This window comes from Schistocerca gregaria, chromosome 1 (assembly GCF_023897955.1).
Source record: "Schistocerca gregaria isolate iqSchGreg1 chromosome 1, iqSchGreg1.2, whole genome shotgun sequence".
NCBI lineage: Eukaryota > Metazoa > Arthropoda > Insecta > Orthoptera > Acrididae > Schistocerca > Schistocerca gregaria.
Genome location: NC_064920.1, coordinates 1,105,745,038 through 1,106,033,395, shown reverse-complemented (window position 1 = coordinate 1,106,033,395; position 288,358 = coordinate 1,105,745,038). Strand labels below are relative to the sequence as shown.

General features: G+C 43.0%; 2 protein-coding genes and 1 long non-coding RNA gene across 5 annotated transcripts; all 3 read left to right on the top strand.

Moving 5' to 3' along the window:
• The first annotated feature begins 45,448 nt into the window (after positions 1–45,448).
• On the top strand, positions 45,449–113,799 carry LOC126282953 (trypsin-like). 2 transcript variants are annotated; one of them, XM_049982233.1, is made up of 7 exons: positions 45,449–45,551; positions 67,935–68,020; positions 74,664–74,761; positions 82,589–82,724; positions 89,934–90,050; positions 107,714–107,869; positions 113,522–113,799. In XM_049982233.1, exons 1-7 carry the CDS (start codon positions 45,494–45,496, stop codon positions 113,690–113,692), a joined length of 822 nt encoding a protein of 273 aa, XP_049838190.1. In that variant the 5' UTR covers positions 45,449–45,493; the 3' UTR covers positions 113,693–113,799. The 2 variants fall into 2 exon arrangements, with proteins under 2 accessions (XP_049838190.1, XP_049838191.1); XM_049982234.1 differs by lacking the exon at positions 45,449–45,551 and adding an exon at positions 63,205–63,241 and having other exon boundaries at positions 113,522–113,746.
• Positions 113,800–138,212: 24,413 nt separating this feature from the next.
• LOC126282916 (trypsin delta-like) lies at positions 138,213–260,081 on the top strand. Of its 2 annotated transcripts, none has more exons than XM_049982232.1 (7): positions 138,213–138,352; positions 145,879–145,964; positions 150,399–150,496; positions 161,960–162,095; positions 166,307–166,423; positions 174,790–174,945; positions 259,811–260,081. In XM_049982232.1, the coding sequence occupies exons 1-7, from the start codon at positions 138,295–138,297 to the stop codon at positions 259,955–259,957; spliced, it is 798 nt and encodes a 265-aa protein (XP_049838189.1). In that variant the 5' UTR covers positions 138,213–138,294; the 3' UTR covers positions 259,958–260,081. The 2 variants fall into 2 exon arrangements, with proteins under 2 accessions (XP_049838189.1, XP_049838188.1); XM_049982231.1 differs by lacking the exon at positions 259,811–260,081 and adding an exon at positions 191,710–191,994.
• Positions 219,852–246,677, top strand: LOC126282942 (uncharacterized). The gene is made up of 3 exons (XR_007551379.1): positions 219,852–219,946; positions 241,333–241,468; positions 246,567–246,677. It is a non-coding gene; the product is annotated as an uncharacterized LOC126282942 (long non-coding RNA).
• Positions 260,082–288,358: the final 28,277 nt, after the last annotated feature.

Sequence of the window (288,358 nt, the reverse complement as noted above, 5' to 3'; positions counted from 1 at the left end):
TATATAAACTGGTGAGTAAAACGTAAGGAAGAAAATAACATTCGCATAATGTAACATTCGCCAAGTAAAATAGTTCGACCAGAAATATCCCCAAGACTGGCTAAGTTTCACGGAAGTTCGAAATTTAGTGCGTACGTCAAGGCGAGATGCTTTTAATAGTTTCCACAATGAAATATTGTCTCAAAATATAGTAGAAAAACCAAAGAGATTCTGGTCGTATGTAAAGTACACCAGCGGCAAAAAACAGTCAATACCGTCACTGCGCGATAGCGATGGAAATGTTACCGATAATGTTGTCACTAAAGCAGAGTTACTAAATACAGTTTTCCGTAATTCCTTCACGAAAGAAGACGAAGTAAATATTCCAGAATTCGAAACCAGAACAGCTGTTGGTATGAGTGAAATGAAAGTAGATATCTTAGGTGTCGCAAAACAACTCAAATCACTTAAGAAAGGCAAGTCTTCCGGTCCAGATGGTATACCAATCGGGTTCCTTTCAGAGTATGCAGACACAATAGCGCATTTCTTAGCAATCATATACAACAGCTCACTTGACGAAAGGGGTGTTCGTAAAGACTGGACAGTAGCACAAGTCACACCAATATTCAAGAAAGGAAAGAGGAGTAACCCACTGAATTACAGACGCATATCACTGACCTCAATTTGCAGTAGGATTCTGGAGCATATACTGTACTCGAACATTATGAATCACCTTGATGAAAATGACTTATTGATACATAACCAACACGGATTCAGACAATATCGATCGTCCTTGTGCAACACAGCTAGCTCTTTAATTCCATGAAGAAATGAGTGCTGTCGACAAGGGATCTCAGATCGATTCCACATTCCTAGATTTCCAGAAGGCTTTTGGTACCGTTCACCACAAGCGACTGTTAATCAAATTGCGTGCATATGGAGTACCGTCTCAGTTGTGTGACTGGATTCGTGATTTCCTCAAAGAGAAGTCACAGTTCGTAGTGATAGGCGGTAAATCATCGAGTACAACAGAAGTGATATCTGGCGTTCCGTAAGGTAGTGTCATAGGCCCTCTGCTATTCCTGATTTACATAAATGAATTAGGTGATAATCTGAGCAGCCCCCTTAGATTGTTTGCAGATGACGCTGTAATTTACCGTCTAGTAAAATCATCAGAAGATCAATTCTAATTACAAAATGATCTATAGTGAATTTCTGTATGGTGCGGAAAGTGGCAATTGGCGCTAAACAAAGAAAAGTGTGAGGTCATCCACATGGGTACTAAAAGAAATCCGATAAATTTTGGATATACGATAAACCACACAAACCTAAGGGTTCTCAATTCGACTAAATACCTAGGAATTACAATAAAGAGCAACATAAATTGGAAAGACCACGTATATAATATTGAGGGGAAGGGGAAACAAAGATTTCGCTTTTTCTGGCAGAACACTGAGAAGAGGCGGCGAACCCACTAAAGAGACAGCCTACATTAGACTTGTCCGTCCTCTGCTGGAATATTACTCCACGGTATGGGATCCTTACCAGGTAGGATTGACGGAGGACATCGAGAAAGTGCAAAGAAGGGCAGCTCGTTTCGCGTTATCGCGCAATAGGGGTGAAAGTGTCACTGATATGACACGCGAGTTGGGGTGGCAGTCACTGAAACGAAGGCGGTATTCTTTGCTTCGAGATATATTTACAAAATTTTAATCACCAACTTTCTCTTCCTAATGCGAAAGTATTTTGTTGACACCCACCTACGAAGGGAGAAATGATCATCATAATAAAATAAGAGAAATCAGTGCTCGAACGGTAAGTTTAGGTGTTCCTTTTTCGCACGCGCCTTTCGAGAGTGGAATGGTAGAGAAGTAGTATGAAAATGTTTCGATGAACCCTCTGCCAGGCACTTAAGTGTGACTTGCAGAGTAAGCACGTAGATGCAGATGTAGATGAGACAGAAGAAGCAGCTACAGTGTACTACAGAAAGTAGCTGACACACATGCGCAGTGAGGCGAACACTAATAACACTAGTATTGCAGAAAACAATTACTCTGTAGCCATCGCTATTTATGATGGCACTCTGGAAATTACAAAAGGCGTATCATGATTCTTAACAGGGCACTGGTTTCGCAATGTGAGGGTACGTCCAGTATTGTAGGGCATAATCGTTTCAGTAGTCCAGCTATTACGTGCGACGTGCGGTGGCATGATGTTTGATGGGCACATTGAGCTCCAGATCTTTGAAGGCGGTACACTCACTAGTCAATGTTACGGTGACGCTGTACTCCTTCCCAGTGTCCTTCTTTCCAGGGTAGCATTTCGGCACTGAATTTACTTTTATGGATGACAATGCGCGACCGCATCGAACTGTGTAGACGGAAGAGCTTATGCAACGAGAGAATATTCGGCGAATGAACTGTGCAGGCGGAAGATCTTATGGAACGAGAGGATATTCGGCGAATGAACTGGACTGCCCGTTCACCTAACTTAGAAAGTACCGTAGAGCACGCGTCGGATTTGGTGCGGAGACGTGTTACAGCATGGTCACCTGCTGCTGCGACCTTCCAGAGGTTGGCAGCCCCATTGGTAGAGGAATGGAACGTTCTACCACGAGGACCCCTACCCAACCTTGTAGTCAGCACGGGAGCAAGTTGCAAGGCATGCACTGCCGTACGTGTTGGTCACCGCCACTACAAAGAACCATTTACAAACAAGGGTCGTGTGTGTTTACGCTTTCTGCACCGTGTCATTTCATGTGTTATACGGCGAATGCAGACTCCACGAGATACAGCAGTACCATTTAGGTTGCCTGCACAGCAGGCGTTAAGGGGCGGATCGATGTATGGCTGAACACGTAGATTCAGTCTCATCTACATGGTGGTCCATGGATAATGACCTGACCAAATATCTCACGAAATAAACATCAAACGAAAAAACTACAAAGAACGAAACTCGTCTAGCTCTAAGGGGAAAACCAGATGGCGTTATGGTTGGCCCGCTAGATGGCGCTGCCATATGTCAAAATAGGAACCCCCATTTTCTTTACATGTTCGTGTAGTACGTAAAGAAACATGAATGCTTTAGTTGGACCACTTTTTTCGCTTTGTGATAGATGGCGCTATAATAGTCACAAACGTATAAGTACGTGGTATCATTTCGTGTTATCATACGGCGAATGCAGACTCCACGCGATACAGCAATACCGTTTGGGTTGCCTGTACAGCAGGCGTTAAGGGGTGGATCGATGTATGGCTGAACACGTAGATTCAGTCTCATCTACATGGTGGTCCATTGATAATGACCTGACCTAAATATCTCACGAAATAAACATCAAACGAAAAAACTACAAAGAACGAAACTCGTCTAGCTCTAAGGGGGAAACCAGATGGCGCTATGGTTGGCCCGCTAGATGGCGCTACCAAGTGTCAAAGGAATATCAACTGCCTTTTTTAAAATAGGAACCCACATTTTCTTTACATGTTCGTGTAGTACGTAAATAAACATGAATGTTTTAGTTGGACCACTTTTTTCGCTTTGTGATAGATGGCGCTATAATAGTCACAAACGTATAAGTACGTGGTATCACGTAACATTTCTCCAGTGCGGACGGAATTTGCTTCGTGATACATTAATCGTGTTGAAATAGATCGATTACCAGTTGCGGTAGAGGTCGATATCGTGTTGATGTATGCCTATTGTCATCAAAATACCCAACGGGCGTGTGCTATGTATGCTGCTCGGTATCCTGGACGCCATCATCCAAGTGTCCGGACTGTTCGCCGGATAGTTACGTTATTTAATGAAACAGGAAGTGTTCAGCCACATGTGAATGGTCAACCACGACCTGCAACAAATGATGGTGCCCAAGTAGGTGTTTAAGCTGCTGTCGCGGCTAGTCTGCATATCAGTAGCAGACAAATTGCCCGAGTATCGGGAACCTCAAAAACGTCGGTGTTGAGAATGCTACATCAACATCAATTGCACACGTACCATATTTCTATGCACATGGCGACGACTTTGAACATCGAGTACTGTTCTGCAACTCGGCACAAGAGAAATTACGGGACGATGACAGTTTGCACGCGTTCTATCTAGCGACGAAGTGTCATTCACCAACAGCGGAAACGTAAACCGGCATAATATGCGCTACTGGAAAACGGAAAATCCACGATGACTGCGACAAGTGGAACATCAGCGGCCTTGGCGGGTTAATGTGTCGTGCGGCATTATGGGAGGGAGGATAACTGGCCCCCATTTTATTGATGGCAATCTAAATGGTGCAATGTATGCTAATTTGCCACGTAATGTTCTACGATGTTACTACAAGATGTTTCACTGCATGACAGAATGGCGATGTACTTCCATCATGATGGATGTCCAGCACATCACGCGTGCGGTTGAAGCGGTATTGAATAGCATATTACATGACAGGTGGCTTGGTCGTCGAAGCACCATACCATGGCCTGCACGTTCACCGGATCTGACGTCCCCGGATTTCTTTCTGTGGGGAAAGTTGAAGGATATTTGCTATCGTGATCCACCGACAACGCCTGACAACATGCGTCAGCGCATTGTCAATGCATGTGCGATCATTACGGAAGGTGAACTACTCGCTTTTCAGAGGAATGTCCTTACACGTATTGCCAAATGCATTGAGGTTGACGGACATCATTTTGAGCATTTATTGCATGAATGTGATATTTACAGGTAATCACACTGTAACAGCATGCTTTCTCAGAAATGATAAGTTCACAAATTTACATGTATCACATTGGAACAACCGAAATAAAATGTTCAAACGTACATACGTTCTGTATTTTAATTTAAGAAACCTACCTGTTACCAACTGTTCGTCTAAAATTGTGAGCCACGTGTTTGTGACTATTACAGCGCCATCTATCACAAAGCTAAAGAAGTGGTCCAACTAAAACATTCATATTTCTTTACGTACTACACGAATATGTAATAAAAATGGGGTTCCTATTTTTTTTTTTTAAATGCAGTTGATATCCGTTTGACCTATGGCAGCGAGCGCCATCTAGCGGGGCAAGCATAGCGCCATCTGGTTTCCCCCTTCTACATCTACATCTACATGATTGCTCTGCAATTCACATTTAAGTGCTTGGCAGAGGGTTCATCGAACCACAATCATACCATCTCCCTACCATTCCACTCCCGAACAGTTCGCGGGAAAAACGAACACCTAAACCTTTCTGTTTGAGCTCTGATTTCTCTTATTTTATTTTGATGATCATTCCTACCTATGTAGGTTGAGCTCAACAACATTTTTTTCCCATTCAGAAGAGAAAGTTGGTGACTGAAACTTCGTAAATAGATCTCACCTCGACGAAAAACGTCTTTGCTTTAATGACTTGCATCCCAACTCGCGTATCATATTTGCCACACTCTCTCCCCTATTACGTGATAATACAAAACGAGCTGCTAGACAAGTTTAGTTTTTTGTAGTTTTTTTCGTTTGACGCTTATTTCGTGAGGTATTTGGCCCGGTCAACATCAATGTACCACCCTGTACAGCGGGCGACAACTTTACCGCCCTAATTTGCATTGCCTGTGAAGTGGGCGGAAAAAGTTTTGTTCATTACCATTCCTACAGCTATTTGTTTATGTCGGCTGTGCTACCCGACAAGCAGAGTCGACTGGACGATGAATCGACGTCTCCACTTCCGGAGCCGACGCCCAGTCTTCTGGTGTCGACGAGCGTCAGCTGACAACAGCCTGCCACCATCTTCCTCGACCAGGTTATCGCCTCTTGAAAGTGTCTAGCTTAGCTCTTCGCAATCATAAGTTACATATGTTATTTAAGTGATTCACTAATATAGTGAACTTTGAACAGTGATTCAGTAGTTGTGTTAGTGGTAGCCACCTTGGTGCAACTGAAACAACCGCTTTTACGTGTGTAGTGTTGTAGTACACTGAGGCTTTGCAAAACTCGTAAATAAGGTGTACCCTATAACAAGGCACTATATTGCATCATTGTAATTCTTTTGTCTGTATTTCCACAGTTTCGGTTATCTGATGACTTAAGGTCTGATCTAGTCAAGATAAACGAGGTTCCCCAGTACTTCGTGATCAAGAACCAATGGACGGAATATTTCACGCGGTACTAGGTCTTGAATGAGCAGTGAGAGTAACGGATGTGTTTGGGAGATTAATCGGGAAAACTTTATTGGTGAACCCAGATACGTCATGTCACCTATTATTAAAACAGTGTCACAGAGGGTCGACAGCTTCGCATTGATCGACGAGATAGGATTAGAGTTGTCACTACTCCACCACCGGAAGTAAAATACCGTGTAGCAAATCTTACTGCATCTAAAAGGATTTCGAGACTCGACCACTGGGTTGGAAAGTCTACACTGTAACAGTCGATACACCAACTTCAATTGACTCTTCCAACTTTCGCGGTTATTGCCTCAAAGAAAATAAAGAACGATAATATTTCAAAGTCAATAGAAACAAATAAATTCAAATTTACATATACACTCCTGGAAATGGAAAAAAGAACACATTGACACCGGTGTGTCAGACCCACCATACTTGCTCCGGACACTGCGAGAGGGCTGTACAAGCAATGATCACACGCACGGCACAGCGGACACACCAGGAACCGCGGTGTTGGCCGTCGAATGGCGCTAGCTGCGAAGCATTTGTGCACCGCCGCCGTCAGTGTCAGCCAGTTTGCCGTGGCATACGGAGCTCCATCGCAGTCTTTAACACTGGTAGCATGCCGCGACAGCGTGGACGTGAACCGTATGTGCAGTTGACGGACTTTGAGCGAGGGCGTATAGTGGGCATGCGGGAGGCCGGGTGGACGTACCGCCGAATTGCTCAACACGTGGGGCGTGAGGTCTCCACAGTACATCGATGTTGTCGCCAGTGGTCGGCGGAAGGTGCACGTGCCCGTCGACCTGGGACCGGATCGCAGCGACGCCCGGATGCACGCCAAGACCGTAGGATCCTACGCAGTGCCGTAGGGGACCGCACCGCCACTTCCCAGCAAATTAGGGACACTGTTGCTCCTGGGGTATCGGCGAGGACCATTCGCAACCGTCTCCATGAAGCTGGGCTACGGTCCCGCACACCGTTAGGCCGTCTTCCGCTCACGCCCCAACATCGTGCAGCCCGCCTCCAGTGGTGTCGCGACAGGCGTGAATGGAGGGACGAATGGAGACGTGTCGTGTTCAGCGATGAGAGTCGCTTCTGCCTTGGTGCCAGTGATGGTCGTATGCGTGTTTGGCGCCGTGCAGGTGAGCGCCACAATCAGGACTGTATACGACCGAGGCACACAGGGCCAACACCCGGCATCATGGTGTGGGGAGCGATCTCCTACACTGGCCATACACCTCTGGTGATCGTCGAGGGGACACTGAATAGTGCACGGTACATCCAAACCGTCATCGAACCCATCGTTCTACCATTCCTAGACCGGCAAGGGAACTTGCTGTTCCAACAGGACAATGCACGTCCGCATGTATCCCGTGCCACCCAACGTGCTCTAGAAGGTGTAAGTCAATTACCCTGGCCAGCAAGATCTCCGGATCTGTCCCCCATTGAGCATGTTTGGGACTGGATGAAGCGTCGTCTCACGCTGTCTGCACGTCCAGCACGAACGCTGGTCCAACTGAGGCGCCAGGGGGAAATGCCATGGCAAGCCGTTCCACAGGACTACATCCAGCATCTCTACGATCGTCTCCATGGGAGAATAGCACCCTGCATTGCTGCGAAAGGTGGATATACACTGTACTAGTGCCGACATTGTGCATGCTCTGTTGCCTGTGTCTATGTGCCTGTGATTCTGTCAGTGTGATCATGTAATGTATCTGACCCCAGGAATGTGTCAATAAAGTTTCCCCTTCCTGGGACAATGAATTCACGGTGTTCTTATTTCAATTTCCAGGAGTGTAAAAAAAGAAATTTATAAGCTTTAATGAACTCTTGCCAAGTAACTTTCTTTCACTGAAAACCACCGCGAACCGGATAATGACTCTAGTGTCTGCTTTGAGATATTTGACACCGAGTAAATACACACTTATTAAATCTGCAATACTCGCCTAGAACACCAGAAAGTGACTAATGGGAATTTCACGACTTCACACGGGAACGCTCTTGCGAACTGTACTTACCTTTCCGTGCTGTCAGAAGAACTTTAACGATCAGTGAGAATCACGAGTTCGTTACTGGAAAAAAGGACGACTCCTTTTACAAATGATTTCTCCTTCATAGGATCCACTTCAACCTTCTAGCTGCCAACAACACCTAAAATGTTTAAAGATTCCGGTCTTCCAGCCATTCAGATTCAGGAACAAAACGCAAGTATTCTCGTTGGTTGTCCCCTTCTACCACTTATGCGACTTCTCCGAAAAATTGAAGTTTCCTGCCAGTGCTTATTTCCATCAATTGATGGAAAACAGTTACTGTCGTATGACTGTCACTAGAATGTAACCCACTCTACGCCGATTAGGGAAAGTGTTTGGACGAGACCGAAGTTTAGTGTCTATTTTGAAGAAATTGGGAATCCAAAATTAGAGCCACAGTTTAAAGAGCTGTGAAAGACTTCCTACCAAACAAGGGAGAAGGCACAGATAACATTCCTCCGCAATTCTGAAAATCGTAGGAGGAAGTTGCAACGAAACACGGTTATTCGAGTTTGTATCAGAGTGGAGACACACAGGCTTGTGACAAAAATCTAGAAACACAGCGAGACGTGCACGCCTGTACATAAATGCAGAAGCCAGCCAAGCCTGCAGGTTGCGCTGCTATATTTGGTCATGGACAACACCTGTGCAACGTTCACAATACGTTGCAAGCTCAGTCGTGCACAGAACAGTATTCCAAATCACAACGCGGACGAAAGTAAGTGTAGAGTGATCGTAGCGGCCCATCATTGGAGAGGACTGTGACGAAACATAACAGGAGAAAAGCTGCAGAATTAACTGCAGAGCTGAATTTTGTATTCTCGAAACCTGTTAGCACTAAAACAACACGAAGGAAGCTTCATAAGTTGCGAACTGCAGGGTGAGATAGAATTCCACAGTCAGTCACGAGAACTGAAAATGCCTGTAACAGAAAAACGTGCTACCGAAGCCATAAAACGTGGACTATTGAGCAGTAGAAATAAGTTATTTGGTCGAATAAGTCTTGTTACACAATTTTGCCAACTTGTGTCCCAATAGTGAAATATGGCCAGGGACTGAACAAGAGGATGAGTACTCGCTTATCCCCTGGCTACCAAAGTCATCAGAGCAAAATATTGAGTCTTTGTGGTCTACTACGGAGAGAGGAGAGGGCCATCGTTCCCCAATTCCATATTCGTTACCTAAACTTGTCATTGGTTTGCGGAAAGAATGGTACACTACTGGCCATTGAAATTGTTACACCACGAAGAAGACGTGCTACAGACGCGAAATTTAACCGACAAGAAGAAGATGCTGTGATATGCAAATGATTAGCTTTTCAGAGCATTCACACAAGGTTGGCGCCGGTGGCGACACCTACAACGTGCTGACATGAGGAAAGCTTCCAACCGATTTCTCAAACACAAACAGCAGTTCACCGGCGTTGCCTGGTGAATCGTTGTTGTGATGCCTCGTGTAAGGAGGAGAAATGCGTACCATCACGTTTCCGACTTTGATAATGGTCGGAATGTAGCCAATCACGATTGCGGTTTATCGTATCGCGACATTTCTGCTCGCGTTGATCGAGATCCAATGACTATTAGCAGAATGTGGAATCGGTGGGTTCAGAACGGTAATACGGAACGCTGTGCTGGATCCCAACGGCCTCGTACCACTAGCAGTCGAGATGACAGGCATCCTATCCGCATGGTTGTTACGGATCGTGCAGCCACGTCTCGATCCCTGAATCAACAGTTGGGGACGTTTGCAAGACAACAACCATCTGTAAGAGCAGTTCGACGACATTTTCTGTAGCAGTGGCTATCAGCTCGGAGACCATGGCTGCGGTTACCCTTGACGCTGCATCACAGACAGGAGCGCCTGCGATGGTGTACTCCACGACGAACCTGGGTGCACGAATGCCAAAACATCATTTTCTCGGACGAATCCGGGTTGTGTTTACAGTATCATGATGGTCGCATCCGTGTTTGGCGACATCGCGGTGAACGCACATTGGAAGCGTGTATTCGTCATCGCCATACTGTCATATCATCCGGCGCGATGGTTGGGGTGCCATTGGTCACCTCTTGTTCGCGTTGACGGCTCTTTGAACAGTGGACGTTACATTTCAGATGTGTTACGACCCGTGGCTCTACCCATCATTCGATCCCTGCGAAACCCTACATTTCAACAGGATAATTCACGACTGCATCTTGCAGGTCCTGTACGGTAGTGTGTTGTGTTTTTGGTGCCTTCATATTTTAGTCCGCCCCCTGTAACAGCTGAACGGTGAAAAAATATTATTCACTCTGTCCATAAGATATAAAAGGGAGATAAATGCGAGGACACAGCCTAATCATCTTACCTATTAATGCATTCTAGTTACTGGCAATAACAGTATATATAAAATAGAAAAGAAACTTGACGATTTGTTAGACGAAGATCAGTTTGGATTTAGAACTCGTGAAGGTACCAGGGAGGCAGTTCTGACTTTGCGTTTGATAATGGCGGCATGACTGAAGGAAAAGACAGTTTCGTAGGTTTTCTCGACCTAGGCAAACCGTCCGACAACGTAAAGTGATGCAATACGTTTGAAATTGCCAATAAATAAAATACGCTGTAGCTAAAGACGAGAAATTTGTAACATATTCAGTAACTAAGAAAGAACAATAAGAATTGAAGCTCAGAAATTCCCGGATTAAAAATGGCGCATAGCATGGATGCAGTGTTTTTCTCCTTCTGTTCGATCTGTACACCGAATAAACAACAACGGAAACAAAAGAATGGCTCAGATGTGGGATTGAAATTCAGGGTGAAAGCTTATGAGTGATTAGATTCGCTAATGGAATTACTATCCTCAATGAAACTGATGAAGAATTACAGGACCTGTTCATCTCGTAAACAGTCTACTGTGTATAGAAAAACGATTGAGAATAGACGAAATAACAGGAAAGCATTGGGGAATCGGAAATATGACAAAAGCGATAATCGTAACATTTAAAAATGGGGATCCATTAGCGGAGAAAAATGAAAGACTTATGCTATCTTGAGGAGAAAATAACACATGGCAGGCAAAGCGAGGAGGATATAAGAAGCAGACTAGCACAGACAAAGAACACATTCCCTCCTAAAACCAGCGTACCAGTATCAAAAATGGTTCAAATGGCTCTGAGCACTATGGGACTCAACATCTGAGGTCATCAGTCTCCTAGAACTTAGAACTACTTAAACCTAACTAACCTAAGGACATCACACACATCCATGCCCGAGCCAAGATTCGAACCTGCGACCGTAGCGGTCGCGCGGTTCTAAGCTGAAGCGCCTAGAACAAGTATCAGTATCAAACATGCAACTTAATTAGAGGAAGAAACTTCTAAAATCTACACCTCTGAAGCACAGCATTATGTGTAAGTGATCCAAGGATTTTGGGTGACCCAAAAAAGAAGTGAATCGAAAAGTTTGAGATTTAGTGTTATAAAAGTAAGCCAAAAATTAAGTGGAGTGATAAGATAAATGAGGAGGCTCTCCGCAGAATCGATGAGGGTAGGAATGTATGGAAAACACTGATTAGTAGAAGAGACAGAAAGATCGAACGTGTGTTAAGACATCGGAGTACTTTCAAGGTAGTACAGGGAGCCACAGAGTGCAAAACCTATAGAGGAAGCCACAAAGTGGTATACATCCAAGAAATAATTGGGGTTGTTAGATCTAAATCCAAACACATGCTTCGCAAGCCACTATTCGCTAGTACCGTGTACCGCTATCACTAATTCTCTTTCTTGTTTCCGTTTCAAATGGAGGTAGAAAAAAATAACTGTGTACGTCTGTGCGAGACGCAATTTGTCTATCACGTCTTCGGGGTCCTTACATGAAATATACGTTGGTGGCAGTAGAATCGTTCTGCAGTTGGCCGAAATGCCGGTTCTCTAAATTTTCTCAATAGAGATTCGTGGAAAGAAAGTCTTTCCGCAGGGATTCCCGTTTGAGTTCGGAACGTTTCCGGAATACTCGCGAGTTGATCGAACCTACCGGTAAAAAATCTAGCAGAAGGCCTCTTCATTGCCTTGATGTCTTCTTTTAACCCGACCTGGTTCGGAACCAGAACACTCGAGCACTAGTGTTCTATACGTGGTCTCCTTTGTAGATGAGTCACACTTTCCTGCAGTTCTCCCAGTAATCCGAAGTGGACCTTTCGCTCACCACCCACCCAACCAGACGTGGTCGGTCCACTTAATATCGTTTTCCATCTTTGGGACTCTGCATGGTGAATCCGTTATGATGTTACAAACTTTCATAGATTATAGGTAAATCTGTCGGCATCAGATAAGAGACCCTGGCCCAGAAACGACCAAGTCGAAAATTACAAAACCGCTCAGTTACATCTGTCAGTGGACGTCTTCTCCAGCAAGCTCTTTGCTTTCGATATTTTGGGAGCAGGTAGTAAGGACCAAAAGAAGAAAACATTGTCTAGTAAACGTCTGCTGTAAAATACATACCTCAAAAGCTACGAGGACTTGTTCAGCAGTAGAAATGTCTTTCACTGTAGCAAAGATGAACAAGCCCTCGTAGCTTTTAAGGAATACGCTTTAGAGCCCATGTTTACTAGATATTTTTTTATTGTTTTGGCCATACTATCTCCTCACAGAATATGGAAAGCAAAGAGCTTGCAGTAGAAGAGATCCACTGTCAGAGGTGTATGAACGATTTTGGTTTTGTAATTTTCGACTCAATTGTACCGAACGAGGGTCCTTCACCTCAAATTGATACATCTACCCTTCTGTAACATCATCACGGTATCACTTGGATATTTAATCGATGTAACTGTGTCAATCAGCACACCACTAATACTATATTCAAGCATTACACTATTTTTCAATTTAATAAACTTTACCAACAGCAGTACGCTTTAAGATATTTTATTTTATTCTGAAAGCAACCAGTTTCGACACTTCATTTTTCCACCTTCACGCTCCATACGTTTTTTTAAAATAAAGTAACTTATCGCTTAGCGCCATAAAACTGGATATCGTGAATTCCAGTCGTTGTGCAGCTTGACAGAAACTATCCATTTTCATGGCGCTATACGATAAGTTCGTTGATTTCAAAAAAAGTATGGGGCGTGAAGATGGCAAAATTAATTGTCGAAACTGGTTGCTTTCAGAATAAAATAAAATATCTTAAAGTGTACGGCTGTTAGTATAGTTTATTGAACTGAAAAGTACGTACCAGCTGATGTCCGCTGGCCCTAATGGACTAAAGGAGACCACAGGACATTTGTTTCTATTAATCTGCATTGATATTTTCTACGTTTAGAGCAAGCTACCATTCATCAAACCAAATAGGAACTATAACTGATCCTGTGTACTCTTACACTCGCTCAGTAACGAGTTTCCCGTGCACTCGAGCGTCATCAGTAAACAAGTTGCTGGTCACGTTATGCATCAGATCGTTTGTGAATGTGAAGAAGAAAAAGACGAAGAAGAAGAAGAGCGGTCCTATGACACTTCTCTTGTGCACTTCTGACGATACCCTAGTCTAGACATTCACCGTCCAGGACAACTTCTAGCATCACGTCCGTACTTAATTTTCCCCTCATATCAAGAGCAGTACTTATTAAATGCGTGGGTCTAGTACATTTGATTGAAACTAGGTTTAATTTTATTTTGTACAAGCGCAAGCCTTCCTCCGACTTCTATAACGTGAAATGGAAATTGGTGGTAAGTTCCCATGGGACCAAATTGCTGAGGTCATCGGTCCCTAGGCTTACACGCTACTTAATCTAACTTAAACTAACTTACGCTAAGTACAACACACACGCACACACACACACACACACACACACACACACACACACACACACACACACACACACACACCCTTGCCTGAGGGAGGACTCGAACCTCCGACTGGGGGAGCCGCGCGGACTGTGGCAAGGCGAAATAGACCGCACGGCTCTATAACGTGAACCACTATTCCTACTAACAAGGGAAACTGCTCGTAACCCACCTTCCTCCCCTCCCCGCCCCCCTCTCAGATTCAATGGTAAGATGGCCCAATGTATAGCCCGTCGAAAACTGAGCACAGACGAAGCATGAGAACATTAAGAAGGTGTACTGAACTATGAAAAAAGAAGCAAAATAGAAACAGAAAGCTCAAGATGTTGTTTTCAGGTCATGCTGTTGGACTGCGACGGGGGAGATCCGTGTTGAAATCTCCCTCGTGTCTTTTTTTTTCACAAAATTATGAACTGTCCGTCTGGTCATGGACGTCTCTGTTCGCTTTGTTTAAATTTGTGTCTGTGTGTTGGTGTTACGCCAGTTTGCAACAGCGTGGTGTAAGGAAGGGACATCCAGGTGTACATACCTCCTATTTGTTCTAAGCAATTTGTTCTAAGCAAGTAAGTACCACATGTTATGACTACTGCTTTCAGTATTGGAAGTTTTGACTATTGAATTCCATTGTTGTAATATAGTTCACACCCATATATTTGTTGTTTCCATTTCTGTGACAGATCCATGCCGCATGTCGCCTGCTCTCACTATTCATCACATTTACTAGTGATGGTATAATATTCTTACCATGTGACTCATAGTCTATAACTATTGCATAGTATGACAACTGACAAGACTACAGAAGGAGAACAGACACTTCAATGTCCGGATGAAAAGTTCATGTTGTTGTGGTCTTCAGTCCTGAGACTGGTTTGATGCAACTCTCCATGCTACTCTATCCTGTGCAAGGCTTCTTCATCTCCCAGTACGTACTGCAGCCTACATCCTTCTGAATCTGCTTAGTTGTTGCATCTCTTGGTCTCCCTCTACGATTTTTACCCTCCACGCTGCCCCCCAATGCTAAATTTTGGATCCCTTGATGCCTCAGAACATATCCTATCAACCAGTTCATAATTTTGTGAAAAAGAAAGGGTCGCGAGGTGGATTCGGACACGGATCTCCTGCTTTGCAGTCTAACACCGTGACAATACAACCACGACACTGTCATTCTTGTAATTCGCTCGATGTTGCACATCTTGAGTGTGGTCCGTCCACGGTCTATTTTGCTTCTTTTTTCACAGTTCGATACATCTTCTTCCTCTTTTCAACCTTGATCTGTCTAGTTTTTGAAGGGCTATCAACTGGGCTACTTTACCAGTAAATCTGAGGGCTGTGCGAAGGGGAGTTTCTGTTGTAAGGAGCGTGAACTGGAGGCCGATGGGACACTCAGCATCTCATTACAACTACCATGAGTGGAATCAATTGTACCCAAAAACTTCAGCAAGTAAGTTACACATATTTTCCCACGCTAAGAGCATTACGCACGGACAGTGGAAGATTGCCAGAGGCCGGCCGGTGTGGCCGTGCGGTTCTAGGCGCTTCAGTCTGGAACACCACGCTGTTTTCGTCATTTCGGCAATGTGAAGGAACATTGCTGGGGGTGGGGGAATGGGATGTTCTAACGACGAGGACAATCACCCAACATTTATATAATGGCTCGTGAACAATGAATAGATTTCTATCATCGACAACTTAACGACTGGTGCGAGTTCCTGTCCGTTGTTTGCAGAGTCTTAGTGACTATGTTGAAAAAGAGTGTGTTACACTACAGCGTAGTGAAGCAGTTAATAGAAGTTACTTGTCCTGCCATAATAGTGGGTAACGTAATTTTTGTAGTCCTCTTGCAGTATCAGCTACTTCAATGCGTGTTACAAAAGCAGTGTTTCAAATTAGAAAATACGATTTACTCAGGGTTGACCGAAGTGAGATGGACTACTTCAGTGAGTCCAAACAACTGTAACGTTTATGTCTAAAGTAATGTGTGTTGTTTATGTCTAACAAAGAACAGTTATATCAAGTGGTGTGCTGACTGCGTATTTGACATGTGTATCCGTATGTTAACCTGACCCTGTTTTAAATAATCTGTCTCCTAGCAAGAAAGCAATATCAGTAAACCCAAACTAATTAAAAACGTGTGCACGATAATTACAAATTGGAAGTAAGTACACTCAGATCTACTCGATCTGGTTTGCTTTGTTGGAATATTTGCTATTGTAGTGTTGGGCAGTTGGATGTGAACAGCGCGTAGCGTAGCTCAATTGGAGATGACCCGTCAGCAGTGGTGGATTAGGAAAGAAACATGGCAGAATTTTGAGAGCGGACGATCTGGACTTGTGTCCATCAGAAAGGATAAATTTGTAATACTGGATATCATGAACTGACATATTTATATGATGACTTTTGAATATTATTAAGGTAAATACGTTGTTTGTTCTCTATCAAAATCTTTCATTTGCTAAGTATGCCTATCAGTAGTTAGCGCCTTCAGTAGTTTGAATCTTTTATTTAGCTGGCAGTATTTGCGCTCGCTGTATTGCAGTAGTTCGAATAACGAAGATTTTTGTGAGGTAAGTGATTCATGAAAGGTATAGTTTATTGTTAGCCAGGGCCGTTCTTTTGTAAGGATTATTGAAAGTCACATTGCTTTGCGCTAAAAAATATTTTGTTTCAGTTTAGTGTTGATCAGAATAAGTAAAGAGAGAAATGTTTGAGTACGTTCAGTTCTGCTCAGCTGTTTGTAAATCAAATAAAGTAAGACGTTTATCAGGACAGTAATTCACTAATTTTTCTAAGGGGACGTTTTATATGTCGACCGTTAGCCGACGATACCTCACTGGAATATTCTGATTTTTTCTTGAAGTTTGCGTAATTAGTGTAGCTATTGTTTATTGCTAGAGCGTAATTGTAGAGAGAATTTCCTTTCTAGTTGTAGTTTTTCATTGTACAACAGTAAAACTGTTGTGGCATGCATGTAGATTCGCACCAAGTATTTCTCAGCTGCGTTTGCAAATCAACTAGATATTCAAAATATCCACGGGTGTACTGCCGGTCTATAGTGTCCAACGGGCACAATATTTCGGCTCAGCCATAGCGTACGGATCTCCGTGCCGGCACGTTCACAGGAGCTCAGTCCGTCAGTTCACCTGATGATGGCGATATGTTTGATCGCCGAAATATTGTGCCCGTTGGACACTATAGACCGGCAGTACACCCGTGGATATTTTGATTATCAAATACGCCGGGAGAAACTCAAGAACCACAACTAGATATTATTTTCAGTGCTATGTTAATGTGTTCCCTTATTTTTGCTCTTCAAATTGTGCTTTTCTTGTTATTGTGTCAAATACGTGATAATTATGGCGTGTGAAAAACGTAACGCTAGGCTCCAAAGTAAACTGAGAAATGATAGTGACGACGAGCGTAGCTTATCTGCACCACCGTGTAATGAATTAACAGACATTCAAAGTAGTAATTTGGTAATTGTGCATAGGGAAATGGAGCGGGCGGCACATAATCGTGTAGACAGTGAAACAATTAGTGAACAGGGAAATATTATCGATCGATAGGTCGGCAACAGCTCGCCTCAGGATTCCGAAATGATAGGACACAATCTTGCAAATACTGTAGATTCAGGTTTTGCGTCCTCACCATTTTCTCAAACAAGTCAAGATACATTTTCTGCTTTTCAAAATGCGAATATTGCCGGTTCAAATGCACTGCCGAATAGCACTGAGGAACATGTTTCAGATACCAGTGCATTATTATTACAGTTAATGCAACAAATGGGACAAAGGTTTCAAAAGGTAGACACAAAGTTTGAACAAAATGAGAAACAGATGGGACAAAAGCTTCAATGACACACACGATGGAACAACACCAGAGACAAACATAGCAACAGTTAGACGCAATGGAACAAAATCAAAAACAGTCACAGCAACAAATGGAACAAAATCAGAAACAAATTAAAGAAACACTTCAACAAACACGTGAAGATTTAACTACTGAGTTACATAACATCGAATCGAAATGTCAAAAAGTCTGTAATGACGTAAAAAATTTGTGATCTATTTCAACCTATTTTTTCGCGGCATAAAAATGCATTACAGAATCTCGAAGCAGCCATAACAGAACTACAAACTATTGTTCATGAAAATCACGAGACCTTGCGGGCTAAAATTGACTCAGTAGCATCTACCGATTCGGTTACGCAACTTGCAAAAACTCAGGAAAACCTAAAGGACACAGTAGATACTCTGAAAATTAGTGCAGAAAGAGACATGGAGGAAATTAGTTCATTATCAGAGAAAGTAGTCGAACTTTCGGATCAGCTAAATAATTTACCTACGAAGGTAGATGATAATCTGAATGACACAAGACCGATAGTCTTTAACGACACAGAAGAGTAGGAACAAATTAGGGAATTCAAACAAAATCAGAATCAAATTAATACGCAATACAACAGAGAAATCCTGGAAGTACAAGATCAGTTGGCACAAGTAATACAAGAATTACATATTTCAGAGGAGACTCGCTCTTCAACAAGGGAAGAGGGAATTAGAAATACGGAAAAGCCACAAAATAATAACACAGGGCATTTCGGAAATTATGAAAGAAATGGCAAGGTGCACCGAATTTCGAGATGGAGCCGCCGACACGACGTAACAATGACCGATATGCGACTCGCCGACACGACAACTTTGACTATAAGCTGTTCATTACTACACGTAAATTCAAAACATTTAAGATTTCTGGCAACCACATTCATCCACAAGCGTGGCTTCATCAATTCTCTCATTATTTTCCTCCCAACTGGTCATTGGAGCACAGATTAGAATTTATGTGTGGCTACTTAGAGAATGAAAGCTGAAAGAATGCGATCGGTCATTCACGATTGTCACAGTCAAGGAGTATTTTATCATACCTTCCTCACAGCATATTAGTCTCAAGCTACACAAGACCGAGTAAAACATAGCATCATAATGATGAAACATTTCGAACAATCTGAATTTTCCAGTCTTGTGAAATATTTTGAAGACATGTTGCATAAGAAGCAGTATCTGTCAAACCCATACAGCCCCTCAGAACTAATCCGCATTTGCTTAATCAAATTGCCTGAACATTTACGGCATATTATTTTGGCGGGACGTTGCAAAGGCGATATTGAAGCTTTTCAGGGACTCTTACAAGAATTGGAAATTGACACTGACAATCACGGGACGTGAAAACAGGAACACAACAGTTACAGGTCACATCTGTCACAATTCCACGATGAAACAAATAATAACTGGACACGACAAGGTTATTCTTACAACCCAAATCGTGACCAAAACAGACACCACACGTATGACAACCGTTGGCAGTGTAAAAATAATTACAGAGAAAGATTGCATTTCCGTAGTAATGAATATGACAGAGACAATCAGAGAAACAGACAATATGGGACCCAAAATATTTATTACCAACGGAGACAGTGTAACTTCAGACGCAACAGTTCAACGCACAGTTACAATTCAGGGAGAAATTGTCCACCACGTGACCGGCAAGAAAGAAACTATGGAAACTACCGACATGACGACAGACGATATAATCCTAACGACTGACCTGAATTTCATCAGAACTGGCGGGAATCAAACAGGGCAGGGTCCTCTCTACAAGATGAATTTGTCGAAGTTAGATCTCCTGAACCTAATAACGGCGCGCGCCAACAAAGTGACAGAAAATGACTTGCACCGCAGGTAGCCACGTGCGCCGGCTGAGCTCAGAGAAAAATAACATAGACCCTGACCTTGAGAAAAATTCCAGTATTCTTTACTGACGTATACTGCACGACAACTGCGTTCAAGTTGAAACTCTGCGTACTAGGAAGAGTAAAGGTTTACACCATATTTGACATGTAAAACCGTTTATTGAAAGATAATCTCTTTTTAATTTAGTCTTTGCTATAAAATTTTTCACTTCACATTACTAGTACGCTTTGTCAGAAACTGTTAACATACGACTATGTTTGAAGTTAACTATCCAGTCAAGAACCAAGAGAACTTATTTAAACAGTAATTATGAATGCATTGTTATAGTGAACAGACGACACAGTACTATTGTGTGTGTACGTTCTTGCTTGTTAGTTGCACAATTACGTAACGACTATAAGGCTTACATACTTAGAACATATACTACCAATGATATTTTAATGCAACATTTTAGTTTACTTGAAAAGACATTCTGGATTTAAAGTACTTTCTGAGAGATTCCAGATGACACAGTGGTTAGTTTATTTGACAGCTACCCGATTATATCACGACGCTACTAATGTGTGACACAATTTACATTGTTGCTTTTGCGGTGTATCTGTTTTATCTCTGCACAGTTTTTCTGAATTCTTCTGGAAAGGAAAACATGTTTTAGTAGTAACTTTTGTGGTATAGCTACAATGAGGCAGCCTTTTTCGTAGTACAACAATGCATTATAGTATAGTACTTTCTTGATCACCGATATGCGACTCGCCGACGCGATGACTTTGATTATAAGCGGCTCATATCGTAATAACTTACGATATCTATACGTATAGCATTTCGCTTTTGTTTATTACGAAGCAAGTACATTGACTTCTACAGAACTTTGCTTTCAGAGGACGATAATTACGACACTTGGCACATTTTTTTACCCTTAAGTAGTGAGAGAGATTATCTTACAACAAGACGCACAGTTTAGCGCTACAGTACCCGTATTTTGCACTTAAAACATTTATTTTTCAAGATTTTTGAATTACAAAGATACAAAGGTTTTCCATGATACATTTCATTCCATTGCTGTAATCTGTAACACCTGAGGGTATTATTACATTAATGCTCAGGGGGACACGCCTATTTTGTGTACTAAGTGTGTAGCGAGACCTAGGAGCCCTAGATAATGTGGTATTTGTTTATAAAACTTTACACATCGTTACCATATTTCTGTAACACAGAGTTACACAGCTATATGATGATTTAACTGAGAGGGACAAACATTTTTTTTACTGTGTCAGTGACACATATTTACGCAGTTACACAGTTGGATAACTTCACACTTACGAAATTGTATTTTGTCTGTACTTTGTGAACTCTTCATATTTTTTCGGAAACGTTGTGATACTATGAGAGCTTTGAATGATGTATTTGGTATTGGATCATGATTTTTGAAGTGCATTTGAGGTAGATTACACTACTGAAATCAGCAGAGAAGTTTTTTAGGTTTTGAAATGATTGCAGAATGCTACGACGCTTTTGAGGTTTGGCTGAGATTTTATGATGTTATTATTACGACGAGGATGTGTATTATGCTGTTGAGGTATGTTTATGATCAATAAGGTGATTCTATATGAGGAATTTGACTACGTTACATATTTATTATGATGAAATATTGCAGAAGTGTTGACAAATATGTATATGTGTAATAAAGTAGGGAATAATCAGTAGTGGTTAGGGACACTGATTTGGGAAAAAGGATGTTGGAAACCAAGAATCGTAGATTAAGAGTTATGAAATGTGTGTACATGTGTCAATGTATCACAATGCCAGCGAAAATTTTTTTGACGCTGTTATATTTATAGGATTTTGTTTCTACACATTTGTAACGCAAATTCTCGACCTGTGAAATTTTTTTTATATGAGACTTGTCACTGTAGTGCAAACTGCTGCCGTAAATATTTCCGTAAGAAAGCTAAGTGACCTTGACGTAATGCATTTTGGGCGCCCAGCTGTACCAGTCGCCTGGAGAAAAAGCCATTAGGTGGAGAAAAAAAGAGGCCAGTAATCTCGCTATTGACATTTCTTTGTAGAAAGCATTTCAAATAAGACACGCTCATACTTGAAACATATGATTACAGTTTTCAACTCATACTTTCTGATGTTTACTGAAATGTCTAATGAAATGATGAGAAATATTATATATATATATATATATATATATATATATATATATATATATATATATATATATATATATATATATATATGCCTATTTTGTTTAATATCTCATTTCTAGCTGCTCTGCAGCATTGGTTAAAATAAAAATGGTTCAAAAATGGCTCTGAGCACTATGGAAGTTACCATCTGTGGTCATCAGTCCCCTAGAGCTTAGAACTACTTAAACCTAACTAACCTAAGGACGTCACACACATCCATGCCCGAGGCAGGATTCGAACCTGCGACAGGAGCAGTCACGCGATTCCGGACTGAAGCGCCTAGACCGTATGGCCACACCGGCCGTCTAAAATAAAATTTAATAGATGTACTAATGTAAATATTATCTGTCTACAGGTCCATTAAACAATAATTTTATGATTTACTTTCTTAAAAAAGGGGAACACAAATAGACATTTCCCTTCACAGGAATTGCATAAATAATTTTTTAACGATTTGGTAACTTGTCTGCTAGAGTAAGTTATTGTGATGCATCACTCTAATGACAAACTGCCTATTGGCTCCTGTCTCTGGTTCTTCGGCCGACGTTCATCTAATGATTTTTCTGACGTTTCGCCAGAACGAGTGGCTGGCATTGTCGAAGCTTCAATCTCCATGGCCGGTGGTGAACTGGAGCAGAGCTCGCGGCCGCAGACTATATGTACCTGGCGCGCCAACGTCCGAGGGCTTCTCCGCGGCCATTTCCGGTGCGGTTCTCCTCTTGCTACCTGCGACGGTCGTTCGCTGCAGTACGGGAAGCCAGGATCCGTTGACCTTAAGGCTTTCCTCTTTCTTCTTGAAACTGTTCGCGTGTTTTTGTATTTCTACAGCTTCTCTGAACAAGCGCGTGTGATAGTGCTTCTCTACAGCCAGAACTTCCGTGTCGGCGAATTTAATTACGTGGTCGGTCTCATTCAGAGCGTGCTCTGCCACGGCCGATTGCTCCACCTGCCCCAACCTGCAATGTCGCTTATGCTCTTTGATCCTGGTATTGATGGATCGTCCAGTCATTCCGACACAAACTTTTCCGCATGTGCATGGTATACGGTATATTCCCGACATGCGGAAAAGTTTATGTGTTGTGTACTCTTGTGAAATTGTGTTTTTCCTGTCTTTATGTGTTTTGCTAATAAGAGTTATGTTGTAGAATTTTTCTAATACTAAGCTGCATACACTATGATGATGAATACTGTTATCCTCAAATATAATTTGCATTAATAATATGTTATTTATTTTGTGAAGGTGTTTAGACATTATTTTCGGAAGTTATTCTGATCTTTTATATATATATATATATATATATATTCTTCTGTAAAGCCTGTATTACTACAAATGTTATCTGTACTATTATGTTTTAATGATGTTTTCTGTACCTTTGTAATTGTATTCTCACGTTATAAAATTGTAATTGATACCAGTTCATCAGATTAAGTAACTTGTAAGCATTCATTTCAGTGCACACATTTCTGTTGGTTATAGTATATGCACAATATGTGAGAAGCTGGGACTGTTAGTGTTTGCACGTGAGTTAATAATTCAGCAAGGGACTTGTTAACAGAATTGCTGGTTCTAAGGACAATTCCAAAAACTTCGAGAGTGCGCAAGTGGTGGTTTATGGACTTCCTATATTGTCTGCAAGACTCCTCAATGGTGACTGGGCACCTGCACAGTCACAACGGATGGCTGCTGGTCGTCTCTACAAGGACTGCAGTGGGTCTGCACCTTTGATGACCCACAAATACCATACTCTCTACCAGGACTACAGTAGGTCTGCTCTGTGATGACCTATCTACCAATATTCTTCAAAACTTCGACTGGCTCTGCCGTGGGTTTGCTCTAATGTGGCCCATTACCGTCTGCAGGTCAAGAGTCAGCACTGTCTTTCTGTTGGAAGGACAATACTACTTCTTCAAGACTGCATGGAAATCCATTACTTCCGTGTGCATTTTCTTTTACTGCTCAGACTTTGAGGAAATAAAAAAAAAACTGTAACTAATTTGTGAAGAATGATGAGGACTGTCTTTATGAGAACAATTTTTGCTTTTGACCAACATTGTATCAATACGTGTGTGCATTTGATATCTTTGTTATTGTAATTGTGAAAAATTTAATCAAATCATAGAATTTTGGGAGCGGACGATCTGGACGTGTGTCCATCAGAAGGAGTAAATTTGTAATACTGGATATCATGAACTGATATATTTGTATGATGACTTTTGATTATTATTAAGGTAAATACATTGTTTGTTCTCTGTCTAAATCTTTCATTTGCTAAGTATGCCTATCAGTAGTTAGCGCCTTCAGTAGTTAGAATCTTTTATTTAGCTGGCAGTATTGGCGCTCGCTGTATTGCAGTAGTTCGAGTAACGAAGATTTTTGTGAGGTAAGTGATTCATGAAAGGTATAGGTTATTGTTAGTCAGGGCCATTCTTTTCTAGGGATTATTGAAAGTCAGATTGCGTTGTGCTAAAAATAGTGTATGTCAGTTTAGTGTTGATCAGAATAAGAAAAGAGCGAAATGTCTGAGTACGTTCAGTTCTGCTCAGCTGTTTGAAAATCAAATAACGTAAGAGGTTTATCAGCACAGTAATTCACAAATTTTTTCTAAGGGGACGATTCACCTCATAGTGGTGTCGCCTTGGATAACGCGTTGTTGTGCTCTCAACACTACTAAACTAACTACAGTTGCAATAGCCAAACTGCAAATTTTTTGACTGATACACATTTAGAATTTGTTTAAATAAAACGACTTGGAGCTGGTAGACGGAACATAACTGGAGAGAATGAGTTAGATATGTTACTTGAAAATCATACTGTGCTGTGAAACTGACTTGCAATTGTTAAGCCTACCATAAAAATTACATTTGTTGTTGTTGTTGTTGTGGTCTTCAGTCCAGAGACTGGTTTGATGCAACTCTCTATGCTACGCTATCCTGTGCAAGCTTCTTCATCTCCCAGTACCTACAGCAACCTACATCCTGCTGAATCTGTTTAGTGTATTCATATCTTGGTCTCCCTTTACGATTTTTACTCTCCAAGCTGCCCTCCAATACTAAACTGGTGATCCCTTGATGCCTCAGAATATGCCCAACCAACAGATCCCTTCTTCTAGTCAAGTTGTGCCACAAATTTCTCTTCTCCCCAATTCTATTCCGTACCTCCTCATTCGTTATGTGATCTACCCATCTAATCTTCAGCATTATTCTGTAGCACCACATTTCGAAAGCCTCTATTGTCATCTTGTCCAAACTGTCTATCGTCCACGTTTCACTTCCATACATGGCTACACTCCATAGACATACTTTCAGAAATGGCTTCCTGACACTTAAATCTATACTCGATATTAACATTCTCTTTCATTTCTATAATATTGTCCTCAAGAACATCGCCCTTGTATAGACCCTCTATATACTCCTTCCACCTTTCTGCTTTTCCTTCTTTGCTTATTACTGGATTTCCATCTGATCGCTCTCTTTTCTCCAAAGATCTCTTTAATTTTCCTGTAGGCAGTATCTATCTTACCACTAGTGATATGCGCCTCTACATCCTTACATTTGTCCTCTAGCCATCGTTGCTTAGCCATTGTCCACATCCTGTCGATCTCATTTTTGAGACGTTTGTATTCTTTTTTGCCTGCGTAATTTACTGCATTTTTGTATTTTCTCCTTTGATCAATTAAATTCAATATCTCGTCCGTTACCCAAGGATTTCTACTAGCCCTCATCTTTTTACCTACTTGATCCTCTGTTCCTTCACTATTTCGTCTCTCAAAGCTACCCATTCTTCTTCAACTGCATTTCTTTCCCCCAGTCTTGTCAATCGTTCCCTAACGCTCTCCCTGAAGCTCTCTACAACCTCTGGTTCTTTCAGTTTATGCAGATCCCATGTCCTAAATTTACCACCTTTTTGCAGTTTCTTCGGTTTTAATCTACAGTTCATAACCAATAGATTGTGGTCAGAGTTCACATCTGCCCCTGGAAATGTCTTACAATTTAAAACCTGGTTCCTGAATCTCTGTCTTACCATTATATAATCTATTTGAGATCTTCGAGTCTCTCGAGGCGTCTTCCATGTATACAACCTTCTTTCATGATTCTTGAACCAAGTGTTCGTTATGATTAAGTTATGCTTTGTCCAATATTCTACCAGGCGTCTTCCTCGTTCATTCTTTACTCCCATTCCATATTCTCCTACTACGTTTCCTTCTCTTCCTTTTCCTACCGTCGAGTTCCAGTCACCAATTATTATTAATTTTTCATCTCCCTTCACTATCTGAATAATTTCTTTTGTCTCATCATACGTTTCATCAGTGTCTTCGTCATCTGCGGAGCTAGTTGGTATATTAACTTGTACTACTGTGGTAGGAATGGGCTTCGTATCTATCTTGGCCACAAAAATGCATTCACTATGCTGTGTGTAGTAGCTTAGGCGCATTCCTATTTTTTATTCATTATTAAACCTACTCCTGCATTACGCCTATTTTATTTTGTATTTATAACCCTGTATTCACCTGACCAAAAGTCGTGTTCCTCCTGGCACCGAACTTCACTAATTCCCACTATATCTAACTTTAACCTATCCATTTCCCTTTTTAAATTTTCTAACCTCCCTGCCCGATTAAGGGATCTGACATTCCACGCTCCAATCCGTAGAACACCAGTTTTCTTTCTCCTGGTAACAACGTCCTTTTGTGTAGTCCCCGGCCGGAGATCCGTATGGGGGACTATTTTCCTTCCAGAATATTTTACCCAAGAGGACGCCATCATCATCTAACCATACAGTAAAGCTGCCTGCCCTGGGGAAAAATTACGACTGTAGTTTCCCCTTGCTTTCAGCCGTTTGCAGCACCAGCACAGCAAGGCCGTTTTGGTTAGTGTTACAAGGCCAGATCAGTCAACCATCCAGACTGTTGCCCCTACAACTACTGAAAAGGCTGCTGCCTCTCTTCAGGAACCACACGTTTGTCTAGCCTCTCAACAGATACCCCTCCGTTGTGGTTGCACCTACTGTACGGCTATCTGTATCGCTGAGTCACCCAAGCCTCCCCACCAACGGTAAGGTCCATGGTTCATGGGAGGGAAATTACATTTATGCAAACAAAGGATCTTCACCAAAAAAAAAAAAAAAAAACTTGGGATCGCATACAAATCTGGTCTCATTCAAATTCGTTCTATAGCATAAGCACATAAATAGATGAGTATTAATTACCTTATTGTAGATCGATGTAACAAATGTATAAAGATTCTTCATCATAATTGCTTAATAATATTTGTAGCATTTTCTTAATTAATTTTATCTCAAATCTTCTTTCTTGCATAAATCATTAATACACAAGACTGAAATTATTACACTGAATATTTAATACTAAGCGCACTCCCACTTCGGAGAATGGCGACAGCCTCTGGCGCGCTATCCCTGCTACTCCTGAGCAACGACTGCCTACTAATGCGCTACCTAGGATAAGCTCTTTTTTACACATACTCTGCCTCAGCGATAACTGCCTCGCAGCGTTCTTTGACACGTACATCTTTGTAATCGATATACTGCTTATGCTCTTGGATAATACGTTATAATTTACCGTTTTCATTAGACCCACCTATTTCACAACATTTCTCTTACGTAATAAATTACATGGCGATATCAGAGAACCACATTTAAGTACATGTTCATAGCATATAAACATGTAAAAATTGATTAACAATATAATGAGGAAAATATTTTGTGGTCAGTGTGGTACTAAGGACCGATTGCGATGATGTGGAAAAAGTAATTCTTTAAAAAGGAATTCGGTGCCAATAATCGTAATTTATTCATTTGTAGACAAACCGAAATTACGAGATCAATATGACTGTACGCCGAGTTCAATTTATTGTCAATGTTCATCATAAAGATTGTACTGGCAGAAGCGTTTTCCATGCCTCTGTAAATATTGGCTCTCCTTGTAATTGAGTGGCTTTCTCCATAAACATTAGTATTTGTAACAATCCACCGTCATTCAAAAGCTCTGACTTACGCGCACACTGCCGGCCACTATCTCACAACTACTGCACTTCGCCTCGTTCAGCTGCAACAACACCATCTTTGATCTACGAAGCTCTCTCTCTCTCTCTCTCTCTCTCTCTCTCTCTCTCTCTCTCTCTGTGTGTGTGTGTGTGTGTGTGTGTCTTTCTTTCTCTCTTTCCAAAGCTTAACAAAATGGTTTATAAATGAGCACTGATTTTTGCAATATCCATTCTACTATTTTCACATTATTTAAAATGTAAATCAAATAACGTAAAATGTGTCACTGAAGACTAAAAGAAATTATTCCTCTCCTCAGAAAATACAGAAATTTACACTGCAGCGCCAAAGAAACTGGCATATGCACGCGTATTCAAATACAGAGATGTGTAAACAGCTAGAATACGGCGCTGCGGTCGGCAATGCGTGTAAAAGACAAGTGTCTGGCGCAGTTGTTAGATTGATTACTGCTGCTACAATGGCGAGTTATCAGGATTTAAGTGAGTTTGAACGTGTTATAGCTGGAGCACAAACAACTTAATAAAGAAAAGTAATTTACATCGAATTTACGACTACATATGTTAGATTGTTGTGGTTTACATTATACACTGAGGCGCCAAAGAAACTGGTATAGGCATGCATATTCAAATACAGAGATATGTAAACAGGCAGAATACAGCGCTGCAGCCAGTAACGCCTCTATAAGACAATAAGTGTCTGGTGCAGTTGTTAGATCGCTTACGGCTACTACAATGGCAGGTTATCAAGATTTAAGTGAGTCTGAAAGTGGTGTCATAGTCGGCGCACGAGTGATGGCACACAGCATCTCTGAGGTAGCGATGAAGTGGGGATTTTCCCGTACGACCATTTCACGAATAGACGGTGAATGTCAGGAATCCGGTAAAACATCAAATCTCCGACATCGCTGCGGCCGGGAAGAGATCCTGCGAGAACATGACCAACGATGACTGAAGAGAATCGTTCAACGTGACAGAAGTGCAATCCTTCCGCAAATTGCTGCAGATTTCAATGCTGGGCCATCAACAAGTGTCAGCGTGCGAACCATTCAGCGAAGCATCATCGATATGGGCTTTCGGAGCCGAAGACCCATTCGTGTACCCTTGATGACTGCACGAAACAAAGCTTTACGCGTCGCCTGGGCACGTCAACACCGGCATTGGAGTGTTGATGACTGGAAACATGTTGCCTTGTCAGACGAGTCTCGTTTCAGATTGTATCGAGCCGACGGACGTGTAGGGGTATGGAGACTACCTCATGAATTCAGGGGACTTCACGTCAGTAGGGAACTGCTCAAGCTGGCGAAGGTCCTGTAATAGTGCGGGGCGTGTGCAGTTGGAGTAATATGGGGCGCCCGATACGAGTAGACACGACTTTGACAGGTGGCACGTACGTAATCCTGCTGATTACCTGCATACATTCATGTACATTGCGTGTTACGACGGACTTGGGAAATTCTAGTAGGACAGTGCGACACGCCACACGTCCAGAACCGCTACAGAGAATCTCCAGGAACGCTCTTCTGTATTTAAACACTTCCGCTGGCCACCAATTATTGAACATATCTGGGATGCCTTAACGGGCTGTTGAGAAGAGATGTCCATCACCTCGTACTCTTACGGAATTATGGACAACTCTGCAGGATTCATGGCGTCGATTTCCTCAAGCACTACTTCAGATACTCGTGGAGTCCATACCCCCTCATGTTGCGGCATTTCTGCATGTTCGCGGGGGCCGTACACGATATTAGGCAGGTGTACTAGATCCTTTGGTTCTTCAATGTGAATATAATGCACGATCAAAATGGCTTCCGTTCGAAGACCGTACAGTCCAGAATCGGCATGCCAATCAGGCTAAATCTCCGTGAGCATTGCTCAAGACACCTGTTTGGTAAAACACCGTGTCCTGCTGCGCGAAGGGGACCGTAACCGCCTGCTGCACATCTTCGTCCGAAAGGAATCGTCGACCCTTCAAGGCTTTTTTAAAGGGAGCGAAGGCGTGATAACCGCACGTGGGTCTCCCACTTAAGTTGGCGTGACTTTTGAATTAGGACTTAATTTGCGATAAGGAGACGTGCATTATCATGAAGCAGCAGCACTGTAAATTGTCACTAACATCTTAAATAATAATAATAGTAAACTCTCGAGGGAGTTACTAGTTCTCTACCGGGCGCCGCCCCAGGTCGCGGATAGGGCGATGCTCACCAGATATGGTGGGTACCGGGGAAATAAAATACCCGGGGTGGACCAAAGCAAGTAACAAAGGGCACGACGGCTCCACATGTCAGTGGCGGTGTCCAACAGCGTCTGTTCCACGTGTTAGTGGTGGCTGAGTCATGTTTCAAGGCTCCACAACCTTAATCCTATCAACTGGCACATGCCAGACAAAACTATGAATTACAAGTAAAATCATGGTTCGTGTACGTAATAACAAAATTACTCAGGTGGTAAAATCCACCCACCTAGTGAAAAGGTGGCAACTGGTAGTTCGGATTCTGGAGAGACCGGGCCTACATGATCTGTGAGTGAGTCGAGCACTCTGGAAAACTTCCCAAAAACAAAAACAAGAACAAAAATTACGTTGGAACAATAAACATACAGATACTGATACAACCAGGAAAAATTGGATATAGTAACAGAAGAATTAAAGATACTGGAAATCCAAGTCCTAGCTGTACAAAAGACAAGGTTCCAGGATGATCAAATCACTGATTATAGTGGCTTCAGAATCTTCAAAAGTGGAACTGATAGGAAAATTAGTAGAGGGGCAAACATACTTGGCTTGGCCTTTATTGTTGAAAACCCCGCTGTTAAATCCATGAAGTCTGTAAGAACTATTAACATTAGACTAATGTTTCTTAGGTTTAATAATAAGAATAAAAACTACACGCTAATTAATGTTCATGCGCCTTGCAAAATTGAAAATAGGAAGAACCAAGAAGATGTAGATAAATTCTGGGAACGATTAAAACTTGAACTCTCTAAAATTCCAAGAAATGACATCAAAATACTTCTTGGAGATTTCAACGCACAGACTGGCAAAGGAGGAAAAAAAATAATCAGGGAGACAGTTGGCTTATACCCAGCACACAGAATGACTAACACAAACGGTATGAGACTAATCCAACTCTGCCAACAGTTCAACATGAAAATCAGCTCAACTTCCTTCAACAAGAACCCTAGTAAACAGAAACGTGTAGATACCCTGTCAGGCAATTTGAAGAATTTCAGATAGACTATGTAGACATCTCTTATGACTTCTAAAAAGAGACTAGAGATATAGAAGCTAAGAAATACACAAATATCGATTCTGATCACTACATTACGAGGTTTCGAGTACAATTCACCCAAAGACTAAAAACGCCACGAACATCACCGGCAGCTCCAAAATGTAACCTACAAAAACTAACAGAAAAATGGGAAAATTCTCCTGCAAACAACTGGGAATCATTCAAGACTAAAATCACGAAAATAGCCAAGGGACAAATACCGCTACAGAAGAATCCCAAACATCCGTGGTGGAACATAGAATATGAAAAGGCAGTTGAACTACCCAGAGAAGCCTTCGAAAAATGCAGCTCGAATAAGATTGAGAAGAATCACAAAAACTTTCTAGAAACACGAAAGGTTCCAAATAAAATTATCAGACAAGAGAAGAGAAAATATCTAATCGAGCAACTAGAATCAATAGAAACAGATTTTAAAAATTATAATACACATCGTTTCTACAAGACCTTCGCAAACAAAATTAAAGTGTACAACCCTCAAAATCTTTGCTTCCGGAAACCGGATGGGAATTTAGCACAAAGTGATGAACAAAATTGTGAAGTGCTAGCTGATTATTTTGAAAAACTACTAAACTGTTCAGAACCAAAAGAAACCCTTCCAATATCCAACACCAAAGCCCCGCAAAGAAAAAAGAAAAAAGATTCTACACCGCCAACAGAAGAAGAAATTATCAAACACATAAAGAAACTAAAAAATAACAAAGCTTCTGGGCAGCATAGAATTGTAGCCGAATTTCTCAAAAGTCTGGGGCCTAATTCAAGAAAGGAGCTAGTAAGAATTATTCAAAATATATGGATCACCGAAGAAATCCCAGAAGATTGGAAGTGTACCTAAATAAAACCATTACATTAAAAAGGGGTCAAACATGATGTGAATAATTACTGAGGAATTTGTCTACACCCTGTCACATAGAAGACATCAGAATGTGTTCTTGAAAGAGCACAACAACTGCTAGCACCCAAAATCTCAGATTTCCAAGCTAGTGTCAGGCAAAACTGATCATACCCAGAGCAGATTTTAAACCAAAAATTAATAACAAGAATAACGAAGATGCGAGGCAAGCCTACAGTATATGTCGTTGTCAACTTCAAAAAGGCCTATGACTCAATCCACAGACCCACACTATTTAGGACTCTTGAAGAAAAAGGATTGGATCGGAAAATTCAGAAAATCATTCAGCAGACGGTAACAAATATAATATCCAAAGTGAAATTTGTTGGAAAACCTTCAAAACCATTCGAGATAAAAACTGGGGTTAGACAAGGAGATGGGTTATCGCCTTTGTTGTTCAATGGACTTCTAGACAGAGTCATGGAAGAATGGAAAAAGAAACTTGAGAGAGAAAAAGAGAAAATTGCTTGAAACCGATTATTTCATTAGCAACTAAAAAAAAAATTTTAAAAAAACTTTACTTAGTCTTTGCGGAAGATCTCACAATAACCGCAGCTTTTTGTGAGATGGCCATAAAATAGAAACTCTAAGAGAATGTAGGAGTGCATAGTTTCACTGAGATATGTACTACCAAAGGAATGCGCAGAGAAAGTCGGCCTGTAGATATCATTTGAAAAGACAGTGTTTGCAACAACAAATTTAGAAATTTTCAAATTACAAACCAAATATGGAGAAATTAACATAGTATAACACTTTAAATATCTAGGGGAAATTATCTCTGAAAAATTTGCACAGCAAGAAAGAATACAAAAAGCTCGTAAAGGTTTACGATTAGTGCGAAACCTGTATAATAAAAATGCTTGTCTTTAAATTCCAACATTAGACATTACAAAACAGTAATTAAACCATCAATGTTATATGCCAGTGAAACCTTGGCACTTAACATGAAAACTGATATAGAAAATCTAAAGAAAGAGAAAGAAAAATAATTAGGAAAATTTTGGGACTTAGATGGACCGAGAAGGGATATAGACTACGGAAAACGTCCAAAATTGAAGAGTATTCTAACATAGGGACAGACATGAGGAAAAGACGCCTCAAATTCTATGGCCACATAATGAGGCTTCCCGAACACAGACTAACAAAAAGAATAGTAAAATACTTAGATTCCCTCGCTAATGCAGGGGGATGGATCCAAAATATTAAAAAAGACTTGGAATTAGCCAAAATCACCAAAGAAGAAACAGACGTAAGGAACAATTTTAGAATAAAATTAGAAAAACTGGAGGTTAAACCAGTGACAAAAGCCAGAAGAACCGGAGCAAAATTCAGCGAAGAAAGAAGAGCTTAATTATCGAAAACAATGAAAAACTGGTGGGGAAATAAAAAGAACCAGACGAACAAGAAGAACGGAAAATGAACCATATATAAGGCTGTGTCCTGATTGACTGACTGAACGACTCATCATTGCGCAGACCAAACTGCTAAGGATATAAACTTGAAATTTGGAGAGCGTGTGGATCTTGTACTGTAGCTACCGTTTAAGAAGGGATTGTCCGATATGCCACTCGTAAGGGGATGAAATAGGGAATGAAAAGCTTTTTGAAAGTATGACGCTATTAAGGGAATTATGAAGCTAGAACTACGAAAACTGGTATTTGGGTTCTCAGTCAGAAAATAAAAAAATGCGTATTTCCAGAAATTCAGTCACTAAGGGGGGGGGGGGGGGGGTTAAATCACGGCTGAAGGGTTTTTTGAAAATTCATAATTATTAAAGAACTACTAAACGATTTTAAAAGTTATATCGTGATTACTGATATTTAACTTCTTGCTTAGAAATAAAAAATACGTGTTTCTGGAAAATGAAACCCTAAGGGAGTGCAATAGTGGATTAAGATTCCTATTAAAAAATGAAACCTAAATTTATGAAAAATGGCATTTCACTTTTCGGTCAGATATAAAGAAATATTTGTTAAGGGACGAAAGTTGCTATGGAAATATTCCCAAAAGAAAGCAAAAGGCATGATAAAAAAGCTTTGAACTCCAGCTAACAGAATAACTTTTTGGTCTGAAGTACATTCGGAAAAGACCACGCTTATATGGCCTTAATTAGTGTGAAAAGCTTAGAAGGCATTACAATTTGTGAACAGCATAAAAATCCGTGCAGACCATACTGTCTACGCCAGAGAAGCTGCGAGTGCTAATCTAGTTTTAAGATAGACTGATACCATACCCTAGTGGCTGTAAAGTGGTAGATAAAAATGCTTATGTGAAGTTTGTTTCGTTTTCTTCACACTTTTGTTGTTTCCAGTAGTTTCCTTTATCGTATTTTCAACGTATCGTCTCAAATCCTGTCGAATACATTTAGGAACAGTCCTGAACATTCACTTGGGACAGCGGCCACCTTGCTGAACACTGCGACGTTGCTCGCCTCCCTGCGGTTGTTTCACGCGGTTGTTGTGAACTTCCTCTTGCCTTGCCTAAGAGAGTGTGGGGTCAATTGGGTCAAATGGCTCTGAGCACCGTAGCGGTCGCGCGGTTCCAGACTGTAGCGCCTACAACCGCTCGGCCACTCCGACCGGCCACTGTGGGATCAGAGAGGGATTTACGTAAGAGTAGTGATTAAATGTATGTAAGAGGCAGATGCTGTTCACAGTGATATCTGGAACTTCAACTAATAGCATGAGGCGGCGGATGTCCTACTTAGGTGTTATCATACGGTAGAATGAAATACGTAGCAACACGGTTCCTTGTCATCATGAAATCGCTGAGCGGACGTGGTTCTTCTTATTAAACAGCGTAAGAGTGTCTGAGCGATTTCTGACGTGTCACTGGTCTTTCTCTCTCTCTCTCTCTCTCTCTCTCTCTCTCTCTCTCTCTCTCTCATATCTCAAATGCTGAGTATCGTACAGCATGCTAGTCATGCCAGTCCGTAGTTACGTAGACTGTAGTACAATAAATAACAAGCACGCCTGTGGGAACATACTACTATTTCCAACAATGCTTTTAGAAACTGAGGATACTTGATACGCGATGCTTCTAAGACATTGTTTCGTGTCTTTAGTCTAAAGAATTTTAATGTTGAACTTCGCAGCTTGTTTTAGCTTCTTGTGACAGTAAAATTTCGCTTTGACGAGCGTTCCGTAACAGCAACTGTATGTACTGTGTAAAACTAACACCGCAAATCTCTAGCAATAGTTTGAAGATGACACAGAGAAGTTCGAAATACTAAACGTCTTTTTCCGTAAACTGTTTCACTGAACAAGGCTGCCTTGTAGTTCCTCCTTTAAATCGTCGCATGAACGTCAAAATGACATATCGAAATATGTGACAATGTGATAGAAAAGCAACTGAAGTCGCTCGTAACCTTGAAAGCCTGTGGAGCTGGCGGGATACCGATACGGTTCTACACAGAGTATGAGAAAGAACTTACTGCTCTTCTAGCAGTAGTGTACCGCAGGCGGTGGAGCGATCAAATGTTCCTAATGAAAGGAAAAAGAGCGCAGACCATTCCACTTTTCAATAATGGCTAGATATACACTCAAAACTATAGACCTTTGTCTCTGACGTCCATCTGTTGCAGACTCTTGGAACATACTTTATGCTCGTGTATTATGACAGTTGTAGAGACAGCAAATCTCCTCTGTAGGAATCAGCATGGCTTCCGAAACCAATATGGTGTGAAACCCAGGTCGCGCTGGTTGACCACGAGATACAGTTAGTATTCGTACGGATGACCTCACACTTTTCATTATTAGGGTCAATTGCCTATTTGCGCGCCATACAGATATCTTTTCTAAATCGTTTTGCAGTTAGTTTTGATCTTCTGATGACTTAACTAGACGATAAACGACAGCATCGTCAGCAAACAACCTAAGACGCCTACTTAGATAGTCTCCTATATCGTTTATATAGATAAGGAACAGCAAAGGGCCTACAACACTACATAGCCAACGCTAGAAATCACTTCTATTTTACTCGATGACTTCCCTTCAGTTACTACGAACTGTGTGACCTCTCTGACAGCTCATCATGAATCCAGTCACATAACTGAGACGATATTCTATAAGCAAGCAATTACACTACAAGCCGCTTGTGTGGTACAGTGTCAAAACCGTTCTGGAAATCTAGAAATACGAGATCAATTTGAAATCCCTTGTCAATTGCACTCAACACTTCATGTGAGTAAAAAGCTAGTTGTGTTTCACAAGAACGATGTTTTCTAAATCCGTGTTGACTGCCTGTCAATAGATCGCTCTCTTTTAAATGATTCATAATGTTCGAACACAATATATGTTACAAAATCCTGCAGCATATCGACGATAATGATATGGGCCTGTAATTTAGTGGATTACTCCTACTCCTAACTTTCCAGTCTTTGGGTACGAATAAGTCGTCGAGCGAGCGGTTATATATGAAACTTAAGAATGGAGCTATTGCATCAGTGTACTCTGAAAGGAACCAGATTGGTGCACCGTCTGGACTGAAGTCTAACTTTTATTTAGTGATTTAACTTGGTTCACTACTCCAAGGATATCTACTTCTAAGTTACTCATGCAGACAGCTGTTCTTAATTCGAATTCTGGAATATTTACCTCGTCTTCTTTAGTGAATGAATTTCGGAAGGCTGTGTTTAGTAACGCAGCTTTTCCAGCACTGTCGTCGATAGTATTTCCATTGCTATCGCGCAGAGAAGGCATTGACTGTGTCTTGCCGCTAGCGTACTTTACATACGACTAGAAACTCTTTGGATTTTCTGCCAGGTTTCGAGATAAAGTTTCGTCGTGGAAAATATTACAAGCAACTCGCATTGAAATCTGCGCTAAATTTCGAGTTTCTGTAAAATACCGCCAGTCTTGGAGATTTTGCGTTCGTTTAAATTTTGCATGCTGTTTTTGTTGTTCCTACAACAGTGTTCTGGCCCATTTTGTGTACCGAGGCGGAAAAGCGCCATCGTTTGTTGTTTTATTTCGTATAAATCTTTCAGTTGTTGTCGGTACTGTCTCTTTCTATTCAAGCCGTATGTGGTCTACACTTACATTGTTAATTTGGAAGGAGTGAGGATTATCTATTAGGGGCGCATCAAGTGAATTTTTATCTGCTTCACTGAATAGGTATATTTTTCGTTTAGTTTTGGAGGATTTGGGTATTACAATATCCAATCTCTCTACGACAACCCTGTGTTCACTAATTTGTGCATCTATTTTGATTCTCGTTATTAGCTCAGTATTATTTGTTGCTAAGAAGTGTGTTTTCACAACCGTTTACTATTCGTGTGGGCTCATTAACTAACTGCTCGAAGAATTTTTCAGAGAATGTGTTTATCGCAGTTTCGGATTACGTTTATGCGTACTTCCGAATTTAGACATGTATTTTCGCTAACATATCGAGGGTAAATTAAAGTTCCCACCGACATGAGTCGGGTACGTGTTTTAAATTAGTTCTCTTTGAACTTCTGAGCAATTGTATCATTTGAGTTGGAAGGTCGGTAAAAGGATCCAATTATTATTTCATTACGGTCGCCAAGATTGACCTGTGCCTAGACTAACACACAGTAACTGCCTACTTCAATTTTGCTATAAGACAAACAAAAAAAAAAAAAAACACGTCTCCGACAACTGTGTTTAGCCTGTCCTCTCTGAACACCGTTCGGTTCTTGACAAATATTTCTTCTGATCTTATCTCTGGCTGTTCCAGCTTTCAGTTCCTATAATGATTTGAGCATCAGTGCTTTCTATCAGCGCTTGGTGCTCTGCTACATTTCACAACTTTTACACCGATGGTTTCTTGATGTATGTTCTTCCTGTCTTCGAACTGCACCCTTTGAGACTGAAGCCCTTTTTGTGTTTCCCCGAGACCCCCTAACCTAAAAAACTGCCCGGTCAACCCCACATACACCCTGCTACCCGTGCAGCCGCCTCCTGTGTGTAGTGAACTTCTGACCTATCCAGCGAAACCCGAAACCCAAACACCCTATGAGGCAAGTCGAGGAACCTATTGCCTACATGATCACAGAATCGTCTGAGCCTCTGATTCAGACTCTGCACTCGGCTCTGCACGAGAGGTCCACAATCGGCTGTTGGCTGCACCCTGTGCTCTTCATGGCATCTGGGTGGATCCTTTCCACATCTGGAATGACTCCTTACGGTATGTACACAGAGTGCACATTGGCTTCTTTCGCTCCTTGGTAGACATGTCTCTAAGGGGCCCCATAACGCGCTTAACACTGGAGCGCCCAACCACCAATAACCTCAAACTCTATGATTGCCCGGATCTTGCAGGCTGAGTGGTTTCCTCTGAAACAGGACAAGCGAATGCGTCTGGCTCAGCGGCAGAGTCAGCCACGGGTAGCAGGAGGAACCTATTGGTCAGAATAGCCAGGGAGGCCTTAAGTGCGGCCACCTGGGCAGTCTGTCACCACCTGCCGCGCCCCGAGGTGACCTCCGACTAGACCAGGGCTGAGGGGTCAACCTCAGTGCGAGCAGTAACTGGGTAACCTATGCGGACCGATCGGCAGACCCAGACTTCTGGACGTCCGTTTTGGGGTGTGCCAGCCATTACACCATCGTACCCGTATGACTAACACTGCTGTATGGACTACCCCAGTGCATTGCCCTCCCTAACACAAACTGCAGTTCACGCTTTCAGCCCATTTTGCCCTTCTTGCATCCATGCAGCTTCGTTAGCTATGCTGCTACGCTGGTGTAGTCGCTAACACATCTGCCTAGTAAACTGGTCACTTGGGTGCAATTCTGGGCCATAGTACAAATTTTAATTGATCATTATCGAAGAAAACTGTGAGACACATACCTCGAGGAAAATGGAACTCCATCAGTGCAATATAAGTCTAAAGGCCTGTAAGGGGCTCTGCAATTTCAGTATGGCTTTTTATAGCAAAACAGAAATAATTGCAATAAAAATATTCACTAGTACCTGGTGTTGATTACAAGGTGACAAAGAAGTGTACATTGTGTAAAGTGTGTTAGTGTGCTGAATTTTTAGTATGCAGTGTGTGTGTAACATAACGGAAACACATATTTTCTTTATCAAATTTTCTATGTGTCATACGAGTATGTAAAACGCCTAGAACAGTGTCATCATAGTAAATGCTAAACTGTTCTGATAAAGAAAGAGAAACAGAAACTTTTACTGAAGCTCAAAACAAATTATATTTGGCAGTGAACTTTGCTTTCTTTGAAGTCCAAATTACCTGCATTCTTTGTGAGGGGGCCTGCCCAAGCTCCTCTGTCAAAGGGGCACTGTTTCTTCTTTTTGGTTGCTCTTCTCTGTGTAGTCTGCTCCTCACTATCTTCTTAGGGAAGAAATTGCTGTCACAGCTGTCTTTGCTTTGTAGAAGTTGAAGGTCTTCTTTGGTATTTCTAAATTAAGGAATTGTGGTTTTGGGGTTTGAATCTCGAAAGTCGAAGATTTTTTTGGTCAATCTGTACCCCTTCCACATGCCTAAGGTGAATGTATAACCGTAAAGTACGGCATGTGAAAAAGAGATAGAAAGAGAGGGAGAGATATGGTGATATATGTACATGCGTATCATAAACCCATTCTCTCGAAAATATATTTCTCCTTCATACCTCCACTGTGTTACCACAGATGACGCGTCACTGATCTCATTTGTACTAAGTTTGCAGTAGACGCGAGGTGCATATTTGCTTCCATCGCCCTTCGTGAAATGTACAAGTTATAACAAATTTTCGCCAACCTGCAATCTTCTATGGTTGTTGTCCCCTACGAAGAAAACAGATCGTAGGTCATGAATGCCTTATCTTGAGGCTGTAAGAAAGTCTTAGCGAAGGACCTGTTATTTTGGAAATAATTAAATTTCCAATCAGTTTGTTAATATGGGATGCCACTCGATTTTTATCGACAGAACACGAGAATCTGCAGAATTACATTCCACGTTAGAGTCACAAATAATTTCTGTTCTTCGAGAAATTGATGTATTGCGTATTTCCGTGCTTACAGACCTCACATTGACAAACTCGACATTTCAAATTAAGGCTTAACTGATACTGCGGCCGACAATATGTCTGTCCTTCGACCCTGCCGAACCGGCTCCGATCACAGCCGAACCATTACGACCGCCATCCAAGTTAAGCGCGATCCGAAGATCACCGAAGTGCTTCGTCTGCCTTTTTGTTTGGCAGATGTTTATTATTCTGCTGGTTATTAATACTTGTGAAATAATGGAACGATAGCGCGCGATTGAGCGATGCTTTACATTTGAAATGAAAGTAAATACGCTGTTTAATTTTCTTGATATTAATAACAGGAGATTATCATTTTGGCGCGCAAGTTCCGAATGCAGCAGCCAATTGCGGAGAAGGAACACAATTTGGGCGGTCTTTCTCACGATACCTGTACGTGACAAAGCATCTGTTATCGGTACCTCACACCACATTGTGCCATCTTGCCACTTCTGCCTTCTCAACTACTCTAAGAAGAGCCTCGTTAAGCCGAATATGATGGCTGCAAAGCCAGGAATATTAAGTCGTTCGCGGAGTGTGTGTGTAATTTACTCTATTTTGCCATAGATTTTCTTGTTGAATATTTTTTTGCGAATGCCATTCTTTTAAAAATTGAATCCAGTGATGGGAACAGATCTAGATATACGAGTGTACTTTACATCAGCGACATTAATTGTTGCTATATCAACAGGAATTAAGGTTTTTAGATAACAAGTAACACTATATGGAACAAAGTTCATGTCCTCCATTATTATGAGTATTTGATCCATTTTCCTACTTACTATGGGACCGCCATAGCCAGCCTAAAGCCCGGCTGAGAAAGGAGGGAAGGGGATGAGCAACACCTCGTTAAGAAACCTTGATTCACCTGAGCCGGGCCTCTTGCCAGGGTAGCGATAAAGACGTCCACGGCAAAAGAGACGGAGGAAGATCATCGGTTACGCCAGGACTGGCGGAAGAGGCAGTCCTGATGTTAGGGATGATATGAAAGTAGGATGGAGAGGCCACAGAACATCTTGCGGTAACTTCTCGGGCTAAAGAGCCTGGTTGTAACGTGAATGCGTGCGTGTTCAAAATAAATTCAAGAAGCACGATGGCAAAGTACTTCAGGAAGAGAGCCCAGGTCTTCAAAACCACTGTCCACGATCCTGAGAAAGACTTGGCGTCATGAAAGAGACGAGTCGCAACGTCTCTGTGTATCCCGAATTTTTCTTTTATTTATATAATAATCAATCAGACGGTGCTTCCTGTTCTACCCAAGCCTTACATTACAATTCTGAGACAATATTCATGACTTAAGAACGTAATTTCACCCTATAATGTGTGATAATATGAAACTTGCTGGCAGATTAAAACTGTGTAACTGACTGGGACTCGAATCCGATACCTTTGTCTTTTAATACCCATGACTCCATTAAAGTAATGAATATTAAAACTTCAACATCTTTTCCAAAGATCTTTGCACTCCCTAAAACTTACGGACCCCCCATGAACCATGGACCTTGCCGTTGGTGGGGAGGCTTGGGTGCCTCAGCGATACAGATGGCCGTACCGTAGGTGCAACCACAACGGAGGGGCATCTGTTGAGAGGCCAGACAAACGTGTGGTTCCTGAAGAGGGGCAGCAGCCTTTTCAGTAGTTGCAAGGGCAACAGTCTGGATGATTGACTGATCTGGCCTTGCAACATTAACCAAAACGGCCTTGCTGTGCTGGTACTGCGAACGGCTGAAAGCAAGGGGAAACTACAGCCGTAATTTTTCCCGAGGACATGCAGCTTTACTGTATGATTAAATGATGATGGCGTCCTCTTGGGTAAAATATTCCGGAGGTAAAATAGTCCCCCATTCGGATCTCCGGGCGGGGACTACTCAGGAGGATGTCGTTATCACGAGAAAGAAAACTGGCGTTCTACGGATCGGAGCGTGGAATGTCAGATCCCTTAATCGGGCAGGTAGGTTAGAAAATTTAAAAAGGGAAATGGATAGGTTAAAGTTAGATATAGTGGGAATTAATGAAGTTCGGTGGCAGGAGGAACAAGACTTCTGGTCAGGTGACTACAGGGTTATAAACACAAAATCAAATAGGGGTAATGCAGGAGTAGGTTTAATAATGAATAGGAAAATAGGAATGCGGGTAAGCTACTACAAACAGCATAGTGAACGCATTATTGTGGCCAAGATAGATACGAAGCCCACACCTACTACAGTAGTACAAGTTTATATGCCAACTAGCTCTGCAGATGATGAAGAAATTGAAGAAATGTACGATGAAATAAAAGAAATTATTCAGATAGTGAAGGGAGACGAAAATTTAATAGTAATGGGTGACTGGAATTCGAGTGTAGGAAAAGGGAGAGAAGGAAACATAGTAGGTGAATATGGATTGGGGCTAAGAAATGAAAGAGGAAGCCGCCTAGTAGAATTTTGCACAGAGCACAACTTAATCATAGCTAACACTTGGTTTAAGAATCATGAAAGAAGGTTGTATACGTGGAAGAACCCTGGAGATACTAAAAGGTATCAGATAGATTATGTAATGGTAAGACAGAGATTTAGGAACCAGGTTTTAAGTTGTAAGAAATTTCCAGGGGCAGATGTGGACTCTGACCACAATCTATTGGTTATGACCTGTAGATTAAAACTGAAGAAACTGCAAAAATGTGGGAAATTAAGGAGATGGGACCTGGATAAACTGAAAGAACCAGAGGTTGTACAGAGTTTCAGAGAGAGCATAAGGGAACAATTGACAGGAATAGGGGAAAGAAATACAGTAGAAGAAGAATGGGTAGCTCTGAGGGATGTAGTAGTGAAGGCAGCAGAGGATAAAGTAGGTACAAAGACGAGGGCTGCTAGAAATCCTTGGGTAACAGAAGAAATATTGAATTTAATTGATGAAAGGAGAAAATATAAAAATGCAGTAAATGAAGCAGGCAAAAAGGAATACAAACGTCTCAAAAATGAGATCGACATTAAGTGCAAAATGGCTAAACAGGGATGGCTAGAGGACAAATGTAAGGATGTAGAAGCTTATCTCACTAGGGGTAAGATAGATACTGCCTACAGGAAAATTAAAGAGACCTTTGGAGAGAAGAGAACCACGTGTATGAATATCAAGAGCTCAGATGGTAGCCCAGTTCTAAGCAAAGAAGGGAAGGCAGAAAGGTGGAAGGAGTATATAGAAGGTTTATACAAGGGCGATGTACTTTAGGACAATATTATGGAAATAGAAGAGGATGTAGATGAAGACGAAATGGGAGATACGATACTGCGTGAAGAGTTTGACAGAGCACTGAAAGACCTGAGTCGAAACAAGGCCCCCGGAGTAGACAACATTCCATTAGAACTACTGACGGCCTTGGGAGAGCCAGTCATGACAAAACTCTACCAGCTGGTGAGCAAGATGTATGAGACAGGCGAAATACCCTCAGACTTCAAGAAGAATATAATAATTCCAATCCCAAAGAAAGCAGGTGCTGACAGATGTGAAAATTACCGAACTATCAGTTTAATAAGCCACGGCTGCAAAATACTAACGCGAATTCTTTACAGACGAATGGAAAAACTGGTAGATGCAGACCTCGGGGAGGATCAGTTTGGATTCCGTCGAAATGTTGGAACACGTGAGGCAATACTGACCTTACGACTTATCTTAGAAGAAAGATTAAGAAAAGGCAAACCTACGTTTCTAGCATTTGTAGACTTAGAGAAAGCTTTTGACAATGTTGACTGGAATACTCTTTTTCAAATTCTAAAGGTGGCAGGGGTAAAATACAGGGAGCGAAAGGCTATTTATAATTTGTACAGAAACCAGATGGCAGTAATAGGAGTCGAGGGGCATGAAAGAGAAGCAGTGGTTGGGAAAGGAGTGAGACAGGGTTGTAGCCTCTCCCCGATATTATTCAATCTGTATATTGAGCAAGCAGTAAAGGAAACAAAAGAAAAATTTGGAGTAGGTATTAAAATTCATGGAGACGAAGTAAAAACTTTGAGGTTCGCCGATGACATTGTAATTCTGTCAGAGACGGCAAAGGACTTGGAAGAGCAGTTGAACGGAATGGACAGTGTCTTGAAAGGAGGATATAAGATGAACATTAACAAAAGCAAAACGAGGATAATGGAATGTAGTCAAATTAAATCGGGTGATGCTGAGGGAATTAGATTAGGAAATGAGACACTTAAAGTAGTAAAGGAGTTTTGCTATTTAGGAAGTAAAATAACTGATGATGGTCGAAGTAGAGAGGATATAAAATGTAGACTGGCAATGGCAAGGAAAGCGTTTCTGAAGAAGAGAAATTTGTTAACATCGAATATAGATTTATGTATCAGGAAGTCGTTTCTGAAAGTATTTGTTTGGAGTGTAGCCATGTATGGAAGTGAAACATGGACGATAACTAGTTTGGAAAAGAAGAGAATAGAAGCTTTCGAAATGTGGTGCTACAGAAGAATACTGAAGATAAGGTGGATAGATCACGTAACTAATGAGGAGGTATTGAATAGGATTGGGGAGAAGAGAAGTTTGTGGCACAACTTGACTAGAAGAAGGGATCGGTTGGTAGGACATGTTTTGAGGCATCAAGGGATCACAAATTTAGCATTGGAGGGCAGCGTGGAGGGTAAAAATCGTAGAGGGAGACCGAGAGATGAGTACACTAAGCAGATTCAGAAGGATGTAGGTTGCAGTAGGTACTGGGAGATGAAGCAGCTTGCACAGGATAGAGTAGCATGGAGAGCTGCATCAAACCAGTCTCAGGACTGAAGACAACAACAACAACAACAAAACTTACGGCACTACTTCGTAGAACAAAGAAGTAAAGACGAAATTGTAGGACTGGATACGCAACAAACTGCTACACATTGTGCTTCATTAGGTATCATCAGGAGGTATTTACGATCCAAGATATATCATTTCAAAACGAATTTAACTACTGCAACACGCTGCAATTATTTCGCGGGCAGACTGTGTTTTTAAATCGGACAAAGGTTGGCAGTGGAGATGCACTCACTGTACTCTTCGCTTCTTAGTCTACAACTCGCGTTTAGCTGGAATGTTGAAAGAGAACAGCACTTGCGGTTATCTGTGATTGATCAGAGGAAATAATTTTAAGAGACCTGGCAGGTGTGACACTACAACACATGATGGCACTACAGATTTTCTTCGCAATCGATGCCTTTCCGACAAATTAGATACACTTTTACCCGGTCGATTATAGTGCATAGCGGAAGAGATGGGAGGCTTACACGTGCGCGGTTATCTATGAATGATTACAGCGAATAATTTGAAGAGCATCTGACAGTTGTTTTCGCACAGCAGTTGACCTTGTCGCAGAGATTTCAGTGAACTCACGTAGACGCAGCACTTCCTGCGTCGAAGAGACCTGTTAGCGATTGCTACCGTTATAAGAGCGGGGTGTTTGTCCAGACTGGTGGAGACATGCTGAGGTGGACGTCGCTTCTGTTTCTAGCGGCGGTGGCCGCCAACCGCGTCATGGGTGAGTAGCGGGTCTTGAGTCTGGTGTCGGGGCGACATTCACCTTCCGTTGGCCTGTCCTCAGGAAGGGGGCAATAAAGGATAGTGGGGCAGCCCATTTTAGTGAAATGTCTGCGTTTTCGACATTGGGTAGGAGTGTTGTTCTGGGGGGACACAAATTTTTTCACATGAAATGCTTTCTTTCAGGCTTCTTTTTGTGATTGGTAGATGTTTTCTATCCGGGAATTTGCCTTACTACTGCCAGAAAACTACCAAGACCCTCACGTAGGAAAATACGTCTTTGTTGAAGTTTGGAACTTCTTTTTGTTTCAGCCGGCCGCGGTGGCCGAGCGATTCTAGGCGCTTCAGTCAGGAACCACGCGACTGCTATAGTCGCTGGTTTGAATCCTGCCTGGGGCATGGATGTGTGTGATGTCCTTAGGTTAGTTAGGTCTAAGTATTTTTAAGTTCTACGGGACTGACGATCTCAGATGTTAGGTCCCATAGTGCTCAGAGCCATTTGAACCATTCTTGTTGTTTCAAGAAAAGAATTCAATTTTATCCCCAATCAGTGGGCGCAATTTCTGCCCAGATTTCGCTATACTTGCTGGAGGGTACTTGTATTAAAAATTCGGAAGTTAGGTAATTCGTCTGTACACTGGTAAAGGCCGCTGCATCTTGGCTGAAATGTCGGTTTTATTATTTTAAATATTTTATTAGATGACGCGGCAGTAGACCCAGAAGGCTTTTAATAAGGTAAATGAAGGTTTTCCCATCAAGCTCTTTTACACGTGGCGTTCAGTGTGTACAAGGCCGACCAAACCATCACGTTGCATTAAAGGACTTGTCTCACGAAGGTGTGAAAATAGTTGTGTCGTTCGTACTTGAAGTCTCAATTGGAGGAGTACATTTGTCTCACTCACAAATGGAGCGTGGGAAAAAACGGCCTTGCACGAGTCCTGATTTTTCTTATAGTAGAATCTACATCTACATCTACACCTACATCCACACTCCGCAAGCCACCTGACGGTGTGTGGCGGAGGATACCTTGAGTACTTCTATCGGTTCTCCCTTCTATTCCAGTCTCGTATTGTTCGTGGAAAGGATTGTCGGTATGCCTCTGTATGGGCTTTAATCTCTCAGATGTTATCCTCATGATCTCTTCGTGAGATATACCTAGGAGGGAGCAATAAACTGCTTGACTCCTCGGTGAAGGTATGCTCTCAAAACTTCAACAAAAGCCCGTACCGAGCTACTGAGCGTCTCTCTTGCAGAGTCTTCCACCGGAGTTTAGCTATCGTCTCCGTAACGCTTTCGCGATTACTAAATGATCCAGTGACGAAGCGCGTAGCTCTCCGTTGGATCTTCTCTATCTCTTCTATCAACCCTATCTGGCAAGGATCCCTCACAGGTGAGCAGTAATCAAGCAGTGAGCGAACAAGTGTACTGTAACCTACGTCCTTTATTTTCGGACTGCATTTCCTTAGGATTCTTCCAATGAATCACAGTCTGGCATGTGCTTTACCGACAATTAATTTTATGAGGTCATTCTATTTTAAATCACTCCTAATGCCTACTCCCAGGTAATTTAAGGAATTAATTGATTTCAGTTGCTGACCTGCTATATTGTAGCTAAATGATGAAGGATCTTTCTTTCTATGCATTCGCAGCACATTACACGTGTCTACATTGAGGTTCAATTGCCATTCCCTGCACCATGCTCAATTCGTTGCAGGTCTTCCTGCATTTCAGTACAATTTTCCATTGTTACAACCTCTCGATATACCACAGCATCCTCCGCAACAAGCCTCAGTGAACTTCCGATGTCATCCACAAGGTCATTTATGTATATTGTGAATAGCAACGGTCCTACGACACTCCCCTGCGGCACACTGAAATCACTCTTACTTCGGAAGACTTCTCGCCATTGAGAATGACATGCTGCGTTCTGTTATCTAGGAACTCTTCAATCCTATCACACAATTGGTCTGATAGTCCATATGCTCTTACTTTATTCATTAAACGACTGTGGGGAACTGTAGCGAACGTCTTGCGGAAGTTAAGAAACACGGCATCTACCTGGAAACCCGTGTCTATGTCCCTCTAAGTCTCGTTGACGAATAGCGCGATCTGGGTTTCACACGATCGTCCTTTTCCAAACCCATGCTGATTTCTACAGAGTAGATTTCTAGTCTCCAGAAAAGTCATCATACTCGAACAATACGTGTTCCAAAATTCTACAACTGATTGACGTTAGAGATATAGGTCTATAGTTCTGCACATGTGTTCGACGTCCCTTCTTGAAAACGGGGATGACCTGTGCCCTTTTAAAATCTTTTGGAAAGCTACGCTTTTCTAGAGACCTACGGTACACCGCTGCAAGATGGGGGGAAAGTTCCTTCGCGTACTCTATGTAAAATCGAACTGGTATCCCATCAGGTTCAGCGGCCTTTCCTCTTTTGAGCGATTTTAATTGTTTCTCTATCCATCTGTCACCTATTTCGATATCTACCACTTTGTCATCTGTGCGACAATCTAGAGAAGGAACAACAGAGCAGTGTTCCTCTGTGCAACAGCTTTGGAAAAAGAGATTTAGTATTGCGGCCTTTAGTCTGTCATCCTCTGTTTCAGTACCATTTTGGTCACAGAGTGTCTGGACATTTTGTTTTGATCCACCTACCGCTTTGACATAAGACCAAAATTTCTTAGGATTTTCTGCCAAGTCAGTACACAGAACTTTACTTTCGAATTCATTGAAAGCCTCTCGCATAGCCCTCCTCACACTACATTTGGCTTCGCGTAATTTTTGTTTGTCTGCAAGGCTTTGGATATGTTTATGTTTGCTGTTAAGTTCCCTTTGCTTCCGCAGCAGTTTTCTAACTCGGTTGTTGTACCACGGTGGCTCTTTCCCATCTCTTACGATCTTGCTTGGCACATACTCATCTAACGCATATTGTACAATGGTTTTGAACTTTGTCCACTGATCCTCAACACTATCTGTATTTAACATAAAACTTTTGTATTGAGCTGTCAAGTACTCTGAAATCTGCTTTTTTTCACTTTTACTAAAGAGAAAAATTTTCCTACCTTTTTTAATATTTCTATTTACGGCTGAAATCATCGATGCTGTAACCGTTTTATGATCGCTGATTCCCTGTTCTACAATAACTGTTTCAAATAGTTCGGGACTGTTTGTCACCAGAAGGTCCAATACGTTATCGCCACAAGTCGGTTCTCTCTTTAACTGCTCAAGGTAGTTTTCAGATAACGCACTTTAAAAACTTTCACTGGATTCTTTGTCCCTGCCATCCGTTATAAACCTATGAGTCTGCCAGTCTATAACTGGTAAATTCAAATCTCCACCCAAAACTATAACATGGTCCAGAAATCTACTTGAAATATTTTCCAAATTTTCCATCAGGTGTTCTGCCACAACAGCTGCTGAGCCAGGGGGCCTATAGAGCCATCCAATTACCACGTTTGAGCCTGCTTTAACCGTAACCTTCACCCAAATTATTTCACATTTCAGATCTCCGTCAATTTCCTTCGATACTATTGCACTTCTTATCGCTATAAACACGCCTCCACCTTCACTGTACAGCCTGTCTCTGCGGTATACATTCCAATCTGAGTTTAGAATTTCATTACTGTTTACATCTGATTTCAGCCAACTTTCCGTCCCTAGTACTATGTGGGCATTCTGACCGTTTATTAATGAGAGCAGTTCTGGGACCTTTCTATAGCCGCTCCTGCAGTTTACTATTAGCACATTAACATTGTCATTTCCTGTTGCGTGTTGCCTACTGATACCTTGCCGCGTCTCAGGAGGCGTCTTGTCGGGCCTAGGGAGGGAATTCTCTAACCTAAAAAAACCCCATGTACACTCCACACGTACTCCGCTATCCTTGTAGCCGCTCCCTGTGTGGAGTGCACGCCTGTCCTATTCAGGGGCACCCTACATTTCTCCACCCCATAGAGGAGGTCGAGAAAATTGCACCCCAGATCCCCGCAGAATCGTCTGAGCCTCTGGTTTAAGCCTTCCACTCGGCTCGAAACCAGACGACCGCGATCGGTTCTGGGAAAGATACCACACATAGTTAGCTCAGATTCCACCCTGCAGAGCGAGGCTTTCCGCCTTCACTAACACTGCCAGCCTCCTGTATGAACTGAGAATAACCTTAGAACCCAGACGGCAGGAGTCATTCGTGCCGTCATGAGCAACAATTTGCAGTCGGGTGCACCCAGTGCTCTCTATCGCCGCCGGCAGGACCTCCTCCACATCTCGGATGAGACCCCCCGGCAAGCAGACAGAGTGAACACTGGCCTTCTTCCCCGACCTTTCCGCTATCTCCCTAAGGGGCTCCATCACCCGCCTAACGTTGGAGCTCCCAATCACTAATAAACCACTCCCCCCGTGTGCCTGCTCGGACCTTGCTGAAGGAGCGGCCACATGTCCACCGACAAGCAGAGCGGGCGATGCCACACGGCCAGCCTCTACATTGACCCTCCGCCTCGTGCGAAGTGAACGCCGCTGAACCCGCCACTCCCCTTGGGGAGAAGGTGGCTCATCCGCGGCCGATACACGCAAAGGTCTCGACAGCAGGGACCGTGGGTGAAGCGTGTAACACCTGGGGTGTACCATGCGACGCACCCGACTCCCCACTGCCGCTACACTCCAAGGCAGCAGCCTGAAGACGCCTCACCGTGGCCATCAGCACGTTCAGCTGTTCGCAAACAGTGGCCAGCTCCTCCTGCGTCCGTACACAGCAGTCACACATCCTATCCATCCTAAGAAATAAACAATTTAATGTAGAGAGCTAAGTAATCGACTTTTAACTAGACTGCTAATTCACTAAGGGCGGCTGATAGCTTACTAAACTGTGGTTACTAGACACTTCTTGTTGGAAACAATGAAAATAAGCACTAACTGTCTCTGAACTGTATTCAAAACAAACACGAAATCTATGGAACACTATTAATAGTACTCGAAAATTAAGTCTTCCTAAAAGCAAGGCCGGCCGGTGTGGTCGTGCGGTTCTAGGCGCTTCAGTCTGGAACCGAGTGACCGCCACTGTCGCAGGTTCGAATCCTGCCTCCGGCATGGATGTGTGTGATGTCCTTAGGTTAGTTAGGTTTAATTAGTTCTAAGTTCTAGGCGACTGATGACCTCAGAAGCTAAGTGGCATAGTGCTCAGAGCCATTTGAACCATTTTGAACCTAAAATCAAAAACAAATGGAAGAAGAAGTGACAAGTAAGGAAAACACAGTTAATACTTAAATTTACGTAGCTTGCTGCACAGCAGATGTGAAGCACACAGCAGTTACGACCACACTACCACTACAGCTGATTAAAGGGACTCTCACTGGACTGTATTCAAAACAAACACGAAATCTATCGAACACTATTACTAGCATTCGAAAATTAAAGCTTCCTAAAAAAAAGAAAAAAAAGGAAAAAGAAGTGACAAGTAAGAAAAACACAGCTAATACTTAAATTTACGTAACTTACTGCACAGCAGATGTGATGCAGACGACAATTACGACGTTCTGCAGTCAGCTTCAAATTTCGGTTCTCTACATTTCGCCAATAGCGTTTCTCGAAAACAACACTGTATGGTCCTCCACGGATTCCTATTTGAGTTCACGAAGTATCTCTGTAATACTCGGCCGCTGACCGAACTTATCGGTTACAAAACTGGCAGCAGGCCTCTGAATTCATTCCATGTGTTCCTTTAACCTGACTTGCTGGCAATCCCAAAGACTCGACTAGTACTCACGAAAGGGTCAAACTATTGTTCTATACGCGACCTCCCTTATAGGGCAGCTGCACATTCCTAAAACTCTGCAAATAAACTGAAATCTACCATTCGCCTTACTTACTTTTTCTACTCATCTGCATTAATTTACATTTTTCCACAACTTAGGGGAAGAACACACTTATAAACCCAAACAGAAATTCTGCCAAAGTCAATCAGTATCCTAATACAGTTACTCGACAACGATGTTTTCCCATTTACAACAGTGCCATCAGTAACCAGTCGCACATTGTTGTCCACTCTATCCATCAGACCGTTTATGTATGTATAGAATACGAGCGGTGCTGATACTTCCGTGGGGCACTCCTGAGGGTATGCTTGTCTCTAATGAACACCTTCCGACCAGGACGACGCGCTGATTTCTGTTACTTAAGAAGTCTTCGAAGCATTGCGGGTTTTCAAAAAACAAAATGATGATGTGGCGTGGTCCTCAACTACGTACCCTCAGACTCAGAGTTGAAATATTAAAAGTTTTGGCTGGTTTCGTTGTCTAGTGGCTGGGATACGCTGTTGCCGCATTACAAGCCAAATACTGCTGAGTCTACAGTATACAATACGATTATACACATGAATCGAATGGTCGAAGGTTCCTATCACTCGGCTATTGCGAATTTTGAAAGTGGTATAGAAATTTATAAATGAAAGATTGCAATTAAATAAAATCTGCAGGTGCTATTTTAAGGAGTTTAAATGATGAGCACGACAGCAGAAGTACCTTTAAGAATGCCCTTTATTACTGCAAAACAGTTACTGGGGTCGATGGTGCAGCATTTAAATAAAATATAAGTTGAATAACAGGGAAACAATAGATTCCTACTTCACGTAATTAGTTATGAGCAACAACATAGCTCGCGAGATATCCACTTCCAAACACATACTACATCTTCACTGCAGAAGCCATGGAAATCTCACAAGTGCACAGGTTGGTACTACGAAATATTTCTATCTCTCGCGACCTCCCACAAACTGCTCCACTCTCTAAGTCTTTCCCGCGACCGGAAACGATGCTCCTCCCTAACCTCCATACGCCTCTCCATGTGTCCTTTTTCGAAATGATCGCTGTGATTGGCCTGAGCACTCCCGCCAACGCACACTCACAAACATAATGGAACAGATTCGAAATACTGGATTTACATTTAAGTAACTTAAAATTCAATAAATATTCCTACGGCTGGGCCATAAACACGCTCTAACACACGTTATTAAATACATAAACAAATCAAATAAACATATATCAAAGGAATAGAAACAAAAGGTAGGCCAGTAGCCTAATGTCTCTGTGCTTTCTAAAACACAGTAAATAATTGACAAATTTCCTCATGAATAGTATATATCGGATATAAACAAAAACTTAGATGAATAAACATATTTATAAGGATGTACAAATAACGGTAATGTACATATTTCTTTATGAGGTATCATGATTCCCCTGGCTACTATTAATTTCTATATGAACTGTGAAATGTCTGCCATTATGGTTTCACAAAGTCCGCCATCTTTGGCACTCCCGGCATACAAATGTCCTTCATCGACACAAAACACAGTCCTCGACACAGCACCAACTCGGAATTCCCAGCCACGTGGCCGGCTGCCCCTCTTGCTGCGGCTAGTGTTCGCCACCACGCGGTATCTGACGAGCCCCGGCTTGCCGAACGGCCCATGCAGCCACGCCAACTCCGAACTTGACAATATTTTCAGGGCGCCACAACTCGCCCGTTACCTCACACACTTACATGTCTGGGAACCTATTTCGTACACCTGGACTTCCATTAATAGTCAGCAATGGGGCACTTTGTCAAACACGTTCTGCAAATCTGGGAATATGGACTCTCTCTGTTGCCTTTCATCCGTGAGGTGTGTGCTTACCTCGTGAGTGTGTTATCTCGTGCGGTGCAGAGATTTTTGGCAGTTTTTTTGCGTTTACGTCTTGTTGCCACAAAGTAATGGTTATGTTCGTAGCCTGAAGGCCACATTTCTTGTAGTGCGCCTCTTTTCAAGCAGCACCATACGGCTTTTCGCACGATTGTGGTTGATCCGACTTCGTCTCATCCAGATTTCTGGGGACTGCCAGGCGACAACGCTTCATCTACGTCTATCCTACGTGTGTGGTGATGGTACTTTTTACTGTAGGGGTAGGTGTAGTGCCTAGAGGGTAGTGTGCCTTGAACACATTATAAATCCTAGTCGGTGTTTCACTTTAATGACCAATTTTAGAATCACGTTAAGGAATCCGCACTAGAGACCATCATAAGAAGCTTGCGTCACCTTCTACTGTTTTTGTGGCTGTGAAACATAGTATTATATTTTGTGCAGCATTTGCAAATACGTTGAGTTATACGAATTTAAGTGCTGCATAATATATGGAAGCTATTTGGAAGGTAATGTTGATTATTCAGTTACAGCATTTTATGCTGAATAAAATTGTATTTATTTTTACAACTAGAAATATAAGATGTCCACGGTTCAGCCATTCTCCATAACCGGTGCACCGTCTTGTACCTTGAAACGAGGGAAGACCTTCTATCTTGCATCAAGTTATATCTGGAAGTGAACTGAGTTTCTTTGACGTGTTAATACGTTCACCTGTCCTGAAAATGAAAATTTTTGTTAGTTCCCAATGGTTCTTTTTCACTGGTTTCTCATAATGTTTCTACTTCATCTGGTTTCACTCACTGAGTATTGGTGCCTAATACAGTAATAATTTAACAGACAGACTATTTAATAAAGAAGAGATGTTCTCAGATGTCTCCTTTGCAACGCTTTTAAAAGTCAGTAGTATATTTGTTCCTTGGTACATGATTAAGTTGTACCTTGGAACATTTTTTCACATTTCTAAAATCCTTAATTTACTGAAGTAATCTTTGGAATTTCAGAGGTAAGCACTAAAAGTAAATGCTATCACTTAAAAATGGAATAAGAAAATGTATTAAACTTCTATTTCAGCGGTGGCTAGAGGCGCATGTCTGAAAAAAGTTCCAAACTACGACACTCTCTCCTAGAGTGTGCCAACATTAGTCAACCGGTGAACACACAAGTGGGGGAGTGATAGGACCAGAAGTAGTACGTCTCCGTGCGGCTTATTACTAGTCTAATTTTAGTCCCAGCCAACGGCCTTGCCGCAGACGTAACACCGGTTCTCGTCAGATCACCGAAGTTAAGCACTGTCGCGCTGGGCTAGCACTTGGATAGGTGACCATCCGGTCTGTCGAGCGTAGTTGGCAAGCGGGGTGCACTCAGCCTTTGTGAGGCAAACTGAGGAGCTGCTTGATAGAGAAGTAGGGCTCCGGTCTCGTAAACTGACATACGGCCGGGAGAGCGGTGTGCTGACCACATGTCCCTCCATATACGCATCCAGTGATGGCTGTGATCTGAGGATGACACGGCGGCCCTCGGTACCGTTGGGCCTTTCAAGGTCTGCTTGGACGGAGTTTTTTTAATTTCAATTCCTGTAGAGCCAGAGCACAGGGCGCAGTGTAATATCTCCAACCTGAAAGCCCATCTTTGGAGTTTTTTTAGTCATATTTTCGCGATAGATGTAAACCACCTTGCTTCTAGTGTCTGTCACACTCTTTGATCATTCAAACGTGCCTGTGCCTTTCTTTGCGTATGCTCGATAAACCTTTTAATCTGACCTGATATATATTTAAGAAAAGATCACGCATCAATAAAGTAAGCGATGTCTTTCGATGTCGACTTAAAATTTACCAGTATGGTGTCAATAATCTAACTCTACCATACCGTTTATCTACACTTTGGTTATGTGAGTTTCACTGGACATGTGAAGTCATTTTCTGTAATTAATCTTGTAATCGAAGGCTGCTACTGCAATTGTACATTTCGTAATTTGCGCTACATAACATTTCTCTACCTTAAGAGCAAGTTACAATTCTTAGCACGACGTTGACGTGTAGACCTGCAGTCTAATACTACAGTGTTACACTTTCTTAGGTCACACCAAATATCCTATTTCTTTTGCAATAGGTGTGACAGTGAATCAAAAGCCTTTCGGCAGACTACAAACACCGAATGCACTAGGTTACCTCCAGCCATAACATTTATAGCGCTCTTTCTGAAGAACGTCAATTGGGTTTCAGATGATCGATGTTGTCGAAATCTACGCCGGGTACTATGTAGAATGTCACTGCGTGTTAAGTCATTATGTTTGAACTGATAATATCTTCTACAATATCCTCTATAAAAAATTAACATGGATTCCGCAGATAGAGAGCTTAATCACAGCTCACTCTGTTCCCCAGAGATTGTAAACGTCAGCGCGCAGATTGATGTCATTTTCCTCGACTTGAGCAAGACATTTGACATAGTCCCGCACTGTCGTTCACAGGAAAAAATTCGAGCTTACCAAGTATCGGACCAGATCTGCTACTGGATTTAAGACTTGAAGGTAATTCCAGGAGTGCACCAGCGGAGTGTGTTAGGACTGTTACTGACTGCAATTTATATAAATGATCGAACTGGAAGTGCCGGATGCTATTTAAGATTGTTCGTAGATGATGCAGTTGCGCACAAGAATGTAGGGACGCCAGATGACAGCATCGATTTATAGAAATAACCTGCAGAGGATCGATAAATGATGCGTTTTCTGGCAGTTGAGCGTGAACGTAAATAAATATTACTGCGCATACACAAGAAAACAAATTGTCTACTGTACAACTACACTATTTATGACAAATTGCTGGAAACAGCAACCACCGTAAAATATCTAGGAGTGTCCATCCGGAGCTACCATACATGCAGTGACCACATAAAGCAAAAAGTGGGAAAAGCAGGTACCAGTCTGAGATCCATAGGAAGAGTGTTAAGGAAATTTAATTCCTCCACCAAAATAGCAGCTTACAAGGAGACTGTTCGATCGATTCCTTAGTTTTGCTCATCAGTAACGGACCCTTGAAAGAGATAGAGAAGATGCAACGAAGAGCGGCACGGTTTGTCACGGGGTCGTTTAGTTGGCGCGAGAGATTTACGGAGATACTCAACAAACTCCACTGAAGACGCTTGAAGAGAAGCGTAGTGCATCGCGAAAAGCTTTTCTATCGTAATTCCGAGAGAGTCGAAAAACATATTACTTCCTTCCACATAGGTCTATCGGCACTCATTCCCGAATGGAGCGGGGAAGGGGGGATCAGATAGTGGTACCAGATGAAAAGCCTGCTCCAAAAACCGTCACGTGGGTTGCCGAGTATAGTTGATGTTACTTAAAATAATCTCCTTGAAGTCGGCACACGTTCGACCGGTTTAGGGATTCCAGCCATCTTTTGTAACATCGTGTTAATTTTTTCATTTACACGTATATACCACACTATCCCCCAAATCCCTATCTTTCCCCATCACCATCCTTTCCAGCGCCTTATTAACCATTCCTGGAACCGTATCAGGCGCTGCCAGTAACATGTCTCTCCTTCTGGTAAAATATTTCTGTAAACTTCTTTCCTTATCTATTCGTTCTATCACTTCTTCATTTCGTATTTTATCTGTGCATCTAGTTTTCAAGTTTCTTCAATAGCACCACGTGTCATTTGCTTCTGGTTTGTTCTCCTCCGGATTTTCGGTGGTCAACGTTTCACTTTCGTGCAATGCCATGCACCCCAACAAAAACTTCTCTGATCGATGAATCTTTCTTGCCCCGTGCCACCCTACTTGCATCGACGATCCTGTTTAATCTTCTTTCTTAGGTAGAAGAAATGTTTCATTTCCTCCACGTCTATGGGTCCGAGTTGTGATGTTAAGTAAGCTATTACTCTCGTTTCTATTAGCCTTAATAACCTACGGCTTAAATTTTTGTACCTAAATACCGAAAGGGGTGCGCAGTGATTAAGACAAGGGACTCGTATTGCGGAGGACGTCGGTTCAGGTCTCCATAAGGCCATCCACATTTAGATTTTCCATGATTATTTTATCCATGCTGGACCTTGATGAACTTCGAGGCCGTTACGGATTCTTGGTGAAGAACGTAACGAGCCACACATCTTTTTAAGAAAGTTTACTTTTGGACCATTACCAATTTCGAGCTATCGCGCCTGTTTCCAGACGGCTAACTTCTCAAATTACAGTAATATATTCGTCAGCAACATGGCATCCGCTCCTCCACTACACAAGAACGATTAGGTACTTAGCGACACTTTACATGTTGTATGATGGTGCTAATGTGCCTCAATTTGGTGTATTATAAACAATTATAGGTGCTGAGGGATGTGTCAGAGGAAGGCGTTTCACATTTATTTGGTCCGTATATCTTTTCAGAACGATGTATAAAGTGTTGCTTTTACAACCCATGTTCTAGACACCGGGGCACGAAAACACTTCATAATATTCACCATGATAGTAACAGCCTCAGACATATTCTTTAAATTGTATATTTAACTTTGCTTAATAGATATTCTTTGGATTCTAAACATAAACATGGAACGTAAAGCACATGTGTGACATTGTGGCAACACTCTGCGTTTACATTAGCCGACCGAGCGCAAGCAGGAGACACAGGGGAGGCCAGAAATTTGGAAACATGAAAAACACAGCACGTTACTATGCCTGATACGCTTTTGGAAAAGCGTTGTTATTTGAAATAGTTTCCAATCGTCTCGGAATGGATAAATTCTGTACGGTTTTCAAGAGAATATTATACTATTATTCTTGCAAAATAATGGCTAGTTCAGATAATGATGATGGCGGTGTATTGCGATCACGCAGATTTCTTTCCAAAGAAGACCACAAAGGTTCAATAATATCGAGATATGTTGGGTGTGGTGGACAGCGGAGATGCGACAATTCACCCTCGTGGTCAGAAAACCAGCCCTGGAAGATGCAAGCTGTGTGAACAAGGGCCCTCTCTTCGAACACAGCACCACCACTGCAGAACGAACATTAGACAGTGGGATGGACCTGATCTGCAAGAATGGTCATGTAATCCTTGACAGTAAGGCTAGTGTCCGGAGTACCCATGGGACCCATGGAGGAGTACGATATGGCTGTCCAAATCATCACCGAAACCCCGACATGTTTCACTCTTGGGACGTAAATTCGGACAGAATTTCGAAGCAGTGTGAGACAATAGTCATCCGACCAATGGCTTTCTTCCACTGACCCACAGTCCAGGTTTCATGACCTCGACACAGCGTTTTTCCCGTTACAGGCATTTGCATAACTGATGAGTGGTTTTGGAATTGTAGCTCGCCCTCATATTACCGAATTTTGGAGCTCCCTTCGTGTTGCTTTAGTACTGACAGGGCCCGCCAGTACGAGATTCAGTCTTGAAATGATTTTGCAGCTGTAGTCCACTTATTTTTCGACACAATCGTGTACAATGGCCATTCGTCAGGATCAACCAACACACAGTTTCATCTGCGTTGTGACATCTACATCTACATCCATACTCCGCAAGCCACCTGACGGTGTTTGGCGGAGGGTACCTTGAGTACCTCTATCGGTTCTCCCTTCTATTCCAGTCTCGTATTGTTCGTGGAAAGGATTGTCGGTATGCCTCTGTATGGGCTTTAATCTCTCAGATGTTATCCTCATCGTCTCTTCGCGAGATATACGTAGGAGGGAGAAATATACTGCTTGACTCCTCGGTGAAGGTATGTTCTCGAAACTTCTACAAAAGCCCGTACCGAGCTAACGAGCTTCTCTCCTGCAGAGTCTTCCACTGGAGTTTATCTATTGTCTCCGAAACGCTTTCACGATTACTAAATGATCCTGTAACGAGGCGCACTGCTCTCCGTTGGGTCTTCTCTATCTCTTCTATCAACCCTATCTGGTACGGATCCCACACTGCTGAGCAGTATTCAAGCAGTGGGCGAACGAGCGTACTGTATCCCAATTCCTTTGTTTTCGGATTGCATTTCCTTAGGATTCTTCCAATGAATCTCAGTATGGCATCTGCTTTACCGCCGATCAAATTTATATGATCATTCCATTTTAAATCACTCCTAATGCCTACTCCCAGATAATTTAAGAAATTAACTGCTTCCATTTGCTGACCTGCTACATTGTAGCTAAATGATAGGGATATTTCTTTCGATGTACTCGCAGCACATTACACTTGTCTACATTGAGATTCAATTGCCATTCCGTGCACCATGCGTCAATTCGCTGCACATCCTCCTGCATTTCAGTACAATTTTCTATTGTTACAACCTCTCGGTATACCACGGCATCATCCGCAAAAAGCCTCAGTGAACTTCCGATGTCATCCACAAGGTCATTTATGTATATTGTGAATAGCAACGGTCCTATGACACTCCCCTGCGGCACACCTGAAATCACTCTTACTTCGGAAGACTTCTCTCCATTGAGAATGACATGCTTCGTTCTGTTATCTAGGGACTCCTCAATCCAATCACACAATTGGTCTGATAGTCCATATGCTCTTACTTTGTTCATTAAATGACTGTGGGGAACTGTAGCGAACGTCTTGCGGGAGTCAAGAAACACGGCATGTACCTGGTAACCCGTGTCTATGGCCCTCTGAGTCTTGTGGACGAATAGCGCGAGCTGGGTTTCACACGATCGTCCTTTTCGAAACCCATGCTGATTCCTACAGACTAGACTTCTATTCTCCAGAAAAGTCATTATATTCGAACATAATACGTGTTCCAAAATTCTACAACTGATCGACGTTAGAGATATAGGTCTATAGTTCTGCACATCTGTTCGACGTCCCTTCTTCAAAACGGGGATGACCTGTGCCCTTTTCCAATCCTTTGGACCGCTACGCTCTTCTAGAGGCCTACGGTACACCGCTGCAAGAAGGGGGGCAAGTTCCTTCGCGTACTCTGTGTAAAGTGGAACTGGTATCCTATCAGGTCCTCTTTTGAGCGATTTTAATTGTTTCTCTATCCCTCTGTCGTCTATTTCGATATCTACCATTTTGTCATCTGTGCGACAATCTAGAGAAGGAACAACAGTGCAGTGTTCCTCTGTGCAACAGCTTTGGAAAAAGAGATTTCGTATTTCGGCCTTTAGTCTGTCATCCTCTGTTCCAGTACCATTTTGGTCACAGAGTGTCTGGACATTTTGTTTTGATCCACCTACCGCTTTGACGTAAGACCAAAATTTATTAGGATTTTCTGCCAAGTCAGTACATAGAACTTTAGTTTCGAATTAATTGAACGTCTCTCGCATAGCCCTCCTCACACTACATTAGCGGATGATGTTTTCCCGCTTTTCCTGTATGCGCTATAAAACTTCGGTATGTTGCCTGAAACACCAAACTCTTCTGCTACATTGGCAACTAGAGCACGTTCCATACGAACACCAACAATTTGCCCACGTTCAACTTCAGTTAACTCCGACTTAATGCATTCACAACTACACAGAACACTGTTCGAGCCGTGACCGCTACTTGCAACGCATTGAGAACGCTGCACAAATGTCGTAAATGGTGAAATACAACAACTCAACCTGCAGGATAGGTTAGCATCTGCATTTAGGTTGAAATCTGCATTTCTTTCGGTGTTTCCAAATTTTTGTCCATCTCCTGTAGAAACACGAGAGGTAGAAGAAGTCACATAATACTTCCAGTTAATTCTTAAACTGTCCTTATTTGTGGCTGACTTGGGCTTATCTCGCTACACTTCGTTATGGCCCTGTAACGTAGATTCACAGAGGTTCATACCTACCTCTTGTTGTGGAATTATAGAAATACTATGTGGTCGCCGTTATTCAGAAGTTTTCAAGTGTGTTTGAAGTCCTAAGGGACCAACTGCTGAGGTCATCGGTCCATAGACACCCATGCCCGAGGGAAGACTCAAACCTCCGGCGGGAGGGGCCGCGCAACGCGTTTTATCACTTTTGTTTGGAGATCAACACTATTTCCTCAAGCACTGATAGTATGAAACCCAGCTTGTTCCTTTCATCACGAGATTAAGGTTCTAATTAGAGGATAGCTTCCTGAGTTCGTGTTTCATGACATCCGTAAAGCCTCCTATACAATTCCGCTCCATCGAACAGTTAGCTAAGTACATATTTGAGCTGCTCGGGGGAACAAAATGGTAAGCGCCAAAATCACAGTTTCGAGATACAGCGCATCTAAAGTTTCAATTGATCTGCAAATCTGAATAATTTTTTTGAAGAGTCCCTTTATTCTGTAGTGATTCTAACATCTATCTTCTACTATAGAGACATAAATGAAACTCAGAACTGACTAAAACAAATGAAATATACAAAAATTATTACATTACCATACACCATTAACAACACATAGTGATAAAACATTACATATTAAATTTTACAGTAAGTCTTCAACAATTTACTGAAACTGCAAAATCATTCATCACTCTCATTACTGATGTCTTTTTCATCCAAAACTGTTGGCTTTAGTGACTAGATAAATCCATGGTGGACAGGAGGTATCTGATTTTTGGAGCGACCGGACGTCAGCAACATTCTTCTTTTCAATAAGCCTTGGCCCATTGTATTTAAGTCGTGGCATAGGAACTGGTCCTTGCCTTCCACGTTTCCTGAAGCTTATTTCATGCCAAATGTCATGACAAAATGTCTCGCTGATGAATAAAGATGATGGATATTCGGAGGTCACCTTCTACTTACATACTTTCCTTAGGTTGACATATCGACCATAAACTGTCTACTTTGTGAAGACAAACGCTTCTTTAGAGTATCGTACTTGATAGAAATCCTCTCTTTCAATATTATATACAAGCAATGGATTCTTCTTAGCCGACTTCTTGATGATCTCGCACCACTGATCTGGACTGTACACATCTTGTACTTGTTGGCGAACGTAATTTTCAATTGTCGCGATATCTCTATCGGATGGCAACATTGTGTGCCAGCTCATGGAGAAGTGGTTTTCAATCACACGAAATCTACCAGTTGAAATTAGATATTTCCAAAACAGTACCATGTTCCAGTTCTTATTTTGGTCACAGCAGCACCTTTTCCGAGACGATCTCTTTGTCTGTTCCTGAATGGTTTCTGCAGGAGCGATACACTGTTCGTTGTTTTGGGCAATATGATCTGATTCGCTATTAACCTGTATAACAACGATAACTACTATTACCGTTACCATTATTATTATTACATGTAATAATATAAATGAGAAATGCGCATTCATACACCACTTAGCCAAAAAAAAAAATGTAGCCATTCTAAAATAACCTCAAAATTAACGTACTTCAGGAACATAATGGTATGTACTTACAATTACCATTATGTTCGTGAAACGTACTTAAGACAGTATATTTACAACATAACATACCTCTGAGTCATCTGAATCGTTAGGAATGTATTCTGGATCCCCCTCGAAAATATTAGTATCATTGAATGTATATTTCTCGTCTTATGCCATGTTCACTGTTGCCATAATCTCGGAGATGTTTTTACTTGCCGTCATTCTCTCTGTCACTTACCATTATGTTTCCGCAACAGACGGACAGTGGCGCTTGCCATTAAGCTCGGCCCTGACACCTGTTAGGTGAATTTGGAACTACTAGTACGTTTACTGCATTGTGCATCCCACATATGGTGTCATTAGCCATCTACCGCAAAATACACGGCGATGGCGCTTACCATTGTGTTCCCCCGAGCAGTTCATTTGCAAGATGTTGGAGAACAGAAGACTTTCTAATCAAGTACGTGCTTCTCATATGGTCGCCAAGCGAGTACTTAAACCAACTGGTTCACTCAAGTTGCGTCGAGATAAGTTCTCTTGCTCGCACAACATTGTTTCAATTGCCAAGCGCGGCTGACAGTACTGCTCACACGGCATCGCTTCGCTCCGAAACACGCCGTTATCGCTTCAGGCCACTAACTTCACTTCGTCAGAAAAGAAAGTGAGTGCTGCGTGCACACAGGCCAGTTACTGTTCACGAGGTACGCAAACGACGTGACGTGTAAAACGAACCACCAAAATTACAGACAGGTATCCTTAACGTCAGTTTGAGCTTATTTTAATTTCGAATATAATTATTTTCCGTGAGACAGAAGAGCTTCTGTCCAAAAATTAGCTCGAATCTAAAAAGCATCTCTCGTGGATACTCAGCTAGCCGTGTTCAACCGATTTTCTGCGAAGATGACATGTGCTAAGACATCAAGGAACAACTTCCATGGTACTAGAGGGAACTGTAAAGATATACTACATCCAAAAAATAATTGATCCTGTAGGATACAAGCGCTACTCTGAGGTTTCACAGGATGAGAATTCGTGTCAGGCCACACCAAACCAGTAGAAAGACTGATAAATAAAAATACCCTGCCAATCGTGGATGAAGGGCAACTAGTATATCACGTATTCCTAGATTTGCGGAAAGCGTTACACACAGTGCCCCACTTTAGCCTGTTAACGAATGCCTAAGCTCACGGTATGTGTTAGTGGGTAGAGGACGTCTTAAGTTATAGAATCCACCGCTCTGTGTTCGACACCATGTTCATCAGACACAAAGGTACAGTGAGGACTGTCCCAGCGAAGTGATGTGTCGGATAGCGTGAACAGCAATCTTGCGTCTGTTTCCTGATGACGCTGTAGTATGGTGGAAACTATCGTCATTCACTGACTTTAGGGCGATACATTGTGACTTAGAAACAATCACGTTTTGGTGTTGTGAATGGCAGCTTGCCCTAAATATAGAAAAATTCAAGTTAATGCAGATGAGTAGGAGAAGCAATCCTGTTCGAACACAGTATTAGTGTTGTGCTTCTTGATAAAGTGTTGCCAATTAAATTCCTAGGCGTAATGTTGCAAAGCGATATGCAGTCTAAGGAGCACTAAGGTCGATTGCAGGGAAGGCGAAAGCTCGAGTTCAGTTTATTATATGGTATCTCATGTATAAAGGAGACGGCATACAGAACACTTTTGCGAGACATTCTAGAATACTGCTCGAGTGTTTGGGATTCTCACAAGCCGGCCGCGGTGGCCGAGGGGTTCCAGGCACTTCAGTCCGGAGCTGCGCGACCATTACGGTGGCAGGTTCGAATCCTGCCTCCGGAATGGATATATGTGATGTCATTAGGTTACTTAGGTTTAAGTAGTTCTAAGTACTAGGGGACTGATGACCTCAGTGATGTTAAGTCCCATAGTACTCAGAGCCATTTGAACCATTTGATTCTCACAAGGTCGGATTAAAGGAAGGCAATGGAGGAGTTCAGAGGCATGCTGTTAGATTTGTTCGAAAAAGATGGCAGTGAGTATTCAAATGGATATCCCTAGAGAGAAGGAGATATTCTTTTTGCCAAATTTTACTGAGAAAGTTTAGAGCATAAGCAGAACCGTTCTACTGCCATCTACGTACATTTTTTCTGAAGACCGTGTGGCAGGATTACTGATATCAGAAATCGCACGGATAAAGAGAGATAAAGACGGCTATCTATAACAGTAAACCATCATTTCACAAGAAAGTCCTAGCTACTGTTAAATATACAGTGTGTTGTGAAACTATTCATTCAAATTAATTCAGGAGATAGAGAACATCAAAACAAATACATTTACGATTTGACGGTTTGGCCAACCACAGCTTAGTTACACGATTAAATATTTCATTTAAAAAAACCTTTTGGTAGCCGCATTACCTGTTAGCAGTTCCTTTATTAGAAGATCACACAGTGCTCGAGTACACTGCCTGCGCCTGCCGCACGTTCGAGTTTTTGATGTTTCATCTTGTAAACATCCTTTTTAAGCGATCCTGGCAATTCGAATGCCATCCGAACGTCGGGAGACAGGGTATTTTAACGAACCAATGTTAAATTAGTTATATGTATACACCTGAGGACGCGATTATGCGTGATACTATAATAAAGGAATTGGTAACAGTTAATGGGGTTGAAAAATTTTTTAGCAGATTTTAATACTTTAAAAAAATTAAAATAATTTATCGAATATATATTGAGTTCTGGATCATATGGTCCCTGACGGCAGTTTCTGTTGTTAGGGACGATTTACACAGAGGGTAGTTTAGCACGCTTATTACAGCAGTGGCGTTCAAGGGAACTGCTCGAATGCGTGACCACTGGTCCGTATGCAAGCGTTACATAGTCGGAACATTGATTGTTCTGTCCGTTCGAACATTCCTGGCGTGTCTGCAATGACACCTGCATCGATGGCAATTCCGGCAACGCGATCTTCTTCTGTTTCCACAACTGTTTCATACACCAACTCCTTGATATTTCCCTCCCTAGGAAGAAACCCAGACACGTGAGGTCAGGTGACCTGGATGACCAGGTCACACCCCTGATCCATAGATTCCCAAAGGAGCTCTCAAATGATTCCTCACAGAAATGCTGAAATGGGCTGGCACGTCCCACCGAGCTGAAGGCACATCATTTGTCTGACGCTCATATGTACAGCCTCCAGCAGTCCTGGCAACAAATGTTCCACGAAAATGTGATATCTCAGTTCGTTGAGGTGGAATAGAGGAATCTATAGCCCAATCAACTTTTCACTACCACCCACTCAGTAACACCGAATGGCTGTTGAGCACGAAGTCGAGTAGCTCGTGGATTCACAAACAAGCGAATTGTAGATACTGAAACACCTTTCGCGGGTGACAAATCCTCGTCGGTGTACAGGGCCTCGGCCGGCATTACTGGGTGCAGGGCAGTCTGTTGTAAAAACCATTGTGCGAACTGCCTGTGTTGTGAAAAATCTTCAGGTGCTAATAATGCGACGCGCTGAATATGGAAAGCATAAAGCTGCTGGTGCTATAACACATTCCAGACAAGGGTATATTTGACACTAAGGATGCGTTCAATACTTAGTGTACTTGTAGATGGAGTATCTTCAGAATGTCGCAGAATCTCGTCTATCATTTCGGGAATTCACGCTGTTAGATCCTGACTTGTTTCATGCCTGCTTGTGCGAGAAGTGCCTGTTTCACGTAGCAGGTGATGCCGACGTCCGAATGTTTCGTGCTGTGGAACTTGGCGAGTGGAAAAGCGCTGTCGGCATCCTCTCACTGCAGTTCATCCATTCACAGACCCGTATACCGGACGCATGTCAGCCATTTCAGTGTATGTAAACCGGTCCATGTTGTTGCCGTCACAAGGAAATAATGACTGCGACTGAATCGCTGTGATGTTTCGTTTGTGGGTGGTCAACTGCGCGGTCATCAGTGTCCGTACAAAGTCCGAATTTTTTCACAGTCCAGTTTTTTTTCACAGTCCAATCTAGCGACTGTCACGAATGATGAGGATGATGATGATGGAATGATGAGGACAACACAAACAATCAGTCCCCGGGCAGAGAAAATCCCCAACCCGGCTGGGAATCGAACCCGGGACCCAGTGGTCGAGAGGTAGCAATGCTAGCCACTAGACCACGAGCTGCGGACCTGAGTCGCTATGTTTACAAGTAACTTACCGTTATTGTCACAAGGCGATGATGTTTACGAATGAATCGGCGTATTTCCGAGCAGACATCAGATCCAACCATCCATATACAGAGAGCAGTTTTGTATGTCAGCACACATTCCCAGTCAGCTCACCGACACAACAGTATATGCCAGCACCACCGACAAAATGTTCCCTGGTATTAGCACTTGACTTCGGAGCCCATATGTTCGTTGTCGAAATATTTTTTTCTGTGTTCTCTACCTCCTCGATTAATGTGAAAGAATAGTTTCAGAACACCCCGTACAAACAGTAAAGCTTTGACGAACACTTTGCAGAGATTCAGAGTAATTTCACAGCTGATAATGATCAATTGTAATTTAGTTTAAAACATAAATAACGCTCTTCTGGACAACGAAGCTGACGGTTCAGCCACAATTTCTCCTTAACGATCTTTTGGACTGAAGCATCATTGTTATCTCTGCGAACTGTTTCAATTTCGGGGTTGTGGAATCTACCTCATAAGACTTCCGATGCAGAGTGAGTCCCTAAGCTGGTGAATATATCGAAATTGGAAGGACGTCAGCGTAGCAACGGTGAGATCACTTCACTCCTGTCGAGGCATCTGAAAGCACCAGTAAACACCCACCTCGCCCCCTCCTCCCAGCCCCCTCCAACCAGATTCTTTAGAGAATCGAACTCCGGTGCGCGTATAAAATGCCATGTCCAGTTGTCGTGCAATGTTATGTATTTGCAGGTACATTCAGCGTTGTATGTGGATATTATTTGTAAAATATGTCTCCAGTAGAGTTAATAGTAAAGAAGTAATAAATTAAAATACTGAGTCTTATATTGTAGTATCTCGTATGAACAGCGAAAATGTGGTAAGCGATAAACTAGTTTCCTTTTATCATTTTGAGCGCTATGTCAGCGAGAAAAAGTTTTGCAGACATTTGAAATTAAGTGTAAAGTTTGCTGGAAGTCTCAAAACGTCTCCACAGTTTCTAAGTTGAATGTTTGAATTATTGTGTTAAACTGTTAACGTGAGATTATATATCTTAATGAGATGCCATTTTAAATATTTAAATTCGGTCAATAATTCAGTTGTGTGAAATACTGAAAATCTAAGCTTTGTAGGCTCTGGAAATCTTTAAAATAGGCAGCATGCATCTGGTGCATCGCTCAACGGCCGCGCTGGTCACCGGGCCTAACGCAGAGTTCTGTTGAGATCAAATACGAAATATCTTCTCTAGAGTAGTCCTCTAAGGTCTATGTGTTATGGTTGTGTATTACAGGTGCCGCAGTGATGCACGCGGTGTCGTCACTGAACGGAAGAATAGTTAACGGCGAGCCAGCTGATCGAGGCGAATTCCCGTCACAGGTGTGTACCAGCCATAAATCCTCTTTTCATAATCATCCGACATTTATTTGAGAGCCACTACTGGATAAAGATCTCCTCTACAGTTTTGCATGCGCCACGTTCTTCAGTTATACGCACTGATATGCCTGTTGCAGGTTTCCTAATGTCGTCTACCGAAGTTCCGTTAGGTGGTCAATCAGTCCTCTCTCTTCTCTTGTAATCCATCAGAGAACTTCCCCTGTCCGATGAACATCCATCGCCAGGCCACTTTTCCTGCCCATCTCCATTTCATTTTTGTTAGAGGCAGAAATATGTCTGTTTCGTTATCCATTTGTTTGTTTACCACTCCTACCACACAGCTCTTAGCTTACATCTCTCCACTGATCGCTGACCGACATTAATTTTTTGAATGATTTCCGTGTTGAAAGCCGTAGTCTTTTGCATTACTAAAATCTCGTTAAACATTCTGTTGGTAAAAATTCCATTTCAGGTATAAAGGAAGCGCAGTTCACCAAAGTAATTCATAGCTATTTTTCGTCTTCTGTTATTTGTTGTAGATCCAATTATTTTCTACAGCACCGTAAGTGCAAAAATGGTCAACTTATTTGTAACGTACTATTTAGTTTTGGAGGTATAGATGTATAGAAATTCAGTGAGGCATTCTAGTAGTTGGTTTTTCAGACTTACTCTGTTAAGTCCTTCCATTGGTTGTTTATCTGATGTATGCACAATAAGTGCTACATCATCGGCGAAACGCAAGTGGTTCCATATACTAAATTTCCGTGTATTTCGTCTTCTTTTATCCAGTTTAGGACTATGACAAACACTGGACCACTAATTTTAACTAAAGGGCAATTTGTACGAGTTGGATGCTTTGGACGTTGAAATAATTCAACAACTGCTCCTGAAAATTTATAACCGTACCAGGACTCGAACCCAAATTCTCGCGAACGCTCGCCTCGACCGCCTCGGCCATCCGGACATGCTATCCTTCCGACTCAAATTCCCGACTGCTGCTCTCCTCTGATGTTACAACGTCGTTCATTTTCCTCGTCACTCACCGACTCACTGTATTTCTGCTAGGGGACGAAAGATGATATGCATCCACAGTGAAACAGTCCAATGCCCACAGAGGTGTATGTGTATAATTATAGCCGGCCGCGGTGGTCTAGCGGTTCTAGGCGCTCAGTCAAAAATGGTTCAAACGGCTCTGAGCACTATGGGACTTAACATCTATGGTCATCAGTCCCCTAGAACTTAGAACTACTTAAACCTAACTAACCTAAGGACATCACACAACACCCAGCCATCACGAGGCAGGAAAATCCCTGACCCCACCGGGAATCGAACCCGGGAACCCGGGCGTGGGATGCGAGAACGCTACCGCACGACAACGAGCTGCGGGCGGATCTCAGTCAGCAACCGCGCACTGCTACGGTCGCTGGTTCGAATCCTGCCTCGAGCATGGATGTGTGTGATGTCCTTAGGTTAGTTAGGTTTAAGTAGTTCTAAGTTCTAGGGGACTGATGACCACAGATGTTAAGTCCCATAGTGCTCAGAGCCATTTTTTTTGTATAATTATAGATATTTTAAGTAAGGAAGGAAGTGTTCAAAAAACATACACTCCTGGAAATGGAAATAAGAACACCGTGAATTCATTGTCCCAGGAAGGGGAAACTTTATTGACACATTCCTGGGGTCAGATACATCACATGATCACACTAACAGAACCACAGGCACATAGACACAGGCAACAGAGCATGCACAATGTCGGCACTAGTACAGTGTATATCCACCTTTCGCAGCAATGCAGGCTGCTATTCTCCCATGGAGGCGATCGTAGAGATGCTGGATGTAGTCCTGTGGAACGGCTTGCCATGCCATTTCCACCTGGCGCCTCAGTTGGACCAGCGTTCGTGCTGGACGTGCAGACCGCGTGAGACGACGCTTCATCCGGTCCCAAACATGCTCATTGGGGGACAGATCCGGAGATCTTGCTGGCCAGGGTAGTTGACTTACACCTTCTAGAGCACGTTGGGTGGCACGGGATACATGCGGACGTGCATTGTCGTGTTGGAACAGCAAGTTCCCTTGCCGGTCTAGGAATGGTAGAACGATGGGTTCGATGACGGTTTGGATGTACCGTGCACTATTCAGTGTCCCCTCGACGATCACAGAGGTGTACGGCCAGTGTAGGAGATCGCTCCCCACACCATGATGCCGGGTGTTGGCCCTGTGTGCCTCGGTCGTATGTAGTCCTGACTGTGGCGCTCACCTGCACGGCGCCAAACACGCATACGACCATCATTGGCACCAAGGCAGAAGCGACTCTCATCGCTGAAGACGACACGTCTCCATTCGTCCCTCCATTCACGCCTGTCGCGACACCACTGGAGGCGGGCTGCACGATGTTGGGACGTGAGCGGAAGACGGCGTAACGGTGTGCGGGACCGTAGCCCTGCTTCATGGAGACGGTTGCGAATGGTCCTCGCCGATATCCCAGGAGCAACAGTGTCCCTAATTTGCTGGGAAGTGGCGGTGCGGTCCCCTACGGCACTGCGTAGGATCCTACGGTCTTGGCGTGCATCCGTGCTTCGCTGCGGTCAGGTCCCAGGTCGACGGGCACGTGCACCTTCCGCCGACCACTGGCGACAACATCGATGTACTGTGGAGACCTCACGCCCCACGTGTTGAGCAATTCGGCGGTACGTCCACCCGGCCTCCCGCATGCCCACTATACGCCCTCGCTCAAAGTCCGCCAACTGCACATACGGTTCACGTCCACGCTGTCGCGGCATGCTATCAGTGTTAAAGACTGCGATGGAGCTCCGTATGCCACGGCAAACTGGCTGACACTGACGGCGTCGGTGCACAAATGCTGCGCAGCTAGCGCCATTCGACGGCCAACACCGCGGTTCCTGGTGTGTCCGCTGTGCCGTGCGTGTGATCATTGCTTGTACAGCCCTCTCGCAGTGTCCGTAGCAAGTATGGCGGGTCTGACACACCGGTGTCAATGTGTTCTTTTTTCCATTTCCAGGAGTGTATAATAATTTAACACAAATGTTTGCTTCAAGGCAGTAGTTGGTCCACATCGTCGTCTAGTAGGTCCAGGCCTCTCCCTACTATGAATGTAACTATGGTTGTTCGAATCTCATGACTTATTATTCTTCATTTTTTCCATACACCTGTATTCAAACAACTTCACAAAATCGTTTCCATTAGAATGCCGATGCCGGAACATATTAAGACAACAATTGCACGCTTGATATCTAAATAATAACTGTGAGAGTTTGAGAGAAATCCTACGCTCCGCTTTGTCTTATACAAATTCGACTTTAGCGGGAGAGCATTTCAGAAGAACAGTTTCTGGAATATTTTACAACTATCAACAACGGAAGATTATCTAATCGTTTTTTTTTTCTAAACGGTAATTTCATTGTTGATGTTGATCAGAACCTTGTATTATTAGGTCTACAACTTTGCTGCCGCCGTTTTGCAATGGACGGCGGTAGCGGCAAGTGGGTTCAGGTGGCTGGTCATAGCTGTAATACAATACGCTTCGGCATCTGTAAACATAAATCCATAAAAATATTAGTCGATTTGTGATTGCAGCATAAGGTTATTCTCCATTAAATACGTCAACTTACTTACGCATTTCTCGCCATTTGCGGGAAGTTTTAATTTTCTGCTTTAACATGAAGAAATCTGCGGCTGTGGCTCTTAAAACTCTGGGTAAGACCAATGGTGAGGGAACTATTAGTGGAAGAACGTGCAGAGAATGTTTTCAACGCCCCAAGAACGGTGATTTTGATGTCGAGGACCGGCATGGCGTGGGAAGACAGAAAGTTTTCGTAATTACTGAAACAGACAAAAACAGTCACAGTACATCGTTATCGAAAGCAATTGATGCGTTCGAGTCCAGCAATGAAACACAAACGGCCACAATACAGCGGTAGACACGTAAAGGTAATTTTGCAGCAGGTCAGTGCTCGACCCCATGCGGCAAAACCCGTAAAAATATGCATGGAAAAGTTGAAATGAGAAGTCCTGTCCCTCCCGCCATATTCTCCATACGTTTCTCTTTCTGACTACTACCTTTATCGATCAGTTGCATACAGTGTGGCTGACTAGCACTTCCGATGACATGAACAAGTGCAAAATTGAATCCATTCATGGATCTCCACAAAAGACGCCCAGTTCTTCCGCCGTGTCATTCGTATGCTATCCGAAAGCTGGGATAATGTAGTAGCGTGGCCAATACTATAAATCATATTTTTTTGTAAATTTTCGCAATAAAACCCCGAACTTCGAGAAAAAACGGCGGAAGCAAAGTTGTAGACCTAGTACGTAATCTACACTCCTGGAAATGGAAAAAAGAACACATTGACACCGGTGTGTCAGACCCACCATACTTGCTCCGGACACTGCGAGAGGGATGTACAAGCAATGATCACACGCACGGCACAGCGGACACACCAGGAGCCGCGGTGTTGGCCGTCGAATGGCGCTAACTGCGCAGCATTTGTGCACCGACGCCGTCAGTGTCAGCCAGTTTGCCGTGGCATACGGAGCTCCATCGCAGTCTTTAACACTGCTAGCATGCCGCGACAGCGTGGACGTGAACCGTATGTGCAGTTGACGGACTTTGAGCGAGGGCGTATAGTGGGCATGCGGGAGGCCGGGTGGACGTACCGCCGAATATGCGCAACACGTGGGGCGTGAGGTCTCCACAGTACATCGATGTTGTCGCCAGTGGTCGGCGGAAGGTGCACGTGCCCGTCGACCTGGGACCGGACTGCAGCGAAGCACGGATGCACGCCAAGACCGTAGGATCCTACGCAGTGCCGTAGGGGAACGCACCGCCACTTCCCAGCAAATTAAGGACACTGTTGCTCCTGGGATATCGGCGAGGACCATTCGCAACCGTCTCCATGAAGCTGGGCTACGGTCCTGCACACCGTTAGGCCGTCTTCCGCTCACGCCCCAACATCGTGCAGCCCGCCTCCAGTGGTGTCGCGATAGGCGTGAATGGAGGGACGAATGGAGACGTGTCGTCTTCAGCTATGAGAGTCGCTTCTGCCTTGGTGCCAATGATGGTCGTATGCGTGTTTGGCGCCGTGCAGGTGAGCGCCACAATCAGGACTGCATACGACCGAGGCACACAGGGCCAACACCCGGCATCATGGTGTGGGAAGCGATCTCCTACACTGGCCGTACACCTCTGGTGATCGTCGAGGGGACACTGAATAGTGCACGGTACATCCAAACCGTCATCGAACCCATCGTTCTACCATTCCTAGACCGGCAAGGGAACTTGCTGTTCCAACAGGACAATGCACGTCCGCTTGTATCCTGTGCCACCCAACGTGCTCTAGAAGGTGTAAGTCAACTACCCTGGCCAGCAAGATCTCCGGATCTGTCCCCCATTGAGCATGTTTGTGACTGGATGAAGCGTCGTCTCACGCGGTCTGCACGTCCAGCACGAACGCTGGTCCAACTGAGGCGCCAGGTGGAAATGGCATGGCAAGCCGTTCCACAGGACTACATCCAAGATCTCTCCGATCGTCTCCATGGGAGAATAGCAGCCTGCATTGCTGCGAAAGGTGGATATACACTGTACTAGTGCCGACATTGTGCATGCTCTGTTGCCTGTGTCTATGTGCCTGTGGTTCTGTCAGTGTGATCATGTGATGTATCTGACCCCAGGAATGTGTCAATAAAGTTTCCCCTTCCTGGGACAATGAATTCACGGTGTTCTTATTTCAATTTCCAGGAGTGTATATACTCCTCATCAGCCAACCACCTTGCCGTCACAACATCGAAGTTAAGTGCTGTCGGGCTTGGCTGGTACTTGGATGGGTCACAGTCTGCCGGCCAAAGTGGCTGTGCGGTTCTAGGTGCTGCAGTGTGGCAACCGCGAGATCGCTACGCAGTTTCAAATCCTCGGGCATGGATGTGTGTGATGTCCTTAGGTTAGTTAGGTTTAATTAGTTCTAAGTTCAGGAGACTAATAACCTCAGAAGTTGAGTCCCATAGTGCTCAGAGCCATTTGGACCATTTTTTTTTGGTCATCGTCTGGGCTGCCGAGTGCTGTCGGCCAGCCGGGTGCACTCAGCCCTTGTGAGACCAATTGAGGAGCTACTTGTTGAGAATTAGCGGCACGAAAACTGGAAACGGTCGGGAGAGCCGTGTGCTGACCACATGCCTCTTCATATTCACATCCGTTGACACCTGTTGGCAGAGGATGACATGACGGTCAGTCGGTACCGTTGGGCCTTTAAGGCCTGTTCGGACGGTGTTTTTTTGTATGCTCCTCATTAGATGTACATTAATTACATCAGTTTCTCTTACTTTTGCCTTACGTTGTTCTTTAATGTTTCAAAAGAAAAGAGGGTGACAAAATTTACTAACAAAATATTATGTTTGTCTATTGTGATAACACATGACTGACCAAACTCCTCAGTTTAATTACTGACAGGTTAAATTATTACTGACTACACGTAAGTATCATGGGTTTCAACATTAAAATGTATTGTGAATGACAAGTGTGATTCAGTTTCAATTAGTACGAAACCATGATGTCGGTTTGTACATGCCCCATATCCTTATACCGTACAACATCCATCGATTCATTTTGCACTGACACGTATGTCTGGTGTTGCAGCTGTCCCTGCAGAAAAACGGCGCCCACTGGTGCGGTGCGTCCATCATCGGCGAATATTGGGCCATCACTGCAGCTCACTGTGTGGACTCTGTTGACAGGTGAGCGGGTTTATTTACTGGCTTAATTTTTATTCAGTTGGATCGCACTGTCAGGACGAAAGTACACGCCTTAACAAACAGGAAGATGTATGTTGGTACGTTTTCCAGATCTACCGCTCTAGCTAGCCCTGTAATAGAAGTTTAATATACTTCGTTATTTCATTTGTAATGATAGCATTCACGTTATGTGTATTGCAGTCATTTGTGAAGTTACGAAATTTATTCTATAAAAATAAGTTTTTTCCAAATGTGATAAACTGTTTTATAGTGCAACATCGTCATGTACATTGTGCGACCATATGGGTTGTAAGGGAATGTGCATGTGGTGTGGATGACGAATCCGAGCAATAATAATTGTCTGAACCAGTTTAACAATTTCTTTCTCTTGCGGATTTTGTCGTAGTTAACCAATAATAATATGCTGCAGGAAAGAAGGTAAAAAATGTCTCCCATTACACGACAGATTTCCAGCCATGACCAACCAAAAGCCTTGCACACAGGCACGCATGGGGAATCCATTTGACATGGTAGTGTCCAATGGCTGTTCCCACGGTCTGAACCTCTCTGTTTTCACTTGGCCTGGAGAACTTATCTAGCCAAAAGGATTCCTTTTAGTGTCTCGCACAATGCAGTTGTTTGAAATACTGTCCGCCCTCTCCACTTCTGCTGTCCAGACACGGGAGACTACCATTTCACTGTTCTGTGTCTGTGTAGGGATGCCTTTCAGCACCAAACAGTTTTATGATACTCCGGTCCTTGTAAGTAAATTTGCCCGTCACAAGCCTGGCAAAGAAAGCCCCAAACTCAGCAGAAATAACAGGTCCCTTTCACCACAATTAGCTGTGCAGTCATTTGCAGTAATGAATATTGTCTGTAGTTTTCATGCAGCGTTAAATAATTGACTATAGTAATGAGTGGGATCTGCAAGTTACATTACAACAGTGGGTTATGTGATAGTCCCGGAATAAACTGCCGCTTAACAATGTGATTTCGAAATCAGTCACTGTATTGAAACACTCGCCAGAAAAAAAATCATGTTCCTACTTAAGCCACCCTCCAGGTACAACACTTCCCTCTACTCTTCAACATAAAATAAAAAAAGGATTTAACTCTGAATTACCCGAGTAAACACAATTAAAACAATAATAATAACAGTAGTGTTACATAATGTGTAAGTACTCCATTTCCTACAAAAACACAGGAATTAACTTAGTCAAGAAAAAAATTCTGTAGTGAGCTAGTACTTAAAGCAGTTAGAATATAAACAGAAGTCTAGTAAGACAGTATAAGAGGTACCTCAATTGATAGTAGTATGAAATAGTCATATCCTTTACGCATCTCTGGTTCTCTGGAACATTCGGAGTTGAGCGCACCTTTGCCGGCAGGAGACATTATCGTGGTGTTGAGTTCAATAACCAGAAAACTCCCCCGTCCCATCTTCCCCCACCCCCTCCCATGATTCTTTAAAGAATCGAACTCTCACGTATAAGACAGCTTGAAACGTCTGATTATCTTACAGATGAGTTAATATGTTCAATATGTGAAGTTAAGCTTGTAAGGGAGTAAAAGTTTTATACGTTTTAATTCGGTCAATAATCATATGAAATTCAAATTTTGTTTGCCGCTGGAAGCCGTTGAAAACGCAACCGGTTACAGGAACTCCGTAACATGAACTAAGTTAGCCGTTTGAAGGAAAAGATGTCTAAGAAGTGCTACCGTTCGAGCACTTTTGTGTGTGTGTGTGTGTGTGTGTCTATGGAGAAAGGGGGGGGGGAGGGTCAGTCGTTATTCAAGTTTCGCGTGGAAAGGTCCCACAAAAAAGGGACAGTTTTCAGATGACTGGAAGTTTTCCGACAATGGTAGTGTCACAATGAGTCGGTTTATTCGGGAATTCGCGTAATTACGTACATATGAAATCAGTGGATAAATCAGTCTCGCCATTCTTACTCAGCAGCGTCCTTTGCCAGGCTGTGTTATTACTTAAACAATTATGAAGGCTACCGTGAACTATTATAGAATGGTAGTTTAATTTAGAAAACCAATACACTAATGACAAATTTTAGTGTGAAAGTGGAACTAAATTTAACTGCTAATACGAGTATAGTTGAGTCTAACCATTGTTAGGAAGTGCGTTACTTTCGAAGTCAATAAACATGCTATGAGTTGTTACCCTTTCAAAGCAACCCTTTCACTTAGATTACAGACTTTGTTACTACAATACTCGTGAAGAAAAGAGACACGTTTTTTCTTTTAGGCAACACACTTGTCTTCTGTCTATTAACCATACTTTACCTGCCTCCGATGGCGTGGAGAGAAAATTATTTCGGTTAAGAATAAGCAAAATACAGTGGGAGAGAGGTTGCAACTTATAGGTAAGAGGACAGTGAAATAAAAATATTCCTATAGCAAAAGAAATCCAGTCGTATTAAGAACTGCAAGAATGGACGAATACGTTTCATGGGATATACATCGAGGACAAACCATTGTGTGGAAGTGAAATATGCAACAGGAAACGGAAGTATTTGAAATAATGTGCTACAGAAGGATGAAAAAATAAGTGTTCCAAGACAAAAGTGATGAAGCACAGCAAGAAAAAAGTCTGCGAAAAACGTGTGGATGTGCCAGTGTGTTAGATACCGAGGCGTACTGGGCTGGGAGAACAGTGTGGGGAGGGTGGGGGGGGGGGGGGGGGGCTAAAAATAGCGCTAATAGATAAGTACTGAAATATGCCAAATGAAATATGCCAAACAGGTTATCTAGGTGTATGATATACAGTGATGGTTAAATGTGAAGAGGTAGTAGATAAAGGACAGAATCAAATTAGTGAAAGAGAAGTCTTAACCAAAAGATGCCTTCGCCTGCGAGACCTACCCTCATGCAGGGGACCCAGATTCGATCCCCGGTACTGCCAACGATTTTTTGTTGGTGGTAGAACTGGACTGGAGTGCACTCTGCTAGCTGAAGAGCCACTTGATTGAGCGGTAGCGGCTCCAAGGTGAGAACGTTGACGACGTTCAGGAGACTGGTGTGCTTGCCCCATGCCGCCCCATACCGCATCCGATGGTGAATGCCTGATGATGACACAGCGGTCGGTCGACTATGGCGTGGTCTTCAGAGCCTGAATGCGTTCATTTCCTTGAACTTCGATGTGCACTTTTTCGCTATGCTACATACATGATTTGTGTCTGCCAACAATCACAACTTACTGTAGTCATCCTATGCCATAAATTCCAATAGGTCAGAGAAAGCAGTGGCGCACAACCTCTGCAGGACTCTGCGTGGTTAAGCACTGTGGTGTTCAAACCAATCTTCGGGATGATGACTGGTTTGCTTCCTACCTTCTCAGTATGATATCATCAATAGCATGTAATTTAAAAATATCACTGGAGACCACTCACAAGGCAGCTCAGATGTAGTACTTAATTAACACTGTCACCGTGTCATCGTTTAGTCAATATGATTCTCATCTATCTCTCAGTGTAGATAATACATGGGATTTCTGTCTACAGTCGCGTTTATTGACCTTCTCACCAAATTTCCCTCCTACAATACCCATGTCTTTCCTGTTTATTTTTGTCATTCACTATGTAAATCGTCCATTTCTTTGTACTTGAGCCTGTGAGTGCATAAGGGACTATGACCCGGGTGTTTACTGTCCTGAAACACAACCCTTTACATGAAATCTGGCCCCTATGTGAATAAATGCAGTGTGACTAATTTACTTTCTGAATTTCGTAGTGGCAAGAAGTTTCTCATAGCGCAACAGGGTAGTTATAGGGAGGTTTGAGAGGACATAAACCATGAGAAAACTGCAGACATATTCCCATCACGGATCAGTTGTAGGCACTCATTATATAGGGATTTTCACAATTCATGTTACACACTTCTAGAGGTAGTACAGAAGACTTAATAGATCAGGTTTTCCATGGGAACCCTACCAGAGCATGTATGAACACTTGTTCATCTTCGCTAGCGTGAAACACACATTCTCTATTGAACAAGTGCTGAATGCTCTGAAGATATGCATTTTATAACCCATGTTTACTAGACTTTTTTCTTGTTGTGGTCCATAATGCCACCTCTGAAAGTTTCCTTCTCTATAATTGTAGCAACAACAGTACCGGTACACGTATTCCTTTTTCGCTTATGGCTTTCGCTTTTCGCTTATGGCTTTCGACTAGTTTGTTTCGGGTACAGGGACTGTTACCTCAGATTGATTCATTTATCCTTCTCCATCGCCCATGAAAGTTTATAACATCATTACAGAATCAACTTTTATATACATACATTTACAGGCACCGATGCCTGTAACATCGATGCTCTGTAGCGTCGCTGGATGACGTTGGAAGATCTACTAAGCCGTCTCTACAACTTCTAGAAGCATGTAACATGAACTGTGAAACACTCTGTGTTCCGAAATTTCCTATAAAAACTTCTAGGGCTTGTAGAGGGGAGTGAGTACATAATATTTTGAATGAGAACCCACGTCCGGGAACGTACCGTCTCCACGCTACAGCACTTTAAAAACATGTTTGCTAGGTATACATGCAACAGAGTGGTCACGGTGGGCGGAGCTTACGTCGGATCGGCTGTCATTTGACGTCTTTCCTACCCCTCTGAAGTGGTCCGAGCCTCATTTACGTGCCTGTGACAGTTAGAGCAACGTGATTGACTACACGTTTGCACAATACACCGACATGATCCTTCTGTAAGGCGAGACTCACGGTAATGGAAGAGCTGCTCTACGTCTTTAATAAGATCGTTATCCGACATCCGACTACATCGCATGGCCTTCTCGCCACAATTAAAGAACGCTTTCGAGAAGGGGTACCTTCACAGTCAACAGGCATGACTTCGTAAGCCTGAATTATAAGAAGCATTACATTACATTAATACTTGTTCCACAGCTCATGAATACGACAGTTCGTAATGATGCGGAACGTGCTAGTTTAACATGCTGCAGTTAACTTGTTGCATCACGTTTCCTCTTTGTTTCCTTTGTTACTAAATAGTGGGATTACAAAACAAGTGATTTACTGGTTCACATCTAGTAAATTACTTTTAAAAAGTGGTTGCCCCACCAACCTGTTTCCATATGGCTGTAGCATGGAAACGGTACGTTTCCTGACATGGGTTCCACTTCAAAATATTATGTACTCGGTCCACTCTACAAGTCCTGAAAAGTTTGCAACTGGAATTTCCGAACACACTGTGTGGATATGAATTACACTACACAGACGTGGTGTGATGGGGGGGGGGGGGGGCGGGGGAAGAGGGAGGGAGGGGGGTATAGTTCTACAGCTGAAACCTTTACCTAAACGCGTATAAGGCAGATTGTAAGCCACAGCTAGCTACTCTCCGAGCGATAGTATTATGCCAGTACCACCAGAAATTCAACTCAAACGTTATTTATTAAAAATACAATGAGTACACGACTGTGCTGAAAAATTGCAACACAGGAAGCGATTTATTTTTCCCCGTCTTGTACACATTTAACCTTTCTCTTATTATCATGTTAAAATTAGCTTCTTTTCCTAAAACACAGAAGCGTTTACCCAATTTCAGATGGTTCTAATGGCTCTGAGCACTATGGGGCCCAACTTCTGAGGTCATTAGTCCCCTAGAACTTAGAACTAGTTAAACCTAACTAACCTAAGGACATCACACACATCCATGCTCGAGGCAGGATTCGAACCTGCGACCGTGGCGGTCTCGCGGTTTCAGACTACAGCGCCTAGAACCGCACGGCCACTTCGGCAGGCCCCAATTTCACATCACTAACGTGATTACGTAATGACAACTGCGACATAATTATGGAACAATCTACATTAATCAAACAGATGAGGACAAGTAAGGTTATTAGCTTATAATAAGTTCAATCTAAGTATAAAAATAGAGATTACTTCATTTATATTCTCACAAGCTCATACTTATTCTCAATTCACCAGCTACCGATGACCCTTACTGCATTGGAAACAAAAATGTGTTGTCACTCGCAGTAGATAACAAAGTTTCACAGATTATCTATGTGACAAAATATTCTCCTCTTGCATGCTATCATTAGCAAAACATCCATTTCGGTAACTCTGGCCGTTTATGAGTCATAACGGAAGTTATGAATATTTCACTTCCACTCTACTCTTTGGGCATACAGACGGAAAGGATTGCACTACGTATAATCCATGTTCTCGAGATTGGCGATAGTGTAGGTCTCGTCTCAAGTTCCAAGTAAAATTCATATGGTAGCTCCATTTTGTATAAAGCAATATGGTCAATAAGCTGCACCAAACGCAAACTTCGAGCGTCCCCTGTTTCTCATTCCAAACGTTTCAGGACCTTACTGAATATACACTGAAGCGCCGAAGAAACTGGTATAGTCATGCGTATTCAAATAAAGAGATATGTAAACAGCCAGAATACGGCACAACGGCGCAACGCCTATATAAGGCAAAGAGTATCTGGCAAAGTTATTAGATCGGTTACTGCCGCTACAATGGTAGGTTCTCAAGATTTAAGTGAGTCTGAACGCGGCATTATGGTCGGCGCTCTCTGCTCTCTGCACTTCATACAACTCTGCTTATTTGTAAATGCACGCAAAGCGTGACCGAGGGCTCAGTGTCCGTCCCAAATATATATATATGTCACTGGGTGTGAGCACCGATGTTACGAATTGAGCCTGGTCACGGTCCTGAAATTCCGTCATGGCCAGCAAGGGTGTGGCGACACTTGCGAATGGTAATCATATTCCTGTCTGAAAGGCCGATTTGTTGTCCATCATTACAGTAGAGATACGCGGAGCTACCTTCGAGGTCTCTCTCTTGTTGAGGAAGTTCAGTCTCAAACCACTAACCCGTTCCTGCTGTTTCAACTGGTTCCCTAATTTCTCTTCTTCCATATACCAATTTTAAAAATGGCTCTAAGCACTATCAAACTTAACATCTGAGGTCATCAGTCTCCTAGGCTTAGAACTACTTAAACCTAACTAACCTAAGGAAATCACACGCATCGATGCCCGAGGCAAGATTCGAACCTGCGACCGTACCAGTAGCGCGGTTCCGGACTGAAGCGCCTAGAACCACTCGGCCACAAGGGCCGGCTATTCCTATTTCAATTGATGTTGGAGCTGCAGTCCGTAAATGTGTCTTTCCTCTGTTATGTGTGTCATCATGGTTATGTTTCATTGACTTCTTGCGCTGCTTTGCGTTTCTCTCGGGAAGCATTCAAATATGCCCTTCAAGTCCTAAAATAGAGCATTGGTTTTCTCCCGAAATTTTTGTCTGGCCATTGAATGTGTGATGATGAAATGCTGGATGCTTCCCTCTAGGCGAATACCATACGGCCCTTATAATTATTATTCGCGTCCTCCCTGAATGTAGGTTCCATGATACTTGAGTAAATCTTTCCAGATATAGAGACAATAATGGTTACTACATTCAAGATTATCCTCCTTCTTAAGTATGTGAGTGATTGTTGCGGCTTTCCACTCTCTAGTGGTTTACTTTGTCTTCTACACATCCAACACAGTTTTAAGTAGCAGGTCTTCTGTTTATTCTCCAAGTATTTAACCATCTTTGGTTTGATGCCATCGTGCTTTGTTCTCTTTCCACTTTTTAGCTTTAGAACAGCTGTACGCTCTTCTTTCATTTGATATTCACTCGAATTCAGTAGACTGTGGAATTATTCTCTGCCTCGCTCCATTATTTCTGTTTCTGTTCGTTTATACGAATTTCACGCAAATTCCCATTCTCGTGTACACTGAGATGCAGTATGTAGCAATAATAGTTTTTTGTAAGATACAGATGCAGTAATAAAGTCTTATGTCTGCAGCTACGACGTATTGGAGGTGCGAGCAGGCGTCACCAATCTGAAGGAGGAGGGATCGCTGCATGCGGTTGACGTCACCACCGTTCATCCACAGTACGATGCGTCTGACTCTTGGGTCAACGATATTGCCTTACTTAAAGTGAGTATTTTGTAGGTGCAAGGAAACTGAAAAGTCAAAGTTATCAAAAATACCTTGCAATGAGGAAACTGGAAGGACAAACTGAGTGTACGAAAGAGAAAATATTAGGTTTGTTTAAACAAGCGTTAGGAGACCTTAGGAACCGGAGGCCGTGCTACGCGATCAAGTGCTTTGGCGAGCGCAGAAAGTCGTTCGACGAAGTCCCGCTACCTAGACGTTTTTTCACGTCAGGAAATAAGTGCCATGTTTACCTGACATGATCATTCAGCGTAGGAGGCGGTCTATAATTTTGTATCGTAGTCCTCTTTTGAAAACTAACAGTTAGGATCGCTCTGTTAACTAAGTTACTGGGTTACTAGTTACGGAAATCAGTGTTGCCATCTTCAGATCCGTAAAACCGGGCACTCGTAGTTATATAATACAATATAATTCGAATATTATGAATTACCTCGAAGAGAGTGGCCTATTGACACACAGTCAACATGGTTTTAGAGAACATCGTGACTGTGGAACGCAACTAGCTCTTTATTCACACGAAGTGTTGAGTGCTATTGACAACGGATTTCAAATTGATTCCATATCTCTAAATTTCCAGGAGGCTTTTGGCACTATCTCACAAGCTGCTTGTAATTCAGTTGCCTGGTTATGGAATATCGTGTCAGTTATGTGACTGGTTTCGTGATATCCTGTCAAAGAGGTCATAGTTAGTGGTAACTGACGAAAAGTTATCGAGTAAAACAGAAGTGATTTCTTGCGTCCCCCAAGGCAGTGTTACAACCCCTCTGCTGTTCCGTATCTATATAAACGATTTAGCAGGCAATCTGAGCTGGCGACTTAGGTTGTTTGTAGATCATGCTGTCGTTTATCGTCTAGTAAAGTCATCAGAAGATCAAAACAAATTGCAAAACGATTTAGAAAAGATATCTGTATGGTGCGAAAATCGACTATTTACCCTAAATAATGAAAAGTGTGATGACATGCACATGATTGGGAAAAGGAATTCGATAAACTTCGGTTACACGATAAATCTAACAAATCTGAAGGCCGTAAATTCAACTAAATACCTAAGAATTACAATTACGAACAACTAAAATTGGAAAGCAGACATGGAAAATGTTGTGGGCCAGACGAACCAAAGACTGCGATTTATTGGCAGAACACTTAAGAGATGAATAGATCTTCTAAAGAGACTGACTACACTATGGTTATCCGTACTCGTTTTGAGTACTGCTGCATCATGTGGGATCCTTACCAGGTACTATCTACAAAGTACACGGAGAAAGTTCGAAGAAGAGCAGCACATTTTGTATTATCGAGAAACAGATGAAAGAATGTCACTGACATGATGCAGCGTTGGGGTGGACATAATTAAAACCAAGGTGTTTCTCGTTGCGGAGAAATCTTTTCACGAAGTTTCAACTAGCAACTTTCTCCTCCGAATGAGAAAATATTTTGTTGGCGCCGCCATAAATAAGGAGAAACGATCATCATTATAAAATAAGGGAAATCAGAGCTCCCACGGAAAGATATAGCTGTTTGTTTTTCATCGCACTGTTCGAGATTGGACTAACAGGGAACTGATGTGGCCGGCCTCGGTGGCCGAGCGGTTGTAGGCGCTGCAGTCCGGAACCATCCGGCGGCTACGGTCGCATGTTCGAATACTGCCTCGGGCATGGATGTGTGTGATGTCCTTAGGTTAGTTAGGTTTAAGTAGTTCTAAGTCTAGGGAACTGATGACCTCAGGTGTTATGTCCCATAGTGCTTAGAGCCATTTGAACCATTTTGAATTATTGTAAAGGGGGTTCGCTGAATCCCCTGCCAGGCATTTAAGTGTGATTTGCGGAGTATCCATGGAGATGTAGATGTAGAATGCTTAAACTACCTCATGTGACAGATGGATGTAATCACTGTATTACGTTAGTAACACTACCCGGTTTAATGGACACGACGATGGTAGTATACAGGGTGGTCCATTGATAGTGACCGGGCCAAGTATCTCATGAAATAAGCATCAAACGAAAAAGCTACAAAGAACGAAACTCGTCCAGCTTGAAGGGGCAAACCAGACGGCGCTATGGTTGGCCCGCTAGATGGCACTGCCATAGGTCGCACGGATATCAACTGCGTTTTTTAAAAATAGGAACCCCCATTTTTTATTACATGTTCGTAGAGTGCGTAATGAAATATGAATGTTTTTGTTGGACCACTTTTTTCGCTTTGTGATAGATGGCGCTGTAATAGTCACAAACGTATAAGTACGTGGTATCACGTAACATTCCGCCACTGATGACGGTATTTGCTTCGTGATACATTACCCGTGTTAAAATGGACCGTTTACCAATTGCTGAAGAGGTCGATATCGTGTTAGTGTATGGCTACTGTGACCAAAATGCCCAACAGAGGACGACAACGTCCAACTGTCCGGACTGTTTACCGGATAGTTACGTTATTTAAGAAAACAGGAAGTATTCAGCCACATGTGAAACGTCATCCACGACCTGCAACAAATGACGATGCCCAAGTAGGTGTTTTAGCTGCTGTCGCTGCTAATCCGCACATCAGTAACAAACAAATTGAGCGAAAATCGGGAATCCCAAAAACGTCGGTGTTGAGAATGCTACATCAACATCGATTGCACCCGTACCATATTTCTACGCACCAGGAATTGCATGGCGACGTCTTTGAACGTCGTGTACAGTTCTGCCACTGGGCACAAGAGAAATTTCGGAACGATGACAGGTTTTTTGCACGCGTTCTATTTAGCGACGAAGCGTCATTCACCAACAGTGGTAACGTAAACCGGCATAAAATGCACTACTGGGCAACGGAAAATCCACGATGGCTGCGACAAGTGGAACATCAGCGACCTTGACGGGTTAATGTATGGTGCGGCATTATGGGAGAAACGATAATCGGCCCCCATTTTATCGATGGCACTCTAAATGGTGCAGTGTATGCTGATTTCCTACGTTATGTTCTGCCGATCTTACCACAAGATATTTCACTGCATGACAGAATGGTGATGTTCTTCCAACATGATGGATGTCCGGCACATATCTCGCGTGCGGTTGAAGCGGTACTGAACAGCATATTTCATGACAGGTGGATTGGTCGTCGAAGCACCATGGCCCGCACGTTCTCCGGATCTGACATCCCCGGATTTCTTTCTGTGGGGAAAGTTGAAGGATATTTGCTATCGTGATCCACCGACAACGCCTGAAAACATGCGTCAGCGCGTTGTCAATGCATGTGCATACATTGCGGAAGGCGAACTACTCGTTGTTGGGAGGAATGTCGTTACACGTATTGCCAAATGCATTGATGTTGACGGACATCATTTTGAGCATTTATTGCATTAATGTGGTATTTACAGGTAATCACGCTGTAACAGCACGCGTTCTCAGAAATAATAAGTGCACAAAGGTACATGTATCAAATTGGAACAACCGAAATAAAATGTTCAAACGTGCCTACGTTCTGTAATTTAATTTAAATACCTACCTTTACCAACAGTTCGACTAAATTTGTGATTATTACATCGCCATCTATCACAAAGCGAAAAAAGTGGTCCAACTGAAACATTCATATTTCTTTACGTACTAAACGAATGTGTAATAAAAAATGGGGGTTCTTATTTTAAAAAACGCAGTTGATATCCGTTTGACCTATGGCAGTGCCATGTAGCGGGCCAACCATATTGCCATCATTTTATGAATAACATACTTTCTAAGTAGATACTGATGTCTAAGTAGAGTCCAGAGCCCGAAAATATCTTTTACCACAATCTTAGCAATACTAACGTATTTCCCACAACGTGTATACTGAGGTGAGCGATAATTTACGACTAGAGCAAAATATTTGAAAAGGTTTAAATTTCCTTAATCATAATTGAGTTTTATTCACAACATAGTTTTTAAAGATATATAGAAGTGTAAGAATGGTGCCGAACCTGAAAATGTAACTATGCGAAAAGTCACATTCACTACTATTACTTAAATTTTTCGGTTAAGTGTTAAGGAAAAACTTAAATCACTTACGGAATCTCATATACGAAATCATTAAAAACAGTACTTTTTGAAAAAGTTAAAATAAGTAATACATGACCGGATAATAATATTTTCAAGATCAGTTTGCAGTCCCCTGCACCCCCCCCCCCCCCCCCACTCCTTGCGAGAGTTAATGGGTCACATACGACTGGGTTCTTATTTAGTCTCAATGCCCAGATGAACTGGACTTCTAGCGCTATAACTTACTTCGTGATTCTGTGCGGCCGCTTTTTCCAATGTTATCTTCGCAATGCTCACGGAAACAGTACATGGGGCATTGAACGATATTCTGAAGTACACTTGTAAATTAACATTTCTTGAAATTTTCCAGATGGATTAAGCCAGGAACAGTGACAGCATATACGTCCCTAAATCAGACAGAATTCCCTCAGTTTGGTGGTTGTGGCCATTACAAGACCATTGCAGTAGATACAATGTTTATCTAAATGTTAGTAGTAAAGTAAGTAGTGTCGGCTTTTCCATTACGAAAAGTGTCTTTGTTTTAGCATATTATGTGTTATCTCCTGACAAATGATAAATCTAGGTCATTGCACACAGGTGCTGGAATATCTGATCGTTTACCGCGACAATTCATTCCCTCGGTTCATTTCCGTCATTGCGTAGCAGAACAATTTCATATTTCACTAACTTACAGCAACTAACAAGGATTTAGTTTTAAATTTATTTAATTACTCTTTAGCGTTATCGTGTGCTTTCTCCAATCGATCAGTGGCTATAAAAAGCATGGTTCGAGCAAACTAATATCAACGTTCATGTGATTTTGTGCAAATCACTCTTGGTATCCAACACATCCCTATGAGCACCTTGAGAAGCACTTACCAGTAGTTGTCATCGTGGTTTTATATCGCTTCTACCAAAGAAACATTTCAGCTATGCAAAAGATATTTCAGACGGTAATGGCCCCATATTGTTGTCTAACATAGACTACAACAGGGTGACAAAGTTCAAGTCCAGAGATTTTCGAGCTCTCGGAAAACATTATATTTGACTGAAATTACAATGAGATCCAGACTAGTAGCTGCTTACAGGCGTTGATAAATATAAACGGGGACAGTTGAAAATGTGTGCCCCCACCAGGACTCGAACCCAGGATCTCCTGGTTAGATGGCAGATGCTCTATCTGACTGAGCCACAGAGGAGACAGTCGCACAATCCTCTGTGTCCTTGGTGGCTCAGTCGGATAGAGCATCTGCCATCCAACCAGGAGATCCTGGGTTCGGATCCCGCTTACAGCACACATTTCCAACTGTCCCTGTTGAAATTTATCAACGCCTGTAAGCAGCTAATGCTCTGGATTTCATTGTAATTTCATTCTTCAGTGTCCGAAGAAACAAATACCATCTTTATATATCTTTCTTTCACTGGTGCCATGTCCTACGTTGACGCAGGGTCAGCATGTTAGGAACGGATTTGGCGAGGTTAGTGGAAAGGGGTGACCGGATGCCCTTCCTGCCGCCACCCCGTACCCCCCAGAATGGAATTAGTGTACCCCAGCTGTCTGCGTCTAGTGTAATCCATGGAATGGTGCGAATGTGTTCAGATGTCTGCGAGTCGAATAACTGAGGCGGAACGTGGGGACCAGCCCGGTATTCACCTAGCGGGATGTGAAAAACCGCCTAAAAACCATATCCAGGCTGGCCGGCACACCGACCGACGACGGTAATCCACTGGGCGGATTCGATCCGGGGCCGGTGCGCCTACCAGAGTCCAGGAAGCAGCGCGTTAGCGATCTCGGCTAACCTGACGTGTATATATAAAAAAAGTGGTTTATAAAGACACATCTTTCGTGGGTGAGTTACATTTCATTAAGATTCCTCCGATGAATCTGAGTCTGGTATGTGCTTTTCCCGCTACCTGTTTTATATGGTCATTGCACTTAAGGTCGCTCTGGGTAGTTACGCCTGGGTATTTTACGGCTGACGCTTTCTGTAGCTGTTTGTCATCAATAGTGTAGCTATACAGTAATGGATTTCTTTTCCTACGTATGCGCAATATGTTACATCTATTTACGTTCAGGGTCAACTGCCAGAGTCTGCACCGTTCGTCATTTCTCTGCAGGTCGTTCTGCAAATTCTTACTGTCTTCTGGCGTTGCTACTTTGACACAGAGAACGGCATCATCTGCGAATAGCCTTGAAGAGCATCCGACGCTATTTACTACATCATTTATACAAATTGTTTCAGCTTCCAACTCACAATTATACGTCACATCGAAGCGTTTAGTGCTAACGGACGACGTTCTTACAGAACAGATCTTAACATAGTGAGAGCGAGCCACTATGCTCTCTATTACTTATAGGTTCAGTACGAACAAACAAATTCTAATCTAGACTAGTGTTCTTACTCCTTTACTCTCTTAGGATTCTTAGGATTATATTGTATTCCTTTTTTATGAGTAATACTTAAATATTTCAGTTACACTAATTAAAGTTTATTTTTGTTAAAACTACGGCTTAAGGACGTCGAAGAGTGGTTACGGTCTCTCTCTAGTCCCGAGTCGATGCACTTTCAAAAAATTATTTCGCCCTCATAAATTCCTCTAATCGACACGGGATTTACTTTTCTGTTTCCAGAAACGATATACTTGTTGTTAGCGCCTCCACTTCCTCCGCTTATGCTGCACAATCTGTGACTAACCTCTCCATACATGGGATGTTAACTATAATCTTCCTTCCTTCCTCCTCAGCCGTTGCTTTTTTCTACTTTGTGCTACATTAAGGCAGGCGACAAGACCGCTTGTTATTGCTGTTTACATGAAGTCGTACAGGAAATTACCATGAGTCGATTTGATGCATCACCCACCCACGGGATGCTGAAAAGTTAGAGTATGTGGATGTATATGTCGACCAAGTGTATACTGCATTTAAGTCTGTTCATCTCAAGCCACTAGATTCAAGGAAAAGACGATAGTCCTGATTCAGCGCTGAACTACCACATCATAGTTAAAGTTGATACAAGCCAATTCCAAAGTAAATTACAAGGCAGAGAATTTGCTGATGTTAAAGCCCAACCTAACTTTTATAATGAATGTTTTTTTTTATCAGTTTGGAGTGGCACTATTTCCGTTGACGCTGTGTTCTCCAGTCACTCAGGGCCATTAATTTCAGCAGTTACACAACTATTTTGTTGTTCCGCTTCTGCAGGTATCACCAGCCTTTCCAATTGACGGGGTCACGGTGGCACCAGTACAGCTGCCAGCGCAAGGAGAGGAGGTTCCAGATGGCGCCAACGTCACAGTGATCGGATGGGGAAGTCTCTGGGTAAGAACTGTCTGCCTACCTTCAAATATCAGTTCGTGAAGAACGCTACCACTAGTGAACTGACATTTCTTTTTTCAGTTTCTTAATTCTCACTTCGTGCAGTGCTAGAACCTGTTCTAATCCATTTTCATACGCTTCTGTTTCAAGTAGTTCTTCACAAAATGTTTGTCATCTTGGTAAGTCAGCTATTTGTCACACTATGCTAGATGATTTAAAAGTTAAGATGTCAGATAAAAAAATGGCCAAAAATGTGAGGAAACGTTCATCACACTGTACTACAATAGCGTGCTATACGTATGTTACACTATGTGTTTACGAACATGATGCCAAAGGTGCCTTCTGGTAGATTAACTTGCAGACAAGTGTATCTGTTGTGACCAGCTTTTCAGATGGCAATGGAAGGGGAAGAGGCCGGTGTCCCTCCGTCGTACGGCAACGTATGCCCTTTACCTACAAAACATTCTCCAGTCCGACTTTCGACTCTTTCCAACACCTAACAAGCGGAACTCCCCATCGCACCCCTATCATATTTTGTGGTAACATGGCTTAGTGGATAGCCCACCAAAAACTGAACACAGATCGAGCATGGCAACAGGAAGAAGGTGTAGTGAACTGTAAAAAAAGAAGGAAAATAGAAACAGTGAACGCCCAAGATCAAGATGTTCAATATCGAACGAATTGCCAGAAACACGGCGTCATGGCTTTGAGGTCACGGTGTTGGACTTCAAGGCGGGAGATTCGTATTCAAATCTCCCTCGTTCGCCCCCCCCCCCCTTTTCTTCCTAAATTATGAACTTTCCCTGACGTCATTGACGTGTCTGTTCTCCTTCTGCAGTCTTGGCAACTGCCATACAATGTATTTATTGGTTATAGAATATGAGTCATGTGGTAAGAATGTATTACCATCGCAAGTAAATGTCATGAATATTAAGAGCAGGTGAGATGCTGCATCTCTCGCAGAAATAAAAGTAACAAATAAACGGGCGTGGACTACGTTACAACAAAGGAATTAAAGAGTCATAACACGTGGTCCTTGTGTAGGACAGATAGGTGGTAAGTACGCCTGGAGGTCATTTCATTACTCCTCGCTGTTGCAAATGGATGTTACACCACGACACAGGTACAAGTATGAATACAGCGAACAGGAACGACAATAACCGGACGGTAAGTTTATAATTTTCTTGAAAAAAAAAGTTACGAGGGAGAGAATATTCGACCGTCGCCCACTGTGATCCCTCTCTGTTTAACATTAAATAGATTCGTTCTCTAAGATTTTATCATTTAGTAACTAGAAGGGGACTACCGGGAACTGAGAATATCTCGCCAAGCGTGCCGGACAGAAGGTCGACGTCTAGGCGAATGAGGCTTGTTTCTCGCTTCCTTCATAAGAAAAAGGAGAAGAGACCGAAGATCTGCTAGATCTTCAGTCCATAGTAAGTTCTAGAATACTCATTTTCGAAAAAGAGTTTCAGTTAAACAGTTTCAAATTTATGAAAATAAAGGGTCTCTGTGCCTTACAAGCACAACGTTTCAGATTCTCAGTTAATTTTTTTTCCTTTTATTTCCATAAATTATCCGGATTAACTGTAAAAAGTCTTAAATAGCACAAGGAAAATACCCCGATTAAGGGGATTGGACGTCAAACGGGCCGACTTGGAACAGGAGAGGCACCACACGACATTTTAATTTCCACTGTCTATACTTTTACAAATAAATTCATAAAAATTTGTCAACACGACCAGGAAGGATTCAAACTCACAGCAATGTAATATCAAAAGTACAACAAAATGAATTTTTTTACGTGTGAAATTTCATCATTTTTTACTTACTATTGGCTGCATTTGTTGCTATAGGTACACTTTCCTTCGCAAGTAAGAAAGACTCTTCGATGAATTTTGCACAGCATACAAACCATGCTTCAGGTGTATTTAATTAGTGAAAAAATGAATGAGCTGTTACATTTTATACTTCATGATTAGAAAAAAACTCAAATTTTATGGTTAATTATCTCAAATTTTTAGCACGGTTTTAATAGATTTGGAAAATTCTAGAGTTTCATACACCTGTACGTATGATTTGCATGCTGTGCAAAATTCATTTAAAAATCTCCCTTACTCTTGTAGAAAAGTGTACCTATAGCAACGAATGCAGCCAATGGTAAGTGAAAAAATGATGACATTTCACATGTAAAAAAATATGTTTTGTTATACTTTTGAACTTCCACTGCTATGAGCGTGATTCCTGAACCCTTCCTGGTCATGCTGACAAAGTTTTATGACTTATTCGTAAAAGTATAGACAGTGGAAATTGAAATGTCCTGTGGTGCCTCTCCTGCTCCAAGTCGGCCAGTTTGACGTCCGACTCCCCTAAAAAATAGAAAAAGCAAAAAAAAAAAAGGTCCTCCAAGCTGGAGAACTCTGGTTCAAGTCTCCTTCCGACCAGTAATTTTGTTTTTTTTTTTATTTTTTTGCTTAACTGGCTTAACGCAAGGGCTGGTATGGTTCGTCTCATAAGGACACTCCCGATTTCTTCCCCAGTGTGCTCCAAGTCTAGCGAGCCCGTCCTCGTCGGGCCGTTAAATGTTTATTTCCTCAGTAGCTGCTTTTCAGTTGAAGTAAGTTTGGAAAATAAGTAAATAGAAAACAAAAAAGCAAGCAGCCACTGTAAATGGCAAGATTTTCTCAGAAGCCGGATTGGTGCTGTTTGTGTGAGAAACGATGGCTACTTTCTTTTCCGAATCGGGCTATAATTTCAAGATGACGAAAAACAAAGCATTAGAAACGTAATGTCTCATCTCCGTGAAGTGTAATATGTTTGACGAAGTTCAGAGACCGAGACACAGGACATGTTATTTAGTGAAGAAAACAGTCAGTTTAATATATATATTTATTTATTACGCCGTTTCTTCGACAGCCATCATCAGATTAAAAATTTGAAAAAAGAGGTTCAGTGTCTGTATTAAAAACCTGAGCCTTATCCTCAGGAGATGCAGTTTCCCAACATACTTTGATTTGTAAGTTCAGAGCGTGTGGCCCGTGTGTTACATGTTCGACTGTGTGTGCTCTATCCGCGGTAGTACAGAAAGTCATGTGGAGGCTTGGATATCGGGACAGAATAACGGATTAATGGAGAAATCTACTCTTCAGTTTTGTAACATAGATAGATTTCGCCACAAATCTTCACTGGAATAAAGAATGGAACCTAAAATTAATTTTTGTTCTTGGCTAACACGTAAAGATCATCAGCTTGGAAAGAGGGATTTTACAACGGTATTACAGGACTGGATACAAACACAGATTTGAATATAGGTTCCGTTGGACTAAACGGCGGTGTGGAGTTATAATATTCTGAGAAGTGTATTTTTTTAGACCTAAATGCGTTGTACAAAAACTAGTAAAATCTCGACGCAGGCCAAAACTGAAATAGTAATACATACACATCTATACGGGTTCTCTGAAAATCACATTTAAGCGCCTGGCAGAAGGTTCATCGAACCACCTTCACAATTCTCTATTATTCCAATCTCGTATAGCGCGCGAAAAGAATGAACACCTACATTTTTCCGTATCAGCTCTAATTTCCCTTATTTTATCACACGGCACTGTGATTAGACTCACACACGTGTATACTATAAGGAAAAAGAAAAAAAAGAAAAGGAAAAAAAAAGACGCACAACGAAGGAATTATCGCTAAAAGTGATGGCAATGTCCAGACAAACAAATCATTACTATTTCAGAAAAATTTGATCATTTATTCAGGAGAAAGAGCTTTACAAATTGAGTAAATCAATAAGCCGTTCGTCAACATCTGGCCCTTTTGCAAGGAGTCATTCTGCTTGGCATTGGTAGGTAGAGTTGTTGGACATTCTCTTGAGGGCTATGTTGCCGAATTCTGTCCAGTTGTTGATTTAGATCATCAAAATGCCGAGCTGTTTGGAGAGACCTGTCCATAATGCTCTAAACGTTCTCTACTTTGGAGAGATCCAGCGACCTTGGTGACCAAAGTAGGGTTTTGCAAGCACGATGAGGATCAGTAGAAGCTCTCATAGTGTGCGGGCGTTGTCTTGCTGAAAAGCCGGCCGCGGTGGTCTCGCGGTTCTAGGCGCGCAGTCCGGAACCGTGTGACTGCTACGGTCGCAGGTTCGAATCCTGCCTCGGGCATGGATGTGTGTGATGTCCTTAGGTTAGTGAGGTTTAAGTAGTTCTAAGTTCTAAGGGACTGATGACCACAGCTGTTAAGTCCCATAGTGCTCTGAGCCATTTTTTTTTCTTGCTGAAAAGTAAGCCCAGGATGGCTTGCCAAGTAGGGCAACAAAACGGGGCGTAGAATATCTTTTCTACTACCTGTCTTCGTGCTTGCCACACCCAGCAACGTCGCCATTTGTCTCCTCAGTTGAGAACGTTAGGATCATTATGGGTAGGGCCCTCCAACCACCTCGGGATTTTGACGATCTAAGTCACCAACTGGACAGAATTCGGCACGATACTCCTCAGGAGGAGATTCTACAACCGTATCAATCAGTGCCAAGTCGAATATCAGCTCGCATTAGCGCCAGAGAAAGACCAACGTGTAATTGACTTACTCAGTTTGCGAAGCTCTTTTTCTTGAATAAATTATCCAATTTTTATGATACTATATAATTTGTTTGTCAGTACAAGTACATCACATCTATCGAATTCAATCCCTTTCGGATTATTCCTTCGAGTTTGTTTTTAAATATCGAATAATGATTGGGGTGGTAGCTGTACCATTCACTCATGTACTGTTCACACAATTCCTCTTTCTATCCACTCTAAATAAAAATGTGCTAGTTGTTGTTGTGGTCTTAAGTCCAGAGACTGGTTTTATGCAGCTCTCCATGCTACTCTATCCTGTGTAAGCTTCTTCATCTCCCAGTACCTACTGCAACATACATCCTTCTGAATCTGCTTAGTGTATTCATCTCTTGGTCTCCCTCTACGATTTTAGCCCTCCACACTGCCCTCCAATACTAAATTGGTGATCCCTTGATGGCTCAGAACATGTCCTACCAAACGATCCCTTCTTCTGGTCAAGTTGTGCCACAAACTTCTCTTCTCCCCAACCCTGTTCAACACTTCCTCATTAGTTATGTGATCTACCCATCTAATCTTCAACATTCTTGTGTAGCACCACCTTTCGAAAGCTTCTATTCTCTTCTTGTCCAAACTATTTATCGTCCACGTTTCACTTTCATACATGGCTACACTCCATACAAATACTTTCAGAAATGACTTCCTGACACTTAAATCTATACTCGATGTTAACAAATTTCTCTTCTTCAGAAACGCTTTCCTTGCCATTGCCAGTCTACATTTTATATCCTCTCTACTTCGACCATCATCAGTTATTTTGCTCCCCAAATAGCAAAACTCCTTTACTACTTTAAGTGTCTCATTTCCTAATCTAATTCCCTCAGCATCACCCGACTTAATTCGACTACATTCCATTATCCTCGTTTTGCTCTTGTTGATGTTCATCCTATATCCTCCTTTCAAGACACTATCCATTCCGTTCAACTGCCCTTCCAAGTCCTTTGCTGTCTCTGACAGAATTACAATGTCATCGGCGAACCTCAAAGTTTTTATTTCTTCTCCATGGATTTTAATACCTACTCCGAATTTTTCTTTTGTTTCCTTTACCGCTTGCTGAAAATACAGATTGAATAACATCGGGGAGAGGCTACAACCCTGTCTCACTCCCTTCCCAACCACTGCTTCCCTTTCATGTCCCTCGACTCTTATAACTGCCATCTGGTTTCTGTACAAATTGTAAATAGCCTTTCGCTCCCTGTATTGTACCCCTGTCAACATTGTCAAAAGCTTTCTCTAAGTCTACAAATGCTAGGAACGTAGGTTTGCCTTTCCTTAATCTTTCCTCTAAGATAAGTCGTAAGGTCAGTATTGCCTCACGTGTTCCAGTATTTCTACGGAATCCAAACTGATCTTCCACGAGGTCGGCTTCTACTACACTCCTGGAAATGGAAAAATGAACACATTGACACCGGTGTGTCAGACCCACCATACTTGCTCCGGACACTGCGAGAGGACTGTACAAGCAATGATCACACGCACGGCACAGCGGACACACCAGGAACCGCGATGTTGGCCGTCGAATGGCGCTAGCTGCGCAGCATTTGTGCACCGGCGCCGTCAGTGTCAGCCACTTTGCCGTGGCATACGGAGCTCCATCGCAGTCTTTAACACTGGTAGCATGCCGCGACAGCGTGGACGTGAACCGTATGTGCAGTTGACGGACTTTGAGCGAGGGCGTATAGTGGGCATGCGGGAGGCCGGGAGGACGTACCGCCGAATTGCTCAACACGTGGGGCGTGAGGTCTCCACAGTACATCGATGTTGTCGCCAGTGGTCGGCGGAAGGTGCACGTTCCCGTCGACCTGGGACCGGACCGCAGCGACGCACTGATGCACGCCAAGACCGTAGGATCCTACGCAGTGCCGTAGGGGGCCGCACCGCCACTTCCCAGCAAATTAGGGACACTGTTGCTCCTGGGCTATCGGCGAGGACCATTCGCAACCGTCTCCATGAAGCTGGGCTACGGTCCCGCACACCGTTAGGCCGTCTTCCGCTCACCCCCCAACATCGTGCAGCCCGCCTCCAGTGGTGTCGCGACAGGCGTGAATGGAGGGACGAATGGAGACGTGTCGTCTTCAGCGATGAGAGTCACTTCTGCCTTGGTGCCAATGATGGTCGTATGCGTGTTTGGCGCCGTGCAGGTGAGCGCCACAATCAGGACTGCATACGACCGAGGCACACAGGGCCAACACCCGGCATCATGGTGTGGGGAGCCTTCTCCTACACTGGCCGTACACATATGGTGATCGTCGAGGGGATACTCAATAGTGCACGGTACATCCAAACCGTCATCGAACCCATCGTTCTACCATTCCTAGACCGGCAAGGGAACTTGCTGTTCCAACAGGACAATGCACGTCCGCATGTATCCCGTGCCACCCAACGTGCTCTAGAAGGTGTAAGTCAACTACCCTGGCCAGCAAGATCTCCGGATCTGTCCCCCATTGAGCATGTTTGGGACTGGATGAAGCGTCGTCCCACGCGGTCTGCACGTCCAGCACGAACGGTGGTGAAACTGAGGCGCCAGGTGGAAATGGCATGGCAAGCCGTTCCACAGGACTACATCCAGCATCTCTACGATCGTCTCCATGGGAGAATAGCACCCTGCATTGCTGCGAAAGGTGGATATACACTGTACTAGTGCCGACATTGTGCATGCTCTGTTGCCTGTGTCTATGCGCCTGTGGTTCTGTCAGTGTGATCATGTGATGTATCTGACCCCAGGAATGTGTCAATAAAGTTTCCCCTTCCTGGGACAATGAATTCACGGTGTTCTTATTTCAATTTCCAGGAGTGTACTTTTTCCATTCGTCTGTAAAGAATTTGTGTTAGTATTTTGCAGCTGTGACTTATTAAACTGATAGTTCGGTAATTGTCACATCTGTCAACACCTGCTTTCTTTGGGATTGGAATTATTATATTCTTCTAGAAGTCTGACGGTATTTCGCCTGTCTCATACATTTTGCTCACCAGATGGTAGAGTTTTGTCAGGACTGGCTGTCCCAAGGCTGTCAGTAGTTCTAATGGAATGTTGTCTACTCCCGGGGAATTGTTTCTACTTAGGTCTTTCAGTGCTCTGTCAAACTCTTCACGCAATATCGTATCTCCCATTTCATCTTCATTTACATCCTCTTCCATTTCCATAATATTGTCCTCAAGTACATCACCCTTGTATAGACCCTCTATATACTCCTTCCACCTTTCTGCTTTTCCTTCTTTGCTTAGAAATAGGGTTTCCATCTGAGCTCTTGATGTTTATACAAGTGGTTCTCTTTTCTCCAAAGGTCTCTTTAATTTTCCTGTAGGCAGTATCTATCTTACGCCTAGTGAGATAAGCCTCTACATCCTTACATTTGTCCTCTAGCCATCCCTGATCAGCCATTTTACGTTTCCTGTCGATCTCATTTTTGAGACATTTGTATTCCTTTTTGCCTGCTTCATTTACTGCATTTTTGTATTTTCTCCTTTCATCAATTAAATTCAATATTTCTTCTGTTACCCAAGGATTTCTACTAGCCCTTGTCTTTTTACCTACTTGATCCTCTGCTGCCTTCACTACTTCATCCCTCAGAGCTACCCATTCTTCTTCTACTGTATTTCTTTCCCCCATTCCTGTCAATTGTTCCCTTATGCTCTCCCTGAAACTCTGTACAACCACTGGTTCTTTCAGTTTGTCCAGGTCCCATCTCCTTAAATTCCCACCTTTTTGCAGTTTCTTCAGTTTTAATCTACAGGTCATAACCAATAGATTGTGGTCAGAATCCACATCTGCCCCTGGAAATGTCTTACAATTTAAAACCTGGTTCCTAAATCTCTGTCTTACCATTATATAAGCTATCTGATACCTTTTAGTATCTCCAGGGTTTTTCCATGTATACAACCTTCTTTCATGGTTCTTAAACCAAGTGTTAGCTATGACTAAGTTGTGCTCTGTGCAAAATTCTACAAGGCGGCTTCCTCTTTCATTTCTTAGCCCCAATCCATATTCACCTACTACGTTTCCTTCTCTCCCTTTTCCTACACTCGAATTCCAGTCGCCCATGACTATTAAATTTTCGTCTCCCTCCACTACCTGAATAATTTCTTTTATTTCATCATACATTTCTTCAATTTCTTCGTCATCTGCAGAGCTAGTTGGCATATAAACTTGTACTACTGTAGTAGGCATGGGCTTTGTGTCTATCTTGGCCACAATAATGCGTTCGCTATGCTGTTTGTAGTAGCTTACCAGCATTCCTATTTTCCTATTCGTTATTAAACCTACTCCTGCATTACCCCTATTTGATTTTGTGTTTATAACCCTGTATTCACCTGACCAAAAGTCTTGTTCCTCCTGCCACCGAACTTTACTAATTCCCACTATATCTAACTTTAACCTATCCATTTCCCTTTTTAAATTTTCTAAACTACCTGCCCGATTAAGGGATCTGACATTCCACGCTCCGATTCGTAGAACGCCAGTTTTCTTTCTGCTGATAACGACATCCTCTTGAGTAGTCCCCGCCCGGAGATCCGAATGGGGGACTCTTTTACCTGCGGAATATTTTACCCAAGAGGACGCCATCATCATTTAATCATACAGTAAAGCTGCATACCCTCGGGAAAAATTACGGCCGTAGTTTGCCCTTGCTTTCAGCCGTTCGCTGTACCAGGACAACAAGGGTGTTTCGGTTAGTGTTACAAGGCCAGATCAGTCAATCAGCCAGACTGTTTCCCCTGCAACTACTGAAAAGGCTGCTGCCCCTCTTCAGGAACCACACGTTTGTCTGGCCTCTCAACAGATACCCTTCAGCCTTCAGTTGTGGTTGTAACTACGGTACGGCTATCTGTATCGCTGAGGCACGCAAGCCACCCCACCAACAGCAAGGTCCATGGTTCATGGGGGGGGGGGGGGGTGCTAGTTTCCTCAATATGTCTATTGTTGAGAGTCTGCCAGCGTCTAGGGCTACGCGCTCAACACCTACATTCGACTACCGCCACTGATTACTAGTGTACGACTGCTACTTAACTAACCTCAGAGACACAAAGCTCTCGGTGCTTCAGCCTGATAATCGGTACCTACACGCACTTTTGACCTGCACTGCTACACAAATAATAAGGCTCATCCACTACAGTTTGCAGAATGATTCTCGTTACGCATTCCTGTGGGGGCAATCGCAATGACAGGAACGTCGTAGAAAGAGACCAGTTTGGTAGTGATGGAGCCACCAAATGCACGCTGCTTTATATCTTCGTCATTTGTCGCTGAAATATTTCTAACCCCTAGAGCCATAGGGACGCCAAACTGTAAGTTTACAGACTTGATCTCCACGACACACACTGCCGGTTCATATCAAATTGGCCTGGTGGATAATATTTTTGCAGTTGGAAGCATACAACAAATCGTGTTTTAGGTCAATGTCAAATTTAGGAGTGTTGAGGATCCACTGCCCCCACCCTCCTTCTGGCCCAGCTTTCTCCACTTATGAGAAGTTTCACTAACACTGTGCTGAAACTGTCGAAAGCTTGCTTCAAAAGGTTTCTAAATTTTAAGCAAGATCATTATACGACAGTTGGAACTTTGACAGTGGCCACTATTTATTTACCGCTCGTACAAAATAGATACGTATTTCAAAGTTTTACTGACCATCAAAGTAGTCATCAGTGGCGCGTTGTCGGAGGAGAGTGCATGCCCCAGGTTTCCTGCAGACAATGTTCTGCGGCGATACTGATGATAGGGGCATCATGCTGTCATAGTGAATTGACGCGGGAGCTGGAAACTTCTCCAAAATGGACGCTCGCGGACCAGTACGGTTGTTTAGGGGAAAACGTCTAAGTTGCACACAGATTCAACGTGGAGTTCTGGACTACATGCCAGTGGAGCAACTGATTCGCAGCAATTGGAGATTTTTCAACGATGAAGACGTTCATAAAGCGGTTCTGGAATGGCTCGGTGATCTAGGAGCGGATTTCCATAGTCGAGAAGCTGAATCATTGATATAACGATCTGATCGTTTTTTTTAAGAACTTAAGGAATATATTGAACAATAGTGACATGTATCTCTGTCGCTTTGAGGTGTAGTGTGGGATTGAAGAAACGTTACTTGGCCTGCCATAATAATATACAGGGTGTTACAAAAAGGTACGGTCAAACTTTCAGAAAACATTCCTCACACACAAAGAAAGAAAATATGCTATGTGGACATGTGTCCGGAAACGCTTACTTTCCATGTTAGAGCTCATTTTATTACTTCTCTTCAAATCACATTAATCGTGGAATGGAAACACACAGCAACTGAACGTACCAGCTTGACTTCAAACACTTTGTTACAGGAAATGTCCAAAATGTCCTCCGTTAGCGAGGATACATGCATCCACCCTCCGTCGCATGGAATCCCTGATGCGCTGATGCAGCCCTGGAGAATGGCGTATTGTATCACAGCCGTCCACGCTGTTTAGCGCCCGTAAACCTCAAACACACACACACACACACACACACACACACACACACACACACGAAGAGTCTCTACATTTGGTACCGGGGTTGCGTAGACAAGAGCTTTCAAATGCCTCCATAAATGAAAGTCAAGAGGGTTGAGGTCAGGAGAGCGTGGAGGCCATGGAATTGGTCCGCCTCTACCAATCCATCGGTCACCGAAGCTGTTGTAGAGAATTGTACGAACACTTAGACTGAAATGTGCAGGAGCTTCATCGTGCATGAACCACATGTTGTGTCGTACTTGTAAAGGCACATGTTCTAGCAGTACAGGTAGAGCATCCCGTATGAAGTCATGTTAACGTTGAGCGTAGGTGGAAGAACATGGGGCCCAATCAAGACATCACCGACGCTGCCTGCCCAAACGATCACAGAAAATCTAAGTTGATGACGTGATTGCAAAATTGCGTGCGGATTCTCGTCAGCCCACACGTGTTGATTGTGAAAATTTACAATTTGATGACGTTGGAAAGTGGCCTCATCCGTAAAGAGAGCATTTGCACTGAAATGAGGATTGACACATTGTTGGATGAACCATTCGCAGAAGTGTACCAGTGGAGGCTAATCAGCTGCTGATAGTGCCTGCACACGCTGTACACGGTACGGAAACAACTGGTTCTCCCGTAGCACTCTCCATACAGTGACGTGGTCAATATTACCTTGTACAGCAGCAACTTCTCTGACGCTGACACTAAGATTATCGTTAACTGCACGAAGAATTGCCCCGTCCATTGCAGGTGTCCTCATCGTTCTAGGCCTTCCCCAGTCGCGAGTCATAGGATAGAATGTTCCGTGCTCCCTAAGACGCCGATCAATTGCTTCGAACGTCTTCCTGTCGGGACACCTTCGTTCTGGAAATCTGTCTCGATACAAACGTACCGCGCCACGGCTATTGCTTCGTGCTAACCCATACATCAAATGAGCATCTGCCATTTCCGCATTTGTAAACATTGCACTGACTGCGAAACCATGTTCGTGATGAACACTAACCTGTTGATGCTACGTACTGATGTGCTTGATGCTAGTACTGTAGAGCAATGAGTCGCATGTCAACACAAGCACCGAAATCTACATTACCTTCCTTCAATTGGGCCAACTGGTGGTGAATCGAGGAAGTACAATACATATTGACGAAACTAAAATGAGCTCTAACATGGAAATTAAGCGTTTCCGGACACATGTCCACATAACATCTTTTCTTTCTTTGAGTGTGAGGAATGTTTCCTGAAAGTTTGGCCGTACCTTTATGTAACATCCTGTATAACTCACTTTTTAAGGTCCCTTCTTGTTAGTTACTCCTTGTGTACCTGAATAAACGAATAATGTAGAAAAAATGGAACTGAGCGACAAAACGAGAGAGCTAAAGATTTTGTGTCCGTAATTTTGAGGGTGATGAATATCTGATGTTACCGTTTGCAAAACTAGTTCATCAATTATGACACATTTAGTGTCGTCTGAATAGCAATTATCGACCTCACATGTGATTTTAAGACATACAATGCATTACATGTCATGGGAGAAGGAAATACGGTAAAATTTCATTCACATTCGATATGAGAAATCTATACCATTTATTATTTTTTTCAAGGTCCATGTCCAATATTAAGTCCAATGGCAGGGACAAAGAATCCAGTGAAATATTTTTAAGTGCTTTATCTGAAAACTACCTTGAGCAGTTAAACAGAGAACCGACTCGTGGCGATAACATATTAGACCTTCTGGTGACAAACAGACCCGAACTATTTGAATCAGTTAATGCAGAACAGGGAATCAGCGATCATAAAGCGGTTACTGCATCGATGATTTCAGCCGTAAATAGAAATATTAAAAAAGGTAGGAAGGTTTTTCTGTTTAGCAAAAGTGACAAAAAGCAGATTTCAGAGTACCTGACGGCTCAACACAAAAGTTTTGTCTCAAGTACAGATAGTGTTGAGGATCAGTGGACAAAGTTCAAAACCATCGTGCAATATGCGTTAGATGAGTATGCGCCAAGCAAGATCGTAAGAGATGGGAAAGAGCCACCGTGGTACAACAACCGAATTAGAAAACTGCTGCGGAAGCAAAGGGAACTTCACAGCAAACATAAACATAGCCAAAGCCTTGCAGACAAACAAAAATTACGCGAAGCGAAATGTAGTGTGAGGAGGGCTATGCGAGAGGCTTTCAATGAATTTGTAAGGTGTCAAGCAAATCCAACACCTTACATGAAAACCCTGACATGATAAGCAAATCCAGTAGTATGTCACATAGCTCCGAATAAATCGTGACATTAAATTAACCAAAGGAATACGAGTAACGAGTGAGCAAATGGAATACCACAGACTAACACAAGAATGCCTAAATGCATGTCGTACCTTCCCACCGTGAGGCAGACGCAGTTCCGAGGGGAGAAACGAGGACAGAAGCCGAGAGCAGAACCGTTAAGGGAGGGGCTGGGCACCCACGCTGCGAGCCTACCTGTACGACTATACAACCCGCACGTTTTAGCGTGAGGCTTTTTCGCGTCTCAGGTACGTCAAGGATCACCCCCAGCCCATGTTAAAAGCTAGAGCCCTCCAGAAAAGCAGTATAGATCTTACGATAACACAAAAAGGGCCACTACCACCCGCAAGTTTTAGCGTGAGACTTTTTCGCGTGTCTGTTACATTAGGATCACTCCCCAGCCCATGTTAAAAGATAGAGCCCTCCAGAAGAGCAGTATAGATCTCACGATAACGCTAAAAGGACCACACTAGCTGCAGGTTTTAGCGTGAGACTTTTTAGCGTCTCTTTTACGTTGCAAACTTTAAAAACATTGCCCCACCACGAAAAGTATAACGTTTCCCATTGGATAGACAGAATTTTTGTAGGCGGAGCGTAAGGTTAACATTGAGACCCTGATTGGTCAGATGAAAACACAGACAGATAGCTTTTTTAAACTAACTTCGGTAAATTGTAGTAAGGAGAAGTTCGAGAGTTGGTTCCGAGACGGCGAGCTGGATGGCTGCTGCGCCGGCCGCTGCCGCCCTGACGCTGCTTAAACACCGACAAGGTAATGAACGCACGTGATGCCGCATTTTTGAGCGCATAAGGCTCCACTCAGAACTGCAGAAGTCTCATATGTTACACCCCGTTTTTGATAATACATTTGCCACTTGAAGTAAAGATCTGAAACGCGATGATTTTTCTTTTATATAGTTATTGAGAAGCCACATCAGCCACTGTAATTTACGACAAGTTAGATAAGTAATTAAAGATAATTGAGGGTCACTGTAGACCATTTTGATAGTTTTTTCTTTTGTGAAACTTAAATTTAACCTAGATTATAGATGTGATATGGCAGAGGTCATCCTTCGATCGATTGTAGAACTTGGAAATCCATTCAGGGAATATTCGTTCACATTTTTGTTGAACGCAGTTGGTTTTTACCATTCTGTATTAAAACATTTCCTTTTATCAATAGTACAATTTATAAACGATGTTTTGTGATTAGAATAAATTTCCAATGGTAAACTTAACTGCTTTTTCGACGTTATTTTACCAGCTAACTAAAAATAGGAAAGCCTTGAACCCTTTCCACTATATTTAGTTAGAATTAAGATTCTTTTACAGGGAGTGCAGTGGAGCTGACGCTGAGATCATTTAGTATTTGGTTATATCATCGCTAGTCTCACTGAACTCTTCTGAATTCTACATGTCATGTGTGGTCTAGCGTCTCCTTACCAGCAACAGGTCCCAGGTTCAAACTAGTTAATTCCCTAAAAAACATGCTCAGAGCGTCGTTGCGCGAAAGGGGTAGGGAGACACGATATAGTACAAACAGACACCACCATGAATGTTTAGAAATTGGAAAGTAAAGTTCTATGTACTGACTTGGCAGAAAATCCTAAGAAATTTTGGTCCTATGTCAAAGCGGTAGGTGGATCAAAACAAAATGTCCAGACACTCTGTGACCAAAATGGTACTCAAACAGAGGATGACAGACTAAAGGCCGAAATACTAAATGTCTTCTTCCAAAGCTGTTTCACAGAGGAAGACTGCACTGTGCTTCCTTCTCTAGATTGTCGCACAGTTGACCAAATGGTAGATATCGAAATAGACGACAGAGGGATAGAGAAACAATTAAAATCGCTCAAAAGAGGAAAGGCCGCTGGTCCTGATAGGATACCAGTTCGATTTTACACAGAGTACGCGAAGGAACTTGCCCTCCTTCTTGCAGCGGTGTACCGTAGGTCTCTAGAAGAGCGAAGCGTTCCAAAGGATTGGAAAAGGGCACATGTCATCCCCGTTTTCAAGAAGGGACGTCGAACAGATGTGCAGAACTAAAAACCTATATCTCTAACGTCGATCAGTTGTAGAATTTTGGAACACTTATTATGTTAGAGTATAATGTCTTTTCTGGAGACTAGAAATCTACTCTGTAGGAATCAGCATGGGTTTCGAAAAAGACGGTCGTGTGAAACCCAGCTCGCGCTATTCGTCCACGAGACTCAGAGGGCCATAGACACAGGTTCACAGGTAGATGCCGTGTTTCTTGACTTCCGCAAGGCGTTTGACACAGTTCCCCACAGTCGTTTAATGAACAAAGTAAGAGCATACTGACTATCAGATCAGTTGTGTGATTGGATTGAGGAGTTCCTAGATAACAGAACGCAGCATGTCATTCTCAATGGAGAGAAGTCTTCCTAAGTAAGAGTGATCTCAGGTGTGCCGCAGGGGAGTGTCATAGGACCGTTGCTATTCACGATATACATAAATGACCTTGTGGATGACATCGGAAGTTCAATGAGGCTTTTTGCAGATGATGCTGTGGTGTATCGAGAGGTTGCAACAATGTAAAATTGTACTGAAATGCAGGAGGATCTGCAGCGAATTGACGCATGGTGCAGGGAATGGCAATTGAATCTCAATGTAGACAAGTGTAATGTGATGCGAATACATAGAAAGACAGATCCCTTATCATTTAGCTACAAAATAGCAGGTCAGCAACTGGAAGCAGTTAATTCCATAAATTATCTGGGAGTACGCATTAGGAGTGATTTAAAATTGAATGATCATACAAAGTTGATCGTCGGTAAAGCAGATGCCAGACTGAGATTCATTGGAAGAATCCTAAGGAAATGCAATCCGACAGCAAAGGAAGTAGGTTACAGTACGTTTGCTCGCCCACTGCTTGAATACTGCTCAGCAGTGTGGGATCCGTACCAGATAGGGTTGATAGAGAAGATCCAACGGAGAGCAGCGCGCTTCGTTACAGGACCATTTAGTAATCGCGAAAGCGTTACGGAGATGATAGATAAACTCCAGTGGAGGACTCTGCAGGAGAGACGCTCACTAGCTCGGTACGGGCTTTTGTAGAATTTTCGAGGTCATACCTTCACCCAAGAGTCAAGCAGTATATTGCTCCCTCCTACGTATATCTCGTGAAGAGACCATGAGGATAAAATCAGAGAGATTAGAGCCCACACAGAAGCATACCGACAATCCTTCTTTCCACGTACAATATGAGACTGGAACAGAAGGGAGAACCGATAGAGGTAGTCAGGGTACCCTCCGCCACACACCGTCAGGTGGCTTGCGGAGTATGGATGTAGATGTAGATGTAGATGTATGGCAGTCAGAGATTTTTCTAAGAGAAAAAGATACATATTGTCAGTAGTGGAATTCGGCGTATTAATTCTGATGATGTGTGTAAGTCGGTAGAATATTCAAGTGCCCTCTGTATGAAAGCTCACAGTTTCGATATCAAATCGATCATCCTAATTCTTTGAGCTAGCAGTGAAATGTCGATTACCTATGAAATGGATTTTTCCTAATATTTCGTATCGTGTCCAATAGGAAATCACCATCCAAATGAATGAAGTATCCCAGCTTTCGAGTTAACAATCGACTCCTCAATGATGAAGTAGCGGAAGTTACCGTTTTAGTAAAGACAATTGAATGACCCACAGTAAAGCAATGTTGTGCAGTCTCAGATTAATGACTTTTAAGGTGGCAAAAATGGTGCTGGTGCTATAGAACCCATTACCTAGAGTGTTTTCGGTTTCACCTGTATAGTAATCTGCCACATTCACACGGAATCAAGCGTTTGTATATTATTACCTTGTGTAGATATATGTCGTTTTTTACCTAGCCCGTAAGGATTGAGGTTTTAGCTTGAGGCTGAAAGGTTACATTACTTGGAGTTTTCTCAGTACTTATTATTCTAGCAAAAAGCATGCTCCTTTAATGACATAAATATCGAGAAGACTTGCTTGTGTGGTTTGTATGCACTAATTTTTCATGTTAATACATCCAACCCATGACCAGTTATTTCTAGTAAATTTTGCTTACAACTCCCAATGTGAATATGTGACTTTCCAATGATACTTAAAATTATACACGTAAGTGTGTATAACACTTCCTCGATAACTGGTATCATATTTAAATGCGTGATATAATTGTACCATCTTTCTTCTGTTTACATTAAGACTCTTTGCTCGTTTCGGATGAGGTACTTTGATTCTCTAAAGGTGTTATTTTCTAAATTTCGATAGTTGAATAGTGTCATGGTGTCTTTACAGTGAGGTTCTAAGGACAAATTATTCATTCTGCAGTACCAGGGACCAAGCACAAACGATCTGCAGAAGGAGGACTTACACAAATGGAACCAAGAGGTGTGTGCATCGATTTGGGGCGACTTGGGATACGCCATCTACTCCTCGCAGATCTGCGCTGCTCGTTTTGAGGATGTGAACTACGGTACCTGTCATGTAAGTATTAAGGCGCTGTCGGCTGTAGATAAAAAGGGTTGTGTGCTGAGCTTAACGAGATACGTCAGTCTGAGCGCTGTGCTACACACACACACACACACACACACACACACACACACACACACACACACACAATCTGCATGAAGCAGGCGTCGTAGTCCTCGGTACGGAGGGTGCACTGCTGTGGCTACAGCAGGAACATTCCCCACTGGTCGCAGTAACCAAATCCTGGCCGTTTTAAGGTGAAAAAACCGTACATGGTGTTTTAAGGAAGAAATCTGAAGTATTCTTGACAGGTTGTAGATAAGAGTTTTCCTGTTGCTATTTATATACGGGAATGGGTTGAAGGACGGGTATCACTTCTGGATGTGAGGCTGTCTGGCCTGGGAATTGCTATTAACAGTACTCCCAGACTGGAGTAGTTACGATCGTGCACAAGAACCATCTACGATCATTAAGACAAGAGTTCATCTGAGCACCTTAATAGGAACATAATGGGCCTAAATCTATCCTCACATCCAGTGCGAGATGCGTTTAATAGCTTACGAAACTAAACTCTGCCTCAAAATCTGGCAGAAAATTCAAAGAGATTCTGGTTGTGTGTAATATATACAAACGACAAGACAAAATAAATACCTTCTGAACAATAGCTACGGTAATATTATGATGATAGGTCCATTAATAGAGAGTTACTAAACACGGTTTGCCGAAATTCTTTCATCAAAGAAGATGCAGAAAATATCCCAGAATTCTAACCAAGGATATCTGCAAAACAGGAGTAAATTGGAAGTGAATAGAGCGAAGTAACTTAAGTTACTTTATAAAGTCTTACAGTCTGGACTGTATGCCAGTTAAGGTTCCCTTAGGTGTATGCTGATGAAATAGTCCCATTTTTAGCATTCATATACAATCGCTCGGTAGACGAAAGACTCATACACAGTGACTGGAATGGTGCTCAAGACCAACTAGTTCTACATCTACATCTACATGATTACTCTACAATTCACATTTAAGTGTTTGGCAAAGGGTTCATCGAACCACAATCATACTATCTCTCTACCATTCCACTCCCGAACACCTAAACCTTTCTGTTCGAGCTCTGATATCTCTTATTTTATTTTGATGATCATTCCTACCTATGTAGGTTGGGCTCAACAAAATATTTTCGCATCCAGAAGATAAAGTTGGTGACTGAAATTTCGTAAATAGATCTCGCCTCGACGAAAAACGTCTTTGCTTTAATGACTTCCATCCCAACTCACCTATCATATCTGCCACACTCTCTACCCTATTACGTGATAATACAAAACGAGCTGCCCTCTTTTGCACCCTTTCGATGTCCTGTGTCAGTCCCACCTGGTAGGCATCCCACACCGCGCAGCAATATTCTAACAGAGGACGAACGAGTGTAGTGTAAGCTGTCTCTTTAGTGGACTTGTTGCATCTTCTAAGTGTCCTGCCAATGAAACGTAACCTTATGCTCGCCTTCCCCACAATATTATCTATGGGGTCTTTCCAACTGAAGTTGTTCGTAATTTTAACACCCAGGCACTTAGATGAATTGACAGCCTGGAGAATAGTACTATTTATCGAGTAATCGAATTCCAACGGATTTCTTTTGGAACTCGTGTGGATCACCTCACACTTTTCGTTATTTAGCGTCAACTGCCACCTGCCACCGCATACAGCAATCTTTTCTAACTCGCTTTGCAACTGACACTGGTCTTCGGATGACATTACTAGACGGTAAATTACAGCATCATCTGTGAACAACCTAATAGAACTGCTCAGATTGTCACCCAGGTCATGTATATAGATCAGGAACAGCGGAGGTTCCAGACGCTTCCCTGGGGAACATCTGATATCACCTCAGTTTTAGTCGATGATTGCCGTCTATTACTACGATCTGCGACCTTCCTGACAGGAAATCACCAATACAGTCACACAACTGAGACGATACCCCATAGGCCCGCAGCTTTATTAGAAGTCGCTTGTGAGGAACAGTGTCAAAAGCCTTCCGGAAATCCAGAAACACGGAATCAACCTGAGATCCCCTGTCGATAGCGGCCATTACTTCGTGCGAATAAAGAGCTAGCTGCGTTGCACAAGAACGATATTTTCTGAAACCATGCTGATTACGTATCAACAGATCGTCCCCTTCGAAGTGATTCATAATGTTTGAATACAGTATATGGTCCAAACCCCTACTGCAAACCGCTGTTAACGATATATGTCTGTAGTTCGATGGATTACTCCTACTACCCTTCTTGAACACTGGTGCGACCTGCGCAATTTTCCAATCTGTAGGTACAGATCTATCGGTGAGCGAGCGGTTGTATATAATTGCTAAATAGGAAGCTATTGTATCAACGTAATCTGAAAGGAACGTAACCGGTATACAATCTGGACCTGAAGACTTGCCCGTATCAAGCGATTTGAGTTGCTTCGCAACCCCTAAGGTATCTACTTTTAAGAAACTCATGCTAGCAGCTCTTAGTTTTTCAAATTCTGGAATATTCCATTCGTCTTCCCTGGTGAAGGAATTTCGGAAAACTGCGTTCAATAACTCCGCTTTAGCGGCACAGTCGTCGGTAACAGTACCATCGGCACTGCGCATGAAAAAAGAAAGAGGAGTAACCCGCTGAATTACAATACATCTCACTGACGCCGAGCTGCTGTAGGAGTTTGAAGCATATACTGTTTCCGATCATTATGAACTGCCTCTAAGAACTCCTCGATCTATCGATACAGTCATTATCGAATCAGAAAGTAACGCAGCACAACTAGGTTTTTATTCTCATAGAGTAATAAATGCTCTCGACAGGTGACCTCAAACTTGTTGCGTACGGCTTCATACACAATGGTAAGGAGAGATGGGGTACAGAATGGTTCGACAACTGCGGGCGTAGTAAAGCTTGACAGGAGTAGAAATGGTAAGCGAACAAGTTAACACAGTAAACAGAAGATTTACGTAACTCGTATTTCGTCAAGAATATCAAGACTGATTATTTAATGCAGCAAGAAACAGAGTCCATCTCATACAAGAGCAACCAGGATGAGGCTCTTTGTACTCAGGATGAACGAAGCTGTCGTAGCGTTGAGACTCCAGATGCAAGTGGGATGAGTCACTATATTGGGGCGAAAGAGGGCGCTCGTGGTACAGAGCCATTGGAGCTGTGACTCACTCAGTGGGAATGTACCACTGGGCCGACCAGAACTCGCACGACAGCAGTAAGGGTCAGGCGGAAACTTGCTACTCCTTTACCAATTGTAGAACACCAGTGGAGTGGTACTGATACGTAATACCACAAAACTTATTCTATGTTTCTAGATTTTCAGAAGGTTTTTGACACCAATCCTAAGTTGCACCTTCTAATCACATTGCTGCTTATGGAGTATCGTTTGAGATGTAACATTCTTTTAAAAAAATACTTCTTTTTTGATTAAGTTGAATGAAAGTGTAACGTTCTTTTAAAAATTATTGACTGATATATTGAATGAGGAATGGATACTTAACTGGAGTTATCGTGTAGCGTGTTGTAACTGCAAATGATGTGCTTACTCTGCGTTACTGTTAGCAAAAACTTCAAACCCATTGATTGGGTAATGCACCAATACATTAATAAAACCAAATGTGAATATTGTCACAAACATATGTCTGTCACTTCGCAGAAAAGTAGTACGATATTACTGGTATCGAGAACTGGGGTTGGAGTGCCGTAATGGTCACGTAAATAAAGAACCATTACAGGGTGAACCACATTTTGCTACATTTGGTCGATGGTCGTCTCCAGAAACGCCGCCAGCGAGGCGAACAAAGGCGGCTCGAAACGCGCAGCTCGCCGCGGGCGCAGGCTGATCGGAGCTGTGTTACGGGATGGGAGACATTCTCCTCCGCTTGAATGGGACCTCTGGTAGTAATCGAAGACTGCTGGGAACCACATGCGTCCCTTCATGCTACGGCAATGTCACCTTTCAGCAGTATAATTGTCGGTGTCTCTGTATCACAACAGTGCTGCAGTGGTTTGAGGTGCGAACTCACGTTGATGTCTCGGCGACGAAATTCGCCTTATGAGAATCCTATGAAACCTATCTGGCTCGCTATCAGGCGCTATCACTGCGTACTCAAATCAGCGGCTCATTATTTACTCAAATCATATGACCTGTGCCCAGACGTATAATGCCACATACGTCCATAAAACTACCAACAAACTGTTGATTCCCTGATACTCGGAATCGGTGATGTATTTCGTTCCAAAGACGGACAAACAAGCTATTAAGCAAATGGTCTTAATGTTTTTACCCATCAATGTATTTAGACTAAGGGAGGTGATGTACAGCTTTCAACAAGCTGACTATGCCTCGCTGTCTTGTGTTGTAATCTCAAAAGCTCTTCACCTTGTCTCACGGAGCAGGGGCATCTGATTTGATTGAGGAGAAACCAATCGGAGTGGGGCGTTAAACGTGACAACTTAGGCTAATTACCGGCAATTTGTTTGCTTTCACGTTCACAACCACCCGTGATAGCAGAAAATCATTAAGTGGTTCTCTGCAAATGGGCTCTCATTAAACTTTGACAAAACACAGTACATTCAGTTCCACACGGTAAATGGAATGACACCATTAATAAATATAGACTTCGATCAGAAATCGGTAGCTAAGGTAGAATATTCAAAATTTCTAGGTGTATGTATTGATGAGGGGTTTAACTGGAAAAAAACACACTGAGGTTCTGCTGAAACGCTTGAGTTCAGCTACTTATGCTATTAGGGTCATTGCAAATTTTGGAGATATACATATGAGTAAATTAGCTTACCACGCCTATTTTCGTTCTCTGCTTTCGTATGGCATCATATTCTGGGGTAATTCATCATTGAGTAAAAGAGTGTTCATTGCACAAAAGCATGTAATCAGAATAACTGCTGGAGCTTATCCAAGATCATCTTGCAAACACTTATTTAAAGAGCTAGAGATCTTCACTGTAGCCTCACAATATATATATATTCACTTATGAAATTTGTTATTAACAATCTGAAAGAATTCAAAAGTAATAGCAGTGTACACTAGGAGAAAGGATGATCTTCACTCCTCGAGGTTAAATCTAACTTTGGCTCAGAAAGGGGTAAATTATGCTGCCACAAAAGTCTTTGGTCACTTACCTAATAGCATCTAAAGTCTGACAGATAGCCATACAGCATTTAAAAGGAAATTAAAAGAATTTTTTAATGGCAACCCGTTCTACGCATTAGATGAATTTTTGGATATAGTAAGTGAGTAATTTCCCAACCCCCACTAAAAAATTAAAAATATTAAGTGTCATGTAATATTGTGTCTAATGTAATATCTTGTATAGACACCTTCTATTAACCTGACACGTTCCACATCATTACGAAGTGTCGTATTCATGATCTACGGAATAAGTACTAATCTAATCTAATCTAATCTAATGTAATCTCAACACACGTCGCATTTCCCAAGTACTTTAGACTACAACCCGTTCGCCGCAGAGAGATTTGACTTCCTTTGTTAAGAAGGTAAACCACTGAAAATGAGCTAATCCTTTCTAGTTCGAAGAAAGCGATATTTGAAAACTTATTTTCCTGATCATAACTGTCACCATTGAAACCTAATGTTTTTGAATGGCTTCCGCAGGGTGATTCTGGCGGTCCAGTGCTGTACGGGGGCGTGCTACATGGTCTGACGTCATGGGGGTACGAGTGCGCCACGCCGCCCTACCCCGGCATCTACACACGGGTCGCTAGCTACGTCGACTGGATCCAACGCCACACCGACACCTCGTGGGCGCCCAACTGGCGCCATTAAATCTGTATCACTATGTTGTCCAAACTGCATCAGATTTGTAGTGCTACCGTGCTGTGCTGGCAACTAACGTTCCTGCTCATTTGACAATAAAAATAGTGAAGAACAAATTTTCTACTCAGTTGGTATCATTCCAGGGGCACAAAGAAAGCTGTCCAGGATACTCTTATACATAGGACTAAATGCATATTCAACGAGAGCCGCGTCCACACTAAAATAAATTATCTGATGTCTATGTCCAGAAAAATTGACTATCGGGCAGATGTCATCCCGTCGCTCTCTCTCCCTCCACGAAATGCAAACCAAAATCCAATCAATTAATGCAACAAGACCAACATTCTAAGCGTCTTTCGGTGACCTTAAAAAATCGAAGACATACTGCACCCCACGAAGGACAGTCATGGCGTCAAGGACTAAATTACGGAGTAGTCTGTCGAAGTTGCAATGTGTGTCAATAACATTTATAGAGACACATGTTTCTTTATTTATTTGTTCGTGTTCCGTTGATCCAATATACAAGAGAGTTGCAAGGATATAGAAAGAATCATAATTATACTTGAGTACAATACTTAGAGATGCTAATAGGTACAATTTGTAATATGCGTATAAGAACAAAATGCGCTAATAATTACAAGTTTAGATATTTCCATTAGTGAACAGAGTCGTAAAATGATCAAAATCGTAAATTACAATAATTCCACATTACAAGGAACAAATTTGATTCAACTGGAATATATCACTAGCTTGAGCGAAAATTTCCGTGTTATTGGCGGTTGTAGTGTTCCGTTACAAAGTGGTAATAGCAAATATTACAAGTACAATGTGTCATATCTAAGTTACAATGTGGAAATGTCTACATTAAAGAATTCATTGAGAGAGGTAAAACAGTTTTCCAGAAGATAACAGTAATTTACTTTCAAACTGCGGCTGTACACTGGTAAGATGTTTTGTATCCGATGGGAATGCATTAAACACCTTTATACTTGAGTAGTGTAACCTCTTTTCTACTAGACTCAAGTTTCTTCTATCAACATGAAAGTCGTGCTCTGATCTTGTGCCGTAGTCATGAAAGGTACTAATGGTTTTGTGCATCGGGAGGTTCTTAATTAAAGATCACATAAGGGATAGGATGTATTGTGAGGTCATTGTTAATACTTTATGTATTCTAAAAGAATTACTGCATGAATGATTTCTTTTGATTCCGCTTAGAATTATGATTGCTCTTTTCTAAGAGACAAATACTTTATTTTCCATTGGTTGATTACCCAAAATGTTATTCCACGGGATAACAATCTACGAAAATAGCAAAAATAAGCATCCTTAACAGCTTCAGTATTAACAGCTGCTGCTATAACATGTAGAGCATAATTTTCTGAACCAAGTGTTTCTCTGAAGTCCAGAATATGCTAAGAGAACTTACGTTTATTGTCGACGGGAGGTCCAAAAATTTTGAAAAACAAATTTTCTGTGTATTATATTCATTACAGCTTAGACCTCCGTCATTTGAACATATAAAGTAAGCAATACGTGGAAGATTACGCAGCTTATTGTTATTATTATTATTATTATTATTGTCATTACTTGTCATTCTCTTCGTAGAACAGACTATTCGAGGGATGAGCTATTGAAAAGTCGTGGAATTTTCAGCTAAAAAACCGACTATCACGTGGTGGCCCAAGATATATACGTTTGATAAAAATATATTATACATCAGGTTGAAACAAAGAGGCTCCAAGTGACATTTCGCCGTTTGTATCATGAAAGAAGGTTGAATACATGGAAGAACCCTGGAGATACTAAAAGGTACCAGATAGATTATATAATGGTAAGACAGAGATTTAGGAACCAGGTTTTAAATTGTAAGACATTTCCAGGGGCAGATGTGGACTCTGACCACAATCTATTGGTTATGACCTGTAGATTAAAACTGAAGAAACTGCAAAAAGCTGGGAATTTAAGGAGATGGGACCTGGATAAACTGAAAGAACCAGAGGTTGTAGAGAGTTTCAGGGAGAGCATAAGGGTACAATTGACAGGAATGGGGAAAAGAAATACAGTAGAAGAAGAATGGGTAGCTTTGGGGGATGAAGTAGTGAAGGCAGCAGAGGATCAAGTAGGTAAAAAAACAAGGGCTAGTAGAAATCCTTGGCTAACAGAAGAAATATTGAATTTAATTGACGAAAGGAGAAAATATAAAACTGCAGTAAATGAAGCAGGCAAAAAGGAATACAAATGTCTCAAAAATTAGATCGACAGCAAGTGCAAAATGGCTAAGCAGGGATGGCTAGAGGACAAATGTAAGGATGTAGAGGCTTATCTCGCTAGGGGTAAGATAGATACTGCCTACACGAAAATTAAAGAGACCTTTGGAGATAAGAGAACCACTTGTATGAACATCAAGAGCTCAGATGGAAACCCAGTTCTAAGCAAAGGAGGAAAAGCAGAAAGGTGGAAGGAGTATACAGAGGGTCTAAACAAGGGCGTTGTACTTGAGGACAATATTATGGAAATGGAAGAGGATGTAGATGAAGATTAAATGGGAGATATGAGATTGCGGGAAAAATTTGACAGAGCACTGAAAGATATGAGTCGAAACAAGACCCCGGGAGTAGACAACATTCCATTAGAACTACTGACGGCCTTGGGAGAGCCAGTCCTGACAAAACTCTACCATCTGGTGAGCAAGATGTATGAAACAGGCGAAATACCCTCAGACTTCAAGAAGAATATAATAATTCCAATCCCAAAGAAACCAGGTGTTGACAGATGTAAAAATTACTGAACAATCAGTTTAATGAACCACAGCTGCAAAATACTGACACGAATTCCTTACAGACGAATGGAAAAACTAGTAGAAGCCGACCTCGGGGAAGATCAGTTTGGATTCCGTAGAAATACTGGAACACGTGAGGCAATACTGACCTTACGACTTATCTTAGAAGAAAGATTAAGGAAAGGCAAACCTACGTTTCTAGCATTTGTAGACTTAGAGAAAGCTTTTGACAATGTTGACTGGAATACTCTCTTTCAAATTCTAAAGGTGGCAGGGGTAAAATACAGGGAGCGAAAGGCTATTTACAATTTGTACAGAAACCAGATGGCAGTTATAAGAGTCGAGGGACATGAAAGAGAAGCAGTGCTTGGGAAGGGAGTGAGACAGGGTTGTAACCTCTACCAGATATTATTCGATCTGTATATTGAGCAAGCAGTAAAGGAAACAAAAGAAACTTTCGGAGTAGGTATCAAAGTCCATGGAGAAGAAATAAAAACTTTGAGGTTCGCCGATTACATTGTAATTCTGTCAGAGACAGCAAAATACTTGGAAGAGCAGTTGAATGGAATGGACAGTGTCCTGAAAGGAGGATCTAAGATGAACATTAACAAAAGCAAAACGAGGATAATGGAATGTAGTCGAATTAAGTCGGGTGATGGTGAGGGAATTAGATTACGAAATGAGACAGTTAAAGTAGTAAAGGAGTTTTGCTATTTGGGGAGCAAAATAACTGATGATGGTCGAAGTAGAGAGCATATAAAATGTAGACTGGCAATGACAAGGAAAGCGTTTCTGAAGAAGAGAAATTTGTTAACATCGAGTATAGATTTAAGTGTCAGGAAGTCATTTCTGAAAGTATTTCTATGGAGTGTAGCCATGTATGGAAGTGAAACATGGACAGTAACTAGTTTGGACAAGAAGAGAATAGAAGCTTTCGAAATGTGGTGGTACAGAAGAATGCTGAAGATTTGATGGGTAGATCACATAACTAATGAGGAGGTATTGAATACGATTGGGGAGAAGAGAAGCTTGTGGCACAACTTGACTAGAAGAAGGGATCGGTTGGTAGGACATGTTTTGAGGCATCAAGGGATCACCAATTTAGTATTGGAGGGCAGTGTGGAGGGTAAAAATCGTAGAGGGAGACCAAGAGATGAATACACTAAGCAGATTCAGAAGGATGTACGTTGCAGTAGGTAATGGGAGATGAAGAAGCTTGCACAGGATAGAGTAGCATGGAGAGCTGCATCAAACCAGTCTCAGGACTAAAGACCAGAACAACAACAACATCAGTGTGGCGTCTGGTCGCACTGGACATACCGGGTAAGACATTATGCAGCTGTGAGCTACAGATTTCTCCAGAAACCTATTAACTGTTTCTTTCATAAAAGTAACTAGACCAGGCTCTTTGAACAGTGTTAAATCTCTCCTCTAATAAAATATAAATAAAATCTCAGGGTAGGTTTGTTGAAATTATGTTTGATTTACGAATCGGTTGCGATCCTCGAATGGAAAGAAAAGGTCGCCAGTCAGAGTGAATAACCACTGATCCTTACGAGATCAGTGACAAAACTACGGCGGGGAGTTCAACCCAACATTCTGCTTACTTTATAGCTTATAGCATATAAAAATAGTAGAAACCTAGTTGAAAGTGTAGGTCCAAGACAAGTACTGAAGAAGGTACGTTCAGTAATGTTAAATTTAGGTCCGTGTGCCAGTTAGGAGCTTGTAAGTGCCAAGTAATCAGCAAGCCACACAAATTAATTATGTGTACAAATCGTTCTAACGACGTAGTGAACATAAAACTAACTATGAACTGGAGTTGGACGCCATACATAAATATGCCTTCCTACATTGTTTAATAAGTCACGGATGCAAAATACTAACGCGAATTCTTTACAGACGAATGGAAAAACCGGTAGAAGCCGACCTTGGGGAAGATCAGTTTGGATTCCGTAGAAATATTGGAACACGTGAGGCAATACTGACCCTACGACTTATCTTAGAAGAAAGATTAAGGAAAGGCAAACCTACGTTTCTAGCATTTGTAGACTTAGAGAAAGCTTTTGACAATGTTGACTTTAATACTCTCTTTCAAATTTTGAAACTGGCAGGGGTAAAATACACGGAGCGAAAGGCTATTTACTATTTGTACAGAAACCAGATGGCAGTTACAAGAGTCGAGGGGCATGAAAGGGAAGCAGTGGTTGGAAAGGGCGTTAGACAGGGTTGTAGCCTATCCCCGATGTTATTCAATTTGTACACTCCTGGAAATTGAAATAAGAACACCGTGAATTCTTTGTCCCAGGAAGGGGAATCTTTATTGACACATTCCTGAGGTCAGATACATCACATGATCACACTGACAGAACCACAGGCACATAGACACAGGCAACAGAGCATGCACAATGTCGGCACTAGTACAGTGTATATCCACCTTTCGCAGCAATGCAGGCTGCTATTCTCCCATGGAGACGATCGTAGAGATGCTGGATGTAGTCCTGTGGAACGGCTTGCCATGCCATTTCCACCTGGCGCCTCAGTTGGACCAGCGTTCGTGCTGGACGTGCAGACCGCGTGAGACGACGCTTCATCCAGTCCCAAACATGCTCAATGGGGGACAGATCCGGAGATCTTGCTGGCCAGAGTAGTTGATTTACACCTTCTAGAGCACGTTGGGTGGCACGGGATACATGTGGACGTGCATTGTCCTGTTGGAACAGCAAGTTCCCTTGCCGGTCTAGGAATGGTAGAACGATGGGTTCGATGACGGTTTGGATGTACCGTGCACTATTCAGTGTCCCCTCGACGATCACTAGAGGTGTACGGCCAGTGTAGGAGATCGCCCCCCACACCATGATGCTGGGTGTTGGCCCTGTGTGCCTCGGTCGTATGCTGTCCTGATTATGGCGCTCACCTGCACGGCGCCAAACACACATACGACCATCATTGGCACCAAGGCAGAAGCGACTCTCATCGCTGAAGACGACACGTCTCCATTCGTCCCTCCATTCACGCCTGTCGCGACACCACTGGAGGCGGGCTGCACGATGTTGGGGCGTGAGCGGAAGACGGCCTAACGGTGTGCGGGACCGTAGCCCAGCTTCATGGAGACGGTTGCGAATGGTCCTCGCCGATACCCCAGGAGCAACAGTGTCCCTAATTTGCTGGGAAGTGGCGGTGCGGTCCCCTACGGCACTGCGTAGGACCCTACGGTCTTGGCGTGCATCCGTGCGTCCCTGCGGTCCGGTCACAGGTCGACGGGCACGTGCACCTTCCGCCGACCTCTGGCGACAACATCGATGTACTGTGGAGACCTGACGCCCCACGTGTTGAGCAATTCGGCGGTACGTCCACCCGGCCTCCCACATGCCCACTATACGCCCTCGCTCAAAGTCCGTCAACTGCACATATGGTTCACGTCCACGCTGTCGCGGCATGCTACCAGTGTTAAAGACTGCGATGGAGCTCCGTATGCCACGGCAAACTGGCTGACACTGACGGCGGCGGTGCACAAATGCTGCGCAGCTAGCGCCATTCGACGGCCAACACCGCGGTTCCTGGTGTGTCCGCTGTGCCGTGCGTGTGATCATTGCTTGTACAGCCCTCTCGCAGTGTCCGGAGCAAGTATGGTGGGTCTGACACACCGGTGTCAATGTGTTCTTTTTTTCATTTCCAGGAGTGTATATTGAGCAAGCAGTAAAGGAAACGAATGAAAAATTCGGAGTAGGTATTAAAAACCATGGAGAAGAAATAAAAACTTTGAGGTTTGCCGATGACATTGTAATTCTGTAAGTGACAGCAAAGGACATGGAAGAGTAGTTGAATGGAATGGATAGTGTCTTGAAAGGAGGATATAAGATGAACAGCAACAAAAGCAAAACGAGGATAATGGAATATAGTCAAATTAAGTCGGGTGATGCTGAGGGAATTACATTAGGAAAGGAGTTTTGCTATTTGGGGAGCAAAATAACTGATTATGGTCGAAGTAGAGAGGATATAAAATGTAGACTGGCAATGGCAAGGAAAGCGTTTCTGAACAAGAGAAATTTGTTAACATCGAGTATAGATTTAAGTGGCAGGAAGTCGTTTCTGAAAGTATTTGTATGGAGTGTAGCCATGTATGGAAGTGAAACATGGATGATAAATAATTTGGTCAAGAAGACAATAGAAGCTTTTGAAATGTGGTGCTACAGAAGAATGCTGAAGATTAGATGGTTAGATCACATAACTAATGAGGAGGTATGGAATAGAATTGCGGAGAAGAGGAGTTTGTGGCACAACTTGACAGGAAGAAGGGTCTGGTTGGTAGGGCATGTTCTGCGGCATCAAGGGATCACAAATTTAGTATTAGAGGGCAGCGTGGAGGGTAAAAACCGTAGAGGGAGACCAAGAGATGAATACACTAAACAGATTGAGAAGGTTGTAGGTTGCAGTAGGTACTGGGAGATGAAAAAGCTTGCACAGGATAGAGTAGCATGGAGAGCTGCATCAGCACTGAAGCCCACAACAATAACAACAACAACTTTGTTCAAGCTGTAGTTTTAAGTTGCCATCCGCTAAATCGCACTTACAGTTAGTGGACTCGAGTGGAACCACTTTTAAGCAACTAACCAATACAACAACGAAAATAAATTTAGTAAATTTATAGTGTAGTTAATTCCTGATCTCAAGCAACTGCAGTGATCCAAGTCGACGACCAGGGAATATTCTGTCATTGAGCCATCCACAAGGAAAACGGTCAACACTGTGATAGGTTATGAATTATGTGATGTGATGATTTAGGAAAAAAATCGCTCTTATTTAGGAAATTTATAAGCCAGTCTTTATCAGCGGAACAAAACACTTGTGCAGAGTCACTGACTTGTGAATTGCCTTGACAGCAAGAGCTGCTACGAAAGTGGAAAACCGCCTGCTGCGTTCGGTTTCGCAATAAATATGTCGTTATGTGTACCCTTTGTAAATCTCACAGTATTGACAACAACTAGCCACTATTTTTTAAGTAGCTAATTCAGCTTACCAACAGAAATAATAAGCTTTCATCTGATAACAAGTCTTAAGTGACCAGATGCACTCTGGGACAAACATATTCGGCAGTGCCGCCTTCTTAGCATATATACGAAAACTAAGAGTACCTAGAAAGTATTTCAAAGAGATTACACAACTCATACGAATGAGGCATTGTGAAGCCAAGGACAGCTTATCAAACAAGTACCTAGGTTTTTAGTAATCTGGATAAGACATAGAGGAATTTTTTTTCGATCTTCAGTACGAGTACGACGTCTGATAGTACTGATTAACGCGACTCACGCCCAGATTTAGAGGACCGCTGTTGTTCTGAAAATTTTGCTATAAGAGCCAACTGATTGGCAACCAGAACGGAGTAGCGGCTGAGGTCGGAGGGGGAACACGCAGACGCCCGAAGACCAAACAATATCGTGGTTGGCCCTCGTGAGCACGCGAAAGTACCGCAACACGACTTGGCATGGTCTCGACTAATGTCTGAAGTAGTGCTGGAAGGAACTGACACCATGAATCCCGCAGGGCTGTCCAAAAATCCATAAGAGTACGAGAGGGTGGCGATCTCTTCTGAATAGCACATGCACTGCATCCGAGATATGCTCAATAATATTCATGTTTGGGGACTTTAGAACTGAATGGATGCAGGTGTCCAGACAGGATGCTTATGTACGTGTTACCTGTCAGAGTCCTACCTATCCACTCCTAAAGCACACGGCCCACACCATTACAGAGCCTCCACTAGCTTGAACAGTCCCCTGCTCCTTTTCCCGTACACGTCCATCCACTCGAGTCTACTTGAAATGAGACTCGTTCGACGAGGCAAAATGTTTCGTCACCAATAGTTCAATGTTGGTTTTGACGGGCCCAGGCGAGGCGTAAAGCTTTGTATGGTCCAGTCATCAAGGGTACACGATGTTCCCACGTTGAGACTTGTTGATGCCTCATCATTGAAATGTGCAGCAATTTACGAAAGGGTTGCACTTCTGTCACGTTGATCGATTCCCTTCAGTCGTCGTTGATCCTGTTCTTGCAGGATCTTTTTCCGGCCCCAGCGATGTCGTAGATTTGATATTTTGCCGGATTACTGATATTGACGGTGCACTCGTGAAATGGTCGTACGGAAAAATCCCCAATTCATCGCTACCTCGGTGATGCTGTGCCCCATCGCTCGTACACCGACTGTAAACCACGTTCAAACTCACTTAAATCTTGACAACCTGCCATTGTAGCGCTAGTAACCGATCTAACAACTCCGCCAGACACTTGTCTTATATAGGTGTTCCCGACTGCAGCGCCGTATTCTACCTGTTTACATATCTCTGTATGTGAATACGCATGGTCGGCAGTTGTGGCAGAGCAGTTCTAGGCGCCTGAGTCCGGAACCGCGCGACTGCTACGGTCGCAGGTTCGAATCCTGCCTCGGACATGGATATGTGTGATGTCCTTAGGTTAGTTAGGTTTAAGTAGTTCTAAGTTCTAGGGGACTGATGACCTCAGATGTTAAGTCCCATAAAGCTCAGAGCCATTTGAACCATTTTTTGAATACGCATGCTTATAGCAGTTTCTTTGGCGCTTCAGCGTATTTCTGGTGGCAGCTGCACACAGCAGGGTGAGTTACTTTACTTCTCGTAGGGTTCATTCGTGTCTGAAGCTTTCCACCAGCACTTCATTCCGGTTGCATTCTTAACCCACATGTCAGACCCGTGGTTCTATTGTTGTAAGAGACAAGAGTCTGTCTTGAGTGTAGAGTGTAGTGTCGCGTTCTTTCTGTCGATGATGAGAGAGCAACAAATCCGTTGAGCATAACGTCGAGCTCTAACCGAGAAATCATCATCATCATCAGTGATGTTTATATTTTGTATCTACATCTACACGTACATCCACTGGACATGAACGCTATACTTCGGCTGAATATGACAAGTGGGAAACTCGTCGAACGCTGCGGCAGCATGGCGCCACGAGTCGACTGACAGTCAGAGAAGACTTCATCAATGAAATTCACTGAGAAAGCCTAAACTTTCCCAATAACCCTTTTTGCTTGATAATAAAGGTCGGTGAAACGATATAATCACTCTGAGTTTTACATTGACAGTAATGGGAGCAGATATAATCGATAGATTAGGCTCCTTATCTGAACTGATATTTCTTGGTAGCCAAGGACAACCTAACTTTCTGTTGCGCAGCTCCGTCTACTTCGCTGATAAACATGTCTACAGACATTCTTAAAATTAATACTGTCGATTATTTTATAACAAATATTAGCAGAGTATTTCAATAGCATTTTATAATGTTAAGTCATTTCATTGGGTTGCTTAGATAAAATGTATATTTTTGACTTTTTTCCACATCCCACATTCCACGTCTCACCCTGTCGATGGCATCCATGGATCATGCCTGTTGTAATGTAACGCAAGACTTACTTCAGAATTCACACTTCAAACTTCGGTTGGCAGTCAGTTTGACATGTTACCTGAAATAAGAAATGAACCTCAAACACTTTTTGCGCAATGTACACTGCAGCACACTCGTACGGACGACTGTGTAGGTAGAAAAGTCAAGTAGAAAGAAAAGAGTCGTGGTGACTGGTAGGAGTCACAGGAAAACTGTAGGCCAAATGGTAAAGGAAAAGCTAGGCGAAGAATACCAGGTCGCAAGAATCGTAAAACCCAGTGCCAAACTTAGCTAGATGACTATGAATATAGGGGCGGCTTTGTGCAGGGATGTTGACGAAAGTGATCAGGTGCTTGTAGTAGTAGGAGTCGAGAAAAGCCTGGGTAACAGATTAGAGTAATACAAGGTTAAATAGATAAAACCGCACACACTCGTGTGGGGTTTGTGGTTTGGTTAACACAGCTGTCAGTCGCGTTAATATACAGGATGTTTCCTTAAAAGTGTGCAAAAATTTAACATTACATAGAGGATGCTCCACTGAACAATTGGAGGTAGGGAACCTGGGGTCAAAGAAGCCAGCTTATGGAGATCATAGGAATAAAACCATATTATTGTGTATTCTGTTTCATCTTGAGGCTTTTCATCGTGCCACATATGGCTATTCCCATGAACCGGCCTTCCTGCCAGTTGATCCAACTTCGAACATAGAACACGTCTCCGAACGTAACGCGCGGCTGATCCACATTCAAACCAAATCCCGGATGTGGTCTACTGTCGATCTGCATCCCAACATCACCCTGGATATAACTCGTGGCAGATCCACAATAGAACACTTACTCGGATCTGCTCTGGGTCGTGCAAGCCTTCCGCGACACAGGCACACCGAAAATAGAGGAAACGCACTGCAACTGTAGAATATATGGTTGGAGGTGACTGGATGCATTCGATTACAGTGCTATACAGTGCCGTCCGACCAGGGAAACAGTGCATTTGCGCTGGCTGGCAAGTGTTATACAAGCAATTTTAGATTACGGAATGAGAAGTGATGTCATGGTCGCATGGGTGGAAGTGACATAAAGTCGATAAAATTACGAAAAATGACGGAAAATACGTAAAAATTGAGGGTAAATACCTCGAAATGCAGGGATATTGAAGGAGTACTTTCATGTCTTCTGGTAGGTGCAGAGTAATTCTTGTACATGGGAACGAATATGTGACAGCAAGAGGAATACGAGAAAACATGGAAGCACTGGGAATCAGAAAAACAGTCATTTTTTTCATCGAGGCAGCATTTCACTGTGTGTCTGTTGAGGTAATAGTGATACGCAACTGCTGCCTTTGATGCTTTCCTGGAAAACTTACTCGCATCTACATTAAAGGATGACAGAGAGTGAATGGAGTGATCGGTTGAAATGGAGTTGTAACGAGGTACGATTTAATGGTAGACTGAGGATGCATTCTAGAGAGAGGGGGAATGTCGCTGCAGGTCATTTGACCATTATTTTCCGTTGTTATGTCGGGATGCATCTGTTGTGTGACATAAACTGCGTTCGACTCGTATACAGCTGCGTGTTCTGTGTGTGATTTAGAGCTTTGTCTACACGCAATCGTTTCAGCAAACGTCTCAGTCATCAGAGGACTTCCATCTCATGTGTGATGAAACATGTCCGTCCTGTTTCGACACATTTCTCTAGACGCAAGTAGATTTATACGACGTAGTCCATTCCCCTGCCTTATCTTGGGCATCAAATCGAGTCTTCAGTTTCGTAACTACGGTGATTCTAAGTTAGCGCCAGGTGTTTATGAGTTACTGCAATCCCCGTGGATACATTCGCTTGATAGATGTCTGTTTACGCAGTTAGTTGCGGCTTGACGTGTAATTTCACATGTCAAATTCCGCTACTATGCGTTTGTCTCTTTCTTTGTAAGAGATGTTCTGCGTTACTAACGATCATTTTATATAGGACTGATGCGAGCATAATGTAATTTCTGAACCGTGATGGGATGTGAAAAGTGGGCGCTATATACCGCTGGAAACCTATACTGTGCATGTATCACACAGAATCGATATTTTAAGGAAGTTTTTTCATTTTACAGTTTGTCTCTATAGTTTATCGTAGAGAAATCTCCAAGGAGAGTGTATGTCATGTGATGTAAATATATTTCTTACATTAAAATATTAACAGCGGTGTATTCCACACGACTAATAGGTCGGGAAACGCACCGCTCTAACATTATAGCCTGTTTTATGTGCAGAACAGTGTAGCCTTAGGATTGCACGTGTTTATGTTCTCTCTTACCAATAACTTCTTGGTACTGACCCCAGACACTAAAACAATAGAATTAATAGCGCAGTTGATTTATGTAAAATGCTTCAAACTCCGTCTGTCTGGAGCTCCATCATGTATAAAAACCATCCGTTTCATCATTTTCCTAATCGTATGCTACACTCCTGGAAATGGAAAAAAGAACACATTGACACCGGTGTGTCAGACCCACCATACTTGCTCCGGACACTGCGAGAGGGCTGTACAAGCAATGATCACACGCACGGCACAGCGGACACACCAGGAACCGCGGTGTTGGCCGTCGAATGGCGCTAGCTGCGCAGCATTTGTGCACCGCCGCCGTCAGTGTCAGCCACTTTGCCGTGGCATACGGAGCTCCATCGCAGTCTTTAACACTGGTAGCATGCCGCGACAGCGTGGACGTGAACCGTATGTGCAGTTGATGGACTTTGAGCAAGGGCGTAGAGTGGGCATGCTGGAGGCCGGGTGGACGTACCGCCGAATTGCTCAACACGTGGGGCGTGAGGTCTCCACAGTACATCAATGTTGTCGCCAGTGGTCGGCGGAAGGTGCACATGCCCGTCGACCTGGGACCGGACCGCAGCGACGCACGGATGCACGCCAAGACCGTAGGATCCTACGCAGTGCCGTAGGGGACCGCACCGCCACTTCCCAGCAAATTAGGGACACTGTTGCTCCTGGGGTATCGGCGAGGACCATTCGCAACCGTCTCCATGAAGCTGGGCTACGGTCCCGCACACTGTTAGGCCGTCTTCCGCTCACGCCCCAACATCGTGCAGCCCGCCTCCAGTGGTGTCGCGACAGGCGTGAATGGAGGGACGAATGGAGACGTGTCGTCTTCAGCGATGAGAGTCACTTCTGCCTTGGTGCCAATGATGGTCGTATGCGTGTTTGGCGCCGTGCAGGTGAGCGCCACAATCAGGACTGCATACGGCCGAGGCACACAGGGCCAACATCCAGCATCATGGTGTGGGGAGCAATCTCCTACACTGGCCGTACACCTCTGGTGATCGTCGAGGGGACACTGAATAGTGCACGGTACATCCAAACCGTCATCGAACCCATCGTTCTACCATTCCTAGACTGGCAAGGGAACTTGCTGTTCCAACAGGACAATGCACGTCCGCATGTATCCCGTGCCACCCAACGTGCTCTAGAAGGTGTAAGTCAACTACCCTGGCCAGCAAGATCTCCGGATCTGTCCCCCATTGAGCATGTTTGGGACTGGATGAAGCGTCGTCTCACGCGGTCTGCACGTCCAGCACGAACGCTGGTCCAACTGAGGCGCCCGGTGGAAATGGCATGGCAAGCCGTTCCACAGGACTACATCCAGCATCTCTACGATCGTCTCCATGGGAGAATAGCAGCCTGCATTGCTGCGAAAGGTGGATATACACTGTACTAGTGCCGACATTGTGCATGCTCTGTTGCCTGTGTCTATGTGCCTGTGGTTCTGTCAGTGTGATCATGTGATGTATCTGTCCCCAGGAATGTGTCAATAAAGTTTCCCCTTCCTGGGACAATGAATTCGCGGTGTTCTTATTTCAATTTCCAGGAGTGTATTATATTACAACACTTTCATATCTACTACTACACCGACAAGGGTTGCTAAACTCCTCGACATGTGCGCAGCTGGGGAAATCTTGTGCTCTTGGATGGGTGCGGGACAGTAGTTACGGACTCGGCTCGCTCTACTCCTCCACGAATCGCGGAATGTAGCCGTCTACTCCCGGTCAGCTGCAGATTAAATCGGTGACAACGTTGTAGGGAGTGTTGGTCAAAGAGCACGTGAGAAGATCTTTCAGTCTCTAGCTTTATCTTAAGAATGTGAGAATGCTCTGTAACTCCCATCCGCATAGGGAAAGATCGTAAATTACGCACGATACTCGAAGTGCTAGAAATATGTAGATCGCTGTCTGGTATACTTTGATGTATATGTTCGAGATTTAACAATGAATCGGAGTACTGCGCAGTTATCTGTCTACATTCGCAATGGAACTCTCAAAGTAGGGGAGGGGCGGTTTAATTATGATACAAAAACTAGGAAGCATGCTGCTGCGTCATTGGTCGGTGTCGAAATTACGTTAAAACTGGTAAAATTGGATGCACAATCAACTGTGATGCTTATTACAGTACACTGCCAGTGTCTTTTCCATCCCATCCATTCACTTGCACGCTGATGATTTCCACGTAATGGTTGACTGACATCGATTGTTTGAGATGGAGAAAGAATCTTGGTGGAGAGCCAACGCCTTCTGGGGATGGCTAAGCACCGAAACACTGATCGCGTGCATGAGAGCAATAGGAGAAATCAATAGAAATTGAGCACAGAGCCATCAGCTATTCCATCACTGTAAAAGATGAGTTTAAATGTAAAGGCTGTCAATCAACCTCTTACAGAAGTTGAAAGGTGGCTACATCTGGAAAGAATTCTAATTGGTGTTGGGATGAAGTAGCTCAATCAGAATTTGAACAACTTCATGATGCTTTAGTTGCTGCTGCACTTCTATCACATCCGGATTTACCTAAAGATTTTTGTTTGGCGACGGACTCATCATACAAAAGGCCTAGGTGCACACTTATTTCAAGAGATAGAAGAAAACGGCGTTGTAGAACAGAAATCTATTGCATTTGGAAGTCGTGTTCTCTCTAAATCAGAAAATAATTATTCGATTACGGAACTTGAAGCCTTGGCTGTTGTTTGGGCTTCCACAAAACTTCGCATCTTTTTGTATGGCAGACATACTAAGGTTTACACCGATCATCGAGCTCTGGAATTTCTTATGTCAGCAAAATTAACACATGGAAGATTGTCACGATGGGCGCTGTATCTACAGGAATTTGATTTTAGTATTGTTTACATACAGGGTTCTTCAAATATTATTGCTGATGCTTTATCACGTGCACCTATGGGTTTGAAACAAAGTGCTGAGGAGGACTGCAAAGAAAACAATTATTGTTTGATGTATATTGAAGGTGTTGCGTTTGAAAATTTTATATCGCCTTCGCTCCAGGACATCGCTAAGGAGCAAAATAAAGATCCAGTCCGGAAGGACATTAAGGAGAAGTGGAGGAGAAAGGAAAGCGTAGCTATTAGACAGTATTATTTAGTTCGCATTGATATTCTTTTTAAACGAAAATCGGTCGACGACTCTGTTTGGTTAGTTTGCATTCCTGATGAGTGGGTTAATACATTGATTTGGTATACACATTTCAGTTATGCACACTTTGGTCCCAGAAAATGCTTTAACAAATTACGAGAAAATTGCTACTTCAGTAATATGGAAAAACGTATTCGATCTGTTCTTGCCAAATGCAAATTATGTCAAAAGTCTAAGCCGCCAACTATTTCTCACAGAGCACCATTGTTTCCTATCATTACAGCAAAATTGAAGGACATGGCTCCAGTCGATTTGTTCGATCCAGTGGTTCGTTCTACTAATGGTTTTGCGTACATTTTTGTAGCAGTGGAACTGACATCAAAATATGTGTGTTTTACACCTTTACGCAAAGCAACAGCTCGCTCAGTATCTAATGCTTTCATCAAACATTTTCTTAAAGAAGTGGGTCATGTTGATAAGGTTATATCAGATAACGGATCACAGTTTCGCTCTAAAATTTGGCTTCGTACTCTACGGCGTTGTAAGATAAAACCAGTTTTCATTTCACTTTTTCACCGTCAATCTAACGGTTCAGAGAGATGGATGAAGGAAATCAATAAATTGTGTCGACTTTATTGTCATCAGAATCACAGAACGTGGGATCAGTATCTTCATATTTTTCAAAACATTCTGAATGAACTCCCTAATGATTCAACTTCTTTACCGCCTATATTGATATTAAAAAATAAAGCACCGACAAATCGCATTTCTGAAATCGTTCTTTTTCCTCTTTCACGGAAACGGCGGCATTCTGAAGTTCTAAATCTGGCTCTACAAAATATTGCATCTGCGGCTGCTAGAAGAGAGAAATCAGCTAAACGTCCTGGTCGTTTAAAAACCTTGTCAGTTGGTCAAAAGGTGTTAATTAAATCTCATCGTTTGTCTCACAAAGGAAAGGGCTTGTGTCGCAAATTTTTTCTGCTTTATAACGGTCCATATAGAGTTCGCAAAATTATTCATGATAACACTGTCGAAGTAGGAACTCTTAAATCTCGGCGCTCTAAGGGAATATATCATATATCGAACGTTAAAATTTTTGTGGAATGACATACTTTTGAGAAACTAACAGTTATATGTAAACACGCAGAGAATACAAGGATACCGCGTCGTGTTCTGGCGGCGGCACAGTCTCAAAGCAACAGTCAAGTCTGAGCGCCGCACAAGGCAGTCGTTGACCGCAAACAATTACTTCCTACGTCACGCATACCTACAGCTGATCGAGCGCTCAGTGCGAATGCACAGACAGCCGTAAAGAAATTCACAGTCTAATTTCTCTGATTAAATTCAGTGTAAAGCTATAGTGACTTGATAAATTATGTTATTAACGTTCAGTATTTTTCAGGATACAGTTGTATAAAATATTTAAGAACTTCAGGTAAATTCTGTGTGTATCTGACGTTAAGAGGACTTGCTATCGAGAAAATTTCAGGAAGAATATAATTTCGAAGAAGAAAGTAATAAACTATAAAGGTAACTATTAATTGAGTTTATTTTTCAGGTAACATCTTTCCACTTAGGTACGTACTTTAGACGTAATTTGCTGCTCGCGATTACGTGATTTATACTTTGTGTTAACTGATTTTGACAATGATTGATTAATGAACAGGGTTGTTACTTGTGTATATTATGCATTGCTTGGCTGCACTGCTTTTTCACTGATGTCATATTTTTTTATTATGTGCTTGCTGTGCTTATTTATTTAAATTATAATTGTCACCTGATTAATTGTGCTGATATGGTTGTGTATGTAAGTTATACTTTGTGATTTGTCTGCTTGCGCCTTCATGTTTACTTATTAAGATTACATATGAACATTTATTTGCTTATGCTGATATGATGCTAATGACCTGTTTATTATGTAAGATATATATTTGCTGCTTTGCGTATGAATTGCATATTTACACATTTCTACTTTGCTGTCATAACTATTCTTTAATTTGGTATATAGAAATGCTGATGTACGGTGTACGAACATGGATTTTAGGCCACACTATGGTATTAATTATAGATTATTTGCTTGGCAGAGCCTCGTTATAGGGATTGTGCTACATCCACTTGTTAACATTCTGTTCTCTAATGGTATATTTACTCGCTATTGCATGTTTTGCTTACGCTCAGTGCTTTATATTTTAAGATAAGAAAATGAACTGCTATAATTCTACGAACGACATTGGTACAAGAAACTTCATTTAAGTCACATGAGCTGGAGGTTTTATGGAAGCTGTATAAATTTATGCTAATAGGAAGGAAGCTAACGATATGACATACCAACACTAGGTTTAGACCATTGACAGTTATTACAGTGCATTCTTCGTGAGCAATTGAAATAGCAAGTGACACTTGACACAAGAAATACTCCACATGTTTGCTTGTTTTGCCATGATTCTTGAAGTGGTGTACATACTGTGAAATATTACGATCATTCACACTCTGTACTCGTACTTACTTACTGAGAGTTATTCAAACTATAGGCTGTTAGAGATCATGTATGCATTTCTTTTATTTAATGATGGACAAGGTAACCACCAATATATTTTATAATTCATAATGAGTAGAAGATTCGGGTCAGATGGATTACACAGAGGTTTTGTGTGGACATTATGTCTTTGGATTGTATGGGATGATGAATTGAAGTTTGCACTAGGATTTTATCTGTACTTGTTCGAGGAGACTGACTACAGGAAAGAGTTGTTATGGAAGTGAAATGATATTGGCGATAAGGTTTATATGTATCGATGTATTGAAGAGCTATTATTGAGTTATTGAGATTGTGTGAAGCTGATGATTATTGGAGTTTTAGTGGACAAGAGGTAAGGTAAATTATATTGGTGATAAGGTTTATATATATCGACGTATTGAAGAGGTATTATTGAAGTATTAAGATTATGTGATGCTGATGATTATTGGAGTTTTGGTGGATCAGGGGTAAAGTAAGTGAGGAGCATTTTTTTTTTTTGTTGGTTTATATGGAGCAAGGAGGATGAAGATGGCAGATTGTCTACACACACACACACATTGTTAAATCAATAAGCAGTATATACTTTTTTTTGGAGAAAGGAAGTATTTGCATATCATGGCAGACTGACAGTTGTTCCGCAACCGTACAGTTTGATTTGGCTTAGCAAACATTGGTCTTGACATGATGACTATGACGTTGACTAACTATTATCGACTGTTATACATTGCTGCCACTACTACTTGATACACATGTCTAACATCAAATCTTTGACAGAGTTGCATTTACACAGTTAACACTATTCAATTACACAGTAGTACTTAATATGTGGATGAAAGATGAGTGAGTGTGTTTTCCTTTCCTAATCCTAAATAATTGGTACCGACCTATCTCCTAAATATTATTTTACTTGTTTGTAGTGGCTTGCACTGACACCCATAAATATTATAGGTTTACTGTTATTTGTTAATATGACAATTATCTGATATCATTTGTATGTTTATTATAATTTCTATGTTTAGTGTAAGAGCAATGATAATAATTTTGTAAAAGCAATTGTGTGTGCATTCAAACTGTTGTTCGTGCTTGCACCTGTTCAACATTGATGGGTGCCACTTGGAAATGTTTAATTTCTGCTGATAAACTCTGATGAACTGTCTGATTAGTGATAGTGAGTACTATGGACTGTTACCTGCACTTGTTCAACATTGATGGATGCCACTTGGAAATGTTAAATTACTGCTGATGAACTGTTTAATTAGTGATAGTGAATATTATGGACTGTTACCTTCACCTGCTCATCATTGGTAGGTGCCACTGTTGGAACTGCTTCTACTGCGATAATGCAACTTGTTGATGTCTGCACCAGTTCAACATTGCTGAGTGCCACTGATGGAACTGCTTCTACTGAGATAATGTTAATTGTTTGTGTCTGCACCTGCTTAACACTGCTGGATGCCACTAATGGAACTGCTTCTACTGAAATGATGTCATTTGTTGGTGTCTGTACCTGTTCAACATTGCTGGGTGCCACTGATGGAACTGCTGTTGCTGAGATAATGTCACTTGATGTTGTCTGCGCCTGCTCGCCATTTCTGGATGCCACTGTTGGAGCTGTTTAAAAACTGCTGATGAAATGTTATGAGACTGATATTTGCACCTGTTGACCATTGCCGGGTGCTACTGCTGGAACTGTCAACTACTCTACTTGTTTATTAAACTATTGAAAGGATTTTATGTGAATATTTGTATAACTTGATTTTTGTGTGTTTACTGTTTATGAAATGTTATGAGACTCTTGCCTGCACCTATTCGACATTGCTGACGCTATTGATTGAATTGTTTAACCACATGATACTTGTGTAAACTATTGTGTAAAATCACATGTATGCAAGCATTTGTATTCCTTACTGTATTTTATATATCAGGTTATTGAAGGGTCAGTGCAAAGTCAAAATTTATTTAGTTACGTGGTATTTACTTATTTAATATTATCTTTTATTTTTGTCTGTATTTTTTTGGACGAATTTGGTGGTATTTTCACCACCAATGCTGGCAAAAATACCATCAAATTCTAGCCCGTGGAGGAGGGGCATATGAAAGGTGGCTACACTGAGTCACAGCGCCAGAGATTGCGCCAAAGAGTATTATTCAGCCGCCTCCACTGGCAGTTGCAGCTGAGAAGTTGCTGAGGGCAGTAGTAGTTCTGAGGTAGCCGTAGTTAGAGTACTAATTGTGACCATGTCGTGTGCAGTTGTTCTGTTGGGCAAGACACCAGATGTTGTTGGATTGGGGATGTTGTAATGATCAGAGTGTATTTTTCGTCAATGTATATGAAGGTAAAGAAAATTTTTTATTTCAAATGTCTTATGCCTCTTGGTCACAGGTTCAGTGAACAAAGCATCTGGATCGTGTTCTTGAGTTAGACTGTAATTCTGGTTTCTATATGCAATTATAGTATTTCTAGTTTTTTTTAAATTGCTTCAGTGTAAATCGTATTTAAAATGTCTTTTTGAGGTATAACCGTGCCAGATGCGTACGTTGAATCACACTTCCACACACAGAACAGTTACATTTGTACTTTGTTCTTCGTAGCTTTTATAGTTGATGGGGACTTAATTAATTAATTGTGTTAACGGAAATTTCCTTTCATTCTTTGTTGTTATTCTATGCAGTCAGATTGCGTACTAATATTATTCAGGGCCAACGGGTTACGAGACTGCGTAACCGGACGAACAGCGACAAAAATTAAAATTATTTGCATTCTATGTAATTAAGCCCCCATGCAAAGTTTGCAAACGCTCCACAAGGCCGCAAAATCTTCCAGTTTCCGTATGTTGTGACTGCCTTTTATTTCAAATCATCCAGTGTATGTCTTGTGGTAAAAGCAACAACATGATATACACCGTGCGACGTCTAGTTTTCTGTGAGAGGCAATGGATCAAAACCTGGTAATGGCAGTTTAGAACCTGACACAGACATCGAAGTCGAGGCGGAAAAAACAAAATGTATGGCTGTGTACATAGTGTGGTACAGCAGAGAAAAACAAGAAAGAAGGGACCCTCCCCTGCGACTGAGTCTGTGGGCTATGGTCCTCCTACAGTACACTTGTCTGTGCAAGTGACTTCAATCACGTGTCACATGCCCCTATGGATCAATAACTGTATATTTAATAGGATCACCACATATGATCTATGCTGGTACGTAGTCGGTATTTGTTTTCGATATATCGGAATAGAGAAATGCAGTAAAAATATTATCGGTTTCTCTACCGGATGAAGTTAGCGGAGCTTTTATAGCAGATCTGCTTCTGCTTCAGACTGAAGTACCTGTATAATGTGAAGTCTTCCTAATTTCACCAATAAGAAATGCCACCATAACTGTTCGTACTGTCTTTTATTCTGTCTCGTGTTGCGGGAGCAGGCTCCGTTTGACGCTGACCTTACACATCGTACATGGTTCGCGGAGCTACAACATTTTCTTATTTCCACTGAGTGGTCAAAAGGCTGTCCTGTCGCATTAACTCAGCTCACTCCATCTCTACACGGCTTGTAGAAGGTGTAGATATAGCGCTCTCCGACTTCTGCTTAGAGCCGACTTAAATTTGAATGGTCAGATGCGCAAAGCTGCAGGGATGGCGGGGCAGAGATTGAGCAGTTACAAGATACATAGGGACTATCTAAAACCAAGTTGGAACTTTACTGTAGCAGACCGTTTTCTTCGAGGTAATTCATAATGTTCGAACACAATATATGTTCTAAAATCCTGCTGCATATCGACGTTAACGATATGGGCCTGTAATTTAGTGAATTACTCCTACTACCTTTCTTGAATATTGGTGTGACCCTTGCAACTTTCCAGTCTCTGGGTACGGATCTTTCGTCGAGAGAACGGTTGTATATGATTTTAAGTATGGAGCTAATGCATAAGCATACTCCGAAAGGAACCTCATTGGTATACAATCTGGACCAGAAGACTTGCTTTTATTAAGTCATTTAAATTGCTTCACTACACCGAGGATATGTACTTCTACGTTACTCATTTTGGCAGCTGTTCTCGATTCGAATTCTGGAATATTTATTTCATCTTTTGTGAAGGAATTTCGGAAGGCTGTATTTAGTAACTGCTGTGGCAGCACTGTATTCAATGGTATCTCCATTGGTATCACGCAGAGAAGGCATTGATTGTTTCTTGCCACTAACATACTTCACATACGACCAGAATCTCTCTGGATTTTCCGCGAGGTTTCTAGACAAAGTTTCTCTGTGGAAACTGTTATAAGCATCTCGCATTGAAGTCCGCGCTGAATTTCGAGCTTCTGTAAAAGATCGCCAATCTTGCGGATTTTGCGTCTCTTTACATTTGGATTGTTTGTTTCGTTGTTTCTGCAACAGTGTTCTAATCCATGTAGTGCACCAAGGACGATCAGCTTCGTCGTTTGTTAACTTATTTGGTATAAATCTCTCAATTGCTGACGATACTATTTCTTTGAATTCAAGCCACATCTGGTCTACATTTATATTATTAATTTGGAATGAGTGGAGATTGTCTCACAGGAAGGCGTCAAGTGAATTTTTATCTACTTTTTTGAATAGGTATATTTTTCGAGGATTTGGGGATTGCAATATCCAAACTCGCTATAACAACTCTGTGTTCACTAATCCCTGTATCTGTTTTGATGCTTATTAACTCAGGATTATTTGTTGCTTAGAGGTCAAGCGTGTTTTCACAACTGTTTACTATTCGCGTGGGCTCATGAACTGGCTGCTCGAAATAATTCTCAGAGAATGCGTTTAACACAATTTCGGATGATATTTTATGCGTACAATCCTCTGAGGATAATTGCTAGTCCTGGAATCAAAGTAATTAACTTCCCACATATTTTGCATAATTGTACTCAGTAATGTTCATCCTCTGCCAGGCACTTAAATGTGATTTGCAGAGTATCCATGTAGATGTAGATGTTGTATAGAATAACTTTCGGGGATAACACATGACTTATGACAAAGTACTGATTGTCCGAAAGCGAAGAGTAAGAATAATATTTGTTGTTTCACCTGCAGTTGTCTTTGTAGATACCTCGCCAAAAGGTTTGACATTTTAACTGTAACATTATAATATATATTACTTTCATTTAGGATATTAATGCTCCCCTGTTTGTCATTTAAACAAAATATTTGAATTGATTCATGAATTTGTAAGTCATGTTGCTCAGAAAGAAATTCAATATGCAACAACTATAATTATTGATTATTTCCCAGACAACACAAAGTTATGATAGGTAGTAAAGCAAGTTTTAAATATAGCCTAGAATCGTTTCTTCTGGACAACTGGTTCTATTCCATAGACGAATATTTATTCAAAAACCTATAGTCCATAAACAAGTAAAAAGTAGTTGTAAGTATAGTTGCATGAGTAGGGTGAAGAACAATGCGGTGAATAATGTTGAATTTAGGCCAGTGTGCTAAGCTTGTAGCCTTCCACTCAGACTGATCATGTATACACATTCTGTAAACTATCTTACTTCAAAAAATTTCGATAAAAAATCGTAATGACGTATGGAACATTAAACTAACTACGAACAGCGATTCCACTGCCACAGGTAACTTTGTCTGCCTACATTGCACGTCCGCTAATTTGCTCTGGGAGCTACTCTGAAACACGTAATAACTTAATATACTAATAAGCGGTGAAAAGAAAATTTGTGTATTTATAGTAAAACTAATTTCTTATCCAAATTAACTGCAATCATCAAAGTCGACGGCTAACAAATATTCTGTTTCACTGAATCATCCACAAGGAACGTCGTCAACATTGTGACAGGTTATGAATTAAGTAGTGTGATGTAGAAAAAGAAGTCCTTATTTAGGAAATTTCGAAGCCATTCTTTGTCAGCAAAAGAGAACGTTTGAACAGAGTAGTGGATCTGTAAATTAAATTGGTATCAACAGCTGCTCCTAAAAGCACAAAACATTTGCTGCCATCACTTTGGCAAAACATATATCGTGATATGTACTCTCTATGAATTTCGTGGTATTGATTGTGAAATGCCATCATGAAAAACAACTAGACAGTATTTTGTAAGTAGTTCGTTCATCTAACCAATGAAAATGAAATATTTTCATCTGATGCTAAGTCTCAAGGGGCCTGATGAACACCGGAACAAATGTATTTTGTAGTGCCAACTTTTTTGTTTTTATACCAACACTATATGTACTTCGAAGGTGTTTCAGAGAGTTACACAACTCATACGAATGAGGCACTGTTAAACCAAGGTCAGTTTATCAAATAACTACTTAGACTTTTCGCAATGTGGATAAGATGTAGAAGAAAGGTTATCTCCTCTTAAATACGACTACTTCATCTTACAGCCGTTATCGAAGTACTGATTAACACTGCTCACGATCAAATTTCGAGGATTTTGAAATCACTGCTATAAGAGTCAACTGAGTGGCAGGCCAGAACGGAGCAGTTGCTCAGGACAGAGGGGGAACATGCAGACGACGGCGTGGCTTTTATTGCTGCTGGTGGCAGCCGCAAACAGTGTGGCGGGTAAGTTAGTTTATGGCTCATTCACGAAGCACGCCTTCCAGTTGCCCTGCATTCCAGCCTCATGCATGTCCCACATGTCAGGTGTGTAGTTGTTCAAGATTAGTATCTGCCATGTGTGCGCAGTGTCGTGTTCGTTTCGTCGATGGTGAGAGAGCAGGAAGTCCGCTGACCTTAACGTCCTGCTCTGGAGGAAGAATCACCACCAACAGTAATGTTTATCACGTATCTACATCTACATGTACACCCATACACTACAACATGGTGTAGAGTGCATGGCAGAATTGACTTCCCGTTGTAGCATTTATGGGAATTCTTTTCTCTCTATTGCGGTATGGAACGCGGGAAGAATGACTGTTTAAATGCCTCCGCACAAACTGTAAGTAATATAATCTCTAAAGGAGCGATATGCAGATTATTGTAGAATATTCCTAGAGTCATCTTCTAAAGCTGGTTCTTGAAACTTTCTAAGTAGGCTCTCTCTGGAGAGTTGGAATCTTTCCCCAAGTATCTAACAGTTCAGTTTCTCTAGCATTTCTGTAACACTTGTAAGTAGGCTCTTTAGGTTTTTATATTAGTAACGCCACGTAGCGCTCTGTATGAAAATCACTGGCTGTGCTGTGTGCAGTGTGTGGATGGTTGGCATTGTTGGAATATTCGCTATTGTAGCGTTGGGCAGTTGGATGTGAACGGCGCGTAGCGTTGCGCAATTGGAGATGAACCGCCAGCAGTGGTGGATGTGGGGAATGAGATGGCGGAGTTTTGAGAGCGGATGATCTGGACGTGTGTCCATCAGAGAGAGTAAATTTGGAAGACTGGATGTCATGAACTGATGACTTTTGAGTATTATTAAGGTAAATACATTGTTCTCTATCAAAATCTTTCATTTGCTAACTATGGCTATCAGTAGTTAGTGCCTCCAGTAGTTAGAATCTTTTATTTAGCTGGCAGTATTGGCGCTCGTTGTATTGCAGTAGTTCGAGTAACAAAGATTTTTGTGAGCTAAGTGATCCATGAAAGGTATAGGTTAATGATAGTCAGGGCCATTCTTTTGCAGGAATTATTGAAAGTCAGATTGCGTTGCGCTAAAAATATTGTGTGTCTGTTTAGTGTTGATCAGAATAAGTAAAGAGAGAAATGTCTGAGTACGTTCTGTTTTGCTCAGCTGTTTGAAACTCAAATAACGTAAGAGGTTTTACCAACACAGTAATTCATTAATTTTTCTAAGGGGACGTTTCACACTCTTCCACGGGCCGTATAAACCTGTCACCAATTGTGCTACCCTTCTCTGTATACTTTCAATGTGCTCTGTTAAGCCTGTTTGGCGTGGGTCCTATAAAATTGAGCACCATCCTAGGAGGGGCCCCGCAAGTGATTTGTATGCAGTCTCTTTTGTAGACTGATTGCATTCATTATTGTTCTACTATGAAGGGGAAAGTTATAATGGGAGTAGGAGCCAGAGGTTGACGCTATTCGGGCCTCACTGGAGTCAGCCAGTGCTGGTCAGTGTTGAGTGGAGCGCCACCTCTTCCGCTTCGCCGCCTTCCACATGACAAAACGAGACAATTCATCAAGAACTACCACAGCTGCTGGTTATGACACCCTGTCATTGCCTCTCTTCCAGATAATTTGGTGTGACACAAACGCCAACACTGGCGCAAAGTCAGTGGAGAGCAGCAGCATTTAAGCCCACCCGAATTAGCGCGTCAACACACAGCTGAGGCAGTTAGGTGACGTCGAAACAATGGTGCTCGGCACCGTTCCGATGACGCAGACGCATCTACCACCACCAGGATACGAACTGCTGCCTCCTGCTTAAGCATCAGGGAGCCATGGCAGCCACTCACTCTGCCGCCATCCACGGAGCACGACGTGAGGGACCCTGCCCTATACACACCGGCAACTGGAGCGTGACGCAGACAGGCGTTCTCGAAACAGCCGGCATTGGCCACACGTTCACCGACAAGAGAATCCGAGAATTCGGTGACGCAAAAGATGTAGCAGCAGCAGCAGGGCGTGTGGTCAGCAGCTGTGGGTTGATGAACTGGGGATCAGCAAGGAGGAGATTAGTGCCTAACGTCTCGTCGAAAAAGAGGTCATTAGAGACGCAGAACCACCTCGGATTAGGGAAGGGTGAGGAAGGGAACCGCCCGTGCCCTTTCAAAGGAGCTATTTAGGAAAATCACGGAAAACTTATATCGAGAACAGAGCGAGCTGAGTTTCGCATGATCTTTGTTCGTGGAATCCATGTTGATTCTTACGGAGATTTTCGTTCTCCAGAAACCTCATAAATCATGAGCATAAAACATGTTCTGTAATTCTAAAACGAACTGACATCGGCAGTGTAGGTATATAATTGCCTGCATCTGTCTTAGAGCCCTTCTTGAAAACGGGAATGACCTGTGCTGTTTTCCAGTCGCTAGGTACCCTTCGTTGTTGCTCCAGCGTTCTACGATAGACATCTGTAAGAAAAGGAGCAAGTTCTTTGCTATAATCTTTGAAGACTCTGATTAGTATCTCATCTGGTGCTGAGATCTTTTCACTACTAAGGTTTTCTATTCCACCATCGGTTATCACAATATTTGCACGCTGATTGAAAGGAGCGGCCATGTTACGAACTTTCGCAGTGAAACAATTTCAGATGAGGAGGTTCAGTATTTCGGCCTTCTCACTTTTTTCTTCCGTTCCGGTGCCACTATGGTCTCTGAGTGAATGAATACACAATTTAGAACTGTTTTCAGATTTTAGGTAAGACCAAAACCTCTTAGGGTGTTTAGTCAACCAGTTAGTAAAAATTACTTGAAGAGTCATTGCTCTCCTTACGATCATTTTCGATTCGTTCATCATGTATTTGTCAGCTACGATATGGCTTCTCTAGAACCCGAGATGAAGCTCTCTTAGTTTAAGGATCATCTGACCGTTGATTGTACCATTTTCAAAGATCTGGGGGTCAGTTCGCCCACGCAGTATTACATCTCCCTGCATCATAGCACCTGGAGCACCAAAACGATCATGTTCGACAAAGTTTGTGGGTACATTATATGATACCACCTATCGTCGTATGAGGGTACGTCAAGAAGAAGTAACATATTGTAATGCGTGAAAATGTTGAATGATTTAGTTTTAGTTGTACAGCCAGTTTCGGCCAGACACAATTTTCCAGTACAGTTGTCGTTACACAAATATATTATAAAACCTGCTACTAACAGGAATTGTATTGTAAAATAATCTGAGTCAAACCGGTCGCACAATTACAAATAAGCAGCAACTTTGCGCGTTACATAATGTCATTTCTACGATTTATTGAAGCTCTGGAACATGACCAGCAATTCTGTGGTTTGTCGGCGACATTGTAATTCTTTAAGAGATGGCAATAGTCTTGACGGGCAGTTGCATAGAGTGGATAATGAAACTTCATGGCAGATTAAAACTGCGTGCCGGACCGAGACTCGAACTCAGGACCATAGCCTTTCCGGGCAAGTGCTCTACTGATTGAGCTACCCCACCACGACTCATGCTCCCACCTCCACAGCCTTACTTCCATCAGTACCTCACCTCCTACCTTCCTTCCGGGAGTGGTAGTCTTGCTTGCTTCACCGTAGAGCTTCTGTGAAATGTGGAAGGTAGGAGATGAAGTACTGGCGGAAGTGAGGCTTTGAGGACAGGTCCGAGTTCGAGTCTCGGTCCGCCAAACAGGTTTAATCCGCCAGAAGCTCCATGTCAGCGCACACTCCATTGCAGAGTGAAAATTTATTCTGGAGAGTGGATAATGCCTTGAAAACAGGTTACAACATAGCTATCAGTAAAAAAAGAGTAAAGAAATGCAGCCAAATTAAAACAGCTGATGATGAAAATGGTAGACGAGTTTTGCTATTTGGCAACGAAACAGCTGGTGATGGCAAAACTAGAGAGGATAATGACTGGAGTCTGGCAACAGCAAGAAAAGCGATTCTGAAAAAGAGAAGTTTGTTGATACAGAATATGAATTTAAGTTTTACGAAGTATTTTCTGAAGGCTTTTATTCGGAGTGAAACCTTGCACTGAAGTGGAACTTTGTCGATCAGCTGCTTAGACGAAAAGAGTACGGAAGCTTTAGGAACGACTTGCTACGAAAGAAAGCTTAAAATTTGATGGTTGGATCAAACAGTTAATCAGGATGTTTCCAGAATGAATTTTCACTCTGCAGTGGAGTGTGCGCTGATATGAAACTTCCTGGCAGATTAAAACTGTGTGCCCGACCGAGACTCGAACTCGGGACCTTTGCCTTTCGCGGGCAAGTGCTCTACCAACCGAGCTACCGAAGCACGACTCACGGCCGGTACTCACAGTTCTGCATGTTTCGTAGAAGAGCTTCTGTAAAGTTTGGAAGGTAGGAGACGGATACTGGCAGAAGTAAAGCTGTGAGTACCGGGCGTGAGTCGTGCTTCGGTAGCTCAGTTGGTAGAGCACTTGCCCGCGAAAAGCAAAGGTCCCGAGTTCGAGTCTCGGTCGGGCACACAGTTTTAATCTGCCAGGAAGTTTCAGTTAATCAGGAGTTAAAAGAAAAAAAGGTTCTTATCAACCTGGAGATTGATTTAAGTACCACAGTGCTTTACTAGCCATACTTCTATTGGATTTGGTATTCCTTTACCTTCCTTCCACATTTGAAATGATTTACCTACTTATTTTATTTATTAACACAGATTTAGAACGATAGCGCAGCTCAGCCAATTTTTTGTTAACATTGCCGTAGGTGAAGGAAGTGATAAGCGGCGATCAGGCGATAGTGAATCGAACTGCACAGAAAATAAATTTGTGACACAACAAATTAGAGCTAATACAGAGGCTTACCGACAGTCATTCTTCCCTTGCACTCTTCGGGAGTGGAATAGCGTTGGCGGGATCAGGTTAGTGGTACTGAAAGTACCCTCCACCACACACCATTAGGTGGCTTGCGGAGTATGATGTGGATGTAAATGTGAAATTGACTAAAAAAAAGTATCGGTCGACAGGACATATCCTGAAGTGTCAAGGAACCATTTATTTGGCAAAGAAGTGAAGTGTGGAGAGGTAAAAAATGTATGGGGAGAATAATAAGTGAATAAAGTATTCAAACAGTCTTCGGGCTTGATGAAACATGGGAAGGAAAAGAGGAGGGTACATAGTAAGCGCACGAGGCAGTTTTGAGTCAATACGAGACGCTCGTACTGATCATGAGGTTATCATATTGCAGTTGTTATGACTGTAACTGAACAACTTGTTTATCTATTCTCTGGATCACGTTTAAATGTAAATTTGTTCGTTGAACTGTGGGGGCAGCTTCCTGTCAAACGCATTTCTTGTATGCTCTCTAACGACACGACTTTGGTTGAAACAACTGCGGGAGACATTAAAGCTCCAGAACTCTAGGCCATTAGGACCTGCTGTAAATGAGAGCTGAAGATGGTCATTTCCGGTCGAAATCGGTAGTCTAAGGACCAAAAGGCTTTCTGATCCATGACAGAAATTAAAGATATTTATTCTTCTTGAATAGCACAGCTCTTGTTGCAAAAATATTGCATTAATCATGCATTTCGCCTCTTTAGGACAACATTAGATTGTCAAGTACTGGGGCACACTCGCAGAACTATTATGCTAAGGCATAAGCATGTCTCCAGGTTGAGCTAACTGGAGCGTGTGCTTATTCCACATCACAACTGTTCTACAAACGTCTCTCAATCCATTTTAGTTTGATGACGCCCTAGAAAGGCGAAACGATTCATTAAAGCAATATTTCCGCAATCAAGACTGTTGAATTCAAGATTAATCTTTATATGGTTACTTTACCAGGCGGCCAGATGGAGCGGTAGATATTTTATAACAAACTATGTGCCCGCTGCTTCGCTCGCGTAGATTGTATGGTCTGCAGATATTTTTCTTTTTTTTCGTTTTATTTAATAAAATTTTTATGTTGTTCACTGCAACAATTCTGAAACTTCCTGGCAGATTAAAACTGTGTGCCCGACCGAGACTCGAACTCGGGCCTTTTGCCTTTCGAGGAGAAGGGATCTACCATCTTTTTTTAAATTGCATTTTGTTCGTTGTTAATCGTTGTGTTTGGTCGTTGCGGACGTCACGTGACATCCGTTCAAGTTTGTTTTGTTGATCCTTCCACTCAGTTTTTTATTACAGAGGCCAACCAGCTCTCTGACAGAACACGCTGAGCTACCGTGCCGGCAATAATCGGGCTTCGAACATGATCATGTTTTTGGTGTGTGGGGCGCTCAACTGCGCGATCATCAGCGCCCGCCGCCACTGTACGAATGATGATGAAATGATGAGGACAACACAGACATACTGTCCTTGGCAGGGAAAATCCCCAACCCGGCCGGGAATCGAACCTGGCACTCCGTGTTCCAGAGTCAGCAACGCTAGTCCCGAGACCAATAGCTGCAGACAGAATCACTAATCACGCCCGGTCCTCACAGCTTTACCTCTGCCAGTATCTCGTAACAGTTTTAATCTGCCAGGAAGTATTATATCAGATCGAGTAGCATGGAGAGCTGCATCAAACCAGTCTCAGGACTGAAGACCACAACAATAACAACCTAGAAGTCAAATAACATCTTTCAAAAATGTATCCTTAAAAATCCTTTATTAGTTCTTTACTAATTATTTATTTTCAAAAAAAAATCTTTCACCCACTGTCTTACTTACTTAGTGGTTGAATTCCCAAAAAATGCTGTAGCACGTATTTTTTTATTTTTTGACTGAGAAACCAAACATAATATTTGGTAAGTCTAGCTTTAAAATTCCCTTAATAGCGACATACTTTCGAAAAGCTTTTCATCCCCTATTTCATCCCCTTAGGAGTGGAATTTCGGAGAATCCCATTTTAAACGATGCTTACAGTATAAAATCTACACCCTCCCCAAACGTCAAGTTTCTATCCTTAACGGTTTCGGCTGGGCAATGATGAGTCAGTCAATAAGTCTGACCCTATTTTACCTCCTTAGGGGCAGATTTTCCAAAAAGCCCGTGAAACACATATGTTTTATTTCTAACTGAGAAGCGAAATTTAAATTTTCATAGATTTATCTTTAAAAATGCTTTCACGTATTTTTCATTTGTATCCGAGAAGTCAAATATCAAAGTTAATACATGTAGCCTTAAAAATATTTTAGTAGTTTTTTTACTAATGATTTATTTTCCAAAAAAACCTTTCACCCACTATTTCACCCCTATAGGGCCAAATTTCGTAAAATGCTAAAACCGGTATTTCTTTATATTTCTGATCGAGAAACCAAATACCAATTTTTGTAAATCTACCTTCAAAACCGCCTTAAGAGCGACATTTTTCAAAAAAACCTTTGTCCCAATTTTTTCCGCTCAGTGTTGGAATTTCAAAAAGTGCCTTCTTAAACGACGCCTTCAGTCTAATATCGACACCTTATCCGAGTTTGAAGTTTCCATTCTTAGTGGTCAGTCAGGACACTGTGTTTTATATGTAGTGTTTATTATACTCTATAAGACGATTGTTGTCATACGCTGCTCTGTTCTGACTGTTCCAGGTGGAACAGCGCCTCGTGCTGTGTCCGTAGTGAGCGGCCGCATAATCAACGGTGAGCCCGCTTCTCTGGGGGAGTTCCCTGCCCAGGTGAGTCCAGGCTACTACGTAGGCCGGAAGGCGCTGCCCCACGCTGCCACATACGTAGGCTACAAGTAGCGCAACTTTAACACAACACTATATCAGCGCTGTTCATTTCACTCTACGTTACGCCTCCCATCTTACAGCGAATAGCCACCAATCACTGAATATCTACACTCCTGGAAACTGAAATAAGAACACCGTGAATTCATTGTCCCAGGAAGGGGAAACTTTATTGACACATTCCTGGGGTCAGATACATCACATGATCACACTGACAGAACCACAGGCACATAGACACAGGCAACAGAGCATGCACAATGTCGGAACTAGTACAGTGTATATCCACCTTTCGCAGCAATGCAGGCTGCTATTCTCCCATGGAGACGATCGTAGTAGAGATGTTGGATGTAGTCCTGTGGAACGGCTTGCCATACCATTTCCACCTGGCGCCTCAGTTGGACCAGCGTTCGTGCTGGACGTGCAGACCGCGTGAGACGACGCTTCATCCAGTCCGAAACATGCTCAATGGGGGACAGATCCGGAGATCTTGCTGGCCAGGGTAGTTGACTTACACCTTCTAGAGCACGTTGGGTGGCACGGGATACATGAGGACGTGCATTGTCCTGTTGGAACAGCAAGTTCCCTTGCCGATCTAGGAATGTTAGAACGATGGGTTCGATGACGGTTTGGATGTACCGTGCACTATTCAGTGTCCCCTCGACGATCACCAGAGGTGTACGGCCAGTGTAGGAGATCGCTCCCCACACCATGATGCCGGGTGTTGGCCCTGTGTGCCTCGGTCGTATGCAGTCCTGATTGTGGCGCTCACCTGCACGGCGCCAAACACGCATACGACCATCATTGGCACCAAGACAGAAGCGACTCTCATCGCTGAAGACGACACGTCTCCATTCGTCCCTCCATTCACGCCTGTCGCGACATCACTGGAGGCCGGCTGCACGATGTTGGGGCGTGAGCGGAAGACGGCCTAACGGTGTGCGGGACCGTAGCCCAGCTTCATGGAGACGGTTGCGAATGGTTCTCGCCGATACCCCAGGAGCAACAGTGTCCCTAATTTGCTGGGAAGTGGCGGTGCGGTCCCCTACGGCACTGCGTAGGATCCTACGGCCTTGGCGTGCATCCGTGCGTCGCTGCGGTCCGGTCCCAGGTCGACGGGCACGTGCTCCTTCCGCCGACCACTGGCGACAACATCGATGTACTGTGGAGACCTCACGCCCCACGTGTTGAGCAATTCGGCGGTACGTCCACCCGGCCTCCCGCATGCCCACTATACGCCCTCGCTCAAAGTCCGTCAACTGCACATACGGTTCACGTCCACGCATGGTACCAGTGTTAAAGACTGCGATGGAGCTCCGTATGCCAAACTGGCTGACACTGACGGCGGCGGTGCACAAATACTGCGCAGCTAGCGCCATTCGACGGCCAACACCGCGGTTCCTGGTGTGTCCGCTGTGCCGTGCGTATGATCATTGCTTGTACAGCCCTCTCGCAGTGTCCGGAGCAAGTATGGTGGGTCTGACACACCGGGTCAATGTGTTTTTTTTTTCTATTTCCAGGAGTGTATCTACCTTCCATACGAGGGCTTTTTTTTGTCAAGGTCCAGTCGGTCGCGAAATGGAAACCACAATGAGAATCAGATATGTTTTACTTGCAACGTTTAGCTACACCTTCCAGCGGCTTCTCCACATAGCACCCGCTGCGACATACACATTTGTGGTAGCATGATATCAACTTTCCAATACCCTCACCACAGAAGGCAGCCGCCTGTATTTTCCGACAACTCTCTACTCTCGTCTGCAATTCGCCGTCTTTGCCAATACGTGAGCAAATAGATGAATATCAGAGTCAGCCGAGCCCGGACTGTGTGGTGTGAGGTGGAACGCTTCCCATCGAAAACACTCCAGGAGCATTACCGTTGCAGCTGCAATGTGAGACAAAGCTTTGTTACGTAGGACCATGCCTGATGACAACATTCCTCTTCGCTTGTTCTGCACTGCCCTTAGTACACGATTTCCTCGAAACGCCTGATCCACTCTCTGAACAAGATCATTATTTGACAATCGCTTCCTTCCCTAACCGCCTGCACCATGAACGTGTGTACGCGCTGCTTCCAAATTCCAGCACCACTTTCGGACTTCACTGTTACGCATGACAGTTAAGTTATGTGGGCTGTGTGAAATCAGGCGGAACACCTCAGCATGAAGAAATAGAACGACAGCAGGCACTTTTCACTTGGTGGGAGACTCTGTTGTTCTATGCAACTTAAAAATCCTCACTGCATACTTAGAACTGAAAACTGCAACGTGACGTGATCGACCGGTATACTCAAGACATCTGCACAAAGCTTCATTAGATTTTCACTGTGGTTTTAATTTCGCTCCTCGCCTGTTTTATCCCGTCAGTGTGCAGCGGTTCCATGTGATAAGCATTCTGAATATCTATGGAAGTCTCATAGACATGTCCGTCCAAAGCGTTATGTCACTCTTTTGTGTGAGTAATTAATGTTGATTTTGTATTTCTACTGCAGCGAACACAATCGAGAGTGTGTTTTTGCGTATTCCGATCCTTTCCTGTCCCTTCAGTTTCCTCTCTACAGCCTTCAAAGTAACAGTTCTTCAATGATTGATATGTTATTTCCTGTGGAACTAGTTTCGTACATGTTCGCCGTAGTACTGTTCAGTCCATTAGATGTTCATAATGATCCACTGATGATGTGTGACCTTGCTTCTTTTGTAGTTAAAATTTTCCGTCTTATTTCTCGTTATAGGGGGCAGTGTGGGCACAAAGACAATTCGCATGGATTTAAAAGTAATTTAATAATCATTTAATAATGTTTTCCAGTCCGACGCTCCGTAAATTTATATACACTCCTGGAAATTGAAATAAGAACACCGTGAATTCATTGTCCCAGGAAGGGGAAACTTTATTGACACATTCCTGGGGTCAGATACATCACATGATCACACTGACAGAACCACAGGCACATAGACACAGGCAACAGAGCATGCACTATGTCGGCACTAGTACAGTGTATATCCACCTTTCGATGCAATGCAGGCTGCTATTCTCCCATGGAGACGATCGTAGAGATGCTGGATGTAGTCCTGTGGAACGGCTTGCCATGCCATTTCCACCTGGCGCCTCAGTTGGACCAGCGTTCGTGCTGAACGTGCAGACCGCGTGAGACGACGCTTCATCCAGTCCGAAACATGCTCAATGGGGGACAGATCCGGAGATCTTGCTGGCCAGGGTAGTTGACTTACACCTTCTAGAGCACGTTGGGTGGCACGGGATACATGCGGACGTGCCTAACGGTGTGCGGGACCGTAGCCCAGCTTCATGGAGACGGTTGCGAATGGTCCTCGCCGATACCCCAGGAGCAACAGTGTCCCTAATTTGCTGGAAAGTGGCGGTGCGGTCCCCTACGGCACTGTGTAGGATCCTACGGTCTTGGCGTGCATCCGTGCGTCGCTGCGGTCCGGTCCCAGGTCGACGGGCACGTGCTCCTTCCGCCGACCACTGGCGACAATATCGATGTACTGTGGAGACCTCACGCCCCACGTGTTGAGCAATTCGGCGGTACGTCCACCCGGCCTCCCGCATGCCCACTATACGCCCTCGCTCAAAGTCCGTCAACTGCATATACGGTTCACGTCCACGCTGTCGCGGCATGCTACCAGTGTTAAAGACTGCGATGAAGCTCCGTATGCCACGGCAAACTGGCTGACACTGACGGCGGCGGTGCACAAATACTGCGCAGCTAGTGCCCTTCGACGGCCAACACCGCGGTTCCTGGTGTGTCCGCTGTGCCGTGCGTATGATCATTGCTTGTACAGCCCTCTCGCAGTGTCCGGAGCAAGTATGGTGGGTCTGACACACCGGTGTCAATGTGTTATTTTTTCCATTTCCAGGAGTATATATATATATATATATATATATATATATATATATATATATTAGGGAATAGTGCAGAACTCTATCCGATACCTCCCGGAACAGTAAATCTGTTTATAAAACTTAACAGAACAGATGGAAAACTGAAATGATGTGTTTCACCTCGTAACGTTTATCTCGGATATGATCTATAATACATAGATAACCGAATTTCACAATCACTACAGTTCTAAAGATTTTTCTGGAACATTTATCCACTTTCCGATGTGATTAAAGATAATAAAAAATTCACTGAACTCTAACCGGTCGATTATAGTTGCCAGCAAGATCTATCACAACTGCGAGCTACTGAGCTACTGACATCATCGCAACAACGTCATCCAGTTTCAAAAAGTATGCATACTACTGTGAAAAGGTGATCGACACAGCAGCTGTATTAGGATACTGAACAGAAATCTGAACACCTACCTGTTTTCCAGCCTTAGTGTTCGCAAGCGCTGATGATGCAGGTGTTTGGTGTTGCAGCTGTCCTTGCAGAGGAATGGTCGCCATTCGTGCGGAGCGTCCATCCTAAACGAGAACTGGGCCCTCACAGCTGCTCACTGCGTCGCTGAACTCGACAGGTGAGTGCGTCTGTGAATGGCTGAGTACCGGGCGACTGTTGCCCACAACTGTGAAATTATGAACACTGGGCGGCTTTTCGTTGACCTTCGACAACAATATCTGAATGACATCCAACAGACATAAAAAAATGCTTGTAACCCTACAGCCCAGTGACGTAAGTATTTTTTTAGCTCCTTGTAACTATATGTATTTATAAATTTTTGTCAGTAATTAGTGTTTCTGAAAATGTAATTTATGCCAATAGAATGTATCTCAGATCGTTGTAGTAAACATGGTGGCGATGTCAGGGAAATTTATATTGTACTGAACCATCGAGGTAAAGAAAGGGAAATTGGCGCTTGTTTTGAAGCCAGAGTGGACGCGGTCTGCCGCCATTTTAAATAGACCAAAACATTAGCAGGCTGCTGTGTACGATTGCTTCTTGACCGTTATTTCTGTTGTGTGCACGCAACAGCTGTTTTAAATACTGTAAATTATAGCGCTTACGTGGAAAACACAGTGTCAGGAAGGAAATTTCGAACTTTTTTCTGTCCGTGAATGTGTATTTGCCCTAGCAATACGACAAAGCTGGGCTCCTTAAAGTAACGTATTTTTCTTTGATATATTTCGAATAACCAACGAGAGACGGTTGCGATGTGAAAAGGATGCTTTCGTAATCCATTTAATTCCACTTCAACTGTATTTGAATTGATTGACTATGAAGCTGAACTCCAAGATCAAAGCTTATTTGATTTCTGATCACGTTTTCAGCTTTCAGCTCGTAGGCACAACATTTTTAATATTCGAGTTTGTAAAAGAAAAGTTACCTGCGCATTCTTTGCTAGCCCATAAACGTTCATGTCAACAAACTGAACGATTATTGAAATGTCAACGAAACAGAACTGCACAGGGATCGATAGGCAATCTGATGTCAAGGGACAGAAATAAAATGGTTCAAATGCCTCTGAGCTCTATCTGAGGTCATCAGTCCTCTAGAACTTCGAAATACTTAAACCTAAGGACATCAAACACATCCATCCCCGAGGCAGGATTCGAACCTGCGACCGTAGAGGTCGCGCGGTTCCAGACTGAAGCGCCTAGAACCGCTCGGCCACACCGGCCGGCGACAGAAATAAAACCACTACAGTAAACGAAAACAGTGCAAGCATAATTCATTTATACAAAAGAAAATATTGTTTGAACGGCTACACTTAAGAATGAAATGTGAATCCTTTAAACTTTAGATTACGATCGGATCGAAGAGTACACCCGTAAACGAGACAAGCTAGCAGTTTTGACGAAATGCACCCGACGCTATTTGGGACACGACCACGAAATTCCCCAATGGTCGAAACTAGGCACGAATACCGAAACGGTATTATAATATGTGGCAAGGCGTAAATATCTACATCTACATGACTACTCTGCAATTCACATTTAAGTGCTTGGCAGAGGGTTCATCGAACCACAATCATACTATCTCTCTACTATTCCACTCCCGAACAGCGAGCGGGAAAAACGAACACCTAAACCTTTCTGTTCGAGCTCTGATTTCTCTTATTTTATTTTGATGATCATTCCTACCTATGTAGGTTGGGCTCAACAAAATATTTTCGCATTCGGAAGAGAAAGTTGGCGACTGAAATTTCGTAAAAAGGTCTCGCCGCGACGAAAAACGTCTATGCTGTAATGACTTCCATCCCTATTCGTGTATCATATCTGCCACACTCTCTCCCCTATAACGTGATAATACAAAACGAGCTGCCCTTTTTTTGCACCCTTTCGATGTCCTCCGTCAATCCCACCTGGTAAGGATCCCACACCGCGCAGCAATATTCTAACAGAGGACGAACGAGTGTAGTGTAAGCTGTCTCTTTAGTGGACTTGTTGCATCTTCTAAGTGTCCTGCCAATGAAACGCAACCTTTGGCTCGCCTTCCCGACAATATTATCTATGTGGTCCTTCCAACTGAAGTTGTTCGTAATTTTAACACCCAGGTACTTAGTTGAATTGACAGCCTTGAGAATTGTACTATTTATCGAGTAATCGAATTCCAACGGATTTCTTTTGGAACTCATGTGGATCATCTCACACTTTTCGTTATTTAGCGTCAACTGCCACCTGACACACCATACAGCAATCTTTTCTAAATCGCTTTGCAACTGATACTGGTCTTCGGATGACCTTACTAGACGGTAAATTACAGCATCATCTGCAAACAATCTAAGAGAACTGCTCAGATTGTCACCCAGGTCATTTATATAGATCAGGAACAGAAGAGGTCCCAGGACGCTTCCCTGGGGAACACCTGATATCACTTCAGTTTTACTCGATGATTTGCCGTCTATTACTACGAACTGCGACCTTCCTGATAGGAAATCACGAATCCAGTCGCACAACTGAGACGATACCCCATAGCTCCGCAGCTTAATTAGAAGTCGCTTATGAGGAACGGTGTCAAAAGCTTTCCGGAAATCTAGAAATACGGAATCAACTTGAGATCCCCTGTCGATAGCGGCCATTACTTCGTGCGAATAAAGAGCTAGCTGCGTTGCACAAGAGCGATGTTTTCTGAATCCATGCTGATTACCTGTCAATAGATCGTTCCCTTCGAGGTGATTCACAATGTTTGAATACAGTATATGCTCCAAAACCCTACTGCAAACCGACGTCAATGATATAGGTCTGTAGTTAAATGGATTACTCCTACTACCCTTCTTGAACACTGGTGCGACCTGCGCAATTTTCCAATCTGTAGGTACAGATCTATCGGTGAGCGAGCGGTTGTATATGAGTGCTAAGTAGGGAGCTATAGTATCAGCGTAATCTGAAAGGAACCTAATCGGTATACAATCTGGCCCTAAAGACTTACCCGCATCAAGCGATTTGAGTTGCTTCGCAACCCCTAAGGTATCTATTTCTAAGAAACTCATGCTAGCAGATGTTCGTGTTTCAAATTCTGGAATATTCCATTCGTCTTCCCTGGTGAAGTAATTTCGGAAAACTGCGTTCAATAACTCCGCTTTAGCGGCACAGTCGTCGATAACAGTACCATCGGCACTGCGCAGCGAAGGTATTGACTGCGTCTTGCCGCTTGTGTACTTTACATACGACCAGTATTTCTTCGGAATTTCTACCAAATTTCGAGACATTGTTTCGTTGTGGAACCTATTAAAGGCATCTTGCATCGAAGTACGTGCCAAATTTCGCGCGTCTGTAAATTTTAGCCCATCTTCGGGATTTCGCGTTCTTCAGAACATCGCATGCTTTCTCCGTTGCCTCTGCAACAGCGTTCGGACTTTTTTTGTGTACCACGGGGGATCCGTTCCATCTCTTACCAATTTATGAGGTATGAATATCTCAATTGCTGTTGCTACTATATCTTTGAATTTGAGCCACATCTCGTCTACATTCGCATAGTCAGTTCGGAAGGAATGGAAATTGTCTTTTAGGAAGGCTTCTAGTGGCACTTTATCCGCTTTTTTAAATAAAATTATTTTGCGTTTGTTTCTGATGGATTTGGAAGAAATGGTATTGAGCCTAGCTACAATGACCTTGTGATCACTAATCCCTGTATGAGTCATGATGCTCTCTATCAGCTCTGGATTGTTTGTGGCTAAGAGGTCAAGTGTGTTTTCGCAACCATTTACAATTCGCGTGGGTTCGTGGACTAACTGCTCGAAATAATTTTCGAAGAATGCATTTAGGACAATCTCGGAAGACGTTTTCTGCCTACCACCGGTTTTGAACAAGTATTTTTGCCAACATACCGAGGGTAGGTTGAAGTCCCCACCAACTATAACCGTATGAGTGGGGTATTTATTTGTTACGAGACTCAAACTTTCTCTGAACTGTTCCGCAACTGTAATATAAGTAAGCGAGTATGGGCACAGGACATGGTCGCAGGGATATTTTGGAATTAATGAAAAAATACTTTGTGGCCCAAAGTTATTCAAGCTGCCCGCTGATCAGGAAGAGCTTTTTGCCAATAATGAATTTCATATTAAGCCTTATATCGCACTCATCACAAAGTAAGTTCCAGCCAGTGTGTTTTTAGCCGTGTAATAGGCATGCCAGCCTGACAGCAACTTGTTTGGAACATTAGAATGTGTTTAGTCCCTGCATGAAATTTGGGACTGATCGTTTATTGACCCAAGTCATTAACCATTAGCAGCATCCTGACATCCTCACCATAACTTCCGATAAAGTCATGAGTGAAAGAATAATTAAAAGCGAAATAGATTCAACTAAATTTACAGTCATTCTTCAATCAAGTAATCATTGTAATAAAAAGCATTTCTAACTATAGCTGATCATGTAGTGTTGCACTACTACTGTTGACAATTAGTTCAGACTTAAAGTGATTCAAATGCAATCTTGTTTTTGCGATGAAAGTATGCTCGCTCTCTTGTAGTCACAGAAATTTTTTGATTTTATGTTGTGTTCTCTATATTATATTAGGTGCATACGTCTACTTATTGTTAGCATTGACATAGTTGTGGCCATTAATAAAAGTTTTTAGGGCATCATTTGAAAAATAGTCAGTAAAGAACAGCAAATAAATTTTCCCACGTTTATGGAAACATCCAAACAGACAGCATTGCCCTGAGTTACGTAACACAGTACGGGTTTCGTGAAGCGTTGCTACTCATTGCACGTTATTCGTGATAGTAATTATAATTAACGTCATTGTACATTGATGTACCTAAACATTATGACCACCTGTTTAATGGTTTGTCTGTCCGTCTTTAGAACGATATTGCTGCGCGGGATTAGCCGAGCGGACTGAGGCGCTGCAGTCATTGACTGTGCGGCTGGTCCCGGCGGAGGTTCGAGTCCTCCCTCGGGCATGGGTGTGGGTGTTTGTCCTTAGGATAATTTAGGTTAAGTAGTGTGTAAGCTTAAGTCCCATAAGATTAAAAAAAACATCACTGATTCTGCGTATCAGGGATCCGACAGTCTGTTGGTAGGCTTGTGGTGGTACGTCGCACAAGTAGTCTATGCACAGGTGATGTAATTCGCGTAAATAACGGGCCGCTGATATGTGTAGGAGGTGATGGTGCCCGATAGCGACCCAGATGTAGTCCATTCAATTTACATCAGGCGAGTATGGTAGCCGAGACATTAACGTGCGTTCACTATAATTCTCCTCAGATCACACGGTTCTGGCTCAGACATACGGACAATTAGCCTACTGAAAGATGACATCGCCATCAGGGAAGACGACATCAAGCGTGGAGTTATGCAGTTGGTTCGCAGCTGTCAGCGTGACTTCGATTACTACCACGGGTCCCAACAAATCGCAGGAGAATGTCTCCCATAGCATAATACTGCTCCCACCAGCCTGCATTCGAGGGCGAGCTGCACATTTCGAGCCGCCGTTCGCCTCGATGACGGGATTTGTGGAGATGACCATCGACCTAGTGTAGCAAAAATGTGATTCACCCGAACAACCGACACTTTTCCATTGATCGACGTTCGAAGTCCGATGGTCCCGTGCCCACTGCAATCGTCGTCGGGTCAACACGTGAGATCGTGGGGGCGGTCAACTGCACAGCTCCGTGTTCAAGAGTGTACGATAGATGGTGTGCTCCGAAACACTTGTGCGTGCACCGGCAACGTGCTCTTTCACAGATCACTATCTCCCCAACTTTACAGAGAAGACAAGCCTCCGAACACCACGGGCTGTGAAGAGTCGTGTATGTCCAACCTATTTAGAGCCTAGTAGTAGTTTCACTCACTGTCCTACCACCTTCCCGTAGATGCTGACGACAGTAGCACGTGGACATTCTACATCTACATCTACATCTGCATCCATACTCCGCAAGCCACCTGACGGAGTGTGGCGGAAGGTACTCTGAGTACCTCTATCGAATCTCCCTTCTATTCCAGTCTCGTATTGTACGTGGAAAGAAGGATTGTCGGTATGCTTCTGTGTGGGCTCTAATCTGTCTGATTTTATTCTCATGGTCTCTTCGCGAGATATACGTAGGAGGGAGCAATATACTGCTTGACTCTTCGCTGAAGGTATGTTTTCGAAACTTTAACAAAAGCCCGTACCGAGCTACTGAGCGTCTCTCCTGCAGAGTCTTCCACTGGCTTTTATCTATCATCTCCGTAACGCTTTCGCAATTACTAAATGATCCTGTAACGAAGCGCGCTGCTCTCCGTTGGATCTTCTCTATCTCTTCTATCAACCCTACCTGGTGCGGATCCCACACTGCTGAGCAGTATTCAAGTATTGGGTGAACAAGCGTACTGTAACCTACTTCCTTTGTTGTCAGATTGTATTTCCTTAGGATTCTTCCAATGAATCTCAGTCTGGCATCTGCTTTACCGACGATCAACTTTATATGATCATTCCATTTTAAATCACTCCTAATGCGTACTCCCAGATAATTTATGGAATTAACTGCTTCCAGTTGCTGACCTGCTATTTTGTAGCTAAATGATAAGGGACCTATCTTTCTATGTATTCGCATCACATTACACTTGTCTACATTGAGATTCAATTGCCATTCCGTGCACCATGCGTCAATTCGCTGCAGATCCTCCTGCATTTCAGTATAATTTTCCATTGTTGCAACCTCTCGATACACCACAGCATCATCTGCAAAAAGCCTCAGTGAACTTCCGATGTCATCCGCCAGGTCATTTATGTATATTGTGAATAGCAACGGTCCTATGACACTCCCCTGCGGCACACCTGAAATCACTCTTACTTCGGAAGACTTCTCTCCATTGAGAATGACATGCTGCGTTCTGTTATCTAGCATCTCCTCAATCCAATCACACAATTGATCTGATAGTCCGTATGCTCTTACTTTGTTCATTAAACGACTGTGGGAAACTGTGTCAAACGCCTTGCGGAAGTCAAGAAACACGGCATCTACCTGTGAACCCGTGTCTAAGGCCCTCTGAGTCTCGTGGACGAATAGCGCGAGCTGGGTTTCACACGACCGTCTTTTTCGAAACCCATGCTGATTCCTACAGAGTAGATTTCCAGTCTCCAGAAAAGACATAATACTCGAACATAATACGTGTTCCTAAATTCTACAACTGATCGACGTTAGAGATATAGGTCTATAGTTCTGCACATCTGTTCGACGTCCCTTCTTGAAAACGGGGATGACCTGTGCCCTTTTCCAATCCTTTGGAACGCTTCGCTCTTCTAGAGACCTACGGTACACCGCTGCAAGAAGGGGGGCAAGTTCCTTCGCGTACTCTGTGTAAAATCGAACTGGTATCCCATCATTACCAGCGGCCTTTCCTCTTTTGAGCGATTTTGTTTCTCTATCCCTCTGTCGTCTATTTCGATATCTACCATTTGGTCAACTGTGCGACAATCTAGAGAAGGAAGCACAGTGTAGTCTTCCTCTGTGAAACAGCTTTGGAAGAAGACATTTAGTATTTCAGCCTTTAGTCTGTCATCCTCTGTTTCAGTACCATTTTGGTCACAGAGTGTCTGGACATTTTGTTTTGATCCACTAACCGCTTTGACATAGGACCAAAATTTCTTAGGATTTTCTGCCAGGTTAGTACATAGAACTTTACTTTCGAATTCATTGAAAGCCTCTCGCATAGCCCTCCTCACACTACATTTGGCTTCGCGTAATTTTTGTTTGTCTGCAAGGCTTTGGATATGTTTATGTTTGCTGTTAAGTTCCCTTTGCTTCCGCAGCAGTTTTCTAACTCGGTTGTTGTACCACGGTGGCTCTTTCCCATCTCTTACGATCTTGCTTGGCACATACTCATCTAACGCATATTGTACCATGGTTTTGAACTTTGTCCACTGATCCTCAACACTATCTGTACTTGAGACAAAACTTTTGTGTTGAGCCGTCAGGTACTCTGTAATCTGCTTTTTGTCACTTTTGCTAAACAGAAAAATCTTCCTACCTTTTTTAATATTTCTATTTACGGCTGAAATCATCGATGCAGTAACCGCTTTATGATCGCTGATTCCCTATTCTGCATTAACTGATTCAAATAGTTCGGGTCTGTTTGTCACCAGAAGGTCTAATATGTTATCGCCACGAGTCAGTTTTCTGTTTAACTGCTCAAGGTAGTTTTCAGATAAAGCACTTAAAAATATTTCACTGGATTCTTTGTCCCTGCCACCCGTTATGAACGTTTGAGTCTCCCAGTCTATATCCGGCAAATTAAAATCTCCACCCAGAACTATAACATGGTGGGGAAATCTACTCGAAATATTTTCCAAATTATTCTTCAGGTGCTGAGCCACAACAGCTGCTGAGCCCGGAGGCCTATAGAGACATCCAATTACCATGTCTGAGCCTGCTTTAACCGTGACCTTCACCCAAATCATTTCACAATTCGAATCTCCGTCAATTTCCTTCGATACTATTGCACTTCATATCGCTATAAACACGCCTCCCCCTTCACTGTCCAGCCTATCTCTGCGGTATATATTCCAATCAGAGTTTAGGATTTCATTATTGTTTACGTCTGGTTTCAGCCAACTTTCTGTTCCTAGTACTATATGGGCGTTGTGACCGTTTATTAATGAGAGCAGTTCTGGGACCTTTCTATAGACGCTCCTGCAGTTTACTATTAGCACATTTATATTGTTATTCCTTGTTGCATTTTGCCTACTCCTGCCTTGCTGCGCCATTTTCGAGATACTCGTGCAAAGGTTATATCTAATAATAACCTGCCGTCGCTATGGTGATCACCCGTCCTTGTCTGATCGGCTTACATGCTTTTGTTATCGTCTCACATGCCATCAACGCCACCAGATGGCATACAACGTTGCGGTGGGCAGTCATCATAATGTTTTGGCTTACCAGTGTGTACTAAATTAACGTCTTTAGCGTTCACGTTAGACGTGTTTTCTGTATCTAAGCACGCGCGAGTGGGCATTGTTCCGCTGCTGCATTGTCATTCTTGCCCAGTATTTGCGCGATTTCAGAGTCATTGCAGGCATTTATAAAATGTAGCTTTTGCTCGTTTTGGTACTGGCGTTCACTTTTGTTCTGCAATCCGAATTCATTCAGACATTTTCTATGCAGGATTACGGCTAACGGCGTTGAATTTTTAACTTACTACTATGTTTTAGATTTAGATCGTTGGTGTGCACAATAAACACTCGTGCGATAACGATCAAATTTTAATTACCCATATTCAATCAGTAAGCACTGATTTTCGGATTTGATGGCTTGTTTCCATTAATTAGGAAAAATTAGGAACGCGTGTCACAAAGAACCTTTTGTACGCTCAACAGTATAGGTATGTTACATTTTTTCATAAGGACAAAGTGCAAGTACTATTGGACAATCTATTAGGGACAGTCAAATGAAAAGGAGGCAATTCATAAAAGAGTAAGTAAACTGTTCATTATTTCAAAATTAATCGCCTTAACCGTTAAACCGTTTATCCCACTCTGATGCAAGTCGTTCAAAACCTTCATGGATAAATGTTTGCTGTTGTAAACGGCTCGTCCAGGTGTTGGTAACGTTGTTTCAACTAGGCTGCAGAATATTTGCTGGGAAGCCTTCACATTTCCTCCATTATGTGCCGATCATCCCCTTGTGATTTACGTAGCCTCGACTTGGCCACAGATGATTTACTGGGAAGCCTTCAAACATCCTCCATTAAACCCTTACCTCTCCTCGTGTGATTTACGTATTTTTGGAGCCCTGAAGAAAGAGATTCGTGGCCGTCGATTTGCTTCGTTACGAGGAGCTGTACGCCTGGGGACAATCATGGTTCCGTAGGCAACTACAAACATTTATCCATGAAGACACTGACCGTCTTGTTTCATACTGGGATAAATCTGTTAACAGTTTTAGTGATTACTGTTGAAATAGTTTGACTGCCCCTTACAAATAGCAATCAGGCGTTTGTATCAATTTTCTACATGGGATTAGATACTTTTAACAATCAGGGGACCAAGTGAGGTGGCGCAGTGACTAGCACGCTGGATTCGCACTCGGGAGGACGACGGTTCAAACTAGGGCTGCTGATAAAATACAGATATATCAGCATCTTTTTAAAAGGTATCGATATATGTCTGGGCGAACTTTGGCCATACATATCAATACATCAATATCAACATGGTCCCATCAAATAACGATATTTTTATTTTATACTGTATCTTTTTTTACAATTTTCGGTACTTATTTGACGTTGTTCTTTTGATATTGTAGCAGAACATAATTTTACTTTCACTGTGTGAAGGAGTCTTTCTACTTTTTGAGCTTCCAACACGTCCAGTCTTTCTCTTTGCTTGTGTGAAGCAAGTACATATGGCGCAATAGAGTCCGATTGCGCCGGGGTGTGGCGGTATGAGTGGAATAACAATATGTGCGATGTGAAGAAGTAGCATACTATTTGCATCAAAAAACAATTTTTAACGCAACTAGCGCGCTGTTTATTCACATCCTCATTCTGCAAAAATAATTTCTGAAAACGATGAACAGAAATCTAAATGACAAGATTGGTCTTTGCGGTGGGCCGAGACATGTCAGGGGAAATGTTGACGTAATCGGCGCTATCAACAGAAGCTGTAACGTTTAGCTTCACGACGTAGTTCTGACACTACAATTCCTTGGTCGCTGGCGTTGGCAGAAATTAAACAAAAGTTAGGAAGTTTTCCGGACAAATTCGATATGTGACGAAACGGAACGACGGACCCACCGGACACCTTTTACTGTGCCACTTACATGGAGCTACCGTTGTTAGCAAAGTGGTTATCGCCAAGCGTGAGGGTGCGTCGTTTTCATTTAAATTCTTGCTCTAACGGGGATAGGCAGCCTCCTAGGTTCTTGGTGTACAGATTATATAACAACAAATCAATATTTAAATACACACTTCTAAAGGCGGCGATATATTTACAATGTGAAGCGGATATTTTTGTGTGTCGGTACTTCGATATTTTTTCCACCCATATATCGATATGTCGATACTCTTTTCGATGTCGGATTCCCAGTACTTTTAACAAAATATCACTAGCCCTAGTTCAAACCCGTATCCGGCTATCCTAATTTAGGTTTTCTGTGATTTCCCTAAATGCCTTCAAGCACATGCCGGGATGGTTCCTTTGAAAAGACACGCCGATTTCCTTTTCCACCCTCCTCTAATCCAATGGACCGATCAACTCGTTGTTTTGTCCTCTTCGCCAAACCAGCCAACCAACCAAGCAATCAACAAGCAAGCAATCAGGTATATGGAGCCGGCCGCTGTGGCCAAGCAGTTGTAGGCGCTTCAGTCTGGAATCGTGCGACAGCCACGGTCGCAGGTTCGAATCCTACCTCTGGCATGGTTGTGTGTGATGTCCTTAGGTTAATTACGTTTACGTAGTTCTACGTTCTAGGGGTCTGATGACCTCAGATGTTAAATCCCAAGGTGCTCAGAGCCATTTGAACAATTTTTGAGTGATATGGATGGGGACGATTGCTGGTGTGTTCTGAATCGGTGGTAGCAGCTGTACGGAATATATCGCTCCATTCTGCTGTCTGCAGTGACATCGTTCTGGAGGTGTTGGCGGGCACCATCACGCTGTATGAAGGGGGCACACGCCACACTGTGGAGTCCTTCACGGTGCACCCGCAATACAACGCGTCTGACTCCTGGGTCAACGACATCGCCCTACTGAGGGTGCGTATACAGCGTTTAAGGATCTGTTGTTGCGTATGTCGGCTATCACATCTGTAGATGTAAGGTGAATCGTCTCACTGTACAGTTAAAGATAACTGTATGTCTAAATGTTGCAACATTGATCACTACTACAGACTTTCTAGCAAGAAGAAATTGTAATGCTAGTTATTATTTAATAATTGTGCTAACCTACATTTCTAATTACTAGGTAATGTAGTAGTTGTTACTGTTTTTTTAATGAAACTATTAATCATAGCCGGCCGTGGTGGCCAAGCGGTTCTAGGCGCGTCATTCTGGAACCGCGCGATCGCTACGGTCGCAGGTTCGAATCCTGCCTGGGGCATGGATGTGTGTGATGTCCTTAGGTTGCTTAGGTTTAAGTAGTTCTATGTTCTAGGGGTCTGATGACCTCAGAAGTTGAGTCCAATAGTGCTCAGCGCCATTTGAACCATTTTGTTAATTAAAAGGAATGAAAGGATGACATTGTAGACCGGGATTCCCCACCGGGGAAAGTTCGGCCGCCGAGTTGAAAGTCTTTTCAGCTGACGCCACATTGGGCGAACGATGATGATGAAATGATGATGTGGACAACACAACACCCAACCCCCTTCGTGTTACGGAAGTTCCTCTCTTAGACGCTGTGTTGGTGGTAATTCAAACATCTATCGTGGTACAACGCCCACTTTAGCAAGTGAACAGCTCATTGTACTGTTTTTGGGATGCCTAATTTCTCTTCCAAGCACATTTTCGTGCGATTCTGCGTGTCAGAGTGACCGCACGTCTCTCGTTAGTGGGCAAGGAGCAGACTTTAACACCTTCATTTGTTGATTGCTTGTCATTATCAAATAGGGCAGGGCAAGCAGAGGACACTAAGCACCAATGTGGCGAATTTAGCATCCTGGAGTCATATTTTTATGAAGCTCCAAGGCGAAGGCGTAAGTGGAGAGGAAAATCTAGCGCAGTTTATCTACCAGGGCGCACCCTGGGAATTATGAGTATACCCTGTGTCTCGCAATAGTGCCATTTAATTATCTTTACTTCAGTACAAATCTTGATAGAAAATGTAATATTAATTGGGGTGCGGAAGATTTCTCCCCTAATAAGAGGTTTTAGCCACAGTATTAAATGCTAAAAAATACAGAATAGAAGCGTACATAATACGTAACAGGGATCTAGGGAAAGGTATAATCTCCCTTTTTGACAGAACGAATCTAAGGGTCGGGCACAGGAGTCACCGATATCACATTTCCACTAACCGCCGCCCCAGATCTTCCATGTGCAAATGTGGCGAGCACAGTAGTAGACAGTCGCAACTGCAGACTTCACAACTAAAGTCTGAGAAACTGCTGTTTTGCACCTTTTTCATTCCGATAGAGCTCCTCGAAACTACTAGATGGTCTGGTGACTAGAACCAAGGGCCCTAAACTGCGTATGTAAGTGTGTGTAACCCAGCCCACGCTGGTTTTTTGTTTTCTTATGAAATTAACTAAAACCGCTGTGAGAAACCCAGTCGGAGGAATTCTCTCTTTTTATTTTCTGTAGTGACGCAGCATCCCGTTTCCATAACCTTTAAATCAATACTTAACAGCACATAGCTCATTGAGATAAGCTTCGCTAGGGTACTATACTTGGAAAGGCAAAGCTCATCGCAAAAAGACCTTGAAGTTTCCAGGTTCGAGTCCTGGTCTGGCATACAGTTTTAATGTTCCAGGAAGTTTCAAAACTACGCTGCAGAGCGGAAGAATCACTCTCACGCTTTGAAATAACTTGTCTTTTGAAGACGATCAATGTGCAGAATGAATTTTCACTCTGCAACGGAGTGTGCGCTGACTTTATAAACTTCCTGGAGGATTAAAACTGTGTGCTGCACCCGGACTAGAAATGGAACCTTTCCATTTTACGGACAAGTGCTCTATCAGCTGAACTATCCTAGCAATATTCACGTTCCGTTCACACAGCTAATTCCGCCAGTACTTCATCTCCGACCTTCCAAGCTTCACACTAGTTTCCCTTCGTACCTTGCTCAATTAGCATTCTAGAAGATAGGCTGTTGAGGAGAAATTGTTTCTGCACAGCCTAGGTAAATGTTTCCTGAACGAATGTTTGAATTTAAGCTGTGAAGACGGAACGGGAGGAGGTAGTTTGCCTCAGCCGGTAAGGTACCTGCGCGTGAAAGGAAAAGTTCCCGAGTTCGAGTTCCAGTCATGCTTACTGTTTCTATCTGCCTATACGTTTCGATATTGTTATGATTCCCGCTAACCGAATGCCACTATTAATTCAGCCCAAACATCCACAGTAGCAGAAAACTGCTGTAGTTCGTTCGAGGTAGCCACTGCACGCTTGTTAATTAACAGTTGGTCGACAGGGAACTCTATAGCAGAAATGTGGTAACACTATGAGAAGTATCCAAATAACGTTTATTAATGGTATGTTACACAATAGTGGTTAGCTTCGGTGAAATTCGATGCGTGGCACGTGGTGTCTCAAACCCTAATACAGGGAGATCTTGTAACTTTGCCGTCCCTCTACAGTATCTGATACACAGGGTGTTTCCGTAAGAGCGTGCAAAGATTTAACAGCACACAGAAGATGCTGCTCTGGACAACTTGAGGTAGGGAACCTGGGGTCGGAGATGCCAGCTTAAGGAGATAATAGGAATATAATGACTGTATTGTGTACTTTTTTTATTTACATTAGTTACAGTTATTTGCAATTATTATCATGGAAACAATGAACATACCATTTGTTCTGTATATTAAAAAATGTGCTGAATCTGACGGCCATCAACCTCAGTGCAAGCATGACATCAGCGAACAAGATTCTGACGCACCCCGACAAATATTCCTGGTGTGTTTCGAATCACATCACAGGCAGCTATAATTCTGGCAACTAATTCAATCTCCATGTCCACTGAGATCTCATACACAAGTGACTTTAAATATCCCCACAAGCAATAATCAAGGGGATTCCGGTCAGATGACCTCGCAGGCCATGGAATAGGACCTACCAATCCAGCGGCCAGGAAATACAGCATTGAAATGGTTGCGGACATCCACACTGAAGTGAGGTGGTGCACCGTCATGTTGTACCGTATTTACGCTGTCCCATGACAGAACGTGCTATGAATCAACGATGAAACAGTGCCTCACTATGGACAAGAAGAGTAAACAAAACCTGCAACATGACTTCCTAGTAATGAGCCTCGTTCACCTTGTCTCCTTGCAGGAAATAAAGAACGTACGTGTAAGTAAAGAGCACAGTACGTGTAAACTCTTACGCTTATTAGTTGTAAATAAGGCAGAAAACAGTGATTCTAGATAAAGGGGTAGGTAAGTTTACTTCCATATCCCCTTAAGCTGCTTCTCCGAGCCCAAGTCCCCAACCTCGAATTTTTCAGTGGAGCGTTCTCTATGTCCTGTTACGGTTTTGCTCGCTCTTACGGAAACACCCTGTATAACTGATAGTAATTGTGCACAAACTCCATAGTGGTCCAAGCTCTCCGTAAATAGCGACTGCCAAGTCGGAAAGTGTTCTTCAGAGGACTCTACTGAGCAAGTTGTGGGCACTGACCTGTCTAAGTGCTGGTTCATAACTGACTCAGTGTCTGTGGCGCGTTGTCGGCAAGGTGTAAGCAATGTGGTCGGCAGATGACGACGTTCCCTATCGGTTGTTGTCCTCGCCTTCAGCAGATGTATCGACAGGCTGAAGGAAAGGGCGCAGAAGTAGGAACAGGTCTGTTTCTGAGCCCCATCTGGAGGCCGCTGCACAGTGCTGGTACGCGAAAGGCTGGAGGCTGTTCCTGTGTAGTGGTGGTGTCTCTCAGTGTTTTTGTGAGCCTCTTGTCTGGAATACGACAAATATCTGTTTAAATATAGTTAATAAATGAGTGTCTGCATATTACATCATCATCTCCCCCATTACAACCGTCCGTTAAGTATATGATGATGTGATCGCCGCTATGATCCTCTGGCAGTGCCTGGTAAGTCCAGGGGAGAAAGCCGCGACCAGTGTCGATGTGTGGTAAGGTTAATACCGGATTCATTTCACAGATACTTCATTAATCTTATAGACGTCCAAGGCCTATCAGAGGTAAGTGGGTTGCAAAATGTCGTTTATAGCATTTACTCTTACTTATACTGTATTTTTAATGAACTGCCGTATTGATTTGTTCTTTGTTCCGATTGTGCCTCAATGTAATACTACGATAACAGGTGTCTACCCCGTTCCCGCTGAATGGTGAGACCGTGGCGCCGATCCAGCTGCCTGCACAGGGGGAGGACACTCCTGCTGGCTCGCCAGTTACGGTGGTCGGTTGGGGCCGCCTCTGGGTAAGTACTGGCTCCCTTACATGTCTGTCATCAGCACTAGGAAACACCGCAAAAGCCTACACTTACACAGCCATGAAACACTGCGCAGATCATTTCCATAATATTGTAGTACTTTCAGTTAATGTAAATGTCTTGTACACTTAAACTACTCTCGATGCCAAGCAGACCATACGAGGTAATCTATACTCCATATACTACCATCGTGCTCGACAATGGAAATAAGACTTAAGAAATATCAATACAGGTTCATAGGAATAATAGACGTAAAAAAGGGTTCGCCAATATAAAAATTTGCAAGATGTTCAAATCCCCTAGAAAAAATGGCATAAGCTCTATCGAAGGGCTGATAATATATAATACGTACAAAACCAAGAGGGAAAAGTCAGAATGCAAGACCAAGAATGAAGTGCTCGGATTAAAAAGGATGCACGACAGTGATGCTGCCTGTTCATTCTCTACATGCATAGATGGAAGTAAAGTAAAGGCTCAGGAATCAGATTAAAATTCAGATTGAAAGGATATCAATGATAAGATTCTCTTACGACAGTAGTATCCTTAGTGAAATGGAACGAACAGTCTGTTGGGCACTGGAATGAAATGACAGCAAACTGGAGGAAGGCAAAAGTAATGGTGAGTAGCAGATTTGAGATTGGCGATACACATAACTTCCAAATCGTCGATCATGAAATAAACGAAGTGACAGATTTCTGCTACCCTGGAAGCAAAGGCCATACGGCGGCTGAAACAAGGAGGACATAAAGAACAGATTAGCATAGGCACAGAGGACGTTAGTGCCTAAAATATCTCTCAAGGCAAATTTATATGAGATAGCTACGTTGGGCCTTGAAATAATTTAACACCTGTACTAGAAAACAATTAGGACAGTCAAGATCACAAGGAACATTTATTTGAAGGTCACCGGTTCCGATCATCAGATGATCACCTTCAGATCTACAGGAATTTTGACGGACAATGGCTGTTGGTCTGAAGATGATCACATGATGATCGAAACCGGTCATCTTTTACTATATGTGCCTTCCGATTTGGACTGTTATACTTATTTTCAGGTATTATATTTTGATCGCAAACATTTTCAAAAATAATAGAAAATTTGTGCCGGACCGATACTCGAGCCTGGATGCTCCGCGTAACTAGAACGGCTCCCGTAACTATCTTGGCTATCCGGACACGGTTCCCGTCCGACTCAGATTCACAAGTGCTGCGTACCGCCGACGATGTGACGCCTTTCAGTACCCCATTGCTCGCAGCCTTACTGTATTCCCACAAGGGGAAAAACGATGGTATACATCTGCACTGAAATACTCGTATCCCATAGAGGCATGTCTGTACAGCTACATTGTTCGTGCCTGTTCTTTCCAACGTGTCCGAAAGAACAGATACCGCAAATATAATTGTAAAATAACTCTTCTCGTATCAAACACTGGCATTAATTTGAGGACGAAATTTCTAAGAATGTGCGTTTAGAACATTGCATTTTACGGAAGTGAGTAATGGATTACGGGGAAACCAGAGAAGAAGAGAATCGAAGCGTTTGAGATGTCGTGCTATAGAAGGATTTCGAAAAGTAGAGGGACTAACAAGATAAGAAATGCGGAAGTTCTCTGCAGAGTCAGCGAGAAAGTGAATGCATGGAGAACACTGTCAATAAGTAGTGACAGGAAAATGGGACACGTGTTGAGATGTGAGGCAATAACTTCTGTGGTACTAGAGGAAACTGTAGAGAGTAAGAATTAGTGGAAGGCAGAGACTGGAATACGTCTAGCAGGTATTGAGGACATTGGCTACAAGTGCTACTCTGTTGGTATAGGAGAGGAAGCTGTGGCAGACGAATCAAAACCAAACGACTTATACACCGCCCCCTCTTCCCCTCTCCGCTAGCATTCTGATTGCCTGTTCTGAATGGAGGATTAAAGCGCTACCTTATCTAATACTGACTAGGTATTTGGTTCGAGGGAGCGAGGGAGTTCTCTTGGTGGTATTCGGACATGAAGTTTTCCAGTCTCCCTTCTACATTCTCAGGGCTCTTTCCATGTGTGGCAAGAATTAGATCATTGGACAAAAATAACTATCTTTATTGTTCTAATTCTAAATTAATATATTTGTTTTGCAAAACTTGCAGTTCTCCAGAGCAGTCCTCCAAACGGCTATACGCCGGGCACATTTGCGTTGTAAACGCATAGTACTGAATGAGTATTGAAAGTGATCGCTAAGTATCCTTAACACGTACGATCACTTACAACCTTTAGTTCAGAAATTCAGAATGTTCTTCCCATAAGGAATTATCATCTAACAACACTTCTAGAAATGTAAGATGTTTTCCCAGTGCTGCAGCACACTGAATGTAATACCCCTGGCTTATCTTCTCACATCTCCACAGTTCATCCATACTTTTTCCTCACATTTACCACCATAGAATTCTATTTAAACCATAGGTTTTGCTTTTTCTGTTGTAACTGAGATCTATCACCGTAAATTAGCTTCATTACGTTCTTGCATATAATAGCTAATATCATCTGTGAACAAATATCTTATAAATAAATATTGGATGTTACGTCGAAACAATGAAAATGGGACTCACGTATTATATAAGATTAAAATGGAAATACTTCGGATAGAGCCCAAGAATTGATCAATTCAGACAATGTTGAAAAAGTAGGAGGTTGGCCTAGTATGCAACAAAATCAAACGCTATTTAATCATGATGTTGCCTGTCTCTTAGGAGTGTAAGAAAGATATGGACTATGTGCTGCGAGAGCAAACAGGTCTGGAAAACATATGATATACCATAAGATAGGCAACCCAACTTACGTTATACACACCAAAGGCAGACGATGCGAGTTAGATTCCCTATCTTAAAGTGCGTTATATTCCCAGACATGTTTGCACTCCCTCTACGTACATCGGAAAATGACGTGCAACTGCGCACAAGATGAGAAGCTAAAAGAAGGGTCTGACACCGCATATAACAGATCAAACCACTTTGTTATAAAAAGTTATGTGCTCTAATCCTGGTCCAGCACACACGATTCAAAACAAGTCACACAGTGCTGCGAGTGAATGATTTATTCTGGAGCTTTGTAGTAACTTGACATTTAGGGAACAGTTAGCAACCTTATTTTTAAAAAATCAATAATAGATGAAAAAGCAAATATGTGGCAAAGATTTATCATTTTTATCCTTTTATGTGGAAGTTCAGTCACTGCTCCTGCAATGAAAATAAAATAAATGGATATCTAAATTACTTCAATGACCACCATTGTGACAGCCTGTGGTAACTGTCAGCCCATTTGGAAGTAATATACTTTAAGAGAATGTTCGGTCGTATTCGTAAGAGAGTCGGTCGATAGTATCTGACAGCTGTATATAGTAAAAGTCATAACTTGACGTCGACAACATATTAAATTGGAACAGCATGCCAGAGTGTATCACCGAGAGTCCTAACTTCACTGCATATCAGTTAAAAAAATAATTAATTTTGAATACTTAGCTTTCAATGTTCAATAAACATATCTAAGATTTGTAGAAGTTAATTAATAACCAAGCAACTTTTTGGCAAATTATTTCCCTTTAATTCATTCCAGGAGCACCAATTATATTCACAAGTTTGTAAAATTTTAATTTTCAATTTTGCTCTCAGATCCATGGCAAACCCTAACATAACTGTGACTGACTATCACGTAACGTGTGAGGTGGCGCAGTGGTTAGCACACTGGGCTCGCATTCGGAAGGACGACGGTTCAGATCCGCGTCTGGCCATCCTGATTAAGGTTTTCTGTGATTTCCCTAAATCGCTTCAGCCAAATGCAAGAATGGTTCCTCTGAAAGGACACGGGCGACTTCCTTCCCATCCTTCCCTAGTCCGATGGGACCGATGACCTAGCTTTTTGGTCCCCTCCCCAAATCAACCAACCAACCAACTATTACGTATTCTGTGCTTACGAGTAGTCTACAGCTTCAACTACAGTGTGTTACGTTACTGCTAGCATTTGAATTTGGATTCCATTGAAAATGAATCCGAATATAGCCTGATTTGAAAATTATGCCATGTCCTATACAAAATTTTCCCCCGTGAATAAAATTTAGCAAACGAGATTACATAAAATCACCTAGACAGCGCAACGATCTGTGTTGGGCATCCCAAAACCACGACTGAATTTAAGTGAATATGGACGACTATATCAGATATCTCACGAAGCAAAAAAGTGTTTCAGCTACATTGCTTACAGCTATTTGCAGTTTAATGGGAATGTGTTCCAAATTTGTTAAAGTAATACACAAAACATAAGACATCGAATATATACACTTTCTACCGAACAAAGAGCTACATCCCTGCCACCGGTGTCAGCACCAAACTCTACCTTGTTTGCTGCAAACGTGCACAGAAAGGTGAACTATAATATTCACAGTGATTACTCCTATTTTGGACCCGAGCTGTAATGTGTAAATTGGGAAATTCTTCCACTTGAGGCGGCCAAGTAACACATTTCAGATCAAGTGTCGTGTACCAACTGCTAAGCACATAGCACCTTAATTAGTTTAAATAGGTAGATGCATGGCAAGTAGAATGATAAAGAAAGTATAAACGTAAATTCATATAACTGAACTCAGGAATATGATTGAGTGACAACGGCACAGGTATTAATTGTGTTTAGGGAACACTTGGTATACAAGTAAAGAAAGTGTAACAATATTTAACAAAGTATAATCTAATATAAATCGCAAAAATACTTAAAAGGTTTACGAAAAGTGAGCATAACTACACTCCTGGAAATTGAAATAAGAACACCGTGAATTCATTGTCCCAGGAAGGGGAAACTTCATTGACACATTCCTGGGGTCAGATACATCACATGATCACACTGACAGAACCACAGGCACATAGACACAGGCAACAGAGCATGCACAATGTCGGCACTAGTACAGTGTATATCCACCTTTCGCAGCAATGCAGGCTGCTATTCTCCCATGGAGACGATCGTAGAGATGCTGGATGTAGTCCTGTGGAACGGCTTGCCATGCCATTTCCACCTGGCGTCTCAGTTAGACCAGCGTTCGTGCTGGACGTGCAGACCGCGTGAGACGACACTTCATCCAGTCCCAAACATGCTCAATGGGGGAGAGATCCGGAGATCTTGCTGGCCAGGGTAGTTGACTTACACCTTCTAGAGCACGTTGGGTGGCACGGGATACATGTGGACGTACATTGTCCTGTTGGAACAGCAAGTTCCCTTGCCGGTCGAGGAATGGTAGAACGATGGGTTCGATGACGGTTTGGATGTACCGTGCACTATTCAGCGTCCCCTCGACGATCACCAGAGGTGTACGGCCAGTGTAGGAGATCGCTCCCCACACCATGATGCCGGGTGTTGGCCCTGTGTGCCTCGGTCGTATGCAGTCCTGATTGTGGCGCTCACCTGCACGGCGCCAAACACGCATACGACCATCATTGGCACCAAGGCAGAAGCGACTCTCATCGCTGAAGACGACACATCTCCATTCGTCCCTCCATTCACGCCTGTCGCGACACCACTGGAGGCGGGCTGCACGATGTTGGGGCGTGAGCGGAAGACGGCCTAACGGTATGCGGGACCGTAGCCCAGCTTCATGGAGACGGTTGCGAATGGTCCTCGCCGATACCCCAGGAGCAACAGTGTCCCTAATTTGCTGGGAAGTGGCGGTGCGGTCCCCTACGGCACTGCGTAGGATCCTACGGTCTTGGCGTGCATCCGTGCGTCGCTGCGGTCCGGTCCCAGGTCGACGGGCACGTGCACCTTCCGCCGACCACTGGCGACAACGTCGATGTACTGTGGAGACCTCACGCCCCACGTGTTGAGCAATTCGGCGGTACGTCCACCCGGCCTCCCGCAATCCCACTATACGCCCTCGCTCAAAGTCCGTCAGCTGCACATACGGTTCACGTCCACGCTGTCGCGGCATGCTACCAGTGTTAAAGACTGCGATGGAGTTCCGTATGCCACGGCAAACTGGCTGACACTGACGGCGGCGGTGCATAAATGCTGCGCAGCTAGCGCCATTCGACGGCCAACACCGCGGTTCTTGGTGTGTCCGTTGTGCCGTGCGTGTGATCATTGCTTGTACAGCCCTCTCGCAGTGTCCGGAGCAAGTATGGTGGGTCTGACACACCGGTGTCAATGTGTTCTTTTTTCCATTTCCAGGAGTGTAGCTTGATTGTGTCACCTTTCGGATGAATCGATAACAGGCAAGTTCTGTACCGAGCCTCGAAACATATTCGCCTCACAAAGACACAACCACATGTGAGACACGAGTTCAACACTTGAAAGTTATAGCGATTTCGTGACGACAACCGAGATAAAGTTAAAGATGACTCACGTTGTGAACGTTTAATGAAATCATACTGTGCGAATCCAACCTGCACGTTACCATATTGCCCCACAGCATCATGGCCACCTGTGGCATTCGACACAGAGTAGGTCTTCTCTTCACCCAATGGAACACAAGAGATCTCTGTTCAAACACAAGCCCCAGCATTCTCTGCAGGTGGGCAGTGATCTCATTGTTTCGCTCACCTAGAAACATACGTTTTTCATATTAGGTGCATTGTGCTGGTACCTACTGCCAGGTACTCCATATCAGCGACCTCAGCAGTCATTAGACATCGCGAGAGAGCAGAATGGGGCGCTCCTCGGAACTCGATGACTTCGAACGTGGTCAAGTGATTGTGTGTCACCTGTGCCATACGCCTGTACGCGAGGTTTCTACGCTCTTAAACATCAATAGACCCACTGTTTCCGATGTGATAGTGAAGTGGAAACGTGAAGGGACACATGCAGCACAAAATCGTACGGGACGACCTCGTCTGTTGACTTACAGAGACAGCCGACAGTTGAAGATGGTCGTAGTGTGTAACAGACAGACATCTATCCAGACCATCACACAGGAATTCCAAGCTGCATCAGGATCCACTGTAAGTACTATGACAGTTAGGCGGGAGGTGAGAAAACTTGGATTTCATGGTCGAGTGGCCTCTCATAAACCACACATCACGCCGGTAAATGGCAAACGACGCCTGTCTTGGTGTAAGAAGCGTAAACATTGGACGACTGAACAGTGGAAAAACGTTGTGTGGAGTGACGAATCACGGTACACAATGTGGCGATCCGATTGCAGGATGTGGGTGTAGCGAATGCTGGGTGAACGTCATCTGCCAGCAGGTGCAGTGCCAACAGTGATATTCGGAGTCGGTAGTGTCATGGTGTTGTGTTTTTCATGGAAGGGGCTTGCACCCCATGTTGTTTTGCGAGGCACTGTCACAGCATAGGCCTACATTGATTTTTAAGCACGTTCTTGCTTCCCACTGTTGACGAGCAATCCGGGGATGGCGACTGCATCTGTCAACACTATCGAGCACCTGTTCATAATGCAAGGCCTGTGGCGGAGGGGTTACGCGACAATAACACTCCTGTAATGGACTGGCCCGCACAGAGTCCTGACCTGAATCCTTTGGGATGTTTTGGAACTCCGACTTCGTGCCAGGCCTCACCGACCGACATCGATACCTCTCCTCAGTGCAGTACTCCGTGAGGAATGGGCTGCCATTCCCCAAGAAACATTCCAGCACCTGACTGAACGTATGCCTGCGAGAGAGGAAGCTGTCTTCAAGGCTAAGGGTGAGCCAACACCGTATTGAATTCCAGCATTATTGATGAAGGGCGCCACGAACTTGTAAGTCATTTTCAGCCAGGTGTCCGAATACTTTTGATCACATAGTGTATTAAACATTTACATTAATAAGCATATAAAGAAAAATTACGAATTCACAAATATTCAAGTGCAATATTATGCTTTGCAAAATGCTGGAAAATACTGAATTTTGACACAAGTTGATTTTGTATGTGAAATTTTGTATGATACTATCTACATAGAATTTCTACCAGAAAAATTTGCAGTTCTCCTTAATTAAGTAGTTACTTTCATTAACAACTCTTCCACAAGATCTCACTTCGGAGTTGTGTATTTTGATTAAGTTCGTTTCCTACGGTATGGTAACTACTTCTAAACTAATATTACTATGTCTTTATTCTAGAATTTTGGAAACAATAATTTTTCAAGAAAATAGGTGTAGTACAAAATCGAAATAATGATGAACTCGTACAACATTAAATAACAAATAAAACAAGTGAACTATGCTTATAAGACATTACATTACACACGATCTCATATCATTTAATACATTACAAATGTATATCGTATTCTATAATATGTGCTCCTTGCTCTTTTACATTACAGCAGCCGCTTTTAAGTAATCAGATCCCTTGCAGCTAATTTCCGCTGCTACTCTAACGAAAGACTGTCTTTGTCTGCAGTACGAGGGATTTCTACCAAACAACCTGCAGAAGGTGGACATCGAAGTCTGGAGCCAGGACCTGTGCGCGTCGCTCTTCTGGGACGGTTTTGAGTCTCCGGTCTACCCCTCCCACATCTGTGCCGCTGGTGTAGATGAGCGGGGCTCTTCCTGCAATGTGAGTGCATCGGCTATTTCGCTAGACGAGATCTTACCAAAATTAAGTTGCGCAGCAAGATGCGTTATTGGCTCAGGACTTGGTCTACCATTGAAAACAGTCATACAATCAGTTACTGTAGGCTTTTCCGTATTAAACATGCTGTGCAATTGAACATTATTTTACGCCAGACGCGTGTCGCTTTTATTTATAAAGCACCTTCTGTGTCGCCACTTTAGAAACATGGTATAATAACGTCTCTATATTTTGGTATTTCTAGATTTAAAATAGTATTTGTTTAATGGCCCGGAGAACGTGAGTTACAGAGTACAAAGAAACACAGCAGAGGAAAGGAAATAAGGTACTAACCTCACTGTAGCAGATGTTGAAAGTGACCGCCATTGATCTCTTGGCACTTTTGGCCATGGTCAGCATGTTGCCGAAGGAGGATCGAAGCTGGACTGCTGGAATTTTTGCAGTCTCATCCGAAATTTTCTGCTGCAGTTCTTGAAGACAATGAGGGTTGTTGCTATACACCTTAGACTTGAGAGTTCCCCACACAAAGCGATCGCACACTGAGAGATCAGGTGACCTAGGTGGTCAAATAGGATTGCGACCAGACTGACCTATGCTAACTTCTCTATCAGAAGTGAAGACTGTGTAAATGTGCTGCAAGGTCCGGCCGGCTGTATGAGCAGTTGCTCTATCCAGTTGGAAGCAACGGGAGGTCTTTCCCACTTCTGCTATGTGCACACATTAAAGACCAATCGTATCCATTCGTCCAAGCCAATTTTATTTGTCCCATCCTGTATAATACTGGCGTACAATTTACTTAGGAATTGTGCCTCTTGTTTATATGTTCTAGTTCAGCGTTTTTTTCCTTCGTATTTAGCGGAATGCTAGTTTCACATCTTTTTTCATCTTCAGACGATATAAGGAAGAGTGTTATGTCTTGCGCTGGCGGAGGCGCAACGGAACATCGCTCGGCTAAACAATGTAGAATCGTTTCATTTGACTATTCAAGGACACAAGAGTCCTTCGTGCAGTTTCAGTTACATACAACTGAAAGATAGACTGGCACTTTCAGCCCTGTCAACGAAATCAAATAATTATTAGTAACCGAAAGGGTTAAGTCCAGATTCATTTGGAATATTCTGGTATTAATAACCCAATAAGTTTTGGTCTCGGTAAAAGGAGACAATATGCATTTAGTCGGCGTAAGGCCAAAGTCTGAAGAAATAAAGTCACTGGCCTAAGCTCGGTCGGAATCAGATGGGAAACACTGCACAGTGACTGTGCAACGATTGTTACTTACGAGAGCACTGACTGATGGACTGTGGTTGCAGACGGTGCCTGGCCCAGAGAACTCAAAACAAGGACTGGCTCCATAGCCGCGACGGAATTGTCAATCTGTGGTTGAGTGCCGGCCTAAATACTATCTTCGGGTTAGGATACAGTATGAGCTGTTAGCGAGCACCTAACATGCCTTAGGGAAATAGCGCCCACGATCGTCGCGGCACGGTCGTGGAAGCGTGCTCTGCCAGCAGCGGACTTATCGCCTCTCGTGACGGCTGCCAGAGACTCCGTGGACAACGAACATGCGTGTTGTTCTCCAGAAAATGTACTACGTGATCACGACATTACTGCACTCGGCGTCCAGTGGCCGTTATCGGAATCAAGCAGTGACGTTAGTACACTGGTGACAAACGAAACGCATCACTCTGTGAAGTAATTCAGCGTGTCCTCGTGAAACATCACAATAAAAACCCGCTCCCACGGTTGAATATCATTGTGACCTAGTAATATAATATAATATTAACATGCGGGACGAGCGCGGTTCGTAGTTTGGCTTGCAAGCGCATGTGTCTGTTGCGGCGGACGGTGCCTTGAAGTACGGCTACCCGCGAGACGGGAGTGTGTTGCAGGTTGCTGACTTGTAGGTGGAAACTGCAAAGAAGCAAAAATATTTTAAGTAAATCGTACGCTGCTCTCATGAGCAAAACTTATTTATAATCTAAAAAATAACAAAATGTAGAAATGTGTCCACGATACAATATTTTCACAATGACTGCAGAAGGTATTACATAAATAAAAGCGGTATGAAATTACAATGAAATGAATACCCATTGCTGGATACAGGCTTTGATATACGTCAACGGAGACAGTTGGAAATATGTGGCCCGACCAAGACTCGAACCCGGGATCTTTTGCTTACATGGCAGACGCTCCATCCGTCTGAGCAATAGAGGACACAGAGAATAGTGGGACTGCAGGGACTTATCTCTGGCACGCCTCCCGTGCGACACAAATTCCCAGCTTTTCGTCCCGCACTATATTCATAGTGCCCCTGCCCATTATATTCAATACTCGCGGCTTTTTGCCGATTCCCGGAAGAGTTAGTGCACTGTTTTTGCATCAGCACAGAAGAAGATGGTCGTATGGCCGTGAGCCTTACGTACAGGGTGGTCACGAAATAAGCATCAAACGAAAAAACTACAAATTTCGAATCTCGTCTAGCTTACCATGGGTCAAACGGATAACAACTGCATTTTTTTTAAATAGGAACCCCCATTTTTTTACATATTCGTGTAGTACGTAAAGAAATATGAGTGTTGTAGTTGGCCCACTTTTTTCGCTTTGTTATAGATGTCGCTGTAATAGTCACAAACGTATAAGCACGTGCTATCACGTACCATTCCTCCAGTGCGGACGATATGTGCTTCTTGATACATTACCCGTGTTAAAATGGACCGTTTACCAATTGCGGAAAAGGTCGAAATCGTGTTGATGTATGGCTGTTGCGATCAAAATTCCCAACGGGCGTGTGCTGTGTATGCTGCACGCAGTTGATATCCGTTTGATCTATGGCAGCGCCATCTGGCGGGCCAACCATAGCGCTATCTGCTTTCCTCCTTTTCTTTTATTTTCTTTTTCTTTTTTCTTTTTTATTTTTTTAATTTTTTTTTGTTCGAACCTGCGACCGTAGCAGGCGCACGGTTCCGGACTGCGTGCCTTTTTTTTTTCATGGCAGACGCTCTATCCATTTTTTTGTTTTGTATTTATTTTATTTTTTTCTTTTTTTTCTTTTTTTCTTTTTTATTTTTATTTTTTTTTTGTTTTTTTCTATAAAGTAATTTTCCTTAAAAGCCCCTTAGGAAAATGGAACTAAAAAAACCCCTAAGTGCCACCGCCACTTTTCATCCTATAACAAAAAATCTGTTCCACTTCAGGCGTTGGCTCCTGAGTAAACCCATCCCAGAGAGCTGCCTATATATCAGGGGAAATATGGGAAATCAAGGTTAGGGCTATCCTTTGCCACTTTTTTTTGTTACATGTGAATTCTAGTAACTAAGTGTTACAAGTAAGTGTTACAACAACAAAGGTGGCATAAAAGAGTAATCCAGAAATAAAAACATAAATCACTGATGTAATTCCAACTAAAAGGTTCTTCAATAATGTAACTGATTCCACTTGGAGCCTCGTCATCGTTATCTGATATCTCCAATTGCGCCTTTGAAGGGCATCTGCAGTGCCTCAAGGAAAACAGCATCCTTGCAGCAGCTTGTCTCTTCCTTCGCTCTTCCTTCGCTCATGGCTGACAAGGCAGAACGTTCAGCCGTTTGTGTGATGCGGCACAGAACATTAACCGCAGCTCGGCACTCCCCAGCTGAGTGGGGGGTTAACGAAAACGCTGCGTAAATAATTTGCGAAGAGCGTACGGTATTTCGGTGTGCGTTCGAGGGCATTGTGAGCATTTTGCAGGAACCACCAGTAATCAAGCTGCTCTTTCTCTCCGTCGCGAAAGATGTAGGCGACGGTAAGTCCTTTGAACCATGTAAGCGCATGATATTTTGCAGCCGGAAAGTAAGTTCCATCGGGACCGAGTAGGGTCTGAGGGTCAATCATATCAGGTGTGACCCGGAGGTAACAAGCCAATATCTTCTGTGTTAGTCGCCAAACTCCGGACGATGATGCGCAAGTAAAACGATGTTCATCAGTATCCAAAAGGTGACAATCTGGGCAATAAGGGGAATCTGCCAGTCCAACAGTGTGAAGTCGCTGTAGTGTGGCATATTTTTTGTTGGCGATCTGATACCACTTCGAACGCACCGTGGAGGACAGAAAGTTGTGGTGTATCGTTTTCCACACTCTTGGCCAGTGAACCGTAGGGTACTTGTTTTCCACCACGTTATGGGGAACAGCAGGCAGAAGGTTGGTGTAAAAATCTTTCGCCTTTGGTGGACGCGTGGTGGAGAGGTTCGAGCTGACATAGCTGTAATCAAGAATGAAGGTCGACACATGGGAGAGCTGTGGTGCGACGTGCGCAACCGACACCGGCGGGACGTTAGAGACTGGCATCAGAACCTGTAGTAAACGACCCGTGAGAGAGGTATATTGACTTTTCCATCGTTTCCTCATGTTGCTCATGTAAAGGCTAGCTGCTCTCGCTCTGACGTTGACCAATCCCAGCCCTCCTTTGTGCACTGGGAGGGTAAGAGTGTCGTATCGTACTTGAAAGATATGACCTGCGGAAACGTAGTAACTGAAGGCCGCTTGAAGCCGGCGACCTATCTGCAGCGGTAGTGGGAGGACTTTGCCACGTGATTGAGTTTTGATGCCACGTAGAGGTTCAGGTATTCAACACGTTGTAGCTGGTTCAAGTCCCGGAGCAGGTTCTGTCGCACCATTGCGCGTATGATCTGTAATAACCGTCGGTAGTTTGCTGCAGCTGTTTTACGTACATCTTTCTTGAACGTGATTCCCAAATATCGCAGATCAGAAACTGGTGGGAGGGGAGCGAGGGCTTCCGGTCCGAGACCTCGCCCAATATCCAACGCCGCCGACTTGTTGATGTTCAGAAGACTGCCGGCGGCCTGTCCGTATCGCTCAATCCAGGTTAGTACGCTTTGAACTTCGTCATTGGAACGAACCAGCAGTAGCAGGTCGTCAGCGTATGTCCTATAGCGAAAGGTGACGTCCCGCAGCGTGATGCCAGATAGACGGTGGTTAAGGCCCCCTAGGAGTGGCTCGAGTGCGATGGCATAAAGGTAGGTAGAAAGGGGACAACCCTGTCGTAGAGACCTCTTAATGGGTACTGTTCCTACCGTCCTTCCATTGACCTGGACGTGTGAGCTGGCTGCGGTCCAAAGACGCCGTAGGGTGTCGATGAGGCCCGGGGGGAATCCCATACAGTCCATCACTCGTAGGAGGAAGTTGTGGTGCACTCTATCAAAGGCGCGGTTGAAATCTACGGAGACGATCGCCGCTCTCAGACGGCACGCAGAAGCGATTGCTATTAAATCCCTGCAGTCACCGGTGGCCATGTGTATGTTGGCTTCTCCCCCCTGCGACGTCTGTTCAGGAGCGAGGATCATCGGCAAAGTCGTCTTAATACGGCTCGCCATAATCCTGGTGAAAATCTTGTAATCGGCGTTCAGCATTGTAAGCGGCCGATAGTCGTTAATCGATAGCCCTCCACCTGGCTTGTGTACCGGTATGAGAAGTCCTTCTACAAACGCTGGCGGCACAACACAGTCTGGAGACGTAAGTTCGCGGAACATTATAACCCAGCGAGGCATCATGATGTCACGGAAAGTCCGGTAGAATTCGATGGGTAATCCATCAGGTCCAGGAGACTTATTGGCCGCACCTTTGTCCACGGCGTCTTCGACTTCTTCGAGTGCGATTTCCTCTGTTAGTGCATTCACGGTAGCCTCGTCGATAGTACGTGTTACCTGCTGTAACACTTCAGTAGTGGCCTCGTCTTCGACGATTCTTTCCTTGTAAAGATGACGAAAATGATCCTCCACCGCCTTTACTATGGTTGCTTGGGTCGTACATAAGCGACCGTCGTGTGTCCTGAGTTGTGTGATTAAGTGTTGGCGTTGTCGGCGCTTATCCGCCACAACGTGGTGCATAGTGGGTTCCTCCGCAAACGTTCGGTCGTGCCGTCGCGAGCGGACGACTGCACCTTCTAGTCGGCGCTTCGTCAATGATAGTATGTGAGCCTTGATTCTGCTTTGATCATGTTGTCTCTCCGGGGAAGGGGGTAAGGCGTCGAGGTCCCTGAGAGTCGCGTAGTAAAAATCGAGGGTCTGTCGATGCCACGCAGTCACGTCCTTGCCATATTGCATAAGTGTCCTACGGATTGCTGGTTTGGCACAGAGGAGCCACCACTCCAGGATCGAGGCGTATCGAGGGTGGCGGCGTTCACAGTCAGTCCACGTTGCTGCAACTTGCCGACGGCAATCCAGGTCCTGGAGATGAGTTACGTTGAGCTTCCAAAAGCCATTGCTGCGCCAGACTTGTTGGGGGCGTAGGTGTATAGTGCAGATATAGGCACTGTGATCAGAATAGGCTTGAGGCCATAGTTCGGCGTCCACCACACCTTGTGTGAGATCTTGTGACACATATATGCGATCGAGTCGGCTGGCCGAATGACTGGTAAGATGAGTGTGGCCAGAGTGGTTACCGTGGACTTTTTCCCACGTGTCGCACAAGTGAAGTTCCTGGATCATCGCACCCAGTTCCGGACAAGGCATGTAATGTGGGATTTGGTCCTTGGGGTGAAGTACGCAGTTAAAATCGCCAGCGAAGACGCTGTGGTCGTATCGTCCTAGAAAAAGGGGAGCGACATCTGTGGAGTAGAATCTGGCGCGGTCGTGACGTCTTGTGGTACCCGACGGCGCGTAAACATTAATGAATCGGGTGTTGAGTGCCGTAAATGCTATTCCTCGAGCGGAGGGAAGAAACGTGACGTCGGTAACTTCAATACCTTCACGCACTAATATTGCCACTCCGGTATCTGCAGGACTACCGGGCGTCACATGTGTGGTGTACCCGTAAAAGTGCGGGAGTGCCGTCGTTTTCGCTTCTTGTAGGAAAGCAAAGTCAACCCCCATGGCTCGTATGGTTTCTTTCAAAAGTTGGATCTTGACAGGAGAACTGATCATGTTGATATTCATTGTCGCCAGGCGGTAAGCCTGGCAACGAGTTGTTTGGGCGAGGTTATCCATGGTGAAGGTGGAGAGGAGCGAACATCGGAAGTGATGTCACCCCCCGCCGAACGCGGTCCTCCTTGTGCTGCTTATGCTGCATGATCCGGCGGCGCCTCAGCTGGCCGCGGGTCATGATCTTGTGTCTCAACGTCCTCGGCCCGTGAAGCGGGCGCGGAGGTCTATTCATGGTCCATAGCCTCAGAATGTTTGATAGTAAGGGACCGGGCGACTTCGCTACCTGCACTGGTACCTTCCCGCTGCTCACTGTTTCTGTCAATGGGCCGATGGTCGAAAGCTGTCTGTTCTGCAAGGTTGGAGTCAGTGGAAACAGCTTCAGCTTCGCGGCTGGCTTCTTGAGTGGTCAGTCGTTCTTCCCCGGCCGAATGCGAACCGCTGTGTTCCGACACGGTCCGACGACGCCGCTTTCGGCGTTTCGGTGATCGCTGTTTCCGTACGTGGCCTTCATTGTCAGAAGACGGCACTGACTCATGCTCCGCCGGAACAAACGCTTCGGTCGGTACAATAAGGGAATCAATTGCCATCTTACTGGCGTCAATGTCTGTCGCGTTCGGTAGCTCCAGAGTCGTAGTGCTATTTTCCACCACTGGCCAGGTCGGCGGATCATCCAGGTCTTTGTCCGTGGAAAGTGATTCTTGTACCGCTGAAGCGGTCGGCCGTGTCTGTTGTGTGGAGAACGTCGTGAGCGCCGCCGCGTAAGTAACGGGTAGAATAGTCTTCGCCGTTGGTGGTGCAACGTCCTTCGGTGGGAGTTGTGTGATCCGACGCTGGAGGCACTCGGAACGAAGGTGACCTTCCTTACCGCATCCTGAGCACGTCTTCGGTTGGCCGTCATAAATAACTATGGCCCGGCATCCACCTATCTGTAGATAGGATGGCACGTGTCGTTGGAGATCTATGCGCACTTGGCGTACTCCATTGAGTACTGGATACGTCTTAAACTGGGTCCCTTTTTCAGCCACGTATTCGTGTACCGTGCCGTAGGGGCGGAGCGCCGCTACAACTTCTGCCGCCGGGAGTTCAAATGGAAGTTCGAAGATGCGTATAGTCCGCAGTCCCATTGCGGCATGGCCGACCTCGACGTTGCCAACATTTCCATCTGCGTGGCAGAAGCGGAGTTCTTGTTTCATCTCTCGAATCACCTTGTCGCAAGTAGTTTCGTTTATGAGCTTTACATAGACCGTGCTACTGACGATCGAAAAGTGAATGCCGACAATGTCGGCAGCCGGGATCTTGGCTTCCTCTTTTAAAAAACGTTCGACTTCGAGCGCCTTTGGTCGGGTAAAGTCGTTCCGTAATGTGAAGTTCAAGGTTGATCTTCTGTACTGGTTTGCCATGGTCTTGGAGCGCTACGGCGTCACGTTAGTGTCGGCCGAAGAAAGTAAACAAGGCGCGCGGGCCCTCTCTGCCAGCGGAGAGCACACACCGCACGTCCGCTTCGCTCGGCTGCGAGAGCCGCACTGACCTTCAGGCTGGACAAGTTTCGTTCTTTGTAGTTTTTTCCTTTGACGCTTGTTTCGTGAGATACTTGGCCCGCTCGCTATCAATGGACCACCCTGTATACAATCTGTGGCCGCGAACTCGACTATAGTGACCACCGGCACTGGAGGCTGAAGCTTTGACAATACCAGCCAGTCATGCTGGGGATACACCAGAAACATCATCAAACAAACGGCGGCCGAAGAAACAGAGACAGAAGCCAAGAAGAAGTCTGTAAGTGACATTTTACTTCGAAGCGCTGGGAGCGATTTCAAACAAATGTGTTACACACATATTCACTGTCTGAAAAAAAGATACTCTGGGAGTAGAACATCACTAGTGCTCCTAGAGATTGGGGAGGGGTGAAAGAGGAAAGGGTGACATCCAACCACAGCTCTGCAATCCATAGAGAAATTTCAACTGAACGTGTTGCACATACGCCTTAGTATCTAGGTACGAATACTATGAAGGTGAGATACCCCTAGCACCACTAGGATTTGGAAGGATATGAAACGCAAAAAACTGAAAAGAAAACTGTCTACCTTAATGTCGAATCCTCAATTTCCGTTATTACTAGGCTAACTGGTGACCAACTTCAATACACTTCACTGATATGAATGAGACAGTGCGCGGAAAGGAAACAATATGTAAAAATAATCGAAGAGAACAGACTTATTTGTGTGACATGTGTTGTACTAACTGCTAGGGAACTTGCTTACCGGTGGCTTGGATCCTGTACCTGGCAGTATGTCCCAGTCGTTACAGTCACTGAAAATAGTTACTACAGCCATTGAAATTATCCCGACGAGCAACACATGGCATAGCCAGACTGCTGACAAGGGCTCGAAAGAGAACAGAAAGATAATAATACTTACATGTGTGTCCATAGTGCTACAACATCCAGCTAATAATTGAGGACGAAGTTTGAAAATGCTACGAGTAGATGAAGAGGTTGGCACAAAAGAGGAATTAAATTCTCTTTTGGGATTCTTCTACTGGCCTATGTCTGGTATCTGCTTTTTTCAATTAGTTGTATGTACTGTTAAAATATGGAGCAGTGATTTATGGTCAAACGACAGCCTTAAATAACCCCTAGAGATTTTAATAGTCGTGGCTATTTCTAGCTATTAATCGCCAAAATTCTAATAAAACTTCGTACGGTGTTATAGCTTATTTGTATGCAATATTCTACATCTTTCTAAGTTGAGCATCAACTGCCACTTCCAACATTACGCACAAATTCGCTGTCAGTCTTTGTTCTCCAAGTTTTCTGCTGTGCTTCTGTGTATATCATATAAAAATTTAGTATTATTCATATATATTTTGTATTTATCTTGTCTTCATCATTGGTGGTGTTACTGAATGCTTATCAGTACAATACTGTGTGTTAACTGCAGGTTGGCCAACTGCCAAAGAAGTCTGCAGGGACTAGAGAGAGTAAGTCCGGGCCCTACATAAACGGTTACCACGCAGGGCACGTGCAAGGGGGGAGGGGGGTGTGTGTGACAAACCCTGCCTGCCTCCACAGTGCAGGAACCTTAACCTGTGCTTCATGCTTCTGCGAAAGCACAAGTCACGAAATGAAATATCTCTTAAATATTGTTCAGCATCAAAACTGAAACCGACTTCTGAATTGACGTGCTTAATAAAGATCCTAACTGCAACAATTACATATGCTTTCCGCAAGGAAAGAACACAGTACGAGACATAGTGAAGAACAAAACAGAAAATCAGCAGTCAAAAATGACTGTTTGCTAGGTAACGTTGGCTGCAACCAAAAACAAAAGTCTATTGACGGAACCGTACTGACGTCTGCCGATTCAGTTCTGGGAAACTAATCAGCCAACTTACAGTTAACATACACTACATATATTTTTAGCAATGGATGTACTTCAGTGCATTGGTCATGTAATGGGTCGTCGAAGGGGGGGATGGAGCATCGGGAGGGGTGTGTGTGTATGTTTAGAATGAACTGTGCCATTACAACAGCGATTCAACGAGGTATCAATGAAGGTCGCTTGATCAACATATATTCACACAACACAATGTCATCCTCTGTATCAATGAACTTGCGTTTGGTAGTTCGATAAGTAAAGGTTCTCAATGTGTTGCAGTTGGTTTGGGCCACTGATATCGTTAACAGCGATTTTATGCACAATGTTAAGTTTCACTGGCACATTAGCTAAAGCACCCTAATACGTATCTCAGCAATTAAATTCATTTGCTTTTTGTAGCATTTTTTACATCTTGGTAACAATTTAGCTTGCAAGAAGGGGCAAGGTTTGGATCTATGCGGTATATTAACAAAAGGAAGTGGTCAATGATTACAAAGAATGCACGTTTATTGTCTCTAAACACACACTTTTTTATCAGTCTCTACAAATTACAAATAAGAACAGCCTTAGCCAAAGCTACATGGACAACAAGGAAAATGGTATAGACTTAATTATGTGTCCCCTAAAACAATAACAGACATTACTCAAAATGGGGATGCTACGCAGACATAGATTGTTTGATATTCACAGTGGCCAGGGCGGGTTGTATGCAACAATGACGACGGAAGCAATTCACCCAGACTCAGAAAAGTTATCATACTGGGATTCAGACATAGATTTGCTAAGGACCTAAGTGCGTTCAGTTACTACAATTTAATTGATTGCGGTGAAATCAGGGCGAGTCCAGGAACATCTCTTACCAGATACCAAACTGCTGAAAAACACCTTATATTCTAAAAGGGTAAAACCAGAATATATTCGTAACGCATTTATTCAGCTCTTAATCTTATGCATGATAATATCAAACATAGTACTGCTTATTGGATGCAGAATTAAAGACATGTGTCGGATTTTGCCAATAATTTCTGTGCTAAACACTGGACGAAAATTCTTTTATTCGGATCAAAATGTTCCTAGAGAAGAGGCTGCGAAATGACTACACGCAGTTGCTGAAGGGAGTGAAGCATTCATTTAAACGCCACCAAGAGAAGATCAACACTTAAGCAATGAACACTTTAAAATCACAGGGTACTTCATTGATACGTCTCCTACATATGAAAACTGATTCCATACATCTGAAAATGTAACCACGAAATAGCTATTGCCTTGCAGCATTAAACGAATACTGATGGAAAGTTGCTTCATGATCAAATAACTACTCGTTCCCTAACTCCAAACTGTATGTGTAATCATAAGGAAGGTACCACAACATACTTCCCACGGTAGAGGTGTGGGCCAGCAGTTGCAGGAAGTGTTGTGGAGTTAGTACCAGGTGACCAGCATTGTGAAGCCTAGTGCAGGGTTGGCTCAGGTGACTGAAAACATAGGGGAGTTATGTAAGAATTTTACGAAAGAGGATCAGGTAGTGATAGTGGGTGGAGCAGGGAACAGTCTCGATAGGGACGGGGAATATGATGTCAGTGGTGACTTGGTTAAGGTAGCTACTCAAACTGGTGGCACTAATGAGCATTTCGTGCAACTGTTTCAGCGTCATGATCGGCCTCACCTAAATGCGGCTGTTAGGCGCGTTAATGTGGGGTTGGGGAGGGTACTGATGGCGGAGGGCATGGATCCCGGATCACATCTCAGTGGTGCCAGTTGGGTCTATCAGTAGATGGGGTTTCACTAGCCACGGCCTGCACCTCAATAGGTATGTGAAGGGGAGGCTGGCTGAGCTTATAGGTGACAGTGTAGTGGGTAGTGGTATCACTCATGGAAAAATTCCTATAGTAGTTGGTGTAAGAGCTGCACCTTTTTTAGACTGAAGTCAGCTGACTGGTATACCTGCTTAAAGGAAGTGCCTCTAACTAAGGGCTCACCTCCAGAGGATGTAATGTTTCCAAGTAGAGAAGGAATTAGCATATTTCATCAAAATATAAGAGCTATTAGAAATAAAGTTAGTGAACTGCTAATAGATGTTAACTCTGAAATTATTGATATATCAGAGCACCACTTAAATAATTTGATAATTCAGAGGCTTCCTTTACCAGTCTACAGATTAGGTGGCTGTTTCTCAAGGAGTTCCTTGCGGGGTGGGGGAGTGGCTCTGTACGTAAAAAACAGTATTTCATTTGATTTCATAGACGTATCACGACACTGCACTGAAGAGATATTTGAAAGTTGTGCAGAATTAGTTGAATTTAGTGAAACTAAACTTCTAATTGCTGTTGTTTATAGGTCCCCTAACTCCGACTTCAGAGCATTTTTGCTTAAGTTAGAGAGGGTTCTAGATTCACTTTGTAGGAAGTACCAGAAAGTAGTTCTATGTGGTGACTTCAATATTAATTTTGTACATAATTGTGCGAGAAAAAGGATGTTGGTAGATCTCCTAAATTCATATGATCTGATGCAAAGTGTGTTTTTTCCAACTAGGGTGCAGGGGAACAGTAGCACAGTCATAGACATACTGTCCGTAAAAGGGTGAATGGCCTTTCAGACCATGATGCACAAATTTTAACACTATAAAATTTTTGTACTCTAAACAATGTTGTATTTAATTACAAACTATGTAGGAAAGTTAACCCAACAGCAGTAGAGAGTTTTTCAAAACTTGTCGAGGAACAAGAGTGGCAAGATGTTTATAGTGCCGATAATATAGATGATAAATACAATGCTTTCCATAACACATTTCTCATGCTCTTTGAGAGTTGCTTTCCATTAGAACGTTCTAAACGGGGTATTAGCAGTAATGGACAGCCCGGTTGGCTGACTAGTGGGGTAAGAATATCATGTAGAACAAAGCGGGAATTATATCAAAATGTTAGAAGTAGTCACAATCAAGCTACAGTAGCCCATTACAAACAGTATTGTAAGGTGCTTAAAAATGTTATTAGCAAGGCAAAAAGTATGTGGTATGCAAATAGAATAGCTAATTCACAGGATAAAATTAAAGCCATATGGTCAGTTGTGAAGGAAGTGTCTGGTCAGCAGCACAAGGTTGACGATATAAAGTCAGTTTGCAGTAATAATATTTCTGTTACTGATAAATCAGATATATGTACAGTATTTAACAACCATTTTCTGAGCATTGCTGGTGAATCAAACAAAAATTTAGTATCTACAGGAAATCATATAAATTTCTTAGCAAATGCTTTTCCGAGATTGACATCTGAAATACTCCTCTGTGATACAGACAAGAGGGAGATTGAGACAATGAGACAATAATCAAATCATTGAAGACTAAGGACTCTCATGGTTATGATGGAGTGTCTAGTAGAATATTAAAGTACTGTGCTGCACATGTTAGCTCTGTATTTAGACATATTTGTAATTTTTTCTTTAGGAATGGTCAGTTTCCTGAGCGATTAAAGTACTCAGTAGTAAAGCCGCTTTATAAAAAGGGAGAAAGGGATAATATAGATAATTTTAGACATATTTCTATGCCATCAGTGTTTGCAAAAGTTATCGAAAAGGCTGTGTATGTAAGGTTAATTGATCATTTTATATCACACGATTTGTTATCAAATGTACAGTTCGGCTTTAGAAGTCGTTTGACAACTGAAAACGCTATATTCTCTTTTCTCTGCGAGGTACTGGATGGGCTAAACAAAAAGTTTCGAACGCTTGAAGTATGTTTTGATTTAAAAAAGGCATTTGACTATGTTGATCACACAATATTGCTCCAGAAGTTGGACCATTACGGAATAAGGGGAGTAGCTCACAATTGGTTCACTTCTTACTTTAGCAACAGGCAACAAAAGGTCATTATTCACAATGTTGATAACGGCTGTGATGTGGGATCTGAGTGGGGTACTGTCAAGTGGGGGGGTGCCTCAGGGATCAGTGTTGGGGCCACTCCTGTTCCTTATTTATATAAATGATATGCCCTCTAGTATTATGGGTAACTCTAAAATATTTCTGTTTGCTGATGACACTAGCTTCGTAGTAAAGGATGTTGTGTGCAACATTGACTCGGTTTTATGTAGAGCAGTACATGACCTCAGTTCATGGCTTGTAGAAAATAAACTAACGTTAAATCACAGTAAGACTCAATTTTTACAGTTCCTAACACACAATTCAACAAAACCTGACGTTTTAATCTCACAGAACGGGCATATGATTAGTGAAACTGAACAGTTCCAATTCCTAGGTGTTCATATAGATAGTAAGCTGTCGTGGAAAGCCCATGTTCAGGATCTTGTTCAGACTTAATACTGCCATTTTCACCATTCGAACGGTATCGAAAGTGAGTGATATTTCGACACGTAAATTTGTCTACTTTGCTTATTTTCATTCACTGATGTCGTATGGTGTTATGTTTTGGGGTAACTCTTCCCATTCTAGAAGGATATTTTTGGCTCAGAAACGGGCGGTTCGGGCAATAAGTGGTGTGAGTTCACGAACCTCTTGTCGTCCTCTGTTCACGAGTCTGGGTATTTTGACATTGGCCTCGCAATATGTATATTCCTTATTGTTGTTTCTTGTTACCAATATTAGTTTATTTCCAAGAATAAGCAGCTTTCACTCGGTTAATATTCGGCTTAAATCAAACCTCCATTTGGATCGGACATCCTTAACTCTTGTGCAAAAAGGTGTGCAGTATACTGCTGCATCCATTTTCTAAAAGCTGCCACTCGAATTCAAAAATTTTAGCAGTAATCTACGCGCTTTTAAATCAAAACTGAAGAGTTTCCTCATGGGTTACTCCTTCTATTCTGTCGAGGAGTTCCTTGAAAAATTAAGCTGATTTTCATTGTATTGCTGATAGCGTTTGCTTAAACTTATGGACTGATTTTCTTTCAGGTTCATGAACATTTATTTTTATCTGTTATTACTTTTTATATTGTAAGTTCATGTACTGACACGTTCCATGACCTTGGAGATTTGCTCCTCAATTTGGTCCTACGGAACTTGACATTAAAAAAAAAAAAAACCTTACAAGGCGCTGAGTACAAGAAAAGTGACGGAGCATTCTTAGATATTGGGGACCCATCCTCGTTAAGGAGGGGGGGGGGGGGGGAGAAGTAGGACCGTTAGCTACGTTGCCAGCTGCTAGAGAGTGAGGTTCCAGGAAATGAAATATTTGATACACGACCTGCGTTTACAGCTTTTCCTACAACCGCCAAAGTACGGTGAGGTTGATTTAGCTAATGACGGTTGGGTTTGAGTCTCTGGTTTCCCATGGTACTTTAAAAGCAAAAAAATTGATCCATCCACTCATAGTAAGATTTGCAGGTTTGAAGGGGGATTAAAACGGTATCACTGGGAAATTTAAAAAAAAATTTCCCTGCCATCCGTGCTACAGTCGCAGGTTCGAATCCTGCCTGGGGCATGGATGTGTTGATGTCGTTAGGTTAGTTAGATTTAAGTAGTTCTAAGTTCTAGGGGACTGATGACCTCAGATGTTAAGTCCCATAGTGCTCAGAGCCATTTGAACGAGTTTTGAACTGTCACCCTTCCTACAAATACTCGTCGTAGTAGTACAAGAGTGAGATTCAAAGCTGTTCTTGTATATACAGGGTGTTCCAAGAAGGACTTAACAACTTTAAAAATTCATGTAAATTATTGAAATAATATGTAGAGCTGGAGTTAGTGTTACTTTGTAGGGAAATACATCAAGTATTTTTACCTTAAACTAAATATGTTGTATGTGGCTTCCGGCCCCTCAAAAGCGAATTTCTTCCCAAACTCGCTGTAGCATTGTAAGTGGAAATTGCTCAATGGCGGCATAAATTCTTATCTAAATTGAGGTAGAGAAGCCAGCACAGGAGGTAGACACACGAGTCCTTGACGTACCCTGTTCACAAAACATCGTCTCACTCGCTCAACGATATCGTCAGATGTGCTTGGACAACTTGATGATTTCCTATGTCTTACGGAGTACCCTGTTACCACAAAACATTTATGCCAGTCAAAAATTTTAGGCGTACTAGGAGGACCTTTAGCACGGTTGGCAAGGATATTACACTTAACTGTTGTCGCCGACTTCGATTCTTCAAACTAAGACACATAGCTAGCACACTCGGGTACAATGGAGGCAGTCATCTTAACGCAATTGCCGCTAGCGGTCCTTATGATGCGATTCGGCACTAGCGAACAACGCGAGACAAAACTTGATGTATTTCTCTACAAATTGACACTACAATCACCTCTGTAGGTACTATGAATTAATTTATATGAATTTTCAAAGTTATATAGTGCTTTTTTGAAACATCCTGTATCATCCGCTTGGAGATGCTGAAGGACAGACAGTACGAAACGGAACTGGCACTTACGTTTCAGGCTGTCTTCTGAAAGGGGAACAGTTCTTTCTGTTTACCTTTCCGTAACTGAATACTATGAAATGTTGCTTCCAGGGCGACTCCGGAGGCCCCCTGCTGCACGAGGGCGTCGTCGTGGGGCTGGTGTCGTGGTCGTACCGCTGCGCCACCCCTCCCTACCCCACGGTCTACACCAGGGTCTCCAGCTACGTCGACTGGATCAACCAGCAGATCGGCGTCTGACGGGCGGCTCCAGGCCTTCACTGAATCACACGACGCACCAATGTTATCACATTATCAGCAGGAAATTGTTACACACTGTTACTGACTATGGATTATCAGAAGAGCCTCAATAAAAAATACCGTAAAATTCAGAAGAAACTGTCTCCATAAAAAAAGATCCTTTATAGAACATTTCGTATCTTTTCAAATGCATCTGCTCAGTGCACAAGTAACAAACACAAAAAATCCCCAGTGATATTATCTCCATGGAGGAAAACTAAAATACAGGGCGAGTATGAAGTATTTCCGTAATTGCAAACACTCATTCCAGATACAGCTAAGAGCTTTTTTTCAACTGGTAGCATAATTCGTAATGTTTTTTTTTTTATGGCTTTCATTCCACACGTGCTCCTCTCGTTATACGCAGACGATCTAGGCTGTACTCAGTTTCTCTCCATGTCGTTTGCCAACCTCTCTTCCGGCCCCACAGCGTCTCTCCCCTGAGGCGACACAAGTCGTGCGATACCTCCTCATATCCTGTCGGACCTCCTTTTGCCCTGCATAGTGATGCATCACGACGTTGCACGGACTCAACAAGTCACTGGATGTCCCCAACCGAAATATTGAGCCATACTGCCTCCAAGCAATCCATAATTGCCGAAGTGTTGCCGGTTCAGGATGTTGTGCACTAACTGACCTTCCGATTATGTCCCGTGTGTGTTCTGTGGGATTCATTTCGGGCGATCTGGATACCCGAGTCATTCGCCCGAACTGTCCAGAACTTCTTCAAACCAATTTCGAATAATGATGGCCTGGTGGCATAGCAAATTGTCATCCATAAAAATCTCGTGGTTAAATGGCTGAGAAATGTCTCCAAATAGCCGAAAATAACTATTTGCTGTCTGTGATTGGTCCAGTCCATTCCGTGTAAATGGAGCTCACACGATTGCGGAAGCACAACCAGCTTGCACAGTGTCTTGTTGGCAATTTGGGTCCACGGCTTCGTGGGGTCTGTACCACAGTCGAACCCTACCATCTACTCTTATTTCCTGAAACAGGGACTCATCTGACGAGTCCACAGTTTTAGAATCGTCTCGGGCCCAAGAGAGGCGCGGCCGGCCGATGTCGTGCTGGTAGTGAAGGCACTCGCATTGGACGTCTGCTGCCATTGTCTACGAACGCCAAATTTCGCCACACTGTCCTAACGGATGGGTCGCCGTACGGCCCACAGTGGTTATTGCGTTTATCCTACGTTTTACGTTCACTTCTGAGGTTATTTCACGCAGTGCTTCTTGTCTGCTACCACTGACAACTCTACACAAACACCGCTGCTCTCGGTCGTTAAGTAAAGGCCATCGTCGGCCACTGCGTCATCCCTAACATTGAATTCTCCAACGACTTCCGATATGAAATGTCCCCTGCGTCTACTGGCAACTACCGTTCCGCATTAAAAGTCTGTTAACTCCTGTCGTCCAGCCATAATCACGCCGGAAACCTTTCCATGTGAATCGTATGAGTACAAATGACAGCTCCATCAATGAACTGTCCTTTTATACCTTCTGTACACTAACCTACCGCCATCTCTGTATGTGCATATCGATATGCCATGCCTTCTGTCGTCTCAGGGCAAATTGTGTTGTAAGGGCTTGTATATCAGGATCTGGTGAACGGAACACTACATACTTAATGTGACCCCACTAAACAGTGGGTTTAAATAAAATTTGTTTGGCAAATAGCTGTCTTGCCGTTTTTTTTCAGAAGATTTAGATTTACATAACAGATTTATTTTAGAGATAAAATAATGCTTCAGGTGCAGCTTTATATTGGACATAAAGCGCTTCTTCCCCAAATTTAGGGCCGGCCGCAGTGGCCGAGCGGCTCTAGGTGCCAGAGTCTGGACTCGGGCGACCGCTACGGTTGCAGGTTAGAATCCTGCCCCGGGCATGGATGTGTGGGATGTCCTTAGGTTAGTTATGTTTAAGTAGTTCTTACTTCTAGGGGACTGATGTCCTCAGAAGTTAAATCCCATAGTGCTCAGAGCCATATGAACCATTTTGAACCCAAATTTAGTAACTGTAAAAACGTGACCACTATTAATAAACTAGGAAATTCTCAGTAATTGCAGTGAAACGTTTCTGGGTGAGATAATTTCACAAGCTTTCGTAGTTAGCTATGTACCTTAGCTGAATGAAAATTTAGTGTCTCAGCCAGTCTCCTTGTTTACTGAAAATATTATGATACTTTACCACTAGCTTGAAGTTTCAAAAGCTTCTTCAATAGATCCGTTACGTTTCTAGTGTTTAACAGATAAGAAACTGGGTTACATAGCCCTTTTTTCCCAAACCAAGAACTCATGTGTCTAGCTGCATTGTTATTCTTATGTGTCGCACACTGAGTTGTTTTATATGCTTCTTCAGTAGCTTATTCTCTGCTCGTACTCCGTCATATTGTGCTTTCAGTTTTTTAGACTTATAGAACGTAACTGTGATTATCATGAACAGGTGTTCTAGACACCAAAAGATAGAAAGTCCAACATAAGAGTATAACAATAATTTCACTGCATAGAAAATAGAAATTATCACGATCTGTCGGTGTATCGAGACTTAATCAGAATCTGGAACTGATGGGCCTGATTTTAACTCGTCAGTATTAACCACCGCACAAAATATTAACTCATTAGTTGTTTGTGACATCGAGTTTCATATGTGAACAAGGACTAAAAACTTCAAAAGGGCGATAGAAACAGAATTCTGAACAATGTGACGGCGATGACAAAAGGAGAAAAGGGAGTCATTATTTACAATTTCTCGTATGAACAGCAGACCAACGCAGAAACAGACGTCGCTCCACATCAGATTATCATTCTCATTGTCCACAGCACGTGCCAAGACCATACAAAAGAAAACATTAATGTCAATGTGCACTAGCGTTAAACGTATTTTGTACCGCCACTATAGCCGGATCATGAAGTCTGACCTCGCAACATGCTACTAATTACATAATTTATATAGTCAACAAATTTTGTGACTGGTAGCGGGATTTCATATCTAGTACAGGATTTGACCATTTTGTTCTGATATGCCATACAAACACCTGGTTTTTTTTTTTTTTTAGTTTTCCAATCGTTTTAGAACCTCCCAATTCATTCTTTGAAAGAAAGTGAATAATAATGTGATGTCTGATATCCGAATAATAATCTGTAAAATAATCGTACCTGTCTCTTTGGAAATGCTAATCATCAAAACTAATAGACGAATTTTCAAGGAGTTTCCACAGGTAACTCGAGCTTAGCTTGGGGTGACATAGAGGCTTTTTTCATCAAAATCGAATCACAGAACAAAAAGATATCGTAATTTATCATTTAATTTAAAGCTTTTGTGTCTCTGTGTTTCAACACGCTGCTCTCCAAAACAATTAGACAAATATTCATGGGACAGGTAACTTGAACGTAGCTTGGAGCAACATATAGGCTTTATGAAATCAAAAACGGGTAACAAAAAAAAGATATAGTTATTTAAAGTTTTATTTAAAACTGCTTTGTCTGTCTGAGCATACTAATCTTCAATACTATTAGACGGATATAGATAAGATTCCCACAGGTAACTTGAGCATTGCAGGGGCAATGTAAACGATTTATTCCTTGATAATCAGACCGTAGGAAAAACATCTTTTTTTTCTTTATTGTATTTCAATGCCCCATACCAGGTGTTCTGGCAGCAGCATAGGCACCGCTCTTCTATCGAGAGACAGACAGTAAGTACAGAACATGGGGAAATTTAAAACAACATAAAGGAAGAAATACGGCGAAACAGGCATATAAAAGGGGAAACATAATAGAAGATAGCGTATAAAAAGAGGGTGACTGTAAGAATGGTGATAAAAATCTATAAAGTGTACACAAAAAACAACACACTGTGACGATTAAAAGAAATACACGGCGAAGAACGGCTAGAGCATAAAAGTAGAGACTGGGTGACGTACCACAGAACAAGCACTGACAGTAACACTATGTAAAAGTCCATCATGCGATTAAAATCACAGCTCTTGACGTCACGAGAGAACATTACCAAACACAACACTGGTGATGCATGATGACGATGAAAAAACTGAAGGGATCTGCCAAGTAGATGGAGACGAAGGAAGGGGGGTGTGGGGGGCACGCCCAAGAGGGGGGGGGGGCTGGGAAGGGAAGGATGTGGGAGGGAAAACAGTCAAGGAGGGGGTGCAGAGACTCTGGGGGGAAGGAAGAATATCCACTCTGGGAGAAGGAGGGGAGAGGAAAAGAGGGGCCCTTGTGTGTGTGGGGGGGGGGGGGGCAAGGCCAGGCTACAGTTGGTAGAAAGGGTAGATGTCATGGAGAAGCTTAACATCTGAGAGGAGGAGGTGCTGGAAATTGCACTGATGAAGGAGATGGAGGGTGTGAAGTTGCAGATAGGGAGGGATACAGCGATAGAGGTGTGGCAATGGCCGGGGGATGGAGAAGGAGGAAACCAGGGTTTGGGAGGATCAAGCTTGAAGTGTGAAGGATACGGATATGTTGGAGGAAAACGAGGAGGAGGGGGGGAAGGGGATGAGGTCATACTGGAGTCGTGTGGGGGAAGGAAGGTAGATGCAGAGGGCAAGGAGGAGCACATGGCACTTTAGGATTTGGTGGGCCTTATAAAAGTGGGGGGGGGGGGGGGAGGGCATAACAGAGGATAGGACAGATGAGGGATTTGTAGGGTGGAGGATGGTGGAAGGATTCAGTCCCCATTCTGGCCAGACAGGAGTTTCAGGAGGTGGAGGTGGGAATGGGCTTTTTGCTGGATGGTCAGGAGGTGAGGGGTCCAGGTAAGCTGACAGTCGAGGGTCGGGTCAAGGTATTTCAGGGTGGGGGTGAGCTGGATGAGATGATCCTAAATGGTTAGGTAGAAATCATGGGGACAGAAAGAGCATGTGGTGTGGTCTATGATGATTGCCTGAGTTTCGAAGGGTTGATGCGAAGGAGCCACTGCTTACACCAAGTGGTGAACTGGTCAAGCTGGGTTTGGAAGGTGTGTTGGGATGTTGAAGGGCAGGATAGGGAGCCACAAAGGCGGTTTCGTCAGCATTTTGTAGGAAGTGGACAGGTGGGAGTGGCTTGGGCATATCTCCAGTGTACAGGAGATAGTGGAGAGGAGAGAGGACGGAGCCCTGGGGGACGCCAGCAGTGGGATAAAAGGTATGGGAGTTGGTATCATGGAGAGTGACATAGGAAGAATGACGTGAGGGGAGCGAAGCGACCAGACAGACGAAATTAATAGGCAGGGCATAGGTTTGGAGTTTAAAGAGGAGACCAGGATGCCATACGTGGAACGACATCGTTATTTGAAGTTTTATGTGAAACTGTGGCGTCTGTCTATTTCCATGAACACGCTAACCGGCAAAACAGCTAGAGGAATTTTCATAGGATTTTCACAGTCGATTTGAGCGTAGATTGGGCAACATACAGAGTTTATTTCTTCAAAATCGGAACGCGGAATAAAGAGATATCGTAATTTAAAGTATTATCTAAAATCGTCTGTTCAGCTTAGTAGTTAGGATGTTTAATCATCACGGCATAGTACACCAAAGAACCATCAGATGGCGCAGTTAGTTCTGTAGCACAGCAAAAAGGCCGATAAATTTCACTGTTAGTTCTTTTTTTACCGTAGTAACTTTCGAAAGTTTTCGTCAGTGATAAAATTAAGCGCCAAAATAGTATCTTACAAATAAAAACTAACAAAAAATTTTCTTGGGTCAGATATATGAATTTACTTACTTCACATTGAGTATAAAAAACTTAAACGATTTTTCTTTGCTTCTTTCTATAGGTTTTATCTACATCCTTTGCTAGGAAAAATGGATTTATTGATTTTTCAAGTTGTGATGTAGTCACGAAGAAGTGCAGCCCCACGGGGAATGCTGTTCTCGAACACAGAATGAGTTGGCAAAATATATAATACAAAACATACTCCTAAATTACATCAATAATGCTGCAAAAATTTTTTGTTAGACACCTTGTTGTTGTGTTACATTATTTTCAACGGTGCTCTTTGCGTATCAGATTCATTGCTTTGACGAAGCCGAAATGACCAAGAGTTCAGACTGCAATATCACATGTAACAGTGTAATATGCGTAATGCAACTCTTTTTTTATTCAGGTATTGACACATTGTGCAACTGTTTTATAGCTGTTTTCTGCTTCACATTTGTATAGTTTGAAGTGTTTTGTAATTTAGGTTACCTATATGTGGTTACATTATCTATCTCTGAAGTTGGTCATTACCGACCGAAATTAATGATTCGATTACAAATAAACAATGTGATTCAACACTGGAGGTGTAATAAAACAATTATTAAGTTTGTTTTGTGATCTGGGTGCCTATTAATTGTGCAGTATTTTTAATCAGCTTTTACCTAAGGAAGAGGAAACGGCTACATATTTTGTCGGCCAGTTTTTTGTTATATGCAGTCTTACAGCATGCACTAGATTGCAGCAAGATCTATTATTCTGGCCAAGAATGACGGTGGAAAGTACTGCGACATCTAAGCCATAATTAAAAGCTGCAAGTTCATCATACTGTAGTGCTCACCACCTTTGAAAAGACTAAAGTATGTGTTTTATTGGTGCAGTTCAATGTATAAGAGTTTTCATACTAGGATGAAATATTGTAATATATTTGAGCTAGTTCTAAATATGTTCTAAATTTCTAATACTGGCATAACTGAGTAAAAACGTATAGTGCTGCCAAAGAATCTTTACCAGCTATTTTGCTGTAAATATTACCAGAAACTGGAAGCAACGTTGCAGAAGCAGACACCATATGCTACTGTCGATTTTAGTCACGTGCAACAGAAAAATATTTTGGTGACACTTGAGTCTACACGACTGCATAAATTTATTTGCATATGATGACAGTAACTTCCAGTTTTATAAAGTGAGCATACACCATTTTTTGCTTAATGAAAGTTTAATCACATAATTGCAGGCTTCTTTCGACATGAAGTGCAATGTTTTAACAATAATAACAAAGCACAGTTCTACAGAGAGCGATCAGATATTGTAAAGTAATACTGAAGTAAGGATTACTAAGTAATCAACTAATGAAAGCACCAGGACAGTTGCTAAGCTACTTCAACGGTTAGCAGGTTATTTTCACTGAATATTTCACTTTACATTTATTTATAAGTGTGTCATATTTAGAACAGAGGTGTTTTGTGCAGATGAAAGTATTGATTTTCCCGCTAATTAACTCAGTACATGAGTGGTGTCCATGTTATACATTGGCAGTGTAATATCATCTCCGAGTGTTGTCCATTGATATTTGTGCCCTCCCCAGTGTTTTTAATAATGGCACGTTGTCTGTTCGTTAAATCAAAATTTTACTTACGTGGTAAGATATAAGCTCTAGAGAGAGATAAGCAAAGTGAAATCTGATTACTTACTAAACGCGAGAGTAGGCCCACAAACATTTAGGAGTCCGATCGCCTCTCGCGGTCATTTATAGGCGAATACGTATCCATATTAGGATAAACTGGGAGGGCAACTCTTTCAGTTAGAGGTAAAATTAAAGGATCGTATGGCATTTATTGGTCAGAATATCCCCTTTTGGGTTCGGCCACCGTACTGCAAGTTTTTTAGTTGACGCCACTTCGGCGATTTGCGTGTCAATGAGGGTAATTCAAGTCGACGACCAACGCAGACGCTCCCTCAACATTACAGAGTCGTCGACATTGTGATGCGTTATGCATTAGGTGACTTGATGATGTAAAACAAGCAATCGCTCTCATTTAGGACATTTAGAGGCTATTCGTTATCAGTGAAACACGATCATTGGCCAAATTCATAAGTTAACTGGATTCTAAGAACTGCTCCGAATGCTGACTCCAGTTTGGGTAAAAATATATCGTGATATGTAGCCTACACGAATTTTGGGGATATGACTGTGAAGCACCATCACGAGAATAACTAGACAGTATTTATTTTAAATTGTTTATTGAGGCTACCAATATAAATGCTTCAATCTGATAACAAGTTCGAATGACCAGTTGCACCGCAGAATAAATATATTCAGCAACGCCAAGTTGTAAGCGTACTAGGTGTACTTCGAAGGCGTTCCAGAGATATTTACAAAAGTCATACGAAAGCAGCATTCCTCAGCTAACATCAGATTATCAAAGAATTTTTTAGAGTTTTCGTATTCTGCGAAAGACGTAGTTGAAACGTTATCTAGTGATTTTTCAGTACGACTACTTCACCTGTCAGTCGTTATCGGAGCGCTGATTAACGCTGCTCGCGTCTCGAGGACCTCTCGCTGTTGTTTTGAAACCAGTGCTCTGAGAGCCGCGGAGCGGCAGTGCAGAACCCAGTAGCTGGCCAGTACGGAGAGAGAACATGCAGAGGACTGGGTGTCTGGTTCTGGTGCTGGTGGCAGCTGCGCGCAGCACTGCCGGTGAGTTACGGCGCTTGCGTTTAACTCATTCGTGGTGCAGGTCACTGTATCGCACGCCATTCTGGTCACTCACACGTAGCCCATTTCAGATATGTAGCTGTACAACGTCGATATCTGTCATGAAGTGTACGGTGTAGTGTCGTGTCTGTGTTGACGATGAGACAGTATGAAATCCGAAGCAGGTGCATAGCGTATCCTCATTTAAGAGCCCCGGGGGGGGGGGGGGGGGGGGGGAGGGGGCTGTAGAGGTTAGCTTCCCCCTCCGGACAAATCAGTAGCAACAGTAATGTTTATCACGTAGACGAGAGTGTACAGGATGTTTGTTTCAGCTTGAGGCAACTAAATATCTCGAAAACGACGCATCGTACGAAAAAAAGTTCTAGGTAGAAAGTTAATATTAGTAAAGGGGACACCTGTCTGTGATACAACTGGCCAACTCATTAACACACCTCCTGCGTGGGTGGTGTTAACTTTGTATTTTCAGGTCGGAACACACCATTGTTATTGCATATTCGGCTTCTACGCCTAAACAAACGCACTGTTTACTCACCTCACTGTATCCCATTCGTAGTAGATGTCGCTGTTATTGACAAACATCAAGTGTGCTTATTTACTGCAATTACGAACCAACGCGTTTGATTATAGATTTCATTTGCGATGTAAAAGTAAACGCCTTTTGTCCTAACAGATGATATTTATTTTCAAAACTTACTTTAATGTTGCAAATTCTGTTGTACAGTACAATATGGTTAGACGTGCCAATACCTGGCTAGAAGGTACGTTTAGTGTACTCCAGGAACAAGGACGCGGAAGTAGCAGCTTTCGTCCCCATCAGGATGCTTCATGTCGGCCGATTGCCTCTCACCATTTGGATGCTTCATTTCGGTGCGCCCTCTCGGCTCTCACCATTGAGTTGCTTGAATTCGGTGAGTATCCATGTCTCGTACGTCTGTCACTATCACTTAATGGACGTTTTATCTTAGTACAATGGTTGAGGTTTGTATTCCGCCGGTAATTACGGTGAAACTTCCTGTCAGATTAAAACTGTGTGCCAGACCGAGACTCGAACTCGGGACCTTTGCCTTTCGCTTGCAAGTGCTCTACCATCTGAGCTACCGAAGCACGACTCACGCCCCGCCCTCACAGCTTTACTTCCGCTGCAGAGTGAGTATGTCATTCTGCAAACATCCCCAAGGCTGTGGCTAAGCCATGTCTCCGCAATATCCTTTCTTTCAGGAGTGCTAGTTCTGCAAGGTTCGCAGGAGAGCTTCTGTAAAGTTTGGAAGGTAGGAGACGAGATACTGGCAGAAGTAAAGCTGTGAGTACCGGGCGTGAGTCGTGCTTCGGTAGCTCAGATGGTAGAGCACTTGCCCGCGAAAGGCAAAGGTCCCGACTTCGAGTCTCGGTCGGGCACACAGTTTTAATCTGCCAGGAAGTTTCATATCAGCGCACACTCCGCTGCAGAGTGAAAATCTCATTTAGGTAGTTACGGTGCATGGAAGAATACATACCGAAACCCGTCACCCTGATAGCGACGTTCGAGGGCGGCCAGCGAAATCAAGCATTCCGATGGTTTGGGGGACTCACCACAATCAACTCCGTAGGGAACAGAAAAGTACGTTGACAGAAATGTCGTCATATTTGCAAAACTAAAGTAACGTTTAAGAGACAGTATCAACCGTTAAAACACAAAGGTTTACGTTTACATCGTAAATCAAATGTAGAATCAGATGCGTCGGTTCTTAAGTGTAAAAAACAGACATGCTTCATATTGTTGATTACAGCACCATCTACCACGAATGGCAAACAATGATTTGAATAAACCGTACGTATTTTCTGGCGTAGGATCCGAAATGGGGCAGGGGTTTCCATTTGAAAACACAGTGTTGGGCTCACCCACTCAGGAAGGTTCGTTAGGAGACGGCCAGTTGTGGTTGGTTGGCTGATTTGGGGGAGGGCGCCAAACAGCGAGATCACCGGTCCCATCGGTTTGTGGAAGGATGGGGAAGGAAGTCGGCAGTGCCATTCGAAAGAAACCATCCCAGCCTTCGCTTGAAGCGATTTGGGGAAATCACGGAAAACCTGAATCAGGATGTAGGGACGCGAGTTTCAACCGTCCTCTTCCCGAGTGCAAGTCCAGTGCGCTAACCATTGTGCCACCTTCCTCGTGGCCAGTTGTGACACAGACGGATGTCCGCTTCACTAATGTTAACTTTTTATCTAGAAAATATTTTTCGTGCGATGCGTCGTGTTCGAAGTATTTAGATGTCTCAAGTTAAAATAAACACCTTATAGGTGTTTAGCACTAAAGTCTACATTATTTTTACCAAATAGCTTTCACCTTGCGTAAAAGTCTCCGACACGTAAAAGTTTGCCGGCAGTACAGCAGTGTCCTATTGTAAAAAATAACTGTTCCCGACGTTTAGAACCATGGGCGCAGTGCCTTTCTTTACAACGGCCACTGTACATCCCGAAAACGTTTACGTTAACTGTTTCAAACAGCGGAAGACTATGCCGTTTCACCATATCGTATTACGCATCTTCAGTGGTCCGCGAGGCAATAAAAGAGATAACTGTTCAACAGTAGATATTTACGTTTGAGATACGCAGTGTTTCGTGGCACCACGTTTCGTTTATTTTAGTGTTTACACTATTTGAAATTATAGCAATGTGATTTAGCACCTATTTATATGCTCTTGTCTTTATTTCTTTTCCCTCTGGTATTTACGGCTTCTCTACAGGTTCAGCACTGTTTTACTACATCGGTATTGGCAGTTTAGTAGTGTTTGATGGCTAGATGGCCTTTCTGACGCCACCATTCTTTCTCGGGAAGGAATCTGTGTAGCACGTAAGTTTGCATCTAGTGTAGATCTCATGTTCAAGTGTGATAACGTGTTCTAAGTGCTTGTGTAATTTGTATCCCAGCGTTGGTCGTTAATCCGCTGTTCACGTCCCCTGGACCCGGAAGCGTGCGCTTTAGAGGTCCCCACCATCCAGGTCGGCCAGTTTTATGCCTTTTATGCGTTATATATTTCCACTGGCTCTTGTGTAAGTATATAACTTTCAAATAAACTCTACGTCAAAATTTTGTACATCGCTGCACGTAATCTTCCCGTACACTGCCTATGATCTTACTGTCAGGGTAACTGAGGGATCATGATCAATTCAGCAGCCCTCTGCAAGCTCGTATTTGGCTGGAAATATACGTCGGTACAGCAGATTGACAGCGCTATAGTCAGCTGCATTTATGAATCATGTAAACTAGCTATGTAGTTGAAACTACACTCGTAGGTTTGGTTCCACAACCTCCAGTTTTCGAAACAATAAATGTGACGAGGAACATGCGAACTGACGAGGAAATACCGCACTTTGGAAAGCTCTTGAAAATAGTAATCCAGACGTGTGTGATGCAAAGAAGAATAAGTTGTTGTTCATCCCCTTCACCGTATGCAGGTTGAGGTGGCCCTGTGGTTAAGTTAGTGTACTCAAACTCAGCATAAGAAAAATTTCAATAGAGCTTCACCATGCCCGCTGTCATTTTCTGTGCCAAACGTTTTATAACAACGACAAACCATTAAACTGATCATATACTTGTAACACTAGCTACACCGAAACCTCCGGATTGTTTTGTTAGCTATTTCCTACACCTTCTACTCTCATAAAGACAAATAGATTTTTGAATAAATTAACGATAATTTATAATTCTGAATGATGGGAAGGAAGAGAAGAGGAGACAAGATACCGTACAGTAGGAACTTCAAGGCCAAAATCGAGAAGGTGTCGCTGACAGTGGGCGTACCATGTTCTCCTTCTTACGATTTATTAAGTAGCCACTGGACGCAGTACTGAAAGAGATGTGTCTATACTGGGACGTCGATTCAATGGAAATTTTTTTTTTTCATCCGTGCGAGGTGAATCAATCATAAGATACTGTACATACATCCTGGAGGACGTCGATTAAAAGTCTTAGCGTTAAAATTCCTGTTTGGGCACCCACATCTACATTTTCCGTATTGTCCCTAAGACATTCATTGCAAATTGCAAGATGGTCTCTTTGATTTCCTACTCCATCCTTCCCAATTTCGAGCTTATGTCACCCCTAAAATAACTGGCCTCGGGATCTTAAACGTTAAACTTCCTTCCTTCGTTCTTTCTGCTGTGAACGCAGTCAAATTCAAAATTGAAGCTCAAGGCAAGATCTTATAACTGAGCAACCGATAAGGAAACAACATGAAGTGTGATCCGTACTGGTCAAAGAGCATAAAACGCCCACTGTAAATATTCGTAACCGATGGAAAGCACATTGCTTTTCAGAAATCTGTTCCTCGTTATGAAGTCTACGGCTGTACTCTATAAGCCACTGTGAAGTGCATGGACAGGGTACTTTGCATCGTACCTCTTATTCGGGCTTTTCCAGATCCGCTCACGCAAGGAGTGCGGAAAGAACAGTAGTTTAAACGCTTCTATGAGCGCTGTAATTAATCCAATTTTGTCTTCGCGATCGTAGCCATACGTTTGTAGTTGTAGTGTCTTCGTATATTCATGACCTTCCACACAAGGATTCTTGACACACTCCTCAAATTCCCACCTCTTATCACGCGCACTGAACACCTCCGAATAACCTACACCATCCATAAACTCGACTCCAACATTCATGTTGTGTCCTCTCTCCTTTCCAATCCTACTGTGATCCATAGACATCCGATCAACCTTGCACCAGCACATCCTCCATGTCCTCACCCCAAGAATTTTCAACCGTGTCCGTCTCCTGGACCACGAACTCCGCCACGACACATACCTGTCCTACCAACTCTGGAACATCATTACCCTGTCCACTCCTTCCTCCCTCTCTCCCCGTACCACACCTCCCCGTTTTCCCATTTCCTGTCGGCCCCACCCCCTTTAGCTCTCCAGTCTACAGATCTCAATAAAAGTTACCCCTCTCTTTGACCCCACCACTCTCCGATTTCCATCCACACTCACTCTTCTTTTCATCTACAATCTACCATGCCAGGGCAGGTCCATCTCCAGTTTTGTCGGCCGATGTGGCCGAGCGGTTCCTAGGCGCTTCAGTCTGGAACCGCGCGGCCGCTGCGGTCGCAGTTTCGAATCCTGCCTCGGGCATGAATGTGTGTGATGTACTTTGGTTAGTTAGGTTTCAGTAGTTCTACGTTCTAGCGGACGGATGACCTCAGATGGTAAGTCCCGTAGTGCTAAGAGACGTTTGAACCATTTTTCCTCCCGTTTTAGTGAAAGTGCACAGTGCTCCGTTCTTAATGGTCAGCGTCTCTTCAGTGTTATTCAACTGTTTTTTTTTCAGGTGTTTTGTGTTTCTCAAAAGTTTCTCAACCGTTTTTAACTGTGCTGTATGTACACATTTTTATCATCGTCTTTAAGCAGTTCTGGAAGACAGCATTATATTATTTATACTTATTTAAATTTATTTATGTATTTTATTACAATATATATTATATATTCACGTCACCTTTTAAAATAATTTCGGATTCGTCGTACATACGTCTCCTTTTTTGTTTTAGCATCTAGGTTAGCGTTAAGTTCTGTTGACCGAAGACAGGTTATTTGTATCGCTGCCACCCACACCCCTCCCAGACCACATGGGACATGAGGGGGATGAAATAATAATAAAGGGAAAAATAACTAATTTATTGCAACTTATCACCCATATGTCAACAATACTTTTCATTATGGCCTATGTTAAAGATGTAGACACTCCACAAGTTATATTTGTTTTTTCCCATGTTTTGCTGCAGATCTGAAGATGGTCATCGCTGACTGGAGCAGGTAGCGTAAGGACGGGACAATTTTGTGATCGTGGACAGAAATGAAAGAAAATTATTGTAATCTCAATTTTACCCGCAATTATTTTTATGCGATCGTTCCATTTTAAATCGCTTTGTATGCAGGCTACTAGATATTTAATGGGTTTCGCACTGCTTCCATTGACTGTTCTGTAGTAATCCAATCATACAATAACTGATATTCTTGTTTGTTTATACTAGATATGTAACATTTGTTTATGCTGATAGTCAGTTGCCACTCCCTGCACCAAGCGTCGGTCCTCTGCAGGTTTTCCCGAGTTTTTTAGCGTTGCGACTTCTCTGTATACAACAACGTCATCTGCGAATTGCCTTACTGAATTTTCGACGTTATCCACTCGGTCGTTTATATCCAAGCAAGTAGTACACTTACACATCGGGCCAATCTCTCATTCGTTGCCTGCCGCCTCTGCGTGTGTTGTAACTCGTATTTGCCAGCAGCGTACGAACAGAATGCCACACGATGGTCTGCTCTTCTTGTTCCAGGTGGGGTGTCACCGCCTGCCTTGTGGGAAGTGAGTGGGCGCATAATCAACGGGGAGCCTGCAGCCCTGGGGGAGTTCCCTGCACAAGGGTCAAAGGAAACTCGATGACGTAACAACTTGCGCGCAACCTTTACACAAAATTGGTCCAGCCCCTTAGAAAATGACATTATCAAAAATTTCCCTCCGTTGTGGGTCATGCATCCATCTTACGGCAAATAGCCTGTCAGCTGTTAAATGCAATTATTAGCCGGATGAATTATTTACTTGACTCCAGTAATAATTTATTCGGAGGACCATAGGGCAGCTGTGGGCAGGCCAGTGCCTGCAACGGCTGTTTTAAAATTAATACACCTGGAAAGACGACGTCGATTTCGATCCGATGATGGCAAATGAGAGAAACAGATAATGGTTTAAGCGTCGTCCTCCAACAGATGGCGTAGTGGCATAGCTACCAGGGCTCTATCTGTATCTACCCTTTAATAGGGAACGTTCGCAGCCAGAAGGTTGAATGTGAAGCAAGCAGACAACTATGCCACGGAGACGCACTCGTCCTTCCTACAGCCAACTGAGCCAGTTTGAAAGGGGTCAAATTGCGGTCTTCCGAATGGCGAGATGGCCCTTTCAGGGAAATGCCACACAAGTTGGCGTTACTGGGTCAGTTGCGCAATGATGCTGGTATCAGTGGTCACGTGAACATTGTCACACCCATAGACAAGGTTCTGGACCTCCACACAGCAGAGACATCCACCAGCATTGTCGTAAGGGCAGCAGTGGCAGATCGTACTGCTGTCATAGCACAGACTAGAGGGCTTATGAGTCCAGACGTGTCGACACGAACGGTTGCAAACTGGTTATTAGCAGTGGGACTACGGGCATGTAAACCTCTAGCCACAGCATCGACGTGCACGGGTCGAATGGTGCCACTAGAGGATCACTTGGGAGGTGGAATGGCTCGCTGTGGCCTTCAGCGATGAAAGCAGTTTATGCTTGCACGCAAATCATTGTCGTTTGCGCGGACGACGTAGACTTGGTGAGCGCTATCTTGTAGAGCGCATTCGTCCGAGACACATTGGCCCCACCCGAGATCATATGTTCTTGGGTGCGATCACCTAGAACTCTTGTACACCTTTAGTGTTACTGGAGGGGACGCTGGCCAGCACTCAGTACGTGCAGAATGTTGTTAGGCCTTTATTTTGCCATTCTTGCAACAATAAGTGCTGTGTTTTTCCAACAGGATAATGCTCGTCCACACACTGTCCGCGAAACTCTTGATCTTCAAGCCGTGCAGAAACTTCCTTGGCCCGCACAGTCTCTAGACTTGTCTCCAATAGAAAACGTGAAGGATATGATGGGACGAGTGTGACTCGTATGACCTGTCGACCAACAACTTTTGCATAACTACGTGAACAGGTCGAGCAGGCGTGGCATAATATATCCCAGGACAGTATTCGCCATCGGTAAGATCGACTGAATGCCAGAGTTAGCTGCTGCATTGCCAGTCGTGGAGGCCGCACCATGTACTTGTGTGCGTGTTTCAGCATCGGTCCCTACACTTACACACTACTTAAGCTAACTTACACTAACAACAACAACAACAACACACACACACACGCACACACACACACACACACACATACACAACCGTGTTCAAGGGAGGACTCGAACCTCTGGCGGGAGCGGCTGCGCAGTCGGTGACATGGCGCCTCTAACCACGCGACCACTCCGCGCAGCTGAAAGGGTGTACTAACATTTTTCCGGCAGAATATATATATTTCCTCTGCCACGCAACATTGGTAAGAAATTCCCTCTGCTATGCTACATGACTATGCACAATTCTCTGGCACTCAAATTTGTTAAGCAGCACTCTCTGCCATGTAACATCATTACAAAGCACTCTCTACCACTGAAAATAGTAAGAAGCACCCTTGGCATGCAGCATTGGTACGAAGCATGCCACACATCGGTAGGTTCCACAGTAGGTCAAGCAATTCTGGCATGAAGCAAATTCTGTTATGCTTCATCAGTGTGAAGCACTCTCTGCCATATGCCATGGTACAAAGCACCCTCTTCCACGCAACGTTGGTGCATACACATCTGCCACGTAACATTGATATGATGCAACCTCCACCATGTAACATCAATACGGTGCACCCACTGTACCTACAGGACTGATATAAAACACCCTCTGTCACTGCAGTAAGAGTTAACATTAAAACATGGTTCAAATGGCTCTAAGCACTATGGGAATTAACATTTGTGGTCATCAGTCCCGTAGACTTAGAAATAGTTAAATCTAACTAACCTAAGGACATCACACACATTGATGCCCGAGGCAGGATTCGAACCTGCGACCGCAGCAGTAGCGCGGTTCCGGACTGAAGTGCTTAGAATCGCTCGGCCACAGTGGCCGGCTAACATTAAAACACGTAGTAATTAATTTAGATGACTTAAGGGCTGTAGCAGAAAGACTGGATGGTTGCGATAACTAAATCAGTGACTAAAAACGGGAGTTGTATCGTGAGAAATGGTTCGAACATTACTCTAGTGCCACATATGTAGGTTTAATATTTACGAAAATAACTGTAATAGGATGATAATGTTCGCATTGTCATTACTGTAAATATATCATTAAGTCTTTAAAAACTGGTTTCAGGAAGGGGTTGTTGCCACTCAGTTTGTGTCAAAACGATAGCGGTTAATACCACAGGATCCACGAAATTAAGGCATGCAGAACGGGTAGATGGCGGGGAAACATATGACAGATAGCCTCAAGGGGAGGATGACACATTGTGTCTAAAAAGTAGACAATAAGAAAACTTGTTAAATTTGAAGGGAACTACACTCCTGGAAATTGAAATAAGAACACCGTGAATTCATTGTCCCAGGAAGGGGAAACTTTATTGACACATTCCTGGGGTCAGATACATCACATGATCACACTGACAGAACCACAGGCACATAGACACAGGCAACAGAGCATGCACAATGTCGGCACTAGTACAGTGTATATCCACCTTTCGCAGCAATGCAGGCTGCTATTCTCCCATGGAGACGATCGTAGAGATGCTGGATGTAGTTCTGTGGAACGGCTTGCCATGCCATTTCCACCTGGCGCCTCAGTTGGACCAGCGTTCGTGCTGGACGTGCAGACCGCGTGAGACGACGCTTCATCAAGTCCCAAACATGCTCAATGGGGGACAGATCCGGAGATCTTGCTGGCCAGGGTAGTTGACTTACACCTTCTAGAGCACGTTGGGTGGCACGGGATACATGCGGACGTGCATTGTCCTGTTGGAACAGCCAGTTCCCTTGCCGGTCTAGGAATGGTAGAACGATGGGTTCGATGACGGTTTGGATGTACCGTGCACTATTCAGTGTCCCCTCGACGATCACCAGAGGTGTACGGCCAGTGTAGGAGATCGCTCCCCACACCATGATGCCGGGTGTTGGCCCTGTGTGCCTCGGTCGTATGCAGTCCTGATTGTGGCACTCACCTGCACGGCGCCAAACACGCATACGACCATCATTGGCACCAAGGCAGAAGCGACTCTCATCGCTGAAGACGACACGTCTCCATTCGTCCCTCCATTCACGCCTGTCGCGACACCACTGGAGGCGGGCTGCACGATGTTGGGGCGTGAGCGGAAGACGGCCTAACGGTATGTGGGACCGTAGCCCAGCTTCATGGAGACGGTTGCGAATGGTCCTCGCCGATACCCCAGGAGTAACAGTGTCCCTAATTTGCTGGGAAGTGGCGGTGCGGTCCCCACGGCACTGCGTAGGATCCTACGGACGTGGCGTGCATCCGTGCGTCGCTGCGGTCCGGTCCCAGGTCGACGGGCACGTGCACCTTCCGCCGACCACTGGCGACAACATTGATGTACTGTGGAGACCTCACGCCCCACGTGTTGAGCAATTCGGCGGTAACTCCACCCGGCCTCCCGCATGCCCACTATACGCCCTCGCTCAAAATCCGTCAAGTGCACATACGGTTCACGTCCACGCTGTCGCGGCGTGCTACCAGTGTTAAAGACTGCGATGGAGCTCCGTATGCCACGGCAAACTGGCTGACACTGACGGCGGCGGTGCACAAATGCTGTGCAGCTAGCGCCATTCGACGGCCAACACCGCGGTTCCTGGTGTGTCCGCTGTGCCGTGCGTGTGATCATTGCTTGTACAGCCCTCTCGCAGTGTCCGGAGCAAGTATGGTGGGTCTGACACACCGGTGTCAATGTGTTCTTTCTTCCATTTCCAGGAGTGTATATAAAAACTGTAAGTAGGATGTTTAGGTTTTTATATCGGCAACGCTACGTAGCGCTCTGTATGAAGATCACTGGCTGTGCTGTATGCAGTCTGTAGCTGGGTGGCATTGTTGCAATATTCGCTATTGTAGTGTTCGGTTGTTGGCTATTAACAGCGCGTAGCGTTGCGCAGTTGGGGGTGAGCCGCCAGCAGTGGTGGATGTGGGGAAGTGAGATGGCGCATTTTTGAGAGCGGATGGTCTGGACGAGTGTCCATCAGAAACAGTACATTTGTAAGAATGGATGTCATCAACTGCTATATGTATTATGACTTTTGAACACTATTAAGGTAAATACATTGTTTGTTCTCTATCAAAATCTTTCATTGCTAACTATGCCTATCAGTAGTTAGTGCCCTCAGTAGTTAGAATCTTTTATTTAGCTGGCAGTTGTGGCGCTCGCTGTATTACAGTAGTTCGAGTAACGAAGATTTTTGTGAGGTGTAAGTGATTTGTGAAAGGTATAGGTTAATGTTAGTCAGGGCAATTCTTTTGCAGGGATTATTGAAAGTCAGTTTGCGTGCGCTAAAAAATATTGTGTGTCAGTTTAGTGTTGATCAGAATAGGTAAAGAGCGAAATGTCTGAGTACGTTCAGTTTTGCTCACCTTTTTAAAAATCAAATAATGTAAGAGATTTATCAGCACAGTAATTCAATAATTTTTCTAAGGGGACGTTTCAAAACCTCTGTAAGAAAAATCTTGAACTGGCAATATCAGTAGTAATGGTACACAGATTAGTACTCATTAAGTATTCTAGTGGAGGATGTGTCACGGCTGTCCATTTGATTAATTTAGCAAGTGTCGTTGTCATGGCTGTTCAGTTTCGTTCACAAACGCCTGGGAGGGCGCACAACCAGGGTACACGAAAACAGAGGCGACAGGGTAAACAGTATAAAGAGAAAGGAAGTCGTTGCTTGTGAATACGTTTCTGGAAAGGAGACCGTTTGTCTTTCAGACTGTCACAACCTACAGCAGAAACATGGATGTGATATTAAGCCAACTGGATTGAATACTGCTCTAACTTCTCTCTGTAAGGTTTCCAGAACTTGGGAAATACAGTCAGAAAAAGCAACTATTAGACAATAATGGGAGTGACAGGGTAGTTCGCTGTTTGTCAGCTGAAGACAAAGGGTGCACCAGGAAGCCGGAATAGCTGCACCACCGACTCGATACCGCAGAACTAAGAGCCGTGTAGAAGAAAGCGCTCTGCAAGAAGTCTGAAATCCATTTCGGTGAGCAACTGACTTAAGTAACAGAGTCCAAAACTATTGGATGTATTTGTGTCAGATGATGGTTACAAGACAAGGGCAGGGTGCATTTGTCTCTGTTTGTGAATTCATGCATGAGTTACCGTAAAGAAATCACAACGATTCGTAATATAGTACTCGTCTCTGGTGGCTAGAAGCCGTGATTGTCAAAGTAAGTGGAACAGTTTTGTGGTACACATTAAGTAGGCCAATGATTCGTAAGAGAGGCATCACTGTAGACACCTTTTCCAGTAGAGGAAATAAATTGGTATAGAGTTTGAACATGGCCCGTTTAAATACTGCCTAGTCTGACTGGTTGGAAGCAGGCAGATAGCTTTAATGGCAAGGTGCCAGGCCATGTAGAAGGACTTTTGCACACTTTATTTTACTACCTTTCCATACCGAAAAAATGACAAAATTTATCATGAAATTTCTTGAAAGACAGATCTCAGTATTTAATAAGACATCAACATTTACTCATTTCACTTTCTAATAGATTGTTAGTGAAAACGATAAGTAGTGAAGACATTAAAATAAGCAGTTGAATTCGTTAAATGAATTTTACTTCGGCAAAATTAAAGATATGTACTTCTGGAATAATTCGGTTCACAAGCGTTGACTTCACAAGCCTACTGGAGCCAACAACGGTCGTCACTTCTTCTTCTTTACATTCACTGATTCAGATCTGCTACTGCTGTTTGCTTAAGTCTGTTAATGAAGAAGATGCAGGGCCTGTCATTCGGCTACTTGCTCTATAATGATTTACACAGTGTTCTACAAATAAATATGCAGCTGATACCTTCCACTACCTTGTAAATTAGCTTCTAAAATTTGAGAGTGCCGACTCCATGAAACGCGTAAAGGTTCTGTAACAAAACGTTCACCAAAACACCCTGTAAACTCTTTCGATTAAACCCCTAGACAGTCTGCATCTATTCTGAACTAATCTCTGGTATTATCTGCTAGATAATAGCTCTTTGAAAGATTGACTGAGATCACACACAAGCACACTCCAATTACATACAAAACAAATACATATAAGTGAGGCATGTAAACAGATAAGATCTCTCAAAATATTATTTAACAAGAGCTGCTGTAACAGTAAATAACTCTGCCGATTACCGTTTGCTGTTGAAGATGGATATATCGTTAGGCTGTGCAACCTTGTTATACGGAAACATCTTTCACAAAACTATTAAATTTGATGCGTTTTTTCGTATTAGTGATAGCAATTTAGTTCTGTCAGAATTTCTTGGTGAGAAACTTCAGTTATTAAGCAGTGCAATCAACAAACAAGTAAATGATCCCTAATTGGAACAAAGTTAATGTAAGCACCAAAGAATAAGTGGTGATATGGCTTGAAACGACGCAGCTGTAGACAGTTTCGATTTTAAATTGTTGTTGACTAATTATAAATGCCTCTGTTGTTTCAGGAGCACTGACTTTTATAATTTGAGTTCACAGTATCAATGGAATAAAACAGTTCAATCTTTATGCATAGTGTTTTCTAAATATCGTTAGTTCACTTAGAACCGCTAGGTCAAGACGCTTTGTTATTTGACAACTACAAGTTCTGACATTGAAATTGTCCATAACAGCACAAATGTAATTTCAATTAGTGGTGTTACTGAAGAAGAGCTGTTAAAAATGACTTGAACCTATGTAACACATTTCACTAATATTTGTCCATAGAAGCTCATTTGCATTGATGCTCCGTAGCAATCAAATGTCAGTTGACAATCGACAGTATGGTTGCAGACATGTGCGTTCTGCAGCTTCCTACCTGAGACGACTGCTGCAAGATCTCTGATGCCGACGCTCCATTGTCTTGATGATCGTGTGTGCGTCACAATACGCCATAAACAAACCAGGTTCAGAATCAAAACGTGAAAAGGCTAATCGAGTTAATTTAATGCCAAGAACGCAGATATCCAGGAGCAACAGTTGACACCCGGTCGAGCACTAACCCCAACACACAGTCTGCCAGATATTTTTCACTTCGGCCTTCCCACAGAGCCCATCGTAGTTTTGAGCAAACCAAACCACATCATTGACATCTCATGCTACAAACGAAGGCAGGCTAGTTCACTTGTAAAATTGAGATTAATTCTCAGCAGCAACGCAACATATCTCGAACTCGCTCCTCGGCATATATTAATTTTCCGAAAGCGCCAAAGCTCATAAAATTACAATAGAACTACATACTTACATACATACAATAAATAACAATATTGATTATACGCAGTACACTACATTGCATCTGTACACACAAAATCATCACAGTACAAGATAAGCAACGTTAGCAAGGAAAAGAAAAAAAGAACACAGAAAAGAAAAAAAGGCATACTGACTTCATTAACGTTTAACGGAATTCTAAACGATTAATAATACTAGATGAACAATACAATACAATAAGTCAAATGAGCTGTTTAGGTTCACGAGCATTGACTTTCACAAGACCATTCGAGGCTTAGATTAGTAATATCTGTTGATCAGGAAAAGAAAATGATGCCAATGATGCACAACTATAATAGAGAGAGAGAGAGAGAGAGAGAGAGAGAGAGAGAGAGAGAGAGGAGAGGGAGAGTGAGAGAGAGAGAGAGAGAGAGAGAGAGAGAGAGAGAGAGAGAGAGACAGACAGACAGACAGAGATAGAATTAAAAATCGTTAAGACACCAATTTTAACAATTAGAAACATTCGGGAAATGTCTATTACACTTAAAAATACACTTAAAAAATGGCTCTGAGCACTTCTGAGGTCATCAGTCCCCTAGAACATAGAACTACTTAAACCTTACTAACCTAAGAACATCACACACATCCATGCCCGAGGCAGCATTCGAACCTGCGACCGTAGCGGTCGCACGATTCCAGACTGTCCAATTACACTTGATTAAATAACCCAAAGCTTCTTGTGATAGATATGCTCCAAAAATTTTTAAAAGATTAGAGCAGAATATAAATGCGGTGGTTGTCATTAAGTGCTACTAAAAATATGTTCAGCTTTGGCATTTTCCAAATCATCACAATAACTTAAGAAAAAATGAAACAATAGCTATAAAAGGTCCCCCAGCTGAAACAGTCAATTAAAAACATTAAACACGGTACTCAACAGCCAGCAACGGATCCAGAGGAAGATCAGGCGTATACTGCAAACATTAGTGGTTGTCATCACTCACACCAATGTTCAGGTGTTATCAACACAAAACATATTTACTGCGGCAAGCATAAAAAGTAAACTTTGAGTGACAGTGTTTGGTTGAGGTCCAAATCGATAACAGCAACAAGTTTAACATAGGGTTCCCACAGAACAAGTTTCCTGTGTGATCGTCCTGGAGAAACGGATTGATGGCCTCCAATGTCGTGTGCCGAACTTAATCTACTCAGGCTAACTTCTTTCTCAAGGCGCTTCACCAAGTTAGCAGTCAGGTGTGGACTGCAGGAAACGCACCAAAAGACAGCAGGAAGGGCTTTGTCACTCGGCCACAACATAGTGTAATGTGGCAATGTACGGCACCTAGCCCATATCCGGTGATAATGTCATAAGTCACTCCAGTACTCGACTGATTTGACGAACTTGACCGATCCACTTACGTCGGCATTGCAACGGCTGCCCTCTGTAGGCGCGAAAAGTAAACACTTTCCCGCCAGTTAAGAAAAGATACACTGACATATGCTACCGAACCTGTGGAATCGCACGCGTCAGTGATAAATGGGTCTCTCCGTTTTTATCAACTGTTTAAAGTAACAGAGGAGGCTTTTACTCACTCTCACTTCCTACGACTTCCCGGCAGAGCTGCCAGCGAGTTCCGGTCGCCGAAGACCCGTCAGCAACTAACTGGAACGCGACAGTAAGTGACACAAACTGAGTGGTCAGTGGACGCTCGACCATCCTCTGCGGCGCCTACCTTCCTACATCCCGCCTGCTCTCCATCTCTCCACCCTCCATACCCTCACCCAAGGTGGCTTCCACCAACTCCCCCTCCCTGATCATGCCCTCATCCCACCAACCTTGATCCTCCCCTTCCACACCTTGTGTTTTTTTTTCGTTAGGGCACCCTCTCTCCCTTCTCTCCCTCCTCCCTTCCTCCCCCCTCTATCCCCCCAACTTCCACTACCCCCTCCCGAACCTTCTTTCCTCCACCTCCCATGTCCTCTGCCACTAGCATCTACACCCTTACCTCTCCCTCCTCCCCCACCTTTTCCCCTTTTGGCAGGTCCCCACTCGTACACACTTTCGCGCACTGGAGATCATCACCGTCGTTTCTTTGTGTGTGCCTTTGTGTTAGTGCTTCAGTGTTTCACCGCCGACACTCCATCGTTCACGTGTATCATTTCACTCACCAGTGTTACTGTGCAAGTGCTGAACGTTTTTTTCTTTTACTACACATTTGTGAACGGCTCCCCGTTTTTTTACTAATGTGTCTACTGTTTTTTTGTCCACCATTCTGTTTTGTTTTCCTGTATCTTCCTCGTTTCTATTTGTACTGTCTGTGGCTGAAGAGAGGCGTAATATTGCCGCTGCCGGCCCACCTTTTGTTTAAGGTGTTAAAATAACAATAAAGAAAAAGGAAAAACGGGCGCTCGATACTTATGAGACTTAGTACTATTGCTAAGGGTTTGAAATTAGAATCTGCTAGCCAACTGGATCTTTAACTTTTACGCCAGACTGTGAGCATCATGGAAACTATTTATTCTGCTTGTTATAGTTCTTACTAGTTAATTAAACAGAAGTAATACAGGGTACATTCCGAAAGTAATGCAATTGAATTTCCCGCGCCGCTCCTAGTAGTCGGAGTGGGAGCGGGCCACATGGAGTAGGTGGGGGGGACGCTAAGCTTTGCCGCGAAACCGGTTTCAGTGCTCTCCGAGCTGTGGAAGCGGCAGGACGTCTGTTATTGTAAACCTCTGCGCGCCGACTGTGTCACGGAAAAAATGGGATCGAGCAACGTTACGCGATTAAGTTTTGTGCTAAACTGAACAAATCTTTTGAGGAGACTAACAAAATGATTCGTGAGGCTTACGGGGACTCTGCTCTGTCCTACTCACAAGTTTCGAGGTGGTTAAAGGCCTTTAAGCCCAAAAAGGCAAGAATGAGCAAATCAAAAGTGAAAACAATGCTCATTGTCTTTTTCGACAGCAAAGGAGTGGTCCATAAGGAGTTTGTTCCTCAAGGACAGACAGTTAACGCTGCCTACTACGTGGATGTGCTGGAAAGACTCTGCAAAAGAGTCGTCAGGACGAGAAAGGACATCTCCGCTACCTGGCAACTCCATCACGACAACGCGCCTTGCCACAACGCGCTACGAGTCCGCGAGTTCCTGGCCAAACACCAGGTGCCAACGCTGCCCCCCCCCCCCCCTATAGTCCTGACCTCGCCCCAGCTGACTTCTTTTTGTTTCCTAGGATTAAGTCAGCCCTGAAAGGAACCCGTTTTTCGTCCATAGACGAGATCCAATCCGCCGTGACGAAGACCTTGCGAGATGTCCCAGAAGACGCCTTCCAGGGCGCGTACCGGTCATGGCAGAGTCGCTGGAAAAAATGTGTAGAGGCCCAAGGACAGAACTTTGAAGAATTTTAAGTGTTTGTGCAAATCTGTTCAATAAATTACTTTAAAAAAAAATAATTGCATTACTTTCGGAACGCACCCTGTATTTGGCGTTCTCTAAGGAAGTGTTGTAGGCCTTCTGTTGTCCCGGATCTACATAAACGATTTAGAAGATAATCTGAGCAGTCCTCTAAGACTGTTTGCAGCTAATGCTGTCATTTACAGTCTTGTAAAGTAATCAGATGATCAAAACGAATGGAAACGTGATTTAGACAAGATATTTGTATGATGTAGAAACTGGCTTTGACTCGCAATAATGAAAAACGTGAGTACTAAATGGTATCTGCTAAATTTCATTTATACGATAAATCACACAAATCTACACTCCTGGAAATTGAAATTCCCGGGAAGGGGAAACTTTAGTGACACATTCCTGGGGTCAGATACATCACATGATCACACTGACAGAACCACAGGCACATAGACACAGGCAACAGAGCATGCACAATGTCGGCACTAGTACAGTGTATATCCACCTTTCGCAGCAATGCAGGCTACTATTCTCCCATGGAAACGATCGTAGAGATGCTGGATGTAGTCCTGTGGAACGTCTTGCCATGCCATTTCCACCTGCCGCCTCAGTTGGACCAGCGTTCGTGCTGGACGTGCAGACCGCGTGAGACGACGCTTCATCCAGTCCGAAACATGCTCAATGGGCGACAGATCCGGAGATCTTGCTGGCCAGGGTAGTTGACTTACACCTTCTAGAGCACGTTGGGTGGCACGGGATACATGCGGACGTGCATTGTCCTGTTGGAACAGCAAGTTCCCTTGCCGGTCTAGGAATGGTAGAACGATGGGTTCGATGACGGTTTGGATGTGCCGTGCACTATTCAGTGTCCCCTCGACGATCACCAGAGGTGTACGGCCAGTGTAGGAGATCGCTCCCCACACCATGATGCCGGGTGTAGGCCCTGTGTGCCTCGGTCGTTTGCAGTCCTGATTGTGGCGCGCACCTGCACGGCGCCAAACACGCATACGACCATAATTGGCACCAAGGCAGAAGCGACTCTCATCGCTGAAGACGACACGTCTCCATTCGTCCCTCCATTCACGCCTGTCGCGACACCACTGGAGGCGGGCTGCACGATGTTGGGGCGTGAGCGGAAGACGGCCTAACGGTGTGCGGGACCGTAGCCCAGCATCATGGAGACGGTTGCGAACGGTCCTCGCCGATACCCCAGGAGCAACAGTGTCCCTAATTTGCTGGGAAGTGGCGGTGCGGTCCCCTACGGCACTGCGTAGGATCCTACGGTCTTGGCGTGCATCCGTGCGTCGCTGCGGTCCGGTCCCAGGTCGACGGGCACGTGCACCTTCCGCCGACCACTGGCGACAACATCGATGTACTGTGGAGACCTCACGCCCCACGTGTTGAGCAATTCGGCGGTACGTCCACCCGGCCTCCCGCATGCCCACTATACGCCCTCGCTCAAAGTCCATCAACTGCACATACGGTTCACGTCCACGCTGTCGCGGCATGCTACCAGTGTTAAAGACTGCGATGGAGCTCCGTATGCCACGGCAAACTGGCTGACACTGACGGCGGCGGTGCACAAATGCTGCGCAGCTAGCGCCATTCGACGGCCAACACCGCGGTTCCTGGTGTGTCCGCTGTGCCGTGCGTGTGATCATTGCTTGTACAGCCCTCTCGCAGTGTCCGGAGCAAGTATGGTGGGTCTGACACACCGGTGTCAATGTGTTTCATTTTCCATTTCCAGGAGTGTAAATGCTGTAAACTCAATTAAGTACTTAGTGATTACACTTACTAATAACTTAATTTGGAACGATGACATAGATACCGTTGTTACGACAGCAAACCAAAGAGTGCGATTTATTGGCAGAACACTTATGAGATGTAACAGCTCTACTAAGGAGACTATCTACACTAGCCTTGTCTGCCATCTTCTGGAGTATTGCTGTGCAATCCGCATCAGAGAGGATTGACGGAGGACACCGAAAGAAGGGTAGCTCGTTTTGTGTCATCGGGGAACAAGGGAGAGAGCGCCACACACATGACACCCGTATGAGGGTGGCATGGCAGTTGTTGGAACAAAGGCTGACTTCAGAACGTATGTCGTTGCAGCTGTCCCTGCAGAAGAATGGTCGCCACTCGTGCGGGGCGTCCATCCTCAGCGACTACTGGGCGCTCACTGCGGCTCACTGCGTTTACGCACTCGTCAGGTAAGTGGATCTGTCAATACGGAAATCCAACAGAATCAACCAAGCATCGATCAGGGGATCGTTTCTGGAGGGGGATCGAAATGTTTACTGTCTCTATCCACCCGCACTCTCCAAAACGGCTTGCTGTACATCCATTTTTAATGTGACACAGATACCAACGGTATTTATAACTTAAAATTTCTTCCACACATGGTCTTCCGAAATTCCCGTTACAAACTTCTACGACATGTAGAGGGGAGTGAGTAGATAATATTTTGAACTGCAATCCATGTCTGGCAAAGTGCTGTTTCTGTGCTACAACCATTTCAAAATATGTTGGTAACACGACCACTTTTGCAAATAATTTGTTAGGCGTGATCCAGTACATCACTTGTTTTGCAGTTCCACTCATTAATGCCAAAGAAACTGCTCCTTACTCGTTGACGGAATTCTTCAACGTGATGCAGTACGACCGCTTCCAGCTCGGATGTGCGACGTCTGCTGAAGGTAAAGCCATTGCTAATTGTGGCGAAAAGGATATGCAACTGTGTCGGACGTTGTCGAGAACGATCTTGATAAAGGCGATGATTAGCTCTTTCACTATCGTGAGCTTCGCAATGCAAAAGGATCATGTCGGTGTATTCTGCAAACGTGTAGTGAACCATATTGCTTTAATACTCGCAGACACGTGAGTGAAGCTCGAAACACGTCAGGGAGGCAGGACTGATGTCAAATGACATAAACCGATCTAACGCAGCCAGCCTCCAACATGACTACCCTCTTGCATACCTGCTTAGAAATATTTTTTTTTTTTTTTTTTTTTTTTTTTGGTTAAGTCCTATAGGACCAGTGTACTGAGGTCATCGGTCCGTAAGCTTACACACTACTTAATACAACTTAAACTAACTTATGCTAAGGACGACACTCGCACCCATGCCCGAGGGAGGACTAGAACCTCCGACGGGGGGAAGCCGCGCAAACCGTGACAAGGCGCCCAAGACCGCACGGCTACCCCGCGCGGCGAATATGATTTCAAACGAATGTAGCACAGAAATGATACGTTTCCGGACACTGGATCCTATTGCAAATATTGTGTACTCACTCCCCTCCAAATATCTTAGAATTTTGTAACGGGAATTTTCGATCACCTTGAACACTGTGTGAGGAGTAGCGCTTCTACATCGTGCCTATTGAGATGTGAGATCTGTGAACAGGCATGCAGTATGAGTGTGGCGCGGGACAGGTGGCATCAGATGCTCGAAATTGTGTAGTTTCTGTGCGATCTGATAGAGGTCTCTAGCTGATGGACACTGGTTGAGCTTCTAACAACCCTATCACAAGAAAGGTCAAAATTTAATTATGAATGTGGTGTTGCTCACGCTGCTAAATACTGAATTTTCGGGCCACAACAAAGTTATTATGTGGCAGGTGTCATTAGAGCACAGTTAATAAAGTCATTTCATGTAATAATAAATAAACTAGGCACTCATCTTTTCGTATTTCCCATGCTGGTGTCGTTGTAAACGGCTGAATCGTCGAAAATCTAGGTGGTGATGATTCTAAGCTCGGATGCAAAGAGGTCTAGGTTTCATTCTGTTATATTCAAAAGTTTTATAGATGTGTTTAACAAACCGTTCTTGGAGACAAAAGAAAGATTACATATAAGAATAATATTATTGCAATATAAACATATCGATGTATCAAAATACCTCTACATTAATGAAATCAAATCTGAATGTTGTCTCAGAAATATGTCATCCACTTTACAGAAACACTGTAGAATATTGCTTTGAAAGTTAGCACAATGGTGATGTAAAAAAAGTTATCAGCACTCCGAATTCAAGTTACACTTCTTTTTTATTGCTTTTGTTGCAATGGCACGTAACACACAAAACTTCACTTCACAATACAAAACATACTTGAAAACATCTTCCTCACTGTTAAAGTTCACATTTTATAAGCTGACTACAATATGCGCCTTTCCAACATGACGTCCAAGACTTGACTTTTTCAAGGTCCGACTCTCTAACAAACTGTTAATCGCTTACGCGCCCAAAAATCAGAGTTACAAGTACGTCAAAGATCATAGTGACAAAAGAAAGAATACACATAAGAATAATATTATTGCAATATAAACATATCGATGTATCAAAATACCTCTACATTAATGAAATCAAATCTGAATGTTGTCTCAGAAATATGTCAACCACTTTACAGAAACACTGTAGAATATTGCTGGTATCGAGAGGTTGAGTTGAAGTGCCGTAATGGTTACGTAATTCAAGTACCATTACGAGCTACAGTCAAAATCAGTCAATTTTTTGCAATTATGTTTGTTTACTTTTCTTATTGTTTATTAATTACTAGTATAATTGCGCTTAGTTATGAGAGTGAATGGAGGTGTAAATGTAAAGTACTGTTTTATATCAAGTTTTTATTCTATACATTGAAGTAATTGGTCATGTGAGGAGTGTCCGAGAATGACGTGTGTGTTAGTCATTCGTACCGGGGACTTTCTTATGAACTATTTCGTCAGTTTATTGACGAGGGAAATGAGATTATGATTTCGGTGAAGTAGTTTTGTTAAGAGAGAATTAATTTTTTATTCGTGTGTTTTCAAAATTTATGTATGGTAATATACTGTTCTAATTCAGCGAGAAATTTTCATTGGTTGTATAATAAGCGCGCAATTGACCGGATTTGATGCTGCTTTCCTTCTGTGATGTTTCTCTGCCAATAAGAAATTAGTATCTTCGCCCGTATTTTAGGAACTAGAAATTTCTTTTGTGTGGAGAGATGAGGGGAGACGGGTGCTGCGTTGAAAATTATTGTTAGTATTGTGAAATTTAGGTACCAAAGTGTTTGAGAAGTGCCGTAAAGTGTGCAAGAGAGTTCAGTTTAATGCACGGAGTGAAATTCAGAACGTTTGGGGACATTTTAAATAACTAAGTTCCGCGTGGTGTTTTGCTTACACCCGAACGTGAACGCTTTGTTACGTGACACTGACTATAGAAACACTTGAGCGAGCTGTTCTGAAAGTAACAATCCGTTCGTAAGCTTTCGGTGAAGGATAATTAATAACTATCACAAACTGGCGACGGTTGTGAATGATATGTGCATATGGACTTTTCAGACTTTGTGCAGGTTAGAGTAAGGCTTAGTAGTGACTGGTGTATGCAAGTTTACCGTAATAGAGTGAAATATTATGCACATAAATACTTTCATTTAACTATTCCTTCCACCGACAAAACTACTATAGTGCGAAATGCGGTTACGATGTGCACAGTTGTTTTTTCTATAGCTTTTTCCGGTTGAGAAGCGCATGTCATTAAGTTCAAGGAAGCGTGTGCGTAAGGAGAAATTCATCACTAGGTTCAAAATGGTTCAAATGGCTCTGAGCACTATGGGACTTAACATCTGTGGTCATCAGTCCCCTAGAACTTAGAACTACTTAAACCTAACTAACCTAAGGACATCACACACATCCATGCCCGAGGCAGGATTCGAACCTGCGACCGTAGCAGTCACGCGGTTCCGGACTGAGCGCCTTAACCGCGAGACCACCGCGGCCGGTTCACCACTAGGTGAATGAAACTTCATGAACTTTGCAATGCACCGCACCCCAGCAACTGCTCAGAACAATTAGAGCGACAAGAAGTGATGGAGTGTATCATGCACGTAGTCCGTGATTGAGATATAGACTGTCGCCATTAGTCTTCCGACGTGATTTTAATAGTGATAACAACCCTGTACAATACGTTTGAAAGCCGTGGCTTACTGGCAGTATTCAAAGGTGTCGTGCTATGCCTAAGAGTGAAATGGACGAACAATGTCTCACTCTGCCGTCTAGTGACTGTAACTAAAGAGTGCGTTTCTCTACTCTCTGTACGTTTCATAAATCAACATGAGACACCGGACTGACGCAGAGCGTTTTCGGGCAGGGGCAGTGACATTACTGCAGGAAGGTTGGACTGTTCGTGCAGTGTCTACAGAGCTTAATGTGGTTTCATCCATTGGTGGGGGAGAGGGGGTTTGGAAACGACATCTTGAAACTGGTACATACAAATGGTTGCTAGGGCAAGGGAAAAACAAGAAAATATTCGCCAGAGACGCCCGACATTAAACTTTTCACAGCGCGGACGCACGGAGACTGTCCGTGGCCTATAAAATAATCTAAGAGCAGCACCTGGTTGCAGTGTCAGTGGCAATACACAACAATACGCAAGATGGTTTAAGACCAAGAAGACCTCGTCACGTCTCTCAGTTAGCTGCTCGGCACATGAAAGATCGACTCCACAGATCTGGCTGCTGCTCATTCGTGGTGTGGTGTGGTGTCACATGACTTCTAATACTGGGAGGCCGACTTAATGCTCAGAGGTACATAAACGAGATTTTGCTGCGTCATTTTAAGCCCTTTGCACCTTCGACATGAACAACTTGAAGAGGTCATTGAGAAGTGGAAAAAATTCCACCAGAAAATGTTCGTAGACGTCCCAGGAGAATCCCTCGAAGATGCGAGGCGGTAGTCCGGAAGCATGGAGGGCCTACCACATACTTATATGCTTCTTTTTGTGCCTTACGTGACTTGAGTTATGGCGTTCGATTTTAGTGTATGACATTGAGTTGAATTAGTGGTTGTAGCCCCAACATGTATCTACATCTACATCTACATTTATACTCCGCAAGCCACCTAATGGTGTGTGGCGGAGAGCACTTTACGTGTCACTGTCATTACCTCCCTTTCCTGTTCCAGTCGCGTATGGTTCGCGGGAAGAACGACTGCAGGAAAGTCTCCGTGCGCGTTCGAATCTCTCTAATTTTACATTCGTGATATCCTCGGGAGGTATAAGTAGAGGGAAGCAATATATTCGATACCTCTTCCAGAAACGCACCCTCTCGAAACCTGGACAGCAAGCTACACCTCGATGCAGAGCGCCTCTCTTGCAGAGTTTGCCACTTGAGTTTGCTAAACATCTCCGTAACGCTATCACGCTTACCATATAACCCAGTGACGAAACGCGCCGCTCTTCTTTGGATATTCTCTATTTCCTCTGTCAACCCGACCCGTACGGATCCCACAGTGATGAGCAATACTCAAGTATAGGTCCAACGAGTGTTTTGTAAGCCACCACCTTTGTTGATGGACTACATTTTCTAAGGGCTGTCCTAATGAATCTCAACATGGCACCCGCCTTACCAACAATTAATTTTATATGATCATTCCACTTCAAATCATTCCGTACACATACTCTCACACATTTTACAGAAGTAACTGCTACCAGTGTTTGTTCCGTTATCATATAATCATACAATAAAGGATCCTTCTTTCTATGTGTTCGCAATACATTACATTTGTCTATGTTAAGGATCAGTTGCCACTCCCTGCATTTCGCTGCAATTTTCTAATGCTGCAACTTCTCTGTATACTACAGCATCATCCGCAAAAAGCCGCATGGAACTTCCGACACAATCTACTAGGTCATTTATATATGTATATTGTGAAAAGCAATGGTCCCACAACACACCCTTGTGGCACGCCAGAGGTTACTTTAACGCCTGTAGACGTCTCTCCATTGAGAACAACATGCTGTGTTCTGTTTGCTAAAAACTCTTCAGTCCAGCCACACAGCTGGTCTGATATTCCGTAGGCTCTTACTTTGTTTATCAGGGGGTAGTGCGGAACTGTATAGAACGCCTTTCGGAAGTCAAGGAAAATGGAATCTACCTGGGAGCCTGTATTTAATATTTTGCGTGTCTCATGAACAAATAAAGCGAGTTGGGTCTCACACGATCGGTGTTTGCGGAATCCATGTTGATTCATACAGGGTAGATTCTGGGTTTCCAGAAATGGCATGATACACGAGCAAAAAAACATGTTCTAAAATTCTACAACAGATCGATGTCAGAGATATAGGCCTCTAGTTTTGCACATCTGCTCGACGACCCTTCTTGACAACTGGAACTAACTGTGCTCTTTTCCAATCACTTGGAACCTTCCGTTCTTCAAGAGAGTGGCGGTACACGGCTGTTAGAAGGAGGGCAAGTTCTTTCGCGTACTTTGTGTAAAATCGAATTGGTATCCCGTCAGGTCCAGTGGAGTTTCCTCTGTTGAGTGATTTCAGTTGCTTTTCCATTGAGAAGGGAGTGGAGTTTCCTCTGTTGAGTGATTTCAGTTGCTTTTCCATTGAGAAGGGAACAGGATTACTGTTAAATAAAGGTTTGATTTTCCGGAACAAAAGTCTATTTCACTCCATACATTCCTGTAAACATGATGCAGATGTTTAGAATGTCGCCCCTCTCATTTTTTTCGGACAGTGTATGAAAGTAAACAGCCTGACTCATCCACTATTCATCGCCCAGCGCAAACCTCTGAAGACAGAAACTTGAAATTTGCAGAGAGTTTTGATCTTATACCGTAGGAATCGTTTAAGAAGTGTGAAGTGGAAGATTGTAAGTTTTATGAAAATATTTCATTATGAAAGCCTTTTTTAAGCTAAGTCTACATAAAATTTTGTTTAAATTTTCTGTTGGAAATAAAGAAAATAACTTTTTCAGTGTTTTTGGAAATTCAACTCCTAAGGGGATGAAATAGGCGCTGAAAGTTTTTGTGGAAATGTTTAGTTATGAAAGTTTTTTTGAAGCTAAATCAATGAAAATTTGTATTTTGATTCTCGCTTGGAAATAAAAAAAGTCTTTGTTTCGGTGTTTTTGAAAGTTAAGCCTCTACAGGGGGTATAATAGCGGCTCCAAACAGTACAACCACCAATATGGTGTACAAAGAAGTGCTTTAATAAACTCCAACTTCCTGTCTGCAATTTTGATCGTGTAGACCAGATACACTGTATCTAGGTTGTTTATTTTAACATGAAGAATGTGTGTAAGACTATATAAATTCAATGAAATTTTTAGGAATATGTGTAAATCTTTTACGGATTGTTTTATCAAATGTTAATACCCTGCTTACAGTTTAGTTTTCGTAGACTAGATACACTGTATGTATATTTACACATGAGCAATGGGCATAACAACATAAAAAATCGTGCTACCTAGGCAGCAAAATAACCCATGACGAACGGAGAAAGGGGGACATAAAATGAAGACTAATACTGGCAAAAAAGGCATTCTTGGCTAAGGGAAGTCTACTAGTATCAAACATGGGCCTTAATTTGAGAAATAAATTTCTGAGAATGTACGGTTAGAGCACAGTGTTGTATGGTACTTAAACATGAAAGGGAATCGAAGCATTTGAGATGGGTGGCACAGACGAATGTTGAAACTTTGGTAGACTGATATAATAAGGAATGAGGAGGTTCTCCGGAGAATCGGTAAGGAAAACAATATGGGGAAAACACTTAGAAAAAGAAGGAATAGAATGGTAGGACATCTGTTAAGACATCACAGTACTAGAGGGACCTGTAGAGGATAAAAACTGTAGAGAAAAACAGATATTGGAATACATCCACCAAATAATTGAGGACGTAGGTTGCAAGTGCTAGTTTAAAATGAAGAGGGTGGCACAGGATAGGTATTCGTGGCGGACCGCTTCATACCAGTCAGAAGACTGTGGACTCAAAACTTAAACAAAGTTACCATAGATATTTGTAGTGCATCAGCGGATGTCTGATTAATCATTACATTTAACAAAAGATCAACAACTGCAGGCAATTAAGAATCGAAACAACCATTAGATAATATGTTACAAAGCACCAGGTGCTAATTTTGTCTTTTTTCGGTAACTTTTCCATGCCGTAGCTTCTACCGATAACCAGCAGAAATCTAGAGGATTCAGAATAACTGAACGGGGGCGCGATGCTAGTGGAGCCCCTCGACCAACCAGTCACTCATTAAACTTTTGTGATATGCACTGTCGCACGAGAGCATCTCAAATGCTCTCAGCAGCTTCAGTTGTTTTCAGATTTGTTTCGGTATCATCTTTTCTAGTTCCTACACTCACTTTTAGATATCCGGCATGCGAACTGTGCGAGGACTACCGTGATCGCATACGCTTTTTGGTCAAATGCCAAGAGTCTCTATAAATTATACAGTGGTTTGTCGTTTGTAGGAAATGGACTAATATAGTATTAATATGACCAGCTCGAGGTCTGCGAAAAATTTGTAATTGCTTGAAAAGAAGCGGAGTAAATGAGAATAACATTATTTGCGATTTGAGGGAAAATTGAAATATTTCACGCACACTTGGTACTAGCCATGTCAATGAGGGGTCAGAAGTTCATCTCTTTAAGATCGAGTTATTAAGTAACACTGGTCTGATATGTAACTCTCAAGAACGCTTTCATGAAATCAAGTAATTCATTTAGGACATTTGAAGGACAGAAGGCTCTAGTTGAATAATGAGAGGCCAAGAGCTTCATATCTTTAAGGCGTAGCTCTTTTGTGTACAAAAAGTTGCATTGGTGAGATATTTGATTTTTTAAAATGGCTTCCTTCAAATCGAGTATTAAACTTAAGACTTTTAGCCGGCCGGAGTGGTCGTGCGGTTCTAGGTTCTACAATCTGGAACCAAGCGACCGCTTTTAGGTTTAATTAGTTCTAAGTTCTAGGTGACTGATGACCTCAGAAGTTGTCACATAGTGCTCAGAGCCATTTGAAACATTAAGACATTTAGAGAACAGCAGACGCTGGGAAGACAAATGAAGTTTATCTTTTCAAGGCCTATCCATGTTGGGCATAAAAAGTGACAGTAGTATGATATGTAACTGAAAAAATGATTTCCTCCGAATGAAGGACTAAATTCAGAACATTTCGAGAATATAAGACACTAGGAAAGCAAATGTTGTGTCACTAGGGACATGCTTTCACAACAAAACTCGAAAATTAAAATAAAATTGAAAAACCGGACAAATGTTTAGTGAAATGATTTGTCTAAAAGTAAGAAGTAAAGTAAATTAAAGAAACATTTGACGCGCCTTTTAATGGTGCACGAAATAATGATGCACGCCAAACGTTTGTCTAATCCTTTTTTTTTTATTTATTGAGAGTGATTTCGCATCTGCAAGTCACTGGAGCAACCTGCGGAAGGTTTATTCAGTTGGAACGCAAATTGCGGATGTCATTCAGTGCAAAAGGCACATGCCACTCGGCAAGGGGCTTCGATTAAACATTGCATAACATCATTTCTGTCACTTTTTCTCATTGTTCGCACTCCACAGAATACCTAGCCTTAGTTTGATAGCAACCTCACTACAGCACTTAGAGAATGACTGATGTAGGTGAGATTGTCATGAATGATAATTGCATCATTTTTAGAGGATTAATTACACAACAACAACACAAGAGCAATGAACGTCAACAGGATGATAATCTACAACACAGGATATCGATCGTTCTTGACACAAATGAAATGTCCCATAATGTTGCATGTATCTGTTTTCAAATATATGCCAATAAGACTTGTATTCTAGTTTCGCGGCCGGCCAGTGTGGCCGAGGGGTTCTAGGCGCTACAGTCTGGAACCGCGTGACCACTACGGTCGAAGTTTCGAATCCTGCCTCGGGCATGGATGTGTGTGGTGTCCTTAGGTTAGTTAGGTTTAAGTAGTTCTAAGTTCTAGGGGACTGATGACCTCAGTAGTTAAGTCCCATAGTGCTCAGAGCCATTTGAGCCATTTTGTCTAGTTTTGAAGACTACCATTTCCTGAAGAACATGACGCATTTTGTTTTAAACATTCCGTCTACGGGGAGTTCCTTGTGTGTCTTGTATTATTCAATGCATCAAAACGAAGATTTTCATAACATGATAGTACACAGAATGGCACGCAATTCTGTTCATATGGGTAATGCTGTTAACTGTGCATCCACCAAGGTGTTGAAACTTTTTTTTAATGAAATGGTGTACTTTTGTTAACGGCGTGGAAAAATTTTGAAAACCAGTAGCAGCGATATATTGCTTGCCAAGTTGTTGATTGTTGAAACTTGTCACAAGTTAATAGCGAAAACTGATACAGATGAAAGTATACGATATTAGAAATAAAATAATTCCAATAGCCACGGTCGTAATGTAAGAATTCGCTTCAGTTATAATAAAAATGTAGTTGCTTAACTGCATGACCTTTTTAAGAGATTTGGATCTCCATCTTCAGGTGCTACCAACTGTAAAGACAAGACGCAAAGCTGGGTGTAAAGTTCATGCAAGGAGTTACGAAAATGAGGTAATCCGCAGAAAGCTATCTAAAGCATCCCGTTGTAGGTGATGCTCGCAAAAGATGAAAAAGGTGCTCAGACAGAGAAAAAGAACACAGCGTTATTATTACAGAGAAGTACACAGTAATGTAGGCAACAGAAAACAGATGCCAAGAAAAAGCAATGTAAAGATCATTACATGAAAGAAAGTAGTGAATACGATAGAGGATCACTCAGTCTGTCACTGTCGAGAAACAATGCCAGAAGCATGGTAGGTTTAGGCTGCACTGTCGATGTTCAAGGTCCCGATAACATGCGCTTCACTTGGAGGAAGACGGTCGCAGCACTTCTGAAATGGAGCATCAGCGTCCAGGCTCTGACTCACACTGGTTGGTGATCGCAGGCTGCCCGGCGGAGGAGTTCCGGGAAGGTGTCTCGTGTGCAGACGCAAGCTATTACTGGCTATGAAACTTCCCGGCAGATTAAAACTGTGTGCCCGACCGAGACTCGAACTCGGGACCTTTGCCTTTCGCGGGCAAGTGCTCTACCATCTGAGCTACCGAAGCACGACTCACGCCTGGTACTCACAGCTTTACTTCTGCCAGTATCTCGTCTCCTCCCTTCCAAACTTTACAGAAGCTCTCCTGCGAACCTTGAAGATCTAGCACTCCTGAAAGAAAGAATACTGTGGAGACATGGCTTAGCCACAGCCTGGGGGATGTTTCCAGAATGAGATTTTCACTCTGCAGCGCAGTGTGCGCTGATATGAAACTTCCTGGCAGATTAAAACTGTGTGCCCGACCGAGACTCCGCAGTATTCTTTCTTTCAGGAGTGCTAGTTGTCGGCCGCGGTGGCCGTGCGGTTCTAGGCACTCCAGTCCGGAGCCGCGCTGCTGCTACGGTCGCAGGTTTTAATCCTGCCTCGGGCATGGGTGTGTGTGATGTCCTTAGGTAAGTTAGGTTTAAGTAGTTCTAAGTCCTAGGGGACTGATGACCACAGCAGTTGAGTCCCATAGTGTTCAGAGCCATTTGAACCATTTTTTGAGTGCTAGTTCTGCAAGGTTCGCAGGAGAGCTTCTGTAAAGTTTGGAAGGTAGGAGATGAGATACTGGCAGAAGTAAAGCTGTGAGGACCAGGCGTGAGTCGTGCTTCGGTGGCTCAGATGGTAGAGCACTTGCCCGCGAAAGGCAAAAGGTCCCGAGTTCGAGTCTCGGTCGGGCACACAGTTTTAATCTGCCAGGAAGTTTCACATCAGCGCACACTCCGCTGCAGAGTGAAAATCTCATTCTGGCTATTACTGGCTATATCCGATGAATGACGCGCCCTCAGTACAGCAGCGGTTGTCGTAGGCAATGACTGACCACGCGGGGTTGCAGGCGCCTCAAAGGGCGGCGACCCGCATCACTCCTTAGCTTGGCGTGTGGCCGGATCAGGCGGCACCAGCCATTCGCTGTACGACATTGACGTGAGAAAATCATGGGATACGCCCAAATATCGCGTCGGTCCTCTTTTACCCGGCATACTGGTGCAACTCGATGTGGCATGGACTGAACAAGTCGTTGAAATTCCCCTGGAGAAATAGCGAGGCATGTTGTCCCTAGAACCGTCCATAACTGCAAAAGTTTTGCTGGTGCAGGATGTTTTGCACTAACTGACCCCACGACTGTGTTCCATAAATGTTCGAAGGGATTCAAGCCGGGAGATGTGTGTAGCCAAATCATTCGCTCTAACTGTTTTGCATTCGAAATATTACGTTTCGCATAACTTCGTAGCGTTTTTCCGTAAGTTTAGTAAACACAACAGATAAACATAACAGGGACTTCAGTCATCAATAATACAGACATCAAAAAAAGTTTTGCATCACGCCGGTTCCCAGAATCCCTGACGATAGACGTTGACTATGGATATTGTATCACAAACACAGTCCCTTTGAATGTTTGGAGATGTCATTAAACCCGCCCAAAGATGTGAACAACCATGCATGAGCAGCGCCTATTAGACGGAGGGGGTCCGACAGCCGATTAGTTCCAGTCACTCCACCAGGAAGGAGGTACACGGCTCGTGTTGGCTGTAGTTCAACCATACCTAGACGGTCAATACCGCGGTTCAGTCGCGTCCGCATTGTTACTTTGTGCCAGGAAGGGCTCTCAGCAAGGGAAGTGTCCAGGCGTCTCGGAGTGAACCAAAGCGATGTTGTTCGGACATGGATGAGATACAGACAGGAACTGTCGCTGTCGCTCAGTCCGCCCAAGGGCTGATACTGCAATGGATGACCGCTACCTACGGATTATGGCTCGGAGGAACCCTGACAGCAACGCCACTAAGTTGAATAATGCTTTTCTTGCAGCCACAGGACGTCGTGTCGCGATTCAAACTGTGCGCAATAGGCTGCATGATGCGCAATTTCAGTCCCTCCGTCCATGGTTGAATAATGCTTTTCGAGCAGCCACAGGACGTCGTGTTACGACTCAAACTGTTGGGCAATAGGCTGCATGATGCGCTACTCCACTCCAGATGTGCATATCAATCCCTGCAACCACGACTCCATGCAGCGTGGTACAGATGGGTCCAACAACATGCCGAATGGACCGCTCAAGATTGGCATCACGTCCTCTTCACCGATGAGCGTTGCATAAGCCTTCAATGAGACAATCGTCGGAGCCATCCTTAGAGGCAACCCGGTCAGGCTGAACGCCTTAGACATTTTGTCCAGCTAGTGCAGCTTGATGGAGATTCCCTGCTGTTTTGGGATGGCATTATGTGGGGCTGACATACGACGCTGGTGGTCATGGAAGGCGCCGATATGTGAATGCCATCCACCAACCGATAGGGCAACCCCATAGCGGTAGCATATTGGCGAGGCATTCGTCTTCATGGATGACAATTCGCGCCCATATCATGCACATATTGTGAATGACTTCCTTCACGATAACGACATCGCTCGACTAGTGTGGTCAGCATGTTCTCCAGACATGAACCCTATCGAACATGCCTGGGATAGATTTAAAAAGGCTGTTTACGGACGAAGTGACCCACCAACCACTCTGAGGGATTTATGCCGAATCGCCTTTGAGGAGTGAGACAATCTGCCTTGATGAACTTCTGGATAGTGTTCCACGACGAAAACAGGCATGCATCAGTGCAAGAGGACGTACTGTTGGGTATCAGAGGTACCGGTGTATACAGCAATCTGGACCACCACTTCTGAAGGTCTCGCTGCGTGGTGGTACAACATGCAATGTGTGGTTTTCATTGGAAATATAAAGAGGTCGGAAATGATGTTTACGTTGATCTCTATTCCAATTTTCTGTATAGGTCCCTGAACACTCGGAACCGAGGTGATGCAAAACTTTTTTGATATATGTACACTCCTGGAAATTGAAATAAGAACACCGTGAATTCATTGTCCCAGGAAGGGGAAACTTTATTGACACATTCCTGGGGTCAGATACATCACATGATCACACTGACAGAACCACAGGCACATAGACACAGGCAACAGAGCATGCACAATGTCGGCACTAGTACAGTGTATATCCACCTTTCGCAGCAATGCAGGCTGCTATTCTCCCATGGAGACGATCGTAGAGATGCTGGACGTAGTCCTGTGGAACGGCTTGCCATGCCATTTCCACCTGGCGCCTCAGTTGGACCAGCGTTCGTGCTGGACGTGCAGACCGCGTGAAACGACGCTTCATCCAGTCCCAAACATGCTCAATGGGGGACAGATCCGGAGATCTTGCTGGCCAGGGTAGTTGACTTACACCTTCTAGAGCACGTTGGGTGGCACGGGATACATGCGGACGTGCATTGTCCTGTTGGAACAGCAAGTTCCCTTGCCGGTCTAGGAATGGTAGAACGATGGGTTCGATGACGGTTTGGATGTACCGTGCACTATTCAGTGTCCCCTCGACGATCACCAGAGGTTTACGGCCAGTGTAGGAGATCGCTCCCCACACCATGATGCCAGGTGTTGGCCCTGTGTGCCTCGGTCGTATGCAGTCCTGATTGTGGCGCTCACCTGCACGGCGCCAAACACGCATACGACCATCATTGGCATCAAGGCAGAAGCGACTCTCATCGCTGAAGACGACACGTCTCCATTCGTCCCTCCATTCACACCTGTCGCGACACCACTGGAGGCGGGTTGCACGATGTTGGGGCGTGAGCGGAAGACGGCCTAACGGTGTGCGGGACCGTAGCCCAGCTTCATGGAGACGATTGCGAATGGTCCTCGCCGATACCCCAGGAGCAACAGTGTCCCTAATTTGTTGGGAAGTGGCGGTGCGGTCCCCTACGGCACTGCATAGGATCCTACGGTCTTGGCGTGCATCCGTGCGTCGCTGCGGTCCGGTCCCAGGTCGACGGGCACGTGCACCTTCCGCCGACCACTGGCGACAACATCGATGTACTGTGGAGACCTCACGCCCCACGTGTTGAGTAATTCGGCGGTACGTCCACCCAGCCTCCCGCATGCCCACTTTACGCCCTCGCTCAAAGTCTGTCAACTGCACATACGGTTCACGTCCACGATGTCGCGGTATGCTACCAGTGTTAAAGACTGCGATGGAGCTCCGTATGCCACGGCAAACTGGTTGACACTGACGGCGGCGGTGCACAAGTGCTGCGCAGCTAGCGCCATTCGACGGCCAACACCGCGGTTCCTGGTGTGTCCGCTGTGCCGTGCGTGTGATCATTGCTTGTACAGCCCTCTCGCAGTGTCCGGAGCAAGTATGGTGGGTCTGAAACACCGGTGTCAATGTGTTCTTTTTTCTATTTCCAGGAGTGTATATTCTCGTTCATGATTTAAAACAGTCCGCCAACGGTGGGATAACTTCTCGATTCCGCTGCTTTAGAAATCACGTGGTTTTGAGGCGAATAATTCGTCAAACTGTGTTCGCAGTGGATTTCCATCTGGAAAGGAAGTTCCTATAAGATGGCCGACAGAGAGCGCAATCTGAAGTGGAAATCTGATCAAGATCTGGTGAAGAAGCTGGGTGCGGATTAACATCCCAGTCCAATTCCTGTATATTGTTTTTGACAGTCTAGCAGAACGTGGACGAGCGTTATCGTGGAGTAGCATCACGTCGTACAGTCTTCCTGGTCGTTGTCTTTGGACTTCGTCTGCAAGACGTCTCAGTTATTGACAATAAATGTCAGCAGTTATGGTTACATCTCAACGAATCAATTCGTATTACTCCACACCGTCGCTGTTCCACCAAAGGTTGCGTGCAGGTCTTTGTACGGGAAGTTGCTGCTTTGTTTGTGCGCAATCATTCCTTCCTTTCTCTTATGTAACCATAAAGACACCATTTCTCGCCACCAATGAAGATACAAGATAGGAATACTTAGTGATGTTCACGGGCCAAATAATGACGAGCTAGCACATATTACCACCCACTGATTTTTGTGATTTTGTCGTAGAGCACCCGACTTTTGAACCTTTCCCATTGCATGTAAATGTCCCACGATGGTGGAGTGGTCACATTTCATCAAATCTACAAGTTCTCGAGTACAAAGTCGTGGGTGATTATGGATTAGTACGTCCAAACTATCTTCAAGGAAACCTGAAGGTTTCCCTGCACGTTTAGAGTCACTAACGTCAAAACGGTACTCATTAAAGCGAGAAGACGATTTCCTTGCCGTGCTCTGTCCGGTGACATTACCTGCACACATGGCGCAAATGTTTCTGGCTGTCTCTGCTGCTGTCACCCTCTCTACTGAACTCAAACAGTAGAATATTTCGGAAATGTTTCGATTTCTCCACTTTACACCTCATTTTCTAGCATTCACAGATCCAGTCACTATCTGCAGCTACAAAACGACCATATGTGAACTCAAGTAGCAAGACTGAACTAAAAACGAAAAAAATCACAGTCGGTTATCAAACCCATAGCAACCGGAATTACAACATGCAGAACAAACTAGCCTCGAACTTATCCACCAACCTAAGCACATTCCTACTACAACACTTTGTACTGAAGCCATTGGTGACTAGCCACCATACACTCGTAATTCTCTTACAAATGGCTCCTCGGTGGATCAATATCTACTTGAAACATTTCGGGTTTATTATAATACATTTTTACTCGCGTCTGCTTTCATTATTGGTCGTGATGGTCTGTTTATACTTACGAAAGGTTATTCCTAAGTACCTCTGCGCTTTTAAAAGAAAACTGTTCGAAAACTACAAGACACGAGGAAAATAGACACATTTCAATGAATGGGGCACTCAAGTTTCCAGCGCGTTTTTAAGGTGCTCAATATGGGCACAGTCTGTGAGCTGGCGAACGTCAATACTTGTATGCAACCCAAAAAAGTCACTGCTGCAGGCGCTGTGCGAGAGGGCGCAACGGCAGCAGCCTGCTTTGGGACTCTGTTCACTGGCTTGCCTATCTGTACACACGAACTAATATACTGGGTGAGTAGAAAGTCTTGCCCTGATTATATAACCTTATAACAGAATAACCGTTTGGCATAATAACTTATATTTAATGCCGTTACATAGGTTAGTGTTACTAGTTCTTTTAAGACCACTTAGGTTAGTAAACGTCAACGTGTGCTCCCTTGGTAGCTCGGAGAACGTCGAGGCGGTATTCCAGTTCCCGCCAGGTGTTTCGTAACGTGTGTTCTGTCACAGCACCCACAGTATCTTCTATCCTAGGCTTCAGTTCGTCGACGTCAGCAACTGGTGCGACGAAGACTCTGTCCTTGATGTAGCCCCAGAAAAATAAGCCAAGGGGCGCAATGTCTGGAGAGCTGGGTGGCCAGGGTGTTCGACCGTTCCTTCCAATTCACCGATTGGACATTACTCCCCTCTCCAGACGTTACGTCCCTTGACTTTTTTTCTGGGGCTATATCAAGGACAGTGTCTTCGTCACACCAGTTGATGATGAAGACGAACTGAAGGTTAGGATACAAGCTGGTGTGGGTACTGTGACAGAACATATGTTACGAAACACCTGGCGGGAACTGGAATACCGCCTCGAGATTCTCCGAGCTACCAAGGGATCATACGTTGAAGTTTACTAACGTAAGTCGTCTTAAAAAAAGAAAAAAAACGAACAAAAACTAACCTATGTAACGGCATAAAATGTAACTTATTATGTCAAACGGTTGTTCTGTAATAAATTGTTATGATCAGGGCAAGACTTTGTGCTCACCCTGTATATTTAGTAATTTATTGGCTTTAGGGACGTGATCATTTAGCCCAATCAGTAGCGGAACGTCACTTATGACAGTATGAACGTAAGGACCGTGAATACGGTAGGGAGCTGCTGTTGAGTGTTAGTATACTGAAGCACAATTTTATTAATAACATTAATAAAAAATAAACCACTTCGTTGACACATCAGGATTCTTAAGAAATATTTTCTGAAATCTTGACAAGAAATCCAAGGCTTAACACAGTTGTTTGATAAGATCAACAATGTCACGTTTAACAACATATTCCAAATTTCAGCTTTAGGAACCTACAGAAATGACTAACAGGTAATCAAAATCCGACATCCACTGGCAAGTAAAACAGATGGCATATAGTTAGGAAAAACAAGCAAATCCAAGTAAATAGACTGATGACAAGTTCACGTAAAATACAGTCAGTTGGTCGTGCAGACAGGGTGCCCATGTAGCGCCAAAACAGCTTCTTCCTTTTGTTTACGAACAATGCTCAACCTGGTTGGGCAGCTGATTTTTAGGCTCTCACTTTAGTATGGTTAACAGAGAGAAAGAGCATCCACTTTGGGTTTAGCAGTTCTTTTACTCAGGACCCTTTCAGCTGAACTCACAGTGTAAAACACATGTTTGCTCAAGCTATCCTGTAATCTACAAATTACTAGTTACTAAGTTCACAGAAAAAATTACAACTTCAAAATACATTGGAGAAAATTTGGAAAAGATGAAGCGTGGCCAGTAACCACATTACTTACTTAACGTAGATAGCGCCAGTTAACGAGGCCAAATAGAGGCAAGAGGCTTCCACACCGCCAGTTTAATAGCCAGAAATACACACTAAAATTACTTGAATGAGATAACTTCTAAAGTTGGACAAAACTGCTTTACAGACGAGTATGGAGAACCAGGATGACAAAAAGGGAATAGTCTTTTCATACATAAAATATGTTTGGACCGTAATTGAATGCACTCCATAATTCCCAGGAAGTAGGAACGTAAGTCAACAATTTACTGATCAGTGGCTGCAATCAGTTGAGCATATCCACCAGTCACCCTCGTGTTCAGTCCTTTGGAACTACCTGACAGGAAACCAACCCGGCGCCACAGGGGACGCAGGCTTCTTGATCATGATCCACTTCCAAATACAAGTAGAGGCGGTTGCAGCACACCGAAATAACTTGTACATGGACAATCTCCAATGATCGTGCCGACATAAAATATCATGTAACCCGTTCCGATTAAAATTCCAAATGGAGCAGTGAGCCAAGTATTTTACAAGACACGACGTCGCGGCGCTTAATACTGAAGTCGCCACACAATACGCTAGACACCCGATCACTGAGAGAGTGAGAGATAGAGCAATCGTCCCCATTGTTGCGCTTAAATCGATGTAAACGTCACTGCGCTTCCCTCTGACGGTGGAAAATCGCTCTGACTCTGCCACCGCCAGTGATGCTGTCAACCGGTATCTATTATACTGAACCGCATCACGTTATAGCCGCATGGCACAGGCAGCGAAACAGTTCCCAACCGGAGAAAAAGAAATCTCCGGCAGGGCTGGGAATCGAACACTTCACTGAGCAATCCGCCGCGCCCACCGCTCAGCTACTGAGGCGATTGTACGAACTAATTATACGCGACAGTAAGGAGCGGATAACTTATGTGCTGTTCAGACACGCCTGCCTCCTAGTGGTGCTTTCTGCAACTATGCCAAGCGGCGCGTTACGAATCGAAGGGAGTGATCCTCCACCCACTTATGTGTATGCCTTGTAGTTTTCGAAAAGTAGTCTTCTGAAACCTCAGAGGTACTTGAGGATAACCCTGTATATACATTATGTGATCAAAACTATCCGGACATTGAGCTGCCACCTACTGCCAGGTTTTCCATACCAGAGACCACAGTAGTCATTAGGCATCGTGAGAGAGCAGAATGGGGCGCTCCACGGAAGTCACGCACCTCGAACGTGGTCAGGTGATTGGATGTCACTTGTTTCATGCGTCTGTAGGCGAGATTTCCACACTCCTAAACATCCCTAGGTTCACTGGAACCGATGTGATAAGGAAGTGGAAACTTGAAGGGACACGTACAGCACAAAAGCGTACAGGCCGACCTTGGCTGTTGACTGACAGAGACCGCCGACAGTTGAATAGAGTCGTAATGTGTAATGGCCAGGCAACTATCCAGACCATCACACAGGAATCCCAAACTGGATCTGGATCCACTGCAAGTACTATGACAGTTAGGCGTGAGGGGAGAAAACTTGTATTTCATGGTCGAGAGGGTCCTCATAAGCCACACATCACGCCGGTAAGATCCAAAAGACGACTTGCCCGGTATAAGGAGCGTAAACATTGGATGATTGAACAATGGAAAAACGTTGCTTTGAGTGACGAATCACTGTGCACAATGTGGCTATCCGATGGCACGGTGTGGATATGGTCAATGTCTGGTGAACGTCATCTGCCAATGTATGTTGTAGTGCCAACAGTAAAATTCGTATTCGGTGGTGTTATGGCGTGGTCGTGTTTTCATGGATGGGGGATTGTACCTCTTGTTGTTTCGCGTGGCTCTACCACAGCTCAGGGCTACATTCATGTTTAAAGCACCTTCTTGCTTCCCACTGTTGAAGAGCTTTTCGGGGATGGCGATTGCATCTTTCAACACGATCGAGTACCTGTTCATAATTCACGGCCTGTGGCGGAGTGGTTACACGACAATGACATCCCTGTAATGGTCTGGCCTACACAGAGTCCTGACCTGAATCCTATAGAACAGCTTTGGGATGTATTGGAACGACGACTTCGTGCCAGGCCTCATAGACTGACATCGATATCTCTCCTAAGTGCAGCACTCCGTGAAGAATGGGCTGCCATTCCCCAAGAAACGTTCCAGCACTTGATTGAACGTATGACTGCGAGAGTGAAAGCCGTCATCAAGGCTAGTGTGGGCCAACACCATATTGAACTCCGCATTACCGATGGAGGGCGGTTATTTTTGAGCACGTAGTGTACGTGTTGAGTCACGTAAGACGAAACAATCCTTTTATTTCATGGGGAGGTCAAGATATCGAAACGAGGTTTTCGGCAAGTGATAATTCATAGTGAGGCACGTAATTTTAGTCCTGACTTCCGTATGAATCGAGACATTGAGGCAGTTATGGGTTTTTTGTGGAAAGATGTATTATTTTTAGCTGCATGTGAAAGCTCTTGAAAGGTCCAGTACGGCGACATAACGTAATGTTGACTAATCATGAAAGACAAAGCAGCCAGAACGGCTGTAATTACCGTCAAGAGCCGTTCCGCCGTTATCTGTAGCGAGGAGATAAGCTTACGCTACTGAGATAAACCGTTGTTTCCCCTTGGTCCTTCTATATCCGACATCGATGTGGGTCAGTTACGATTTTTGTAAATGGAGCTATACGCTAACTTGAAGTTTACGCAAACGGTTTCAGATATGTGTATGCTCTCCTGTTTAAGAGAGAAACTGTTGTGGAAAAGATTAAAAAGATGAAACGATGGAACTGGTACCAGATTCGCACTTGCCGGTATATAAACAGCCTTGTAACTTCAGCACTTTTCTCCGCTAATTTTTGAAATGGTTTCAATCCTGCCATTATATACCACTGTACCCTTTACAAGCGCTTTCCTCTACCGTCGTATTGTGACAAACTGCCTACGGCGACGAGCACTATAAAGCTGTTACTATGTATATAGACGCAACGGTTACGATAAAGGAATGTACTGGAGTACTGGTTAGTATTCGTATTTTACTCCCCCAGTTAACAAATATCGTTAAAACGAATAGCGATCTAGAAAAATGTGGAACATCTCTATCGAATGGACACTTAAAATTCCGATTTAAAAATAATTTTGCTTCTAATGGGAAACAAACTGCTGCTTTACGCCGACGCTGGGTGTCTTATAAAATTCTTCATGAACGGGATTTGTTTGGAGCTGACTCCAGCTACACCTTGTGAAAACGAAATTCTGAATATCTGCCGGAACACCAGAAAAAAATCGTCTGACGGCTTTTAAGACAGAGCCTTCGCAGGCTTCTCCGTGACACGCAGTGTTACTGCATTTTTTTGCCTGCAGTGGCACCGTACTGGAGTTGCTGTCAGGCACCATCACTCTGGACGACGGAGGCACCCGGCACTCCGTAACGTCCATCGTCATCCACCCGCAGTACGATGAGTCCGACTCCTGGGTCAACGATGTCGCAGTGCTTAGGGTGAGTATCTAGTAGATCAACATGTCGAAAAGAAACCTAAAAATTACGAGTTACGGCTCCGCAATCTTGAGCCAATGTTATCACATCTGTAGTTGTAAAGTGAAACTTATACCGAACGCCCCATAGTATTGTTACAAACACCAGCTACCATCAGCATTAATTTCAGATATAGACCAACTTTAGACTTTCCCATACATTACGATGTTTTGTTGTTGCGTGTTTCCTGATATAATCTATCCACCTTCCTCTAAGTTGCCATAGTGATATTTTTCTTTTCTTGTCGTTTGGAATCCAGTTAAGAATTTAATTGTTCCACCTACATTTCATTCGCGTTCTTTCCTGTCCAACTCCAATTTCAACACAGCTAACAGATTACATTAGGTGTACTTTTCGTTCCAATAAATCTGATCGACGAGATCATCCAGGATGTAGAACATGTCAGGAAAACAAGAATACACAGTAATTATTTACAAATTAAAACAAATATTCTAATGTAGCTTCCACAAATCCCAAGAGAAATGGTCCTCATACGCCAAAATAAACCAAAACAAATCCTCTTTCAGAAGGTAATAAATAACTTGTCACAAACCGTTCGAGGTTCTAACTCATCCCAAAGCTGTTCGTTTGGTTCGAGTTCAGAACCCTGGCCAGGTCAGTACATTTCAGAAATGTTACTCTCCACGTACCATTGCATCACTGCGCCTGCTTTGTGACAGAGTGCATTGTGCTGCTGTTACGACCAACCATCGTACTCGAACTGTTTCAATACTGCACGCAGTATACATTCCTGTAAAATGTGTTCGTATCCTTTCACATTAATCGTCTTCCTAATTGTACCACACCCTAACCACGAAAAACAATCCCATTATCCTAGCACTACATCTTCCGTGCTGGTACTTCAAAAACTGGTTCAAATGGCTCTAAGCACTATGGGACTTAACATCTGTGGTCATCAGTCCCCTAGACTTAGAACGACTTAAACCTAACTAACCTAAGGACATCACACACATCCATGCCCGAGGCAGGATTCGAACCTGCGACCGTAGCAGCAGCTCGGTTCCGGACTAAAGCGCCTAGAACCGCTTGACCACAGCGGCCGGCGCTGGTATCTTACTGCCAGCTTTACACATGATGGTAAGTAACACTTCGATTGGATTGGTGCGCGGCCAGTGTGGCCGAGCGAGTCTAGGCGCTGCAATCTGGAACCGCGCGACCGCTACGGTCGCTGGTTCGAATCCCGCCTCGGGCATGGATTTGTGTGATGTCCTTAGGTTAGTTAGGCTTAAGTAGTTCTAAGTTACAGGGGACTGATGACCACAGATGTTACGTCACAGAGTGCTGAGAGCCATTTGAACCATTTTCTTGGGATTGGTGGGCGGGACAGTGTGTATCATCACTCGTCTCGAGTCATTCAGCGTCCAGTGGCATCGCTCTTTACACAACCTCAGCTTTGACGACAGAAGTATGCGGCTTAGGAGGTGGGACTCCAGCATTGCATACCATTCTTTTTAACTTCTTATACACAGTTATTTTGGATTTCTGATAGGGCTATGGAACTCACCAGACTTACTAGCTTTCCTTCCGTTAATTTCAACCGATTTTTTATAACCCCCGCTCCGGAATGCCGGTGGTTCTTGTCCATCTGAGCATGATGTCTGCCTGGTCTAGGTTTAGCTACGATTCTTCGTTCCCGTTTCCACTTCACAAGCACTTCACCGACAGTCGACTTCGGCATTTTTAGAAGGGTTGGAATTCCCCCGATGAATTTGTTACCAAGGTAAGATCCAATGACAAGTCAGTGTGTGAAGTCACTGAGCTCTCTTGTTTGATCCACTCTGCTGTTACTGCTTATCTACTGATAACACAATATTCTCCGCCTCCTTTTATACCGGCGGTTCCGTTTCTTGTGACATCTGGTGGTCAGATCCGTATTACATAATGATGTCCAGATATTTACGGTTAAATAATAATATTGTGACAATGCGAAAAAGAGGAAAAAATATACCACTCAGAATTAGCAATTTCTTCACACTGTTAAGGGAACATTGTATGTCCTATGCCACCAATGTTAAATTATCGAATTATTTGACCCATTAGCTTGGTAACCTTTTAAGAGACAAACTTACAATTTTCCTTAATTATTGAATGTACCTTTCTACATTCACTGAACTAGAATTATTAGCAAAATTGTATAACATGATATGTTATCTTTTTTTTTTCTTTCAATCATGCAATTTCTTGACAGAATTTTGTAAATAAATGAACATAGAAATAAAACAACTCGGGATATTTTAATTATTCTAGTGCCATATGTGTTGAGTCTCACACTTGACATGCTATGAAAATTTCATGTCTCTACCATTAGTACCTTTTTAGAAAATTTGTCATTTATTGCAAAAAATGTAGTTCAGAGATATTGAGGTTTAAAACTTTTTTTATTACAAATTCTTATACAGACTTACATTTCTGCGTCTTATATGCACTAGAATTGCCCTGTCCCATAGTCTGTGTCTTCTTCACTGTCACAACAGCCCAGTGCTTGGCTCCTCCCTTTCTTTCTTGCTTCTTTTGTCATTTGCTGAGGAGCTAGCTCTGTTTCGTGCACACGAAGCTCATCCACTTCCCGCAGTCCTTTAGCTGCGTTATGTCTAAATCTTACCCCTTAACTTCTCCCACCATTTAAAGTTATTACAGCATCAGACCCTGCTAACTTTAGAGTCATAAGGCCAACAAATACAGTTTTAGGCCAACAGCACCACACGACATTACTGAAGGAGTCCTTCGCATTCTGGGTCTTCCCATGTAAACGGTTCTTTAGTAGCTCAGGATTTGCAGGTCAATAATGACGTTGTCCATAATATCATTACTTTTACCACTGCCACCCATTTCTAAAGTTACTTTCCTTCTTGATGCACTAGGGGGCATGGCCACTTCCGAAACATTATCGTCTTTTCCTTCACTGCTAGTACATGTGTTTTCTTGATAAGAAAATGCAGGTCCAACATATCTGTTACTCGAAAATTTGATTACTTCTAGTTACTTTTATGCTTAGTCATTTTATTTACGTATAAAAAGCAATAGAAGATAATTTACTACAAAAACAGCCGATAATCACACTACTTTCAACTAGTATCAGAAACAAAGGACTGATTTATTTATTCATAATGCCAACATCTTAGACGTAGCAGTTGGCACAAAACAAAGCAATTCACAGCGTTCTAGACTGTGCTGTGTACTTCCCAAGATGTGGCTGCTCAACTGTCGCAGTCACACGGCAACGTTCAAAATATTTTTTGAAGGTCTCAGAATTGTCCGATTTTAATGTATTATATACCAAAATGTCCAGGAAACTCCAAAGTACATTATGGAGTAGAAAAATGAAAATAACGAATTTCACGTACAATGTCCCCTTCGTAACTTATACACCCTGCTTATGCCTTGTTGTCTATACACTCCGAGGAAAAAAAGAACGGGATGGAGAGTGACAGAGACAAACGACGCACCAATAAGGAATCATCGGTATGGAATGTAAATCAGTAGATGTGATGAACATGAACAGACAAATAAATGATCACTATTTCACGAAAATTGGATGATTTATTAAAGAGAAAGAGTGTCACACACTGGGCATTGGTAGATCTCCGGCCCTTATGCAATCAGGTTTTCTACTCCATAATGTACTTTGGACTTTCCTGAGCATTTTGGTATATAATACATTAAAATCAGACAATTGCGAGACCTTCAAATAATATTTTGAATGTTGATGTGTGACTGTTAATTTTCGTGGCTCTGCATATACTGCCACAGTTGAGCAGTCATATCTTGGGGCCTACACAGTCTAGAAGGCTGTGAATTGCTTTGTGTTGAGCCTACTGCTACGTCTCAGAAGCTGGCATTACGAATAAACAAATCAGTCCTTTGTTTCTGATACTAGTTTTCGTTGAAAGTAGTGTGATTTCGGCTATTTTTGTAGTAAGCTAACTTCTATTACTTTATATACGTAAATAAAATGACTAAGCGTAAAAGTAACTTCGTCTTGCATTGATTGATGGAGTTGCTGGATGTCCTTCTGAGGGATATCGTACCAAATTCTGTCCAATTGGCGCGTTATATCGTCAAAATTCCCAGATGGTTGGATGTCTCTGCCAGTAATGCTCTAAACGTCCCCAGTTGGAGAGAGATCTGGTGACCTCGCTGACCAAGGTAGGTTTGGACAAGCAGTAGAAACTCACGCCGTGTGCAGGCGGGCGTTATTTTGTTGAAATGTAAGCCAAAGATGGCTTGCCGTGAAGAATAACAAAAGAGGACGTAGAATATCGTCGATGTACCGCTGTACTGTAAGGCTGCCGCAGATGAGAACTAAATGGATCCTGCCATGAAATGAAATGAAATGACACCCCAGATGATCAATCCTGGTTGTCGGGCTGCATGGCGGGCAGTCACGTTGGTATCCTGCCACTGTCCGGGGCATTTCTAGACACGTATTCGCTGATCCGCTGGGTTCTGTTCGAAGCGGGACTCCTCACTGAAGACTATTCTAGTCCAGTCAATGAGATTGCAGGCCGAATGTGGCGACAGCACTGCAAACGAGCATATTGGTATACAAAGTTTAATGGTAGCCGCCTCTAGGGGTGCCGTGAGCTAAGCCACCTTTTAGTGAGCCACCTATTAATGGCACTTGTGGTCACTGATGCCTGTCTGGGAGGCATGGTTCTGTCCAGCTTAGTACACAGGATGAAATTCGCAAAGACTTTATGTGCTGGCATCGACATGTTCCCTGTCTGCTATCCTTGACAACTGCGTGGTGAAATTGCACTGCAGCGTCTATCATTCATCCATCGGCAGCGAAAATTTACACTTTCCCATTTTCCGTCGATATCTTTATGAATATCAGTTTGTGACCAATTTGCATCACTCCTTCGTGGTACGTCGTTTCTTTTGCCTTAGAATGTTATAATGCAAAATTGGTCACTGTTACTGGAGTTTTGACTACAAAAACTTATAAAGTATGTTATTATGTTGTCCGCAAGAGTAAGAAGTATACATTAATAGGTTATCTAAATTTTTACTTTATCTTGGTGTAACTGTACGGTGACAGGTGTGGACGCCGTTCCCGCTGAACGGTGAGACAGTGGCGCCGATCCTGCTGCCTGCGTAGGGAGAGGACACACCTGCCGGATCGCCAGTCACCGTGGTCGGTTGGGGGCGGCTCTCGGTGAGTACTTCCTTACTCTGCTCCTCTCTGTACTGGAAAATGCTGGTAAAAGTGAGCGTCTTGTTCGTGTGTCCACAGTAGACATGTAAGGCTATGCAATTTCTTCTACCTTAACTACAACCGGTTAACGGCCTTGCTGCAGTGGCAACACCGGTTCCCGTCAGATCACCGAAGTTAAGCGCTGTCGGGCTACGTTAGCACTTGTATGGATGAACATTCGGTCTGCAGAGCGCTGCTGGGAAGCGGGGTGCACTCAGCCCTTGCGAGGCAAACTGAGGGGCTACTTGATTGAGAAGTAGCAGCTCTGGTCTCGTAAACTGACATACGGCCGGGAGAGCGGTGTGGTGGCCATATGCCCTCCATATCCGAATCCAGTGACGCCTGTGGGCTGAGGATGACACGGCGGCCGGTCGGTCCCATTGGTCCTTAATGGCCTGTTCGAGCGGTGTTTTTAACTACAGCAATAAAAGAACCTCCGGATACGAAGGCGAAAAGATTAAAAACGAAGACTAGCTCTCGCGTACTCTTACGAATCAGATACGCCATTTACATCTACATCACAGTCCACAAGCCACCTAACGGTGTGTCATGGAGGGTACTTCGGATACCACTAACTGATCCTCCCTTACCGGTTCCATTCTTGTATGCTGATTAGGGCTAATGACTGTCGGTAAGGCTATGTATTACCTGCAATTTCTCGGATTTCCTGGTCGTGGTCATTTCGTACGACGTATTTGAGAAGAAGTAATATGTGTTCCGACTCTCCCTGGAAAGTACTCTCCTGAAATTTTAGCCGTAAACGTCTCCGTGATGCACGACGCTTCTCTGGGAACGACTGCCAATGGAGTTTGTTGAGCATCTGAGTAAAGCTGACTGAACGATTTCGTGGCGATACGCGCCACTTTTCGTTGGATCTTCTCTACGTCCTGTATCAGTCCTGTCTGGAAATGATCCCAGATTAATAAATAAAGGAATCGATCGAACAAACGGCTTGTATGCCACTCCCTTCGCGGATAAGTTACGTTTTCCTATGATTCTAACCATGATTCTCAACTCTGTCAACTCATTTTCGTACTTAAGGCCGCTCTGGATGATTACTCCTAGATATTTAACCGTAGTTACCGTTTCCAGCTGTTTATCATCAGCAGTGGCTTTCTTTTCCTATACATGTTCCATTTGTTACATTTGTTTACGTTCACGATCAACTGCCAAAGCCTGCATCATTCATTACTCTTCTGAAGATCATTCTGGAAATCCACACCGTCTTCTGGTGTTGCTGCTTTGTTAGAGACAAGGGCTTCATCTGCGTACAGTCTTAGACACAACGTGACGCTTTCGATTGGGTTATTTATATACATTATTGCCTATAACGTTCGTATCATACTTCCTTGGGATACTATGGAAATTATCTTTACACCTGTCGATGATGATGTTTGGTTTGTGGGGCGTTCAACTGCACAGTCATCAGCGCCCTTACAAAGTTCCAATTTTGACGCAGTCCAATTTGTACACAGTCCAATCTAGCCACTGTCACGAATGATGATGATGATGATGATGAGGATGAAATGATGACAACACAAACACCCAGTCCCAGGGCAGAGAAAATCCCCAACCCGGCTGGGAATCGAACCTGGGACCCCGTGATCCAGAGGCAACAACGCTAGTCACTAGACCACGAGCTACGACCTACATCTTTCGACTTTAGGTTATTAAGAGCGACGTGTTGAGTTGTATTTGATCCAGTCTCAAATCTTGTCCAATACTTTCTCCTCTAAAGAGCAGTGTAGGCGACGTTAAATCCCTTCTTGAAGTCAAGGGACACGGCATCAACATGTGCGCCGTTGTCTACAGCGGTTCGAATCTCTTGGAGCAACGGAGAGGGCTGAGATCATCAAGACCTTTGAGTGCGGTGCGGAACCCATGTTGATTTTTATAGAGGAGATTTTCGTTCCCGAAATGCGTCATAGCTCTTGAGCCTAACATGTGTTTCATAACTCTACAACAGACTGACGTCAGCGATATAGATCTATCATTATGTGCATCTGTCCTTCTTAAAGACGTGAATAAATTGCGTTTTTTTTTTTCCAGTCGCTGCATAGATTATTACTGCTACATAATCGCAGACAAGAATCAACATGACAGAAGTTCTGTTACTGTCTATCTTTTTATGAGGAGGTTCTTTCATTGCACCTGTAATGAAACCAAAACAAATGCATAGCTTAATCCACCCGATGACAGCTAGTGCGACAAAATGTTATCAGTCAAACAGTTTGTTGTTAATATGAGCGCAGCTGAAATTAAAATGTGTTAAGAGCATTGTGACCTCCCTTTCTCTCTTTGTTCCGTTTCTTTCGATCATTTTTCCTCTTCTTTCTTCGTACCGCGGCTATATCTTAGGGATTTCAATGCAGAAATGTTGTGAGAAGGGGGCACATGTGTGTGGTGGTTCACGATACCGTAGTACTGTGAGGGAGTGTCACACAGATATGTGCTTTCTTTTCTTTTAAAACTATAAATAGTAGCGTAGCTAGTACTATCTATCGTTCTACTAAACTGAAAAGGCGCGACACCATTGATGAAGTTTCAAACTCCAAAGCTGAAATAAAAAAAAGGTCTCATGCAATTCAGAAGTCACTCACAGTTAGAGTAATTAGTTTCTGATGTGTGTGTGTGCAGTGGTCATTGATACTTAAAAGATCGTTTCGGTAAATCTATCACAGTCAGCTTATGGGTTGCTAAGCAACGTATCAACAAGTGGAATAAGCAATGATTAATATTTGTCGTATCCCGACAGTAAATTGCTTCTCGCTTGCTTTAAGCCTCAAGACGATTACTATGCCACTCATAAAAGTCTTTGATAGTTATTATTTAGCTAATGTCCGTAAATTGCGGTTAATTTTACTCAATCATACACGCGACGATAACGCCCGATATCCAGCCGCGTATCTTAAATTCCTCGCAGACATTTGAGAATTCGCGCGCGATTTGTTTGCGTCAAAGTTGGGCCGTGGTTCCCTAGAATAATTTTTAAATCAACACAAGGTTGTAAATTAACAATTCTATGCCCATTCATGAAAATTACAGAAGATTCGCATCGACGACTACTTGATCGCGCACTCGAGCAACACGGAAGTTTTTTTGTTCTTACAAAGAAAGAACACATCATGCATAATACAAAAAGGTGTTTTCGTATGTCAAAACATATTTGTATCTGCCTCATTAAAACTCATTACCTATTAAATGTTCTGGATAATTAAATTTTTTACTCTGCAAATAATCAATAAAATTTAGAAGTGAAGTAAATGTAAAAAACAAATCTCAAGTTGATATGACGTCATGGGTCACTACTTGTTTCGACTCCCCTACACTCAAGTGACTCAAAGTAGATCCGACTATATTGGACAAACTCATGTAGTGCTACGGCGTGTTCGGTCGCTAAAGATAAGACAGCAAATTTAAGCAGTTAGAACTTTGGTAGCTGCGAAAGAGTGAGGTCCTGATGAGAAACTTCCTTCCGTAGTTCGACGGGAACATCTCGAACAGCCTGCAGAAGGTGGACATAGAGGTGTGGGACCGGGACCTGTGCTCGTCGCTCTTCCAGGACGGTTTTCAGTCTCCGGTCTACCCCACGCAGATCTGCGCTGCTGGCGTCGACGAACGGGGATCGTCTTGTGACGTGAGTACAACTCCAATACAGCTTCAGGCAATCGTAGACGTGTACGGAGTTTTCAGCTGCGTACATTGTACAGTTGGTGGTATTCGCGTTGAAAACATTCAACCAGTGAACCTAATCGTAGAAGTATTGCGCATACTGACTGGAGATCTGTCTGGATTGTCTACATTAGCCTAGGACAATATACCCGGTGTCCCTCCTAAGAGCTGCCAGGCAGATATTTTCATTTTTGTTTTTGCAGTGCGCTGTAGGAGCCACCTCAGTTAAATGCTGCTCTCATTCCGCCTTCCATGCAACGCCAAGTGTCAACAGAAAGCGTCAATTATTTTCCTGTTACAAACAAAATGTTTTTAAAGCGTTATTTTACGTGACAGTTTGGTAGATCGGTCCCAAATTAGTGTAGTACGATTTTGTTTCATCTGTTTGTATTAACAGGGACAACAGAAAATGGTTCAAGTGGCTCTGAGCGCTATGGGACTTAATATCTGTGGTCATCAGTCCCGTAGAACTTAGAACTACTTAAACCTAACTGACCTAAGGACATCACACATCCATAGCCGAGGCAGGAATTGAACCTGCGAGCGTAGCGGTCGCCCGGTTCCAGACTGAAGCGCCTAGAACCGCTCTGCCACAGCGGCCGGCTGGAGAGAAAAATACGATGGATGACGAGTACTCCAGCAACGACTGAGCAGCGCTGTTGCATGGCGATAGGTCAGCATGGGGTGGGGCGGTTACTGTCGTTGCTCTCCCTGTCAACACAAACAGATGAAACGAATATCGCACTAGATTAATTTGGGACCGATCTTTCAAATGAGGGCGTAAAAGTGAACTTTAACCTTTTTTTGTAGCGGGAAACAAACCGACGCTTTGGCGTGCACTGGCCGTTTTATTATATTTTAATTAATTAATTTATTTATTTAAGAAATTTGTTTAAGAAAATTCTCTGCTTCTTATTTATTTTTAGTTATGATTTCAAGTGGTTTCATTTAGGTTTCAGCTTCAGTCTTTTAAAAGCTAAAAAATATAAGTCTTAGGTTTTAAATACCACAGGAGAACTAGATATATGTCCCACAGCGTCGATCTCGTTGATACTCCTCGTCGGAACTGCTCCGTCTGTGTTGTTGTTGTCTTCAGTCCTGAGACTGGTTTGATGCAGCTCTCCATGCTACTCTATCCTGTGCAAGCTTCTTCATCTCCCAGTACCTACTGCAACCTACATCCTTCTGAATCTGCTTAGTGTACTCATCTCTCGGTCTCCCTCTACGATTTTTACCCTCCACGCTGCCCTCCAATGCTAAATCTCCTGATGCCTCAGAACATGTCCTACCACCTGGTACCTTCTTTTTGTCAAGTTCTGCCACAAACTCCTCTTCTCCCCAATTCTATTCAATACCTCCTCATTAGTTATGTGATCTACCCATCTAATCTTTAGCATTCTTCTGTAGCACCACATTTCGAAAGCTTCTATTCTCTTCTTGTCCAAATTATTTATAGTCCATGTTTCACTTCCATACATGGCCACACTCCATACAAATACTTTCGGAAACAACTTCCTGACACTTAAATATTTACTCCATGTTAACAAATTTCTCTTCTTCAGAAACGCTTGCCTTGCCATTGCCAGTCTACATTTTATATCCTCTCTACTTCGACCAAAATATCAAAACTCCTTTAGTACTTTAAGTGTCTCATTCCCTCAGCAGCACCCGACTCAATTCGACTACATTCCGTTATCCTCGTTTTGCTTTTGTTGATGTTCATCTTATATCCTCCTTTCAAGACACTGTCCATTCCGTTCAACTGCTCTTCCAAGTCCTTTGCTGTCTCAGACAGAATTTCAATGTCATCGGCGAACCTCAACGTTTTTATTTCTTCTCCATGGACTTTAATACCTACTCCGAATTTTTCTTGTGTTTCCTTTACTGCTTGCTCAATATACAGATTGAATAACATCGGGGACAGGCTACAACCCTGCCTCACTCCCTTCCCAACCGCTGCTTCCCTTTCATGCCCCTATACTCTTATAACCATCATTTGGTTTCTGTACAAATTGTAAATAGCCTTTCGCTCCCTGGAATTTTACCCCTGCCACCTTTAGAATTTAGAGTATTCCAGTCAACATTGTCAAAAGCTTTCTCTAAGTCTACAAATGCTAGAAATGTAGGTTTGCCTTTCCTTAATCTATTTTCTAAGATAAGTCATGGGGTCAGTATTGGCTCACGTGTTCCAACATTTCTGCGGAATCCAAAGTGATCTTCCCCGAGGTCGGCTTCTACCAGTTTTTCCATTCGTCTGTAATGAATTCGAGTTAGTATTTTGCAGCTTTAACTTATTAAACTGAAAATTCGGTAATTTTCTTATCTGTCAACACCTGCTTTCTTTGGGATTGGAATTATTATATTCTTCTTGAAGTCTGAGGGTATTTCCCCTGTTTCATACATCTTGCTTACCAGATGGTAGAGTTTTGTCTCTCCCAAGGCCGTGAGTAGTTCTAATGGAATGTTCTCTACTCCCGGAGCATTGTTTCGACTCAGATCTTTCAGTGCTCTGTCAAACTCTTCACGTATCTCCCATTTCATCTTCATCTACATCCTCTTCCATTTCCATAATATTGTCCTCAAGTACATCGCCCTTGTATAGACCCTCTATATACTCCTTCCAGCCGGCCGCGGTGGTCTTGCGGTTCTAGGCACTGCAGTCCGGAACCGCGGGACTGCTACGGTCGCAGGTTCGAATCCTGCCTCGGGCATGGATGTGTGTGATGTCCTTATGTTAGTTAGGTTTAAGTAGTTCTAAGTTATAGGGGACTAATGATCTATGATGTTAAGTCTCATAGTGCTTAGAGCCATTTGAACCATTTACTCCTTCCACCTTTCTGTCTTCTCTTCTTTGCTTAGAACTCCGCCTGAAATCTCTAAAATATTTATTTCACTACGTAGATCATTCGGCACAACTAGGTGCTATGTTGTACGATGAATATGGATTAACATGTCTAACTTTTTTTTAATCAACGAAACGTTTTTTGATTCTCAGATATTCTCTCGCAGAATACTGACTGTGAAAAGGTACAGGCTTGCACTATCATTCCACACTGCACCTCCGATCGATCTATGTCTCGTGATATGCGAAGAATGTTTGTCAAATCTTTTTTTAAATTAATAAATACACACCGTGAATATTATTTTCTTGAATTTGTTTATTTTGCCATCGACTAACTAAACATTCACAATGATGGTTAATAGCGTCGCGCAACGATAGCAAGAACTCTCCAAAATTAAACATTTCCGAGCTCTGTAATCGCTTCACACAGAGCCCTCCAATATATATCTTTGGTTACTTATTCCACAGAGATGCGTCCGTAGCACGGAGAGTCCAATTTTCGCAGGTAGTTTATACTACTCTTGGCATTAATAATTCGCCGCACGTGAGCGGAAGTTATTCACTATTACAGTCCGTTCCACAATCGCATGAAAGACGTGATGAGAAACTTCACGGCGTTCTCACAGGATTCTGGGGACGCTGTGGAGTTTCGTTTCGAGCTACGGCTGGAACGCACCTTTTTCATCATGTTATCTCAAGAGATTTCAGCCGAAACACTACAGAAAATGCTCCTCCCGTCTCTTAGGAGAGACTGTATGTTACTAAACGCCTAACCCGGGGCACAATCCTAATTGCAGTACGTAATGGCTTACAGGGACAACAAGCGCTATGTTATCAATAATTCTAACAGTTATTGACCGAATTTAGAAAAATTTAAAATGCTGTCATGTTGTTGTTGTGGTCTTCAGTCCAGAGACTGGTTTGATGCAGCTCTCCATGCTATCCTATCCTGTGCACTCTTCTTCATCTTCCATCACCTACTGCAACCTACATGCTTCTGAATCTGTTTAGTGTATCCTTCTCCTGGTCTTCCTCTACGATTTTTACCCTCCACGCTGCCCTCCAATACCAAATTTGTGATCTCTTGATGCCTCAGAACATGTCGTACCAGCCGATCCCTCCTTCTAGTCAAGTTGTGCCACAAATTTCTCTTCTCTCCAGTTCTATTCCACACCTCCTCATTAGTTATGTGATCTACCCATCTAATCTTCAGCATTCTTCTGTAGCACCTGACACTTAAATCTATACTCAGTGTTAACAAATTTATCTTCTTCAGAAAATGCTGTCATAATCTTCTCATTAAAAGATAATAATATTTTGTTAAAGGTTTAGCACTATTTAGAGCACTGCAGTTATAAATTGTGTATATGTCTTGAAGCAACACAGTTCATGGTGCTAGAGCATATTCATTCCGTATTTGAGAGCTCTTAGCGACTTACAACGAACGTAACACGCTATTTCAATCATTTACGAAAGTTTTCTCGCTGACGCCCACCAACAAAACGAGGAAAGGAAAAAAAGTTTTTATTGCTTACTATGGTTTCACTGTTTATGTAGTAAAACTGCACCGTTTGAAATGACCGTTAAATTTACTACTTCTTCGCCATTAACTCTACACGCAACATACACTGAGGTGAAAATAGTCATGAGATGGCGATACGCACATATACAGATGGCAGCAGTATCGCGAACATAAGATGTGAAAAGGCTAGCGCCATTGGCAGAGCTGTCATTTGTACTGAAGTGATTGAAGTGGAAAGGTTTCCGGCATGACAATGGCCGCACGGCGGGAATTAACATACTTTGAACGCGGAATAGTAGTTGGAGCTAGACGCATCGCATATTTCATTTAAGAAATGAATAGGGAATTCATTATTCTGAGATCCACAGTGTCAAGCTTGTGAATAGAGAACCATATTTCAGGCATTGCCTCACACCACGGGCAACGCAGTGGCCGACGGACTTCACTTAATGACCGAAAGCAATGGTGTTTGCGCAGAGTTGTCAGTGCTAACAGACAAGTAACACTGCGTGAAATAAGCACAGAAATCAATGTTAGATGTACGACGAACGTATCCGTTACGAGAATACGGTGAAATCTGGCGATAATGGGCTACGGCAGAAGACCACCGAGCGGAGTGTGTTTGCTTAACCGCAAGACATCGCATCCAGCGCGTCTCCAGAGGTTCGTCACCATATCGGTTGGACCCTAGACAACTGGAAATCCTGGACTGGTCATATGACTTCCGATTTCAGTTGGTAAAAGCTGATGATAGGATTCGAGTGTGGCGCAGACTCCATGAAGCCACGGGCTCAAGTTGTCAAGTTGTAAGCTAGTGGTGGCTCCATAATGGTGCAGGCTGTGTTTACATCTACATCTACATCTACATCTACATGACTACTCTGCAATTCACATCTACATCTACATGACTACTCTGCAATACACATTTAAGTGCTTGGCAGATGGTTCATCTAATCACAATCATACTATCTCTCTACCATTCCACTCCCGAACAGCACGCGGGAAAAACGAACACCTAAACCTTTCTGTTCGAGCTCTGATTCCTCTTAATTTATTATGATGATCGTTACTACCTATGTAGGTTGGGCTCAACAAAATGTTTTCGCCTTCGGAAGAGTAAGTTGGTGACTGAAATTTCGTAAATAGATCTCGCCGCGACGAAAAACGTCTTTGCTTTAATGACTTCCATCCCAACTCGCGTATCATATCTGCCACACTCTCTCCCGTATTAAGTGATAATATAAAAGGAGCTGCCCTCTTTTGCACCCTTTCGATGTCCTCCGTCAATCCACCCGGTAAGGATCCCACCCCGCGCAGCAATATTCTAACAGAGGACGAACGAGTGTAGTGTAAGCTGTCTCTTTAGTGGGCTTGTTGCATCTTCTAAGTGTCCTGCCAATGAAACGCAACCTTTGACTCGCCTTCCCCACAATATTATCTATGTGGCCTTTCCGACTGAAGTTGTTCGTAATTTTAACACCCAGGTACTTAGTTGAATTGACAGCCTTGAGAATTGTACTATTTATCGAGCAATCGAATTCCAACGGATTTCTTTTGGAACTCATGTGCATCACCTCACACTTTTCGTTATTTAGCGTCAACTGCCACCTGCCACACCATACAGCAATCTTTTCTAAATCGCTTTGCAACTGATACTGGTATTCGGATGACCTTACTAGATGGTAAATTACAGCATCATCTGCGAACAACCTAAGGGAACCGCTCAGAATGTCATTTATATAGATCAGGAACAGCAGAGGTCCCAGCACGCTTCCCTGGGGAACACCTGATATCACTTCAGTTTCACTCGATGATTTTCCGTCTATTACTACGAACGGCGACCTTCTAGACAGGAAATCACGAATCCAGCCGCACAACTGAGACGATACCCCATAGGCCCGCAGCTTGATTAGAAGTCGCTTGTGAGGAACGATGTCAAAAGCTTTCTGGAAATTCAGAAATACGGAATCAACCTGAGATCCCCTGTCGATAGTGGCCATTACTTCGTGCGAATAAAGAGCTACATGCGTTGCACAAGAACGATGTTTTCTGAAACCATGCTGATTACGTATCAATAGATAGTTCCCTTCGAGGTGATTCCAATGTTTGATTACAGTATATGCTCCAGACCCCTACTGCAAACCGGCGTCAATGATATACATCTGTAGTTCGATCGATTACTCCTACTACCCTTCTTAAACGCTGGTGCGACCTGCGCAATTTTCCAAGCTGTTGCTACAGATCTATCGGTGAGCGAGCGGTTGTATATGATTGCTAAGTAGGGAGCTATTGTATCAGCGTAATCTGAAAGGAACCTAATCGATATGCAATCTGGACCTGAAGACTTGCCCGTATCAAGCGATATGAGTTGCTTTGCAACCCCTAAGGTTTACATGAAACTGTGTCCCCTGGTGCAACTGAAACGATCATTGACTGGAAATGGTTATGTTCGGCTACTTGGAAACCATTCATGGACTTACATGTTCGCAAACAGCGACGGAATTATTAAGGATGACAAAGTGCCTTTTCGCTGGGCCACAATTGTTTGCGTTGGTTTGAAGAACATTCAGGACGATTCGAGCGAATGATATGTTCACCCAGATCGCACGACGTGAGTCCCATCGAACATTTATGGGAATCGAGAGGTCAGTTCGTCCACAAAATCCTGCACCGGCAACACTTCCGCAATTATGGAGGGCTATAGGGGCAGCATGGCTTAATGTATCTACAGGCGACTTAAATCAATGACTTGTTGAGTCAATTGCACGTCGAACTGCTGCAGTATGCTGCGCAAAACGAGGCCCGGCACGATATTAGGAGGTCATCTGTCACCTCGATGTATTTTGCAAGGAGTATCCGCACATACCACTGAATATACCTGTACGATTTGGGATACATGACGTTTTACGCGTAGGTGTTGGATACTTTAAAGAATAGAAGGTGGGGGGTGTAGAGGAAAGATATAATAGACGGACCAGAAGAATATTTAGTCTCTTTCATCCTAGCGTTATGGAACGCCACTAGAAGCTTTCGGAACAACAGCGATTCGTTGTTAATGGACTGTAGAGTATTTTGGATGTAGGACGCTTTGTCCAACTTCTTAGGCAACAATTCGCCTGGGTAGGCTGAATTGACACACTGCCCAGCGTTTCCTAATTCTTCAGTACGTAATACCCTTTATAACGCCCACTTTCATCGTCGAACTCATGGTTTCCTTCAACAGTATTCTTGTTACGCAACAGTCTGTAAATGGACTATTCACGAAAAATTACGTTTATTTACCCCTCAAAAAGTTATTTCATAATTCATCCAGAAGGATGTTTGTTGTTGTGGTCTTCAGTCCTGAGATTGGTTTGATGAAGCTCTCCATGCTACCCTATCCTGTGCAAGCATCTGCATCACCCAGTACTTACCGCAACCTACATCCCTCTGAATCTGCTTATTGTATTCATATCTAGGTCTCCCTCTACGATTTTTGCCCTCCACGCTGCCCTCCAACGCTAAATTTGTGATCCCTTGATAACCCAGAAGGTGTTGAAACAAATTTAAATAATAATATTATCAAATAGTATTTTTTTAAATTTAAATTTTAAGTACGTGAATGGTACTGGATATTATTTTCGCAGATATACGAGGGCTGTGCAGAAAGTAAGTTACGATCGGTCGCGAAATGGAAACGACTATGAAAATACGATAAAGCTTTGCAAAGATGTTTTGGACAGTGTCTGTAGTATAACTCTAGGTAGAATTATGTCGCTCTTTTCATTCCTGAGCTCTTAGTGCGCGCGTAAAGATGTTATAGAAAATAGTGTCTCCCGCCAAGTACGAGGTCCTGGTGAGAATTTTCCCCTGAAGCTATGCAACCAACATTACATAACTGTCGTGCGGTTTCTTCTTCAAGACAATTCTCAGCCTCATTCTGCAGGGGCAATGAAGATGTTCCTGCATCGTTTCGATTGGAAATGTTTGGTTACCCACAATACAGCCGTAATTGTCTCCCACTGAGTTTCATCTATGCTCAAACGAACCGCTGGCTATGAAGACAACATTTTGGCACAGACAACGAGCTTTAGGCCAGCTTAGAGAATTGGCGGAAAGCACTGGCAGCTGCCTTCTATGATGAGGGTATTGGGAAGTTGGTACAACGCTACGACAAATGTCTAAATCAGAACGGCGACTACGTAGAGAAGTAGCTAGAAGGTGTAGCTAACTGGTACAAATGAAACATTTCTGATTTTCACTGTGATTTTCATTTCGCGATCAACCGTAGCTTACTTTCTGGACAGCCCTCGTACTTAATATCAGGCTTTATCGTTGAATTTTTAGATATCATGACAGGTTCAGCATCAGATCTGTTGCATTACTTATTTTTTATCGGCAGCTATGTTGAGAACCCCGTTTCGGACGTAGTTGTAGTTGAAAAGCCTAGAAGCACCAACACCTGGTTTTGCTACAATTGACGATATTCGTCTTCTGAACGACCTCAGAATATCGATAGCAACAGTAATTCAAGTTCTTCTTCTTCAACGAATAAGATTTCTGTTGAATAAAGTTCTGTATTCCTACAATGATATGACAAAGTAGTGTATTGACAATAAATAAGTTTTAAATTAACACTGTATTTTGTTCTGCATTCGTACATTGACATGAGAAAGTAGTGTATTGACATTAAATGAGTATTAAATTAACACTGTATTTTGATATTTAATCCGTCGACGGTTTGGTAAATAAAGATTTAAAATTTCCTTCAAACCTTTCAAATGGTTCAAATGGCTCTGAGCACTGTGGGACTTAACTTCTGAGGTCATCAGTCCCCTAGAACGTAGAACTAATTTCACCTAACTAACCTAAGGACATCACAAACATCCATGCCCGAGGAAGGATTCGAACCTGCGACCGTAGCGGTCGCGCGGTTCCAGACTGTAGTGGCTAGAACCGCTCGGCCACCTCGGCCGGCCAAATCTTTCAGTTGCTAAATAATTGCATTAATGATTCTGTCACTTCAACCCCTTCCTCTTCTAAGAATAGTGGTGTACGTACTGTTGCTTCCAGGGCGACTCCGGAGGCCCCCTGCTGCACGAGGGCGTCGTCGTGGGGCTGGTGTCGTGGTCGTACCGCTGCGCCACCCCTCCCTACCCCACGGTCTACACCAGGGTCTCCAGCTACGTCGACTGGATCAACCAGCAGATCGGCGTCTGACGGGCGGCTCCAGGCCTTCACTGAGCGAGATAACACATAATTTCAGTGCCCAGCGCATCTGAAACAAATACAAAAATCAACAAGAGTATTAGCTGGTTGGAGCAACAATAAACTACAATTTTTACAGAAGAAAAAGAACCGTTTCAATTTTCCTGAGTAATTGCTCATTCTGAATCCGTGTGGACGAATTCCGTTAGAAATATGTTGAACAAGTTGACGAATGTTCCTACTTCATACCTGCTACACTCACACACACAGTTCTGGTATCTTGGTTCATAGCGGTGTCAGTTGAAGACGCTCTAGCAAACAGCCATTATTTCAGTTCTGCCAAGCTCAGCCAGTCTTGAACAAAATGAAGGGTAAAGTGGTATACAGAATGGCTCAAGGAGAAGGAAGGTTATTCTGTATTAGTTCGTTGCAAGAACTCAAGAATAGTTAAATGAGTGTTATAATTATTTACTAATGGATGATTTGGAATTGCTTTCTTTAGTTTACCAAATGACGAAGAAGTAAGTGACGGTTATGGGAAAAGGCATGATAGACTAATCTGAGTTATGAAGACCTAGTATTTTCTGCTCCAGTACCAGACAATTGGTTGTGATATTGTTTATTTTGGACACTACTATTTGTTTATCGCCAGCGGATTCAATCTACTTCATTCTCTCTATTAACTTATCATACACCGCTTGTTTGTTTTCGCAATCGTAATAATTTATCCGACTAACAGGATGTTCCAAAACACATTAATCCTACCTCACAAGACTACATCTGCTACATGGACGAAGACAGAAACTTGGAGTAGTTTGTAACTTACTACAAAGCTTTATATTTTCAAAAGAACCAGCGGCTTTTACAAGGGTACGTCTTTCACATGCTTGCGTATATAACCTTGGGGTATTTTTCATACAATGGCGTTTAGAATCAGTTTCCATTGAATGTGCCCTCCATCAGCATAACGACCAACAACCATGCATGTCTGGGGTGCTGTTGCTATGTGGCATTGCAGTTCACTCTTAGTTGTTGGAATGGGAGGCACACAGACAGTGTCTTTCACAAGCCGCCACAAATAAACACCCACCTTGACATCAGGCGACTGCCGAGGGCAATGCCACATGGCATCCGTTCAAGTTCGTTTTGTTGATCCTTCCACTCCGTTTTTTTTATTACAGAGGCCAACCAGCTCCCTGACCGAACACGCTGAGCTACCGTGCCGGCAGTTAAGATGCAGCTCACTGCTAAAGGCACCAACACACGCACCAGCTCACCGGTCGACAAATTGGATGTGTGCAGACGCTTTGCCCGCATCTCGTGGTCGTGCGGTAGCGTTCTAGCTTCCCGCGCCCTGGTTCCCGGGTTCGATTCCCGGCGGGGTCAGGGATTTTCTCTGCCTCGTGATGACGGGGTGTTGTGTGATGTCGTTAAGTTAGTTAGGTTTAAGTAGTTCTAAGTTCTAGTGGACTAATTACCATAGATGTTAAGTCCAATAGTGCTCAGAGCCACTTGAACCATTTTTTTGCAGACGCTTTGGCCAACTAACCGACCAACTTTTCTTGTCGGGATGGACCACTCGACAGCCGGCATCCACCACTCCAGCCAGCTCGAACAACCACTCCACCAGACAAATTTTCGAATGAAACAAATTTACTCTTACCAATCACTGTTTATTTATGTCCACGACGCGTTTCGAAGCTTTTTAAAGCTCCATCATCAGGTGGGAATACACTTCTTTGTATAGCATATGTGTGTCTTCTGTTACGATTTTGGAGGAATTTGTGGCACTGTCTCCAGCGGTCACATGTTCCTGTCGTAAATATCACATGTGAACTGTCATATTTTGTAAATAAAGATGGCATGAACTATTAGTAGTAGTTCAAGACGCTATGTTTGTTCACAATATATGACCGTTTACATGTGATGTGTTATGACAGTGAAAGGAACCTGTGACCACTGGAGACAGTGAAACAAGTTACTCCAGCATCGTAACAAAAGACAACAATATGTCATACTAGGAAATGTATTTCTTCCTCATGATGGAGGTTTAAAAACCTTGGAAACGTTTCGTTAACATAAATGAACAGTGACTGGTAGCAGTAAACCTGTTGTTTCATTCGATATCAGTAACGGTCACGGTAAAGCCTAACCTAAAATGTTTGCATTTAACGCCAACAGCTTTTGCCGGGTGTAGCGCTGTCCTACCAACCATCCGACAGACGGTCGTCTTTTGTCACTGCGACGCTGTAATTGCTGAGTAACATCGGCGGGGACATGGGTAGGCCGCTACGAAATTGATCGGTCGGTCGTTTTTTTTTTTTTTTTTTTGGGTCATCAGTCTACTGACTGCTTTGATGCCGCCCGCCACGAATTCCTTTCCTGTGCTAACCTCTTCATCTCAGAGTAGCTCTTGCAACCTACGTCCTCAATTATTTGCTTGACGTATTCCAATCTCTGTCTTCCTCTACAGTTTTTGCCCTCTACAGCTCCCTCTAGTACCATGGAAGTCATTCCCTCATGTCTTAGCAGATGTCCTATCATCCTGCCCCTTCTCCTTATCAGTGTTTTCCACATATTCCTTTCCTCTCCGATTCTGCGTAGAACCTCCTCATTCCTTGCCTTATCAGTCCACCTAATTTTCAACATTCGTCTATAGCACCACATCTCAAATGCTTCGATTCTCTTCTGTTGCGGTTTTTCCACAGTCCATGTTTCACTACCATACAATGCTGTACTCCAGACGTACATCCTCAGAAATTTCTTCCTCAAATTAAGCCGGTATTTGATATTAGTAGACTTCTTTTGGCCAGAAATGCCTTTTTCGCCATAGCGAGTCTGCTTTTGATGTCCTACTTGCTCCGTCCGTCATTGGTTATTTTAATGCCTAGGTAGCAGAATTCCTGAACTTCATTGACTTCGTGACCATCAATCCTGATGTTAAGTTTCTCGTTGTTCTCATTTCTACTACTTCTTATTACCTTCGTCTTTCTCCGATCTCTAAATGCATACTGTGTACTCATTAGACTGTTCATTCCGTTCAGCAGATCATTTAATTCTTCTTCACTTGCACTCAGGATAGCAATGTCATCAGCGAATCGTATCATTGATATCCTTTCACCTTGTATTTTAATTCCACTCCTAAACCTTTCTTTTATTTCCATCATTGCTTCCTCAATGTACAGATTGAAGAGTAGGGGCGAAAAGCTACAGCCTTGTCTTACTTCCTTCTTAATACGAGTACTTCGTTCTTGATCGTCCACTCTTATTCCCTCTTGGTTGTAGTACATATTGTATATGACCCTTCTCTCCCTATAGCTTACCCCTACTTTTTTCAGAATCTTGAACAGCTTGCTCCATTTTATATTGTCGAACGCTTTTTCCAGGTCGACAAATCCTATGAACGTGTCTTGATTTTTCTTTAGCCTTGCTTCCATTATTAGCCGTAACGTCAGAATTGCCTCTCTCGTGCCTTTACTTTTCCTAAAGCCAAACTGATCGTCACCTAGCGCATTCTCAATTTTCTTTTCCATTCTTCTGTATATTATTCTTGTAAGCAGCTTCGATGCATGAGCTGTTAGGCTGATTGTGCGATAATTCTCGCACTTGTCAGCTCTTGCCGCCTTCGGAATTGTGTGGATGATGCTTTTCCGAAAGTCAGATGGTATGTCGCCAGACTCATATATTCTACACACCAACGTGAATAGTCGTTTTGTTGCCACTTCCCCTAATGATTTTAGAAATTCTGGAGGAATGTTATCTATCCCTTCTGCCTTATTTGACCGGAAGTCCTCCAAAGCTCTTTTAAATTCCGATTCTAATACTGGATCCCCTATCTCTTCTAAATCGACACCTGTTTCTTCTTCTGTCACATCAGACAAATCTTGACCCTCATAGAGGCTTTCAATGCATTCTTTCCACCTATCTGCTCTCTCCTCTGCATTTAACAGTGGAATTCCCGTTGCACTCTTAATGTTACCACCGTTGCTTTTAATGTCACCAAAGGTTGTTTTGACTTTCCTGTATGCTGAGTCTGTCCTCCAGACAATCATATCTTTTTCGATGTCTTCACATTTTTCCTGCAGCCATTTCGTCTTAGCTTCCGTGCACTTCATATTTATTTCATTTCTCAGCGACTTGTATTTCTGTGTTCCTAATTTTCCCGGAACATGTTTGTACTTCCTCCTTTCGGTTAGTCGACCGATAAATTTGTGCGTTTGTAGAGAGCTTAAGAAGTGTTCCTACACTGCGCGCCAGGTATCTGAAGGCTTCGAGACCATTAGATTGTAACTGCCGGAGGACATGCGCGGAGAGGTACTGTTCACCGCTGATGTATGTGGCTGCCTTCAGGTCGCCACGTGCGTCCGTTGTGCGTTCTTCCGTGTTTGTATTACTAGTGCGCAGTCATTCTAGATTGAATGTTTCCGCCTGTTAGTACATACTTCTACAAAACTGAGAGGCCGGAAACTGACTAGTCAGTTTCGGGATATAATACATAAAATTTTAATGATTATGGAAGGTGAGTGCACTCAGGGAAGTTCAACTGAGAGACAAAGTGCCCACAGACGTTTTGTGTAGCAGTCTCCAGAAAATTAAAGGGGAAGCCAAGTTATCGTACTCTGGTGGAAGACGGAGAATTGTAAGTTCAGATAAAAAACGCTAATGCAAAAGAATTATAGTCATCGATATTTTTGATGAGGCCATTCTTAAGAGAACTGTTTACAACTTTTATTTGTCTGAGAAACGAGTGGCTACAGCGGATAGAGTAAAAAAAAAATTGGAAAGAATGACGAAAGAAAAATGTTTGTTACATGATTATTCATTTTTTCTGGTTTCTTTCTTCTTTTTCTCTTCTCAAAACCTCTTAATTTTTTAAGTGTGTTCCTGTTTCCTTTGATCTGTCTATATTTTGTCGGTTTCCTTCCTTTCTGCGACTGCTACGGTCGCAGGTTCGCATCCTGCCTCGGGCCTGGATGTGTGTGATGTTCTTAGGTTAGTTAGATTTGTAGCTCTACGTTCTAGGGGACTAATGACCTCAGATATTAAGTGCCATAGTGCTCAGAGCCGTTTGAAGCATTTTTGAATTTGTCTCTTTCATGTATCATTTCAATCCTGATCCCTGCTTGATTGAGGTCTTCTATTTCTTGAAACCAATTGGTTTATTTGATTGAACTATTTAGTACACCAAAAATCCTCTTTGTAAGTCTGTTGCTGTTCACTTTACGTATGTGTCCATAGAAAGTTGGTCCATGTTTTCTGATCGTGTCTATGTATTCATATAATTCTTTGGTTGGTGTCTTCATCCATATACCATCTTTGTGTACAGCTTCAACACTTTTTTGGAGAATTTTACGTTCTGTTTTTTCTGTTCAAATGGTTCAAATGGCTCTGAGCACTGTGGGACTCAACTGCTGTGGTCATCAGTCCCCTAGAACTTAGAACTACTTAAACCTAACTAACCTAAGGACATCACACACATCCATGCCCGAGGCAGGATTCGAACCTGCGACCGTAGCAGTTTTTTCTGTCTCTGTGTACGCTTTCTCAAGTTTTTCTGTTCTTTTTGTGTACTGGATGCCTTGTTTGATCTTCCTACTTGTATATATTCCGCAAGATATTTGAATTTTTCCACTCTGTTAAACTTTCCATATTTTGTGTACATGACTTGGTTGTTGTTGTTCTTTCTCTCCATGTATTGCGTCTCCTCATATGATACCTGTAGAGTTATTTTCGCAGAGACTTCTTGTAAGTATTCCAGTGCTTCTTCTTCAGACGTTTTAATTTTTTACTTCTTTACTACTAACTTCACTCTATTCACCACACAGTTTGTATACAGTACTCACATACACCAATTTTATCATTGTACGAGACATAGTTCAGGGGATATAATGTGATAAACGTTTAGATTTGTGCAAAACTGAAGGTCACGGTGGTCTCGCGGTTCTAGGCGCGCAGTCCGGAACCGTGCGACTGCTACGGTCGCAGGTTCGAATCCTGCCTCGGGCATGGATGTGTGTGGTGATCTTAGGTTAGTTAGGTTTAAGTAGTTCTAAGTTCTAGGGGACTGATGACCACAGCAGTTTAGTCCCATAGTGCTCAGAGCCATTTTTTTGTGCAAAACTAGCTTTTGCTCGCAATGACACGCAGTAAAATCACAGCAACAGTCATAACGTTTCAGTTTATTCCATCGTTACTACTAACTCTATTGGAAACATAGTATCTACATATATCACGGAATGTACCTGCAAGCTATATCATTTTGCGATACATAGTTCGGGACAAATCACGTTATAAATCCGGATGTGTGAAGAATTAGCTTATACCGAAAATGGAGCACAAAATACGGTGTTCATATTCGTCCAGTGTCGCATAATGAGAGCACTTAGTGACTTCGAAAAAACTTCAAGCATAATTTTAAATATTTCCTAAACCTTTTCTCGCTTACATGCTCAAAGGCAAATATTTATCACATTAACTCAATTGTAATTAGACGTTTGAAGCTGTTTTATACATGGGAATTCAACTCTGTAAATAATGGGTAGCTTGGTGCTTGAACACTAAACGTGAAAGGAACTTTTTATCTTCCATCTCCATGTACAAAATTAATTCGTTTGAAAGACAGACGTCGCCGTACAGACACATGAGAAATGGATGTCGGCACGAATTCTGTTCACTGTATCCGAACATTAGCATAAACGCTAATGCATTGTGTGGCATGTGCTGGACATAAATATATGTTAGGTTTTGCATGTCCATACTACTGATGGAAGGTTTATGGGACTTCGGCCGTTCACTTTGTAACAAAATGAAACACCTGCAGCCGTCCTTTCGATGTTATTTACCTTCAGGCCTTCAGGCCCTCAGTATCAGTTAAGGCGTGAAGATATGTGCCGAGTCACCAAAACTGTCTGCTGTATGATAACATAACATCGAAAGGTCGGCAACAGGTGTTTCATTTTATTACACAGACATTAGGTTGGTGCACAAGTTCGTAGCGTTTTTGTTTTGCTTTTGGTATTCCGATTGCTATGGGTTCGTTTATTGATCGACATTTTTTAATTTTAGTTATCTCTTGCTATTTGAGTTTATATATTGTCATTTTGTAATCTGCAGACAGTGATGGAGCTGTGTACGCTAGAAAATGGAATGCCAAGTGGAGAAATCAGAACATTTCGACGCATTCTTCTGTCTGAGTTGCAAAAGGGGGGTGCCAGCAGCAGGGACAGGCAGAAACATTTGCGTCGTGTATGCGGATAATGTCACTGGACAAAGCAAGACAAGAAAAATCATTTTTTCGTTGTAAGGAGGATCGTTTTGACACTAGAGTCTGCCCACGTTCAGAAAGACTTTCGGAGTGTGATGAAGACAGTTTAAACGCATTAATCCACAAAGATCCAGGCCACTTTGCTCGAGAGCTGGCAAATGTGATGAAACGTGATGATGCCACCATCGTGTGACGTTTACATGCAGTGGGGAAAATAAAAGATCTGGTGTATGGGTGATGGATGCTCTAAGCGAAAATCACAAAAATCAATGTGTGGACCGTGAACAACACCGACCATTGCAATGCTGTATCGTTACCGGTGACAAGAAATGATGTCTTTATGCTAACATAAGGAAAAGAAAGGAATGGTTGAGCCCCAAAAGAAGCAGCAATTCCCCATTCAAAGACCTGCGCGCACCCCAAAAGATAACGTTATGCATCTGGTGGAAGACCGCCGATGGGATGCACTCGAATTGCCTTCCTGCGGTGTAACCATCACTGCTGGCGTTTATTGTCAACAACTGAGTCGTCTATCAGATTCAGTCCAAGGACAACGTCCAGGAAGACTGCGTGAAGTGATGCTACTCCACGATAATACTCGGCCACATTCTGCTAGATCGACAAAAAACGCTATACAGGAGTTGGGTTGGGAAGTCATTCCGCACCTGATCTTGCGCCGTGAGATTTTCACCTTTTCCGCTCTCTAACGAACATCCTTCAAGGAACTTCCTTTCCACATGAAAATGTTTAAGGAACACAGATCGACGTGTTATTCGCCTGAAAACCACGTGATTTCTAAAGTCGCGGAATGGAAAAGTTCCCCCAAGAGGTGGCAGACTGTTGTAAATAGTGAACGAGCATATTCTCTTATGTGTATCCGCCGTTTTTATTCAACTTACGGGAAAACTCTGCGACCTTATGCACCACCTAATGCAACATTTTTTTGTTTCTTGGACTGTGTATAAAACCCAAATTTGTAAATGATTATCTAAACAGGTGTTCTTTAATGTTGAAGATAATGTTCTTATATTGTATTACATTAGAAAATGATTTGTTTATAGGGTCGATTTATAAAAAGTATTACGGTATATACACCCATGATCTAGGAGTGGCTTCTTTACTAGCAATCAAAATCTCTTGGCCTGCGGTTTCGATCGCAGCCTGTGCTTAATTTCTGAATAAAAGCCATGAGAGACTGCGACCCAAAACTCCTGGTATAAGGAGTCACCCTCGTTCTGCCAACGGCCTTGTCAAAGAGGTTAGACCGGCGGACAGAGGTTCATGGCACTCTCCTGCTCTCAGACTAACTGCCTCAAGGCAGGTGAATCAGCAGTGATCAACGTCATGAAGATACAAAATGCAAAGGAAACGCGTTAAAGACAGAGGACATGTGACCTGTAGCAGGAAAAGTGACATGATGATCTCTTCATTGCCAAAAGACTGCGGATTAGTCCACCATTCGGAACTCTAGGAAAGGACTGCCACGTTCATGTGATGTGGCGACCCAGAAATAGCTTTCCACATCGTTACATGGTCAAGCTGTTTATAAATATGAGAAAAAGTTGTGTCTAAGCTTTGGGGAAAGACGGGTAGTATATGAAGGCGTGTGAAAGGTAATGCCTCAGATTTTTTAATGTGAAAAGATTTTTAAATACAACAAACATTATTAACGTTTTATATCTTTATTCTTCATGTATACGTAGGTATTCCTCAACACAGTCACCCTGGCGACGAACACATTTCTCCAAACGAGAGATCAGTTTGTTGATACCATCACTGTAGAATGTTTGACTCTTTGACTGAACAACAACCGCAACTCTGCTTGCATTGCTTCATCACTATCGAGGTGAAGTCCTCAAAGCTGTTCTTTAAGTTTTGTAAACAGATGAAAATGGTCGATGACATTGAACCCAAGGCGTTGCAGATGTTGAAGTTCTCGTGTGTGGTCCAGCTTTGTTACACTAAAGGAGACGCGGCTCCATGTGAGAGCGAACTCTTCTGTGGTTTGAAATTTTATTACAGCGTACTGCTTCTCACGCACCACATAGTTGCGTTACACACCAACGTTTTACAAGCTACAATTTGGAGCTCTAGCGGCAAAGAGCTGCAAACCTGTAGGTACGATGAATAGAGATGTACGGTGTTAATAACGTTTGTTCTATTTAAGAAGCTGTAAAGTTTGGACATACAAAATTCAGAGACATTACTTTTAAGCACGCCCTCGTACAACACACACTACTCTCAGAAACAATCTGGAAAGCTTGTAAGGGTATTGCATAGTAGGTTGTGCTGAGAAATAATTGTTAAGAAAAAAATTCGATAATTTGCGACGTTTACAAGTTAATTAGCATTGAAGTTAGCCAATCTGGCGCTTGCGCGTGCAAATTAAAGCGTTAAATACCATTAGTTTCGGTTGTTCTCATAGCGTAGACGATGGAGTACGAGACTGTTCAGAATTTGGCTAGGGTTCGATCCTTATTACGGTCCGATATCCAGTTTGTTAATCGCTCTTTTTTTCGGTTTTAGGAAATCAAACGCTGAACACGTTTGGCGAAACCGTCTCTGAGAGACAGTTTGAATGTGCGATCGTAACGGTCTGATTGGCTAACTTCTGGGCTAATTAACTCGGAAACGGCGCAACTTATCCAATTTTTGTGTTAATTATTACATCTCTGCATAATCTACTTCCGTTACAAGCTTTTCAGACTCTTTCTGACAACTCTGGATATAAGAACCCAGCATGACATATAATAATGGAAAGCCAAGAGCGAACTTTCGATGTAGTTTTTCCCGCCAACAGTTAAATGTATTCATCAAAAAAGCAATGAAGGAAATAAAATAAAGTTTAAAGAATGGGTTAAAATTAATTGTGAGAGCACATCAGTGACAAGATTTGTTACTTATCTGGCTATACCCACTGAGAGTTAATTCTATGTTTGATAAACAATGTGAACGACATCATCGAGATAATGTACAATGAATCAGTTTACAAGATCTGTATACGTAATTAGGGTCAACGTTATTGAGCACGTTTGTTTTTAGCCCTACTCATGGAGCTAGACTCAAAACCAACGTTTTTGTTACATTTGAATATGACTTTTCAAAGAAGGAAGTAAAAAGCTCAAACAATCTTTCAAAAATTAAAAACTATCAGAAATACCAATTGCACACTTAGAAAATATCTAACAATCGTCACCTAAGAAGAACAAAAACTCCAGAGATATACACACAACAAAAATAGATAACTACCACGCACATCACTGGACATAAAACATGATCATGGCAAACGAAAAATGCTAGAATATGAGAAAATTGAGGCAAAATTGCGTGCAAGCTGGCTTGAAAATATAGTCATATCGCAAACAGGTCCACGCTTAGTGGCACAATTCATTCATCCAAATACATATAAAATATGCTACCTGACTGTTTAGCAGAGGAATGTATGATCTTACCACCTGCCGAAAGCGAACTTTCCAAGCTCCTTATAGTGGCAAGTACCCGCAAAGGATATGGCTTAAATGTGGAAAAAGATTACAAGCACCTAATGAGACCACAGGGATGCTGCTACTACGACCGCAGAGAGACTACACCTAAATTCATTGCACATACTAGATATCACCTATGAAGGTCGTACGATTAAACTGTACGAGGAGTACTATACTAAATGCAGAATTTGGCAGACTGATGAACGAAGTACAGGCGGACTTCAGCTGTCTACAGGAAGCCTGTAAGCGTAGTGGTAGAGTACGATAATCACAGGGAGAAGAGATGTCAGAGCAGTAATCTTCGTGGCAAACACACACATCACCGAGCCAAAGACTGCACAGCTCTCCACAGAATACATTGAAATAACTGAAATCACACTGAGACGGGAAGCATGAGTGATTTTATCAATATAGACACAGTACTCTATGATGTCGACCCATTTGCAGACTGAACAGGGGAGGAAGCACATTTCTCCAGGGGGAAGAATTACTCTTACTCACGGATACAGACGTTCGCTCAACACTGCGGTGTGCTGACAGGCAGGATGCCAAAAGACAAACTATAGACGAAGTAATAAATGAATGTAACATTTTGGAGTAAACAAAGCAGGGCAATCACCGGCGTACGAGGGCTGAATGAAAAGTAATGCATCTTTGTTAATTGTGTTTGGATGGGAATATTTTAATAAATCAAACGCAGAAATAATCCTTAGAATGTGATATTTAATTACCAATATTCACTTTTCCCCATAATCACCAGTCAATTGGATACATTTCTGCCAACTACGAACAAGTTTTTTGAAGACCTCACTCGGTTTTCGCAACCACAGTCCCTCAATTATCTCAGCGTCTTCATCAGAAGCATAATGATGTCCCCGAAGATCGTCTTTCATCATCGGGAACAGATGGAAGTCAGACGGTGCTAAATCTGGAATGTACTGAAGAGAGTAGTTCCTGGCAAATTTCAAGTCTGTGCGCTTTCATTTCAGGAGTCAGCATCCGGGATACCCATCGTGCAGAGACCTCCCGACAGCCAAGCACCCATCTGCCTTCTTAACATGCTGGCTAAGGTTCAAGAGAGGCTGCTGTGTGACAGACTACAAGCACACAGGCGGCGCCATGGCTCCAGGTCATACCAGTGTGATTTCAGGCCATGGAAATCAATAAACGTAGCAGACAATCGAGTATTAGAGATAATTCAAAACGTGCAAGACATACATGCTGTTGCAGTGTTACCTGATATCACTGGCGCTTTCGACAACAACCGGTAGCCTGCACTATTCACAAGGTTAAGAGACATGCAAGTTCCAGCTGCACTGTGTATCAGCCTACCTGTTTGGTTATCGTAAACGTAGAGTCGTGAACAGGCCACCAAAAGGCTGTACACAATATCACCCAAGGCTACCCACAGGGATCGATATTTGGGCCCATATTCTGGGATACTGTCATCAGGCCGCTCTTAAACAACTTGGATGGAGATGAAAGAGTAAATTGGGTAGTGACGTATGCTGAAGAGTTGCTGGTCATGGTACCGGTGAACTCCATAGCACAATTAAAGGAATAAAACCACATAACTTCTCATGAGTGTGAGTGACCACGAACTCACGATCGCAGGATACAAAACAGTGAGTTATTACTTAAAGGTGTACTCAAAAGAAACACCATCATGAAACTTAACACAAACACACAAAAAAACAGGCTAAAAAGATACGTGGGTACACATATCGGTGAAAAACTGACTTTTAAAGAGCGCACAAGACTTATGATGAACAACGGAACGAAACTGGCAAGACTGAATGCTACACAATGCGGACTACTTCTAAAGACATTACCCACATATCACATTGCCCTGTTCAAGTCTATCTTACGTTTCGCGGCGAGTGCCTGGGTACACCGACAGTGCCTGGCGACATACTACGGTCTCGTGAGGCGCGGGCGAAGAAGCATACTGCTCAAGGTATCGGGGACGTTTGGCAAAGGTCGGTTCATGCATTGTACGTGCTGTTGCCAGCGTGTCCCACTGGCATCACCATCTGTCAAAGAGTGGCAGCATTCTGACTGAAAAGGATGAACTGAAACTGCGACTCATAAAAGAAAAATTAATTATTTAACTTGCTTTTTGACTTTTTTGTCTTTGGCACAGACAAGACAGGCACTGCATTGAAATAAACTGTCTTGAATTTTTTGCCTAGATGCGTTCGTTATAAAAATTTTACCTGTCTAAGATAAAAAAAATCTGTAAAAAATTGAGTATAGATGAATATGTTTTTGTTGTGGCTGCTGTAAGGAGAGAACGGATTAGGTACAGGACGAGTTGGCGGTCAGAGGTTTCCGTTTCTCCAGTTCTCAGAGAACGCCAGGCAAGATTGGAGAAAATTGCTACAACTCGTAATGAAGACTCCATCTCTCTCTTGGCCACAAAATTACTCGTAGTCACCGTTAAGATTTTCTGGAAAACGCTTTCAAAATAAGAAGGTTGAACAAACAGTGGCAGTTTGCTATCTTCTGACTAACAAACTGGTCACTTTGAGAACATGTTGAACACACAAGCTGACAGCGAAAACTGCGCGTCGTTCAGACCATGGTAGTAGCAGATTCTCCCAGTATTGCTAATTCGCGGAGAAGTCACTGTGCACTGCATTTCAAAACACACTAACAGCTTATTTTGAAGGCCTGTCGATCCAACATCGAATAAAACAATGTTTACCTTTTTCAAAATTCAATTTTTATTCTTGATAATCGTGATTACATGTTGACCTCTGCACTTCACATTACTTCTGTATGCTAACTTACCTCCAACCAAAAAACACAATGTCCAATCGGCATTACTTATTTCCAATTCAAGAAAACAAATATGCTCCACTTTTTTTTTTTTTAGCGAAGATCGTTTTCGTCTGAGCAAAGAACGTTGTCGTATCAAATTCCGGAGCGCATCATCGCTGGTCTCGCAGCCGGAATATTACAGTCGTATTACATTAGGTAAGGACATTACAACAGATGGCGTGTGAAATGTAGCATACTGAAAAGGATATAACAGACAAGCGCCAAGTAGTTGGTTGGTGGTGTGAAACGTGGCAAACTGAGTAGAATGTTATTGATAAGCGAAACCCAAATTAAATTTCATTACTGTTTCGCTTAGGCGTCTTGGCAGTTCCATATTTCCTGTGGCAAATGCGCCGCTTTCGTGACACGCGACTTTCGTACTTTCCAATTGGCTGAGGACAGACTTCATATGTTTCACATAACAGATTTTGCCAAATTCGTTTCCCTGTATTCTACTGCCTAATTTTGAAAGGTTTTATGAGTGATAATCTGTATGTGCTTTTGAAAAGGCTTATCATGAGATATAATTTATTGAGATAGCATTCTGGGAAGCGAGGCACTGTATTAACATTTATGAGTGTGCCTCTCACACTTTCCTTACTCACAGTTAAATTTTCCATTGTTTGTTGCACAGAGCAGGATACGAAATGACTGATGCTCACAGATCAAAAAACTACCATAACAGACTGGAGCATGTAGCACAATGGTAAGTATGGTAGTTTTTCACCAAACATTCAGAAGTTAGCTGGATACAGCTCATAATATGTACACATCATAGAACTGAAAAACATTTCAAGGTAACTAAAATGCCGAGATCGGAATGTTTCCTTGAAATAAAAAATCCAGACTAAAATTTAAAAAAAATCATACAGTGTAATGCCTTTGTAATACCTGTATTATGGCAGATCTTGCTCTACACCACTTACAGTTCTTGCTAAAGACGGTTGTTTGAGATACAGGTGTATGTAGTTCCCTTAAGTACTCACAGGAAGCAGATTATAACATCGACGACTGTCCAACCATGGCTGGTGACCGACGAAGACCCGGAATAAATGGTAATAAATGACATATTATCATTTTACTATAAACTTCCCCAGGAAATTAGAGATGAAGTTAAGATGCTGTTGAAATGCAATTTTTATCACAGTATCAGAACGCCCAAAACAAAAGTATTGAAGTACCATTGTTGATTTGTCTGAGAATTACTCATGATACACAAGTATTACGATGTCTATAGAGTAAAAACCAAACATAGCACATTTACAAAAATAAACACACAAACATAAATCAATCTATTACTCTCAAACACATAAATAAATAACATATTCAAAAATATTAAACTTACTCAATGGCAAGGAAAAACTCAACTGTCTTCTGTATGCAACAAATTTGAGAAAAATGTTCTTGTAAGGAAGCTACATGTAAGATTAGTGGACTCAACAAGGTACAGACAAATACAAATTCAGCGCACATTGTCCAGAGAAGAACAAAGCAACTTAATACTGTTTTATTTCTGAGTAGATCTACTGTACCCGTTCTAAGTTTTAGTTTAGAAATATCATTTTTTATACTTTTCCACTTGAAAGATGGGATCGTCTGTAAGTTATTGTTAGACCCTGCTTTGAAAATATGGATTGCCTACACTTTGGATCAAGCCTCATACAACTTGGTCAAAATCTTGCTAAATGTTGCCGCCGCATGTGCTCACAGCAACTGGTTTGGTTGGTGGTGGATTGTTTGTAGATCACTGAGTGGTTTCCTGTTGTATTGCACAGCACTTGTTAATTATGGCATCTTTTGTTTCTTTCAATCAATGCACAGTTTTTGGAAATCGATGCTGCCTGAAGCGAGGATCCAAAAACGTTGCTTCACAAGCAATTGCTTTATCTGCAAACTTTTGAACGAGATGGGTACAGATTCCATCCTCAGGTTTAGCAACTAGTGTATTCGTGGCTTTATTCCTGTAATCTGAGTTTTTCAGTCTCAGACAATGACTTTGTTATCCTTTGCTTAATAAGACAACTTTTGACAAGGTTACATTTCTTTCTCTGCTAATTTCTGTTGTGACTTGCTCATGTCGCAAGTGTCTGTTTAAGCAAGAAGTTGAACTGTTTTTAAACGACAACACTGCTGAGCACAAATTACATTTAATTTTCTCAGAATTCATCTACATAAAATAGTCCCACACCGGGCTTCTTAACGCCATAGCTGCTGACAAGAAGCAACACGAACGGAACTGGAGGCGGGAGCTAACTGCAGAAACAACAGATAAGCTACTGTGATTGCCACATTTCGTTACTATGGATAATATACCTATCCTGCTATTTCCATGCACACAAAAGAAATCTAGGCTCACTAATAAAGCTACGTAATTCGAATAAATAACAATATATGAAAGAACCATTTTTATACAAAGTGCCAATTTTTACACAGTCCAATTTTTACGCAACCAATCGAGCCACTGTCCCGTTGATGATGACGAAATGATGAGGACAACACAAAAACACCCATTCTCCGGGCAGGGAAAATCCCCAAACGGGCCGGGAATCTAACTCACTATTTTGGTTTTACAGTGGAAATTTTTGCCGGACCGTGTCTCGAACCCGGAATTCCCCCTTCACACGAGCAGTGGACTTAACCGCTTTGGCTATTTCTTCTTAATTCGAGCAGAGAAAAATCTCCAACGAGGCCGGCAATCGAACCGAGGACCCAGTGATCCAGAGGCAGCAATGTTAGCCACTTTTGTTCAAACACAGAAGGGTTAAATCAGAAAAACGTATATGAAGGAACATGGCGTTAATTTTAAGGAGCCCACATGTTTTGTACTCCGTCACTTCTACATCGTGTAACATTTAAATCCAAACAAGAGTGTCCACAAAAAAAAAAAAAAAAAAATAGGGGATTTCAAGTCATCCAAACTTTATTTTCGGAAATCTTAAGCTTCGTGCTGTTGTTTGTCAAAAGGATTCCGACACTCTTGAACGTGTTTTATGGAGCAGTATGTTAGTATCTGCGCGGTGACCGAACCTCGTCCGAGACAGAGCGAAATGAAACACCACTGTTTCGAAACAGTGAAACATAGCTGTTTCGAAACACTGAAAGAGTTCCATGTATCAATACACGTTATCGAAACATAGAAACAATGGCCAAGTCTAGTCACGTCCACTTCTCTGCCAGTACCTGGGAACAGATTAGGCTAAAAAATGTTGATAAAACACGCGGCATGATTCATGTTATCATCGGCCACGGCCGGTACGTAGCAGATCTACGCGGTGTTGGTCCACGTCAAACAGATACATGCACATATGGACAAAATGGATATCCTGAGCGTGCAACATATCCCGTAACTCATGAGGTGTGGTCTCTCAGACCACGCGAAAATTATCGAACTCATTCTCCAAGATCATTTCAGGGGGAAAGATTTATACCTTTCCCTTTTTAAATCGCCCTCTCCACAATGTTTTGTTGTCGGTTGCATTATCGCCGTCTTTTTTTGATCTTGACTCTTATTGACACGCGTGGTTTCGTAGACCACGCATCGTGAGCTTCGACCGTTTCCTCCAGTAAAGCACAAAATGTGTTCGTTGGAATGTATCAGTATTTACGGTCCAAAGTTTTAGGAAATTGTTAATCGGTGGCTGGAGGAAGATGCCAGTGATAAAAATCACGGAATAGACGAAAAAGACAACGATTTTACAAAAATCAATGATCACAAGTCTGCTGGCGACCTAGAGGATGATTCAGAGGAAGATTTGCAGGACAACTCTGATGGGACCCTACTGCTACTCAAAAAATATATATAAATAGTTAATTAAAATAAAATGTGTTGTGAGTGGTGATAAATAGAATCGTAAATTCCATCACAGACTTTGTTTTTGTACCTGTCGAGGGCAGTTTGTAAGTGTAAGTGTAAGTGTAAGTGTAATTTAGTTTTATGTGAATACTAAGTTGCTACAGATATACTACAATTTTTTAGAATGTGAAATTAAGTTCTATAACAGTACCTTTATGAACACAGCTTAAATAAACCAGATGAAAGTATGTTAGCTAGTGTGATAAAAAGTAAAGCACAGGAGGCTTTATTTGGCGCAGTAGAACGAACAATAGTTTGGACAAGAAGCGAATAGAAGCTTTCGAAATGTGGTGCTACAGAAGAATGCTGAAGATTAGATGGGTAGATCGCATAACTAATGAGGAAGTATTGAATAGGACTGGGGAGAAGAGAAGTTTGTGGCACAACTTGACCAGAAGAAGGGATCGTTTGGACATGTTCTGAAGCATCAAGGGATCACCAATTTAGTATTGGAGGGCAGCGTGGAGGGTAAAAATCGTAGAGGGAGACCAAGAGATGACTGCACTAAGCAGACGTAGGTTGCAGTAGGTACTGGGAGATGAAGAAGCTTGCACAGGATAGAGTAGCATGGAGAGCTGCATCAAACCAGTCTCAGGACTGAAGACCACAACAAAAACAACAACAGGACAAACAAGATAGATTTAAGAAACACTTAAATAACTGTGAAAATAAATTTTAAATAAAATGAACGAAAAATTTCAAGTGATTTTTTTCCTTACATCTCGGCTTAATCTTGCGAGTCCCATAGACAACACCTCATGGCATGTGTGAAAGCAAAGTCATCTCGTGAGTTAAGGAATACTGCAACACAGTTACAATCAGAGGCCTAAGACCAAGGACTCAATACGACGACAACGGACAAATAATACGCCAGCCTGATAAATGGTAAGAAATGAACAATATACTTGACGGTGTGTCGCAACCGTATACGAGGCATGTAGAAAGGTGACCATACGCAGTAATCTGAGTAGACACACAAGAAACTTGACGACAGAACCCATGGAATGACAAACAAGGACACAGACTCAGACGCCGGTGCAGATAGAAACAAGGAAATACAAATCATGACATAAGATAATATTAACAATTATAGATTTAGAACAAACATTACTGACCTGTATAGCCACCACTTGTATATCTCTACAAAGAGTATAAGAAAGAAAGATACAGTTAGTTTTGTTAAACATACTACACACACACACACACACACACACACACACACACACACACACACACACAACAAGTAGAGCTAAATCCAGACACATCAACACCAATGGTACGATAGCTGCATCCAACCGCAACACTCAATTCTTGAAACAAGTATTACTACACTCCTGGAAATGGAAAAAAGAACACATTGACACCGGTGTGTCAGACCCACCATACTTGCTCCGGACACTGCAAGAGCGCTGTACAAGCAATGATCACACGCACGGCACAGCGGACACACCAGGAACCGCGGTGTTGGCCGTCGAATGGCGCTAGCTGCGCAGCATTTGTGCACCGCCGCCGTCAGTGTCAGCCAGTTTTCCGTGGCATACGGAGCTCCATCGCAGTCTTTAACACTGGTAGCATGCCGCGACAGCGTGGACGTGAACCGTATGTGCAGTTGACGGACTTTGAGCGAGGGCGTATAGTGGGTATGCGGGAGGCCGGGTGGACGTACCGCCGAATTGCTCAACACGTGGGGCGTGAGGTCTCCACAGTACATCGATGTTGTCGCCAGTGGTCGGCGGAAGGTGCACGTGCCCGTCGACCTGGGACCGGACCGCAGCGACGCACGGATGCACGCCAAGACCGTAGGATCCTACGCAGTGCCGTAGGGGACCGCACCGCCACTTCCCATCAAATTAGGGACACTGTTGCTCCTGGGGTATCGGCGAGGACCATTCGCAACCGTCTCCATGAAGCTGGGCTACGATCCCGCACACCGTTAGGCCGTCTTCCGCTCACGCCCCAACATCGTGCAGCCCGCCTCCAGTGGTGTCGCGACAGGCGTGAATGGAGGGACGAATGGAGACGTGTCGTCTTCAGGGATGAGAGTCGCTTCTGCCTTGGTGCCAATGATGGTCGTATGCGTGTTTGGCGCCGTGCAGGTGAGCGCCACAATCAGGACTGCATACGACCGAGGCACACAGGGCCAACACCCGGCATCATGGTGTGGGGAGCGATCTCCTACACTGGCCGAACACCCCTGGTGATCGTCGAGGGGACACTGAATAGTGCACGGTATATCCAAACCGTCATCGAACCAATCGTTTTACCATTCCTAGACCGGCAAGGGAACTTTGTGTTCCAACAGAACAATGCACGTCCGCATGTATCCCGTGCCACCCAACGTGCTCTAGAAGGTGAAAGTCAACTACCCTGGCCAGCAAGATCTCCGAATCTGTCCCCCATTGAGCATGTTTGGGACTGGGTGAAGCGTCGTCTCACGCGGTCTGCACGTCCAGTACGAACGCTGGTCCAACTGAGGCGCCAGGTGGTTATGGCATGGCAAGCCGTTCCACAGGACTTCATCCAGCATCTCTACGATCGTCTCCATGGGAGAATAGCAGCCTGCATTGCTGCGAAAGGTGGATATACACTGTACTAGTGCCGACATTGTACATGCTCTGTTGCCTGTGTCTATGTGCCTGTGGTTCTGTCAGTGTGATCATGTGATGTATCTGACCCCAGGAATGTGTCAATAAAGTTTCCCCTTCCTGGGACAATGAATTCACGGTGTTCTTATTTCAATTTCCAGGAGTGTAGTTAACAGGTGGTAGAAATATTCACGCAAATAAGTGCACATTCTTTTAAGATAGTAGCTAGAAAAGGTAACTAACCTTGATGTAGGATTACGCCATCTGAGGGCGAGAGGTTCGCAGTATTGTTGAGGCTCTCGGCCTTGGATAGTGAGTAGTACACTACTGGCCATTAAAATTGCTACACCACGAAGATGACATGCTACAGACGCGAAATTTAACCGACAGGAAGAAGATGCTGTGATATGCAAATGATTAGCTCTTCAGAGCATTCACACAAGGTTGGCGCCGATGGCGACACCTACAACGTGCTGACATGAGGAAAGTTTCAAACCGATTTCTCATACACAAAACAGCATTTGACCGGTGTTGCCTGGTGGAATGTTGTTGTGATGCCTCTTGTAAGGAGGAGAAATGCGTACTATCACGTTTTCGACTTTGATAAACGTCGGACTGTAGCCTTTCGCGATTGCGGTTTATCGTATCGCGACGTTGCTGCTCGCGTTGGTTAAGGTCCAATGACTGTTAGCAGAATATGGAATCGGTGGGTTCAGGAGGGTAATACGGAACGCCGTGCTGGATCCCAACGGCCTCCTATCACTAGCAGTCGAGATGACAGGCATCTTATCCGCATGGCGTTACAGCCACGTCTCGATCCCTGAGTCAGCAGATGGGGGCGTTCGCAAGACAACAACTGTGGTGTGCGTACTGTAAGACCTTCGGTACACACACCATCAGATTATTTGACTTGTCGCTCTAACGAAGTAGGCGAGTGTCAGCAATATGTCTCATGGTCTTATCGTGACGTGTTTATCTTCTGCCGTTAGGTCAGACGATAGAAATGCCACTTGCACGCTTAGAGTAGCAGATTGACGGTGACCAACTTTAAACAGAACCTGATTAATTTTCACACACATTTATTAAAATAATAAAACCATAAAATTACTTAACTTGATTCTGGATGCTATTTACAACTGACAGTCTGAAGTTCCTTTGGTCTTGGTACGTTAATCTTATTCTCACATATCTCTGATACTTGACAAAGTGTCTAGTCATTTATCTCCATGGCCATGTACAGGAAGATGGTAATCTTATTAGGCGCAGACTGAAACTTGACTATAGACTGGTACAGACAAATGCAAAGTAATGCAGACTGACTAATCGGAGGTCTGTACACTCGTTGTAATACCTTGAGCGTTCAGGTATCACTGCGCAAGTGTGATCCGCGAGGAGAAGAGGTTCTACGTTAGCAGCAAGCTCATTGGCTGCGTTACATATTAATACGCGGATCGGCGGAAGCAGAATTTGGTCCGACTCTAAGACAGCGACATCTCGTAGTGCGGAGATGGACGAGCGATGCGCCTGCGCTGTTGTGCTTCGCAGGGCGGGCTCTAGTGGGAAAGTTGTGTACGCGCTGACTACGCGGAACTATGTACACAACAACAACCATCTGCACGAACAGTTCGACGACGTTGGCAGCAGCATGGACTATCAGCTCGGAGACCATGGCTGCGATTACCCTAGACGCTGCATCACAGACAGGAGCGCCTGCAGTGGTGTACCCAACGACGAACCTGGCTGCAGGAATGGCAAAACGTCATATTTTCGGATGAATCCATGTTCTGTTTACAGCATCATGATGGTCGCATCCGTGATTGGCGACATCGTGGTGAACGCACATTGGAAGCGTTTATTCGTCATCGCCTTAGTGGCGTATCACCCGGCGTGATGGTATGGGGTGCTATTGGTTACACGTCTCGGTCACCTCTTGTTCGCACTAACGGCGCTTTGAACAGTGGACGTTACATTTCAGATGTGTTACGAGCTGTGGCTGTACCCTTCATTCGATCCCTGAGAAACCCAACATTTCAGCAGGATAATGCACGATAGTATGTTGCAGGTCCTGTACGGGCCTTTCGGAATACAGGAAAAGTTCGACTGCTGCCCTGCCCAGCACATTCTCCAGATATCTCACCAATTGAAAACGTCAGGTCAATGGTGGCCGAGCGACTGGCTCGTCACAATACGCCAGTCACTGCTCTTGATGAACTGTGGTATCGTGTTGAAGCTGCATGGGCAGCTGTACCTGTACACGCCATCCAAGCTCTGTTTGACTGAATGCCCAGGCGGTTGTTCTGGGAACTGATTTCTCAGGATCTGTGCACCCAAATTGCGTGAAAATGTTGTCACATGTCAGTTCTAGTATAATATACTTGTCCAATGAATACCCTTTTATCATCTGCGTTTCGTCTTGGTGTAGCAATTTTAATAGCCAGTAGTGTAGAAGATCAGTTGGTGGCTCCCCAGTAGGGAGGGACTCAATGTCTTTCTGTCGTTCTCCATCTATCGGTCATGGCATTCTGTAAATCGAAAATTTTTCCTGTCTTCCTAAATTCTTAATACATAAATTGTTAATTTTAAGCATTTCCATTACCTATTTTGTTTTGAGTTTATGAGTACTTAAAGCTGTAACAATGCTGAAACTTTATTATGAGTGCAGAGCCGTCGGCATGGACGGGTAGGAAGACGGAAGCCACTTGTTTGTGTGGAAGAGTTTGGCGGATTGATGGGCAACTTGGGAGGTGGTTTTCTTGTGGGGTTTACTTCCAAAGACCTTTAAAAGAAGAAAAATATGACAATGACTAAATTGCTTTCTGGTGAACTGGTGTGCATGGGGCCACTGCCATTCCTGTTTTTCTGTCTGTGGGCTAGGCATGCAAAAAAGTCTGGAAGGTAGGAGACGAGGCACTGGCGGAATTGAAGCTGTGATGACGGGTCGTGAGTCGTGCACGGGTAGCTCAGTTAGTTGCCGACACGGTAGCTCAGCGTGTTCGGTCAGAGGGTTAGCTGCCTTCTGTGATAAAAAAAAAAACTGAGTGAAAGGCTCAATAACGAACTTCAAACGGCGTCTGGGGACGCCCGCCACGAACAATTGCAACGAACTATAACTAACAAAATGAAATGCCAAAAAAAAAAAAAAAATGTTGGTAGAGCACTTGCCCGCGAAAGGCAAACGTCCCAAGTTCGAGTCTCAATCCAGAGCACATTTTTAATCCACAAGGAAGTTTCAGGCAAACAACTGTCCGCTAGTGCTGTCAGAGATTGACAGCATTCGGTAACTATATTGTGTTTAATGGTTTAATATGATTTAGCATTCTGCATAATCTTGAGTGTTGCCGATCACGCACGCCATTGTACCTTGTTATTAAAGAGTGTAGCTAGTGTTCTTGTAACTCTCTTCTTTGAACAACTGTTCTTCTAAGGTGGGCCGCTTAGCTGCTCGGCAAGTAACGAATATTTAATGTGGTTAAGTTACTAATAAAAAGTGTCTGTTGAAAATTTTGGCGTATTAACCTGTCCCTTAAATCATTGCCTATGGCTACGGCCGTGGTGGTTTCAAATGTAAATCCAGTAGTTATCCTGTTGTTCGTTAGCGAGTATCCTGGGAGAGCTCGGCCATAGCTGTCAGAGGTTGAACATTATCCTTTAATATTTAGATGTTGGCGTGCTTGATCTGTTTGATGTTAAATTTTACATTTTCTGAAGTCGTTCTTGAGAACCTAATTTGATTATGCAAGAGGCTTGACTCTTATAATTGCATTTTTCGGCCTCGTTCTCTTTATGCTTCTACTGCAAAAATATGGTTCAAATGGCTCTGAGCACTATGGTACTTAACTTCTGAGGTCATCAGTCCCCTAGAACTCAGAACTACTTAAACCTAACTAACCTAAGGACATCACACACATCCATGCCCGAGGCAGGATTCGAACCTGCGACCGTAGTGATCGCTCGGTTGCAGGGGAGGGAGGGGGGGTGCAAAGAGGGGGGGAGGGCAGCTGGGGAGGTTTAGTGTTTGGGTAAATGGAATATCGCTTAAGAAAGGGAGAGTTGGGGTCCCCCACCGACAAATTGGTAAGATTTAATGTTGTTTAAAGCAGTTTTTGGTAACTGCTTTGGAGTTCAGGGTAAAAAAAATGTTTTAACATGGGAGATTTTATAAATAAAATAAACAATAAACAATAAAAAGGCCAACTTACAACAAATAAGTTTTCATTAATTTTTAGAAACACAAGATGACATGAATGTAAAAAGTGGAACTTGACATGAATGTAAAAAAAAAACTTCTGTAACAAACTTCACTGGATATTTCCGCCTTCTGCCCAATTTGTCATGCTCATTCGTCTCTGTTTCTTGTTACTGAATATGTCAACGATATTTTCAATGTCCATATCTCTTTCTTTATGGATATCTGGAAAAGCCAAACCATCTCACCTGCCCCATTGTGTTACGCAAATAAGTCTTTATTCACCTCAAAGTAGAGAAGGGAAGCTTCGTTTAGGAGTACTTGTGGGGACAGGAATAGTCCCAAATATTTGAAGTAAAACATAAACATTTGGGGAGAATTGCTTGTCAAAGTTCTTTAAAGCTTCAGTTGCTGTTTCAGGTCTTATACTTTCATTAACTCACTTTTTCTTCCATAGTTTCAGCTGTTCTGTCATTAAAAGCGGAGAATTCTCCAACAATTGTTCATATTTCTGGGGATACCTGGATCACTTCATCCTTACTGTATTTCAAACAGTATACTGGAATAAGGCCTCCAAGTGGTAATATGGTGCAAAAATCTTGGGGAAATCTTTGTTTCTAGCTCGGCAGTGAAATGATTCACAATAGGTAAAAATAATGTTCGCGTGCAGTATTCCTCGGTGTTTGAAGCAGGAACGTTGCCTCTTTTGGTTTGTGTTGAAATAGTTCTTGTCATTGCTATTACACTTCCAATATATTCTGCCAGTTTAATAGCGTCTCCAAAAATACTCCCTAACTATATTTCCGCATCCATTCTTAGATTGTTGAACACCTAGGGCACATCAATGGCATGATTTAAGGTAGTTGTTAAATCCATTTTTGGAACTTAGGAGCTGTTCGCTTAGTTTTAGAGTCAAAGAGAAGCAATTTGCTGCAGTTTCTAAGGCTACAACGAAGTCTCCTCTTCGGACAGCAGAACTAAACATACAAGCTTTACCAGCAATTTCTGCTTTGGTTTCATGACTACTTGAAAGTTCGTCAAGCAAGGACCGGAACAAATAGCTCCTTGAAAGTAATATTGGTATCGTGTTTTTCCACCCATTTTGTTGGACACATTGCCTTCAACTTTGATCTCCTTGACCCTGTGAACGGTAGTCTTCGTATAGCTTCCTCTAGGGAACTTTTTCTGTTTTCAGAGGCAGACAAGAATGCTGAAACTCGTCCTACAATTCCCATCGTATTTCTAACTGTTGCAGTATCACAAGACTTAGAAATGTACAAGTTCAAAGAGTGAGTAAAACAGTGGGTAGAAGTAGCCAACGGTTGTTTATTTGAGCTCCTTTAAATTTCCCAGTCATGTTTGAGCCGCCATCGTAGCCCTGCCCACAAAGATATTGATAGCTCAGCCCCAGTATCTTCAGTTCTTTATCAATGGTTTCTCTACTCGAAGTGCCAGTAGCTGACTGAAGTTCAATAAAACCCAGAAAGTCTTCTTTGGTAACAAACGTCTCTGTGTCGATGTACCTAATACAAAATGTCATCTGTTCCTTAGTGGTGACATCAGTTGTTTCATTAAACATAATGATAAAAAATTAGTCTTTTTCACATCCCTCGATATTGAGGAATAGTGTCACCAATTTTTTTAGATTAGATTTACTTTCATTCCAATTCATCTGTAGTGAGGAGGTCCTCCAGGATGTGGAACATGTCAGAAAAACAACAATACATGACAAATATTTACAACTAAAATAAATAAGCTAATGTACCTTTCCACAGATCCCAAGTGGAATGATCGTCATTTTTTAATGAGCACTATATGAAAGTCATTTTACAAATACTAAAGCACTGAATTTAAAACAAAAAAGTTTTTTATTTAGTTATAAGGTAATAAACATGTAATACAACTACTATTATACTTATTTACAATGAACACATTACTGCACTGAAATGCTGCAGTAGTTAAATTGTACTTACCCAGGGCACACATAGAAACACACACACACATTTACAATGAATTCATTACTGCATTGAAATTGCGCAGAAGTTTTATTATATGGTTTTACTGAGAAATTCATCAATGTAGTGGAAGGAGTTGGCCACCAATGAATCCTTTAGGCTTCTCTTAAACTGAATTTCATTGGTTGTTAAGCCTTTTATGGCTGCTGCCAAGTTATTGAAAATGTGTGTTCCTGAATAATGCACACCTTTTTGTACAAGACTAAGTGACTTTAAATCCTTGTGAAGATTATTCTTATTTCTATTTGAAAAAGTTATATATTTTTAATGACAAATTTCATTAAGGAATAAATATATTGGGAAGTGGTAATTAGTAGCCCTAGTTCCCTAAACAGGCTTATGCAAGATGTTCTTGAGTTCACACCATATATTACTCTTACTGCACGTTTTTGTGCCTGGAAAACTTAAGTTTGGTTTGATGAATTACCCCAAAAAATAATCCCATATGTCATTATGGAATGAAAGTAAGCATAGTATGCCAGCTTTTCATTTTTATATCCCCTATGTATGACAAAATTCGCATTTAAAACAGAGATTTGTTAAGACCCTTCAGCATTTCTGTCGTGTGCTCCTCCCAGTTGAATTTATTATCAAGCTGTGTTCCCAAGAATTTAGCACTGTCCACTTCTTCTGTCTTCTTGTCATTGTATGTTAGAAATATACTTGTGGGGCACCCCTTACAAGTTCTGAACTGCATGTAGTGTGTTTTTTCAAAGTTTAGTGCCAAAGAATTGGCTAGGAACCAGTGATTAATGTCCACAAATATTTTATTAGCTGATCTTTCTAAGACTACACTTGATTTGCCATTTATTGCAATGTTTGTATCATTGGCAAACAAAACGATCTTCGCATCTGGTAATGTTACTGATGAAAGGTCATTGATATACACAAAGAAAAAGTATGGGCCGCAAAATGGAACCTTGTGGGACCCCACATGTAATTAGTTCCCAGTTGGATGATGCCTCATAGCTTGATACATGTCTCTTTCCTAATAACACTCTTTGTTTCGTGCCAGAGATATAAGATTTGAACCATTTTGCAGCATTTCCTGTTACACTATAATACTCTAGTGTACTTAAAAGGATATTGTGATTTACACGGTCAAATGCCTTTGACAGATCACAAAATATACCAGCTGCCTGCAATTTTTTACCTAATGAATTAAGCGCATTTTCACTGTAAGTGTAGATAGCCTTCTCAATATCAGAACCTTTTAGAAATCCAAACTGTGACTTTGACAGTATGGTATTTGAGATAAGATGGTTATAAAGCCGACTGTACATTACTTTTTAGAAAATTTGTGAGAATGCTGGCAACAGTGAAATTGGACGGAAATTTGATGCTCTTTCTTTACATCCCTTCTTAAACAGTGGCTTAACTTCAGCACATTTCAGCCATTCAGGAAATATACCACTGATAAATGACTGGTTACACAGACAGCTTAATATGTTACTTAGCTCAGAATCACATTCTATAATTAACTTTGTTGATATTTCATCATACCCACTAGATGTTTTTGATTTTAAAGATTTTATGACTGATATTATTCCTGTTGAGGTAGTGAGGGTCAAATTTATCTTATGGAAGTTGTTTGAAATTTCTGGTCTGAGGTATTCCATAGCAGCATCTACCGAACCTGACAACTCCATCTTTTCAGTAACAGTTATAAAATGTTTATTAAATAGTTCTGCAACACTATACACATCTGTCACCAATGTATCATTTGCTCCTAATGCTATTTGTTCCTCTTCATGTCTGGTTCTACCAGTCTCCTCATTCACTATATACCATATTGTCTATATTTTGTTATCTGATATGACTATCTTTTCCTTGTAATATGTTTGCTTTGACATCCATATTACAGTCTTCAATATTTTGCAGTATTTCTTGTAATGTGCTATAGCATCAACATCGGAACTGTTTCGGATTGACAGACAAAGTTTCCTTTTTGTTTTACAAGATACACCTATTCATCGAGTAATCCATGGCTTTTTTGTAGACTTTGCTCGAACCTTGGTAAGTTTTGGGGGAAAACAGTGTTTGAATAAGGTAAGCACTTTGTTAGCAAAAGTGTTATATTTTTCATTCATGCCATAAGCACAGTAAACATCAGTCCAGTGAATGTCTCTGAGGAGTGTCCTAAAATAATCAATTTTTGGCTTATTGATTACTCTCTTAAGTTCAGATTTAACAGATTTTATA

Excerpts from the sequence above, each read along its gene's own strand:
- LOC126282916 (XM_049982232.1), top strand. The coding sequence starts at position 138,295 with ATGCAGACGACGGCGTGGCTTTTATTGCTGCTGGTGGCAGCCGCAAAC. Across the intron at positions 145,965-150,398 it reads TGGGGGAGTTCCCTGCCCAG|CTGTCCTTGCAGAGGAATGG; the intron begins GTGAGTCCAGGC and ends TTGGTGTTGCAG. Across the intron at positions 174,946-259,810 it reads AGCGGGGCTCTTCCTGCAAT|GGCGACTCCGGAGGCCCCCT; the intron begins GTGAGTGCATCG and ends TGTTGCTTCCAG.
- LOC126282953 (XM_049982233.1), top strand. The coding sequence starts at position 45,494 with ATGCTGAGGTGGACGTCGCTTCTGTTTCTAGCGGCGGTGGCCGCCAAC. Across the intron at positions 68,021-74,663 it reads GAGGCGAATTCCCGTCACAG|CTGTCCCTGCAGAAAAACGG; the intron begins GTGTGTACCAGC and ends CTGGTGTTGCAG. Across the intron at positions 82,725-89,933 it reads ACGATATTGCCTTACTTAAA|GTATCACCAGCCTTTCCAAT; the intron begins GTGAGTATTTTG and ends CCGCTTCTGCAG.